This window comes from Lissotriton vulgaris, chromosome 8 (genome assembly GCF_964263255.1).
Source record: "Lissotriton vulgaris chromosome 8, aLisVul1.2, whole genome shotgun sequence".
In the NCBI taxonomy this organism is placed as follows: domain Eukaryota; kingdom Metazoa; phylum Chordata; class Amphibia; order Caudata; family Salamandridae; genus Lissotriton; species Lissotriton vulgaris.
The window spans coordinates 79,568,932-79,857,289 of NC_141696.1; the positions used below are offsets into that span (position 1 = coordinate 79,568,932).

General features: G+C 46.3%; 1 protein-coding gene across 1 annotated transcript; it reads right to left on the reverse strand.

The window, feature by feature from the left end:
• Positions 1-17,811: 17,811 nt before the first annotated feature.
• On the reverse strand, positions 17,812-174,737 carry CNGA4 (cyclic nucleotide gated channel subunit alpha 4). The gene is made up of 5 exons (XM_086935993.1): positions 174,637-174,737; positions 144,447-144,554; positions 140,002-140,108; positions 49,315-50,310; positions 17,812-18,227 (listed from the first exon to the last, which is right to left on the reverse strand). The coding sequence occupies exons 1-5, from the start codon at positions 174,735-174,737 to the stop codon at positions 17,812-17,814; spliced, it is 1,728 nt and encodes a 575-aa protein (XP_086792119.1).
• Between the last annotated feature and the right edge of the window lie 113,621 nt (positions 174,738-288,358).

A 288,358-nucleotide genomic window follows, 5' to 3' on the forward strand; every position in this document is an offset into this window, starting at 1 on the left:
TCAGAATCTCCTTCAGTTCCCAAAGTGATTCCCACTACCCCCTTGGTTTGTGGACCAGCACTGCTAGCTGTACTAGTGGGTGCAGGTGCCTTAGGGGCAGTAGTGCTGGGGGCTCCACCCTTTTTACACTCACTTGTCCAGTGAGAGGTGTTCTTACAAGTTTTACACCAGGGTTTCTTCTGACCTTCTTTCTTCTTCTTCTTCTTGGAAGTTTGGGACCCACCCTCTGTTTCAGTTTGGGGCCCTGTTGAAGACTTCTGGTCTTTAGATTTCTGCTCCCCACCCTTCTGGTCTGTTTTCTTCTGGTCACCATGGTTCTGGGTTTTCTGCTTAATCCTTGTTCTGACCCATTTGTCTGCCTTCTTTCCCAATTCTTGGGGAGAGGTCAAATCTGAGTCAACCAAATGTTGATGCAACTGCTGGTTCTGACAATTATTTAAAATGTGTTCTCTCATCAGCAAATTATACAATCCTTCATAGTCTGTAACCTTGCTTCCCAGCAACCATCCCTCCAGAGCCTTAGTGGCACACTCAACAAATTCAGACCAGTCCTGAGTCTGTGTCTTCTGGGTATCTCTGAACATTAACCTGTACTGTTCAGTGGTTAAGCCTAACCCATCAATCAGAGCACTCTTCAGGACCAGGTAGTTTCTAGAATCCCCATCACTAACTGTGAGGAGTCTGTCTCGGCCTCTACCTTCAAAGGAGAGACACAAGATTGCTGCCCACTGCTCCTGAGGGATCTGCTGTACTCTGCAGGCTCTCTCCATTGCAGTAATCCACTTATGGATGTCATCCCCAGCTTTGTAGGGGGGCACAATCTTACTCAGGTTTCTGTTATCAAAAGACCTGTCTTTATCCTTTTGGATAATGCTGCCACCAGTGGGTTCTATTACCCCACTCTCTCTAGGCTGTCTTGCTCTAGCAAGTTTCTCCTTGGCCAGGGCAACCTCTAACTCTTGCCTCTGGATCCTAAGCTCAGCCTCTCTCATCTTGGCCTCATGTTCCCTTCTCTGAAGGCTAGTCATCTCCTTTCTGGAGTGGCCATGAGAACCTCTAGAAGCATGGGAGTTGTCAGAGTCACCTGAGTGAGTCCTTCTCCTCCTAGGCTTCTGGTTAAGTCCACCTGGGGGTCTGAATGGGTTGTTACCTGATTCAGTCCCAAATAGGCTTAAGTTAGCCTGGTTCAGTCTACTGACCAGCACCTGACTATTTCTGTCATCATCTGACTCACTGCTTTCCACCTCCTCCTCTTCTTCCTCTTCCTCTTCCTCCTCATCTACCTGAGGAGCTCCAGTGGTGGAGGCTTCCTCATCTACCAGGATGATAGGGGCAGGGGTGTCTACAGTGTCATCCTCTGAAGGATGGCCTCCTTCAGCATTCCCTGTGGGGTCTGCCTTAGAGGACTTTAGAGTCTCAGACTGGTCTAAGATCTCTCTTAGGTGATCTGTAGTAGGGGAAGGTCCTGTCTTCAGACCCCTTAAGACACAAAGTTGTCTTAGTTCCTTAAAGGAAAAAATAGCAAATTTGGATGGTGCCCTTGGAGGGTCACTCTCAACAGGGATGTTCCCAGTGGAACCCTCTGCTCCAGACATTGCTCTAGTGTGGGTGGATGTGTTGCAATCTACCTACACTGGTGTTTACCTACTAAACCTATCTAGTAGTTGTAGCTAGGGTGTGCTACTCCCTTTGCTCTACAACAACTAAGTTCAGTAGAACTTACGTATACTAGTCTTGTTTTATATGTACCTAGCAGGTACCTGTATGATCTTTCAAATGATAATCTCAAAGATTGTAATGGTAAAACAACAGCAAGCTCAGATCCCAATCCGCTGCTCACCAATGTGAGAAGTTGGCCTGGTATATAATGCTCACTAATTCTTAGTGATCACTTTGTACCATGCCAAGCAACCCTTATGATGATGGTTGTAAGTCAACCTTGTAGACCAGTTATCCTAGTGGTAACGTGGACAAAGCAGTCTTAGGCTAAACTCTGAAAGGCATGTGAAGCCAGCTGTTATACCATACACAACCCCCATGAATACCAAACGAAAGGGACACCACACAGATATATATTGAAAATATATATTGATTTATTAACTATAAAATCCCCTGGACTCTTTATGAGCACAGAAGCACAAGCGTTAAATCACAAGACAGTTTAAAATACACAAAAGTTGCACAATATGGATGAGCCCAAGGGGCCACCTAAACCATATACTAAGAAAGTGGTATAAGAGATACCAATAGGAAAGGGAACAGGCCTAGGGCCTTGGGAATCGCTGGAGCTATTCGAGACTAGCAATGCTTAAGTCGGGAAAGGCCCGCGGGACTCGGGTACAGTGTTCAAAGTGCACGCACTTTCCAATGCAAAGTCTATGGTGCGTAAAAAGTACAAAGTTAGAAAGTTAGGAACCTTCCGAGTGACCTATGGAGCTGAAACTTAAAACACAGGCCCTTGAGATGTGTACCAGTGCAGGGGCACCGGCGGAGCTGATTTACCTCACCCACAGGAAGCGGGTGCACAGGGTCGAAGTAGTGTCGGGTTTCGTCACGCAGGTCGATGGTGCTTGGAGCTGAAGATGCTGCAGGCGGCTCGATGTGAAGAGTTCCGGTGGATCCAAGGGTGGATCTGAAGTTGTGAAGACCTGAAAGCAGAGGGGACAATGTTCAAAGTCACTAGCCAGTGACTACCGTGGAACCAGATTGGAACCAGGCGATGTCGGGTGCAAACAGGCGTTGTCGGGTAGCTTCTTTCTGCAGCCACGTGGATACCCGGGGTCGAGGACGTCCAGGAGTCGGTCACAAGCTGTCCCACGCAGGCTTCTCGCTGTTGGCGGTGTCGGCGACCTGATCGGAGCAAACAGGCTTTGGCTAATGCAAGCCACGCAGGAGTTGAAAGATGCTTTTCACTCGGACCAGCAAGGTCAGAGCGGGTGCTCCTTTTCACAGGAGCTTGGGTAGGTCTGGAGCAACCAGACCTGCTGTGTAAATCGTCGGTTTCGTCGCCAAGATGGCCGCTGACCACGTGGCTAGTGGCCGGGATGGTGCGTTGAGTGGCACAATGCAAAAGGGCCCCACGCAGATCGTGGAGATGCTGGAGGGCTGATCTTCGGTGCAAGGGCTGCTCGGTGGTGGGGGTTCTCAGTCCCCAAAGCACAACGTCGAGGATGCCTCAGAAGCTGCGCAGTCAGCTTTTCGAGTGTCTTCCAAGAGGTCCGGTCCCACGTCACTCGGTGCCTCCAATGGTCCCTTCTTTGCAGGGACTGTTGATCGGGCTTTGAGAGGTCTGGGAGTCTGGTTCTTGTCGGGCTCTGGGCTCGGGCTCCGGCGGGAGGCGGCGGCAAAGCAGAAGTCGAGTTGCTGGTTGGTACCTGTGTTCACAGGGTGGCCACTCCTAGGCCACAAGGGAGATTCTCTTCAGTCTTCTGAGCAGCAGAATGTCGAAGTCCAGTCGTCTTCTTAGTTTCAAGTTGATTCAGGATGATCTGCTGTGCAATGGCACTGCTCCCACTCTTATTCCCAATCTGAGGGGTGGATCACCTACTAGGTCCCTCCTCTGGGAGGAACCAGGAAGGGGGGCGGTTACACCCCCTTTCCTTTGTCCAGTTCCGCGCCAAGCCTGGGTCTGGAAAGTCCCAGGACCGGTTTGGACTGGCCTATGCACGGGGACACCTTGTGTGCCCCGGGCATGTCTGATTCTATTCAGCCCTGTCCTACCCAATACACAAAACCCTGTCTGGGGTGGTGCTCGCACCTCCCAAGGCAGGAAACCCTTTGTCCAGGCCACCATCTGCCGAGTTTCGGTCAGCAGCAGGAGGCCAGACTCGTGTCTGTGGTGGCAGCATCCATTTTGTGATGCTGAGGCTCTGTTTAACTTTAACCGGGGTTAAGGCTACACACATGTTGTGTCCCTCTAGAAGGGTGGAATGCTATCCCCGTCGCCAGAACTGGCGAGGGGATAGTATTCCAATTCGTATGACACCTTACTCGACATGTTTTGATAAAGCCAAACCAAAGATAGCAAATAACCGCAAGGATTATAATGCACTTAAGAGTATATGGTATGGCAATATCCCGGAACAGCTTAGGGAGTGGTTCCCGACAGCTGCAGACAGGCTCAGCTCATGCTAGAGCACCATCTCACATATTTCCAAGCACTCTGCCTTCAGGATTGATGAGGCCTTCCATAGGAGTGGCTGACAGGAACATATGTGTCCAGTTTAGGGTTAGGCACCTGCATACTGTACCTAAATAAGAGGTGATTACACCAACTTACCCCAGCTGAGTGATCAGCCAGTTGTGTCAAATATGGAGGCCAGGCCAGGGGTGGCATAATACATGCTGCAGCCCCTGGTAGGCCTTGGATACACCTATGCCCTGGGTACCTATGGTACACTACTACAGGGGCTAATAAGGTGAACCAGTTCCAATTCGTAATGCACCTACAGTGCATTGGCAGTAATTTAGAGAGAGAACAGCAGGCTGTGGGTCTGATTAGCAGGCCCACAGCCACATTAAGTCATAAACCAGTGAAGCAAAAAGCAAAAATGTGGGGTGACCATAGGATAGCAGACCCTACTCTCCTACAGACATCCGCCTAGAGACCTCCGAAGCTCGCAAATGTGGTTGCCCACTTTTCTTGACACTATGGGGTTGGTCGACTGCTGGAGACTCTTACATCCCACCCAGAGCCAATATTCATTTCATTCTGGTGCTCACGGTAGTCTCTCCAGGATCGATTACGTCCTTGCCTTGGCAGCTCATGCTCCGGCGATCTCTTAGGCCCGTTTTTTGGCGAGGGGTATTTCAGACCATTCCCCGCGGTGGGTCTCATTCGACTTTAATATTGTCGTATCGGAGCGACCGGTGGTGGTCAATTGGTGGTACTTCCGAAACCCCAAGACTCGTGGTCTCCAGGCCAAAGCTATCGACCTCTACTTCACCGAGAATGCGGGGTCGGTTACATCGGCTGCCACTTTGTGGGAGGCTTTTAAAACGGTCTTGCGGGGTGAGGCATTTGCTCTCATAGCGGAAACCCGTAAGAACAGAGACACCGATATGGTGCGTATCGAGGCGGAGATCATGGAGTTAGACTCCCGATTGGAGGCGGGCCCTGAGCCAGACCTGTTACATAATCTCTCCCTTAAACAATCGGAGTATCGCGACCTTGCCACCGACGCTGCTCTCGTCCTGGGCAGGGAACAGCAGGGTCGGATTTACGGCGTTGGTGACAAGGCAGGAAAGTTGCTGGCCTGGCTGGATAAGAAAGAGAGGGCCAGCCGTGTCGTCCCGGAGATACTGGGAGAGGATGGAGTGTTAGTCACCGACCCGAGTGCCATTGCTGAGTCCTTTTCGGATTACTTTCAGGGCGTTTATGCCTCCGTCTCGGATCGGTCTGAGGCCGACTCGTGTGCTTTCCTGTCGGATATCGATCTCCCGTGCCTGTCGGACGCAGATCGAGATGACCTAGACAGGGATATATCCGTGGACGAGGTTGCACTTGCAATTCGTTCCTTGAGATCTGGCAAGGCGCCCGGCCCTAATGGTATTCCGGTAGAGCTTTATAAGATCAAACCGGATGTGGTTTCCCCGCATTTGCGGAATATGTTCCTTGAGGCGCGGGAGGCCGGCATACTTCCCCCAGACCAGAGGTTGGCCACCATCGTGGTTATCCATAAGGAAGGGAAGCCAAGAGATTTGTGCCGATCGTATCGCCCCATCTCTCTTTTGAACGCGGAGCCTAAGATTCTCGCCAAAATGCTCGCCAACCGTTTGATTGGTGTCATCGGTGACTTAGTGCACCCGGACCAGTCGGGCTTTATTCCACACCGCAACACTGCTCTTAACTTGCGTTGACTTCACGGTGCCCTGGCCAGTGCCCATACGCTTGAGGAGCCGGCTGTCCTGGCGTCGTTGGATGCCACAATGGCTTTTGACTCCCTCGAGTGGAGTTACCTGTGGGCAGTGTTGGCGAAGCTCGGTTTTGGTCCGAAATTTGTGGGGTGGGTCAAACTTCTATATTCCGGACCGTTGGCTAACGTAGCTGTCAACGGTCGAGTTTCCGCACCCTTTGTTCTTCAGAGGGGCACCAGGCAGGGCTGTCCTTTGTCGCCCCTCCTGCTTGCACTCGCGCTTGAACCGCTGGCGGCCTGGTTGCGCAGCCACCCCGACTTACATGGTATCAGATGGGCCCCTGACTTCGAGGATCGAGTGTCTCTGTACGCAGATGATATTCTTCTGAACCTCACTTCCCCCTGCAAATCCCTTATTTTGGCCTGTGGCGTATTGCGACTTTTCGGTCGATACTCCGGCCTAGTCATTAACTGGTCCAAGTCATACTTGTACGTCTTGAAAGGGGGAACGCCTCGTCTTCCGAGGGGTTGTGGCATTCAGGTGGCGAGCCAGGGCTTCAAGTATTTGGGGATCTACATCTCCACTAACTCCAAAGCGCGCTATGAGCACAACTTGCTTCCCCCTCTTCTCCGCCTTCGGCGTGATGTAGAGGGGTGGCGTAATCTCCCGCTCTCCCTGCTTGGGTGCGCGGCATTGTTTAAAATGATGCCCTTGCCCAGGTTTCTCTACGCCCTACAAAATACCCAAGACCCGGTCCCAGCTCGATACTTCGGTGAGATCGAGAGCCTACAACGCGCCCTACTTTGGGATGAACGCCCTCGCATCGCTATCACGAAGCTCACGCTACCGTGGTACGATGGGGGGATAGCATTGCCTGACGTGCGGAGGTATTACTGGGCCTCCCAGTTAGCGGCTATTAATCATGGTTTATACGGTCCGGCGGACAACCCGGGGTATGCCATGGATCGATGGCTGCTGGGCGGAGGGATGTATCACAGGGCACTCTACTCGAGGTCTCTCGACAGGCGAATGTCTGGTCCAACGAAAACCGCGGTCCATATTTGGAGGGCGATTACTAAGGCGCAGGGATGGAAGGATAGACTAACGAAGGCGACCCCATTGTACGATTCGGACATCCTGGGCAGATTATGGCATACCAAGGGCTTTGATAAATGGGACCTAATTGGCATCTCCAGGGTGGAGGACATGTTGCTGCGTGGCGAGGTTAAAACTTTCGCACAGTTACAAGCAGAGTTTCAGCTGGGTGAAACGGAATTCTTCCGGTGTGCTCAGCTGAGACATGCATTGCTGTCCGCCAGGCCGGAAAGGGAGGCGATTCCCGACAGTTCTCCTTTGGAGGATAGGGTACTGGACGGCCACATGCCGGACAGCGCCATCTCATTGACGTATAAGAAACTCATTAACGTCTGTACAGATCTCCTCCTGGGTGTGAGGGACCAGTGGGTGCGAGATGAGATAGAGATTGATGACGAAGATTGGCAGAGTGTGGTGTCCTCCCCTAGGGAGGTTACTATCTCCTCCCGTCTTCGGCTGGTGCAGCTCAAAATCTTGCACAGAGTTTATGTCACTGGTCCCAGACTTGTGCACATGGGCTACTCTGTCGATGGCCTTTGTAGGCGCGGCTGTGGCGCCCTTGCCACTTTCATGCACATTCTATGGGAATGCCCTGCAATAGCTTCCTACTGGCGGCGTGTGCACTCGATTATGAGCGAGGTGACTGGGGTGGATGTGCATGCGGAAGCCAGGAGATGCCTTCTAAACATTTGGGGTCGGACAGATCATAACGTGGCCCAGACCCAATGGGTGACCCTTGGTAATATGGTAGCTAAACGGGACATAGCACAGAAGTGGGGAGCTACAACGGCTCCGAAGGTCGTACAGTGGAAGGCCAATATGGATTGGTGTATGTTCCGGGAAAAGACTGTGTATGTTGCCAGGGGAAAACCTAAAAAGTGGCAGAAAATGTGGGGGGCTTGGAATGAATACAGAGGGGACATTTGCGTGCCTCCGGAAAACGCCCCACAGGAGAAACACTTATCACCGTAGCCTGTGACTCCAACTGTAGAATTTTTATGTAATTATCCTGTGTTTCCCTCCCTCCCCAATCCTAGTATTATATTCCGCTGGACATATCTGTGTTCGCTGAGCCCTCTTGACCCCCTCAATATGCCTCACTGTACTCTACATTCCATTGCCTCTTTCTTCGCACCAGTTCCGGCGCTTTCTTTCTTTTTCTCCCTTTCCTCTACATTATTTATATAAAACTTGATAATCAACCTTCATTCGTCCTGGTGCACTGATTCTTGCACTTTGGTTCTTTTGTTCCACTCTGCTGCCTCGCCTCCGGGATGTAAGGCTGAATAGCTGTGTGCATTGTTTTTAAAGAAAGGTTTTAAAAAAATTTAAATAAAAGAGAGAAACCTGGCTGATTTTTACCAAACTTGCCATGTAAGGTGGCCAGTGGTTTTGCAAGCTCCTTGCTCATGGTTTCAAGTACAGTCCTTTTGAAGTGATTTGATTGTTTAACCTTGACTATACTTTTCAGAAGCTCTGTTTTAAATATCATGCCAAAATTAGACCAGGTACACTTTGACTTTCAAATTAACTTGTGGTCATCAGGGTTGATAGATTTTGGGTAAGAGGAATCTGAATGGGCTTTACTTTCTAAGCAAAGATCACAAAGTCTTCACATTAGTCTTTCGAAGCATGGACCATTCTGTTGGAAGTAGGGATGGCGTCCTGTTTGATCCTCAAAAAGAGAAGTTTTGGACTGTTCTTGGAGGTGTCCGGAAGCGATTTGATGTGTGAAGACCCAGCTCTAAAGATATAAGATGTGTAGGTTTTTCTGGTGGCCATAAGATGAATTGGATTAGAGTGATTATCTCCAGGTTTTGAATAGTCTCATACCTTTTTTTATCATAAAGAGAGGAGTGAGGGTTTTGGTCTTTTCTTCTTGCTCTTCAGCAGGGTGAATTCCTTCATCAGGTCCTTCATGCAACTGTTGTAATCCTTAGTTGTGGCAATAATGTCTGATTGTATCTGGGGGAGCAGGCTGTTGCAAGTCCCAGTAGCATGGGCGCTGTCTGTGTTCTGTCTCTCATGAAATCACATTATCTCTTTTTCTGCCTTGGTTGAGGTTTTCTGGTGGAAACCTCGAGTTACCTATATTTCTTCTGCTTATTTCGATTTCTTAATGGTGGGTCAAGTATTTGTGGCACTTCTTTACTTCTACAATTGATAAACCCCTACCTCTGACTTTATGGAGTGTGCATTAAAAATGCTATGTGTGCCTTTCCAGAGAATCTTAGGCTCACTCCTTGGTTCCAGTACTAGAGACTCAACATTTTCAGCCATGTTACACTTAAAGAGGCTCAACATTTTTTCCAGAAAACTAGTCTTTCAACATGATTAGAAGGAAAAGTCAACAGCATCCATGGTAGCCTCTTTATTCCTAAATTCAGGACAGCTTAATGCAAATCAGGGATTCCATCCAAGCCCCCTTTGCTCCTTGTATTCACACTCCTTATTCCAAAAGCATTTATATGTGTGTCATCCTCACTGCTCAGTACTATCTCACAGCTTGTTCTACAATATTTCTTTCAGTCTTGCATTCATTGATTATTTCAGCCATGCGTTATTATTTTTTATCCACGCATTGGTTCCTTTTATGTGATCATAAGTTTGGTAATATTTTTCTTGAAGATGTCCCATGTCTCATGCGCCACCCGGTGCAACTCCTTTCAGAAGACAGACCCTGACTTTCAAATATCACCAGAGGTCTTCAATTTAAAGGAAATTCTGGTCCTTCCTCTTAATTACTTCAGACCTATTTTTTTTAGACAACATAACTAGCATCTTCTTGTATTACGTTCTCCGCCATATTTCTTTCCCTTTTATCCTCACCTTCTGCCATATGGTGGCTCCACCTCCAAAGTTTTCACCTCTTAAGAGGTTTTATATACTACCAGTACCACCTCGATTATTTACCAGTAATCTACATTAATCCCAGCTGATCCTTGTTGATTTGGGTATTACTGGTGTTAGGGGGGAGTCTGCCTCCCTCAGAAGCCACTGGTTCCACCTGTAACTTCTCACCACTTGAAATCCTAGAACACTAGAACAAGACCCCAAAATCTATCCCATTGCATCCCCAAGCCATGCTGGGAAGACATGTGCAGTGACATGTGGAGTGGTGGTGGACATGTGGAGGGGTGGAGTGGTGTGGAGTGGAGTGGTGTGGCTCACTGGTTAGAGGCGGCAGACCCGGAAGCAGAGAACGGCCCGGGACCAGGGTTCAATTCCTGACGTGGCAGGGTCGTGGACCAGGGTCAGCGGACTCGATAATTCTCGCCTCGGTGCCTACTCTAACCAGGGATCACACTCGGCAACTCTGGGCATTAGCTTGCCTCATCTCCACAACGGCCCCCCACAGACGCCGGGGATGCCTGGTTTCACCTTGGAGATACCCAGAAGGAACCATCTCACAGGGATAGCCAGGACGGGTTCCCCAGCGGTCTACAGCGCCACGACGCCTCAGGGCAGCAGTGCGCTTTACAAGAACACATACATTACATTACATCAGAGACAGAGGGAACAAAACATGATGACTAGCAGGGAGAGTAGAGTAAGAATAATCAGCCGAAGGTAAAAAAGACATTATTATCTCGTCCCTCTTTTGTTGCTGGTTTACAAATACTCTGTGTACTTACAGCAGCTGAGACAGCTCTTAACCCATCTTCAGTCTTTTACACCAGTAGTGTAGTCAAAATATGAAATAATTTAACAGGAAGGACCACGCTGCCCAGAAATCCATCTTGCCCCAGGTTTAAGGACCCTGTAAACCAGCCAGCATATAACCCCTGAATATGCCACATATCATCTTAACCTAGCATAGCACTCCTGTCATGTGCCGTCACGTTTTTCATTTGAGTGTCACATATTTTCAGGTTCAATGTCTTCCTTACAGTGCAGAGACATGCCTGCTATGCACTTCACACTTCACTTCAGCCAAAATAACGCATACTCCTTTTACTGATAACCTCTTTATTTGAAACATCTTTCCAGCCTTGAAGAAACCCCAGGCCTGACGCCAAGAAGGGGCGAAACACGTTTTGGCTGTCGTTTAAGCAGCACAGGGTTTCGCTGAACACAATAAACAGAGCTGTGGAGTTTATACAGAAGAAGGCAATCATGTGTGAATCAAGAATAAAAACAATCACAATGTATACATTGATACATATATTATGTATTGTTGATTAGAAAAATAAACCTATTAAGACTAAATCAAATTGAACGTTTGTTGGACATAATTACTCTAGGTGAAACCAGTCTCTATTAAGTACACACTTAAATGAGGACTATTAGGTCCCACCCTCTTTTCAACGGACGCATCAGTTCACCACCATCACACCTTGATATAAAGAAAGGGCCATATTTATGACCCGGTTTGCATAGATCTTGCACCTAGCAACGTGATGCAAAAGAGACGCATACCGTAAGTCATATTTTTGAAGCCACACAAAGACACTTTGGGCCTCATTTATGAAAAGTGACGCATCGCTGCGAGAAAACAGCGATGAGCCAGTTTTAATTGCGCCCTCCTTGCGACACCAATGATGCATCATATTTACAGTATGACGCATCATGTCGCAAGGAGTTGCAGATACGTTAGTATTTCTGTCGTATCTGTAGGCGCAAAAATGACGCATTGCTGGATCGTGTCACAAAAGTGACTTAAATCAGCAATGGGTCATTTAACATGGGCAAGTCCCACGTGAAATGTGCCTGCATCAGTCTTACGCCTGCCATGAACCAGGCGTAGGATATTGACGCATTTTCGTCCTAGAAGTGGTTTCTACGGCCCTTTCTTGCGTCAGAACGCCCCCCCTGCATACATTATACCTGGCACAGGTATAATGTGGCGCAGGGGTTTACAAAGTGACGCATCTATCTAGATGCCTCACTTTGTAAATATGGTGCAACAAGGCACATTTTTATGCCGCTGGTGCATCACAAAAAGTGACGCACCGGCGGCGTAAATGTGACGCAAGGCCTCATAAATAAGCCCCTTTGAGTGGCTCCAGAAATATGGAGTAATGCAACGCAATGTGTCTGATAGTGTGGCCTATGCCCACAGTACTTACCTTTCCCTATTACTCCATCCACTTACAGTGCTCTAGTTTATTATCACATCTCCGGCAAGGTTATTCCCTTTCCCATTTGTACCCTCTGTACCCTCACAATATGCCCACCCAGGGGTGTAGCTTCCAGTGTTGCAGCAGGTGCAGTGGTACAAAAGGGGGTGGTGATGGACGGAGCATCTGAATCAATCAAACACTCACACTCAGTCAAAAGATCTGGGTTTAATCCATCACCCTTCTTTAGCCCACTCTGCCACCCCAGTTCAGACATGGCTATATGCAAATCAGTCTGACCCTGTGCCTCACGGGAACAGTCCAGCCCGTGCAGTGGCACTGGGCCATAGAAGGGGCCACGGAACAGGGTTTGGATTGGGATTTAAAATTGGCTTGGGCCCCCCAAAAAAGTTGCTCACATTTCTGGATTGCGCTTTTTTGCAAAAAACTGCTTCAGTGTTTTAAGTAGTATAAAAAGAAGAGGGGCAGGAGGGTTCTCGAAGTGACATGGGCAAAAATGTGACACTGAATTATTTCCAAGAAACATTATCCACGCAAATTACGCTTTGTGTTTTTTAATGTCTCTGTTTCCAAGCCACACGCACCTCCCACTAAGGGGGTCAACACAAATCACCTAACTACAAAGGCTATATCTCATGGTATCTGTGGCGGAAAGACATAACAGAAATAGGAGAAGTAGAAAATAGAGAAAGTGGGTGAGTGAGTGGGTGAGTGAGTGAGTGGGTGGGTGGGTGAGTGAGTGAGTGGGTGGGTGAGTGAGTGAGTGAGTGGGTGGGTGAGTGGGTGGGTGGGTGGGTGGGTGAGTGGGTGAGTGAGTGGGTGGGTGGGTGAGTGAGTGGGTGGGTGAGTGAGTGGGTGAGTGAGTGAGTGGGTGAGTGAGTGGGTGAGTGGGTGGGTGAGTGGGTGATTATCTGAACTGACATCCATGATGGCCTGCTCCAGGGTCTCACACTAAAAAGCTGAGTGGTCCAAATCAGCGGAAAATAAGTGGAAAACTGGAAGAAATATTTCAACATTTTCAGTGGGAAAGGGTAAAATCTGCAGATGAATGTTCAAAAGCATATTAATGTTCTCACCCCAGTGCTAATAATAATAGGAAAAGTATATGAAACTTCACTCAGTGTTTATTTTCACTAGAATGTTCTGAAAGTAATCTAACTGACATATTGAGGGTCTTTGTTCCCCTCATGCACACCGGTCTTCAGCTACATTGTTGGGGTCTCCATGCCAAGATGTCAGTCTCCTTCAGACATCTGGCAGCAGCAGGCTGTCTGCACCCTCACAGTCTCCCCCCACCCACCGCCTTTGGACAATTGTGCACACATACAACTCAGTGGGTGTCACCAGCTGCGGCAATGGATTCTCTACAAATATTCCTTGCTCAACAGCCATTGCCCACCCCTGCTATTAAAACGAGCCAGTGCCCCTGTCAATGACTGCAGTGTGGCTACTGGCTGGCCCACGCTAATAGCCAAGGTTGCGTCTCCTCATAGGCTGCCCCAGTCAGTTGCCTTCATTTCAGATCTCTCTCTATCTCTCTCTCTGTTTCTCTCTCTCTCTATCTCTCTCTCTTGCACCCCCCCTATCTCTCTGTGCTTTCTGGCAGAGTTAGAAAATCTGCTCAAAATTTCTATAACATCTCGGAAATTCGCAGAAAATATCAAAAATCTGCAAAAAGCTAAAACAACATAAAGGAACTATGACATTTGCATTGTATGTGGAAAAACTTATGTGCAGCAGTTTTGGGGGTTACCATATGTGGGGTATCACCGCTGGGTTAACCCTATGACAGCGATCAGCGTGCAGGGGCAGCGGGGCAGCCTGAGCAGAGATAACCAGAGATCACCCACGGCTCTGCTCATTCTACTCCTCCATCAAACCACCTCAGATCTAACCTGCACCACTAACAACCTCACACCTGACCTGCATCACAAACCACCTGATCTGACCTGCATCGCAAACCACCTCTGATCTAACCTGCACCACATACAAACCACCTCGGATCTGACCTGCATCACAAACAAACCACCTCCATTCTGACCAGCATCACAATCCACATCGGGACTGATCTGCAACCCAAACCACATTGAGTGAAACCTGCATCACAAACAAACCAGCTCAGGCCTGACTTGCATCACAAACCACCTCGGGTCTGACCTGCATCACAAACAAACCACCTCAGGTCTGACCTGCATCACAAACCACCTTGGGTCTGACCTGCATCACAAACAAACCACCTCAGGTCTGACCTGCATCGCAAACCACCTCAGTTCTGACCTGAACCATAAACCACCTTGGGTCTGACCTGCATCACAAACAAACCACCTCCATTCTGACCAGCATCACAATCCACGTTGGGACTGATCTGCATCCCAAACCACCTCAGGTCTGACCTGCATTACAAACAAACCACCTCACGTGTGACCTGCATCACAAACCACCTTGGGTCTGACCTGCATCACAAACAAACCACCTCATGTGTGACCTGCATCACAAACCACCTTGGGTCTGACCTCCTCAACAAACAAACTACCTCTGTTCTGATCCGCATCCCAAACCACCTTGGGTCAAACCGCATCGTAAACCACCTCAGGTCTGACCTGAATCATAAACCACCTTGGGTCTGACTTGCTTCACAAACAAACCACCTCAGGTCTGATCTGCATCACAAACAAACCACCTCTGTTCTGACCTGCATCACAAACAAACCACCTCTGTTCTGACCAGCATCACAAACCACCTCTGTTCTGACCTGCATCACAAACCACCTCAGGTCTGACCTGAATCATAAACCACCTTGGGTCTGACTTGCTTCACAAACAAACCACCTCAGGTCTGATCTACATCACAAACAAACCACCTCTGTTCTATTCCCAAACCACCTTGGGTCAAACCTGCATCACAATTATACCACCTCAGGTCTGACCTAAATCGCAAAGCACCTCTGGTCTGACCTGCATCACAAACCACCTCTGCTCTGACCTGCATCACAAACCACCTCTGTTCTGATCCGCATCCCAAACCACCTTGGGTCAAACCGCATCGTAAACCACCTCAGGTCTGACCTGAATCATAAACCACCTTGGGTCTGACTTGCTTCACAAACAAACCACCTCAGGTCTGATCTGCATCACAAACAAACCACCTCTGTTCTGACCTGCATCACAAACAAACCACCTCTGTTCTGACCAGCATCACAAACCACCTCTGTTCTGACCTGCATCACAAACCACCTCAGGTCTGACCTGAATCATAAACCACCTTGGGTCTGACTTGCTTCACAAACAAACCACCTCAGGTCTGATCTACATCACAAACAAACCACCTCTGTTCTATTCCCAAACCACCTTGGGTCAAACCTGCATCACAATTATACCACCTCAGGTCTGACCTAAATCGCAAAGCACCTCTGGTCTGACCTGCATCACAAACCACCTCTGCTCTGACCTGCATCACAAACCACCTCTGTTCTGACCTGCATCACAAACAACCCATCTCAGGTGTGACCTGCATCACAAACCACCTCTGTTCTGACCTGCATCACAAACAATCCACCTCAAGTGTGACCTGCATGCAAACCACCTGTGTTCTGACCTGCATCACAAACAATCCACCTCAAGTGTGACCTGCATGCAAACCACCTCTGTTCTGACCTGCATCACAAACAACCCACCTCAAGTGTGACCTGCTTCGCAAACCACCTCTGTTCTGACCTGCATCACAAACAACCCACCTCAAGTGTGACCTGCTTCGCAAACCACCTCTGTTCTGACCTGCATCACAAACAACCCACCTCAAGAGTGACCTGGTTCTGACCTGCATCACAAACCATCTCTGTTCTGACCTGCATCACAAACCACCTCTGTTCTGACCTGCATCACAAACCACCTCTGCTCTGACCTGCATCACAAACCACCTCTGTTCTGACCTGCATCACAAACCACCTCTGCTCTGACCTGCATCTCAAACCACCTCTGTTCTGACCTGCATCACAAACCACCTCTGCTCTGACCTGCATCACAAACCACCTCTGTTCTGACCTGCATCACAAACCACCTCTGCTCTGACCTGCATCACAAACCACCTCTGTTCTGACCTGCATCACAAACAACCTCTGTTCTGACCTGCATCACATACCACCTCTGTTCTGACCTGCATTACAAACCACCTCTGTTCTGACCTGCATCACAAACTACCTCTGTTCTGACCTGCATCACAAACAACCCACCTCAAGTGTGACCTGCATTACAAACAACCCACCTCAAGTGTGACCTGCATTATAAACAACCCACCTCAAGTGTGACCTGCATCACAAGCTACCTTGGGTCTGACCTCCACCACAAACACTACAGCACACCTCACCTGAGCTGCGTCAGAGCACAGACCGCTCCCCCAGATCACCTCTATCCTGAGACGGGACATGTCCAGACGCTGAGCCCCTCGGAGCTGCACCTCAGCACCCCACCTCTGCTGCGACATCTGTCGCTTTCCGGGTTCTCGGGTCACCGGTCATGTTATGTTATGTTATGTTATGTTATGTTATGTTATGTTATGTTAGGTAATTTTGTAGAGCGCACAGCTGCCCCAGCAAAGGGGCGTCCCGCGCTGGAGGCAGAAAAACAGAGGCAGCAGGTCTATTCTATGGGGAACAGAAGAGTTTTAATGGCCTTGCGGAAGGGAAGTGGGCCATCCAGGCGGCGGATCTGTGCGGGAAGAGAGTGCCATAGCTTGGCGGCCAGATAGCAAAAAGACCTTCCCCGGCTCTAGCACGTTTCACACGGGGGACCACAGCCAACAGCTGCTCCGCAGGGCGTAATAGCCGGTTGGGGACATATGAAAGCACCCCAGTTGTGACGCAATGCTCCTGCTGGGTCAGACCCGAGAGGTGCAGACACCTCTAAAACTGACCTTCAATGAGCACTTTAAACTCTGCCAATGCACCTCCAGCACGACCTGCGGAATGAACTATCCGTCCATGAGTTTGATCCCGCACAGCTCCAGTAATGCCACTCGGCGCTAGCCTGAGACATTCCCTGCATCAGCACCCAACACAGCTCTGCCAATGCACCTCGGTGCCTGCCTGAAACATCCCCTGCCTCAGCACCACACACAGTTCTGGCACTGCAGCTACAGGCCCATTCATGGCACGAGTCTTGTTTCAACACAGTTCTGCCAGTGAGGCTCGAGGTATAACCTACAATCCCAGCACTAAAATCTGGCACAGCGCTGCGAAACCACTTTAAAGCACAGTAAAACGCACTGTTCCTGCATAGGGACCCCCCAGGGCTGTGCCAGTACACCTCAATCCATACATGCAGAGCCCTAATTCTCTACTACCAGCAATCGTACAACCACCACTCTACCCAGGACGCCGAACAGAGCCCGGAGGGGTGCTTTTGGGGCACAGATACTCCAGTTGTAAATAAGAAAGGGACAATTGCACCTCATGTTATGAGCACTGCGTTCTAGCACGTGACTCCCAGTGCAATAGAATCATATATCTGCCACCCCTTTCCTGTGCCTGCTCCAGTCTCGTGGTCCCTGCCTGCGCTCCCTGCCAGGGCACGTCACCTTGGGTGACTGGAGGTCGCCAAGTGTTGCTTCCAAACCGGTGCGCTCTGGGGATAATCTCGTGTTCATTCACAAAGTTGACGATCTGTGCCAGCTGTGGGCGAAGCGATTACTGCATGAACAAGGGCATGAAGCGCGGGGCAGATGGGCGGGGGCGCCTGTTCCAACCACGGGCGCGCCCTTGCGCGGGATTACGCACGGAGGGAGGTCAGTCCAGGGCCGGCGCGCCTCCCTCCCCGGGGTCGTCGGACTCCCAGGGGTCGCCGGGCTCCGGCCACAGGTTGGTCTCCCACTCCAGGTGGTCGATGCGGTAGGCCATCTTGCGGGCGCTGGACTCCAGCTCGGCCAGCAGCCGGGCCAGCTTGGTGCGCAGGCCCTCCAGGGTGGCCTCCAGCCGGGACACCTTGGCCTCCAGCTCCAGCTGCCGGGCCGCCTGCGCCGCCGCCGCGTTCTCGTCCAGCTTCTTCATCTTCAGCAGGATCTCGCGGCCCTTCTCCTCCAGGATGGCCTTGGCGTCGGGGTACTCGATCAGCGCCGCCTTCAGGTCCTCCTTGGATAGGCAGAAGAGGTCCGAGTAACCGATGCTTTTGATGTTGGCCGTGCGCCGGTTGCCGGACATGTTGCCTGCAGAGACAGAAGACGACGCGTGAGACAAGCAGTGATGGCGGCATGAGCTTACAATGTTACACAAACTACAGTCAAACTTTACACAAAAACGCAGGAAAAAAACGCAAAAAACACAGGAAAAAACAAACAGCAAAAAAACAGGAAAAAATAAACTCAGAAAAACATAACAGGAATAAAACAAACAGCAAAAAAAACACAGGAAAAAATAAACTCAGAAAAAAATAACAGGAATAAAACAAACAGAAAAAAACTATTCACTAAAACACAAAAAACTCAGCAAAATAATAAAATCAAAGATACAACATCAATAACCAAATCCGTTAAAAATTTAATAAGCACATACAACATAACATGCCTATTATTATGAGGAGTGGCCATTGACTGTAATGAAGTGTGTATTTACTATTGTAACTCCACACGCGCTTTGATAGCAGGATAGGTTATAAAGCAGACAGAGGCAAATATAACTGCACTTTTAGTTTTTTGATGCACTCACTCAAAAGCACCTAAACACACTACTGAGACCGGTCCTCCTAAAGCACCAGTGCTCACAAAGATAGTGCTTGTCAGTGTTTGTCTGGTTACCCACTTTATGAGGACCGATCGGTCCTCACAGCGTGCGTTTTATATTTATATATGCACACACACACACACACACACACACCCACGCACACACACACACACACACACACTCTAATAATTGAAAATTCAAAAATTTAACAAAAGTTCTGCCAAAACTCAAAGTAAGCTATCATGTAGTCGTCATACTTACAAGACATAGTTCTTACAAGGTGCTGACCTTCCTCCTCAAATTTTCTAAGACTAGAGGTGGCAACTGTAAGCTCCACTTTTGAGATCCATCTCTGTTCCTCATCTACATATTTAGGACAGGTTAATTTACTATCAGTGAGTACTGTCCTAGGACAGTCTTGAATGCGAGGGATCATGTGTACTTTACATGTCCTGTAATGTCCAGGTTGAGTTTGGTTTAGCTGAAAGTGTTAAGATGAGATATCCCAGAACCTATGCAAGTACGCACCAAACACTTCCTGCACGCACAGACTGCGACACTTTTCAATGCCCACTTCCTATAACAATTGCGTCCCTCAGGCTTCCCCGACGAGTAGCTCATGAGCTACTGTTAGCTCTCCAGCTACCTGTGAGTAGCTCTCCTGTCTGCAGCCCAGCCCATTAAATTAGAAATAGTTGCTCAGTTGAATTAATTTATGTATGCCAAAATTGACAAGGCTGTATTTGAGATGGAACTGTGAGTTGTTTTCTTTAAGAATTCATAAGCTAACGATTGGAGAACAATGGTTGAATTTCCAAAATGTGCAATTTATTACTAATAGTTTTACTCTGGTGCCTTGGCATTGCTGCTGTGGTTGTTATGTATTACCCTCGCAAAGGGTTGCACTTGGCACTTTCTGCAGGGTCATCCCCAAACTTTTTGTACACAATGAAAAAACCAGAGTGCGGCTGACCAGGGCTCAGCTCCTCAGTTCCTTAAGTGAAAAACTTGATATATTGTCCGTGCAATCACATCCAGAGTATGCCGCACTTATACTACATTGGAGACCAGATAAGAAGATATACAAGTAGAAGGACGGTGCACCGGAATGAAGTCAAATAGTTCCAAATATATTCCAAAATATATTCTTTATTTAAGTTTTTCAGTTTAAAATTCGGACATCAGCCAACGTGTTTTGTTACGAAAGGAACTTTGTCAGGGCAAGAATGTCTAGGTCTTGTTTCACTCAATCCGTGTCCGACCGTCTGTGGATCCCAAAAGGTTTATTTATACATTTAGGGGCAGATGTATCAAGCCTTTTGCGACTCGCAAAAGGTCTTTTTGCATGTTTTGGCATGCATCAACAATTCGCAAAATAAGAAATAGCAAAAATTTGCGATTCCTTATTTTGCCATAGCATTTAAGGAATCACAATTTTGCGATTCCTTAAATACTATGTATGTAGCATTTTTGAATTGCGATTTTTGTTTAAGAATTTGCAAATTACCACCAAGTTGTAGTTGATGGTAATTTGCGAAATCTTTAAAAAATGCACAATTTAGCATTTTTGATGGTGGTATGTGACGCACACACATGCCCATAGGGCATGTATGTGTGCCATATGCACACACATATACATTTCAGGGGTGCAGCAGGGTGTCTTTGAGACACCCCTGCACCCTTGAAATAATTCTCAAATTGCGATTAGCAAATTGCGAATTCGCAATTTGAGAATTACTTCACAATCATTCCTATGGGCCTCCTGGCCCATAGGAATGCATGCGAAAGTATTCCTTATCTGCGAATTCGCAAAATGCGAATTCGCAAATAAGGAAGATTTTAAGGAATCGCAAAAAAATAGCGTTTTTTTTTAATACATTCCATTTTGCGAATTCTAAATAGCGATTCCTTAAAAATCGCTATTTAGGAATCGCAAAATGGAATCTTGATACATCTGCCCCTTAGTGTATTCTTTGAAGACATGGATTCAAAAATCATGTACCAATTACGAAGCTCTACATACTTCCAAATGGGTAGTTGGAAAAGCAAAAAACAGGTCCTTCACATTCAAATCCACCTTCACTAATCTCTTCAAACTTTAAGAAAATTCAAAGGCCAAAATGGCGACCATGAGTCCTCGTCATTGTTGACGCCTGCACTAATCTTCCCGTATGTGGACTTACAAACTTTTTGTCTTCACCCGCCAGTTTTGCTGAATTTGTTTTTTGTTGACTTCTAGAACTCTGCACACTTTACCACTGATAACCTGCACTAAAGTGCCTATGTTTTCTCTCTTAAACATGGTAAAATTGGCCTACATCCAATTGGGCAATTTAATTTAGTTGTAATTCCCTAGTAAGGTGCTACATGTACCCAGGGCCTGTAAATTAAATGATACTAGTAGTCTGCAAAACTGATTGTGCCACCCACTTAAGTAGCCCTTTAAACATGTCTCAGGCCTGTCATTGCAACCAATGTGTGCAGTTTTAAACTTCAGTTACGGCAATGGGATGCACACCTGTTCTTAAGTTTTTTACTCCAGCTTTATCCAATGCTATTCCAAGAATGTGTGCACACTGGAATAATGCCATGCCCAAATAGCACCTTGAAAGACACAACTTTTTAAGGGGGCCGTCATCTCGCCCCCTCCAATAGCACAGCTGCGTTGCGCCAGATTGGCGATTCATTTAGTTTCTCCTCCATGTTAATCAGTTTGTTCATTATATTCCTTACATATCTTTTCATCCTCTCTAAGACTTGAATTTTATACTTTGCTCCACACGCGGAATATTATGCCATTTTCCAGGTTTCCAATGCTTTAGCTGTGCCCCTCCGGACCTCTTGCAAAAAACACGACTGATGCATGATTTATCCAAGACAGTGTTTTATTAAAAATACTCAATGCATTTCAGGCAACTAGTGCCCTTTGTCAGGGATCACTGTAAATGACAATAAAACAAATGACCATTTCTATATTGACTATTATCAGCTTAAATCATCCATCACCATAAGTACATATACAATCTGCCAAAAAGCCATCTCAGTGTACTTACCCTCTTGTGTTCCCCCATATTGAATTCCTACGTGAACTAGGCAAATGATGGTTCTCCGGTCGCCTTGTCCATTATTCCCACTGTAGCGCCATGTTAATGCCTTAACCCCTTCCTCCCTCTACTCCTCCACAACCATTGTGTAACTTTTCTTTAAAACAGTTTCAGTGCCAGAGAAGGGGTTGCCATTATATATGAATCTTTCCTCATATTGTGCCATGTACATCACTGCCAGCTCCGGCGCATATGGACAGCCCATGGCTGTCCCTTTGATTTGAATGAAAAACTCATTTTCAAACTTGAAATAGTTACTCCGGAGGGTGATTTCGGCCAGTGATACAATGAATGACGTGGGCACCCGGTGGGGCCTGTCTCGTTGTTCCAGGTAAAGCTCAATGACTTCAAGTGCCTCATCTTGCGGTATTTGCGTGTAAAGCGAGGCGACATCTAATGTCACCATCAATTCAGTTTGTTCGTTGAATGTGCGCCCCTCAATTCGGGTGATGAAGTCTGTTGTGTCCCTGAGATATGATTTCACTTGTACGATGAAAGGTTTTAAGAAGAAATCGATATATTTTGATACCGGCTCAAGCGCGGAATCACACCCGGACACTATTGGTCTCCCTGGTGGTGCCTTTTCATTTTTGTGTATCTTTGGTAAGAAGTAGAGAACTGGCGTTCTCGGTGATTTCTTGTTTAGAAATTCAAACTCTTTGGGCCCTAAGAAGCCTTCATCCAGTCCTGTCTTTGTGATTTTTGCGATTTTGTCCTGAATCGCGTGGACAGGATCTTCTTTTGATGGTCTGTACCACTCTCGATTATTGACGTGTGATTGGCCTTCAGCAAGGTACATTGTGCGGGGCCATAGAACTACAGCCCCGCCTTTGTCCGCCTGTTTTATGACAATCGATGTGTCTGATTTGAGATCACAAATTGCTTTACTCAGTCCCTTGCTGATGTTATTTTTTACAAAACTTTTTTTCTTCTCTAGTTTCGTGAGAGAGGACAGTACCGCTTGCTCGAAAGCAATGATCTGTTTCGGAATGTTTGTTGTGGGAGTGAACCTAGATTTGACTCTAAGTCCAGTAGTTTCCTGCGTTGACGTCATTTCGGAACCAGCAAAGTAAGTTTTCAACCTGATCTTGCGGCAAAAATCAAGTGCCTCCAATTTCAGTTTCGTGAAATCAGTTCTTTTGGTAGGGACAAATTTGAGGCCCAGGTTCAAAAGCATTTCTTCATCTCTCGATAATTGTTTATCGGAAAGATTCACTATGGTAGACATTTCTAATTGTTGTAGTATTTGTTGCGAGTTCGCATCTGCCATGGCTTTTTGAAGCGAGCTCGTGTTTGGCCGCCCCTGGATAAAAAAGGAGTGGATCCTCCTGCTGCACCTCGTTTTTTTTGAATTTGTCTGCCTGGATTCGGGGGAAGAGTCGGATGAAGTGGTGTCAGAGAATGTTATGAATCTATTTCTGGATCTGCCCTGGAATGTATTTAGAGCACCTCTTGACTCCCCCGAAGTATAGAAGTCTTCTTTGAGAAAAGGATATACCTGTTCTAGTCTGAATGTTTTGGAGTCTCTATCGAATTGAGCTGATTTAATATTCAAAGTGTGGTCTTTGAATAGTGAAATTTCTTTTTCAATTTTATCTAGGAGCACCTTTGCTTCAGTGGTAGTCTGATTGTCATTGATGGTTTTGATCAGATCTTCAATTTCCTTCTCTTCCTGGCTACAAATACGTTGTGCTGTTTCTATGGTATGCACCATTAAATCTCTACTACATTTAGTGTTAATTTGACTGAAACCTTTCTTATAGTCTGTATCCTCTGTAAAGATGACAGGAATGTTTTTGACCTGGAGGCCCCAAGGAATAGTCCCTGCTTTAAGGTGTTTGAGTAGAAAGTGGCCGTGGAGTTCGGTTCTTATGTGCTTTTTTTGGAGCCGGATTAGTTTGTCTGCCTCATTTTGCTGCTTGGCTGAGGTACTAAGAGTAATGGAAGAGAATGGCGAGGACTCAATAAGATTTTGGATATGGCTTTCCGTGAAGGACAGCGTGTCTTTGTCTGCCATGCTCGGCAGGAGAAAAAACTCCTGCAAGAGAATTGATGCTCAATGGGACAATAAGGAAGACACTTTTTGCGTCAATCCCAGTCCACTCGGGCAGATGCCCGCTCGAAAATTCAAAAAATAGGGGTGGCTGGGCCCAATGGGAAGGAGGGTAGGCAGGGCCACAAAATTGTATAAACCAAGGGATTTTTGCCTATGCCTCCAAATTTCGAATTAAACACTGAATGGTTAAGGATAAACAAAACTTTATTAGTTTACCCTGACATTGATTTTTGTCTTTTGATTATAACTCGGTTATCAAAATGTTTTTTCTTACACAAACAAACAAAAGATCGCCTTCAACTTCATGTCTGGCCATATGCAGTTTGGAAAACAGTTTGTACATATATACAGTGCAAAAAATCAACAGTAAACATGCGAAAACATACATCAACAATGGATGCGTGGATGTGACATGGACAAATTAGTCATTGACATTGTGAACAAAATAAATTATGAACAATGAAAAAATCACAATCAACAATACACAACTTGGGAGAAAGAGAAGAATATTTCAAAATCAAATCCCAAGACCTGAGATAGAATGAATCATTACAGTACACCCCTATTTTTTGAATTTTCGAGCGGGCATCTGCCCGAGTGGACTGGGATTGACTTAAAAAGTGTCTTCCTTATTGTCCCATTGAGCATCAATTCTCTTGCAGGAGTTTTTTCTCCTGCCGAGCATGGCGGACAAAGACACGCTGTCCTTCACGGAAAGCCATATCCAAAATCTTATTGAGTCCTCGCCATTCTCTTCCATTACTCTTAGTACCTCAGCCAAGCAGTAAAATGAGGCAGACAAACTAATCCGGCTCCAAAAAAAGCACATAAGAACCGAACTCCACGGCCACTTTCTACTCAAACACCTTAAAGCAGGGACTATTCCTTGGGGCCTCCAGGTCAAAAACATTCCTGTCATCTTTACAGAGGATACAGACTATAAGAAAGGTTTCAGTCAAATTAACACTAAATGTAGTAGAGATTTAATGGTGCATACCATAGAAACAGCACAACGTATTTGTAGCCAGGAAGAGAAGGAAATTGAAGATCTGATCAAAACCATCAATGACAATCAGACTACCACTGAAGCAAAGGTGCTCCTAGATAAAATTGAAAAAGAAATTGCACTATTCAAAGACCACACTTTGAATATTAAATCAGCTCAATTCGATAGAGACTCCAAAACATTCAGACTAGAACAGGTATATCCTTTTCTCAAAGAAGACTTCTATACTTCGGGGGAGTCAAGAGGTGCTCTAAATACATTCCAGGGCAGATCCAGAAATAGATTCATAACATTCTCTGACACCACTTCATCCGACTCTTCCCCCGAATCCAGGCAGACAAATTCAAAAAAACGAGGTGCAGCAGGAGGATCCACTCCTTTTTTATCCAGGGGCGGCCAAACACGAGCTCGCTTCAAAAAGCCATGGCAGATGCGAACTCGCAACAAATACTACAACAATTAGAAATGTCTACCATAGTGAATCTTTCCGATAAACAATTATCGAGAGATGAAGAAATGCTTTTGAACCTGGGCCTCAAATTTGTCCCTACCAAAAGAACTGATTTCACGAAACTGAAATTGGAGGCACTTGATTTTTGCCGCAAGATCAGGTTGAAAACTTACTTTGCTGGTTCCGAAATGACGTCAACGCAGGAAACTACTGGACTTAGAGTCAAATCTAGGTTCACTCCCACAACAAACATTCCGAAACAGATCATTGCTTTCGAGCAAGCGGTACTGTCCTCTCTCACGAAACTAGAGAAGAAAAAAAGTTTTGTAAAAAATAACATCAGCAAGGGACTGAGTAAAGCAATTTGTGATCTCAAATCAGACACATCGATTGTCATAAAACAGGCGGACAAAGGCTGGGCTGTAGTTCTATGGCCCCGCACAATGTACCTTGCTGAAGGCCAATCACACGTCAATAATCGAGAGTGGTACAGACCATCAAAAGAAGATCCTGTCCACGCGATTCAGGACAAAATCGCAAAAATCACAAAGACAGGACTGGATGAAGGCTTCTTAGGGCCCAAAGAGTTTGAATTTCTAAACAAGAAATCACCGAGAACGCCAGTTCTCTACTTCTTACCAAAGATACACAAAAATGAAAAGGCACCACCAGGGAGACCAATAGTGTCCGGGTGTGATTCCGCGCTTGAGCCGGTATCAAAATATATCGATTTCTTCTTAAAACCTTTCATCGTACAAGTGAAATCATATCTCAGGGACACAACAGACTTCATCACCCGAATTGAGGGGCGCACATTCCACGAACAAACTGAATTGATGGTGACATTAGATGTCGCCTCGCTTTACACGCAAATACCGCAAGATGAGGCACTTGAAGTCATTGAGCTTTACCTGGAACAACGAGACAGGCCCCACCGGGTGCCCACGTCATTTATTGTATCACTGGCCGAAATCACCCTCCGGAGTAACTATTTCAAGTTTGAAAATGAGTTTTTCATTCAAATCAAAGGGACAGCCATGGGCTGTCCATATGCACCGGAGCTGGCAGTGATGTACATGGCACAATATGAGGAAAGATTCATATATAATGGCAACCCCTTCTCATGTCACATTAACCAATGGCTGAGATACATCGACGACGTCTGGCTCCTGTGGCAGGGGAGCCAGACGGAACTCAAACAATTCCATGTATGGCTAAACTCACGACACCCTGACATCAAATTCACGCTGAACTCCAGTCCACAAAAAATGACCTTCCTTGACGTCACTGTAGGTACCAGCGAATCTAAGTTGACAACCATTTTACACAAAAAGGAAACTGACAGAAATACAATTCTCCATTACACAAGCTCACATCCACAATGCTTAAAAGAAAACTTACCTTATGGTCAACTATTAAGGATAAGACGCAATTGCACGAACTTGTCTGACTCTGAGTCACATGCAACAACATTTTGTAGCGAAATGGCCAAACGGGGGTACCCCAAAAAACTATTAAAACATTCAAGGAACAGGGGCAGATTCACTCCAAGGGAGATGTTACTCCAGACAAAAGAAAAGAGTGAATTAGACAAATTGGTGTGTGTCACCACTTTTGGTCAACACACAAACCAATTTAAAAACATCATTCGAAAGAATTGGCACTTACTGGAAACGCTTGAGTACCCTCTATCAAAACCCATCTTCGCCATGCGCAAAAACACAAGTATAGGGCAACAACTCATAAAAGCGGACAGTCATATTCGGCCACCAAAAAGCGACCTCATAGCACAGTGGAATCTGGAAACCTATATGTGGGCACCACAAATGTGGCAATTGCGTGTCGTGTTCTACAACATTGGAAGGTGACATTTTCACCAATAATGGCATCAAATGGAAACACGAAGCATTCACAAACTGTAAGACCAGAAATGTCGTCTATGCGGTGGTTTGTCTGTGCAACAGAGTGTACATTGGCAAGACAAGCCAACCCATCAATGCCAGAATAACCCAACATCGCTCACGCATAAAGAAAAAAGTCATGTCCGCACCAATGGTTGAACACTTTGTAAACAACAACCATAGCGAAAATGACTTCAAATGGACAACATTGGTTTGGATAGATTCCAAACATCATTCTGATGTTGATACCATGTTATTGCGCAAGGAGGCATACCTGAATCTTAAATTTGACAGTGTCAATAAGGGCTTAAACAGTCTCAGTGAAATCAATAGGGCTTAAGACCGATCAACCCCCGTATAAACACCATATCCCAGAAGACATCAGAAGTCTCCACAGGCTCCGATTGGTCAAGAGCAAATCCCATGGGATATGTATGTCAGAACCGGCACTGCTGCGGACACCTACAACCAGTGTGTGCCGTGCTGGAGTGAGACTGACGAGTGGTGCTAACTGCACAGTTCTACAGTAAGCCCGAAACCCTCGACACTGTGACTCCTGTCTGCGCCAAAAGTAAACAACTAGCTGAGTGATCCTTCTTCTCCCCCTTGCCCCCCCAGAACCCAAAACAGAAATCAATCAAATACCGGAGAAAATTTCCCGCCCCGGCAGAGCCGTTCACAAGTAAGTCTCCACACCCCGTGTTCACATTGATTTCACGGGTCAGCGGACTGAGACCAATCCCCATGTTTTGTAAATTTTCTTACAGAGATGTAACCAGGTCAACATACAGATATATTCCCGGGCAACGGCACACTGGCCGCTGGACCAAGAAAAGCAAAGGTTATATCCATTTTATCCCCCGCACACCGACTTTGGTGAGCAATTTCCGCCTAACCGGTATATTTACCCAAATCTCACTCTGTTGCAGTTCAAATTCCACGGCATAGAGGAACCCAATAAACAAGAGCAACCTTGGGCAAGAACTACACAAGGTATGTCGCATCCTGAGATGCGCACAATCCCAGTAATATAATTGGCTAGAGGACCCCGTTTTCTAAAACAATCCTTTTCCTTTTCACAAATAGTTCCCATGGACCCGAATCACACCGCCCTGATGAGAATCCTGTAAACCATGTAACGGGATTCGAAACGCGTCTGCATTTTTCCTTCTCAGACATTTATGCTAACGTTACCGGTGCAAAAATGGGCAATTTTTCATGAACTGTAATGATTCATTCTATCTCAGGTCTTGGGATTTGATTTTGAAATATTCTTCTCTTTCTCCCAAGTTGTGTATTGTTGATTGTGATTTTTTCATTGTTCATAATTTATTTTGTTCACAATGTCAATGACTAATTTGTCCATGTCACATCCACGCATCCATTGTTGATGTATGTTTTCGCATGTTTACTGTTGATTTTTTGCACTGTATATATGTACAAACTGTTTTCCAAACTGCATATGGCCAGACATGAAGTTGAAGGCGATCTTTTGTTTGTTTGTGTAAGAAAAAACATTTTGATAATCGAGTTATAATCAAAAGACATAAATCAATGTCAGGGTAAACTAATAAAGTTTTGTTTATCCTTAACCATTCAGTGTTTAATTCGAAATTTGGAGGCATAGGCAAAAATCCCTTGGTTTATACAATTTTGTGGCCCTGCCTACCCTCCTTCCCATTGGGCCCAGCCACCCCTATTTTTGACTTTTATAAAGTTGGCATTTTATTGTCTTAACTACTTGGTGGCTACAATCTGAATCATGGGTCACATGAATAAGTGTAGCTGGCAGTTGGTATTTTTGTATTGCTCCTAGACAGTGAGACAAAGGGGGAACAGATGTTGGAGGAATAAGGCGTCTCTGAGTTCATGAGGGGGAGGAGCTGTCACCGACCATACTTGCACATCACAAAAGGCTCTGCTTCAGCACACTCTCAAAGGGTTTGACACTAGTCTTTTGTGACACCAGACAATCTGGGGCCAGGGCAGAAAGGCAGGAAATGTAAAGCACCTCTGGTGTTAGAAGCCTCTAGAACCTTCTCCTACTTCAAAGTGGCCACCAGGAATTAGAAATGGACCCTAAGATCTAACACTTCAGTACACCTCTGGACGTGTGGAAGACTCAGAAGGACTGCTGTGCAGCTCTGCAAGAAAATCTGCTACTCTGTTTCCCTGCTGCGTTAGAGAAAAGTACTGAACATCCATCTTGAAACTGGGACCACCAGGGTGACTCTAATGGCTAGTTGGCTGGCCTCCTCAGGGACCCAGAAATGTAAATTGATACTTGTATAGTGCACTACTCCCCAATGGTCTCAAGGCGCTTGTACGAATACCGCTGTGGAACCCATCCTGGCTTTCCCTGTGAGGCGTCCACTCCTGGGCACCCCCAAGGTGGAGGCCAGGCATCCTTAGCGTTGTGGGGGCCGTTGTGGAGATTGAGCAAGCTATTGGCCAGAGTTGCAGAGTGGGGCTCCATGATTGGAATAGGCACGAGGCGAGACTTATCAGGTCCGTGGAATTCTTGAGCCTAAGACCCGCCGAGGTGGGGAATTGAACCCTGGTCCCGGGCTAGACCTCTGCATCAGGGTCTGCCGCTCTAATCCTTGAGCCACACTTCTCCAGAAGGCTCCAAAAGCCTTGAACCTAGCACCTGGAATCTGTCTATATGAGACTTGCCCCCCATGTTGTGTCACCCAAGGCTGGCCCTTTCAAGTGGGCCAAAAGGTGCCCTGCTAGCCCAGCTGTGATCCTGTGAGCAAACCAGACTCAGCGTGATGCATCTCCTCATAGCTGCCTCGGAACTGCCACTGAGCAATGCACCCCAGACAAAGGACCCTATAGCTCTTTGGAACCTTCTGCATGATGCATCCTCAATGAAGGACCTCGCATCACAACCCCGCTGCTCCCCAGAATCACGGCTGTGCAACGCATCATCGATGCAGGACCTTGCATCGCAACCCGCAGCCCATCGGAACCGCCACTGCTTGATGTAGCCTCCATGCGGGATCTCAACATGTTCAGCAACCTATGACCTCTCTATCTCTCCCACACTCAATAGTGGTCAGCTTGAACTTGGGACTTTGTCCTCATACGGCGTGACCAGATAACTACAGTTGTCGCTTTGGGCTTCTAGGCACTATTTTCTCTTAAATATTTTAAATTGCATATCTCTGGTTTTTACTGGTTGGATTTTTGTTGTTTTGGTTTCCAACAATTTATAACATTTTACTCTAGTATTCTAAATTGGTGTAAACATGTTCTTGTGTTTTGTTTTCACTTTATTACTGTTTAAAGTGCTGCATAAATACTTTACACATTGCCTCTATGTCAAGCCTGACTGCTTTCGTGCCAAGCTACCAGATGGTTAAGTACATGTTAATTTGGGGTTTGCTTATGACTTCACCCGGACAGGAATTGTGGTTGCTGTTGAGTAAGGTTCCACTCCCCTCAACCAGTAATCCAATTTCCTACACAAATTAACAAATCCTTTTAATTATTACTACTGGTGGCGCTGCCTGTTCCACAGAAGTGATCACAGCTGCTAATCTTGCATACAGTGGCCACAAATGTAAACTTAACATAACTTAACATAACACACAAGGGCCCTCTGGTCTAAGAGATGAAATTAGACTGAACGAAAAAACGCCAGATCGAAAATGCTTCCCTCTAAAGGACAGTTTCCCTGACCCACCAAAGGTGGCATGCTTCATCATTGGGGAACCTCCTCGCACGATGATGCCTAGTCAGGGTGCGGGCTACGAATCCCAATGATGATGCATGCCACCTTTAAAGGGACGCCTTTTCGATCTGGTGTTTTTTCGTTCAGCCAGCTTATTCTCTTAGACCCGAGGGCCGTTGTGTGCTATGTTGCACTAATCAGGGGACTTTGTCCTCGCTGGTCTCTAAACCTCCCCTAGCACTTTTTGTGTATTTCCTTCACAAATTTCTATTACAACACTAATATCAGTAGCTCAGGATGACTTTCATTCAAAATACAACATACATTTGTTTTATTTGTCCTGATTCTACAACATCTCTACTGCTCACAGCTTCCAGTCTCTATGTAATGAGACATTTAGCAAACATTATTGCAATATTTTAATGCAGCACTGAAAATTAAGTGATGGCTTTTAAGCCATTAATGTAACCGTTACTTACATACCAGAGTCACAAAGAGGATTAAATACTTAGCTATTTACATTTCCGTAGATCAACAATGGGTGTGTGGGAGAAGCATAATTCTACAGATGGAAAAGATTAAAAAAATGATCCACCATTGGATGCCACTGGCCATATCATTAATGGGAAGAGTGCACTAATTATTAGGTGGATAGCCCTGCAGAGAATGCTTTATGTAGTTTAAAATATCTCATTTAAGGTCCCCAGGCAGTTCTTCACACCACTTACAGTCAGATTTAGATATATCCAAGCATAAACATGGCAAAAAGCTGTAAGTCCCCTTGTGATGGTGGACTACGCATGGCAGATTTTGTGGCATACTACCGGGCAACACATTTGGTGGTGGTCGACGCATGGTCGTTCAGTACAATACTTGGGCCCACCTACACTAGCGAACGATGGGTACATGGCGGTGAGGATCCACGTTACTTTCCATAAGGGGGTCACTATCTTCCTCCTCCCAACCACTTGGACAGTTTTCACAAGTTGGAGAGATGCCTGTTGTGAAAGTGGATGGTGCAAAAACACTAATAGAATAGCTTCCTGTGTGGGTGGGCACCTTGCCCACCTGAGGTAACACAGGATGGGATACACTTGGTGTGTCGATACTAGGGAATGTGAATACTAACTCGGTTATAAAACCATTTGCTACATTGCAGGAGCAATTTGGCCTACCAAAATCTCAATTCTACTGCTCCTCCAGCTCAGGCATGGCCTTAATTCATGACCAAGGCTGGGACGACCTTCCAGAATTCAGACCACTCAAGGCAAACACCACCACAGCCCCCCCCCCCCCGTTCCCAGCAAGAAAATAGCCCAGCATACAATACACTTGCAATTCATATTCTTAACACATTTTTGCTACTCAGGCTTGACTGGGAGAAGGACTTGAGGGCCTGGACACAAAGGAAAACAAAGGATGGCAGGAGGCCTTTAGAAAATAGCAATAGATGCAAAGCTTGGAATATTATAATTTAAACTCCTGCACCGTGTATACTACACCAGGGAACAAAGATGGCGAATGTGCAAGGACTCGACACTCACATGTCTGCTGTGTACAGAAGCATCATATCACACAGAGGCATCAGCTCAAATGGTGTGTGCATTAAATGGGACACAGTCTGGAAAATTGGCTTGTTCAAGTCCTGCTCAACAGGAGAAGGCAGAGCCTGGCTCAGTCTGCCCACTCTTTGTTTCAAATCTCTCACATGGGAGACCAGGAGAAACTTGTCCTGAGAGTGGCCCACTCCCACAAGTCTTCTGCAAGCCAGAGGAGTGGCGAGGAGTGTGTTGATGTAGATGAGGGCCTGTGGACGTGGGTGAAGGGACGACCGTGACACCAACCGTAGGGTTTAGGGAAGGTTTTATTTTAATAGTTCTGACAGGCTTATTAACCAACGTCTTTCGAGTCCTGAAAGTAAGTCTCTCCCGGGCAAAGGTACTGGAGTCCGTGGCGCTGTTCGTCTACAGGCGTTTCCCCAGGAAGTGGCGTTCTTTCTTCGGGCGTCGGGAATCTCTCCACATGTAAGAAAGAAGTCCAACAGGACGGAAAGCCGTTAGGTCACAGTCCTCTACAGAGTTTGCACCAAGGGGGGCCCAGGGAGTGTGTGGTTTACACCCGGTGTGACTATTGGTATCTATAGTGCTCAGTGCAAGAGGGGTACGGTAAGAAAAGGTAGGGTGAGGGTAGGGGGGAATGGAGTGGAGGTCGTGGAGGGAAGATTTATATACAGCTGCGCACTACACGCTATCGTTACGCTTTCCTAGCCAAGCCGCCAAACGCCGCCGTACCTGTGTCAGCCACACTCCTCCCTCGGGAGTGTGGCACGGCGGTCCGCAGGGTCGTTGGCCTCCTGGCTCGCCTTGTGGTTCAGCTTTTCCTCCAGCTCCTCTGGAGGCTCCTTCTTCGGTCCTTCCGGTCTCTGCTTCTAGCGTGCTCCGCTTCTCCGTCTCCTCGGGTTCCGCCTTCCTCCTCGCGGTGTCTCCACACCCGGTGTACAGGACTTCCCCTGTTTTAACCAATCCAGAGCCAGGGACGTCACGGAGGGTCGGGGCTTCACCCTCGTATGCCAACGCCCACTTAAAGGGCCCGTTGTCTTCGTACTCGCTAGCAGTCTCGTTTCCGTGTACCCACTCGCGATCCTGTGGAGAAGCCGGAAATGACAGATCAGAAGAGGTCGGACTCCACCATTCCCGACGGGTAAGGTCGCCAGCTTTACATTCCTCCCCCCCTGGATTCTCCCGATCGGGGAGAATGGGCATTCTGGAGAGAAAGTCAGCGTTCCCATTGTCAACCCCCTTTCGATGCACAACCTTGAAGGCAAACGGTTGCAGGAAGAGAAACCAGCGAAGTATTCTAGCGTTCTGGGACCTGTTTCGGTGCATCCACTGGAGGGGAGCGTGATCTGAATACAAGGTGAAAGATTTACCCTCCAGGTAATACCTCAGTTTGTCAATGGCCCACCTGATGGCGAGGCACTCCTTTTCCACCGTGGGGTACTTCTGTTCCCTTGGATGGAGCTTTCTGCTGACATAGAGCACAGGATGTTCGACACCGTCATCCCCTTCCTGTGATAGCACAGCTCCTATGCCGGTGTCAGAGGCATCAGTCGCTAGTGAAAAGGGCTTCTCAAAGTTAGGTGGGATGAGAACTGGACTGGTGGTAAGGGCATTTTTAAGTGTTTGGAACGCTCTGATGGCATCGTCAGATGGCGGGCTTGGCAGCACGTTTTTGACGTGTTTCTGCAAAAGGTCTGTTAGGGGACTAGAAAGATCTGCGAAGTTCTTTATAAACCGTCTATAGTACCCTATAAGACCTAGAAAGGCTCGTAACTGTTTCTTTGTGGTTGGGAAAGGAGTTCCTGTTATGGCTTTGATCTTTTCCTCCTGGGGTGCTATGACTCCCTCCCCTAACATGAACCCCAGGTACTTCACCTTTGGGAATGCCGCCCTTGATTTTTTTGCATTCACATGGAGACCGGTTGCCTGTAGTGCGGTTAATATATTGGTCACATGTATCAGATGTTCCTTCCAGGATGAACTAAAGATGACTATATCATCCAGATACACCGAACTGTATGAGGTGTGTTTTGCCAGTACCCTGTTCATTAACCGCTGAAAGGTAGCAGGGGCCCCATGGAGTCCAAATGGTAAGACAGTAAACTCAAAGAGCCCATCTTCCGTTGCAAATGCCGTTTTGTGGCAATCCTCCTCCCTGAGTGGCACCTGCCAATAGCCCTTGGTCAGGTCAAGAGTGGTAATGTAACGGGCATCCCCTATCCTCTCTATTAGTTCGTCCACACGGGGTATTGGAAACGCATCAAAAGAGGACACGGCATTTAGGGCTCTGAAGTCCATGCAAAACCGGGTAGACCCGTCAGGTTTAGGGACCATAACTATAGGTGAGGACCAATTACTTTTAGATGGTCTGATTACCCCTAGGCGAAGCATGTCCTGTACCTCTTTTCTTACATCAGCTCTTTTTGCAGCTGGGATGCGATAAGGCCTTTGCTTGACTATTTGACCCTCTTTTGTTCGTATCTGATGCTCTGCCAAATGGGTGCACCCAGGGGTGTCTGAGAAAATAGGGGAGAAGGGCAGGAGAGTCGACCGTAGCTCTTCTTTCTCTACTTCCGTTAATTCTGAATTCACTGGTAATTGATTCAGGGTGGACCCACTCTTGTCTTCCGGTAGAGTTAAGTTGGCCTGACGTGGACATGGTCCAATCCATTTTTTTAGAAGGTTGATATGGAAAGTTTGTCTCCTGTTCTGGGACATTTGTAAACTGTATGTTGTACGTCCATACGTTTCCATAACTCTATAGGGACCTTTCCACTCACTTCGGAATTTTTGGGTTGAGGAAGGAAGTAGTACCAGAGCCCAGTCCCCTTTTTCTAGGGTCCTCCACTTCTTTCCTTTGTCATAGCATTGTTTTTGAGCAACTTGAGCTTTCTCTAGGTTTGAATAAGCCAGGTCTCTCAATTTACCTAACCGAGATCTCAATTGCTGGGTGTAGTCTAACAAACTTCTCTGCTCTGCAGCCCCTTCTGTTTCCCAGGCTTCCCTTGTGATTTCCAACAAAGATCGGGGTTGGCGGCCATAGAGCAATTCGAAGGGTGAAAATCCCAAACTACTCTGTACCTGAGCTCTTATTACATACAACGCTAGGGGTAAGACTCTATCCCAATCCTTATTTTCGGAAGTCAGTAGTTTTTTCAAGGTGGTTTTTAGGGTTCTATTGTACCTTTCCACGAGGCCGTCCGTTTGCGGATGATATGCGGACGTTCGGATGTGATGGAGATCAAGCGTTTTACACACCTCTTTCATCATCCGGGAAACAAAGGGTGTTCCCTGGTCCGTTAGAATTTCACGTGGGAACCCTACTCTTGAAAACAGCTCTACCAACTTGTCCGCTACGTTCTTAGTAGTCGGGGTACTGAGCGCAAAGGCTTCTGGGAACCTAGTGTTGTAATCTACCACAACAAGAGCGTATGTGTGGCCACGGGATGTACGTGGTAGTGGACCAATCAGGTCCATCCCTACTCTATCCCAGGGATTGCCTATAATGGGCATAGGCTGTAAAGGTACTGCTGGTGGACGTGTTAGATTCTTTTTTTGGCACACCTCGCACTGTTTGCAATATGCGTCAGTTTCCTTGTATATTCCTGGCCAATAAAAGAGTCTTAGAATATTCTGTGTAGTTTTTTCACTACCGCTATGCCCAGCAGTAAGGTGGGTGTGAGCATAAAAGAGTATCTGGTCCCTGAACTCCTGGGGTACTACCAGTTGGGTTGGTTCTCCCTCTTTGCTTTCTCTGTAAAGCAGATCATTTTCTATTCTGAACCTAGGGTAGTTCTTGGTGGTGTTGGTCTGTGCTACGTGTGCTGCTTCCCAGGCGTTTAACAGAGAGGGATCATTTACTTGTGCGAATTTAAACCCTTTGTCTAGCACCCATGGGTCTGCTGACAGGTAGGCTTCTACAGAGTTTTCTTTCAACTCTCTTTTAAACAAGGATAGGAAGTCTGGGTTATCTACTCCAAGTATTAACTCTTCGGGCAAAGACCTCACGACCCCCACCTTTACTGAACAGGGATCTCTACCTATAGGGTGTAGTGTAATTCTGGCCATGGGGTAGGGTTTGACATCCCCATGGACGCACCGTATCAGTACAGTCCCTTCCTGGCCTATCTGATCGGGATGTAAGAGTCGCTCCTGAATTACTGATTGTCGACAACCCGAGTCTAGTAAGGCTTTCACTAGTTTCTGATTGACTCGTACCCTTACGTAAAAGGAGGGGCCCATTTCTGAAGAGTACATGACCGCCCTTGGGATGTATCCGACCTCCATGGGTTCTTCTGAGGGTTTCCTTTGGGGGCACATCCGGGCTATGTGACCCCACTCCCCACATTCAAAACACTGCGGTCCTCTCGTAGGGGGGCCGTCATACTTGAACTGCCGTGTTTTAACAGGTTCTGGCATAGTCTTTTTTTTCTCTGGTTTGGTTGACGATGTTATAGCTTTGGTACTTTTCTCATTCTCCCAGGGAAAAGACCGGGGTGCTGCTCGATTATAGTTGGCTGCCATTTCTATGGCCTGGGCTGCCGTTAGTCCGGGGTGTTGTCTTAGCCATCTCTGTGTCCCATATGGTAAGACCTCCATGAACTGCTCCAGTATAATACTGGTCATGACCTCTTCCTTACTCCGGATGTCTGGCCGGAGCCATTTCTCAGCCGCCATTTTTACTCGTAGATACATGGTCTTTGGGTTCTCACCCGGTATTCCCTTCTCTTTTCTAAACCGCAACCGGTATGCTTCCGCATCCATGCCGAGGTGATCTAAAATCACCGCTTTTATCTCGGCATACGATGATGTTCCTGATTGATTTGCCACTTGATAGGCAGTTTGTGCCTCTCCCGAGAGTAAAGGCGCCAAAAAGAAAGGCCATTTTTCTTCCGGCCACCCACATGCCCTGGCGGCCCGTTCAAAGTTTAACAGAAACGCATCCGGGTCTTCCCCATTCACATATTTTTGTAAGGCTACCCCTGACGGGTGTGGCCCTATTGGTCGCCGGTCTGTGGCGGTTGTCGAGAGGGGAGTTTGTACAACTTTTTGGATGGCGTCCAACTGTTGGGTCATAGACATTTTAAATAAGTCCCGATCAGCGTCAGCTGTATTTATCTGTTGGCCTATCGCCCATTCTAATTTTTGTTGTCCATCAATAAGCGTTTGGATCACTTGTTCCATTGCCATGGTCGTTTGGGAAGGAGAAGATCCCACTTCTGACACCAGTGTGGACGTGGGTGAAGGGACGACCGTGACACCAACCGTAGGGTTTAGGGAAGGTTTTATTTTAATAGTTCTGACAGGCTTATTAACCAACGTCTTTCGAGTCCTGAAAGTAAGTCTCTCCCGGGCAAAGGTACTGGAGTCCGTGGCGCTGTTCGTCTACAGGCGTTTCCCCAGGAAGTGGCGTTCTTTCTTCGGGCGTCGGGAATCTCTCCACATGTAAGAAAGAAGTCCAACAGGACGGAAAGCCATTAGGTCACAGTCCTCTACAGAGTTTGCACCAAGGGGGGCCCAGGGAGTGTGTGGTTTACACCCGGTGTGACTATTGGTATCTATAGTGCTCAGTGCAAGAGGGGTACGGTAAGAAAAGGTAGGGTGAGGGTAGGGGGGAATGGAGTGGAGGTCGTGGAGGGAAGATTTATATACAGCTGCGCACTACACGCTATCGTTGCGCTTTCCTAGCCAAGCCGCCAAACGCCGCCGTACCTGTGTCAGCCACACTCCTCCCTCGGGAGTGTGGCACGGCGGTCCGCAGGGTCGTTGGCCTCCTGGCTCGCCTTGTGGTTCAGCTTTTCCTCCAGCTCCTCTGGAGGCTCCTTCTTCGGTCCTTCCGGTCTCTGCTTCTAGCGTGCTCCGCTTCTCCGTCTCCTCGGGTTCCGCCTTCCTCCTCGCGGTGTCTCCACACCCGGTGTACAGGACTTCCCCTGTTTTAACCAATCCAGAGCCAGGGACGTCACGGAGGGTCGGGGCTTCACCCTCGTATGCCAACGCCCACTTAAAGGGCCCGTTGTCTTCGTACTCGCTAGCAGTCTCGTTTCCGTGTACCCACTCGCGATCCTGTGGAGAAGCCGGAAATGACAGATCAGAAGAGGTCGGACTCCACCATTCCCGACGGGTAAGGTCGCCAGCTTTACAGGGCCATAGTATTGTCAGTGTTCATCATGAGTACAATGGTCTTTACATTATGTCCAAGAAGACCATCTCCAAAGTTTACGAGGAGGAATGTGAGTAAATTAGTGATTATCAACAGCATGTATATAGTGTTGCTGCTCAAAAAGTGTCGCTTGGCACTGAAAATGTGTCCCACCTTGCCATAAAGATCTGAAGTGGTTTGAAAATAAGAGGGCGTTGTTTTCCCAGGGGTCACAAAGACTTCAGTATTGGGTAACATAATGCTCTCGATTGGCCTCAATAAGTAGGAGAGACCCCTTTCCCACTAAGGTACTTCACCAACCAGAATTGCATTGGATTTGTAACTTACCGTAACCGCACTGCATACTTCAGGGACGACATAAAAACATTGACCAGAGAGAACCTATGTAAAACATTAGTGAGACTACTGATCTATTTTGCTGCCTTGAGGAAGCCCCAGGCCTGTGCGCCGGGAAAGGGCAAAACACGTGTTGGCTCTTGGTTTTTTCAAGTGGCTTGGTTATTTGCTAGAACCAACAACCTCGTTTTTATTAATAAAGCAGCATATCACAAATAATATCTGGATTTGGCTTACCCTTGGGACCGCGTCTGAAGCAGAGCAGTGCACCGGATGACAGTGTGTGGCATTCCCCGCCGCCGCAGGCTAACGCGGCCGCCGAGTGGGAAACTACACTTCCCAGGATCCCCTGGGACGCCGACTTCCTGGTTCCCCGGTCTTCCGCGCCAGGAGGCGCTTAAATAACAGCTGCCCCTCCGGTGGAGCGGGGCTTACCCCTTGGGACCGCGTCTGAAGCAGAGCAGTGCACCGGGTGACAGTGTGTGGCATTCCCCGCCGCCGCAGGCTAACGCGGCCGCCGAGTGGGAAACTACACTTCCCAAGATCCCCTGGGACGCCGACTTCCTGGTTCCCCGGTCTTCCGCGCCAGGAGGCGCTTAAATAACAGCTGCCCCTCCGGTGGAGCGGGGCTTACCCTTGGGACCGCGTCTGAAGCAGAGCAGTGCACCGGGTGACAGTGTGTGACATTCCCCGCCGCCGCAGGCTAACGCGGCCGCCGAGTGGGAAACTACACTTCCCAGGATCCCCTGGGACACCGACTTCCTGGTTCCCCGGTCTTCCGCGCCAGGAGGCGCTTAAATAACAGCTGCCCCTTCCGCGTCACGGGAGCGCGCGGGCCGCGCCGGGCTAAGCCTGGGCAAAGGGCGGGCCCTCTGTGGCCCTCAGAGGCCGGAGGAGGCCGGGACGGGGCCACTTCCCTAACGTTTCCCCCATAAGGTACTTTTCAATCTCTGGCTTATTGTACTGTATTGTCATCCTCAACTTAGGGACTGCAGATACTTCCAACTCTGTTGCTTACTGTGGTCGGGGTTATCTGCTCACTGACTTTAACCATCCTGCCCCGTTATTGTGTGGTTATACACTCTTCATTCTACCTGATTGTTGTGTTTATCTGCCCTGTCTACACTATTTTGTGGAAATAGACTGCAGCCTACATTGTGTCTGTATAAGTGTATGTTACTTTCATCATGTCTCCAAGGGGCAGCCGCAGTAAAACTGCCGCTGCAGGGGGCGGACCAGTAACTGGCCCTATTGACCATTTTATTGCTAAGGCCAACAACGCCATAAACCAGGGCATTTCCCTCCTAGAACGCAGGGTATCACAAGACCTGGCCCACTCTAAACGTTCTTCCCTTGGCCTTATTGCCGCGGCTACCACACCTGCCCAGGCTATGCCTAACAATATCAGACCCTTATTAAATGTATGTGCTGACATCCACACCATTCCAAGTGAGGTTAACCTCTCAGCCTCTATTCCCCTGATAGATTCAGACACAGATATCAGTATGGATGTAGAGAAAACCCCAGATTTGCTTATCAATCCTACTCCTGAAGCAATATCTCTTGACAACACAAGGCAATTGAGAGGCAGACGAGAGGGTGCTGTCCAAAAACAAAAATTACATGCACCAAAGCCCCAACTTACAAAGGTTAGGAAACATCACCAGTCAAAAAGAAAGACTGGGAAAAGTACCAATTCTGGCCCTAACCAAAATGTTAGCAGGGCTACAGAAACCACTCAGGGGGATGAAAGAGAAATGGTTCAGCAGGACGGAACAACAGATACCAATAATACAACTAATGGAAATACTGATAATGCACATGACCACATGCTGGAGAGGTTGGGGGAATTATTAAGTATTTACCTATCTCCCATTGAAAGTAGGCTTACTCGGATAGAAAAACAAATAGCTGAACTGAGTATCCCTATTAAGAATTTATTGAAAGAAGGTGCCGTAAAGAGTGCAAATAATCATAGTACCATCAAAACAGTAGGCACCAAATCTAATACCCCCCAAGCACCTCCCATAAACACAAATAACGCACATAAAGCCCCATCTGTTACATTGGTCAATTCAAATGGTCCAACCATTAGTCAACAACCAACTACACTGCATACCAATAATGCAGCCTTAGACAAAAGGAAGGACCTCAGTATTAATACTAACATAAACACTAAACCATTAAATGGGACTACCACAGGTCAACCTGCAAATTCCATAAGCAGCTCTACCACGGCCCAAACCAAAGAAAAAACAGTTAGGCAAGTACCCGCCCGCATTAATCTTCCACCGGAATGTGGCGCATATGTACTGGTGTTAGTAAATGTTACCAAACTAAGGAAGGATCAGGACGAAACTCCCACATCTCTCAAAAATAAAACTTTACACTGGTTAATTGCTAACTGCAATTACCCTATAGATGGTGCAAGGGAGATTATCAACACCCAGCGAGTGGGCTGGATAGGCCCACTTAGGAAAAAGTTTGAGGGTGACTGCTTTACTATAAGCTTTAGAAGACCTCAATGGGCAGAGAAAACACTTGCCAGCGCTCCGTCACCCTCGCCCTGGGAATTCAACACCACACTCCTTCCACTAGGATACTTTTACAGACACCTGATACCTCCCGAACAAGCCACGGTGAATAACCCCACAATTCCTTTCCAAGATTTGAACTTCGGAGCAAGGATCAAATCACCACTTTTTATTCAGAATCAGAACCCCAATGCCATTCACAGTAACAGCCATAACTGGCACCATCAACCTTCACTGTCATTTCCAACTCACAACATCCCGCACTATTTTCAAGCGCCAATCATGCATCCGTACAATTACAGAGATAGGTCCTACCCAGTCCCTGATACTTATCAGTTCACACCAATAACTGAAGCAAGATCAATGTACAACATTCCTACCCACAATCGGTTTGAGTATTTATCCAATCTAGATGAACAAGACTGACTGGGTATATCGGACAATAATGAAATGTGTAGTCATGTTAAAGCTTGTAGGGTCTTACAACTCCAGCCGTAGTGCACCAGGACCAGAATGGTTCTACAGTAATTACATCGTCTGATAGCATTCTGCCCATTTCCAATGAACTAGTCCATCATGACAACGGGAATACTGGGAGCAGACTTGATAAACACGGATCTACATATGGTTTATCAATATTAAGCTGGAACGTTGCTGGTCTAGAATCTAAGTTGTCGGACCCTGCATGGATTGAGTTAATAAATGATGTGGACATACTCATGTTTCAAGAAACCTGGGCTGTTGGAAATTTGTACATTGAAGGCTACCACTGCTTTAGCCTGACGTCAGCAAAACCTAGTTTTGGTCGAGCAGTGGGTGGCCTTTTTATGGGGATTCGAATTCTGGCAGGTGGTACAATTAGAGATTTGCAGCTAGACAACCATGCCAATCCTAATATTCAAATTCTTGAATATAAATTAAAGTCAAAGACCTTGATTTATTTAATTAATTTTTATAACAATGACTTTTACGGTGTACCGAACAAAAATTTTGTGGCATTATCCAAGGTTTTAAATATGATTGAATGTTTTTCATCAGCAGATACTAAGGCTGGCATTCTAATAGGGGGTGATTTCAATGTGAAACTTATAGAGAACTATGGATTAATTAAATCTGTTTACCCTGATGATCGCAGGGGATTGGAACTGACCAGAATATTATCCGACTTTGATCTTGCGGATGCCATGTGAGTAGGGTATGACATGAATTCTCCATATGCCCCTACGTTCAATGGCAGGGATAGCAGTTCCACTATTGATTATGTATTTACATCACTACTGCTAACAGACTGTGTAGTTAAAACTTCTGTTGTGCAAACGTCCTTCAGCGATCACAATCCATTGTTGGTTATTTTTAATTTTGTACCCAGTCCAATTTTTACGAATCTTAATGGGGCAAGGGATATTACACCCTCTATTGATGGCCTTCGTTTAAAATGGAGGGGAATTGATTGTGGGGCTATTATAGATACTGTTCAGGAGAAATACCCACATTTGCTGAATTCTTGCCTGTCCCCCAGCAGAAATAATGATAAATTGATCGCAGATTTTGAAGCTCTGTGCTCAAACATTAAAACCCTCCTGTCAGTCCCACTGCCCAATGATCGCAAAGAGCCACGGTGGTTTGACTCATCTTGCTCCCTGGCCAACAGAGAATTAAGAAAGGTACTCTCTGCCAAACCAAGGTGCAAAGTTGCAGTTAGAGCTGCCAGGAAAAATTATAAAGACAAAATATCAGAAAGGAAGGCTAACCTGCTCTCCGACCACTGGGAAAAGTTGGTAATTAGTGCCAACCTGGGTGGCAGCGGCCCATTCTGGTCGGCTGTCAGGAGAACGAGGGAAATGGGCAAAGAGCTTACACAAATCAGCTGCAATATTACAAGTGCAGCATGGGAGAGCCATTTCTCCAAAATCTATGCAGCCCCCTCCGATGAGCATTCTCTCCCTAACTCAGGACAATTGGAGGGTCTACAGATTCTGGACCATGAAGTCAGGAAAGCCATAAAAGAGAGTTTAGGTAACAAGGCACCCGGACCAGATGGTCTTCTGATCGATATTATTAAATATAATGTCGAGTTATGGTCACCAATACTCCTTAATATTTTTAATAGTCTCCCAAAAGTAGCCATGCCTGCTACCTGGGCTACCAGCATCATTGTCCCTATTTATAAAAAGGGAGACAGATCAGATCCAGCAAATTATCGTCCTATTTCCCTTCTGGATAACACCTTAAAAGTATTGGGACGTATAATTTATAATAGGGTATTGGAATGGGCGGCTGATACTGACTTTTTAGATCCTTGTCAGATGGGGTTTAGGAGTGGGGTAGGAACAGTGGAGCAATGTTTAAATTTGAAATTGATAATAGATAAATATTGCATTGCTCGCTCATCCCCTGCCTACCTAGCTTTTATGGATCTCTCATCCGCATTCGATCTCGTGAACAGATCCAAGCTCTGGTTAATTGTACTATCCAATGGCCTTGACGAGACCCTCGTTAGATTTTTAGCCTATCTCCATACTGACCTAAAAGCACGGGTACGTATCGGGATGGGTGGAGAGGTCTCAGGAGCTATAGAGATAGGGAGGGGGGTGAGACAGGGGTGCGTTTTAGTACCCCTGTTGTTCATCATATATATCAACGGCTTGTCCAATTGTTTGAAAAAAGCCACCCCTGATGTCCCAACAATTTTAGGTAAACCCTTGCCTACACTGCTATATGCAGACGATGCAGTGCTTATGGCACGCACACCTAATGCTTTACGTCTGCTTATACATAGTTTTGTAATTTTTATGGAGGGACTGGACCTGAAAGTAAATTTTAAAAAGTCTTTTATTATGTCTTGTGGGCCGGGTAAAAGGAAACTTAGTACAATTCGAATTGGTACAGATAAACTAGAATCTGTCCATAAATTTCCTTATTTGGGGTTGGTTTTCGCTGCGAACAGCTCGTGGAGTGGGCATTTGGCCCACGCCACGAGTAAGTTCTCGAAAGCCAACAATTCTGTTCTGAGTCTCCCTCGCCCAAAGAAAATTGGTGCCACAAAGGCTATTTTAAAGATTTTTAAATTACAGTGTTCACCTGTCGCTACGTATGGAGCAGAAGTATGGGGGTCGGATAGCAGCATCTGCATTCAAAGAGAGGAAAATCGTTTTTGTAGAAAAGTGCTGGGCGCACCGATTTCTTCATCTGATTTTATTTGTCACAATGAACTTAACCTTCCCTACATAAATGATTTTATCAGAGCAAGACCAGCTGTCTTCTGGATTAGAATCTGGTGGAATGATGCCGCTGTCCTCACACAAAACATCATTAAGGACTGTCTAAATTGTGAATATGGTATGCAGATTCCTTGGTTTACAGAAGTTTTTAAATCGCTTAATGAAATTGGTAGAGCTATTTTGTTCACTGACCCAATGACAATTGAATTAAAGGACAAAGCGGAGGTACAAAAAGCATTTTATGCACTTTATAGAAACGGACGTATAGGAAGAGAATCCCAGAAATCAAGGGTTATGAAATATATAGGAAATGGTCTTTGTATGCAACTTCTGCCGCCTTACCTTTCCCTCCCTATGTCAAACTGGGAGCGATCCCTACTGTTCCGTTTAAGGGCTGGAACTGTGAAATTTCTGTTGTCTTTTCCTATGGGGTACCGACACAGTGCAGACCTTACTCCATGTCCTTGTGATGGTGTGAGCACACAAGATGACCTGCACTTTTTATTTTTCTGTAAATTTTACATGAAATTTATTAAATGGCTTTTAACTCCGTATTTCAGAAAACACAGACCTCTCACACTTAAAGAATCTTATATGTTGTTGCTTACCTTGGACACTGATGAACTGACCTTTCGCACTAGCACTTTCTTAAGATTAGCCATACGTATGCGTAAGACAATGGAAAACCCCTGAAATCAGAAACTAGTCATAGTGATGCTACTGTGTAAAATTTTTTTAAGGAAATGACATTTATTGTACAATTATTATATGAATTATGATGATACCATGGAATGTTATTTATATGTATTATATGTAAATGTGTGTTTTTGCTGTATTCGGTACTTTTATGAATTTTATGAAATTCGAATAAAGGTCTTTTGAACTTGAACTTGATCTGGATTTGTGGTTCTTTACACAGAACAAGATTACGGATATAAATTCATTCAATCTGACCTCTTATTCTTAAGTGATTTATAAAGTTCTTAGGAACAACATCTCTGACAATGTCTCTAAGACAACCTCTGTTAGGATAGAAGGTGCAAGGGCTACTCCAGGAACAAGGCTGGGAAATTGCCCCCTGTCCAGCAGCTGATTGCAGTCCTATGGCATAAGGAGCAAGAGGGGGCACATTCACAGATTTGGCAAGACAACACTCTTATGCAAGACGTCTCAAGTCCTAGAAGCCCCTCAAAACATCAAGAACCTGCTCTCCAAGAAGGCATAGCCAGGCATTGGGGCTATTCTCTCACAGCTGAACAATGAGGGCTAGGACAAACATACACCCTTCATCAGTAGAAGGCGACGTCCCAGGGAACAGAGGTGTAGTGCAAGGTGGTCCACCTCCCTACAGAGAATGGACTTCACAGTGGAATGATGCCCTTGGACTGGCCACAACAATGCTGATTGTCTTTCCAGGTCTTAGCAATGAGAACTCCTGTGAGGGTGGGTAGTTCTCTCTGCTTTCTGCTGGGGAGACACTTGTTAGACCTGGTATCCTTGGTGTGGTATTCCCCCAGAAATTTTACCTTGACTCGCCCACTTTTGGTGACCTTCCTTGGTCTGTAGGTGGACCACGATTGGAAGTGGTAAAATCTTAAGTCTTCCTCGGAAAAACTATTGTTGGTAATCTAAGTGAAAAGGCTCACATAGCAAAGAACACCCGGAAAGCATTTGCCCAAGGTAAAAGTTCATTCTCCCTTTATAATTCTACAGGTAGAAGACACTCCGCTATTCTGCTAGAGGTTTATCGTGCTAAAATCCCAGCATCGTTACTCTATGGTATTGAATTACTTGATATAAGAAACTGGGGTTTCTTAAATACTAGGGAAGGCAAAATTTTGCGGTATTTAACCACAGTTAACACAGCGTGCTCTATAGCCGCTTTTAGGTTGGAATTTGGCCTGCGTAGTAGTTGGGTTCACGACCTAGCTGGGATAGTGCGCTGGGTCTTTAGCCTTGCAAGGGGAGACCCTGGTACTCTAAGACACCTCATTCAAAAAGAATTGCTAGGAACTTTCAAAGAGCATTCTTTAATTGTAAAACATTTTTGAACGCAGTTGATCTTTTACAACTTGATGAATCAGCTCTTTTTACTTCATCTGCATATCAGCTGAAGTCCATTCTGAAGCTGGCTTCTTGGAAATTAAGCTTTAAGATGGATAGGGAAGCCCGTATCTTGAAGAAAGGTGTGTCTCTGGCCATCGATGCCTGCCTAATAAGAAAAGCGCAATCATATGTTACCTAGAATCTTCCACATGGTGTACGCCGGTTTTTGTTTTTATTAAGACAGGACCTACTTCCTTTGAATAATCTATTGTCCAGATGGTATGGCTCCTCAGCTATGTGTAATTTTTGTAATAATTCAACTCAGGATATCACCCATGTGCTCTTTGTGTGTCCGGCTCTACTTTTGCATAGACGTAAGTGGCTGAGACCAATTTGTCTTCAATTAAGTATTCTCTCCGCCACTGCATTTTTAGACGCTATTTATAATCCCCCAATGAAATGTTTTGTCATAACAATTTTAACTTTTTAAAAAGTTTTCTATATATATATATTAGAGGGTTTTAAATGTTTATTCTCCTCTGTATTTTCATTTGTGATTGTATGAAAATGTATTTGTCTTTGTCAATCTTTTATGTGGATCTCATTTGAGTTCCAAAATCATAAATAAATAAACTTGAAACTTGACTTACCCACACATTGCCGGGTAAGTCTTTTTCATTGTTTGCAATTTTGTCTTCAGAAATTTCTGTGGTTTATTCTAAGTGCAACCTGTAATTAATTAAGTGGCCGTTCTAATCAGGACTGGCCTTGCTAAGTCTTGTTTTGGTCCTCATGTTATGATAGTATAACACTCTCTGGTGTTAACTGCTCCTAAGAGTCTGTTATGTCTAGAGAACATAAAATAGTATTTTTTCCTCTGTATTTACAGGACTGCATCCTCTATCATCAAACGGTTCAAGAGGATACGGTAGGATGGTCCTAGTGACCACACTATTAGTTTGACAGTCTTAAACTTTTGGTCTGTCATCTTCACTTTCTCTGCACAACTATTAGAGTGTATCTTTGCAGTAGCAACATTTTACACAAGTGGCCCTGAAGAATGCCGGTGTAGTTTCACCTATTGGCAGAAACATGTTGGCCTATTTAACCTCACAGCAAAGTAGACAGTGATTTTGTCACACTGTCTTGCATCTCTTTTTAATCTGACGTCCAGGTGAATAATAATAAAAAGTTTTTCTTTTGCCTCGACCGTCATTTTAACATCACTCACTCACTTTTTTTCTTTGCACTGCACTGTACCAGCACCGCCCAGTGGCGTGGACACTTCTATCGTATGAACCATAATTGCGTGATGTCTAGCTAATTCATCTAGGCTTGGATACACCAACTTGGTTCTAGACGTCCTACATGACGAGGCTCCGCCAAGTGGGTGGGCTGATAGGATATCTACTGTACACCTAGTGTCTAGTGACCACTTGGGTCTGGTTCAGTGCAATCCAAATGTGTAGCTTTCAGTGAGGACCTTGTAGACTTAGCATTTTGCTTCACAGACCCTCCTGCTCTTCTTGAGGTTCTGACGGTGCCATGCTCTTTGTGTCAAACAGCTACTGCCTGTCTCTCCAACCAACGTGAAGCTCCAGCGATGACCGCTCCGCTCACTGACATCAACTTCCTTGTGGCCCACCCAACACAAAGCTCCAGCTGAGGCTCGCCCTTCAGACTCGGATATTGAAGAGGTAAACTCTTCACTGGGGCAGACCTGGTTCCTTTATCCAACCCGCGTTCCACTGCAGTCAGCCTGCACTGGTGACTTTGTCCCAGTCTAGCAAGGCCAGGTGGCTCTTTGTGCTTTTTGGTGCTATTTTTTACTGAAACTTAAAATAATTTATAACTTGGGTTCTGCTTATTGGACGTTTGTCATCTGGGTGACATTTTATTTATTTGATTTAACTCTATTGTTCTAAAAAGGTTTGGGGTTTTTATTGTGCCCTGGTTTTACCTTAATACTGTTTGTGTGCTGCATAAACAGTTTGCACATTGCCTCTAAGTTATGCCTGACTGGTTTTGTGCCGAGCTATTAGAGGGTTACCCACAGGTTAATTTAGTGACTTTTGTGGTTCACCCTGATAAGGTCTGTGGTTGTTATTTTAGTTTAGTTCTCACCCCCCTTAAATAGTAACCCAATTTCTTACAATTGACTTTTGTTTAGATCTATTTTATGATTACTGTTTAATCTGTAATATATTTCATATATTATAAAATATTGTTAAAATTGCTGTTTCATCACTATTTTGACATATTTTATTGCAACTGTGATAATCGTGTTATATTGTCTTTGGACTCATCCTACATCATCTCACTTGGTATAGGCCTAGACAGGTCATCCAAGTCTACTCGGTAAACCAAGAAGGCTTAGCCTTGCTGGCTATCTGCTGAACATTAGATAGTGGATTTAGCACTTTGTTCACATAAATGGTGAGTAAAAGCCCAAAGTTGATAAACAAATAAACAATACAATGTTCTTCTAAACAATGGCATGCATTTATGAAACATACACACCTTTGATGTTCAAGATGCTGATCTCCCCAAAGTAGAGGCCTTCTCCGAGGACAGCATATTCAGTCACGCCATCGTCGGCCACGACAGCCAACTTGCCGTCCTTGATAATGTACATCTCTTTGCCGATATCTCCCTTCTTGCAGACATACTCGCCCGGACTGTAGACCTGTGGCTTGAGCTTGAGCACCAGCTCCTCCAGCAGGCTCTTCTCACAGTTCTGGAAGATCTGCACCTTGCTGAGGATGGGCAGGTGCACGCTGACCGCCACCTCGGCGCGTAGCTTCTCGGGTAGGTTCTGCAGGATCTCGTTCTCGTTGGTCATCTTCTTGTTGATCTGCAGGTGCTGGTACCAGGAGATGACCCGGTGCTTCATGCTCTTGTTGACTTTGTGCATCTGGAGGTAGAGTTTCACCAGGTCATGGTTGGGGTAGAAAGCAGCGTCAGCAGTGTTCATGTTTGAGATGACAGAGCTCATGCTGCCCATGATGGTAGCAAAGCCCAGCACTGCAATAAGAAAGTCAGCCACCATGAAGAGATACTCTTCCTCCTGGTGGGGCTTTGGTGTATCCCCAACTGTGGTGAGAATAAGAGTGGAGAAGTAGAAGCTGTAGATGTACTGACGAGCCAGGCGGCCAAAATCTGGGTCTGTGATGTTGGGGTAAACCCACTCATCCTTCCCAAATCCAATATAATTGGACAATGCAAAGTAGAGGCAGCTGTTCCAGTGAATAACCACAAATATGTAGACCATGAGCTTGCAGATGCGGAAGGCATTGGGGTACGCTATTCTGGTCTCCGTACGGTCAAATGCTTCGAACAACCTGGGTGTTCGCAAGAAGCGATTGATCCTGACAGCAGGGGTGTGGATACCCACTTTCAGATAAAGCAAATCGGTGGGCAGCAAGGACAGGATATCCCATCGGAAGGTGGAAGTCTTCATGTAGCGCTTGGCAATCTTTTTTCGATCCATCACCAGAATGCCCTGCTCCAAAAACCCTAAGTAGAATCAGCAACATAGTATTAGTTAATGATGTGCAGATGCAAAAATGTAAACATGCAGAACACAGGCTGGCCAAGAAGGGCAGGCATAGGTAACACCAGGCAAGGGAAACAAGCTCACTCCTCTATCAACATGAACGTCATCAGGCATATCCTTGGTCAGCCAAATGCATCAAAGCCTCTAGGGATGCTCGCCTGCTGATTTGGGGTTGTATCACTGCATGTGGCAACCACTCCTTCCTTCTGACTTCTATGCCAGGGCTTCCCCCACTTACACAATACAGTACACTACTGAGTAATTAGTATGGCAAACATTGAAGGGCTTGCTAATGCAGAGTTGTGCATGACACCCACTGGCTGCACTCCTTCTCCTCTACAATAATTCCTGTAAACAGTGCAGCAAAGATGTTTTCTATGTGCCATGCCATGCACAGTGGTGTTCACTGTGGCCAAGAGGTGGGAAATGTGGAATGAATTTAGAATGCGGTCAGCAGCTGTATTCTAAATGAGCTTTAGGAGGCATCACAGTCTGTCCTAGACCCTCTACGGGAGATATAAGGATCACAATTCTGATATCTCCTGTTGATCGACGCAGACTATTGGCCAGTAAATGGTGGTGTGGGGATAACCCTTAGTTCACAGTTTAATATTGACTCATGTGCCCCTTCAACGGCTCTTTGAAACCAGAGAACAAAACAATATGGTGCTCTACAGTAGAGAATATGGCAGGGGAATACAAGAGAGAAAGAAGGAGTACTGTGATCAAAGAATGGTGGTCCGATGGATACTCATTTTCCTAGCCCTAGATCCAGTATCTAACATAGGAAGCTTATCCATTGTAATCATTCACTTTGTTGTTCTGCACCCAACCATTCAGCGCCTTGCTGGAGTAATCCATACAATCTCCCCAGGACAGGTTGGGGAGCTTCTGGCTGTCCCTGAACCTTTGGTGGAACTTTTCAGGGATCAGTCCAAACTTTACAATTAAAATGACTTTCCTGGGCGCTTATCTGGTTTGAAGTGTGTCCTGCCCCACAGTAGGCCCACAGTAGGCATGTGTTTCCGCAGACCACTCTCCAATGCTCTTCTGGGACCTTTTGGACCCTGAGAGCTACCTCATAGGCAGAAAACCATTTGTATATGTCGTCTCCCACCACATAAGTGGGCGCCAAATCCTTGACTCCTCCAGACACTGTGGGTATGCTGGCACCCTCACTGCTGGAATCTACCTGCTGGCTTTGATGTCCAGCTCCTTTAGACTCCGTTCATGAGCCAACAAGACTTAATTTTTACTAGGGCTCTTTAAACCTTCTTCTTCTCTGCCTCCATCTTTATCTTGGCCATTTGCAGCTTGAACCCCATCTCCTCCCTCCTTTCTGTCAGTTCCTCTGAGCATAGGCCATGGTAGGGAGACACTGCTCTATGTTCTGGCAGGGAGCTCCCTTCCAGGGGTGAAGTCATCCCTTTCCAACGCAGGTGGCTCCTCTATCTCCTCATCCTCTCTGGTGGCTCACCCGGTATGGAATGAGCTTCTGCCCAGGCCCTCAGCTCCTTTCCAAATCCCCCTACCTGGCAGGAAGTCCAAACTCTCTGCAGAAGTCCTTGAGCTGGGCTACAGTGTAGAGCTCCATGTTAGCCAGCTCAAATCCCAAGCTTGCTTTGGAAAATAAAAAATGCCAATCAAAGAGAATTAACTTGAATTGGTCTCAGATATGGGATCACTGCACGGCAATGCAAAAACACCAGTCCTTATCCTCACCACTGATCACCAACGTTAGAAATTGGCTTACTGGTTGACTGGGGAATGGTCCCTGGTCAAGCAGCAACTACAAACCCTAAATTAACCTGTGCTTGCCCTCTGGTAGTTTGGCACAGAGCAGTCAGGATTAACTTATAGGCAGTGTGTAAAGTATTTGTGCAACACTTCAAACTGCAACACAGTGAATACACCATACACAAATATCCCACAGCAAGTTAGAAAACTAGATTTGACTTTAATTAAAAAAACAAGACCAACATGACAAAAATTCAATTAGTACAACCAGAGATATTGATTTTTGGACTGTATAGTGAAAAATAGCACCATAAAGCATGAAGCGCTATTGGGGATATCAGATCATGCCAGACCGGGATGAGTTCACAAGTTCAGACCAACTGTGATGGAGCATGGGCCAGCTACAAGGACCCAGTTAGACCCGCTGAACAGAGTACCTTAAATCCTGGTTGCAGAGTGTTGCGTGGATCCACATAGAAAATGTGTTGCACAGCCAAAGCGATGCGTCGTTTCCGAGATGCCGCAAGGCAGGGATGCGGGGTCCTAATGCACCAAAGTTGAGGATCCTATCGACTTGACTTGCAATGCAAAGTCCGGTGTCGAGAATGCGAGGCACAGCTGAGGCAATGCGTAGGTTCAGATGAGCAGTGAATCTGCTATTGGGAGTTTGAAAGTCAACGTTGATGCTGCCATCAACAAGGAATGTAAGGAGCTTGCCCTGGGAAAAGTGTTACGCAGCAGCAGTTCCGAAAGTGATTCATCGTTCTCAAAATGCGGGAGGCAGCGGCGATGCAAGTCTTTTGCGACGGATCCGCTCAATGCAGCAGCGGTGATGCATTGGTTCTCCCTTAGGATGCGTCATTCAGCAGAGAAGATGTATCAGTTCTGGTGGCAAGCACCTTAGGCCCAACTCGAAATGTGCAGCACTGGGGTGGCACCACTTGACAGGGAAGACTCACAAATGGCAGAGACTAGGTGCAAGGATTGGAGGTCTTTCCTGTCCCTGAGGCTTCAGATCAGGAGGCCAGTCAACTAGCCCTTGGAGTTACTCTGAGTTCTGGGGTCAAGATATGCAGGTCTAGTGCTTCTCACCCAGGCAAGAGGGCAGCAGGCAGAAGTTCAGCACAGCAAAGCAGGAGTTCAGCAGAGTGGCATTCCAGCAGAGTGGAAGTCCTGCAGCACCACAGCACTCCTTCTTCCTGGCAGAGTATCTACAAGTCCAGAAGTGTTCAGCAGACTTGGTGTCTGAGGTCCAGTCTTTATAGCCAGTGGTGCCTTTGAAGTGGGGGAGACTTCAAAAGACATGCATTTGAAGTGTACAGATACCCTGCTTCCCCTGCCCTGGTTCCATGTTAACTACAGGGGGTATGCAGCCCTTTGTGTGGATCAGGACAAGGCTATTCAGGTGTAAGTGAGGCTGTGCCCTGCTCCTCCGTCCCATCCTGCCAGAGATGGCCAATTGAAATACACCTAAGCTACCATTGTGTGTGGCTCTCGAAATACACAAAGCCCAACTGCCAACTACACACAGTCAGGTGAACAGAGACAGGCTGCTGGCACCAAATGGCTAAGTCAAAAAAATGCCAACTTTCTAAAAGTGGCATTTTCAGAATTGTAATTTAAAATCCTACTTCACGATAAATTAGGATTTTATATTAGGATTCCAGAGAAACCAAACTGCAACCAATTGTAACTTCCCATTTGGAAATTACACTTACAATTTGAATTTGAATTTACAGGAATTTGTATAGTGCTCGTATACCAGGCAGTTTCATGGCGCTGAAGGATGCTTAACCCAGGGCTAGGGCGACGGAGTTACTGAGGTGGGAAGGTGTGAGAAAATAAAAAAGTCTTCAGGGCCCTGCGAAATTCAAGATAAGAGTAAATAGATATAATGTGAAGGGGGAGGGAATTCCAAAAAGTGGGGGCAAGGACAGTGAATTTCAAACCCCCAGATTTCCTTTTTTTGAACCAGGGGACAGAAAGAAAAAATTTAGTAGAAGAGCGAAGTTCTGTGTTGGGGCAGTAAGCACTGATGGCGGAAGAAATAAAATCTGGGGCAGTCCCCGCCAAGGCCTGAAAGGTGGTACAGCCCAATTTAAAGAGAGCCCGTTCTTTAATGGGCAGCCAATGTAGGGATTTGAGTAGGGGAGTGATGTGATGGAATCTGGGCAGGCCATAAATCAGGCGGACAGCCTGATTTTGGACTAACTGAAGACGGCGAAAGGCATATGCTGGAGCGCCATTATACACAATATTCCCGTAGTCCAACCGGGACAGGACCATTGCCATCAAAATCAGTTTACGGGCGGGAAAGGAGAAAAACCGGGAAATTTTCCGTATAGTACGGAGGGCAAAAAAACAGGAAGACACAACAGAACTGATCTGGGAGTGAGGAGTGAGGTGCTTGTTAAGTGAGATCCCTAGAGTTTTTACTGAGGAGAAGGGTGTGGGGGGGATGCCCAAGGAGGGAGGCCAAAAGTTGGGGGACCAGGGACTGGGGGTGTTACCAGTGACGACAAGTTCAGTCTTGTCCGGATTTAATTTCAGATGGTTGCAGTTCATCCAATCACTGATGAACAGCATGACAGACTGGAAATTAAATATGCTGGTAGGGGAGTGTGACAGATGGAAAATGAGTTGGAGGTCATCGGCATAATTATACACGGTGACTTCCATTTGCTGAAGTGCAAAAATTAGTGGAAAGATATACAGATTAAATAATAAAGGAGAGAGAGGGGAACCCTGGGGGACACCACTCTAAACCAAGTGAGGGGGGCAGTGAATTCAGCAAGCTGAACGGCCTGGGAGCGATCTCTTAGAAAGGAGCTAATCCAGGCCAGAGCTGGGCCCTCGATGCCTGCCACCTTGACATGGGTGAGAAGGATGGAATGGTCAACCGTGTCGAAGGCGGCGGAAAGATCTAAGAGAACGAGGGCCTGGGGAGTGTTGGTATCTAGCCCCTCTCTAAGCTCGTCCATCACAGAGATGACCACCTTCTTAGTGGAGTGCCGGGGTCGAAAGCCGGCCTGATGGGAAGCAAATCCCCCACTCTCTTCCACAAAGGCGCCAAGGACCTGTGTGACGTGAGCCTCCAAGGCTTTGGCCAGAAAGGGGAGGAGGGAGATGGGACGATAGTTGGAGTGAGAAGCGGGGTCAGCCCCAGGTTTTTTTAGAATGGGGATAACAATAGCGGCTTTATGAAGGGCTGGTACAATCCCCTGTTCAAGAGAATCATTGAGGAAAGTGAGGGGGGGAAGGTAGCAGTTAGTAAAAATCTTACGAAGGATATGCGCCGGGGCAGTGTCCACAGGGGATCCAGATTTAACACGGGTCACTAGGGGGAGGAAGGTTTCTCTGGTCAGGAGGGGTAGATGAGTCAAGCTGGAAGAAGGGGGAGGAGGCTGGGGGTCACAGAAGGTAGGGGAAGGAAGCGGAATCTTAGCCGTAATGAGTGCAACTTTCTCAACGAAGAAATCGTTGAGGGAGTTGCACAACAGCTGGGATGGGGGAATTTTGGAAGAGGCTCTATCAGAAGAAGCCAGTTCACGGACTATGGCAAATATTTCTTTGGACTGGTTCTCTGCAACAAGAATCCTCCCTGAAAAATAGGCTGTCTTAGCGAGAAGGATATCCTTTTTATATTCATTGAGGATGGAGGTGTAGTGGAGTTTCAAAAGAGAGCAGTAGGCATGCCTCCAAGCTCTCTCTGCTTGACGCACTGCCAGTTTTTTTGCCTTAAGAGCGGGGGAGAACCATTTGTTAGCGTCATGGGTGCGTTTGACCGTGACACACTTCAGAGGGGCAGCTTGATCGCAGGCCCTCAGGAGCCAGCTGTTCAAGGCATCCAGTTGCCTAGATGGCGCGAGGCCAGCCAGGTCTGGGTCAGAAGCTGATAGAGAGGAGCAGAGGGCAGGGATGTCCACTCTGCTCCAATTTCTCGCCCAGGTGTGTTTAGAAAATGGAAAATTGGGGGTGACGCTAAGATCCAGAGAAAAAGAAATCAAAAAGTGATCCGACCAAGGGCAGGGCTGGACGGAGGGAGCTGAAACAAAGGTGTTAAGGGTCCAGATTTGGTCTAAAGTGTGGCCGTGAATGTGGGTGGGGGAAAGGACACGGGAAAAAAAGTTCAGGCTAAGGAGGAGTTCAGTAAAATTGCGGGATGCAAGATGTAATAAGGTAATTCCAGTATTATCTTATGGGAGATATAAGCCTTGCTGTAATGAAAAACAAACATAAGAGTTTTTCACTACCAGGGCATGTACAACTTAAAGGTTCATGTCCTGCTTTTTAAATACATTGCACACTGCCCTCTGGGCTGTCTAGGGCCTACACCAATCACCCTGGGGACATGTAATGCACTTTACTTGGGAATTATAAGTACAATTAATATGCCAATTAGGAATACTCCAATATTCCCATATTTGGAGGAGAGTGCACATGCACTTTAGCACTGGTTAACCGTAGTAAAGTGCTCAGAGTCCTAATACCAGTATAATCAAGGTCAGAAAAAGAGAAGGAGGAAGGCTAAAGGACGGGAGACCACCCTATGGCTTGACAGGGCTAACCATCACCCATCTCTCTTCCCTTTATCTAAGACCAAGAGGGAGGTGGAGGTGGCGAGATTAAGAAATATTGCAACACTGAAGAAAAAGCATAACAAGTACTAACCAGGAGGGTGTAATGAATGCTGGAAATGATTCAAGCTAAGGGTCACAGAGCTCTGAAGAAGAACTGTTACCTGAGGAACAAAAAGGCAATTATGTGGGTAAAGACTTTTTGCAAAGTATGTTAAAATATGGGGTTCCAGTGAAGGAGCTCACAGAACATCCAAGAAGACAATGGGCTCATTAGGATTGCGGTTAATCCGCATCCTCTGGGCGGGCGGAAGCCACCGCCGGCCCGGAGGATGCGGATTTACCGCTGCGGACTGAAAAAAGACCCCCCGCCAGATTAGGATGGCTGGGGGATCTTTTTTCCGTCCGCCGCTTTTCCGCCGCGGTCGCCTTCCGACCGCGGCGGAAAAGCTCTAACATGGCTGGCGGTGTCTATCAGACATTGCCAGCCATATTAGGATGTCAGCGGTCCTATGCCTTTACACGGCGGCATTTCCGCTGTGGAAAGGCACACAGACTTTTCTTTGGGGGCCCGTTGCGGGCCCCCAGGGATGAAGGGGGAGTGGGGGGTGCACATGGGGGGAACCTATGGTACCCCCCTGCCTTTGCGTGCACGAAGCGGCAGACACCACGGGGTGCCTGCAGCTTCGTGCACGCAAAGGAAAACATGGTGTTTTTTAACATTGCGGCGTGTGCTGCTTCAAGCAGCACCCGCCGCAATGTTAAAAATACAGGATGTGACCGCCAGGGTGGCGGTCACATCCTAAGTAACAAGGAGGGACCGCCGCTGCCCCTGCGGACGGTCCCTCCTCCTCTGGGGTGGCGGACGGACGCAGGTCCGTTCGCCATCCTAATGAGCCCCTATATTAGGTCAGTTCCAGATGAATCCTCCTCAACTTGTAATAGGTGTGATTCAAAGACAATGAAAGGATCCAGACAAAAGTCCCATGGCCAGGTTTATCACAAAGCTGTAGCTACTGGAATAAAGGCAAAGGAGGCTACTGGACCGTGTGGCTACAGATTGTGGTAAGTCTTGTAGGAAGAACAATGCCTATAGATGATGACATTTTTAAGTATTCAATAGGGCTCTTCTTGCCTTAGGAGATCGAGTATATATTGCTATATGTCACAGTCACTGATGACCAATTTCAAATCTTAGTTGGAAGCTATACAAAAGAGAGCAGGTCTTCAACGATCCGGCAAGGGATGGAGAAGCAGATCGAATCCTTATCAGATACTTTGCTTGATGTCGTCAGGTCTGTGGAATTGACGGAAGTAGTCCTGATTTACAAGCAAAGAAACTTAATGCTCAAGAACTGGCATAGAGAGACATCACAAAAGTGCTTCATTTGCCATTCAATGTAATTAAATTGTTTTGTTCTGAAATGGAAGACAAACTCCATCATCTTTTTAAGGAGAAAAACACGCTTCTTCTTTCAGACAAAAGCAACAATAGTCTTCCTAAATGAGAACAATATTTGGGTAAATTTCCATAAGACATCAGCAATCAAATCAGACACAAAAGGGACACAAAAACTTTGGAAAGACACAACAAAGCAAAAGACAATCCCATTGAAACAATCTAATTTCATCAATCCTACCAGTGGGAGGACAAATTAAGTGTTTTCTGTAAAACTGGAAGCACCCTACCCCAGATTCATGGGTGATTAGGACCTTCTTCCTCCTTGATATCTCAAGCAAAGCCTCAGAAGCTGCAAATTCTACCATTTTGCAAAAATCTCTAGGAATGGTGTCCCGTATCTCCTACGTACCATTGGACCATTTCAGGGGACAAGAGCATCTCTTGAGTTTGCCGAATAAACCTGCTGAGCTGATCCGCTTCCTTGTAGTCTAGTCGTCTGATATATATATAGCCCTTAGGGATTCAGGATGCCTTTTATACCCATGTAATCGTCTCCATGGAAACCAAATCCAGAGCTCCTGTATGGTTCCTCCCTGCTGTCTGACCTCAATACTGAGTCCTTCCCCTGAATGGAGATACTAAACTTATTCGATGCTCTGAAGGTTGCCATTGAATCCCTCCAATTGGAGGAATGGAAGTTTTCTTGTGGACACATTCTCGCTTGAGTATACAGATCTGCTAATGTAGCCCCCATTTCAATGAACTTGCATCTGTTGTTCCTATGCTAGCATTCCCCTGATGAAGAGTTAGACCATTCTCTAGATCAGGGGTCTCCAACCTTTTCTGTATTGAAAGCTACTTATGTTCAATAAAACACAATAACAGCTACTAATAATATTAGTGCAGTAGAATTTCAATTTCATTTTATTTATATTAATTCAACCAAGCAAAATCTTTCTAATTTAATAACCTGGGCTGCACACAGGTGAGCTACTCAGAGTTAGCTCAAGAGCTACAGTAGCTCACGAGCTACTGGTGGAAGACGAGCTCTAGAATGTACCCCTCAAACACCATTAAAGGGTCTGCCTTTCCTGGCCCTTGAGGAGAATTGTTGTGGAAAATCTGGGGCAACAATCACGAGATGACTGCAATAATGCCATTTTGGGCAAGGAACTTCTGTTTCCCACTCCTTCATACTCCAACACTGCAGAGCAATCTAATGCCATCTTGTCTCCAACATCACTTGCAGCTTTCTGTTTGGAGGTTGAAAGGGGAGAGTTGCAAAGGAGATTTCTATCTCCCCTAGCGAATGCAGTCCAAAATTCAAGGGGGCCCTCTATTTTAAAATCCTATTCGAAGCAGTGGGCCAGTTTACTGAATTACTGTGATACTGAATCTGCTTTGCCCTTAACATTGTGATCCAGCCAAGATTCTTGAGTTCCTTTGGGAGGGTTTGGAAAATAATCTTGCTGTTACTTCCCTCAAAGCTCAATGGTCAACAGTAAGAGCATTTTGGGAGAACCCTGTAGAATTTTTGCAGCAGTAGAGATTTCAGCATCTCCCCTATTGAAACATTTTTTTTGTAGCCAGGCCTCCGATGAGAGCATTAACCTCTTCCATGGGCTTCCTTTTGTTCTTACAGCTTTGAAGGACATCCTTTTGTGTCAAAAGAGCAAGTAGATATCAAAGTCCTCACTGTGAAATTAAATTTTTTATGTACTATCACATCAGCCAGGATAGGGAACTGAGGGGCATATTATCAACAACTAGCAATATTTATCGCTAAATAAGCTTAGTGACTTTTTTTATCGCTGCGCATTGCCAGATTTTATCGCACAGATAATGTGCTATTAGCAATGTTTATCTCTAAAGCGATAAAATATCCTGCGATAGTTGGGAATTGCGTGAATATCGCTCGAAATCCAGCGATATTCAGGCATTATCGCTAATAGGGACTTAGCCTGAATATCCACCTCCCATTGGATATACAGGCTTAGAACTGGTCTGAGCAGGCGTAAGTTTTCAGCGATATTCACGCTTAGCGTGTATTTTTTTGTCGCTACGCCTGCGTTGATAATAGGCGATAGTGATGTTAGCGACTGCTTTCAGTCGCTAACAGGTTTGCTACGCCCACTTTGCATGTCATTAGTGATAAAAATCGCTGACATCCAAAGCGGGCCCCAAACCGCTCGCTATCACCTAAAAGCTGTCGCTAACTGATGTTAGTGACAGCTTGCTAATAGGGGGATGAAATTATCGCCGCTTTGCGGCCAAAAACAGCTGCAAAAGTGGCGATAATTTCATTTCGCCTGCCTTGGTAATATGCCCCTGAGTGCTCTGATGTGCAGAGAAGAATTTGTAACAATTCTGCAGGTCCTGCCGATCTACTTTTCTTGTCAAGAGGCAACCTTACTTTTTTATTCCCCTTTCGTTTTTCCCCAGAGGAGATTTATTTTCATTTGCTGTATGTAAAAAAAGAGTTATTTTGATTTAACTTCAAAGGAATTCAGAACATTTGCTAGTGAAAATTGTCTCTGAGAAAGAAGGCTTCACCAATGACTATTCACCAGACGAATAGTCACCCAGGCTCTTATCTCACGTAGACTTGATTATCGAAACGCCCTCTACATAGGAATCCCAGCTCTTATCCTACGCCGACTCCAAATCACCCAGAACTCTGCCACAGACTCATCCTGAACATCCCGTGAAATGACTACATCTCCCCACGCCTCAGCAGTCTCCACTGGCTCCCAGCCCAGGAAAGATGTAAGTTCAAGCTACTCACCCAGACCTACAAAGCTCTCCACAACACAGGTCCAGCTTACCTGAACCACCGTCTCAACTTCTACCAACCCACCGGACACCTTTGATCTGCATCCCAGGCTAGAGCACACCTCCCTGACATCAAGAAGACCATAAACGAAGGATGCCCCTTCGCATACCCCGCAGCTAGGGCCTGGAACGACCTCCTGAAACACCTTGGAACTTCCCCTCCCTCATGGACTTCGAAAGAAACCTCAAGGCATGGCTCTCTCAGCTGAAGCAGGCATGATCTCCTCCTCTCACCTCAGGTCTGCCCTACTCAATGCCTGAATAGCATCAGGGGCGATTACCCACGCTCTACAAATTCAAGTCCTATACCTAGAACAGATGGATTCGATCGATGATTGTTTTAGCCCATTCAGTGGGTGATCACTCATGGAAGCTCTACTAGAGGAATGGATGGCTACTGGGCAGAAGTCAAAGGGGTTTCCTTGGCTGAAATATGTAGAGCAGCTACAAGGTCCTCGTCGGACACTTTTGTTCAGCATTACAGGTAACAGTACATTGAAGATTAGAACAAAGGTGGGGTGCTTGAGCCCAACCTGGTCTTGAATTGTTCCTTTCATTATTTGTTAACGCCTCTATTGAATCACTGGGTGTTGTGGTGTCCTAGTGGTGGAGTATGTATCGTCAAAGAAGACCAGGTTTTGTACTAGGATCATGGTTGGAATACGGTCACAGGATGTAGAGGTAATGTCCAAGATTACGTACCTGTAATCTTCATTACTCTTAGTCCTTGAGTTATTACAACCCATCCACTACCCCTGTTCCTTCGGTCTTCGTTAAACTTATTGTGGGTGGGAGAGGAGGGTGCTTAGTAGCCCGCGGCCTTTATTGTGCCGGGAGGGGATTGGGAGGGACTTGGTTTCAGCATTTCCCGTTTTCTTCTTCCAGTCATGAAGGTATTTCCCCATAAGCAATGACTGGTACGAGGATTTAAGGACGGAGAGTAGTGAAAACGAGTGGTAAGTAATCTGGGATGTTAATCAATGGCCAATGGCTCTGAGTGTATAACTCTAACTCTGATCTTATCCCAAGCAACGTAGGCAAGGGAGATCTTGTTCCCTCATACTACTCATGGAGGCATCTATTTTGCATCACATCCCAATACAGGCATCTGGGACAAGGAATTATCAGAAGTCATGATATTCCTTGATGCCACATTCACACTGTCATGGCGCTCTTTCTCCTTTTGAAGTCATGGGGACCCTCGAGTGGTCGAATGGGCAGGGGTGTGAATGCCACCGCCGTGCCACCTGTCAGAAGACCACAGGTAGAAGCGTAAAATACACTCTGTGCGTGCAGTCAGGTGGACTCCCACCTACCCTCATAGCTTAGCATGGCCAGGCTCACCTCATGTTTCTCATAGCTACGCGAGGGCACGTGTGGACGTTGCTGCCAGTGTGGACAGCGCAGTGAGTGTGTGACATTGGATGATAAATGCAAAGCTGTTCCAAACAGGTGCCCCAAACTACGTTTGTCCCTGGGTCTTAAAACCCCTTAAAATGTCCTGCTTACAAATAAACAACCCCAGTGATTTTTGAGGCTTGAATTGGCAAAACCTCCAGCTGTCTCCCCGAAATGCTCAGGGTTGTCTCCAGCTGCCTGTCGGTGCCGGAGGGGGCTTGTGGTAATTGTTCAGCGTCACCAGAGAAGTGATGAAACATAATTCCCCGATGGCATGAGCAAAGTGAATTAATGTCTTTAATGAAATGAAATTATTCCCGAATAATGTTGGAAAATGCAACAAGGGCTCCCAAGAGAATCTAAACTGCTTTCTAATAAATGCAAGAAGCTCTGGCACGTTAATTGAGAACAGGAGAAAGGAAAGGGTGTATTATATTTGTGATTAAAGGAAAAAAATAAAAATGTGTTTGAATTCTGTCTTGCAAGGGTGGGAGCGCCGTGTGGGGACTGAGGCAGGAGGCTGAGGGGCTCCGAAGGTATCTGATGTGGGACGATCAAGGGGGTAGTGTCAAAGCAGCAGGTGCAGTGGCACCGGGGCCCAGGAGAGTGTGGGTAGAGGCACTTTGAACCCTCATTTTAGGGTCGCTCACGTTTTTCCAGGTGTTCATTATGATTGTGAGGTCTCCTGCAAACATAAGGCATAACTGCAATGTTGTTGTTGCTGTTCAACGTACCAAAAGATATACCATACGCTAAATAAGTGTTCTTGTTTTTTAAGTCGAAAGGAGAAATCACAAGTTGCCTCCAACAAAAGCATTTCATAGATTTTAAAGCTAAGTTTCGCAGAACTCTCACATTCTCTAGTGGTTAATGCAGTACAGGATCATTTTTTGCATTCTGGGACTTGTAGTACAGATTTTATAATGACACCGCAGGACTGCAAGTCTCAGAATGCAATGTAAAATCCTGGACTAAATGCGTTACAACTAGCTCTAGGAAAGTGCGGTTACCACGTTTCAGTTTAAGTGCTGTTTCTTGTGTTTGGTGCAACTTCAAATGACTCACCTGTAATGCACGAGACTTCTATTGCTATTTATATAGTGCCTTGCTGCCACAAGTCTGGCCTCGAAGCGCTGTCAATAAACCCTGAGGCACGCAGTTGGATCATGTTTGAATGGGAAGGGTGTTGGTTGTAGTAGAATAAAATATGTTGCTTCAGTGAGAGCGGATGACGTGCCCCTGTCATATTATACGAAGTGTATGGTGCACGTGAAGGAAACAGGGGTGAAAGGTGCGAGGTAAGGACCGTGGGACCGGCTGTGGAAGCTGTGCAGGAGGTGCTTGTGAATGGCCGGTTACTAACCGGTAATCTTCAATACATCAAGTCCTGGTCTTCCTCGCCACAGTAATAACAGAATGAGCAGATGTACGACTATTTTTTGCGGTCGCAAACGGGAATTCAGCCCTTTTGCAACCACAAAATTGGTCTGCCCCAGGCACAAACCCTATTTTGAGTCGGTAACCTATTAACGACTCACAACATATGGTTTGCAACTCGCTATTAGGAAGGGGCGTGCCAAAGGCGTCCCTTCCTAATAATGAGTCTAACCGCAATGTATGATTGTTTTGCAACAGCATTTGCAGTCGCACAACACTCGCAGTTTACCACCTATTTCAGGTAGGTGGTAAGCCACTTGCAAATGGGAAGGGGTCCCCAGGGACCACTGCCTACTCTTAAAAAATGAACCAGAAACATTTCATTTTCCTTTTGCAAATGAATCCAGTTTTCCTTTATGGAAAACGGACTGCCTTTAAAAAAACTGCTTTATTTAAAAAGCAGTAACAGACATGGTGGTCTGCTGACCCCAGTAGGCCACCATCCCTGGGAGTGCTAGCCATTCCCAATGGGATCACAAATAGCACCTGTCTCATGAATATATATAATGAGGCAGGCAATTTGCGGCTCCATTAGGAATCGCTAACAGTGTCTTTGACACTGCTGTAAATTGCATTTTAGGGCGTACATCTGGCCCTAGGTCCCCCTACAGAAACTTTTCCATAAGTAATGGCTTATAACTTTGGCGCAGTTTGTTGAACCTTCTCATCACTTTTAGAAAAAGGTCATATCCGCCTCCGTTTTTGGCCCCAGGGTGGATCTCTCTAGGCCTCCCCCCACCTGTTCTTAGGGGGTCAGTGTTTTCTTACACTGCCCCTCTTATGCTTTTTTACTTTTTCAAGACAGGGGACTGAGTAACAGAGTCTTAAAATGGCTGCTGCCACATCTTTGTTGATGTGGTGGGAGCAAGACAGATCTTATCTCAAGATCTCTCGGCTCAGCGGATCCTCTGCAGCATTAAATATCTATACATTTTAATCCTTCATTTCTCAAAAACTACTGAACGGATTTACACCAAAATCACAAAAAGCAAGCTTCTGGACAAAGAGCTAGCTTTCTGCCAAATGTGGTGTAATTCCATAGTGCCGTTTTGTCTGTATCTGCCTCTACTTTTCCTATGGAAAATTGAATGGGGAAAGCACCCCCCCCCACTCACTCCCCCATTTTCCCCTTTTTCTAGGACCCTGCTTGATGGGTCACGCAACGTTTTCCAGGAAGGAGCTGAGGTAGATGGGACCTTTTTTGGGAAAGTGATGTGAAGACTCATCAAACGACACCAAAGCTATAATCCATTTCCAATGGAAACATGGTTTTTACTATAACTACCCGATTTTAGTAAAATCACAAGGTCTTGGCTAAAGGCGAAGGTCTTCCCTCGGGCTGCTCTCCACTCTTAGGAAGGAATTGAGGACTCTTTTCTACGGGATTTACACAACCGAGCTCCTAGTTCACCAATCCTCCTAGCTGACGAATGGCAACTAAGAACCCCACTTTGAAAGTCAGGAATTTCAATTCAATAGTTTTTGAAGGTTCAAATGGAAAACTTTGGAAACTAAAGGTAAGCTCCAGGGAGTAAAAAAAGCATGATTGGAAGAACTAGATAAATAAAAACTCTTTATTTAGAAGCTTGAATCGCAGATTCTTATCGTGAAGAAAACTATCCCAGGGTTCTTTTAAGGTCCTAACCGCTGCCCGCTGAGCTCTAAAAGTGGTAACAGCTCTCCCTTTCTGAAATCAATCAAATAGAAATTGTAGAACCAGTTTAATGTTAGATTCTACAAGGATGAAAGATTTTGAAGAACACCAAATGTCAAAGTTCTTCCAATGCCTGGAACAAGCCTTGACAGTGGAGGGACATCTGGACTGTGGCAATGGGAGCTGCTACATGATCAGAAATACCCTTGTTTATCAGTCTGAACCTTACAACCTCCGTATCAAGAGAGATGGGGTTTGAAGAGGACGAGACCCCGGGGAGAGAAGCAGGGGTGGAACAAGAGGAAATCCTCAATGTGGAACCTGGATAGCAGTGGAGTGAACCGTGATCTTTTAGCCAGCATGGAACCCCCACAATCACTTCTGCTGCTTCCCTTTCATGTTTTTAGAGTCTGGCAAGTGATAAAAGGAATCGTAGGAATGTCAAACAGAAGAAGACGAGGCCAAGGAATACCTAGTGCATCTCTTCCCCAAGCACCCCATGCTGGAATTTGAGAGCAAATTTTCTTGAGAAGAGAGTTATTATGGGAGGCAAATATGTCTATCTCTGGATTCCCAAATCTGTGACGTATTTCCTGAAAGACAGTTGTGGTGATGCACGGATCCTGGGAGCCGAGAACTTCCGGTTCAGAGAGGGTGCTAGTGCATTCTCCTTCCCTCCTTCAGGGACAGCAGATTTTGTTCTGCCCAACTTGTTCTTCTCTGAGCCACTGCATTCGAGGATGTCGATCCTCCTTGTTTGTTGACATATGACAAGTCGAACGAATAGTCGGTCCTGAACAGAGCATGCTGATCAAGTATCTGTGTTCTGGAATAAATCAGACTCTTGCAGATGGCCATTAGTTCTCTCCCATATGATGATTGATGTTGATCCGCCATAGACCACTTCCCTGTGCTGATAGTCCTCAGAGAGTTGCTCCCCAACTTATCACGATTACATCCGTAGTCACTTCACATGGTCTCAAAGGTGATAAGGGGATCTTTTCTCTAGCACAGGGGCGGCCTTAGGCACGTGCAAGCTGTGCACCTGCACAGGGCCACCAAACCCCAGGGGACACCATGCCAATATATATCCTTAATATAATAATCCTCTGAGGATGGATACATATTTGTGTGACGGGCACTGGCAGGGATTTGGCGGGCCCGGCTCTGTTCCACTTCCAAACACCCTGACCCCCCACTCTTCACTGGCCTCCGCGCTCCGCCCTGCCCGGACCGCCTCTTCCGGGGCCCCCTACCTACTCTTCCTGCCCAGGGCCGCCATGAGCCTAGAGCCGCACCTGTCTAGCAATTCCTTCTTCAGCCACCAAAGAAAATGCTGAGAGATTTGCTTTGTTTGTTACTGGAATAGTCCTCTCTCACTGCATTGATAATGGTTTCCAGTACTTGGGCGCATGCATCGTAGGGGTCTTAGATGTAGCCTGGCCTAAGGTACCAGAAACATGCAGGAAGCCATGTTTCTTTGAACTTTTGTCCAATTTCTTGCTTTAGTCTGAGTTTGAGCCATAAATTTGAAAAGGACCTTCCTTAGTCTTTTTGCTCTTTCTAGAGGAAGGAACACCGTGGCTAAATCTGATCTGAATTGAGCTCCTGCTTCTTGTGCAGGTGTGAGATGACACTTTGAGAAACACATCAGCAGCCCGTGCTTGGATAGGCAGCCCTGCATTGTTCATAACCCCTGAAGGACTAAATCCCTGGGAAAGGTGCCAGGAGCCACTATGGAAATACATGGAGCCCCAGGAGATATCATTGTTTTTGTGAACACGCTCTGATCATAGTGAGGTTGTCTCCTCGAGGGTTGTCTGAAAGAAGATTTGCATCAAATATCACAAACCTAAGGAGAAAGAAGCGATGGGGTTACAGCCACTTCGCCTCCAAAAGTGAAACCTAGACAATCAAACGAAAAGTGGGACCCAATATGGACCTCTTCAAAAACCTCAAAAGAAATGTAAAATAAAGGTTTATTAAAAAAATTGAGGGACCCTCACTCACCACTATCAACCAGTGGCATGCTTCATTGTCGGTGGGCCCGTCCTCCACTAGGAGGAAACATTACTATATTTTAATGCTTACTGAGTGGGATCTGGGGGGGTGCAAACAATAAAAGTTCTTACAATGCCTAGTGTGATGTGAAGGGGGACGTGTCAAGGATCCCTTACACCTCTTATACCAGGCGGTCTACATGTTTTCGCTATCCATGGCCCATCAAGTCTTGTGGCTTCCTTCAGGACCGGAAAAGAAAATCCCTAAAAAAGGATTCTAGGACAGTTTCCTCCTATATGTAGCATCAAAATGTTACTATTATATAAGCACAGTCACTTACTGTTCTTCAGGAATAATTAATTGCCCAATACGTTTTCAAGGGGCTTACATTGGCCCCATGAGGTTCTGAGGAGGTGAGTGGGCCCAGTAGTCACACATTCATCAAGGGAAACCGTCTGTCATCTGCACCTAAACGGATCCTCCATGCCCTGTATGTGTAAGAAGATTTGAACAGATTATGTCCTGACGACTAGGGCAATGCTCTCTAGGCTGGCATCTCCACCTAGCCTCCTGGAAGACTCCAGACCATAAAGACTGCAGCAGCCAGACTCATCCTGGACCTCCCCAAGCGAACCCGCATAGCCCCCCAACTTAGAGACCTCCACTGGCTCCCCATCCAGAAGAGATGCCAGTTCAAGGTCCTCATTCAGGCCTACAAAGCCCTCCATGACCTAGGACCTGCCTACATCAACCATCGACTGAACTTCCATCAACCCCCCAGACACCCACACCCCTCTTCCCTTACCCTTGTATAAACACCCCCACATCCGTCGCAGCTGGGCCTCTCCTTCTCCTACATCGCTGCCAAGACCTGGAACAGCCTTACCTTCAAGCTTTGTAAATCCTGCTTGCTGCCAGCCTTCAGAAAGAGACTCAAGACCTGGCTCTTCTAAGGAGACACAGCGCCCAGATACCCCTAGGGGTGACAGTGTTGAACTTTACAAATGCTGTTTGATGGATTCATTGATGAAACAGAAGTCTGAGATCGATTGAAGGATGAAGAGTGTTTCTTTTCCTTGAAAATGTTAATGTCTTTCTTCTGGTTTGAGTCCAAACAACTTCTTTCCTCCAAATGATAGATATTGTGCTGTATTTTTCTGAGCTGAATCAGTATGCCAATCCCTCGGAAACATGCTTCTCATTGCCAATATGAAAGCTCCCTCTGATAGAGTGAATGCTCGAACCACATCGACGGATATATCTGAGAGAAATTCAGACTGACTTTCCAAGTTTTCCAGCAGAGCTGTGCATTAAGTTCCTTCTTCAATAGCTTCAAACAAATCCATAAAGTCTGACATTATACTTTGACTTGTGCAGGCTGCATAGATTCCTGCTCTCCTGGCAAGGTTTGATCCTGCATTGACTTTCTTTAGAGCAGAGTTGACCCTCTTGTCCGTGAAGTTCTGTGGCATATTCTCCTCTGCAGTTGATGACCTCTCCAGTAGACTCGCCGCCAAAGAATCCACCGGGACAGTCTCTGGTAGTTTCTTCTCCACCGGGACAGTCTCTGGTATCTTCTTCTCCACCAGGACAGTCTCTGGTATTTTTGTCCCCACCGGGACAGTCTCTGGTAGTTTCTTCTCCACTGGGACAGTCTCGGTATCTTCTACACTGAGACAGTCTCTGGTATTTTTGTCTCCACCGGGACAGTCTCTGGTATCTTCTTCTCCACTGGGACAGTCTCTGGTATTTTTGTCTCCACCGGGACAGTCTCTGGTATCTTCTTCTCCACTGGGACAGTCTCTGGTATTTTTGTCTCCACCGGGACAGTCTCTGGTATCTTCTTCTCCACTGCGACAGTCTCAGGTATTTTCTTCTCCACTGGGACAGTCTCGGTATCTGCTTCTCCACTGGGACAGTCATTAGTATCTTCTTCTCCACTGCGACAGTCTCAGGTATTTTCTTCTCCACTGGGACAGTCTCAGGTATTTTCTTCTCCACTGGGACAGTCTCCGGTATCTTCTTCTCCACTGGGACAGTCTCAGGTATTTTCTTCTCCACTGGGACAGTCTCCGGTATCTTCTTCTCCACTGGGACAGTCTCAAGTATTTTCTTCTCCACCGGGACAGTCTCTGGTATCTTCTTCTCCACTGCGACAGTCTCCGGTATTTTCTTCTCCACTGGGACAGTCTCTGGTATCTTCTTCTCCACTGCGACAGTCTCCGGTATCTTCTTCTCCACTGGGACAGTCTCAAGTATTTTCTTCTCCACCGGGACAGTCTCTGGTATCTTCTTCTCCACTGGGACAGTCTCTGGTATCTTCTTCTCCACTGGGACAGTCTCAAGTATTTTCTTCTCCACCGGGACAGTCTCTGGTATCTTCTTCTCCACTGCGACAGTCTCCGGTATCTTCTTCTCCACTGGGACAGTCTCAAGTATTTTCTTCTCCACCGGGACAGTCTCTGGTATCTTCTTCTCCACTGGGACAGTCTCAAGTATTTTCTTCTCCACCGGGACAGTCTCCGGTATCTTCTTCTCCACTGGGACAGTCTCAAGTATTTTCTTCTCCACCGGGACAGTCTCCGGTATCTTCTTCTCCACTGGGACAGTCTCAGGTATTTTCTTCTCCCTTGCTTCTAATGGGCATAGTTTAGACATGAAACGTCTGATCCAGGCGTGGCCGGTCCATTTGGGTGGAGGGGCCACGCCCCCCCACCTTTTGCCCCAAAGGAACAGTGTCTGTCAGGCTGCACAAAGTCCAGCCTGACAGACACTGTTCGTTTTCAGGGCAGTTAGCCAGGAGCTGCACACGAGCATTTATCGCTGGCGCCTGGCTGCCTGAGCTGAACTTCACTGGCTGAGGAAGTCACAGCTCCTGTGGGCTTGACGTTCTCAGCTCAGCAAAGGTCTCTGAGTCTTTCCATTCACAGAGAATTACGTCCAAGACATGTTGGCATAAGGATAAATATGCTGCATTCACTTTGAGAAACTGACGCAAGGCAGGCTGAGTAGAAGCGGTTTCTTCATTAGGGAACTCCATATTCAGGTGTTTTCTAGAAAGAATGTCAGAAAAGAGCTCCTTGTCAACATACTTGCCTTTCTGCCTTCCTGCTCATTGGATGGTATGACATTATCTTCATCAGATGCAGAAATACTTCAAGAAAATTCTAGTTTTTGTTTCGCCAAGCCTCTAGTTTTATTTGAGGCTGTCTACCATAACTTCCTCCTCAAAGTCTTTTTCATTTACATACCTCCTGGGAGGAGATGATCGATCTAGAGATGGAATCATGCCTGCCAAATTGAAGAACAATCTCTCCTTGTGAGAAAGGGCCGACCTTGAAGTGGGTGGGGCCTTCTGAGGAGAAGTGCCTACCAGACACTTTTAAATCCATTCAGCCCCAAGCCAAGGCCGTCTTAAGAAAATTTATAGCCCCCCCCCTCCCCCCCGGGAAAAGCAGTGCACTTGGCCCTGCCTGCACAACACTAACAGGAATAGAGTTCCTAAGGAATAGAGTTCCTAAGTTCCGCGAGGGGCTTATCTCAGTGGCCCGTTGGATGACTGATAATTACCTTCAATTGAACGCCAAGAAAACCGAGGTGCTCATTGTTGGAAAACAGCGTCATCTATGGGGCGACAATTGGTGGCCTTCAGGGCTCGGTCCAACTCCCATCCCTGCTACTGAGGTTAAAAATCTAGGGGTTTGGTTCGATTCTAAATTCAGCTTTACCCCCCACACTAAAAAAGTTGCTGCTATGTGTTTCGGGACCTTGCGTAAGCTCAGATCCATTTTTTAATTCTTTGATGCTCCTACTAGACAGCTTATTGTACAAGCTATGATTCTGTCTAAGTTGGACTACGCCAGTTCTCTTTTGCTTGGAGCTAATCAGGCTGAACGCTCCAGACTTCAACGCGTTCAGAGCGCTGCCGCCAGGGCTCTGGTAGGCTTACCAAGATTCTGCTAAGCCAAAAAAATTATTCACAAGCTCCACTGGCTTCCTGTTGCTCAGAGAATTATGTTTAAGTCTCTCTGCCTTTCGTTCAAAATCCTGAAACACTCTTCCCCTCAGATTCTGGAGCATCTCATTTCTTCATATGTTCCATCACGGTCTTTGAGGTCATCTGGACTCCACCTGGCTTTAGTACCGCGTTTCAAGAGGTCTAGGATCGGCGGCCGCTCCTTCAGAGTGCTTGCTGCCAAGCTATGGAATCCCTTCCTGTTCATATCTGTGCGATTGACGGACTCTTGGCGTTCAGGAAGGCTGTTAAAACTTTCCTTTTTCCTTTAGATCCTTAGTGTTGTTGTGTTCTGGTTCCCTATTACTTTTGTCCGGTTTTCTGTTCTGTCAGGCATCTGGGGCATCTGTGCGCTCTACAAATCCGGCTAACATAACATAACATAACAAATGTTTAATGGATAAATGAATGTTAAATTATTTTCTGCGTGGGGCCCCTTGGCTCGTGGGGCCCCGGGCAAATGCCCAGCATGCCCATGCGTTAAGACAGCACTGGCAAAAGCCCCCTCCTCCCTCCAAAAAAAGTTTGTTGAGGCTGGTGCTGATGTCCATGGGTGGTTTTAACCCCTTAATGGACTTCGGCTCTTAGCAGCCTCAGGAAATGAGCTGGAAAACCTCTTTTTACAGAGGATTACAGCTCGCTTTCCCTGTCACCATGTGATGCCAGCTCCTCACCAGGAGACCGTGTGATGGGAGCAGATATCGTGTGTCACACAGTGGCACCGTGTGAGTTGGCATGTATGGGTAGAGGGCTCAAGATGTCCTGCCTTCTTCGGGTTGTTCTCCACATTGTCAGGTTTTAGAAAGCCAGAATCGCTGGCAGGACAGAAAACGCCACGTACCTGCGCTCACGCTCTGTAAATACTGAAAAGAGCGCGATGACCCGGGCATAGAGTAGTGCGCACGCGCGGAAAATCCTTAACGCGCATGCGTTAGTAATTAGTAAAGATTCGGGCCTTCCCACCGCGTGCGCGGCTTCTATTAACAGGAAACAAGAGGAGAAACTAAGGTGAGAAACCCCAGCCCTCCGCTGCTCACTCACGGCTGAGTCCCTGAGCAGCGCCATGAGGGAAGAGGCCCCGGGACCCAGAGTTCCCCCTCCCCGGACGCCCACTCCCGCGTCGTAGAGCGCCTCCCACTCCTGACTGGGGCGAGCACGAAGGGACAGGGGGGCCATAACAGGCCAGGGGCGACAAAAAAAATGAAACAGCGAGAAGAGCATGTGAGAGAGATGAAAAGAGAGCGAGAAAGAGGGTGTGAAATAAAGCAGGCGAGAGGGAACGAGAAATGGAAGGGCAGAGAGAAGCAGCAGCAGCGAAAGAACTGGGAATAGAGATAAAATAGAAGATTGTAGATAGAGACAAAAAGAGCAAGAGAGAAAAAGAAAGAGTGGGAGCGCGCGCGTGAGAGAAAGAGGGAGACGTGAGAGTGACTGAGGGAAGGAGAGGTGCCGGGGGCAGGGAGCAGGCTGTTCTTGTGCTGATGCGCAGAGTTTAGTTTATCACTGAGCAACAGTTAAGTCGTCATTAATTTCGCCCTACAGAGAGGAGCGAAAGGTCAGAGGTCACCTGACAGGGCGGGTGGTTTGAGGGGAAATTGCTATCTCGCAGCTCGGAAACACGACAGTTAATCTGACTGACCATGGAGAGAGAGACCCTGAGATAGCGAGTGCCTGGTACCCAAGATCACACATGCTGTACTCCCGGCGGCATCTGTTGGTACATCGTAAACGTATCTCTACAGGGCCGCCGGAGGACACCCTGGAAAGGGGGAAACATTGTGAAGAGTGTGTGCAAGGATTGCCCAAGCCAGCTCCTAGATTCGACACTTCCGGTTAGCAGACACTGCACGCTAAGTTCAAGTGCTGCATGTTTGTTGCAAGGCTGCGAAATGTAATGAAACTAGAATTTGAAGAGATGCAAACATGAACCAAAACAGGTGTTTCTTCGCAGACTGAAAGACTACAACTGTCAGGATAGAGCCAAGAGCAGGTAAATAGAGCGATTCACTCGCTCAATGAGCCCCTGGACAGCTCCTGACACAACCTGCGCAGCACCACGGACAGCTCCCGGCACTGACGGCACACAGAACCCTGGACAGCTCCCGACACAGAGCATACCCGAGACCACGGACAGCTCCCGATACAGAGCACCACGGACAGCTCCCAGCACTGACGCCTCACAGCACCCTGGACAGCTCCTGGCACAGACCCTGAGCAGCACCTTGGAGAGCTCCCAGTGCTAAGCTTTACGGACAGCTCCTGGTACAGCACCCTGGAGAGCTCCCGACACAGACCCCGGGCAGCACCTTGGACAGCGCCCGACACTGACGAAACACAGAACCATGGGCAGTTCCCAGCATTAACACTACACATAACACTAAACAGTTCCCTGTACTGACAGCCCTTCACAGCCCCTGGACAGCTCCTGGCACAGACCGTGCACAGCACCTTGGAGAGCTCCCGATAAGGACCCTGCCCAGCACCATGAACAGCTCACGGCACTGACGCCACACAAAACCCTGGACAGCTCCCAGTACTGACTCTACACACCACCCTGGATAGCTCCCGGCACTGACTCTACACACCACCCTGGATAGCTCCCGGCACGGACTCTACACACCACCCTGGACAGCTCCCAGCACTGACTCTACACACCACCCTAGACAGCTCCCAGCACTGACTCTACACACCACCCTAGACAGCTCCCGGCACTGACTCTACACACCACCCTAGACAGCTCCCGGCACTGACTCTACACACCACCCTGGACAGCTCCCGGCACTGACTCTACACACCACCCTGGACAGCTCCCAGCACTGACTCTACACACCACCCTAGACAGCTCCCGGCACTGACTCTACACACCACCCTAGACAGCTCCTGGCTTAGAACTCCACACAGCGCCCCTGACATCTCCAGGCCTTTACACACCTCCTCGGACAGCTCCCATCACAGACCCGTACACAGCACTCTGTGCAGCTCCCATCACAGTCCCCTGCTCAGCTCGCTGGACAGCTCCCGTCATTCGACCCCTCTGCAGCACCCTGAAAGTGCCAGGTCGTTACTCGACACCCTCGAATGCTCCAGGGTCAAACCCCCGGCCTACACAACACCCGAGGCAGCTCCTTCGACAGCCGCTCTGCGCAGCTCCCCGCTCAGCACCCGGGAAAGCAACCTCCAGACCTCGCAGCAAAGTCACCTGCACACCACAGTGCACGGCTGTCTGCACAGCACTCCAGACAGTCCCAGCAGAGGCCCTTACACGCATGTCCTGGGGAGACCGTACACAACAGACGGGCAGCTCCCAGCACAGACTCCTGCATAACACCGCAGGGCTGTCTGCACAGCACTCTAGACAGCTCCCAGCAGAGGCCCTGCCTTATACACACTCCGAACAAGTCCGGGGCAGATCCATACACAGACCGGACAGCCCCCGGCCCGGCAGTGACCGTACACAGACCGGACAGCACCCGGCAGTGACGGGACGAAAGGGGCCTGCAAACAGCACACCCCTCTCCCTTGGTCCAGTGATTACAGTTAAAGCGCTTCTAATCGTGAATAACGTGCGATAGCTGCTGTTTAGCGTCCTATTAGCCCCGTATCTTGCCCCCATCTGTTTCTAAGCCCGAGCCCCCCACCCGGGCATCTTGGAATCAGGTTTAGGTGAGTTAGGGGGAGGTGCGAAGATGTGTGTTCTGAGGCAAGTCGCTGCTTCGTGTAGCCAGCGAGGGGACCCCGTGCACGAGCTCACCCTGCAGGGTTTAGCGCCCCCTCCGCCACCTCTCTGCACTCGGCCTGTCCTCCCGGAGCTCACCCTGGCTATTCTGCACCCCACCATAGACATACAGCATAGCCAAGACGTCGCCCCCCGGCTTGATTCAGAGACGAAGCCCCCTTCCATACAAAGGGTGGAGGTTCGTTACTTCGTTCCCAAAAACATGAATCCATAGACACCGCCCCTTCGCTAGCTCTAGTTGTTGCAAAGGAACAGTGTTTCCCAAGGAAGACTTCTGTGTCCCAAGAGTAGAGGAACAGCGCCACCTGGCGGAAAGACACTATTTTCACACTGTGCAAAACCCGCTTCCTATTCGGCGTCCTTCCTCTCTGTGGCCACAGCGGTCTCCTGCCCACTCTGTACTCTGGCCGCCCTCGGCTTGTGCAACAGGTGCAGCACCGAGGTGCCTGGAGCGCCCTCAAACTACAAGAGTTGAGCACAGCTGCTCCCGGTAACAGTCACCTACCGAGTAACTGCTCCTTCTCCATACATGGAAAACAAAAAACAAAAAACAAAAAAAAATACAACCCAACTTTTTCCTTTTTTTTTTAAATGTTCCCGTACGTGAATTTTTCTCCCACTTCTCAACTAAATATCCACGTTTCAGCTAGAAACCATCACTGCCTTGATTTAAGTCTCCAATCCTCTGTAGGATTTTCTTTTCATACCTCGTGGGCAGGGCCTTTAAGCTGCTGTTGCCAAATTGTGGAACACAGCTTTGCTTGCCCCAGCGGAATTTAAAAACAAAACGACCATTCAATATTCAAACTGGGCGTGGGAAGCATAAACAACACAGCCACCCGCGAATGTCTGCATCTGTGTGAGAGAGAGAAAACGTGAACGGGCTCTTGAGAAACAGGAGCTGAGAAAAATTGATACTTGTATAGCGCACTACTCACCCGCAAGGGTCTCAAGGCGCTTGTACGAATACCGCTGTGGACCCCATCCTGGCTTTCCCTGTGAGGCGTCCACTCCTGGGCACCCCCAAGGTGGAGGCCAGGCATCCGTAGCGTTGTGGGGGCCGTTGTGGAGATTAAGCAAGCTATTGCCCAGAGTTGCAGAGTGGGACTCCATGATTGGAGTCCGTGGAATTTTGAGGCCAAGACCCGCGAGGCGGGGAATTGAACCCTGGTCCCGCGCTAGACCTCTGCATCAGGGTCTCCCGCTCTAATCATTGAGCCACAGTGGGAGCCAGAGAAGGAAGGGTAAGGGAGGTGGTGTGGGTGGGAAGGGCAGGTACGTGGGGTTTGTGATCGAAAGTAGGATCTGAAACAGGAAATGTCCTTCTGAGAGGAGCATTTAATTGAGAGGTAAAGGGAGCATGTGTGAGTGAAAATAGGATGGTGGTGAAATGAGTGGGAAATTTAAAAGGGTCTATGAGAGAAGGGTGTGAGAAAAAGGTTAGACTAGAAGATAGGTGAAAGGAAGGCAGGTGAAGGGGGTTTTGAGATAAAACAGTGAGGTGACTGTTGGGAAGAGTAACGTGTCTGTGTGCGAGATTGAGGGAAGTGAGAATGATAAAGCAGGGTATCAGAGGATGGAGATAAATACGTTTGCAAATGAAAAGTGTGAAGTCTGAGAGGATGGTATGGGAGGTAGAGAAAAAGAGGTGGAGGGTTCGAAAGAGAAAGTACTGGTCTCATGAATGTAAGAAAATATGGGGAAATTATTGAAAAATGTTCAAGTGAGTAACTGTGAGAAGAGAGGATACTGTGAGATATATGAGAGCAGGCAATGTTAGGAGTAGAGGATTTATAGGCGCTACCGTGGGACAACCAATGAACTGCCTGCCAGTGAGTGTAAAAGTCGTAATCTGGTCGGTGATGTGCACACAGCTTTGGCAGTGTGGGAGCAGGACGACGGCATGACGATCCCACTCTCACAATGCCAAACTCATATCCAGGCACTAACTCTATGCCCAGGCTGCCAAGAGTAGGAAGTGACATATTTCCAGTACAAGCCGCCACTGTGGCACCATCGTTGGGATTGGTGGTACAGAAAACTGTGCCTTCAACTGGGGATGGCAACAATCCTAGTGCTGGCTCTAAGTGTTCTGTGAGGAAGTGAAGCTTGCACTGCTACATTCTGATCTGTACATTGTTCTGGACGAGGGCAGCTTGCACTGCTCCTATCTGCTTTGCATGTGTCCTGTGATGGCAAATGTTTTCCCTGCTCTTGTTCGAGCTGCTCCTGTACTCTGAAGGACAGAAGCTTACACGGTTTCTGCCCCAGATCTGCCTGTTTTATGAAAAAGGTTTGTTTCCATTCCTGTTGCCCCGTCTCCTGCATGAACTCATATAACATGCCCAGGGACTGTTCAACAATATTTGATATGAAATGCCAAGATCTGTAGTCTTGAGGTAAGCCCCTGGCCCCATAGGGGTAATAATCAAGAGCTGAAACGTGGTTTGGAATAGAGAAGCAGTGTGCTTTTCTCGACCCTCATGTTTTTAATCTTACACTAGGGAGACACCAGTAAAAACAATTTTTTTCACTAACACAATTTCTGGTCTGATTATAACAAAGAAAAGTCATAAATGTCAACTTGAGGGACATAATCTTACCAAACCTGATTAACCCCTTCGCCACGGGGGTAATTCCCGCACGGCGTGGGGGGAAGTAGGGGGGGGCGGCGCCGCGGTGCTCATCATGAGTCACAGAGAAGCTGTGCTCATGACGAGCTGGGCTCGTCACGACCCTGCCTACTGATTCATTCTCCCGCACAGGTGGGGAATCAATTGCGCGTGGGCGGGCCGCGGCCGTTATGACGAGCCCTGCTCGTCATGAGCAGAGCTTCACTGTGACTCATGATGAGCTGGACTCGTCATAAGCATGGAAGGGGTTAACCCATAACTAGGAAACAGCCCAAGCAGTGACCCGGCGTTGTAGTCAAGCCTTGACTACAACGCCGGTTCACTTGGGCGAGGACTACTCTCTGCCTCTTTGGTAACAGACCACTGACTCTGTTAATTTCTTATCCTAATTGGAGGATTGCTTGAAAACAAACGTCGTTAATGATTTATTATGCTGAGAAATCTTCTTCCTGAGATACAAAGTATATGGTAGATTACTATGTGGTCGGATATCTAAATAGCCCTGAAGAAGTCAGAGATGGGCAGGCATCGCAACTCACGAAACACGTGTTGGCTCTAGATGATGTGAAGAGAGTCACTTGTGATTGACAGAAGATTTTATCAAACTTCAAGAATAAAATTGCCGTGAGAAAAGAAGATTGACTGGACTTCTTTATATTATATGTGGAGTTGTGCTCAGGACAATTTACATTTTTCTGCATAGGACTGGGTTTCTGGTCCATATCTGGGGATACCAGGGGCTGCCCTGTCCTTGGAAGCTCACTGTGATTGGTATCTGTATCTAAATTTGGGGAATACAAGAGTCATCCTGTGCGCAGGAAAAGCCTTGCCATTTTTTTCCATTTTTTTTCTTGTTTATGTCGTCATGTTTTTGGGTTGTGAAGCTCGGTATTAGACTTTTCACTACAAAAAAGACGAAACAATTTGCATTGCCTATGTTTGTTTCAATGCATCACGTGAATAAAATTGAAACCTTTCCAAATATGGATCTTTTGCCCTGTCCTCCCTTTGTGTGTTGACCCTTTCCAAATATGTAGGCAGAATTTAGTTTTGGTTTTTAGTGTGAAACAAGAGGTATTGAAATGGGGTAGATGACGACGTAAACATGTAAAACAAAGGTGACAGTGGCCTAATGTCACACATAACACCTTAGGCCAGTCCTAGGATTCTAACATCACTTTTGACGCTGGCATTTTGAACCCATAACGGTGGCATTAAAAGCAAAACCTATAAACACACAATAGAACATGGTGTTGGATGAAAAGACAGACAATAAAGATGGTATTATATGCAGGGCCACTAGGATTATGGACCTAAGAAAGGGAAATCATGCAGCCTAACACAGCACAATCTGTAGCAGTATTAGTTCTTTATTTTGTAATTTTAACAACTATTAAAAGTGAAAAAGTGACTGGGCAAAGTTGTGGCACATTAGTACCAGTCTAACACCTGAACACAGCAGTCAGCTTCTGAAAGGTGACTGGTTAGTTAAACTTTACAAAGGACCCACTCCTTAGAATCACATGTAACAATTTTTGTTTAGTAGGTGGGAATAAACAATTGCTGGTGAAGTATTTAAATTATACAGCAGATGGCGCTTTTTGTGGCAAATGAGGAATATTTATGATTATGCATACAAAGCTGCGGCCACAGAAATGCATAATTCCAGCGGGTCTGAATTTATGTCACAGAACCAATTGGCAGACATGTGAAATGCTAATTAAAACTTAGCTCCTGACTTTCTTTTTTAGGTCGAGCCTAGAGTCAGCGTAAAACCGCTGCTCTGGTGAAGAGTTGGTAGTTCAGCATGTGATGGAAGCCCCACCCACTTCACCGCCCATATTTTTCATTTGCTTGTGTTTTTGTCCTTCGAAAATGCTGCCTTCGTATTCGTTTATAGGCTTATTAGTCCCACCTTATTACACCTGTGTCGTCATTTGTATCCTCCCATGGCTACCGGCCCCTTTACTTCGAGTGTTACATGGTACATGTTCTTTAGACTGTGAGCACTATTTTCTTTAATGAGGTTCTCCTACTGCCTTCCCTACTCCCCCTCCCTCCCGTTGTCCGTGCCTTCTGTGAGTGACATTGGAGGTTTTGGCTCCAGTAGCGTTGTGTGGCTAGAGCTTAGGTATGTGAAAAACACAGAGAGGTGACCAGGTCAAAGGTGGTGTCCTGTCTTGAATAGTGTGTGACAATCATGCGAACACCAGTGTGAAAAAAAGCACTGAGTCTCACTGGGCTGGACAAATCCCATCAGACCACCCTTATGGCGGCATATCATCATGTGGGGATAAGGAGTCGCTCCAAAACATCGCCTGAACCATCACATGGCGATGCAAAAAATGGAGGGCGGTCAATATAGCCACAGTAGTGCTCAAAGAAAAATATAGAGAAAAGTGCAGTGCTATTGAAATAGTGATGACTAAGATTGGCTACCTAGAAGAGATTAATCTAGGTGTCAAGATTAAAAATACGCCTGGTAGTGAGTGAGTAAGACTACATTATGGCGCGGTGAGAAGTGGTCAACTAGTTTCAGCTAGAAGGAGTGTTTACTCCAGCTTTCATCAGGACCTTAATAAGCTACTGCAACTCACTTTAGGGGGTGTATCCGCATGTAAAAGAAAATTGTAACAGTACCATGTGATATACTCAAGAGAGTCATGTCTCCCCTTCACAACATGGAACCCCAGTATCCAATGATCACAGGAAAAGATCTTCTTCCTGTCAAAAGACAAAGAATAACAAAATACACTGTATTCATTTCCACACATGAGTCTACACGACACCACACCCACCACCAAGACTGGGAACACCTGCAAGAACAGTTCTGCGTTCCGCCTTCCGCCCGTGGCGCCTACTATTTGAACAATTGGTCTGCCTGTCCTCAGTCGGGATTTGTATACATTTTTATCTGATTCAGAGTATCTTCCACTTTACCTAATACTGTACCAGTTTGAACACTTTGCCCACATTAGATATACCCTCATTGCACCAAGAGGTATACCATACTCTATATAGTACTGCTTTATGAAACGCATTGACCCCACACCATCTATCCAAATATTGGTGATCCATCTCAAATTTACATACATTGACAATTCAATGTTGCTTGATCACACATTATTGATAAAACAAACAAGGGGTTCTATCCAGCTCCCACTTATGATATTATATCTGGGGCACTGATGAATAACTTCAACTCGAGAGGTTCTTCGTTTTCAACTCTCCATATTCCAATGTTTGCCTTCATCATGTGTAGCGCATGCGCAGGGGAATAGTGCTCGCTTTGGACACTATCGCGCATGCGCGTGTAGAGCAGTGCTAACATTACAACTGGTTCAACCGGTCCCTTAATCAACTCGCCTTTTTTTAAGAGAAATGAGTATCCTTCTCTCTCGTAGGCGGCTCAGGACACACTCGTTTTGCGACCACATAGCCACATTTCACGTCCCCATTGGCTGACGAGAGTTTCTTCTCCGATTCAAAAATGAATCGTTTGGATGCATCTGTGCCTCCCCTTCCGCTCGGATCCATACACGGGGCACCGACGGACAGGTAAGCTTGAAGAGCGCACATAAATCTTTTGGAAACACTCTCGCTTTCGCTCGTTCCTTGGCTTAAGCAATACCGGCAGTGAGTGGTATTTATATTACCTATGGCTTAGTTTCATACAGGGTCCCACTGTAGCCATCCATTTTGGCGCTTGCAGGACCTTTTAGTTAAAGTCCCATGACTTTGTTCTGTTGTCAACATACAACTTTGTGTCATACACATCATTGGTCATTGGTGAACATACATCTGTTATAGCTATCATTACTTCAGTGTTCCTTTGTAGGACAACTATTTCACCACAGATATTAAATTTTTGCACTATATTAGATACTTGGCATACAATTTTGTCATCTAAAGTTCCCTCATCAGGATATTATTCTAACACTAACTGGTGGCGGTAGAGTGCTGGCGGGCTATGGTGGTTTGGATAGGAGACGGTCACACTTGTATTGGGTTAGTGTGTGTTTAGCAAATTGGCTTGACACAGGATGAACGTGCGCTAACTGTGTCTTTTTCCTTTACACACCAGAGCGGGGCCTCTATCACCCGAGCGGTTGCCGGGCGAGGTGAGGTCTTCACCCACACAAAGCTGGGTGAGTATCACAAAGGGGAAATGCCTCTTAGTGACTAAGCTAATATGCTTTAATATTGTGCAGAACGCAAACTGTTCTTGCAGGTGTTCCCAGTCTTGGTGGTGGGTGTGGTGTCGTGTAGACTCATGTGTGGAAATGAATACAGTGTATTTTGTTATTCTTTGTCTTTTGACAGGAAGAAGATCTTTTCCTGTGATCATTGGATACTGGGGTTCCATGTTGTGAAGGGGAGACATGACTCCCTTGAGTATATCACATGGTACTGTTACAATTTTCTTTTACATGCGGATACACCCCCTAAAGTGAGTTGCAGTAGCTTATTAAGGTCCTGATGAAAGCTGGAGTAAACACTCCTTCTAGCTGAAACTAGTTGACCACTTCTCACCGCGCCATAATGTAGTCTTACTCACTCACTACCAGGCGTATTTTTAATCTTGACACCTAGATTAATCTCTTCTAGGTAGCCAATCTTAGTCATCACTATTTCAATAGCACTGCACTTTTCTCTATATTTTTCTTTGAGCACTACTGTGGCTATATTGACCGCCCTCCATTTTTTGCATCGCCATGTGATGGTTCAGGCGATGTTTTGGAGCGACTCCTTATCCCCACATGATGATATGCCGCCATAAGGGTGGTCTGATGGGATTTGTCCAGCCCAGTGAGACTCTGTGCTTTTTTTCACACTGGTGTTCGCATGATTGTCACACACTATTCAAGACAGGACACCACCTTTGACCTGGTCACCTCTCTTTGTTTTTCACGTTGTTATTAGGGGCATGAGCTGACAGGTCATTAAATTATTTCCCCTCTTGACCCTCCGTACATGTGTTTTTTGAGTAGAGCTTAGGTATGACAGTTGGAACATGGTCATGTCTGCGTGTTTGACAGTGGAAGCAGGGCTAGGAATGGGAATTTTGGTTTGAGAGGGAGGGACTGTGCAGGCTTATCAATTTAGCTCTGGGGTTTTGCCACGTCTGTCTGACAATGGTGGTAGAGCCATGTTTGTGGTCTGATAGATGTTGCAGGACATTATGTGGCTGAGAGCTATATTGTGTATCTAGCAAATGGGACATGATTAGGTCTGTAGGTATACATTAATTCAACATCACCACCAATACCACCACCACCAATACACACAACTACCATCACCACCATTACCAATACCAATACCACCACCAATACCACCACCTCCACCATCACCAATACCACCAATGCCACCACCACCAATACCAATCCCACCACCACCCTTACCAATACCAATACCACCAACAATACAAATGCAACCACCACCAATACCAATACTGCCACCACCAATACCACCACCTCCACCAATACCAACACCTCCACCACAACCAATACCACCACCTCCACCATAACCAATACCACCACCACCACCACCACCGATACTAGCACCACCAATACCACCACTTCAGCACCTCTCACTCACTAGTAATAGCAGGTGCACTGTACAAGGCTGGAGCTGCAGCCGAGACCATCCCTCCGTCTCTCCATACCTGCCATAAAGCACAGCCCGCCCTGCACCAGGAGGTGAAGCCAGTTCCCTACTACAGCTGGTGTGTTTTTTATTAGGCCAAAGATAGCAATGACAGTAAGCAATGCCACACTGCACACTCAAATCACAGAGAGGGTAGGAAATAGCCCCCCCGCCCGCTCTTCCTCCTGAGCCACGACAGTGTAATCACAGAGCAAAAGGTGTTGGAGCGCTTTGTTAGTTCAGATCATATGGAACTCTCACTTCACATTTTGTGTCTGTGTAATTTACAACACTTGCACATCTTCTTCACTACACTGTTTATCACTACTTTGAAGACGTCGCAGGCCGGTCTCTTCCTCTGATAATTACAATCTAACAAGTGGTCGAGAAGGCACTTTATTGCAGTGCAAGAGGTCTCGCATTTGCAAGAGTTTAAGCTATTAGTATGGTAAATAACAATGCCTTTTATTTATGTTTTAAAACCCAAAACATAAATGAAAGGCATTGTCATTTACAATGCCAATAGCTCAAACTCGCGTGGATGCGAGACCTATTGAATTGCAAATCCTTGTTTTACTCATAGGCAATCAAGGGTTAAACAGCCCAGTGAGTCATGCCATTGGATTTTGTAGAGCGCAACATATCAAAGAGGGCCTCAAAGCGCTTGCCTAAATCCTGAGAAACGTGAAGGGAAAGAAGGACAAAAGAGTGCCAGAGAAGGAAGAACGGATTAGAACAGCCAGGTTTTTAGAGCTTTACGAAATAGTCTGTGATTAGTTTACATGTGTAACTGTAGTGGTAGAGAGTTCCACAGAGAGGGGGCAAGACAAGAAAAAGATCTGCCCCCGGTCCTAACGGTTCGAATCTTAAGAGGGGCAAGAAGATAATTGCTGGAGGACCTTAGAGTTCTGATAGGTTGGTACCAGATGAGTTTTTTAGCAATGTAGGATGGTCCGGTCACATGCTTAGTCTTGTGGACCAGGCAAACGATCTTGAAATGGATGCGTTTCCTGATGGGCAACCAATGGAGAGCTCTCAAGCTTGGTGCCGACAGGGTCTGAGAAGGTAGGTTTAGTAGAAGCCTAGTTTAGTCCACGATATTCAAATTCTTCTACTTGCCGATTTTTTATTCATGTTCTTATTACATCCAGCATGAAAATCTGCCAATAAGCCAACACGTGTTTTGTCTCCCCTTTGACTTTTTCAAGGCGGTTAGCGAAAAACTTGTTATCGAACGTGTTCATGAATGAATCAAAGTTGCGTGTCACTCGTAGTTACACAAGCATCCAAAGCTATTATCATTAGGTGTCACAGCCCACTTGTGAAACTGGTGGCACACCCGTCATATAATAAAATTGGGTGTTAATGACCAAGGAGAGAGATGATCCAAGTCCTTCTCCTTCATGTTAAAATAGGACCACTAAAATGCCGGTGGGAACCCTGATAAGTTCCACTCCGCAATCAGGTGGGAGTGCGTCCTCCACATTGTTCCCGTTCTCCTCGCTGTGGCGTGTCCTAATGGTACAAATCTTAAAAGGGACAAGAATATACTTTCTGGAGGACCTTCGAGTTCTGACAGCCAGGTTTTTAGAGCTTTACGAAACAGTCTGTGATTAGTTTACATGTGTAACTGTAGTGGAAGAGAGTTCCACAGAGAGGGGGCAAGATAAGAAAAAGATCTGCCCCCAGTCCTAATGGTTTGAATCTTAAGAGGGGCAAGAAGATACTTGAATGAATGAATGAATGAAAAATAACTTATATTGCGCAACTAAAACCCGAAGGCATCAAGGCGCCTATCAAAAAAGTTCAAAAGAGGGCAAAACAAAACTACAGGTAGGCTTTGGCAAATAGACAAGTCTTCAGGGCCTTTCTGAAGGACTGCATAGTAGGAAGGGACTTAATTTCCACAGGTAAAGCGTTCCACATTTTCGGTGCTAAGCTAGAGAAAGCTCTGCCACCCCATTTAGCTCTGCGGACGCGGGGTACTGATAGCAGAGACTTATTAGTGGAACTCAGATTTCTGGAGGGGATATAAGGAACCAAAAGGTCTCTTATCCCACCTGACCTATTTCTTGCTAAGGCCCCATAGGTCAGACACATTATTTTAACGGAAATCCTGTCCTCAATCGGGAGCCAGTGTAGAGATTTCCTTGCAGAAGTGGCTGACGCACGTTTGGGTAGGTCTAACACAAACTTGTCCGCCGCATTCTGGACCATTTGTAGTCGCTGAAGCAACCCCTTGTTGAGTCCTGCATACAGCGCATTACAGTAATCAAGTCAGGAGCCTATAAGTGCAACCACGACTTGCGTTCTCGCCTGCTGAGATAGATAGTGCTTAATCTTCCTCAAGATGTAAATTAAGCCCCATCAGGTGGAGACTGTTCTATTCACCTGCTGACGCATACTGAGGGTAGGGTCGATCAGGACTCCCAGATTTTTAGCTAAGGCAGCAGGTACCAGGCATGCTCTAAATGATGCGGGCCACCAATTCGCCGACCAGATGTCCTCCTTTCCTCCAAACACCAGGATCTCCGTCTTCTCACCATTTAATTTCAATGAATTGCAGATCATCCATTGAGCGACTGCCTCCATACAGAGTCTAAAATTGGAGGCAACCAAGCTGACAGGCTGGGAGAGGGAGACCAAGATCTGGGTGTCGTCGGCGTAGGAGACTACCTCCATCCCGAAAGATCTAATAAGTCTGGCAAGTGGGGTCACATAGATGTTGAAAAGGGTCGGACTTAGTGCCGACCCCTGAGGGACCCCACAATGCACAGGCAGGGATGGAGATAGAAACTCCCCCAGCTTCACTCTCTGTTCCCTCTGGTCAAGAAAGGAGGTCAGCAAGCTAAGTGCGGACCCCTCCACCCTTAGAGTTCTGATAGGTTGGTACCAGATGATTTTTTTTAGCAATGTAGGATGGTCCGGCCACATGAATAGTCTTGTAGACCAGGCAAACTATCTTGAAATGGATGCATTTCCTGATGGGCAACCAATGGAGAGCTCCCAAGCTTGGTGCCGACTGGGTCCGAGAAGGTAGGTTTAGTACAAGCCTGGCGGCTGTATTTCGTAACACCTGGAGTTTGGTGAGCAGCTCTGCATAGATGGAGGCCATTAGGGCGTTTCTATAATCAAGCTGGCTGATGATGAGTCCCTGGACCAGCGGCATCCTAGTTTCAACTGGGATCTACTGGCAGACCTTACGAAGGCTACGCATCAGTCCATAGCAGACTCCCGACACATGATTAACATGGTCTGCCATTGAAAGGTTGTTATCAATCAGCACCTCTAGGTTACGGACTACTGATTTGGGAAATGGGCAAGGGCCAAGATTGGGGGCCACCAGTCATTGGACCACAAAGTTTGTGCTTTCCCAAAAAGAATAATCTCCGTTTTCTTGGCATTAAGCTGCAGGTGATTACTCTGCATCCAGATGTTGATGTCGGTCATGCAGTTCATAAAGCGGAGTTTGGCATCCGTAATGTCAGGGCCAAGGGTGATCAGTAATTGCGTGTCATCGGCATACAACAAGGTATCAAAACCATGCAATCTAATCACTCTGGCTAGAGGTGCCACATATAGATTAAACAGAATGAGGCTCAAGATGGTAATTTGGGGAACTCCCTTGTCTATCACATGACTGCGAGAGACAAAGGGACCCATGTGTATCCTAGAAGACCGGTCAGCCAAATAACTGCTAAGCCAATTCAAGGACATGTCCCTGACTCCCATCTCCCACAGATGATTCACAAGCGTTTGGTGGGAGATGGTGTCAAAAGCAGCCAATAGGTCGAGTAGGACCAACATGGCTGATTGGCCCAACTCCAGAGCAAGTTTGATGTTGTCAACTACCTCTATCAATGATGTTTCCGTACTATGGGGCGCTCGGAATCCATATTGGGAAAAGTCCAGCAGCTTATTACTCTCTAGGAAGTCTGAGAGTTGTCTGTTGATTAGTACCTCCAGGACTTTCCCGAAAAACGGGAGAAGGGAAATGGGCCTGTAGCTGTTTGGTTCATTGGTGTCTAGAGTGGGATTTTTTAAGATAGGTTTGACCATGGCCGTTTTCCATTTTGTGGGAACAGTTAAATGACGTAAAGATGAATTGTAAAGATCAGTGAGACCTGTAAAGGGGGTGTGGCTTGGATGCCGAGGCGGATGGCAGCATGAGCGCTGAGCTCCGCTCGCGAACCCCGCAATTATCCTGTTAATCGACCCCATGGACCCCCCTGAGTAGCCACAGGGGACATGAATGTGAAGGGTAGTTGCCCTGGAGGGAATCAGTGACTTTGGACGACAAAATCCAGAGATACAGAGTGATTTTCGACTCCGTGCCGATCGAGGATAGAAGATCTAAGATGGCAGCTTTGCCCTCGTAGGCGCCCACTGAACTGGCGGAGTGGTGAGCGAAGGTGCTGGCCTAGAGTGTAAGGCGGATCTCTTCAAGGACCGACTAGGGGCATGCGATAACTGGAGAGAGTGCTCGTAAGGTCACTATGCCGGCGACATCCAGAATCCTGAGGTGCCGGAACGGTGGGGCCTACGATCGACGGACCGGGCGGCCATTTTGAGTGCCAGCTACGCACTAACTTGTCCTGCGCCCCGAACGGCTGTAGAGGGCCCTAGAGGCCTCTGATATGGGCAAGCCCACAGGGAAGAAAGATGGGGATGCACCACCCTCCGATGCAGAGGGCCCAGCCCGAGACTAACAAGACGCATCCGGGCCACCGCAAGACCAGGGTCTGCAACTACAGCTTGATAAAATCCTGACCGCCATTTCGGAATCTCGCACTGCTTTACAACAGGACATTGCACAGGTGGCGACTGGACTGGGCCTACTATAGGCAGATCACTCGAAGTTGGCAGACAGGGTGAAACAGGCGGAGATCAAGATTCAGGAGATCGAACCTGCTCAAGCCGCACTAACCAAAGGCATGGCAAGTGTTTTGGAACGGATCGCTGTGCTGGAAAAGTGGGCGGAGGATGCGGAAGGGAGGAATAGACGGAACAACATCCGAGTGGTGGGCTTGCCGGAAAAGATTGAGGGATCAGACATGGTGAATTACTTGGAAACCTGGCTGCGAACAGTGGTGGCCCCGGAGGGCTTATCTTCCTTCTACACCCTGGAGCGTACGCATCGAGTCCCCGCTAGACCACCTCAGCAAGGGTGCCCACCTCGGCTTGTGGTGGCGTGCCTGTTGCACTTTAGGGACAGGGATTTGCTGCTACGGAAGGCCCGGGCGGATGGCCCATTCCAGGTGGACAACAGCAGAGTTACTCTGTTCCCAGATTACTTGATTGAAACGCAGCGGCGCCGTATGTCCTTCCAACCCATCAAGAAGGAACTCCGCGCGGAGGGGATTCAGTACTCCTTGCTATTCCCGGCCAAACTGCGCATTGCTTTGGAGGGGAAAACTCATTTCTATGAAACTCCGGAGGAAGCATGGACATGGCTGGAATCTTATAAGGCAGGTCCAGATGGACAGATAGCCGAAGCACGAGAACTGGCTAGAGATTCTTAGCCCCGTCGATCTGCCAGCGCGGCAGCAGAGGAAGGAGGAGTGTTGGGGGGATTTCACACCTATACCATGGGACCATTGCCTGACGTGAAATGTGTGACTTGGAATGTGCGGGGATTACACTCAAGGTAGCGTAGGTATAAAGTCCACTCCTATTTAGTTAGAAGGGGCGCGCAGATAGCGTTCCTGCAAGAGACACATTTGACCAAGGCGGAGGGGGCAGCACTACAGCAAAGATGGCGAGGGCAACTTTACTACACTACCTATTCTGCTTTTGCGTGAGGGGGTCTTGATTTGGGTTAGAGCAGGGGTCCCGTTTCAGATGACCACGCAGTTAGTTGACCCGGAAGGATGATATGTGGCGGTTGAAGGCCGCCTGAACGGACGGAAGGTAATCCTTTGTAGTGTCTATGCCCCCAATGTGGAGCAAATACCGTTCTTTGAGCGCTTGTCTGACGCTCTGGCGGGCTATTTTACGAAGCCGGTGTTGCTATGGGGAGACTTCAACTCCATTACGGATGTGGACATGGATAGATCGCACCCGCCATTGCTTGGTGCTCCAATCCACAGATTAGCTAAATTTAGAGCCCAATGGCAAGATCATTGGGGGTTTGTGGACATTTGGAGAGCACAGCACTTGGCTGAACGTGATTATTTCTTCTTCTCGGCGCTCCATGATCTGCACGTATGACTCAATGCAATCTTGTGTAGTCCTGGTCTGGCTACTATGGCAGCTAGCAGCGAATATTTGTCCTGCACGATCTCGGACCACAACCCCCTGTTGGTGGGGTTTTGCTGGACTGAGCCGCGCCCGGCCATCCCGACCTGGAGACTGCGTCCAGAAGTATTGGAGGATTCCACCTTCCGTGCGGAGCTGGGCACGGGTATTACACAATACTTTATGGAGAACGAGGGCACAGCTGGGACGACTGCTTTGGAGTGGGATGCCTTTAAGGTGGGGACCCGGGGGTTCTGCATCTGAAAATGGGTCGGGGTGCGGAAGCAGATATTGCAGGATGTTGAGGCTGCGGAGAGAGCCCTCAGGGAGGCTGAACGTGCCTTTTCAGTTAATTCAGATGAAAGTGATGTGGTCCACATTAGGAAGGAAGCAGTGGCGGTTGTAGTGGAGCGCCTCGGGTCTTTTGACGATAGAGCATATCTGACCCGTGCGCATGCTGAGAGAGATAAGGTTGGCACGTTATTGTAGTGGCTGGCTAATCCTATACCTAGATGCATCCCGGTCTTGGCGTTGGCGTCCTCATTAGGGGACCTAGTTTATACGCAACATCAAACTAATGATCGGTTCCGTTCTTTCTATGCGGACCTATACACGAGTCGTCTGCACGCTGCGGAGACTGACATTCAGGCGTTTCTGACGGATCTGGAACTGCCTATGATAGAGGAGGAGCAGGCGGACTCCTTGGGAGGGGATATCTCGCTCGCCGAAATACGCTGTGCGATTAAACAGCTGGCGCGGAATAAGACCCCAGGAGGTCCTGTGAGGCAGGGTGTTCGAGCCTGCAAGATATGGGACTGGTGAATTCCTTTACTATTATATAGAGTTCTATGTGGGAGATAGAGGCCCTATTTATTCTCTCCCCTAGGTAGGTTTTATTTTTGCTCTTACAATATATTCAAGATAACGCCTGTGAAAATGCTTATAAGATTGCCTGTTCTCTTTGTAACTTCTCCATTTGCGCTCAGCTTTCCTGCTAGCTAGTTTATCAGTTTTTAAGGCAGCTGTAAACCAAGGTGACGGTTTATGATCGCGTTTGCCTATAGTCAAAGGAGCAGTGATGTCTCAGGCGTGAACAATAGCCTTTCGAAGGTGTCCACAGCAAGATTTAAGTTGTGTCTGTCAGCCAGAAGTGGTGTACTAAAATTATGAGAGAACGTGCTTAAACTGATTTGCTTCCAGGGCCTAATCCAAATCTGTTCTTTACAAACACTGCTGCGCACAGGAGCACACTGTAAAGTGAATTTTAACAGATAATGGTCTGACCAAAGGACTGGAATTGGGGGCTTCACTTCAATGTAAGGGGATTTGGTAAAAAAGAAGGTCAAGGGTATGACCAGCTAAATGAGTGGGTCCAGCTACCAACTGCTGAAGTCCCAAAGTACTCAGACCAGAGATCGATACGCTGGTATTGGTGTCAGATGAGAGTTTGGCATGGAAGTTGAAATCCCAATTAAAATGGAAATGGTCAGCTGCAAGTACATGAGGCGCAATAGTCTCAATCAAGTGATTGGTAAAGTTAGTTTTGATGCCCGGGGGCCGGTAGACTAAGGCACCTCTCCAAGTTCCCTTGGTAGGGTTCTCCATTCTAAAGATACAAAGTTCTCCCCATTCTAGAAGAAAGGTTTCCCAGATACTAATCTTGGTATGGGCCCTAAAAGTGATTGCTAGGCCACCACCACTCTTATTGTTCCTATCAAGTCTGATCAGCTAATAATCCAAGGGGAAAGCGATTGCAATGTCACGGAGAGCAGACTGGTGGAGCCAGGTTTCAGTAACAAAAAAGAGGTCGGATTTTTCGGAGTCTAGTAGGCTCCATATTTCCTGAGCAGGCTTGGGGATTGAGTGGGCATTGCAATATAACCTGATAGGTTGCTTAGATGAGTCATTCTGATTTTCAGCGGAAATGATTGAGCTAGTTGTGTAATGAGGAGGAGGTGCAATAAAAACGTTTCCAACCTTTTCATTGGAGGGATATACAGACGGGATGATGAGGTCAAGCTCTCACAAAAACTAGCCCTGTTTAATGCTCTGAGTTCTTTACTGGAATATTGCAAAAAAGACATGAGTGCAGTGAGCAAGTAGGTAGAGATTTCAGAGTATAAGAGAAGCCGCAGGGATAAGGGATTTAGCGCCATGAAACCGCTTGGTGTAAGTGCGCTCTACAAATGATTTTAACATAACATAACATAACAAAATTAGCAGAGTGTCCGCCGTCTGGCGACGGCCCGGCACAGACGGGCTTGCCTTTGGCCCGCCTTCGGCACACCACCGCATGTCCGCGCTGAGGCCTGTCTTATATGGAGGAGAAGGGATGGGGAGCGACTCAGCAGCGACTAGAGCACTGACGGGATAGTGAGCATCAGATCTGGTGGGTGTGGAAAAGGAAATAGCTATCATGTGCAGTGTGCCTCCGCTCAAACGGCACAAGCCATGGCGGAACGGGGACAGCACAACAAAGAAGAAAAGAAGAGGCGGGCAGAGCTGAGGACAGCCCGTGAGTAACAAAGGCTTACAGTACTAAAAACAATAATTAAAACAGAGCTGCAAAGTACTGAGGGCGGCTCATGGATAACAACAGTTTTACTAAAATAAAGCAATGATAAGACACAGCAGATCTGCCAAGTTAAAAAAGATTATTAGGGCGCGCTGAGTGGAAGGAAGCGTGGTGTCTAACCTTCCGTAACCAGGTTTAACCAGCGAGTGAGAGGACAGAGAAAGCCTTTCAATTGCGGCTGCAGTGCCTTACTGCTACTGGGCTCATATTAAAATGCCAGCATTTGTAAAGCGCACTGCTACCTCCAATGGAAGTGTCCCGGCGCTGTCCGTATACCGCTTAGGAACCCTTCCTGGCTTTTTCCCTGTGAAATGTCCACTCCTAGGCACCCCAAGGTGAAGCCAAGCATCCAAGCGCTGCTGGGGCCGTTGTGGAGATTAAGCAAGCTATAACATTAACACTCCTTGGATAAACAAATGGCATGCATGAAATAGATTTACTAGAACAAAGCAAGAAGCAGCAGGTAAAGTGTCTGAGAAAAGAAAAGCAATGTGCTGGCATCCCTCTTCCTGAGCACATCTCTGGCCTACAGCTTGGTGCAACCGGGGCGAAGCGCCTGCCTGCCTTGAACAAGTGCAGCACGTGCTGCTGGTGCTGCCCTGTGAGGGCCACCACTGACTCTAAGAATGTGTCTTTCTCCCTTTTTACTTTACTGTTGTCTTTACAGTCTCCTCCCTTTCTCTGCTTTCTGTTTCCCACCTGTTAAAACATGCTTATCCTAATACAACAAACTAGACTTTGTCTGCCAGTATAGTCAGGGATTGGGAAACATTTACTCCAGGAACTCACACTTTGGGTGGTGGGTTATGGCAGGTAGGAGTGGAGGAATGAGGAGAGGAATTATGTTGATGCCCCAAAGTCGGTCTCTAAAGGAGCAGACAAGTAAAGCTGTTCGGCCTTACTTAATTCATCGTAGACTGCCTTTTATGTGTTCTGCTTTCCAAAAGCAACTCCTAAGTGTGACAGGTATGCCCAGACATTTGTCTCCTGCTTACTGTGCCACAGGAACTAAGCTATAGCTCACTGAAGAGGCCACGTGTGCAAAAACCGTCCTGGGTTCTTTGTGTTTCGCTCACATGGGGCCTGGCCTGCCAGTTCAGTCAAGACTGGCTAAAATTCTTGCGACACTGGGGTTAGTGGTGTTAGGAGAGATGAAGCACATGCGGTTAAAAATAGAGGTCTGGCTACAGACTGCTTTAATGGTGACAGAGAGGGTTATCTATGAGAATTGTGCTGCACATAAAACTGAATCAACTCCTTTGGACTTTTTTGTGTCCCCTCCTATTCAACAACTGTAGTGAACCTATATATATATATATATATATATATATATATATATATATATATATATATATATATATATATATATATATATATATATATATATATATATATATATATATATATATATATATATATATATATATATATATATATATATGTTACAAATCTCTTAAGACAAGAGAAGATATGGGCACTCCAGGCGAGGTAAAGATTTACTCATTTTATTCAAGCGTATCCATTCTCTGACCATTCTCTGATGTGTTTCGGCTGATGCCAGCCTTTTTCAGAGTTACACTGGACTCTAGCCCACACCTGGTACAACACATAATAGATATAGAAGACATACCTCCTTTTGCCTTTTTTCTTATTTCATCTATTCACTATGATTCATTTTGCAGAGCAAATTGATGGTATTACAATATGTGTTTTTTTTATTTAAATTTTTTTTGCTATTTTTATTTTTCCCCCTCTGCTCCTCAAGCTCATTTGCAAAATAACAATCTTAACACTCATTAATACATAATTCAATGTGTGCAGAACTTTGACATGGGAACTCAGAGGTCTAAATAGGCAAGATATATATATATATGACGGATGGCTGGTGTAATTGAACAATAAATCACTGAAGAACTAGCACGAAAAATTGGGCTCCCTCTCGTTATTCCTTTCGGTAAAGAACTGGTGGTGAATGGCGTTTTCGTTATATATATATATATATATATATATATATATATATATATATATATATATATATATATATATATATATATATATATATATAGTTCCAATGCAGTTTCTTCAATTTGCAGGCGGTGGGTAAATAAACCATAATATTCCTAAACAAACTTTTCTAAGAAAGGAACAGACACTTGTGCAAGTCAGTAAACTTCCCTCAAGATAATTTTATCAAAAAGGGGAATTCCTTCTGCCATTAGTTCCTATGCAGTTTAGGCCAAAAGTTACATTTTTTTGCTCCTATGATAGCCTTTTTTCATAGTCTATTTGGACAATAATGGATATCATACCAGCCAAAGATTATATCAAGGTGTAAGCATGAAATATAAATTAAATATAATGCATATTAAATAGTTGATGCAAGAAAGATACTTCAAGAGCCAGAATACATTAGGATTACTACTAAAAAGAAAACATTGAACTCGTATATATGAAAGTATAAAACAAGGGACTAAAATTAACCATAAAAAGAGCAAGGCTTGCTGAAATGTGCTGAAACTGATATTGGAATTTCCTTTCTTTAATAAGAAAACATTTGTAGAATGTTTGCTCACTTCAAGGTCTATTTATATAACTATCACTGATGTATTTCAGTGGTTTTGTTAGTTGAAAACATTTTTTAACTGGCATTTTTACCTAACTATAACGTCCCTTCAATAATTCTTTTACAATGAATTTCTTTTTTCTAATGGAATATGTAAAGTAATATAATATTACAATTTCTAACTATAATATCACTTTACCCTTTGTTTTTTTTGTCAGTGAATTTCCATTTTTTGTAACATAAATTAAGATGTCCATCACCATAGGGCACCCAACCCCCTGCCATGAACAGTCCAGCCCCTACCGGGCACCCACCCACCACACATGGAAAGGCCCTGTGCCCATTCCCAGCAGGCACCCAATACCCTGCACGCTGTTGCACTTTGCTTTGTCATGTAACAATATAAATGGTGTAATTTTAAGTATGGCAGACTGAGACCTCTTGGCTTTGTCAAAGGGTCAGAATACCAAAATATTAAACAAGGCAGGAATTGGCTGTATCAAGGGGTCAGCACGTCACCTTATATGTCACCTTATATAAGGCAGACTTATTAGCTTTATCGAAAAGTCACTAATAACTGTAATTAAATGTATGTTTTATGAATTCCCACATTGCAATGTTTAACATCAGTGCTTGTCACAAAATATTTTCAATAACGCATTTTTCTATAAAAAATATTTAAACATGTATTTGACTCGTTTGTAAACATTTTTCAGACCATAAAGTGCAGCCATAGAACCAACCATCACAAGAGGTCCCTGCATTCCAGCTGAACAGCATGCAGCTCCAGGAGGGAGTGTTTTAAAAAATATAGTAGGCTCTCATGGGGTCATGGATTCAATAAACAAGGAGACTAATACTGTGCTTTTTTTTAATTGCTTGTTGGTGACCCTGCCCCTTCTAAGGGCATTACCAGGATCCAAATATACAACAAAAAAGCTATTGCAGGGCATTATGGGGCGCTGCTTGCTTGGAGCAGTGAATCTCAAATGCGCGGCTCATGCCACAGCACGAGTTTTAGTTACTTGAGGGCATGAGTTATAGTTACTTGAGATAACTATAACTAGTCAATTTCAGTAGTTTTGTTTGTTTAAAATAGTATATTTTAACTGACATTTTTACCTATCTATAACTTCCCTTTAAACCTTGTATTTGAGTGAATATAAATATATAAATACATACAAGCCCTCTGATAAAGGGGGAAATATTGTTGTTATGGATCAAACCACATATGTGAGAGAAGCACAAAGACATCTGAATATTCCACAGCATAAACCCTGTTTGAAAACAAATCCCACAATAAAATTGGAAATGGAATACCATCGGAAACTAAATGTTTGGTCAGAGAGAAGTCTATTGGACTGGGAGCAATTGAAATATCTACGCAGAGAAAATGCAAGGATGGCAACTTTTGATCTATTGCCCAAAATTCATAAGAGTACAGTGAATCCACCTGGGAGACCAATAGTAAGCTCCATAGGATCCTTACTAGAGAACAGCTCCAGATTTCTTGACTTATTCTTACAGGAATATGTGATCAAGCTCCCCTCTTACATAAAAGATAGCACTGATTTTTAGAAAAAATTAGACGACATCATGGTAACAATGGATGTCGTCTTGTTGTATACCTCAATCAGACACAAAACGGGGATACATGCCTGCAAGAACGTATTGTTTTTTATTTATTCATTTAAATTTATATATCAGCGCACCAGCTACCCAAAAAGGGTTTCCCAGCGCTATCAAGAAACAGCAGAGCAGAGAGAGAGACCAACTGGTTAAAAAGCAAGGTTTTCATGAAAGATCGGCCAATGGAATGGTTAGAACACACACAAATGCTAGTGGACATGTTGGAATACTGTCTCACACATAATGTGTTCATATTTGATGGGAAATTCTACCTGCAAGAACAAGGAACAACAATGGGCACCTCCTTGCCCCCACCTACGCGAATCTCTTCATGGTGGTGGGAGAAGGAGGTGGCCTGGAACACAGAGAAGAACATGTTTATGGAACAGGTGGTTACATTGACAAGGTTTATTGATGACCTATTTATTCTTTGGGAGGGCAGTGAGGAGGATCTGGGGCTATTCATGAAACAATTGAACATCAACCAGTATAACCTACAATTTACCTGTATGTGGAGCAAACAACACTGTACCTTCCTAGATATTCATTTGGAGGTCCAAGAAGAAATCTTAACCACTAGGATCCATAGAAAACCCACTGCAACCAATTCGATCTTATATTCCACCGCAGCTATTCATGCTGTTTGCTGTGGAGGGAGGAAAAGGGTCTTCACTTCCTGATTAGCCCACGCAGGGCGGCCATCTTTAGGAGGGTGACGCTCTAGTTTTCAACGTCCCTTAATCTACATAAACTTCGATCTTGCCGCGCAGCGGTGACGCGCAGCGGGAGCGCCTCAGCGGCACCGAAGAGGCGCCAAAGAGAAGCCAGTCTGCGCCAGTTCGCGTCCAGACGCGCCTGGCGCTCTGCTACCACCAAGTATTATGGTAGGCCCTCGCATTACATATAGCGCTTCCTCTCTGCTGAATTTAAGATCTAGCATTAGCCCTTTATGTCTACATTCCGTCTTTCCGACCAATCCGAAGGCTCACTGTAAAAGCTGCAACTGGGTTCCATCCACCTCGAGTACTTCAATACACCCTCTTAGACATGATCGGAAAATGTTTCTTCTTAACTGCAGATCATTACCTAGACACTGTACCGAATTAGCAATGTTGATTGAGGAACTCAACCCTGATGCCCTTTTTTTAACAGAGACATGGCTCCAGCTGGAAATGGATCCGCCATCTTCCCTGAGAGCTGGAAACACGCCGAACTCAGCGCCCTACTCAAGAAACCAACAGCAGACCCCACCGACCTCAAGAATTACCGCCCCATCTCGCTTCTCCCGTTTCCAGCCAAAGTCATCGAGAAGACCGTCAACAAGCAGATGGCCGCCTTCCTCGAGACGAACGGATCCCTCGACCCCTCACAGTCCGGCTTCCGAGCCAAACACAGCACCGAGACCGCCCTCATCGCCGCCACCGATGACATCCGAGCCCTGATGGACAATGGAGAAACAGCGGCCCTCATCCTCCTAGACCTCTCCGCGGCATTCGACACGGTCTGCCACCGCACCCTAGTACGGCGCCTCAGCAACATCGGAATCCAGGACAAGGCGCTGGAATGGATCATCTCCTTCCTCGACGGGAGAACACAGAGAGTCCGCCTACCACCGTACAAGTCAGAGGCCTCCGAAGTCATCTGCGGCGTCCCCCAAGGATCATCCCTGAGCCCCACCCTCTTCAACGTCTACATGAGCCCCCTCGCGGCCATCGTACGCAAACACCACCTCAGCATAATCTCCTACGCCGACGACACCCAGCTGATCCTCTCCCTGACCAACGACCCCGCCGCCGCCAGAGCCAACCTGCACGAAGGGATGAAAGAGGTAGCCGAGTGGATGACGACCAGCCGCCTGAAACTGAACTCGGACAAGACGGAGGTCCTCATCCTGGGCTCCTCACCCTCCGCCTGGGACGACTCCTGGTGGCCCCCCGCCCTGGGCACCGCACCCAAACCGACAGACCATGCACGAAACCTGGGCTTCATCCTGGACTCCTCCCTCTCCATGACCAGGCAAGTCAACAACGTCTCCTCGGCGTGCTTCAACATCCTACGCATGCTACGGAAGATCTTCTGGTGGATCCCCACAGAGACCAGGAAGACCGTCACCCAGGCCCTCGTCACCAGCCGACTGGACTACGGCAACGCCCTCTACGCCGGCACCACCGCCAAGCTCCAGAAGAGACTCCAGCGGATCCAAAACGCCTCAGCCAGACTCATCCTCGACATCCCACGATCCAGCCACATCTCCGGACATCTGAGAGACCTTCACTGGCTCCCCGTCAACAAGAGAATCACCTTCCGCCTCCTCACCCACGCACACAAAGCCCTACACGACCAAGGCCCGAGCTACCTCAACAGCCGAGTCAAATTCTACGCTCCCAAACGCCACCTCCGATCAGCCAACCACGCCCTCGCCGCCGTCCCCCGCATCCGAAGAGCGACTACAGGAGGAAGGTCCTTCTCCTACCTGGCCGCCAAGACCTGGAACTCCCTCCCGTCCGACCTGCGCCTGACCCAAGACCACCTCTCCTTCAGGAAGAAGCTGAAGACCTGGCTGTTCGAGCAGTAGCGGGACCCCCCCCCCCCCCCCCCCCCAGCGCCTTGAGACCCTACGGGTATGTAGCGCGCTTTATAAATGTCACTGATTGATCCTACCGTAGTATGGGCTATTCCCCATGGTTACACCCTAAAACGATTAGATCGTAAGATACATAGAGGTGGAGGGTTGGCCATCATATACAGAGATATCTTCCGATGCCGCATCTCCATTCCGGTCATGCGAGCATGTGAAAGTCTGTACTTTACTCTGGAGTTCTCCCCAACATCCACTTTCTCGGGTATTTTAGTTTATCGACCCCCGGGCCCGTTGAACAACTTTATTACTGAGCTGACAGATGCGGCTGCTAACCAGATGCTCCTGGCAGCAAATTTTACGCTGCTGGGTGACCTGAACCTGCATTTGGATGACTCCCAGGATGCTACGGCCTCTGGTCTTCGACTTAATCTTCAAGCCATTAATTTGTCGCAAAAAGGTTTCCATCCAACGCACATTAAAGGCCACCTCCTAGACCATATTTTTAGCAATCTTGATAGTCTAACAGTGGAAATTCCTAGGCCTCTGCCTTGGACTGACCATTACTTAGTACCTTTTACGTGGCCTATTAACATTCCCCCTATGTTACAAAATAAGAACAAGCATCGGGGTAGGAAATGGGCTTCGCTGCCTCTGTCTGAATGGGAATTGGCTCTTAATGAGCACATGCCTCCCAAATCAATGAACCCCAGTATAGCCACCTCTAATTATGAGAACTGGATCACGGATACTCTGGACCAGGTCCTTCCAAAAAAATCTCTACAGTCCATAAAACGATGCAAAGTAGCCCCATGGTACTCCCCCACCCTCAGATCCATGAAACAGTCGTGTCGTAAGCTGGAGAGAGCTTGGAGGCGAGAATACTCACAATCTAAGAAATCCGAGTATAGAGCTGCGATTAAATCATATAAGAGTGAAATGAAAAGCGCACAAATCCAATTCTATGACTCTAAAATCAAGTCAGCTGCTAACTCACCCAAAGAAATATTCAAAATAGCAAAATCATTAATCTCCCCCCCCCTGAGTGCGTTTCCCCTGTTGGGGCGCTTGTTCGATGCAACAATTTGGCAACTTTTTTCTCTCAGAAAATTCTGGCCATCTATTCCTCTTTCCCTACTGATGCAGAGAAGCGGGACATCACTGCTGACCCTAAAGCGGACGCCCCAGCTTACAGCTCGCTCGAGGAGTTCCCTCTTCTTGATTCAATTGCACTGAAGAAAATTTTTTCTAGAGTCACCTCAGGATCTCCCAATGATCCTGCACCTCCTCAGACCCTCCTTAAAGTCAGCGAGACCATATGTCCTGTCATCTTAGATGTCCTAAATTCGTCCATTGTTTCCAGCTTGGTCCCTGCCCAGTGGAAATGCGCTATGGTTAGGGCCCTTCTTAAAAAGCCTACATTAGATCAGAACAACTTGGCCAACTTCCGCCCCATCTCCCTTCTCCCTTGGATGAGTAAGTTGCTGGAGAGACACATCAATAACATCTTGGTAGAGTATTTGGAGTCCAATGATCTGCTTTGTGCCTCCCAGACGGGATTCCGCCCTCAACATGGCACCGAAACAGCTTTACTCGCTGTAACGGAAGAAACGAGATCTGTGCTGGACCAGGGAGGGAAGGCAGCCATTATATTATTAGATCTCAGTGCCGCGTTCGACACGGTTAACCATGCCACACTATTACATCGTCTAAGTGGCATGGGCGTGTCGGGCGCGGCCCTGAAATGGCTGACCTCCTTCCTGGATGAGCGCTTCTTCCAGGTGTTTGAGGGCGAGGTAGTATCCTCAAAACACCCTCTGAGCTGTGGGGTTCCTCAGGGCTCGGCCCTGAGCCCCACGCTCTTTAATGTCTACATGAGTCCTCTGGCAGGGATAGTACAGCCCTTCGGTGTGCGTATTATCACCTACACGGATGATACCCAACTGGTGGTCTCCTTGGATCACACAGAGGGTTCATCCAACACCTTGGGGCCCTGTCTAGAGGCAGTAGCCAAGTGGATGCATTCCTCATGTCTCAGACTCAACGGGGAGAAGACTGAGATTATGCTACTGGGCAATTCCGCACCGACCACTCTGGTTTCCATCTGGCCCGCTTGTCTTGGTGCTCCTCCCTCACCGAAACCCCACATCAAAAGCCTTGGAGTCTGGCTTGATAAAGCATTGGATTTTTCTGTGCAGGCCACTAAAACTGCTTCCACCTGTATTGGACTGTTGAGAATGCTCCGGAAGATTCTCCCATTGCTTCCTTTCAAGGCGAGGAGAATCATGGTTCAGGCCTTGATACTCTCCCGCCTGGATTATGGAAATGCATTATATCTGGGAGCCCCGGCAGCAGTGATCAACAGACTCCAAGTTACACAAAACTGTGCTGCTCGACTTTTGTTTGGCATCCCTCGCGGGCAATCAGCAAGGAAGGCCTTAAAAGAACTCCACTGGCTCCCAATAGCTGCCAGAATGCACTTTAAAGCTATGTGCATTGTGCACAAAGCATTTCACCGAACAGGTCCAGCTATCCTGCGCTCTTTGGTCGTACCTTACATTCCATCGAGAACCCTTCGTTCCAGCGTCCTGCATCTTGCCACAACAACTAAAGTCAATAAGGCTCGCTGGGGAGGCCGGGCGTTTTCACACTTAGCAGCTAAGATGTGGAACTCGCTCCCGCCGAATATGTGGGAAATTAGCAACCGGATGGTCTTTAGGAAGACATTAAAAACTTACCTGTTCGCCAAAATGTGCTAAACCTTGCTATTTGCTCACCACACTATTCAGTTCAAGCGCTGCGAGGCCTTAGGGTATGTACGCGCTATATAAATATAATTTTTCATTTCATTTCATTTTCATTATTCCAAAAGTGGCCACCCAGGTGCATTGAAATGGAGCATTCCGTTCAGCCAGATGCTAAGAGCAAGAAGAATATGCTCTAACAAAGCCTTGAAGGCGCTAAATATAGATGTCAGGCACTGGTGCAGGAGGGAAACCCCTGTGTCCCGGGGTGGGCTCCCTGGAACACCCTTTTTAGAAAGTTAGCGGCCCTGGGGGATGGGGTTGCCAGGGCCTTTTTAAAACTCTGAAGGAAGGCCACATGGCCCCCCTTCTTTTACTGAATGTGGCCCGGGGGTAGGCTCCCTGGGCTATAAGGGCTTGGGGAGTGGGGCTGCGTACCCATCCTCCTCATATTTGATGGTTTGAGCCCTGAGGAATGGGGTCCCTGGGGTCGAATGCGGCTTCGGGAGGGAAACTGCATGCCCCACTCCCCACATTAAAGAATAGGGCCCCCTGGAATGAAGTCCCCAGTGCAAAATGCAGCTCAGGGAAAGGAGCTGCGCACCCCCAACTCCTTAATCACACAATGCTGGTGGTCCAGGATGGCATTTTGGGGATTTTTTTTAATCCTGCAGGTGTCCCGCTGAATTGGGGCAGAAACTGCAGATTTTTTTTATGTGGGTCTCCCCCATGGGGCCAGGGGGGCAGACTATCCCTACACTGTCCCGTTATAAATTAGTTTTTTCAAAAGTTCAGTACAGGGGTCTAAGTCTCCGAGTCGTTTAATGCCAGCAACATTTTTCTTATGTTGCTGGCAGCCAATCGGCATTCTCTCTCCTACTGGAGTGTGACTCTAATTGGCCCAAGGGAAAAAAGTTCCTTGGACCAATCGGAAAGGTCTATGTTTTTTTTTTAATTGGGTTCCAGGGACTCTCACAAGAGTTCCTCAAACCCAACCGTCCAGATGTCTATAGTTTTTTTTACCTTAATTTCTCAAAAACTACTGAATGGATTTACACCAAATTATAAGAACCCCAATCTGCATACCACGATCTAGGTTCCTGCAAAATTTGTTGTAATTCTGTTCTGCATTTTTTGCTGTACCTCGTCTGAAGAAATCTATAAAAAAAAATGCATGGGGATTTTGTGTTTTGGGGACCCCCCTTTTTTCTCTGACCCTGCTTGATGGATCATCCTGAAACTTTCCATGGCAAAGTAGTGAAAAAGTAGTACCTTTTTAGAAATTTTTGGGGGGGATTTGTCAAACAGTGCGAAAGTTATTTGCAAAAAACGCTTTTCCTATGGAACAGCTGACTTAACTATAACTACCCAGTAGCAATCGCCACTGGGTAATAATGTCCATGCTGTGAATGATATACCTATTTGATGCTATTGCCATGTACCACCAACCAAACAGATCCTTTGATGTCCGGTCCAGTCTTGGTTGTGATGTGAGAAGCTTTATTTTCAAAGTCATTTGCCCTGAATGCCCAGGCTGCATTCTGAGCTAGTGTCTGGGGCTCTGATGCTGGTTCGTTTAACTACAACGAATGCCTATACCGTGATTGAAATACCACATTTCTCGAAAGCACTGAATCACCCTATAGTAGCTTCTATTAAGACACTGTTAGATGGTTACAGATTGCTACAAAGAAATCAGCCCTCCCACGTTCGAGTGCACGGTTTGCAGGGTCTGCATATTTCATACATCTTACATCAAAATTAAGAAAACGGTACAGATAGGTCTTGGAGCCATCAAGCACAAAATGTATTTTATCCACTCTAGTGGGACTCCTGGCAATGTTTTACCCCTGCATCACATACTAAAGCTTTAAAGAATAAAATCTCTACATCCCATATGCTAAAGCTTTACAAAATAAACACCTCTGCACCCCACATACTAAAACTTTATAGAATGAAGATGCTGTCCCCTCTCTGGCTCAGCTGACACCTATCACAACCCTGTCCATCCCCTCAACCCAGGCAAAAACACCCTTTCTTTGGCTTTTCCTTGTCATCCCTGACAAGAAGCTTTCAGCCCCTAGCATAGCCCCCATTTCACAGCCTCTGACCTCGAGGGAAATAATTACAGATAAGTAATACACCTAAGTACATTTACATATAAAATCTTCTTCCCAACTATCCATTCAATGAATGTTGCCCACAACTTCAAACATAGCACTAACCCGACCGAGCCCGTTAGCGTAGCTGATGCAGTCTGTTTACTGCCTGTGCTACCCTTCCGAGAAGAAAGTGGTATCATTTCAAGCCTCTGTCATATCTGACTCCTGAGATGAGAAATTATTGATTACTTTGCTCAGACAAAAGAGTTTACATTCTTCTTACAACTAAAGGCCGTCTCTCCTTCTCATATCCTCAGACCCCACTCAGACCCCTGCACCTGTGCACTCTCTGGATCAATGTCATGTGGTCCCCACTGGAAGCCTGCATGTGACACACTGGTTTCTGCCTCGCCTTTGCCAATAGAAGTTGCTCATTTCACGGTTTTCTGGGGGGCTCCAGGTGAACCAATTCTGTAATTTCACACAGGATTACATTTTTTGAGTTAATGAATCTTTGATTGGCGTGTGCGCAGATTTTTTTTGTCAGTCCTGGAGTGTTGGTGCCAGGAAGTGTCTGCCCTTGATTGGATGTGGGGCGCAGAGCTCGGCCGGAGTCCAGACAACACCCGGCATCACAAAGATAAGATCGAGGAACATCCTGGGAGGTTGGGTGGAGGACAGTAAAGGACCCAAGACCTGGGGGCATATGTAGGAAAATCAGTTTTTGCGATTCTCAAATAGCGATTTTTTTGAGAATCGCCATTTGAGAATTGCAAAATGGGATGTATTTAAAAATTCGATTTTTTTTTGCGATTTCTTAGTATTCCTTAATTCTGATTAGCAAATTGCGAAATCACAATTAAGGAATACCTTCCCATTCATTCCTATGGGTCAGGAGGCCCATAGGAATGAATGAGAAGTCATTCTCAATTTGCGATTCGCAATTTGAGAATCGCAAATTGAGAATAATTTCAAGGGTGCAAGGGTGTCATAAGGACACCCTGATGCACCCCTGAAATGAACATGTGTGCGCATATGGCGCACATACATGCCCTGTGGGCATGTATGTGTTCCACATGACACCTTGAAAAATGCCAAAAAGTGCATTTTTGAAAGAAATCGCAAATTACCACCAACTTGAAGTTGGTGGTAATTTGCGATTTCTTAAGGAGAAATCGCACAACTTGGGTGCTTATTACATGCATTTAAGGAATCGCAATTTGCGATTCCTTAAATGCTTATGCAAAATTAAGGAATCGCAAAATTACTGATTCCTTAAAAATGCGATGCGATAAAGGCTCATACATCGCGTTTTGCGATTTATTATTCGCAAATGCTGTTTTTTTGCGAATCGCAGCGTTTGGGAGTAAACAATCGTTTCATACATATGCCCCCTGGTTCTTCGAATGAACGGAGCACCGCGAAGCAGCCAGCAATTCCAGCGCCTTGAAACCCTCCTGGGTGATTTGCTGCACTTGATAACTCCTGAATGATTGATTGCAACAGTGCTTGCGCACATCAAAAAGTATGTAATGGGAAGTATAATTGTGTTCACAATTTAATTTAAATGTAATGTATTGTATAAATATCAACAGGTAGCAATGGAATTAACTAGTTTGGTTATTGGGGCAATCTCAGGAGTTCAAAGAGTGGGATTGTAATCCACGGGATAGAGGAGGAGGGGGCTCCGGGGTGTGTAGAAAAGTGGGGGGGGGTATGCCTGGGACCCTCAGCACAGACCTTTGTGTATGAAAGTGGGTTTGAAAAAGGTACACTGATCTTCTCTCCCCAGAACTTCTGCGAGCGCCAAAGGATGTGAGAGGGGTTCTGCGAATGTAAGGGGATCATTGGCCAGGCCCAAAGGATGTCTCCTACTTCCCTCCATGAGGACAGATGTGAAGCAGCTGTTGGACTTCCCTCACCCTTGTTTCCCACACCCTTCACATGGTGAGCTGCAGCAGAACCATAACGGTGTGCCTCGATGCGACTGCAAGTGCAGCAGGAAAATCAGACTACAGAAGTCACCCCCGCTAAAGGAACTTTCACCCATGTGATGTACCACTGGGATGGAGAAAGCATCACCAGGTATATTGAAGAGTGGGGTTGGTGCATTAGCGGTAAGGACAACATGTATTTTCCAGGAGATACCTTTGACACTGAGCACTTGAATCACTGTAAAAAATGATTGAAGGGTCCTAAATGTGTAACTGAGTTCAGAACAGAAACATAGGCAAGAATATCAGGTGCAGGAATTTTGAGACTGAGTTACCTATTTAGCCACGAAAGTGATAGGTTTACGGCGTGTGCCCCACTGCGTCAGCTTCTCCTTATATGTGGCCCTAATTTACTAGTGAGAACTCAGAAGTGGCAGAAGCCATTTTAAATTTCCCCACAGAGCCAGTTTTTGGGTAGTGCGACTGGTGCGGCCGCACTGGGCGCTGACCTGTGGAGGGGGTGCCGAACTCATGGGAGAGGGGCGCTTGTTTAGCAATAACTTATGATTGGACAGATGAGAGGTGCTTATGCCTGGTGGTAGTGAGAGAGTCGAGGAGGCGTTCATGGGGTGTCGGGCACCAAAAATGATTCTTGCACAGGGCGCCACGAGTGCTAAAGCCGGCCCTGTTTCCCCACAAGTTGCACCACAAGGCGTTTCTAGTCTTGGAGCAGCACTCAAGAGGATGGAAAGAAGAGAACAGACAAAGCTAGTTCACATGTCCAACCGTGGTGACTGCAGCGAGGTGCGGCATGATTGGTGCAAGGTGGACACAAGAGGCTGGCACAACTCCAGTGCTTGATTTGAGCCAGTTGTTTCCAGTACTTGGCACCCGCACTTATGACAGGCTGCCACATGGTGGGGCTATCAGACTAATTTAGAGATGAGCACAACAACAGTTGTTTTTTAATTCAATAAACAATAAAAATGACTAATTATATGACACTCAAGCCATTATTATAGCTTTGGGGCCTGAAATAGTCTGAATTGTCACACTTGGAGTGTGATGGTCAGTAGTTGTGTTGCTATTGTTATTGGCAGCGCTGGCGGGGGCAATGAGTGGTGCGAGCTCCAGTGGTCTGCTGACGAGAGCCTAGCACTTTCATGTATTACAAAGTAAGCACTGGACAACTCACTGCCCTGGATGCATTTTTGCTAAGCGGTCAGCACCCCATCCTTCTGAAGCAATACATCGGAGGACTGAACTTGCAGACCAGCTGTCACTCAGGAGAGCCTGAGAAAAACTAAAGAGCTAAAGAGCAAAGAGCAAGAGAAACCAAACAAACACTCAACTACAGTATGAACCTAAGCTGGACACCACAGCTTTTACATAATATTCCCACTCATGGCCGCACGCCCAGCCGAGCTCATTGCATACACCCGGGCCCTCCGCAGGGACACCATGTTCTCTTTTAAATGCCCACTGTAAGAAAGTGGCTCTACATATACTGGACCAAAGTAAGGTACAGTGTGTATAGAGTCCACAATCCCCAGAGGTATAACAGAGGTTAATGTCAGGTCGGACCTTACTCTCTAAAGTGGTAGCTTGGTCGAGCAGTAAGGCAGTACCAGAGGACAGTGTAAAGCATTTGTTGTACACACTCAAGTCAGCAAAAGGTTTCACCGACTCAAGAACTGAACTCCAGGCCAATTGTTTTTATATCAAAAGATATAGTTGTTTTATTTTTAGTACCAACAGGTATCAAAAAATACTTTTCTCAATATGAGTGACTTTAGGTAGTTACTTTGCAGGAAGGCAATAAACTTTGTAAACACAATAGTTATAGTGGTTGAAATAGGCAACACAATTCTAACCACAATTTAGCATTGAGCTCAATGGGTTTTGCTACATAATTGCAGTTGATTACTTTATAGATTACTTTTGTAACTCCAGGACTGGATCCTAGATTCAGTCCTGGGATCTAAGCTGAAAACAGTTTAGTAAAAACGTTTTGGTTACTGTAGTGATTTTAGAAGAATATAAATGGTATTTTCAAAATTGACACTTCCGGTAAAGTAGGTTCTCGCTACTTTTGTAATCCAGTACTGGACTCCAAGGTTCAGCACTGGGGTCTCTACCTAAGACAGGTAAGTAATTACGTTTTAGTAGTTGGTACAATTTTTAAGGAATATTTGTAGTTTGCAAAAATAGACAGAAGAAATTTCATAGAAAAACAGTCAATGGTTTCCTATGGAAGAAAATTCAGGTTACTAGTAAACAAGGTTAGGATTACTTTTGCGGTTCAGTATTGGGCTAAAAGGTACAGTACTGGCTTCTCTCCTCATCACAGCTGAGTGATTCGGAATTTGTTATTTGGCTGATTTTAGATGAATATTTTAAAAGTTTCAAAGCTTCACACTTAGAAGATTTTAGGAGTCAAACCAGTCAATGTTATCCTATGGAAGGAAAGTGAGTTATCGTTTTTTAGGTGAGTACTCGACTGGTGAAGTTTAGGTCTGGGCATAGACTCAGGGGTCCCCCAGGGTCAGGAAGCTACAATTGGTACACCCTCAGTGGCACAGGGGCAGCCGGGTGCAGAGGTAGTTAGGCCCAATGTTATCCAATGAGAAGCAGGGGGCCTTCGGTTAGTGGCTGCTGGCTAGCAGGCCACGCGACTGTGGTAGCTTGCTCAGGGCAAATGGGGAAGTAGTATAGGACAAAGGTTGCACTGCCAGAGGCACCTGGGCGGCTGGGTCAGGGTGCTTTTGAGCCGTCAGGCGCTCAATGTTATTCAATGGAGATCCTGGAAAGGGAACCAAGGCTGCAGGCTCGGGACGGAGGATCTTCTGGTGCGACCAACACCTTGAGGGGTAAGTTGGGATCTTGGAGGATAAGTAGGCACCCAGGAGTTGGGCACAGGGGGCCGTGGGACGCCGGTGCATGGGTGTCTTTTGAGGGCGGGAAATCTTACCCCCTGCTGGTCGCGGTGGGAGGGGTCCTTTGTCCTGAGGCTGCAGACGTCGTCGGGGTCGTCGGGCAGGGTCCTTGGGCACTGGATTCCAGGTCAGAATCGCCGGGGGGGCGTCCTCAGGGTCTTGATTCACTCCAGCACAGGCCAGGCTTAGCGGGTGCAGAGTGTGCACGGTTTGCGGTTCCGGGCTGATGCCAGGGCTTGTTACTTGCTTTGAGCAGTACCACTGCTCGTGGGAGACCCAGGTAGTCAGAGTCACAAGGCAGTCAGGTCCTCCGGGGTTTTTGAGGTTGCTGAGCACTGGAGACGCCAGGGTTTAGCAGGAGCAGGTTCGAGGGCCGACAGGCCGGTAGGGCTGGGGCCAAATCAGTTGGTGTCTTCCTCTTTTTAGCAGCTGCACAGCAGGTCTTCTTGCTCCTTGTTCTTCATTCGGAATCTGGATCTAAGGAAGGGAGGTTTTGGAAAAGGGGGTGGTGATTGACAGAGTTTCTTGATTGATGCAGAATACTCTCACCCAGTCAAGAGATCAGGGCTTGATCCATCACCGTTTTTTAGCTCACTGCACCACCCCAGCTCAGAACCTGGCTATATGCAAATTAGTCTGTTCCTGTCCCAGTGCATGATGGGAACAGGGCAAACCAAACTACCAAGCCAATTCTTATACTGGGAAGGAAACAAGCCTCCGGGGACCGGTTTCTGGCATTTTAGCCGTCGTCGGCCCGGCGTGCTTGAATCCTGATGGTGCAATGAGCAAGGGACTCACGTCTGAGTATACCCTCCCACACATAGTGTGGTCAAAATCGATTTTGGAAAAGGGGGTGGTGATGGGCAGAGTTTCTGAATGATACAGAATACTCTTACCCAGTCAAGAGATCAGGGCTTGATCCATCACCGTTTTTTAGCTCACTGCACCATCCCAGCTCAGAACCTGGCTATATGCAAATTAGTCTGTTCCTGTCCCAGTGCATGATGGGAACAGGGCAAACCAAACTACCAAGCCAATTCTTTTACTGGGAAGGAAACAAGCCTCCGGGGACCGGTTTCTGGCATTTCAGCCGTCGTCGGCCCGGCTTGCTTGAATCCTGATGGTGCAACGAGCAAGGGACTCACGTCTGAGTATACCCTCCCACACATGGTGTGGTCAAAGGAAGGAAGGTTCAGGGTGCCCCTAAATACTAAATTTAGGGGAATTACAGGTAGGGCAAGGGCAGGGACCAATGGGTCCCTGTCCTGGGGTGGGTACACCCCCTAGCCTGCTACTCTCCTGTGAGATGGGGGCAGGAGCCTAGCTGTGATTAGGCAGGGTTCCCCAATGTCAAGATGGCTGGAGCCCGGGATTGTACTTCATCTCGCCTCTCCCACCTGAGGGGTGGAGTTGGCACAGGCTGGCATACCCCCCTTTCTGATGTAGGGGTTCCCGCCAGTCTTCCTGCCAGTGTGGGGGTCAGAACTGGTGGGGGCCACTTGCTGAGTACAGCAAGTGGTCTGGAGAAGCTCACAAAGGCGGAATGCCTTTGAAGCTTCCCCTGCCCATTCTGGGGGAGGAGGCTTGGCACCTCATCCCAGGATGTGCATTGTTGCAGGCCCAGGAGAGCGGGGCTCTCCACCCAGGGGTCCAGCGACATGTCTGCTGTGTGGCAGCCTAGGCAGCCTCTCAGACAAGACGTGGATTGTAGGTTAGGTTTCAGGGGGCATCTCTAAGATCTCTCTGTAGTGCATTTTATATTAAATCCCACACTGGCATCAGTGGGGGTTTAATGTGCTGAGAAGTTTGATATCAAACTTGTCAGCCTTCAGTGTAGCCATTATGGTGCTGTGGAGTTCGTAATGATAATCTCCCAGCACCATATACACTTAATGGCATCACTGCACTTACAGTGCCCAGGAATGGCCCTGGGTACTGTAGGGACACATGGCTCATGCACATGTGCCCACACCACTGGCATAGGGCACCCAGCTAGAGGGGTGGCTGATGTATGCCAGGGCAGTGGGTTTGTGGGCATGGCACACAGGGATGTGTGCCATGTCGACTCTTTGTTTAGTTCTGCACCAGGACACTCAGCCTGCAAAGGCAGTGTGTGTGTGTCAGGGTACAGGGCCCCTAAGGGTGGCACAATAAGTGCTGCAGCCCTTAGGGGTCTTCTCTGGTCACAATGCCCTGGGTACCTAGGGTACCATTTACTAGGGGCTGACATGTGGCTCGAGATGCCAATTGGGTTTAGGCTTTAGTACAGTTTTTAGGGAAGGAACATAGGCCCTCGGTACCTGATTGGCAGGGACCCAGGGCACACCAAGAAAGAGTGCATCAGGTATCGTGCAAAAAGTGGGGGTACTGCAACAGAAACTCACTTTCTCACACCCACCCACACACACACCTGCCAAAGTGCCAGGATGCCCTCTCTGAGGATTAGTGCGCTATACAAATCAATATAACATAACATAAAACGAGGGCTGCACAGGGAGAGAGACACGGTCATGAGGACAAACACAGCCTCTCGTGTTTTTGTTCCTGGGGCCTCCTTCAAATGATCTCATTTTAGTCCTAAAGTAGTCTTGCATTTTCAGTAATCAATGTTTTTTCCATTACAACTACCACATTCATTTTCGCGCCAACAGCTAAATACACTTGAAGGATTTTACAATTGAGTCTGTAGCTAATTCCGCCCGCCCCCCCCCCCTCCCATTGAGATTCTGTATTTTTGCTGCAGGCGACTCTGGATTGGCTCAGCATTAATAAGTGATGTTGTAAACTCGCACAGATCTTGCCAGGAGAGCAGCCTTGCCTTGGGCTGGAGTCGCCTCCAGACCCTTTTCTGCATAAATAAAGTCTGCACAATTTGAAGCCATCATTACCGTAATGTGCTTGAATAATCGGGAAATGTCAAATGACATGTTTCGGTATCATCCTGCCTTATTCTGCCTTATGATTGGCTGTTTTCCTTCGCAAATAACAACGGAGAAATCGACATTTTAATGGCCTTGCAGTGTGTTAGGAATTATATAGGATGTATGACGGTACAACGCGTACCGTTACAACGCGTACCTTTACGACGCAGGTTTAACGCAAGTCGTTACAACGACTTGCGTTGAGGGGCGCTGGATAGTGAATCGTTTAATTTACTATTCCAACTCCAGTCCCCGTGGATAGTAGGGAAGGTGTTGGATAGTAAATTAAACTATCCACTATCCTAGAGCGCCCTCCAGTGAAAGTCATTGTAACGACTTTCGTTGTAAATCCTGTGTTGTAATGGTAACGCGTTGTAACGGTTCCGTTGTAAAGGATGTTTCCCATTATATAGCATTAACACCTGTTGATAGGTAAAATGTCTGGAGAACGCGCGCGTGATGTATCCAGGAGCCGCATGGAGGCGCCTGAACTGTCATGTGCTGTTGTTTGTCCTCCCACCACGTGGTGGTGCTCTTGCTCCTCTCTGGTGAGCGTGGTAGCAAAGCTGTTAGGGTGACCAATGAGGTGCAAGCACACCAGCTAACAGGCAGATGGAATCAATGCAGGGATTGGTTCCTAACCGAAGTTGATTAGCTAGGTGGCTCATTGTAATTGGTAGAACTTCCTGGAGACATGTAGAGGGAGAGGTTAGTCCTACCTGGCCCGCTGATGTGAACAGGCGGCTGCAACAGTTGGTTAAGTTTCCAGAGCACACCCACCTGAGCATGGGAACTGGCAGCCTCCCTCTCTAGAGATCGCTGGTAGCGCAGTTATCAGAGGACTATGTAAACAAAAATACTATTGTGTAATATAATACCTATTCAAGGTAACCATGACTACAACTCCTGGGATGTTTGAGGAAGCTAAATTAAAGATTAGGACAGGATCGCCATTGTCTGCTAGCTCTAAGCTAGCAGGGGATGTGCCAGGTCAACCTTGTAGGGCAGGGTCTTCAGTGTAAGTCCAGAAGTGCCACGTGTCCAAGATGTATTTATGTATATTCAATCTAAATGGACATTAGGAGTTATTTAAAGACGGACTATGAATAAATCCAGCCCCCCCGCCCTAAAAAGTTCCAAACACACTTTACAGCTTCATTTATTTATTTATTTATTTGAAGGTTTTATATAGCGTGAACAAGACCCTTGCGAGTATCAGATGTCAGATGTAGAAAACAAGAGTAGACATAGCAAATAAAGATAAAAGTGAATCAGATATACAATAAAACTAGCTTTGCTGACCACACTATTTTTTTTCTTGCCCCTGCGTTCTCCTGCATTTTTCCATTTGAGGGCATCAGCGCCGGAAGTGTGAGTACCCGGAGCGCTGCAGTACCCCCCAAAAAACCATGCTGGATTTCCAAAGGTGAATTTTGCTGTGCTTTCAAAGAGAGAGGTCTTTGCATTCTGACAGTCTTCTACTTATATTTTTAACATGGAGGTTGGTGTTCACTTTTTCGTTCTCTGACTGCAAAGTTAGATGGCTTTGTAAAGTGAACTATCTGACAATTTTGCTGGTGCAAAAGGAAAGATTTTAGGATGTCCTTTTTTTCTAACACACAACAACATCTAAACAGCTATAAGTGAACTGTAGAAATATTTTCAAATATATCAGCAGTGAGGAAACCACAAAGGAGGCACTTTTTTTGTAATTCTGAAGGGTGATGGAAACAGAGATTTTAAATAGAATCGAAACAAATCAGCGCACTTTATTTGGTGATGCACAAATGACAAATATGTGCAGAAACTCGATTTCCACTCATAATTGTTTGTGCGCCGCAGGTATATGATTAAAACTGCATGTGTGCAAAATTAGTGCCCATTACAATGTGCCTTCTTTAAATAAAAGAGCGCTACAATACCATCCTTTAGTGATATATTAGTGATACTGTGCTCCAAAATGTCCCACCAGCAGCAGACCACCTGCTACCCGAGCCTCCGCTGAAAGAGTGGGGCTCATTGGTTATACTTCTCTTTCCCCCAGATGCATCAAGCATCCATTTTGCGATTCTTTATTAGCGAAAAATAAGGAATCGCTATTAAGGAATAGCAAAATGCTACGCAAGAAGAAATCACTTTAAAAATAGCTATTTCTTTCTGGGGGCGTGGCCAAGATGGCGTCGGAGTAGGACGCATCTCTGAGCCTCTCCGACGCCGCTTCGAATTAGCCTCTGACAGCGGGGTCCCGGGAGTGCTGCACGGCGCTGCCTTGCAGGCGAAGACTGGCGGAGAGCTCCGGTGCCGACAGCGGGGCGATTTGGTGCCCGCGCATCCCCCCTGGAGCCGAACGGAGCTGCGGCCTGTGGAGCAGCGGCCTCGCGTGCTGGGAGGTCCGGCCCGGCTGGAGCGTCGCCCGGCCCCTCTGGGGCCCATCCTGTGCTGCCGGCCCCGGCGTGGGCCTGGAGGGGGCGGAGTGGGCTCTGTCTGTGGCGGCGCTGATCGCAGTGCGAGGTGGTGGAAGTCTCAGCGGCCACGGCACTGAGAGGCCGAGGACGGACGGACGGACCGAGTTCCGGCAGAGGCAGTCTGGACGGGAGCATGGTTCGCTCCCCCTCCCCCACCGCCACGACGCGCCCGAGGTGAGCCAGCGCGACTGTGGAGTGAGCGGAGCCGGCGGAGGGCGCGAGGAAAGTTGCACCAGCCGTGTCCTGGCCCGGGTGTGGATCTGAGGCGGCGACCTCGACGGGCTGGGCGGTAGCTTGGCGGCGGCGGCCCTATCGGCCCACCGGCACCCTGTACTGCGGAGGACTCACCCTGAACTTAGCTGGGCATTGTGCGAGGAATCCCACTGACTAGTCCGAGTGACCAGGACGCTGTTGCTGGGGCGGGCGGGCCGGCACCGCCATTTTGGATGTTCCAAACCTTTAGTGACTGCCTTCGAGGACGCTCCTCGTCCCAGGGGTGCTGCCGCGTGGGGGATTGAGGGAACAACTCACTAGCTTCGCTAGCTTCCCTGGGAGTCACCCATCACACTTTCTGCGAACAGGGGCGCCCCCCCAACGTTGCCTGGCCTGGCCCGGAGGAGCACTTTGCACGCACCAGCGGTCCGGACGACTGGCCGCCAGAGTTGGGTGTCCCGCCGTGCAGGCTGACGCCGCCATCTTGATGAACCCCTGTTTGGCGCTCGCCCTCGCGGTCTCTCTGGCTTGACCTGCTGGCTGGAGGCGCCCACCGCGTTCTCCCCACACCTGCGACCGACTGACCGCTAACCCTGAGGGCCTGGCCCCTGCACCCTGAAGTAGACGAGGGGAAGCAGCTGGAGGACTCGGGGACAGGATGGTGGCGAACTGCATTCACTGACCACCGGGTGGAGGTCCCTTCCCGCGACGGCCCACGTGGCCCTGTGAACACTGGAGGTGGGTGCCTACCGCCCTGAGAGGAGGAAGCCGCCCTGCCGCCGGGGCATGCCTGCATGAACGCGGGAGGAGGGGAACTACACCGCCGACAGGAGGCCTGACACTGTGAGTCCCTTGTCTGTGACTTGTCCTCCCGGTTGCAGCTGTCTACAGTTTGGTGGAAGGAGTGTGACGAAGTTCACGGCCATGTCCAACTCACAGCGCAGAGGAGGGAATAAGGGGAAGGAGGGGGCCCCCAAAACATCGCAGCAACCTGCATCGCCGGGAGCCAGTGGTTCCTCTAAACAGTCGGATGATGAAGCGCCGGCGACCAAGGCCTTCATGAAGGAACTCTTCGCTACCATCAAGGAGGACATTACCGAACTTCGCACACAGCTGGCCTCGGACCTCAGGGAGGTGCGGAGGGATGTCGATGGGATCGGCGAGAGGGTGGCGACGCTGGAGGACCATGACCTTAGCATGGCGAATGATGTGCACCAGCTCCAGCAGGACATCCTACGTCTCACGGAGCAGAATCTGAGCTTGCAGACCCACACAGAAGACTTGGAAAACCGCTCCAGAAGAAATAACATCCGTATTAAGGCGGTACCGTGGGATGGCGAAGCGGGGGACCTACGTGGGTACGTCCACGCCTTGTTCCTTCAGATCCTGGAAGATGAAGAAGTGCGGAATATCTTGATGGACAGAGTGCACAGAGTGGGGTTACCCAGGAGAGGGGGGGGCCCGCCGCCGGACATCCTCGTCTGCGTGCATGACTTTCAGATGAAAGAGAGGATATTAAGGAAGGCTAGAACCATTTCTTCATTACAATTCAGGGGCCATCACCCCCAGCTTTACCAGGATCTGGCGGCGACGACCCTGCAGAAGCGGAGGGACTTCCGGCCTGTGACCGCCTTCCTCCGGGAGCGCGGGGTGTCCTACTCCTGGGGACACCCTTTCCGGATCGTCTTTCGGTGGGAGAATAGACTGAGACAGATCAACTCCCTGCAGGCAGCGAAGGAGCTGCTGGGCATCGAAGAGACAACACCATCGCAGGAGGCACGGGGCTCGCCATTCCGTGGACGACGGCGCTCTTCCTCGTGGCACAGGGTGGGCCCATCACCGGAGCGGCGGCGTCCAGATTCGGCGGCTAGTGCACAGGAGAGAGACGCAGCGGTGGCCTCGGTGGCCTCCGCCACTGTGGCGGACTCCCAGCTGAGCTCTGGAGCAGCTTGACCCCACTTCAGCGAGGTGGCGTCGGAGAGGGCTCTTGGCCTGAGGTCCTCGGGGTACTAAGGTACTTTTGGAGAAGACACCCCGGATTTCGGACCTGGGGGTCCCGAGGTGGACTCCCTTGCCCCCATCACAGTCCAGTGGGGGACTTTTGAACCACGACCTGCTGGAACTGAAGACTGCGAGGTTCAGGTTCAGTGCCTTGAGAGGCGTTTTGTTGTTCTTTGTTCTTGGAGGGGTGCTGGGGGGGTTTGTTGACGCTCTGATTATGGATGACATAGCGGGGTGTTTTGGGTTGGGGCGGGGAGTTCGAGGGGTGGCGGCGACACTGTGTGGTGAATGTGAAGTGACAGGTTCATTATCGTTATTTTCATTTGTGTTCTACACAGGGATCTGGGAACTGTCCTTGTTGACCCTTGTGTGCCTTGGGGTTGTGGCTGCCTTTTGGGACTCGCGGGGTGGCCGGGAGGGCCTCCTGAGTAGGTTGTGGCTGGGCTTCTTCCCTAGAGGACCCGTGGACGTTCTTTTTCTTTGGGTTTGGCTTATGGGGCTAGTACGAATCTGGTGCGGACCTCGTGGCTGTTTGACGGTGAGCATGGAGTGGTATCTATATGAGCCCATATGTCTGTTAGCGTAGGGACTTGGAATGTCAAGGGCCTTAACTCCCCGCAGAAGAGGCAGAAGCTCTGGAAGTACATCATAGACCACCATCTGGATATAGTGGCCCTCCAGGAAACCCATCTGTCTAGGAAAGATGAACTGAGGCTTCGTCATCGACAGTTCCCCCTTATCTACAGGGCCTCTGCGGCCACGAAGCACAGAGGGGTGGCCCTACTCTTTCGGGCTTCCCTTCATTTTCAGCCCATGGGTGTAAGTGCGGATAGAGACGGCCGTTGGCTTCTGGTGAAAGGCCTGTTGCGGGACCGCCTGTGTACCTTTGCTGTCTTGTATGCCCCTAATGCGGGTCAGAATGGCTTTCTGCAGGATTTGCTGGACAGAATGGGGGACTTTGTGGAGGGCCACTTACTGATGCTAGGCGATTTCAATATGGTGTGGGATAGAGGGCAGGATAGCTCTGGGGGCCGCAGGGCGGACACAGGCGTCTTCTCGGACAAAACTAAGCAACAGTTGAGAGGTCTAGGGCTGTTTGACGGTTGGCGCTTTCTTCACACACAGGCCAGAGACTACACCTTCTTTTCCAACGTACACCACACATACTCCCGTATTGATTATATCTTCCTCAACCAGGCTCTTCGGGGGGATGTACAACTGGCGACTATTTTTCCGCTTTCGCTATCGGATCACAGCCTTGTTGTTCTGGGCCTGCGCTGGGCCGCGGGGGGGGATGGTTGGCGTAAGTGGTACTTTCCAGCGGCTCTGGTCCGGGATGAGACGTCGTGTAAGGCGTTACGTAAGGCAATTGGTGATTTCTTCCTCCTTAACCCACCCTCGGACACGTCGGTATATACCACGTGGGACGCTTGCAAGGCCTCCCTGCGGGGCACGTGCCTCGCTCTCAACGCGAACTTGAATAAACTGCGGCGCGAGGAGAGGGAGGCTTTGGAATTGGAATTGGCTACCTTGGAACAGGCCCACAAGGCGAACCCCTCTAGGGTGACCCTACGCCCCCTGACAGCGGTCCGAGGGAAACTGAGGGCCCATTACAATAACAGGGCGGAATTCACCCTTCTGCGACTCAGGCGTACCTCCTACTCCCAGGGTAACAAGATCGGGCGTCATTTGGCCCGACAACTGCGGGATAAACACGAGAGGGACTATATCGGGGGTATTCGCGACCAGGCGGGCTCCATCCAGCATAGGGACGCGAACAAAGCAGCCATCTTCGGGCGCTTTTACGCGGCACTCTACTCGAGTGACACTCTCGATCCCGACGCACAGTCCAAATTCCTGGAGGGCCTGTCTCTCCCGAAGGTTTCTAAAGAATGGAACGAATCGCTATCCTCCCCCATCACCCGGGAGGAGATCTTGGCGGCCATCACAAACCTGAAGCTGCACAAGGCCCCAGGGCCTGATGGCTATACGGCCCTCTTTTACAAAACATTTGCTTCTGAAATATGCGATTACCTGGTTTCCCTCTTCAACGCCATGGCGATTGATGGTAGAACCACAGACTCTATGGCTGAAGCACTAATCAGCATTATCCCCAAATCGGGGAAGGATCCTACCCTGTGTTCATCCTACCGCCCGATAGCACTTCTCAATATAGACGCCAAACTGTATTCTTCTATCCTGGCGACTAGGTTGCAGGACCTGATGCCGGCCCTGATCCATCCTGATCAATCGGGATTTATCAAGGGCAGACAGACCCATGATAACCTGCGCCGCGTCATACACCTCATCGAGAAGGCGGAGCGCTTCCGCATACCTGCGGTGCTTGTGGGGCTCGACGCAGAGAAGGCTTTCGACCGTGTCGACTGGGGCTTTTTACACCGGACGCTAGCGGCTTTCGGCTTCTCACCTGCGTTCGTGAAGATGGTTGAGGCTAATTACAGTGGTCCCACGTCCCGTGTATTGGTCAATGGCCATAGATCCACGCCTCTTCGCCATTCCCGAGGGACGCGCCAGGGTTGTCCCCTCTCACCCCTTCTCTTTGCCCTGAGTATTGAGCCGTTAGCGTTAGCAATCCGGGATAATGAAGGGATTTTGGGTCTTCCCTTTACGGGCGAACAGCACAAGATCTCGCTCTTTGCGGACGATGTTCTGTTGTCCATCAGAGATCCGGCGCGGTCACTACCACATGTCCACTCCGTACTCTCGGCCTACGAGGAAGTAGCGGGCTTTAAGGTAAACTTCGATAAATCCTACATCCTCAACCTGACTCTCTCGGCGGGGGAGGTGCAAGCGGCCAGACTGCTCACTCCGCTTGCCTGGGCTTCGGAGTCCTTACTCTACTTGGGCGTGCGCCTGACTTCTACCGTGAATGCCCTGTTCCGCGCTAATTTCCCCCCGATGCTATCCTCCGTGAGGGCTGAGCTGGAACGCTGGAAGCCTAAATACATCTCGTGGTTAGGCAGGGTGCACGCCCTTAAAATGGTGCTCCTTCCCAAACTGTTGTATCTATTTCAGGCGTTACCTATTCCGGTAGGGCTGGACTACTTCCGCCAATTGAAGACCATGATGCTCCGGTATGTCTGGCAGGGCGGCCGAGCAAGGCTCCCATTCCACGTCCTGAGGCGCCCGTGCTCAGAGGGGGGGGTGGGCTTTCCGGACATGCACTTATATTACAAAGCTGCCCAACTGAGGGTCATGGTAGAGTGGTCCCAGCAGCAGTCGGAGAAGCACTGGCTCCACATGGACCGTAGTGTGGCGGGCCGCTCCGTTTGGGATTTAGCCTGGAAACCTAAGGCGGACCGCCCCAGGAACGCCTACATTAGCACCCCCACGAGCACGGTGTTGAAGGTGTGGGACACGGTGAGCGGTGATGACCGCTGGACCACATTCCCGTCCCCTTTCACACCAATTCATTTCAATCCGGCCTTTCCACCGGCTCTGGAAGAGGGACCGTTTGACGGATGGAGGGAGGGTGGCTGTAGAGCGCTCACCCACTTGTTCCATGGCGCCGAGCCCCTCACTTTTCACAACTGTATGAGGGACTATGGGGTCCTCCCGACGGAGCGCTTCAGGCATCTCCAACTCCTGCATTGGGCTACATCGCCTGCAGTGGTGGACGCGGCTACCAGACCTTTGTCAAAATTTGAGTCCTTCCTTCTTCACACTACTAACATGAGAGGTGCGGTCTCTTTCCTGTACAAGCTGTTACTAGACTCTGCCGTGTCACCGCGCCCACGATACCAAGATCATTGGGAATCCACGCTGGGGAGGGATATCTCTGCTTCTGAATGGCGGGCCCTATGGAGAGACGTGACAGCACACAATCACTCTGCTGACCTCAGGGAGGCGCATATGAAAGTCATCTTTGACTGGTACCTATATCCCTCCAAGTTGCACCGCATATTCCCAGCTACTTCAGATAGGTGTTGGCGGGGTTGTGGGTTGCTAGGAGACTTTAAACATATTTGGTGGGACTGCCCTACCATCCAGCCGTACTGGGCTGAGATTCTATCCCACATTAGAGACATCTTGGGCTACCCGATACCGAACTCCATGGACTTTGTCCTACTGGGACTTAGGGACCCGCTGCTTGAACACCAGACCAGGGCGGATAAGCGAATGATGTGGTTGTGTTTGGGGGCGGCCAAAAAGACCCTAGCGGCAGCGTGGAAATCCTCATCTGCCCCGGCTATCTCCCTGTGGCATGCCCGACTGTGGCGTCTGTTAAGCATGGAGCGCCTCTCTGACATCTTCCTGGGGCGCTTTAAGAACTTCATGTATAATTGGGGCCCACTTGTGAGATTCCTATCCCGAGGTCTGCCCTCAGCTGTGTGCCCGCCAACACTGCGATCTCTCCATCTTTTCCAGATTTGATTTCCAGAATGCCTGAGTTGAATGCTATGTATACTGGTCGCCGCCACTGGGGGGAGGGTGATGTTGGGGAGGGTTATGGGTGGGGGATAGTTGGGGTGTTCGTCTTCTGTTCTCTTTTCCCCTTTTTCTCTCGTTGCGACTAACTATGCTTGGGGAGGGCTACAGTGCCACGAGCGGACCTTGAGCGCTGCCTCGCTCTACCACTACCTATGTTGGACTGGAATTCCTATTATGGATGGACTATAGAGCCTTATCGCTCCTCCCCTCCAGATGAGTCCCTCCCCCTTCTTTGCGCCCCCTGTGTGGGGTTTCGTGGCGGTATGTCGCCTGTTTTTTCCTTTTCCTTTTTCACCTTACTGCAAAATAAAGTTTTTAAAAAAAAAAAAAATAGCTATTTCTTAAAATTCCTTAATTGCGACTCGCAATTAAGGAATACCTCCCCATTCATTCCTATGGGCCTAGAGGCCCATAAGAATGAATCGGAAGACATTCTTAATTTGCGAATCGCAATTAGCGAATCGCAAAATGAGAATGCGATTTCAAGGGTGCAGGGGTGTCCAAAGGACACCCTGTTGCACCCCTGGAATTGATCTGTGCACAAATGTTACGCACACACATGCCCGTACAACATGAAACTTTGAAAAATGCACTTTTCAAAGTTTTTGCAAATTACCATGAAGTTGAACTTCATGGCAATTTGCGAGCCCTATTAGCGAAATCGCTATTTTTTCAACTTTAATGTATTGCATTTAAGGAATCTCAATTTGAGATTCCTTAAATGCAAGTAATCGCAATTTAGCGAATTCTTAATTTGCGATTTTTTGCATTTGGGATGATGCATCCCAAATGCAAAAATACAGGTCGCAAAGGGGCAGATTCTGAGAATCTGCCCCTTTGCAAGCGGTTTTTAGCTTCATGCATCTGGGGCTTAGTGCGGCGCTTAGATTTTTCACAATCCTTAGGAGTTCAGTAATGTAGCATTGATGGCTGCCCCACAAACACTGAAAATGGTTCCAGCACCGCTGTTTGTCGGGTGTCTGTGGATCAACAACCACTAGACCGCCCCTTGATACTTCTCAGAGTCAACCTTTGGCCGCCCCCTGCAGTCTCAATGGGGCTCTCCAGTTTGTCCCCAAGTGTAGGAGTCTAGAGGCTTGTGCCCGACCACTACTCCTTTCTGTTTGTTATTTTTAAGTGAACAAACTTTGCAAACAGCACAGGCAGTCATCCCTTCCTTAACCCTTCACATAGCTTAGAATAAAGATATTTGTTGAATGCATTGTGAAGCTTGGTGTTACCTGTAGCCGAGTGAAACCATTTTCTCAGATGGTGTCTGCTTGAGGTTGGAAGAGCGCTACACACAGAGAGCCACCCCTTTATCCACCTCTCCTTCCACAGTTCCCGTTAGTTTATGGACTGTTTGGGTGGGCATTGCAGTGCATGATGGTGACCTTCCCAGACTCCTCTCTGAGAAGAGAAAGACTATCTCAGTCTGATTGGATGCCCCTTTGAATTATAAGATGCACTGCACGCTAATGGGTGGTGGCCAGCTGCCCACTTGCCTGGCTTTTAGATATTAGTCTGGCACTGCCCACTCACAGAACTGGATTTGGTAGCGAGTGGACCCTCGTTCTGTGGAGGTGACCACAGTGTGGAGCCGCATGCCACACCCTTCCTCCTGGATAGCACTGAGCATAAATGCCCTGCTGAAGCTCTGTCCTGCTGCTGACCTTGCCTCAGTGAGGTCCCTCAGCAGCCCAATGAGAACTCAAATCTGTAAAATGTATGTATGTTCAAATGTAATAGTGGTACGTGTCGCCGCTATGTAACATAACATGTGTTTGTAAAGCGCATGTTCACCCAAGGGGAACTTGGGGCTGAATAGCAGATGTTTATTGTTACCACACTGATGCATTGGTCAGAAGCCTTCCTCTTGCAGAGGAGTGAATGAACTTCAATCAATCAATCAGTATTTGCAAAGTGAACTAATCACCACAGGGGTATCCAGGTGCTTCGTGGGGGGGGGGTGGGGGGGAGCTGTTTGAACATCCAGTTCTTGAGGCCGCTCTTGAATTTGCCGAGGGAGGAGGCGGTTCAGAGGTGGATGGAGAGGTCATTCCTGGACTTGGCAGTGAGATGGGAGAAGGCATATCCTCCGGTTCGAGTATGATGACTTTGTGGGATGGTGGCGAGGGTCAAGGAGGCAGACTGGAGGTGTCTGGTAGGATGGCGGAAGGTCAGGTATTCAGGACCCGTGTTGTGGAGTCCTTTGTAGGCTTGCATGACCAGTTTGAAGTGGCATCTCTTCTTGATGTGGAGCCAGTGCAGCTTGTGGAGGTGGGGGGTGATGTGGACTTGCCTTGGCAGCTCAGGGATGAATCTTCCCGCTGTCTTCTGGATGGTTTGGTGGTGCTTGAGGAGGAGGGTGGTGGTTCCGGCGTAGAGGGTAGTCAAGCTGACTGGTGATGAGGTCTTGTGTGACAGTTCTCCTGTTGTCTGTTGGGATCCATCTGAAGATCTTGCTGAGCATTCTGAGGGTGTTGAAGCAGGTGGCGGAAGCCGAATTGGCCTGTTGTTGCTCACTTTCAAGGATGATGCTGAGGTTGCGGGAATGGGTGAGGGGGGATACTGGCCAAGAGTAAAGGGCCACCAGGAGTCATCCCACTGTGAGGGGGTTTTCCAAAGAGGAGAACTTTGGGCTGGTCTGTGTTGAGTTTGAGGCAGCTGGTTCTGATCCTGTCGGCGATGTCAGTCATGGTGTTCTGGAAGTTTGCTCTTGTGATGTCTGTGTCTATGGTGAGGGAGAATATGAGCTGATTGTCATCGGCATATGAGATGATATCGAGAACGTGGCTGGGAACAATGGGTGCTAGTGGCATTATGTAGAGGTTGAACAGTGTGGGGCTGAGAAAGTAGCCCGTGGGTACGCCGGATATGATGATTTTGGGGTCAAAGCTGTACGATGGGAGGCGGACTCTCTAGGTGCAGCAGGTGAGAAAAGAGGATAGTAGCTTGAGGGCGTTGCCGCAGCTGCCAATGTGGTGAAGTCTTTGGATGAGGAGGTGGTGGAAGACTGATTCAAAAGCCACTGAGAGGTCGAGGAGGAACAAGGCTGATGATTCACCATGCGATCAGTAATAGATCTTTTGTCATTCATGGCGGCTATAAGGGTGGTTTCTGTGCTGTGGTTGGAGGGGAATCCGGATTGGGAGGGGTCGAGATGGTGGTTGGATTCTATGCAGACTGTGAGTTGGCAGTTGGCCGCTTTCTCGAGCACCTTGGTCAGGAAGAAGAGGAGCGAGATGGGGCGGTAGTTCTTGAGGTCGGATGGGTCCACTGTGGGTTTTTTCTGAAGTGGTTTTACTTCAGCGTTCTTCCATGATTCCGGGAATGTGGCGGATCTGCGCACTAAGTTGATTATGCTGGTGAGTGGGGGTCTGATTTTTTTGTGTCCAAAGTTGAAGGCATGGTGAGGGCAGGGGTCAGTCAGAGCTCTAGAATGGACGTAGGACATGGACATTGTGTTTTGGGTGTCAAGTGGTGTCCTGTCGGTCAGGAAGTGGAGTGGGAGGATGGTGGGAGGAACCGGAAGGTCCAGTTGTGGTGGTTGGGGTTTGAAGTTCTTGTAGATGTTGCCAATCTTGGTGTGAGTTACCGAGGGACTCAAAGGGGCTGGACAGTGTTTCTAATGGCATCTGGGGAGGAGAATTCTCAGACGATGAGGAATAGCTCTTTGGTGTGGTTGATGGACTGGAGACAGGTGACCATTGCGGCTTTCTTTGCTTCTTTGATGGTGTGATGGTGGGATTTGAGCGATATCTTAAAGGCTGTGCAGTTGCCGGATTCTTTTACTGGTGCACCAGAGTCTCTCTAGTGGTTTGCATTTCTGTTTTTCTGCTTTACGTGCGGGGGTGAACCAGTTGGTGTGTTTGTTGTGTTTGTTGGTTCTTCTGTTGTGGAGGGTTTTGATGGGTGTGATGCAGTTGGAGCTGGTGGTGATCCATTCTTAAAAGTGGATGGCGGCTTCATTGATGTCACCGGACGTGCGGAGGGTGGTGGTGGTGTTGAGGTCGGTTGTCCAATAGGATTCAGTGATGCCTTTTCAGCTGCAGCAGGCAGCGGGAGTGCGGTGGTCTGTTGGTTGGCAGTGATGGTGAAATGGATGATGCTGTGGTCCATCCAGGTGAGTGCAGTTGTGTGGCTGAACTGGATTTTGTTGCTGGATGTGAAGATGGGCTCGAGTGTGTGGCCGGCAGTGTGCGTGGGGTTAGTAAGATCTGTTTGAGACCAATTTCTCCATCCAGTCTAGCAGGGTGGCCAAGTTGGTGTCTGAGGGGTCATCAAGATGGGTGATGAGTTTGGGTATAGAGTTGCAAGAGGGAGTTCAGGGTCCTGGTGGTCTGTAATCGAGCATACCTCTGGTGGTTGAGTGGGTGTTGGCTTGGAGGTGTAAGTTGAGGTACTCCATGTTGGATGAGTGGGGGTTGTCGGATGTGGTGAGACTGATGAATTTCTTGTTGATGATGACAATTCCTCCCCGGGTCTGGTTGGCCGGTCCCTGTGGGTCTTTTTGTAGCCAATTGGAGTGGCGGTGGGACTAGGGGTTCTGGCACTGGGCGTGGTCAGGGCACAGACAGGGGTATATGGGCTTGCCTTTGACACGCCACCAGTTTATGTGCTGCACATGCCCGTCACATACTTTTTAAAAGCTGCTGTGTTTGTAGAGACATTGCTCATGGGTAAATGAAGCTGAAGGCCAAAGGTGTGGCTCCACACCTAGATTTACGGTACACCACCTCCTCTGAGCTGGGACTTGACTGATCGTCCACATCCACTCAAGGTGCTCTAGCTAGGCCAACTCAGTGACCCCTGCAACTGTGGACCACAGAGAGGGACCCTGATTTAGAATCCACCAATGACTCTTTGTCCCCTGAACACCTTGTCCCAGCCCCTTGCATTCAGGATTCCCATTTTATGTATAAGTAGTTCTCGACCATTCAGTTTCTTTGCATGCCACACTACTAGATCTGACTGTCCTATTATAAATCTGTGACTTCAGGTACCAGAATTCAAAGAAAGAGCCTAGGCAGGATGGGCTCTTCACACATGACTTGGCAAACATAGGAGCTCTGTAGCTCCTTTTTAAAAGCACTGTGATGTAGTGCATTTGTCCTGCTGGTTTCAATGAAATCAATTAGACAACAACTCCCAGAATGCATTGAGCTGATAAAAGAATGTCCAGGGCAGAAAAATGGTGTGCCTGGTGCATGGGCGGTTTCTCCATTAGAGCTCAGGAGCTGCGCCCCTCTTAAATTCCTACACATTTACATACAAATATATTAAATAGATCGATTTATTTAGAAATACGATCGTATCTCTAAACAAATTGATACATTTAGGTTTGTGCGGTCTGTTTCAGACTGCCTGCTCCGCCTCCTTCTGAAGCAGGAAACGGAAGCCAGGCAGAGCATCAACTTTCTACAATGTGAAGAAGGACGCAGGGGTTTCTGTTTCAAAGCCCTTCCTTGCCATAGTGGTCTCTGGTGGTATGCACTCTGTAGGCCTGTGACGCGATCAGCGTCACGGTTTTGGGCATTGGAGACTTCATACCTGCATAATTTCAGACATCCATCATTCACATGCAAACGATCCCTCCTTTTCATCATATGTGGGAGTGGATGCAAGCACGTCTGATTTGGTGCCTTGTTCTCGGTAATGGTAAGTGTTTGAATGCTAATCTCTGGTGTTATGTATATTGTGCTTAGACCTCTCACCACGCTAACGTCCCCCAATGGGACTTCCCAGGCCCTGGCTGCACGTTGTTGGCTCCATTAGAACTGGAGCTGCAGCATTTGTTCCCCTGCGAATTGGATCCAAAATATCAGGCCAGCCACGGTTCTTGCTCCCTTGTGAAGTTGATACAAATATCAGAGTTAACGGAAAAGTGAAAAACATGTGCTTACAGTGGACAGTTCTCCGATGTATGATGGTTTCCAACAAGTTAGATAAGATGTCATTAATATAAATAAGGCTTTCGTTAATTGTTCATGACCAACATTTTAAATATGTTTGTACTATGTTGGCCCTAATAAGATCCTGTGGGGACGATTTGGCCGTCACAGTCAGGGACCTTCTTGAGTGATCGTAAACCACTAAATCTCAGTCGTGGATGAAGAGGGACATTAAATAAAAGTGAGAATATGGGCCACCATAGAGCAAACATTTTGATGCTTGTGGCTCTCCAACTCTTCACCCACAATTGAAGGGAGGAGACTAGTGTGGTGAAATGGCTTAGTGCAATCTTAACATTACTTTAGTATTGGAGAGCATAATAAATCTAATAAACAATAAGGATGCTTATTACACTGGCTGTGTATTTTGGGACATTTGTTGCCCAGATTTGCTACCAATTCACCAACATTTGTACCTCAAGCTGAAAACTTGCAAGACATAAGGCATGAGCTTCGTGTCATGCCTTTCACCATCAGTGCTGTACTACGCCAGTGGTTGTGCTGGCCTCAACCTCACCCCTACGTTTCAGCACATCTCAGAAATCCAGGCTGAAAGAAACCATAGCCTCTCATTTACAGAGCAGACTCCAGTTTCCCCACGGTTGGGCAGACCAGGGAATCCCTGGCAAGAGCTGACAAACACACCCAACCCCTTCCTTGCAGAAATGGCTGCAAGGCTTGGGAACAAAATGTGGCATAACAGAGCAGAAAGTGCACCCTGCAGAAGGTGTAGATGTATGTGCTCTGAGGTCAAGTATACTTGTGTATTGTGGACGGCTTCCCACATTATTGTGTCCTCCTGCCCAGTGTCCTCGTGTAAGTATCCCATCCCAGTCCCTTTCTCCCTATTGCTCCTGTGCCGCTACTGCCAGTACCCTCAAGACAGTGTGCTCGGATCACAGCCCTGGTCCCATCATCTGTGCCCCTCTATCACTGTAGCTGCGCACTATCCCAATGTCACTGGAAGAACCCCAAATTCTGTGCCAGGGTCCCAATGTGCTTGTGTGTTTGTCAATTAAGCAGTCAGTGTACCAGAGTATGACGATAAAACTCGCCCTGTCTTCATGCCCGAAGTTAAACCTCATGCCAAAAACATGGATCGATGTATGAAATTAATGATAAAAACGTTAAGGCAGTGCATTGAATGATTTAGTTCCTGTCTTATTTTACATGATTTACTTAATCTTGCATTCCCCAAGAGATAGCTATTTTATAATGTTTTTGTTTATCTGTATTTTTTGCCGTGCATACTTTGAGCCCTGCCATGTTTATGAGGGGATTTGATTGAGCCCGCTGGAATTAAGGCTGAAGCCAAACAAAGTGCCTGTCTGTGGGTTGACCTCTCTACAGGGCATAAATAACTATTTTTATGTACTCCTTTAGCAATTGAAATTCTGTGGGAATTATTGTGAAGGGGGTACACAGATATCAAAATATTTGCAAGGTAAGAGAAAATAAAGCGCTTACATTTGAGGGCGTGTAGTGTATGTTTGGGAGAAGTGAAGTGAGGGAGATTGGAGGAAGGGCATTCAATGAAGAGAAAAAAGAGGGTGCTGAAGAAGAAAGAGAGGTGGTTGAAGATGTGCAGATGTACAAGATATTCAGAGAAAAAGAGATACACATGTAACATAAAGCACACATACCTGAAGGCCAAAACTCCTTCCACAGGCCTAAATGCTGACTCACAATTTCAGGATTGAAATATTTCCAATGTTAATTATTTATAACAAATCCTTGTTGTTACTCATTTATCTAAAACCGCTAATAACCATTGACAAAGCCAATCGCACTGACAGTTTTAGGTGTATGTCAGTTGTTGTGTCATTTATCTGGATGCAATTATATCTCACAAAGAAACCAAAATACCACTCAGGTGGCACACTATGGGAATCCCAAAAATGTATTTGACATGTTCCTTTATAGAGAGCCCCCACTTTTTCATCCCACTTAAAGACCTGTCTGCACATATTTCTATATGACTGGTTGCAGCCACCAACTGGGGGTCCTTCCTGAAGCCTGGTTAGAGCAATTTCTTCCAAAGTTAATGCTGCATGCAGTGCAAGACACTGAGCATGCATTCATTTTAAAGGGCTAAAGTTGTGACTCTGTACAATTCACACATTACAGTAACTGTTAAACATATTGATGCAGTAAGACATTGGGCAGTTTTGAATGTTTTTAATATTTCAAGACTATATTTTCCCACTGCTTTATAAGCCTTGCTTTATCACGTACTGCCCTAACTGTCAACCACACCAGGGAACTCTGTACCCAGGGCGTCTCAATGGGGAGGGGGAGGCGGGTGGGGGGGGCACAGAGAGGGTAGGGCACGGGGTGTGAGAAAGGGGGGATTAGCAGGGGTGGGAGGGGGAGGGAGGGGAAATGGCAGAAATGTTGCACAAGGATATGGTGTTTTGTTACTGGCATTACAAGTTTGGGTAGGGAAAGAACACAAGATACACAGCAAAGTAAAGATAAAACAGACAATTATCAGCATAGGGTCGAAAGTACTAAAGCTATATGGCATGTAGAATAGCCTCGATAAATGTGTGTGGGCTCAATGAGCAAAAAAAGAGGTTCAAGGTAGCAGCACTACTCAGAACATTGCACGTTGATCTGGTTTGTCTGCAAGAGACCCACATAGAGGGTACCAACGCATACCTGTTGGGCCAATTAGGGTTCGAAGTTATGGCAAAATCAAATCAAGGGACCAAATCTAGAGGTGTGGCGGTGCTGGGCAGGAGCAGTGACACAATTATAAAGAGGAAAAAAGAAGATCAATGGGGGAGGTGGGTGCTGATCGAGATAGCCTTTAAGGGGGAGACGATCACCTTAGCTACAATATAGGGGTCCACAGAGGATGACCCAGACGTATTTCAGTACCTGGATGTGGAATTGGCACAATGGCCTGAGCCAATTGTATGTTGTGGTGATTTTAATCTACATGAACCAATTAGTTCATTCTTGTAGCCAGGGTCACAATATCTAGGCAGAAAAAGGAAAATGTTTAGGGCACTGTTGGATATGGCGACTCATAATTCGTTGGAAGATCCTTGGGTAAAATGGCATCCGAACTTAGATGGTAGCACTTTCTTCTCCGCTCCTCACCAGGTGCTGGTCAGACTCGATTACTTCCTAATTTCAAATAGTCTAATCGCTGATTCAAAAATTGAAAAACAACCCAGAATTATATCTGATCATAGCCCATTGGTTTTGACGTTAAGACTAGGGCATTCCCATAAAAAAGAGGTGCAATGCACCTTTGAAAGGGCGTTGCTGCAAGATAATGGATATCGGGTATACATGACAAAATGGATCAAGAATTTCTGGGATATAAATAGAGGGACAGCACCCCCAGGGGTAGTGTGGGACGCCTTTAAGGCCGGTGTTAGAGGGGAGACGTTAAGCTTTGTATTGTCTGCACAAAAAAAAGAGAAACGGAAGACAGAAGAAATACGACTAAACCTATTGAGGGCCGAAGAATAATTAGCAGTAGCTATTCAACAAGAGGTCCCGATAGAACAAAACATCCTTAAACTAATATCGCTTAGAGCAGACGCCCTGGAAGGAGTTGCCCAAAAGACGGCCGAGAAATACCTGGCTAACAGGGAGAACGCATATGAGCTCAGTGAAAGGGTGGGACATATTCTAGCTGTGCGGACTAGGCGGAGAGTAGCAGCAGCAGATATTAAAGAAATTGCTGATACTCAAGGAAATATGGTAACAGAGCTAGGACAGGTAAGGGATGTCTTTAAACAGTTCTATACAGATCTCTACTCCTCAGACATAACAGCAAGCACGGAAGAGATAGAAAAATATCTGAGCGAGGCGCCTCCTTCGGTGCTCTCCGTAGCTGAAAAGGAGGAGTTAGATGCTGGATTCCGGTTAGAGAAACTGGTCACTGCTCTCGGCAGTCTTCCCTCGGGGAAAGCAGCAGGGCCGGACCAGATCCCGGTGGAATTTTTTTAAATATTCTAAACAGTGATCATAGGGGACATGTTTAATATCATGGTGATGGCACAAAAGGGTGAATCCGTCCCTGAGTCCTGGGGTGCAGCCAACATCATCGTAATACCAAAGAAGGGTAAACCCATAACCGAACCAGGCTCGTACTGCCCAATTACGTTGATGAACGCTGAGTCAAGGTCTACTCAAAGATACTGGCTAAAAGATTAGCAGGGGTGGTTGAGGGTTTAGTTAGTCCCTCCCAGCATGGGTTTATCCCAGGAAAAGGAACAACACAGCACGTCAGGCAGGTCATTACCATGTTTGATGCAGCAGGTACCCTAGGAGACCCCATGGCAGCGTTTTTCCTAGATGCAGAAAAGGCATTTGATAGGGTCTCCTGAGGATACCTATGTCAGCCATGAGGTGGAGTGGAATTGGGGAGGGCTTCATCAAGGCCATACAGACCCTGTATATCAACCCAATGGCTAATATTAGGGTCAATAGGGGATACTCGGCAGCAGTCAAGATCTGCAGAGGGACTAGGCAGGGCTGCCCGTCATCCCCCCTGCTGTTTGCATTATACTTGGATCCCTATCTGCGTAGGCTGGAACAGAATCCACAGATTCCAGCAATGAATATAAACGGCTGCGCAATAAAAACTCTTGCGTATGCGGATGATGTTGCCATTTTTACACCTAACCCCTCCGCCGCCATTAGGGAGATTGAAGCAGAGGCTCAATGTTCAATCTCTGGATAGAAACTGAACAAATCTAAGACACAGATTGTTGAAAATAGATATTCTTTGTGTAATGACGCTAGGGTAGTTGGTTCAGCCGTGTACTTGGGGGTGGCAATATCAGCAAACCTTGATATGGTGGTAGAGATAAATATGGCTCCACTGATGGCAAGAGTAAAAACGGATCTAATAAGGATGAACAACTTACACCTATCGCTGATGGGCTGCACCAACGTTATTAAGATGCTGATTCTCCCCAAATGTCTTTATTTTTTCAGATTGATCCCTTTATTCTTTGAGAACAGCTGGTTTAATACACTAGAGGCAATATGTAACAGATTCATCTGGGCACATGGGAAGACGCGTAGGGCATATAGATATATCACGCTCCCAAGAGAAAGGGGGGGTGGGGAGCACCGGACTTCAGGTTAAACTACATGGCAGCTGCTCTACAATATATGCAAGGGCTAATAGGAGGAACAGATCTGGATCAAAGAGTTAATAACCTGTCTACGAAAGTATATGCTACTGTGTTATGGACAGAAGCGGGAAACTGCTTTTTAAATTGTATTGATTTTGGCTACTTTAAAAGAACGACATAGATGAATGCAGGCTGAAAACCCTGCTCAAACACACCATTCCTATGTTATCTCCTGACCCCAATACTGCCACTTCCCAATTTCACAACTGGGTTAGTTTAGCAGCCAAAGACTTGGTCCAAGTCAAACAACGGTCACGCAACAGATCTACCCCCTCGGCCCCGTGGTATACGGATGAGTTACGCACACAAAAGCAACAGTGTCGAAACAGAGAGAGACACTGGCGGAAAGATTACACTCAGGAAACCAAATCTCTGTACAAAGAGTCGGTAGCAAAATACAAAACCCTCATCATTGATGCTAAGAGAAAGTATTATTGTAACAAAATAGAAACCGCACAAAATTCAAACAAATGTCTATATGAGACCACCAAACAATTAGCAGGTTCTGCTGTCGATCTCACACCTCCCCCGTCCCAAGCCCTTTGTGATGCTCTGTCCAAGTTTTTCTTCAGTAAAGTTGACGACATCTATCGGGTCTTTGCTAATACCGCAACCCTCTCCCATAGGTCCCCTATCCATCTTGACGGACCTATTTTTCACCAGTTCAGAGAGGTGACCTGTTCTCAGGTACTAAACACTGTATCCTCCATTAAATCGGGGTCGGCCCTGGATCCCTGTCCCCTGAAGGTTCTGCGGCCAATCATGGATGCAGTTCTTCCAGTCATAACTGATATCTGCAATTCCATGTTTTCCACAGGTTCTTACCCGGATACTTTAAAGAAAACACTCATAGAACCGCTCCTCAAAAAACCCTCCCTTGATAAAGAAGAACTTAAAAGTTACAGGCCCATCGCCAGTCTTCCACTACTAGCGAAAATAGTGGAAAAAATTATGAACGCCCAACTTTCTCTCTTTATCGAGGAAAACAAATGTCTGGATGATTCGCAATTCGGCTTTCGCCGATTCCATGGAACTGAAACTGCCTTGGTCAAAGCGGCGGATGACATTAGATCCATTTGGGATGCGGGAGGCACAGCTGTCCTGATCCTACTGGATCTATCGGCGGCCTTCGACACGGTCGACCACACCACCTTGGTCGACCGTGTCGAGAGTATAGGCATCCGAGGTAACGCCAAAAATCTTCTTGCCTCCTTCTTGGCTAATAGGACCCAGGTTGTCACCGTGGGACCTTTTGAATCCTCCCCCCTGTCACTGCCATGTGGAGTTCCCCAAGGCTCATCCCTTAGTCCGACACTTTTTAACATTTATGTGTCGGACCTTGCCAAAGTCATCAGGGCACACGGGATGAGCCTAACGTCCTACGCAGATGACACCCAATTGGTCCTCGCTGTCAAGAATGACGGGCTTCAAAAAGCCAACGCTTTCTATCAGGGCATGCAGGCAATTGGGAGCAGGATGGCCCACAATTGCCTGAAATTAAACTCTGATAAATCAGAAGTCGTAATTTTTGGCAATCTTTCCCCGGAGTGGTCCCCCCAATGGAGGCCTTCATCCATGGGCCAGCCTCCAGACCCGGTTAATAAGGTGAGGAACCTGGGCGTGCTGTTCGACGATCGTCTGAACTTCCTACCTCACGCCAACCAGATCTCCTCCTCAGCCTTTTACAAACTACGGCTTATTAAGAAAATTCTGCCCTTTCTACCCGAAAATGCCGCCAAAACTTTGGTGAGCGCCCTGGTTCTCTCTACCCTAGATTACTGCAATGCTCTGTTTCTAGGTGCCCAGGAGAGAGTGCTATTGAAAATGCAGGCTATTCAGAACGCGGCCGCCAGGCTTCTAGGGCGAATTTCTAAATACCAACCGGTGTCACCCACCATAAGACAACTTCACTGGCTCCCGGTGAAGAAGAGGATTAAGTTCAAGTCATTGTGATATACAAGGCCTTACATAATGCCGGACCAGTGTTCTTCACTCAGAATCTAACCCCCTACTGCCCATCCAGAACACTGCGTTCCTTGAGCTCCTCTGATCTGGTGGTCCCCCGAACGAAAACAGTCAACTGGGGTGACAGAAGATTTTTTGTAGCCGCACCGAAACTGTGGAACACACTTCCTCCCTCAATTAAGACCAGCACCTCCCTCTGGTCTTTCCGCAAAAACCTTAAAACCTGGCTTTTTAACCTATGATCTTTTTAATCTTTGTACTTCAGCACCCTTGTGGGTTAAACATTGCAGGTATTTAGCGCCGAGATGCCCTAGGGCCTTCGTTCGCGCTTTACAAATGTTGTTATAAAATAAATAAATAAATAAACCAGGTTCAAGACAGTTTCCGCTGCTGTTAAGATTTGGATTGCCTTCTTGAAAAGAAGTAAACTGGGGAAATACAACAGATATATTAGACTCTATAAAAACAGGTAATTTCCTCAAACAATCTTCGCAGATGAAGTAATGTCAGAATGGGTAAACAGCGGTATTGTCCAGATTGGGGACTTATTTGATGCAGAGGGTATGGTACAGTTTGCAGATCTAAGAACTAAGCATGGTATCGATAATAGAGGCTTCTTCAAGTACCTCCAAGTCAGGAGTTTTCTGAATAATAAATCAGGGGGTCAGCTGGAGTGAGTAGGAATGAGATACTGGAAAAAATTAGACTTTTGGGGGATCGCAGCATTAGGTCCTTTTATGCCTGTTTGGTTAAAGGGAAAACTGACGACTTAGGAAAAGTGGGTAATAAATGCGCGGAAAAACTTAGCGTGGAAGTAGGGTGGTTTAAGGAATCACTGGACCTAGGCCGTACTATATTGTGTTCATCCTCCATGCAGTCACAACAATATAAAACTCTGCATTCACTCTATCATACCCCCGCCAAGATAGCTAGATGGGGCGGGACCATGGGTACCAACTGTCCCCGATGCAACGCTAGTGAAGCTGATAGTATTCACATATTTGCTACCTGTCCTCAACTACATACGCTAGTCAGGGACATCGAGGGTTTTCTGGACAGATCACTGGGGATCCAAATTAAACTTAGCCCAGCTCGGATAATTTTAGGTCTGGGTATGGAAGGAGCTGACACACAGCAGGAATTTCTGTTTGTGGCAATGTCAGTATACAGATTGACCTTAGCAAGGGCATGGCTTGATAAAAATCCGCCGGCACTACAAACCTTGCTGGCTAATCTGTTGAATGCATATAATATGGAGAAGAATATTTATGCACGAAAAGGGAAAAGGGAAAGGACATTAGGCTTAAGAATATGGCAACCCATTAGTAGGTGGAAGGAAGGACTCGGGCCGCAGGTAGACCCAAGAAGGGCTTAATGTTTAATGGTGGTAAAGTAAGAAAAATAATGATGGTGGAAATACGTAATGAAATGTTTGTATATCTTGTAATAGAGCTCATTTAGCTATGAAGCATGAAGTAATAATGCTGAACAATGTATAATGTATAAAGTGTGTGCAACATGGAAAATAATCAATATAATTAGAAAAAAATAAGCCTTGCTTTATCACTACATTCATTTGCTTTAAAATACACCATTTGCCATTCTTTTTTTCATTTTTTTCTCGGGAGAAGGACCCACCCTGGACCCAAGGTTTGTCCATTAGCTTTGTTTGTGTCGCTCGCTATATAAAAGTCATGCCCAAAGTTTATACCCACCACTTTTAAATATCACCAGCCGGCACTGTCCTGGTGCTGTGGAGTTAACGGGCACCACAGCATCCGATAATGAGTCCCACACAGACATGGTGAGTGTACTCTGATACAATCACGTCATGTCACCCTCTGGGGTGTGGGGGCACCAGTAACACTATATCCACGAAAAGGCAGGTAGGACCATCCTCGTATTCTGTAACTATTTCAGAGAGCCCCGAGGCTTATAGCGCCATGCAGCATTTTACAAGCACTAAACCCGATTTGATAATAAAGAAAAGTTCAGCAGCTGAGGCGCTACCGGGTGTTCCCCTCGAGTAGACGCTACAAACACCCTCCCATCAATGAATGTATCTACTGAAGTCTATAACCAAAATTCCCCTGGCGTGACTTTACCCTCTCAGCGAAAGAATTCTTAGCAGCTGCGGGGGCAGGGAGCGATTCTCACCCATACTGAAAGTGTACAAAACACCCCGGCCTAATGTGGTAACACTGTGAGTGATGCGGGGTTTTCAGCATGTGCTGGAATGTGAGCCTTAATGACCTGCTAAGTGCTGCGCTTCTAATTACAGTCACACCTCGTGGTGCTAATGAAGCCGGCAGTGAGGCGCTTCGGGAGGCAGACGGGGCCTTTCTAAAGCCTTGCAACACTTTGTTGTTCATTCCCATGCTACTGGAGCTCTGTGTATGCAGGAAATGTCTGCAGCTGCTGTTAAAAATGTGACCCAGACCCAGCATGCTTTGCAGCTCCTCCTGTGCCCTGAATGTACCAGTACCCAGGGCGCCTGGCACACGGTTATGGGTGCTCCCTCATTTTTTAGGGCAGGGGCGGCCTTAGGCATGTGCAAGCTGGGCACCTGCACAGGGCCACCAAACCAGAGGGGCCACCATGCCAATATATATCTTTAATATAATAATCCTCTGAGGATGGATACATATTTGCGTGGCGACCCCTGGCAGGGATTTGGAAACCTCTGGCTCGGTTCCACTTCCAAACACCCTGACCCCCCCTCTTCACTAGCCTCCGTGCTCTGCTCCGCCCCATCCGGACCCCCTCTTCCGGGGCCCCCTACCTATGCTCCCTGCCTAGGGCCGCCATGAGCCTAGAGCCGCCCCTGTTGAGGGGCAGAGCCTCAAACAGATAAAATAATCATGCCATTTTATCAGTGCATCCAGGAGGACGAACCCAGCACCAGAAGAGAGACCTCTGAGGCTTCCAACATCTGCTTTATCCCATTATAAATTCAGGACTACAAGTTCCAGAATTCAAAGTACTCTCAGAACTGGATGAGCTACGTCTGCGAACATGAGAGCTATGGCATACACTTACATACGTGCCACATGTTTATATGTCCTACTGGTGTCTGGAGTCCTATGAAGGGGTCTGCACCCTTCAGCAGGCTCCAATATATAGGGGCACTCCTCGAGAGTAACCAGAACACTTCACTGCATCAAAAACAAGCAGATAGCCCCCAACCCACATATTCAATTCTGTGTTTCTCATCTTCCCTGCTCGATGCATGAGTGATTGTAATTGTATTTATATAGCGCTTACTACCCCTAACGAGCAGGCCCGGTTCTAGCGGGTGGGCCGGGTGGGCCAGGCCCACCCAAACAGGAGCCTTGGCCCTCACAGTGAGGGCTTGAAGGCAGGCGCGCAGCGGCATTGGGCTCAAAGGGCTGCCTGTGTGTGTGTGCGCGCGCCCGGGCTGAGACAGCTTCCCGGGCACACACAGACAGACAGTTTTAGAGATTATCGCACCAGAGTACTGCACAGGTCTTTAAAAGACCATTAACATGTTAACGAGGCTTTATTTTTTTACCCATTCATCTCCACATGGCAAAGGCGACAAATCCTTTATATGTTAATGGTAACCTTTGCCTCCTGTTTTGCTGCGTGGATATTTCTTTTTCAATGCAGCACAAGAGAAAATAAGTTTGCTTATTCCTATTCACCTTTCCTGACCCCTGCAGCTGCTTATCACATCAGGCTGTGACACAAAGTTTGACTAATGGAGTAGTAGGTAAGAGAATGCGTTACTATTTTTTTCTTTTTAAATCTGCACAGGCCCAGCAGGACACATATTTCGTGCCTTCATTTAATCATTATCATGGCTGATGCAGGGCCACAAGACAATACAAAATGCCCAGATAACCCTGGTGATTAATGATCCTGCTGGAGAGCAATCATTCGTCTGTTAGTAGTTTTTAAATGCAGATGAACTGTATTTTATGTGGATAGCTCAGTGGGTTACTGCCTTTGTCACAGAGATCCTTGTGTTACTTGCAGTTCAGAAGTTACAATCCTAACTTAAGACAGCGACCAATGAACTGTCATCAAAGAGCTGCATACAAACCTGAATGATATAGTTCAAACTTTTTTTGTTTTGCAATATAGGTAGAACTTCCCCAGTCTTTCATTATTCTAATATTGGTGAAATTAGTATGTTTGGGCAGATAATCATTTTTATCAGTAAAGCTGACCCCCATGGAATACTCTTTAAATCCTAAGGTTGTGTTTCCCCAGACCAAACCCTCTTAAAATATACAGCCCACCAGTATGGATGACACTTGATTCCTACACCTTGTAATCCTCATTGGCTTATGTGACATTCCCTGTAGACTGATTTACATACTCGTATGATTCATTGTCTCTGTATAATGTGTGCGTGGTGTAAAGTACTGACACACACTACACTGATATGAGTAGCGCTATACAACAAATGAAATGCATATGAGAGAGGGGCTACGTAAAGATGAGGGGCGCTGGTGGAGGGTGGCAGTGAGGGAATCCGAGGAGGTGGTAGTGGGAGGGGCTACGGAGCGATGAGGGGCACTGGTGGAGGGTGGCAGAGAGGGCATCCGAGAAAGAGGTCATGGGGTGGAGGGGGACCTAGAGAGAGATGAGGGGCACTGGTGGAGGGTGGTAGTAAGGGAGTCTGAGGAGGAGGTCATGAGGGAGAGGGGCTACAGAGAGATGAGCACTGGTGGAGGGTGGCAGTGAGGGAATCCAAAGAGGAGGTCAAGACATGAGGGGCACTGGTGGAGGGTGGTAGTGAGGGAGTCTGAGGAGGAGGTAATGAGGGGGAGGGGCTACAGAGAGATGAGGGGGGCACTGGTGGAGGGTGGCAGTGAGGGAATCCAAGGAGGAGGTCAATAGGGGGGGGCATGGAGGAATGAGGGGCACTGTTGGAAGGTGGTAGTAAAGGTATTTAAGGAGAAAGGGGTCAGTGGTGGGGCGCCAAAAGGACTTTCGCCCCAGCGCTAAAACCGGCCTTGTCATGGCTTTCCTGTTTTTGTTTATTTAATTAGCAGTCGGGTCATAAGGGCTTCTGTGGAACATACTTTAAAGTGCGTGCTAATTATATTTACTGCTATATTCAATGTTTTAAGTTTGAAGGTGATTTTACTAACAATTTTACTGGGAAAAAAGAAAGTGGAGCCCGATGGTGCCTGATATGGGGCTGGGGCCCAAGGTCAGCTGTGAGATAAGGTGCACTGGAGAGGGGTGGTAGAAAAGTGGATAATCAAGCCTGTAAGGGAGAGCCTTGCAGAGTCCGGGGTCAGGTGGAGGTAGTAATGAAGAGGGATTCTCCCTTAAGACTCGCACAGAGGGAGCCCGAGAAGTGTCACTTGCCTGATTCTCCCATCTCAGAAACCTCCTCTTCCCATCAAAGGAACATTACATGGATAAAACACTTTTTGAGAGTGATAATATTTAGAAAGAGATTTGGAAAAGAGTGTGTTTTACTGGGCCTTGTAAGACTTACAAGAGATAAAGGAGGGCCCTGAAGCAGGCCTGCCCATACATATATGCGACAAATCAAGCCCACAGTGGCCCACCGAAATGCACCCTTGGCCCACCCAAATGAAAATTCCTGGAGCCGGGCCTGCTAATGAGGCATTGAAGAGCTTTTCAGCGAGTAGCATGCTACCCCAATCTAGGAGTTTGCTTTGCATTCTGAGCGCATTTTACTTCTGCTTGTCGACTTATCTAATGATGACTACAAGTTCCAGAATGCAAAGGAAACAATCTGGACTGGTTGAGCCACTTATGCATTGACCTGAGAAACATGAGGCTTTTTCTGATACAAATTACACAACCCCAGAACACCCTGACTCAAGTGAGATGAGTTGACCAACCTGCTTCTGGCGAGAACCTATGGAAGCTGAATAAATCGCAAGACAGTTGTCTCAGGAAGACGTATGTTTATTCCAAAATGCAGACTCTATCCACAGCTCTGGCTGCAACTCCATCATTGTCACAGCGCCAACGGGCCATCCAACATTCCACAGTCCATCCATAAACACTAATGGAACCTCCTTCACCACCCATCCCACCACTCAATCCAGGATACCACACAACCCTCCAGATACGGCGCTGGCCCTGTAAGCACTAGTGTTACATCCCTGAGCTTCTGACTGGTGGAGCCTACCCACCTGTGTGAAACCAGGCCACGGTGTCCAGCAGGTAGAGGAAGTCACACAGGTAGTCCAGGGTGAGCCAGATGGGCAGGTACCTGTACTGCATCTCCGGGAAACAGGACCTGGGGACACAAGAGAGGTCAGTGCCAACAGCAGCTTGTAAAGGCCAAACAAGTCAGGTCTCCAAATCAGCTCACAGCATGTATACTGAAACTCAAAACAGTCATGTATTTTTTGGGGGGAAGCACCAGTCACGATTACCCAGAGAGGAAACACAGAAAGACATTCTAGGTCACACTGAAGAGAAATGTTAGGCAATCTTATACCAAAATCATACATACAGTGACTATAATGGTTTGGCACTTAAATTGTTTTCCTTTCGTAATCCAGCACTTGAGCCATAACAATTCAATTGTGGATAGTTCTGGGAACCAGGCAGATTTCTGGTCCAATAGCAATCCTTGAGGATGAGCTGGTCTCCTGCCTAGGTCCAACGAACCGTCCCTCTTGGTTCCTGCGCACTGAGTCAACCTCCTGGCACAGGGATACCTGCACGTTTAGTGACTTAAATGCAAGGAGCAGAGGGTTATATTCCAGCACATAATGACTAAGGCTTCCAGTTTTCTGTTTTTACTTATTTCTACATGTAAATACAGGTAGAAAACAATCTATTTCTGGTCTGTATTTATTTTTAAGTGCAGAAAAATACAGAAAATTGGGCTTCTTGTAAGTGACTCTCCTTGTTGTCTTTCATGAATTCTAGACCAGCTGCTAAGCAGATAGACACCATGGTGAATTAAAAATAGGGTGAGAATTTCCTTAAATACAGGCATTTGTTAACATATATTTGTAAAAAATGCTAATATGTACCTCTGGGTGTAGAGTCTTGTTATATTTGGCTGCTTAATGTGCTAAAACATGACAGGTTCCAAGTATGAGTGCATGTTTATCAGTTAAATAAATGTAAAAATGTACCACCTAAGTATTAGTAGTGCACTTACTCGTATTGGGTCACAAATCGGCCTACCTCATGAATAATAATAAGGTAGGCCAGAAATTGCGACTCACTACTGTTTGCTGCTATCACAGGGATCATGGCCAGCTGGGGTCAGCAGACTACGGGCTAGATGTAGGTAATTTTATTTTACCACTTCTTAAATACAGAATTTTACCGATTCGGTATTCAAGAAGTGGTAAAATAGAGGGGAGGGGGGGATGTAGGTATTACAGAATCTGTAAATACTGAACCGTTAAGATTCGGTATTTACCGATTCTGTAAATACCGATTCGGTAATGTCCATTGATTCCTATGGGCATTGAAGCCCATATGAATCAATGGGCATTACCGAATCGGTATTTTCCGATTCGGTAAATACCGATTCCAGCAAGGGTGCAGGGGGTGTCACTTTGACACCCTCTAGCACCCCAAATGCAGGCATGTGTGCCATGTGGCACACAGACATGCCCTAAGGGCATGTCTGTCAGTCACATGGCACAGGTGTGCATGCACACATGTGCATGCACACCTGGATTCGGTATTTTACCACCCAATTGGATTGGGTGGTAAAATACCGAATCTGAAAGGCCTTTGGGACTCAGAAGAGTCCCACCTACATCTAGAAGTTACCGAATCAGTAAAAATACCGATTCGGTAAATTTACCGAATCGGTAAAATTGGCCCCCTAAATCCCAAAAACCCATTTACCGGTCGGTAACGGCTGAAATCGTCCGTTACCGGCCGGTAAATGGCCACCTACATCGGGCCCTACATCTGTAATTGTTTTTCAATAAAGCATAATAAAAAAAAAATGCATCCAATTTTCCTAAAAGGAAAACAGTGTGCATTGTTTTTTTAATGAACATTATACAAACTTTTTTTAAGACTTGGCTGTTGTTCATGAGACCATAACCGACTCTTATAATGTTTTTGCCAACATTCACAAAAGGACCCTTTCCTGGTTGCGAATGTGTTGCCACCACCTTTGAGGTGTCGAAAAATAACAACGTTTTGTGACAGGATTTTGTTCACAAAACATTAATACATACCATGAAGAATCAGTATTTGGAAGGGATTCCCAAAAAACGCCCCTTCCAAATATCGATTTGCTATGGTTTCCTGAGCTTATTTATCAATTCTGTAACCGGTTACCGAATCGCTAAGTGAGTTTAGTATATTTGAAAAAACATGTACTGTTCATGAATCTTAGATTTATGAATCGGAGGGTTTGCGAACACTAATTGCATTTGTGCACTGACCCGTAGCTCTGACTGGAATGAGGTCGCCGGTGCAGTCACTTGTGTCGTACACTATGTCAGCTCCAAACCATGTGCATCTGTGAGAAGGATGTGGTTTGGTTTCCCACCTAGAATACAATAGCCCTTGAGGTTCTTGGGCAACAGTGATGCATGTCCCAAATCCATCACGTAGAACGCACAGGAACCAATGACTGCCTTAGAAAAAAAAGTCCTCACATGAGAGTGATACTAAAGCTTGTAACCAGGGGCGTAACACAGGCCCCTGCAGCCCCCGCGGTGCGGGGGGGGGCCCTAAGCTCCAGGGGGCCCCCTCGACACTAAACTCTGGACAAAGAGCTCCTGATAGAGCCCGGAGGGGGGCCCTCTTCACACAGTGCAGGGAGGCACCCTCAAACTTCGTTACGCCAGTGCTTGTAACCACAGTAACTCTGGGTTGTAGTAGACTGGTTGAAGCGTTGCTGAGTTCCGCGTGACCATGCCCACATGGTGGGATGCACCCCAATGGTTCTAGGTAAGAGAAGCAAAACTCCCAAGTTCTTCTCTGTTTCCAAACAAGAGCTACAAGCAGCCCAGGAAGATCAATAGTGTTTTAGTGACCTCTCAGGGACACGCTTGCTTGCAATGCTCACTTTGCCCTCCTACACCAACCTCTCCCAACACCCAACACATTTACATCATACACATCCCCTCCTCGGCTATGACAAAACATTCCCTTCACCACCACTCTGTGTGTGGTTAGATTCTGCAGCTCCCTTCACATTCCATGCTCTCCCATCACTCACCACACAATCCTTCACCCACCATGCCATCCCATCCATCACACCACCTTCCCCTCATTCTGCTGCCTCGTTGTCCCACCAGCTCTCCTTTTTGAAATGATCTCCTGTCAGTTGTTCCACCCCTCCCCCCTCTGCACACTGCCCTCCTTTCACTTGGCACACTGCCCACCTTGCTTCCAATTTGCCACCAGTCTCCACCTGCCACTGCATGTTTTGCCTTACCTTTCCTCCTAGAATGAAGTCCTGCAACCCGCTGCTGTGCCCTTCCACTGCACTGGGATACCTCTGGTGCCACCATGCCTGTTCACCATCTGTTGTGCCATCTTCTCACAAACTGTTCTCTCCCAACACCTCACAACGCACCCGTCGCTCACTGCTAGCTCACACACTCACCCCATGCACTTCTGACACCCATCACAATCCCTGCCGCCATATTATGCCACCTTCACCCACAGCTTCTCGCCTGTTCCATGCCCTCCAAGCTGTTGCTGGTCAATAGCGCCTGCTTCAGCACGCTGCATCCTCCACTGCACCATGCAGTTGTTACCACATTTATGCTATCCAACGCAATGCCCTCCAAACACCTAGCTGCACCAAAGTCAGGTGCTGGGCACCCTTCACCTGCCACACATCCAGGCTCTCACCCCACCTCCTTCAGTCCCCACCTCACCCTCCTTCTGTGCACCCACACCTGTCATATCCATGCTGCTTATATCACGTTTGTTGCACTATCACCCAGTGTGCCCTGGTCATCTATCTATCCCTCACCTTCCATGGCCTCCTGCTTCCTGCCGCACCCTACCTACACCAGGGTTTGCAACATTCACACCCTTTGGCTACTGTCAACCCTGTGCCGCGTCACACATAATGCTCAAGTTACTCATCTCCCCGCCTGTCCATAATCCCACTGTCTCCCTGCAACATCACCTACTCACCGCCCTTCTCAGGTACCCCACTGTCCTCGCCGGGTACCCAAAAGGCTCACTGCACCTTCTTTCCCTAGGAAAGCTCTCCCACTGTTCCAATCTCATGCAAAGTTGAAGACCTGGCACCAACATGGGGGTTTTCCCAGGAAAGATCCCATGAGCCTAGAGTCCTAAGGACAAGGCAGACTCCATGTCAGTATTCAGGATGCAGAAAGGAAAGGCAGCAATCTATGTATTCATGTCAACCATGACTGGAGTATAAATAAGAAACTGAACAGCATTGTTGCTGCCTCCCTGCACCACCTTCTGTCGGCCTCTGCGTCCATGGATGGAGGCCTCGGGAGGCAGCCACCCTTCCTCCTAGACTCTGAGGCAAACAATCCCTGTTCCTTCCAGTGTAGCAGTCACAGGTGGTCCATCCAAGTCACACATGCATAGAGGCGAGGTGTCTATAAAATATCTTTCATGTCAGTGCCCCTCCCTCCAATCCTGCCCTTACCTGCATATTATGATGATCCAGTTGTACATGACCGGAACCACCATCACATTCAGCCACCAGTAATACTGGTCTCCGGAGGGGTCCAAAATGCGGGACTTTTTGGGATTGCTGTAGAAGAAAAAGGAAGATGTGATAAGAGTCACATAAGAAGAAGAATTTGAGGCAAGAGAATACAGAAGAGAATTTAATGGAGCCTTGAGGGATTGAGTAATATAAGAAAAAATAAAAGTCTATATGGTAGTATAGTGTGAGCCAAAGAGACAACTATAACGGAGTCGGGAGCAGAAGGCAGGCGATGTTGTATAGGAAGGAGCATCAAAGGTAAGATGGGCTAGAGCCTGCTTTTTATTTCTTAATCTAACATAAAGGATCTTTTCATGCTCATAAGTACTGGGAGAAAGACATCTGGAAGCAGATGGTGACATGAAATGGTTGGCTGGGATGGGATGGGGTATCAGGATGTGAAGGTGTGAGGATGTTCTGGAGGAATGATATGGCTGTTTAGTCCCAAAGTATAGACTCTATAGCATGAGTGCTGTCAACTGTAGGGCACTGGTTCAGCCACCAAAAGCCATATGTGAGCCCCATAGGGTGTTGATGGAGCGAGTTTCAGAAATGATTTTATTCTGGCTCGTGAAGTTAATCTCCCATAACATGATTAATTATATTAATAGGTTTTTGCATGTTTTGAGTAATTAAATCAATCTAGAGTAAAATTTCACACACCATTAAACGGGACTAACGTTATGTGCTTTCTGTTGCATTTGCAATTATGTATTATAATACATAACTAACTTTGTTTTGTTTGTCTTATTGTCTTTGTCAACATTATTGCAGCTGATTAATTAATGGCATGTGCTTATTTTATACGTGCTTTCGTCTATGTTGTGTCTGTTTATATTTTTCAGATATATGAAGAATCCTGCTGGACGTTATGAAGAATGGTAGATATTTTATTAAATGTTGCTTTTATATGTGCTTTTGCTAGGTGACATATACTAATGGGTTAACATTAGCAATGGAGGGTGGGTAACAGAATGACTTTCATAACCTGAAATTAATTATTCTTTTGTGTTTGTTTGAATACTAGCCCGAGTGAAAGGCTTGATGCCTGTGGTTTTTGGAGAATGTTGGTTAGCCTGACTGAGATGAGCCAAGCACAGCTATGATGGAAAGTTCTTCCATAAAGACATTTCTTTGAATATACTGAAGTCTAAACAAAAACTATTGTGCGGAATGTGCTCTGAGAAGTTATTTTTCCAAGGATAAGGAAGTGACAAGTGACGGATCGGCCGAGCTATGGAGGAAACTGTGAACTGTTTTAAATAAAATGTTTCAAACTTCGGAAGCCGGTGTCGCTTCACGTGAAAGGACAATGGCAATGACGTTCTCGTGTGTTGAAAAAGTGGCCTCAAGATGGTCTGACGACTAGCAACCAATCAGGTTGCTGAAAAACATTAAATAATAACATTTTAGTTAGATTAGTGAGTTAGAAAGGTATAAAGACTAAGGGCCCGACGTAGGTAAATCCCATTTACCTATTTTGAAATACCGAATTCTACCGATTCGGTATTTCAAAATCGGTAAATGGGATGTTGGTCCCAACATCTGGAGTCGTTACCGATTCCTTACAAATTCGGAACTTACCGATTCGGTAAATAACGAATCGGTATCTGCTATTGAATCCTATGGGCCTTGAAGCCCATAGGATTCAATTCAAATACCGATTCGGTAATTACCGAATAGGTAAATACCGAATTTGTCAAGGGTGCAGGGGGTGTCACTTTGACACTCTCTAGCACCCCCAAAACGGGCATGTGTGCAATGTGGCACACAGACATGCCCTAAGGGCACGTCTGTCTGTCACATGGCACATGTGTACATGCACAGATGTGCATGTACACAGGAATCGGTATTTTACCATGGATTTGTATTCCATGGTAAAATACCGTAAGCCATGTGCCAAAGGAAAATTGGCTTCCCACATTGCATATTCGGTAATTTTACCGAATCGGTAAATATTACCGAATCGGTAATAATTTTACCGATTCTGTAACTATTACCGAATTGGTAAATTTACCGATTCGGTAATAATAACGATTCGGTAAAATTACCGAATATGTGCACCTACATCTCCCTAGCCCTTTACCGATCGGAAACGGCCGAAAATCTGTATTTTCGGCCGATTCCGATCGGTAAAGGGCTACCTACATCTGGCCCTAAGCCCTTTGAGAGGAGCGGGGCTGACTGTTCCTGAGGGCGAAGTGCTGTCCGATTTCTTGGGACACGTAAGATTGATTAATACATTTAAATGTCAGAAAGCTTAATTTAGGGTACTAGGGTTTGTTTGCTTTAATTCATGATATTGAACAATTTTGAAATGCCAGACTTTTGTGCCATTAAAAGATACTGATTAAATAAAAATGTTTGCAAATATTAAAAGAGCTAATAAAGTGTTTGGAAATAAAAAGCTTTAACTTTTAAAAATAAAAGACTTAAAACGTCGAGCTGGTCTTGATTAATTTAGTCGTTACCATCAGTAGATTCATTGGCCAAAAAGTGGCTTAATTAATTGTTTTCATTATTTACTAATGGTCAGAATGCTATACTGCAGTTGTATATAATGTACATATAAAAATTAGATAGCTAAATAATTAGGCCACATGATTCAGTTGCTCAATTTCTCTGTCTCAGTCACATGGGCCTTTGGTGATGTTATAGAATGGTGAGTATAAGGTAATGAATAGTGTAGTTGAGACAGAATTTTTATAGGGGCGCTGGATCAATTCTTCTCGTAGCAGATTTCGGTTGCTATGGTAACTGACATGTTACATGTTAATTACATAGGATACATGTCTAAAACATGTTGTTAAGTTTGTTCACTTGTTGTATGTAGTCGAAGGGATTTTTTCCTGCAGTGTGAAAAATTCCTGGTTATTGCCGGCAAAAGAGTAGTGTAACAGGTGAAGTTACACAGTGCATTTGATCGGTTTCAAAATTGTGGAATAGAATATATCACAGGTGTTGCGGACGTACAACACAAGTTTAGGGACCTTAGATGTGATTGGTTAAATGTATAGTGAGGATGGTCTATGAAATTGTAGCATTAAGTATAGGGACCTGGTGAGCCCGTTTTAAAACTAACTGTGAAAAGAGTAATAGAACTATTCGAGCTTGAGTGAAGGGTAAGGAGGCGGCGTCTATTCTTACTAGCATCTGTGGATTTCAATGGTTGGTTAAAGTCCTGCCAAGATTTCGTGTGTGCGTGATCAGGGATTTCCATTTTGAATGTGTGAGTTTGTGAAAATAGCGCTGTCTATTTTATGTGAGAGGAATTCTGAATGACTGTTAAAAACTGTCCTTTTAAGAGAAACAGACAAATGGTTTGTTTATTTGTAGTTACTAACTGAAGTTCATTGAAAAGAATTGTTTAAAATGGTGATGTGAAAAGTTTTTGTGAAGGAGGGGTGAGTTTACGGAGTAACACACAGCGAAGCTGCAGAGACAGTGTACGTCATTCGGTTTGCGCTGTGATTGGCTAACATACGTCACAGCAAGCGCACTGATTGGTTCACGTGGCAGTGACGAGCTGATAGCTGATTGGTCTGTTTTGAATACAGAATTTCTATTGGTTGAGCAAGGTGGTGACGTAGCTTAACCTGATTGGCTTGTTGGTGTCTTTCGCACACGGATTGGCTAGAGTAGCGGAACATCAAGAAAATATTACGATCTTTTTAAGAATAAGCACATTTGTTTAAAAACATGAGTTATTGGTACGATAGAGAGAAAACGAAGCCTTGATGGTTTCAGAAAATGAAACATTTATTTACGCCGGACAAGAAAATTGAAACGTGTGGTGGAAAATTACTTCATAAGTATAAAACACCCGCAGCCTATATGGAAGGCGAATATGGTTATCATACTGTAATTTGGTTTGAAAATTGGATGCATTATACAAAAAATGACGGCGTATTAGCCTGGCCGGCAGATGGGTCATTTAATATGAAAATTTTGAAAAACCTGATAGAAAAAATGATGGCTCTTATGCCAAAGCCTAGACCTACACAATTTGAAGCTTTAGTTGAATGGGAAGTTGAGATGATGGAACTTAAACGTGAAAGCAAATGTCCAACACCTAGAAACTCAAAATATATTGTTAATAGAGAAACACATGAGGACAAAGTGAGGCGCTGGAGAAAAGCAGACATGTATGATGGTCTGTACCCAGTGAGAATAATGATAACTCAAGAACCAGGTCAAAAGAAAATACAAAAGAAGAGTAGACTTGATGAGGAATTAGATGATGCAGTATTAGAAGATATTTATTCTAGTAAACGCAAACCGCCACCTTATCAGGCAGATTCACAGTCCATCCCGAGAGGAGTTTCTACAGGAAATTCTCCAAGTGCACCTGCTAGAGAAGTTGATGAAGGTTCACCCAGATTTTTAAAAAACTACCTGAAAGAGTAGGGTCAATAAATAGTTCTAGTACACCCAGAGAAAACAGATTTCCTGAACAGAGAAATTATTTTTTGAGAAACCCAGAAAGACTTGCTGATATGCCAGAAATTTCAAATTATAATAGAGCAAAAGAAGATTTAATTCAGCAATTAACAAAAGGCATGGAAGCAGTAACAGTACCAGTAATGATTGGTCCTGTTGTACCAATTTTTGATCAGGGAGAAAATAGACACTCGGCTTTGACAGTTCCATTGAATGCAGAAATTCAAAAGGTGTCTAAAAAATTGTATTCAGAACTTTCAGAAATTCATAGAGAAAAATCTATGATGCCAAATTTAACTTTTAATCAAAGCTTGACAGGTTGTCAGACACCATCTGTTGCAGAATCTGATTCAGCTTCTTCAGAAAGAAGCCTAGATAAAATAGATTTGACGCAAAGTGCATTATCACCAGAAGCTCATGAATTTAAAAAGCTTGATGTTGCAAAATTAAAAGCTGATTTGGAAGAATTAATTATTGGCACAATTGGTACTGACAATTTGAGATTGTATCAGGATGATGAACTTCTTTTTATTTGCAAAAGCATTCAGTGGAAAACGAAAAACAGGTATGAACAACTGGAAGAAATGGCTGCTGAATTAGAAATTGACTTAAGCAAACAGAAACATTTGCAGAAATATTACAGAGTGGATTTTTCTGAGAAAGATATTGATAATCTCAATACTTCTGGAAGAATAACCCATATTAAAGAATTGATAATTTTCCTCAAAAGATTAGGTGAATTAGGAAAATGGAGAATAAAAAGGTCTAAGAGTAATGAACAGGACAAAAGAATTAGAGGTGAAACAGTTTCTGAATTTTCAATGAGGGAAATAGCAGGTGGAGGATATGTGCATGTCCCTTGGTCAAGACAGGATATTTTGTAATTTACTAATGATTTTCCTCGGCTGAGAGAAAAGCCTGTGGAATGGTATTGTCAGGTAGACAGATTCATTAAAGTGTCAAAAGTTCTGTGGATCGATCTGGATGGATTCTTTGACATTGTTGTCCCATCAGATCTTTGGACAGAATGCAAAATTTCTGTGAGTTGGCCCAAAAGAAGAACCTGCCCGAGACACAATTACAGGTGCCCCATCGAAGGATGTCATGGAAATATACAATAAAGTAATTTATTGGCTGAAGGAAAAGATTCCCCCGAAAGAAGTAGATTGGGTTAAAATTAACAGAACAAATCAAGAGCCAAAAGAGTCAGTACATTCATTTTATGAAAGATTACTGTTAGTCTTTAAACAGTACAGTGGCTATGAAAAATTAAGTGAAAAAGATATGAGCCACTTTATTTACAGATTTGTTTTTGGTCTGAGACCTGAAATAAGTGAAATGATTAAACATGGAATTGTGGGATGGCAATCACTTTCAGTTGATGATATCCTGAGAAAAGCAAAATATTGCAGTGACGAGATTGATGCCAAACAGAAAACCCTTAAGGAAAAGGCTATCTGGGCACAAGTGAAGGTAGCTGAGCAACAGCAGATGGCTTTTGAAAATAAAAATGTGTATCAGAATCAAGGCAAATTTAAAAATAATTTTAATAACAAACCTAAATTTAATGTGAACATTGAAGAGCTAAAACAGAAGCTCTCATGTTTTAATTGCGGCGAAATTGGACACTGGAAGCGCAAGTGTAAAAATCCGCCCAGAAATTTTAAAAATACCTCATTGAATTCACAGATGCAGAGTGAGGTAAATCAGCAGCAACAGCTACAGCAGCAGTTAAACGAGTTAAGTCAGCAGCGACAGCTACAGCGACAGGTAGCGAATCAGCAGAGCCAGATTCCACAAGCACCATTTCCAAACTGTGTAAATGCTCAAAGGTATACACCAGAAACTGGTTTCTGTGGAGGTAATCAGGTAAACTCTTTGTCAAAAACGAATGTGTCAAATGTTTCTCAACAATTCTGGTTGAAAGATAATGAAGTGAGCGATTCATCAGAAGATTACTCATGACGGTGCCTGAGAGAGGAGGAAGAGTGTGTGCTTGGACCCACTCTTGAGGTAGACCAGGCTGGTCCATTTGTTAATGGTAAAGTGAACGATGTTGATGTCACTTTTCTTGTGGACACAGGTGCTACCCATTCTACTGTTAGATCAGCAGAAATTGAAAACCTTCCTCTCTCTGGTGAGTGCATCCAAGTTGTAGGTGTAGCAAATTAGCAGATTAAAACAAGCCTGACTGAGCCTGTAAAAGTTGAGATTGGGAATTACAAAGATAAACACAGGTTTTTAGTTTGTGACAGTAGTCCTGTAAATTTGTTAGGTCGTGATATGCTATGTAAAATTAACTGTAGAATTTATTGTTCACCGGATGGTATTGAGCTACAAACTTCAGAAGTAGATGGTCTTTACAAATTGACAATGTTAATGGTCGAAGAGGAAAGTAAATTATTTCCTGCTTTTGACAAAAACAATTTGCCTGAAGAGCTTAAAAAGCAAGTCAATCCAGAAATTTGGGACTTAACTGGAAATGATATGGGTCTCATGAAACATGTGGATCCAGTAAAAATTACTGTAAAACAAGGAATAGATTTCCCGAATGTCCCTCAGTACAAAATGAAAGCTGAAACAATTGAAGAAGTCATTCCAGTGATTGAGAAATTCTTTAGTCAAGGTGTTCTAATAGAGATTGAGAGCAGCCCATGTAATTCACCGATAATGGGTATCAAAAAGCCAAACAGAACTTACAGAATTGTTCAGGATTTGAGGAAAATTAACCAGATTGTTGTTCCATGTTGCCCAATTGTTCCAAACACTGCGGTAATTCTTTACCAGATTCCGCACGATGCAGAATGGTATACGGTTATAGACCTATGTAATGCCTTCTTTACAGTTCCACTGCATCCAGAAAGCCAACAAATTTTTGCGTTTAGGTTCCAGAACAGCATTTTAGCATGGTGTCGTATCCCACAGGGGTATACTGAAAGTCCATCTATTTTTAATCAGTTATTAAAGAAATCCCTGGAAGATTTGATTTTACCTGGAAATTCAACATTGGTCCAGTATATTGATGACTTACTCGTAGCTGCAAAGACACGGGAAAATTGTGTAACTGACACCATTACCCTTTTAAATCGATTGGCAGATGAAGGACATAAAGTGTCACCTGCAAAATTACAGTTTTGCAAACAAGAGGTAAAATATCTTGGTCACAGAATTGCAAAGGGAACGAGACAAATGACTATAGAAAGAATTAAAATGATTAGAGCAATACAGCCCCCGACAACACAAAGACAGGTCAGAATGTTTCTGGGAATGGTTGGATACTGTCGTCAGTGGATTAGTGGATTTTCGGTGATTGCAAAACCACTGCAAAGATTGACAAAAGCAGACATAAAAGATCCGATTAAATTGACAAAAATTGAATTAGAGGCTTTTGAACAGTTAAAAAGAAGTTTGTGTGAAGCTCCAGCTTTGGGAATGCCAGACTATGAAAAAGAATTTGAATTATACTGCAGTGAAAGGGAAGGTTGTGCACTGTCAGTTTTGATCCAGAGACATGGAAAACTGAGAAAGCCAATTGCTTATTTCTCAGCTGTTTTGGACCCTGTTGCAAAATCTTTGCCAGGTTGCTTAAAAGCAGTGGCTGCAACAAGTGTAAGTCTTGAGCAGAGTGAAGGAATTATTATGGGATTTCCTGTAAAAGTATATGTACCTCATTCGGTTGAAACTCTTCTTACCAGAAGCAAAACTCAGCATTTAACTAGTAACAGGCTGACTAAATATGAGAAAACAATTCTGGGATCAGATAATGTTTCAATTGCAAGATGTGTGAATTTAAATCCTTCCACGTTATTGCCGAATGGTGTTGTTACTGAGGTTATTAATGAAATTGACATTGATCATGAGTGCCTGGATGTTGTAGATTACTGCACCAGACCTCGGCAGGATATAAAAGATGTTCCTTTGCCTGAATCTGATTTGGTTTACTTTGTTGATGGTTCCTGTCTAAGAACAGAAGAGGGCATTCTGAGAGCAGCATACTCAGTATGTACAGTCTCAGATGTTGTAGAGGGTTCACCTCTTGATGGAATTCATTCAGCCCAAATTGCAGAGTTGGTTGGTCTAATTCGAGCATGTGAAAGAGCAGAAGGGAAAAAAGTTACCATAGTGACAAATAGTCAGTATGGGTATGGCGTAGTTCATGACTTTGGTCAGTTCTGGTCTCAAAGGGGTTATTTGACTTCTGCGGGAACGCCAATCAGAAATGCAAAATTGATCAAAAGATTGATCGATTGCATTCAGTTACCAGAACAAATTGCTGTTGTGAAATGTGCAGCTCATAAAAAAGGCGAGGACTATATTCCCAAAGGTAATGCTTGTGCGGATGAAATTGCAAGGTATTGTGCAAAGAATAATTATTCAATCAATCGGGAAAAAGACAAAAGTCACATTTTGAACTCTCTCATGCTAATATCTGTAGTGGAAACATGGCAGGGAGTAAAGGAATTACAAGATGAGGCAGATGAAGAGGAGAAAAACACATGGTTAAAAGCAGAGTGCAGACAGCGAGAGGAAGATGGAGTTTGGGTTTACAAAGATGACAGACCAGTAATGCCAAATTGCATGATTGCTGACATGGCGCGGATGTACCATGGTCCAGGGCATTTAGGAAGAGATTTTATGATCAGATTATTCAGAGAAACATGGTTTAGTCCAAAATTCAGAATTATTGCAGAATCACTTTGCCAAAGATGTTTGACCTGTCAACAAATTAATCCAAATAGGAAAACTGTTGTGAGTTTGGGAACCATAGGACGGGAGGGTGGTCCTTTTACCAGGTTGCAGATGGATTTCATTGACATGCCACAGCACAATAAGCTCAAGTATGTGCTTGTGTTTGTTTGCCTGTTTTCAAGATGGGTGGAAGCTTTCCCACCTCGTCACAATGACTCAGTCACTGTGGCAAAATTACTGTTGAAGGAGATCATACATAGATATGGTTTTCCGGTGACTATTGAAAGTGATCGTGGAACGCATTTTAAAAACAGATTGTTACAATTGATTTGTGAAGCTTTGGGAATTGAGCAGAAGCTACATTGTGCATACAGACCAGAAGCATCAGGTGTTGTAGAGCAGATAAAAGGAACAATCAAAAATAGAATTTCAAAAATGTGTTTAGCTACAGGAGTGAAGTGGACAGACGCTTTGCCACTTGTTTTGATGTCTTTGAGAAGCACTCCTGAGAAAAAAACAGGCCTTAGTCCCCATGATATTTTAATGGGTAGAGTTATGAGGCAAGCATTTGTTCCAGTTGGCAAGCTTTTGAGTATTAATGATAGTGCAATTATTGAGTACTGTCAGAATCTTTCTGATGTAGTTAATTCTGTATTTCACCAGGTGGGAACAGATGTGATTACAAAAGAGAAAGAACATGCTCATGATCTGTTACCTGGAGATTGGGTCAGAACAAAAGTGCATCGAAGGAGAAACTGTTTAGTACCTAGATGGCAGAAGGCAAGACAAGTAATTCTTGTAACAACAAATGCTGTAAAGTGTAGAGGTCTGAAAAGGTGGGTGCATGCAAGTCACACCATTCGTGTACCACCTCCTGACAATTCTGATGAAGAAAGTGATACAACAACTGATTCGGATTCAGAGGGAGATTCTGAAAGTCCAGAATCTGATGATCAGCAAAATAATCAGGCATTGAATGAAAAAGATCTGAAAATCGTGACTCTAGATCAAGAAAATGATGAAAATCTGTTAGAAAAAGAGTCTCAAGAAGAAAAAGAGGATTCAGAAGCAGAAAATTCTGAGCAAGATGATAATCTAGTCCAGGAGAGTATTGAAAAGCAGAAGAGTAGCTCTGAATGTGGGAATAAGAGTTCTGAAACTGGGAAGCTAAAGGTGATCCCTGAAGAAGAGGAAGAATTACCAAGTACCAGCTATAAGGATGATGTTCCTAATGGAGTGAAGCTGCCGAGTAAAGAAGTTCCTAGGTACAGATTTGAAGTCTCAGAAACAGATACAGACGGGAGTGACGAAGAGTCTGAAGTAAGAAAATTCAGAAAAAGAGCTTGGAAAGCTGAATGCAATTAAACTGTGCCAAAGAAAATCTTGAGAAAAGGAGATGTTTGGCCTAAAGAAAATCTGAAATTCAAATTGATAAAAGAAATCAAAAGAACAGGTCAACGAGATCTCGAGTCAGGGAGGTGATTCTGATAAGAAAAACGAGACAGGTAGAAAAATTGAAGTAATTAGTGGTAAGGCAAAAAGAGTGATTAAGCCAAATCAAAAGTATAAGTCCCCAGAGTGGACGTATATTATTATCCCGCCAATTGTTGACGTTGGGAGTAGCAGTCAGGAAGATTTGGAAGAAGCTAGTGACAATGATTGAAGTTGTTTTCTTTTAAATTAGGGTTTTAATTCCTGGCATAAGGCTGAAGAAAATGTGTTAGGTGACACAAGGTCGAAGAAATTGTGTTAGCTGGAGAGACACGTTCATGTGACACAAGATCGAAGAAAAGCTGTTTTAGGGTTACTTTAAAAAGAAAAGAAAAAGACAAATTTAAAGGGGAGATATAGTTACATTACTTACATTATTAATACATTTTTAAAAAATTTAAATTTTGTTTTTGAAAAATGCCTAGTTCAGATACTTCAAGGTGTTCCATTTTGAGATGGTGTTGCAAAATGTCTTCAATTTGTGTGGTTCTTTTAATACTGGTTTGGTTAATTTTAGCTGTTGTTTACCCTTTTGGTATTGATAAGCAGAAATGTAAGGCTAATATGACATGTAAGGCAGAAACTAAACAGGATAAGCATGCTGGCAAGTCTAACAGAGTTATTGAGCATAATCCAGAGATCCATCAAGATAGATCTGTTGGAGATTTTTCTAGCAATTCATTTTTAAGGCTTTTATCTGAATATGTTAAAGTGATGAATGTAAAGGACTGTTATGTCTGTGTGAAGCTTCCTGCTTCTGTCTCAGAGGGGGTTACTTATAACATGTTACCCCTAACATATGGCATCACTTGCAGTGTGATTGCTAGCTTGTTTTATCAAACAGGTCGAATGGAATACTATTACTCAGACTTTGATGAGGTTTTTGCAAACCTCAAAGTTGTAAATAGCTTAAACAAAGTTAAACCTGCGAAGCAGATGAGGGAATTCTTTTTGGTAACTAATGAGCTTAATTATGAATATGCTTATAGAAATAATTTAACATGCAAGATGAGAGCAGAAGAAAAGACTTTCCTGAATATGGTTGAAGAGAGAAGGGCAAATTACAAAAGAAATGAGGTGCTTAAACATGCTAAATCCAAATTCTGGCAAATGGAGGATGCCAAGCTTAATGGTGTTAATACAAATGCAGCAATACATATTGATGAACCAGTTAGTGGTAAATTTTGTATTAGAAGAGATAACACACTTTATGATAACTTTTTTGTTGGTGCTAGTCAATGTGAGGATACTTATCGTATCATAGGGGGTTGGGGATTTAAAGGTGGGAAAGATCCTATTTTTCCTGGAATTTATTTTATCTGTGGTAACAAGGCATATTTTAGTCTCCCTGACCATTAGTATGGGACGTGCTATCTTGGATTAGTTTTTCTAAAGATTTTTCATGTTGACAGAAATGAGAGGGGTACCTTTGAATTTGGTGAACTCTTGAACAGGTTTAAGAGGGAAAGTTTTACAGAAGTCATGGGAGACATTTTTGGCGCAGTCATTCCGATGGTAGGAATAACCATGAATTCAATCAAAATTAGAAAGGTTTCCACGATTGTAGACGGATTGTCAACAGATTCTGCAAGTGGTTTCCAATTAGTCTATACAGAACTTGTTGCTACTAGAAGCATGGTTATGCAGAATCGTCTTGCTTTAGACATTCTGCTTGCAAAGGAGGGAGGAGTCTGTGGGGTCTTGCATGTCCAGCATTGTTGTACATATATTCCTGACAAGAGTCGGAATATTGAGACCCTTATTAAAAATATCACTGAATTTCATGCTGAAATAGAACCCCTGGAAGAGGAAAATTTCACTGAACGATTAGCTAAATGGATTGAGGCAATTAAAGAATGGTTTTCAGAGATTGGTAGTTCAATCATTGGCAAAGTGCTCTGTCCAGTAATTGTCATCATTATGGTGATACTTCTGTTAAAAATTAGTTGCATGATTCACAAGAGAAAGAAGCATCAGAGAGAAAAGAGGAGGATCTATAAACTTAGAAAGGAACAGGAGAAGGAGATAGAATTGGAGGAGATGCGAAGGGTTCAATATGAAAGTATCGAACAAACTGCTGAGACAGGGGTTTAGGGAAACTAATACTGAAAGAAGTCAAAATGTGATGTCTCTAAATTGGGTTCAAAATTTTCAAAATTTTGGGTGTTGTTTGGTGATTTTGAAATCACCAGATGAGGGAGCTGATGGAGCGAGTTTCAGAAATGATTTTATTCTGGCTCGTGAAGTTAATCTCCCATAACATGATTAATTATATTAATAGGTTTTTGCATGTTTTGCGTAATTAAATCAATCTAGAGTAAACTTTCACACACCATTACACGGGACTAACGTTATGTGCTTTTTGTTGCATTTGCAAGTATGTATTATAATACATAACTAACGTTGTTTTGTTTGTCTTATTGTCTTTGTTAACATTAATGCGGCTGATTAATTAATGGCATGTGCTTATTTTATACATGCTTTCGTCTATGTTGTGTCTGTTTATCTTTTTCAGATATATGAAGAATCCTGCTGGACGTTATGAAGAATGGTAGATATTTTATTAAATGTTGCTTTTATATGTGCTTTTGCTAGGTGACATATACTAATGGGTTAACATTAGCAATGGAGGGTGGGTAACAGAATGACTTTCATAACCTGAAATTAATTATTCTTTTGTGTTTGTTTGAATACTAGCCCGAGTGAAAGGCTTGAGGCCTGTGGTTTTTGGAGAATGTTGGTTAGCCTGACTGAGATGAGCCAAGCACAGCTATGATGGAAAGTTCTTCCATAAAGGACATTTCTTTGAATATACTGAAGTCTAAACAAAAACTATTGTGCGGAATGTGCTCTGAGAAGTTATTTTTCCAAGGATAAGGAAGTGACAAGTGACGGATCGGCCGAGCTATGGAGGAAACTGTGAACTGTTTTAAATAAAATGTTTCAAACTTCGGAAGCCGGTGTCGCTTCACGTGAAAGGACAATGGCAATAACGTTCTCGTGTGTTGCAAAAGTGGCCTCAAGATGGTCTGACGACTAGGAACCAATCAGGTTGCTGAAAAACATTAAATAATAACATTTTAGTTAGATTATTGAGTTAGAAAGGTATAAAGACTAAGCCCTTTGAGAGGAGCGGGGCTGACTGTTCCTGAGGGCGAAGTGCTGTCCGATTTCTTGGGACACGTAAGATTGATTAATACATTTAAATGTCAGAAAGCTTAATTTAGGGTATTAGGGTTTGTTTGCTTTAATTCATGATTTCGAACAATTTTGAAATGCCAGACTTTTGTGCCATTAAAAGATACTGATTAAATAAAAATGTTTGCAAATATTAAAAGAGCTAATAAAGTGTTTGGAAATAAAAAGCTTTAACTTTTAAAAATAAAAGACTTAAAACGTCGAGCTGGTCTTGATTAATTTAGTCGTTACCATCAGTAGATTCATTGGCCAAAAAGTGGCTTAATTAATTGTTTTCATTATTTACTAATGGTCAGAATGTTATACTGCAGTTGTATATAATGTACATATAAAAATTAGATAGCTAAATAATTAGGCCACATGATTAAGTTGCTCAATTTCTCTGTCTCAGTCACATGGGCCTTTGGTGATGTTATAGGATGGTGAGTATAAGGTAATGAATAGTGTAGTTGAGACAGAATTTCTATAGGGGCGCTGGATCAGTGTGAATGGAGATGTATGAAAAAAACAGACACCGCCTCAGACCAAGGGGAAAGGGTTTAGACAACCGAACAGCACCACAAATTCCCCTTGATAAATCACCGAAAGATATGTGCATTCACACCCAATCCCAACAATCAGAATAACTTGATGTCAGGGGAATTTTGAAACAAAAACATGTAGGTCATTTAATGATATATCAAAATGGAATGGCAATATCCTGGTTGCAAGGTGGGCAGTGACCTTGATGTGGTTTTGGCAGGTTATTTAGAACAATTGGTCCTTCAAACAATAATATTCAGAAAAAATTAATATAGACCAGAATCAGTACTATATTGATTCACTATGTCCAGCCGGATATTTAGATTTAATAATTTCAAAAAGTGAGTATTTGTGATCAAACAGAGTGTAATTGAGTAGGACACAGTCCTGTATTCTTTAAGAACAAAACATTAAGACATTCACAAATAAACAAAAAAAAATTCTCAGGCAAAACTGAAGAGCTTATCGCCAATAGAAATAGTGAGGGCAAGCTTTTAAGAAGTAGACAGTAATGCACTGGCTTTAACACATGGGTTTAACATGCATACTGTCTAAAGAGTCAACAACGTTTCTATCTATACTGAGATACATAGATCATCATCAGGACGAGAGTTACTAGCAAGCCTGAAATTACACTGCCTGATTGGCGAGTGCAGGGGCGGAGGATCCGAGGGTTATGGGCGTACACAAAATGTGCTAACTGTCTTCAGGAGGGTTGGAACCCATTTTTTATATTAAACCAAGACCAGCCAAGAGTTAGTTTCACATTGCCGTAGTAAATGAGAGATGGCATACGTGGCAGGAACTGGCTGATCAGGAGAACGCGGCTACCTGCCAATCACAAGGGATGCCGTATGTTCTTGCAAGACGTATGGAGCAGAATCACTGGTGGCAGAATTGATGGTTCGGCAAGCATGAATGAGCACTTCCATGCTCCCTCCTTGGCATGAGAGGCCAGAGATCCTCAGACCTCCTATTTCCTTCACCCTGGTGCAGCATTTCTATCCTCTCTCCTTCACTGGGATCAGCTGATGTACTATGCGACATACAATATGAATCCTTTACTGCTGGAAAGAGTGTGGGTAACAGTGGAAAATTGAATTCATTATTTCTAAAACAGCATGTGCAAGTATCTAAAGAACTGGCACGAGTACTCTGCGGAAAAGAGGAATAAACATTTTTCCAAAGGAAAGTTCCTTTGATATTGAATGTACAATCTCAAAATAATGAAAAGGACCTAAAAAATCTGACTTTTCCAGATCAACGGCAGGCTTTCCTGAACTGTCACGAGGAAGCCTTAAAACGCCAGCAGAAATCTCATTAATGGGGTCCTAAAGACAGCCAAGAAAACTGAGAGATCCATACGTGGCATAGAGTTGAGGCTTGTTCCACTTTACTCAAATCACTGACCATGGTAAGGAAGACAAAGAGGAGGATCCCCTAGATATGCTGGATTTCCCCAGCCCACCTAGTGGGTTTGAAGTCTTTGGATGTGCCCCAGCACTGGACGATGCAGTGCCGGCTGCTGGGCAAGCAGACAGGATGCAATCAAGGCTCAGCTGAGACAGACACCTCCGTCGGTCTCCGCTGATCCTTGATTGCAAGCGGGTGCAAGCGGGTGCAGTGAATGACAGCACTGCAAGCTGCAGTGCAACAACTACAAGGACAAGAAAGGCTGACATGGCGACATCCTGTGTGCATCCTCTAGCGAAATCACAATTGATGCATCGCTGCCTGAAGAAAGCTTGGAGTGGACAGGCACATCGTTTGAGTGCTACCTAGACTAGTCTTAACCCAGGAGCAACATGAAGGCCTCGAGAGTCAGAAGAGAGACCCTGACCCAGTAGAACCGCTCCCTCCTTCAGTGACGCGGACAGCGAGGATGCTGATGGCCATTCAGATACACGTGTCCCCGTGAGAGTACCAGGACCGATGGACGAAGGCAAGGTTATCGACCAAGCTGCTTGGGCACCCTCTGATCTTCTTAGTATCACCAGATGACTTCCCAAGGTCTGAGAGAATCCCCAGAAGTTTAGTGAGGAGCTGCAGACAATTTACGAATGTAATAAAGTTGATTGAGCTCATTTCGATCAACGGTTGAGAGTTTATGAACATGGAAGTCATGGACAGTTGGACAACCAAAGCAAACTACCTACTGCAGTAGACAAGACTGAGACAAGGACACCACTGGCGACTGCTACAGACACCCCACAGACACCCCACGTAATGAAATGGTTTGGACGAAAATAAATAAATGTTTGCAAAGTAAGGGAACATTGCCTTCTCAGTATCATTCTGGTTTTGCAAATTTACCAAAACTGCTTCGGGTTCCATGGGGTGGCCTTCATTTAAGCGCTGTAAACCAGTCATAGGAGCAAATGTATACTTTTTGTGTGGACTGGAAAACTAAGAACACACCAGAATTGGTGAGGGCCACGAATCCTTGTGTGGCCAAGCCAGAAAGAAAGAATCCCTAGACACTCTTTTCAGATGCAGTCATTTCAACAAACAGTTAGAGGGAGGATCAGATGCAGATGAGGAGGCGGAAGAGCCAGGTGGTGTCTGAGGAAAGGGAAGGAAGGTGCTTATCCACCTGGAAATAAATAATTAATTCTGGCTAATGGGTAAACAAGACTGCCCAACCAATCTCAAGGAACTCATGATCAGCACGAGCGTCGCAAATTTCCTCCACCCAGTCACAAAACCGTACACTATGTATTGCAATAGCCCGAGAAGAGCAGCACTGCCAAGTGCCACGCATCACTGGTTAGCCTAACGAATTTTAGTCCTGGTGTCAGCATCACTGCACATATTAATTGAATAGTTCAGAGTTCATGATGAGGTACTGCACCAGAGCAGTGTTGATATAGCACGCTTGTTGCTGTGCTACTCCGGGCAGTCAGTTATACGCAAGGTGGGCCAAGGTCGATGATAGGTGACTGGTTGCTAGGCGTACAGCACTCTCAGCCTGCGCCCGACGTATCTGTTGCTCCACACTAACTTAATGTGCTACATAGTAACAAATAAGAGGCGGGCTTGTCTTTTCTTGAGCCGCTTCAAGCCTAGCTAATGCTCTGATTGGCCACAGATGACTTCCTGCCACCCAGAGGACGCTGCTGCACGGCTCCGGGAGCATAATTATAAACATTGCGTCAGTCACTCAACACAGATGGTTGTGTCTCCCTAAAAGAGTGCACTCAGTTATGGAGCCGAGGTGGGCACGGCGCACACGATATTTGTGTTGCAGACTTTCTCCTTGTGACTTGTGAAATGTTAAGCTTTAACTTAGGCATCGATCCTAGCATTCATTGAAACCTAAAAATGACCAGAAAAGAATACAGGCCATTTGCTTAAAATTTTACCATTCCACAAGTTTTAGGTGAAACATTATTTGTCTGAAATTCGCAGTAATCTTTTGCAACCTGGCAATTACCCCTCCTCTTTTTTCGTTAATCATTAAACAATACATTATTTAAACAGCTCTCAAATAACTTCTCTGTGATTTATTCATGTCCTTCTTTTTGGTCCTTTTTTATATATTATTTTACTGCTTTCCCCAGTATGTTTATTGTCAGGGGCATAAAATACAGTCCGGCTGGTAACCCTTGTTGACTCTGTATCATGGTGCCACAATTGTTTCAGTACAATCATAGCAAACCAATCATAGCACCAATCATAGCAAACCTTGCCTATAGCCCTGCAAACTTCACCCTCCTAGGAGATCTTAACACTCACTTTGACGACCCTAATGACCCTAACACCAAAGAAATAACCTCCAGTCTAGACGCCCTCGAACTCCTACAACGGGTCCTCGTGCCCACCCATCAAAAAGGTCACCTCCTGGACCCTATCTTCAGTAACTGCCCTAACGTACAAATTGGAAGCCCTTCTCCCCTCCCCTGGAAAGACCACTTTCTTATCCCTCTCACGTGAACTGCCCCCAACTCCCACCTATCCAAACCCGTAGCAGTCCAAAAATCCCGGAACTAGTCCAAACTTCCCCAGCCAGAATGGCTGGAGAGGCTTGAATCGGCCAAACCGCCCATAACCTGCAATCCCATAGAGGGGAATGAGAACTATAACACCTGGATCACTAAATCCCTCGATCTGGTGATCCCACTCAAAAACATCAACCCCAAACGCGGGAACACAACTGCCCCATGGTATACCACCGACCTACGGGAAGCAAAACGCAATTGTAAAAAAATTGAGAGGAAATGGCGCCTTGACTACTCACCAACTGGAAAAATGACCTACAGAGTGGCAATAAAAACCTACAAAACCAGCATGAAACTATCTCAAGCAACGTACTTTGAGAAAAAATTAATAAAGGCAGCCTCGAAACCTAAGGAAATCTATCGGATAGCGAAATCCCTCCTCCAACTACCAGAGACACCTAAGGAGCATGGCAATGTCCATGCTCACTGCAATGACCTAGCAGAATTCTTCCTCCGTAAAATTGAAACAATTAATTCTTCTTTCACCCACCTCGCCCCTCTGGCCAGTTGCTCTCTAGATCCCTTGCCACCTCCCCCAGTCACACTGGAACACCTCCCTCCTTTGGACCTCAGCAACTTAGAGGGAATCATGCAGCCGGTTAAATCAGGCTCACCAAATGACCCGGCCCCTCCGTGAATTCTCCTCCCGATCACCCATCACATCTAACCCACTATTCTGGACTTGCTCAACACCTCCCTACACACCGGCAACGTCCCACCCCCTTGGAAACAAGCTATGGTTAAGACCCTTCTAAAAAAAAAAACGAGCTTGGATCAGAACAACCCCTCCAACTACAGACCCATTTCCCTACTACCTTGGCTCAGTAAACTCCTAAAAAAGTATGTCAACTCAGTTGTGACAAATTTTCTGGAGTCAAACACTATACTTGACCCATCTCAGACAGGCTTTCGGCCCCTCCATGGGACCGAAACGGCCCTGGTTGCGGTGACGGAGGAGGCAAGAAGGATCTTGGACAACGGTGGTTCGACAGCCATCATTCTCCTTGACCTTAGTGCCGCCTTCGACACTGTAAACCATAACATCTTACTCCACCGTCTCAGCAAGGTGGGCATCTCGGGAATGACAATCACCTGGCTTAAGTCCTTTCTCGCAGATCGCTCCTTCCAGGTATTCGAGAAAGAACATACCTCCCCCAGCAAACCCCTGAAGTGTGGGGTGCCACAGGGCTCCTCCCTAAGCCCCACCCTTTTTAATGTTTATATGAGCCCACTGGCTGAGGTCATCCGCCCCTTTGGAGTAAAAATTGTCACCTATGCGGACGACACACAGCTAGTGGTGGCTCTAGATCCCCCCTTCAACTCACACCATGGCCTATATAAATGCCTGGAAGCAGTCACCTCATGGATGTCATCCTCCTGTTTAAAATTAAATGGGGAAAAAACAGAGCTCATGCACCTTGGAAACACCTTTGACAAGACCATTGATCCTATCTGGCCCCCATACCTGGGCTGTCCCCCTCCACCCAAAGAATTAATCAAAAGCCTCAGCATATGGCTGGACAAGTCACTCAATTTTAATTACCAAGCTGCCAAGCTATCTGCCATCTGTTTTTGGCTCCTGAGACTACTGCGCAAGATCCCTTCTCCCTTTTCACTCAAGACGGATCATGGTGCAAGGCCTTATCTAATCGCGTTTGGACTGTGGGAACGCCCTATACCTTGGGGCTCCGCAGTCCACCCTAAACAAACTCCAAATTATTCAGATCTGCGCAGCCAGGACCCTTCTTCAAATCCCTCGCCGAGCTTCAGTTAAAACCCGACTGAAGGACCTCCATTGGCTCCCAGTAAAAGCAAGGATGGATTTCAAGGCCATGTGCATCGGCCACCAGTCCTACTGGGGAACAGGTCCCACCATCAACCTTCCCCTTGTAAACGCCTACCACCCCAATAGACACCTAAGATCTGGAGCCTCTTACCTCACCACAGTACCCAGAGTTAAAAGTGCTAGGTGCGGGAGCCGCTCACTTTCTTACAACCTTGCCAAGCTCTGGAACACGCTTGCTCTCACAATCAGATCAGAGCCCAAACTACTGACATTCCGAAAGCTCCTGAAAACCTGGCTTTTCAACAAACCTGTGTAACTCCCTGCAGCTCTGCCTTTGCCCCGACCTCCGCAGAGCTGGGACGCCTTAGGGTAGCCATCGCGCTTTACAAATCGTTGTTTCATTTTATTTCATTTCATCATCTTAGAAAGGGAAGGTAGGTTAGTGACCTTCTGTTTCAGGGGTTTTGCTGCAGTTTCAAGGCTCTTTTAGAGATTCAATGCTAAAAATAAGGTACTTTCTGATATTGATCTCTTTACATGGACTTCACTGCTTGGCTTTACTCTTGAGAAAGAGTCACTCGAAGTGTCACACATTTGGCATTAGAATGTCACTCCTTTGAAATCATAAGCAACTGGAGAACGTGGCAGCTATGGAAAAGTCAACTGCTCTCAGGAGAGTATGGAGAGTACAGTTCATCTGCATGGCCTGTTCTAATTTCTTCAGCCTCTGCTCCACATACCTGCAGGCTACTCATGGGATTAAAAGGCGAACTACACGGGGAAAAGCAATTCTCACAAAACTAGCAACAATGGAAGCGGTTGCAGGTTTAAGGCAAAGATCTCCCCCCTGAGGCAACATTGCAGGAGTTGAGGGGCACTGCACCATTTTCCCAAGGCAAGTAAAGCACCTGATAGCACCTACCCAGTATCAGTTGTTGGCTTTTCTACCTCTGGCGGCCGTGCTTCAGGTGTGCTCCGATTCTCCTACCTGCAGGAGTGCTCGGATCATTCTTTCCCCTCGACAGACTGCTGGTGGTTCTGTGGTTCCTCGATAGACCCTAATTGCTGCTAGCTCCTGGGGGCAACTTTTACCCACATCTTATCTTATGCAAATGTATACAGCACATAGCTACCATGAGGCTTTCCAGCACTAAGTGAGTCGAGTGTGCACCATCAACCGTCTAGAGCTGGTGTCTAAGTTAAACGAATGAGGGTACAGCCATGTTTTGATCATCTTCCTTAACATAATCTCATTGGACTCCATTCTTAATTCCCTTGGCAGAGAATGTCAAAGTTTGGGGGACATATAAGAACACTGGGGAAGGATTGAGCCAGATGGTCTGCGGTTGGCCTCTGACCGCCAATCGTTCAAAACGCGTCAGCGAGACTCATATTAGACATCCCGTGCCAAGATCACATCACCGGACACCTAAAAGACCTCCACTGGCTTCCCGTCAACAAAAGAATTACTTTCCGCCTTCTCACCCACGCACACAAGGCCCTTCATAATCTAGGACCCGAATGCCTCAACACTCGACTGTCCTTCTACAAACCCACCCGCCAACTAAGATCATCCAATCAAGCCCTCGCCGCAGTCCCGCGCATCCGAAAATCCACCATGGGTAGCAGATCCTTCTCTTTTCTGGCTGCCAAGACCTGGAACTCACTCCCCACCCACCTCCGCCTTACTCAGAACCACATCTCCTTCAGAAAAGAACTGAAAACCTGGTTATTCGACAAATTATGAACCCCTCCCTCTAGCGCCTTGAGACCCTCCGGGTGAGTAGTGCGCTATATAAATTCCCGAACTTGAACTTGAATTTATTGGCAGGGAGTCCCAGGCTGGCATTCTCCTTGCTTGTTGCCGCACTTTAACACTCTGCTAAGCCATCAATGGTCCCTGTGGTTGTAGATATCTCCCCAATTGGCTCAGGCTTCACCTTGTCTCCTGTGCTCAATGTGTCACAGGAGCTGGTCAGTGACACATTGCTGGTCTGGTGAGAATGAGTCTCTCCCCAAATAGAACAGTGGTCACTGCACAGTTTGAGGGATGGTTTAAATCATGCTGCACTATCTTAACAGTGGTCAAACCTTTGTTCACAAGGACTAGACTGCAGACAGAGATCGCTCTTTTGCACTCAGGCTCACACAACCAGCCATCTTGGGTGAGGAAGGTTGTCCTCATCGACTAACTACAATTTAGCCAAATGCCTGGTGACCCTGTTGTACAGAGAAGTGTGAGGAACGTGTTCCTTGGGTAGTATGCATTTTGCTTCTATGTAATACTGTACCTGTTACGTTGACAGAATTCTTGTTATACTATTCCTATACAATAATAGGTAAAATAAAATACAGGTGTAACTCATCCACCAGCTGTTCCCAACTAACACTCCCAAAAGACGGATGTATGTCGTTCCAACGCATACTTTTACAACACATACCTTTACAACGCATTTTTTACACCGCAACATCCATTAAAACGCATTCCATTACAACGCATGCCATTACAACGAATTCTTTGAAACTACCTTTACAACGCATTTCACTACAACGCATACAACATTTACAACGCATACCATTACAACGCATACCAGTACATTACATGTATGGTAAGTATTGGATAGTGTAGGGGTAAAAATTACTATTCTAACTCCAGGGGGGTGCAACAGTAGGGTAAGTGTCGGGGTAAAAATTACTATTCTAACTCCAGGGGTTGCAACAGTAGGGTAAGTGTTGGATAGTGTTGGGGTAAAATTACTATTCTAACTCCAGGGGGTGCAACAGTAGGGTAAGTATTGGATAGTGTAGGGGTAAAAATGACTATTCTAACTCCAGGGGGTGCAACAGTAGGGTAAGTGTTGGATAGTGTAGGTATGCGTTGTAATGGTATGCATTGTAATGACTGAGTTGTAATGATATGCGTTGTAGTGGTATGCGTTGTAGTGACATGCATTGTAATGGTTGCGTTGTAATGGCATGCGTTGTAATGGATGTTGCGTTGTAAAAGTTTTGTTGTAAAGGTAGTGCGTTGTAAAAGTTGTGTTGTAAGTGTTGTTTCCCCCAAAAGACAAATGGAACAAACACTGGTTTTACATGGTCTCATTCCAGAATGGAACCCCATGGGGAATTCCAAGCACCGGAAATATTAAACTGCAAGGACAAATGCCTCACATCTTCCTTTTAATGGAAATACTGACACCACAGAAACAGAGAAAGAGAAGAAATAGAGAAACAGCAGAAAAAAACAAAAAGGTGAGGAAAGTGGTTATAAATGGATAAAAATCAAAACACTAAACAGAAATAAGCAACAGTATTATTATTAATGAAAACTGTTCAACCAAAATGGCTGTGAAAACCCAGAGCAAATCTAACAAGCCGAATAGAAAGTCTTTAGAAATTTCAGACTTCTATAGGTCTCCCTTAAGGAATTTATCCACCAACAGATTTATAACACTACCTTTTCCTTAGTTCTATGGGTGAAATCAGTACTACAATTTTTTGAGTCATTTCTCCTGTTATTAGTCAGATGATTAAGACTCCAAATGCGACAATCTTTGAATTTACCAGCAGGTTTAAACAATGTTCTTGACAACTACTGCTTAAGTAGGGTCCGTTTCACAAAAGTAATCAGAGACAAAATCCTAACTTTACGACTTTCGGTATTCACGAAAGGCACTTAGGAGTGTAAAGTTAGGATTCCTAACTTTATTACTCCTAAAGGCCTTTAGTGAATACCGAAAGTCATAAAGTTAGGATTTTGTCTCAGTTTAGGAGTAGTAAAGTTAGAATTCTTAACTTCACTACTCCTAAAATGCCTTTTGTGAATACCGCAAGTCGTAAAGTTGGGATTTTGCCTCAGTTTAGGAGTAGTAAAGTTAGGACTCCTACCTTTACTACTCCTAAATGCCTTTTGTGAATACCTAAAATCGTAAAGTTAGGATTTTTTCTCAGATTACTTTTGTGAATCGGGCCCTAAATTTGGAATCCGATCCAGGTACTTTGACCATTACCACATCATTCACATGTACAGTTGTTTTACATATAACTTTACAAGAATTATAGTTTACTTTTCTCCTTGCTTACTCAATTAGTTCCTTCTCCATGCTCTCTGCCCTCGCATCGCTCACATTTTTCTTCCCCGTCCTTCTCTAATAGGCAATGGACTCACTTGAGCACACTCCTTTCTTCTTCTAAACATTTCGAAAGTGATTTTGCCAGTGGTTGCAGGAGGTAAACGCCTGTACCTCTCCCCTCCTTTTTTTTAATTTCTTCTCACCAGCTCCACAGTTCACTCTTGGTAAGCTGCATGCTGTCCTTTAACGTCCGGTTGAACTTCTCAACCTCACCGTCAGTTTGCAGATGATATAATAAAAACTTTTTATGCACAATCCCTTTGCTTCCTAATAAACTCACCATTTCTTTGAAGCTGTTTGAACACAGTTGTCCGTTAATGTATCTCTAGGCTACCTTCCCATTGAAACACTCCTTCCAAGAAGTTTATGGCCTATAGAACTTGTACTAGCTTCATGGCGGTGCCAGTGCTTGCTGATTCACCATTTACATTCTGATCCTTGCTTGCAATTTGAAACATAAGCCTGCTATTTTTAAAAATGTAGTGTATTGATGTAGTAAACATGTGCTTCTCCCAACATGACACTTCTTAGTAGTTGCAAGATAGGTTTATGGAGATACAGCAGAGCAACACACCTCGCCAGATGACCAGACCATCAACTGACAAGTGTGGAACATTCAAGTACAACATAGAATGTACACAGGTATTGTGGGAGGCTTAGTAGGTGGGAACATAGAGGAAGGACTAATGACAGCAGGGGGCCATGTTGGGAGGAGAACAAGTTTACAACAATTGACTTCATGGTTCAAGTCAAGTCAAGAAATACTTTATTCGGTTCAATTTACAAAAACCATAAAAGTACAAGACACATAAAAAGTGGTCCACGAATCACCAGGCAGCATGACAATGAGAAAATACAGCATGGAAAAAGGGGGAGAATACCCATTTAAAACATGCAGCACATGGTTTCAAGGATAAAAAAGCAACAATATATACAACATTCTATGATTAAAAGATGCATCAATAAGAATTTACAAAGTAAAAAACTTTATTCAAGTTACAATGGACAATATTAGTGGTAGATGTTCTAAGACCAATTGATCTTTTTGCCCAATCTCACCGCAATGGTTAGAAACTTAGCCACATTATAAATTTCCCATATTTCTGCTAACAATTGGAGGTACAATAAAGCTGGTTTGACCTGCCTAAACCCTTTCCCCTTTAACAAGGGTATGATGATTTTTTTCCTAATGTCTTTGAAGTGATCACAAAAAAACAAGAAGTGGACAGTATCCATAATTGAACAGCCGTCACAATTACATAGATTCAAATCCAAATCCCTGGTCCAGCCGAACTTCATGGTTCAGTTTCGACACACCCAGGAATGGGTGTTTGCTTTTTCTCCAGTATTTCTATTTTACCTTTTCAAGAATGGCTTTACAAACAACCATTGACAAAATCAATAGCTTACCACACACATTATAAAGGGGAGACCTATTGGCTTTACCCAGGCTTGTTTCCTGCCACAGATTTCAAAAGAGAGGTTACCCCACTGTCGCCAGGGAACAGGGCACAAAGGACAAAAAGTCAAAGGGAAATCCCTGGGGTGTGTCAATACGTTACTGGTGTATATGCTCGCACGGTTGCACTATAGCCCCCAGTTAACAGGTTGCTGTAGATCACCGTCAGAAGAACAGAAGATTTTGTAATGATTCCCACAACGAAAAATATTTGTTAACAATCTAGAATTTTTTATTAAAAATGAAACAAAAATTTACAATGAAAATGTACACATTAAAATTTCAAAGGAACCTTTCCCTGAAAAGTAAAAGTTAATCCACAAGATGTCATTGAATGATAAAAAACTATAAAGCATATAAGTATATTCACATAACATTGCATATCATAAACATAGACATTGGTTATTATAGACGACACGTATAAAGAGAAGAAAAGAAACGAAAAAACGAAACGAAAAAACACCCCTTTAAAACGGTGGCACTTAGATGTTTCTACCACAGTTGATTCCTAGATCCACTAACAGAAAATGGCCTATGAGTTATAACACACATGTGACAATAATATATGTGCATCCAGTGCGTTTGGGCTAAGGGTGGATTCTCTCATCTAGAAATGCGTCGACGCGTTTCGGTGCTTTGCACTTGGTAATGTGGCACCTTCTTCAGGACTTCTTGATAGGGGTTTTCTGTACAAGAAAGACTTCACTTTCCCTAAATGAAGGCGAAAGGATAAAACACCGTTCCTTTTTCGGTGGGTCCTGGGCGCCAATTAGGTCGTTCCAGGACAATCGCTGTGGGATCACAGGCTGTATTTGGCCTCTGTGTGATCTATCACGCTTCTATTGGTGGTATTCCTTTATCCTCAAGTTTGATCTCGTCTTTTTCTTTATTCTTTTTGTTTTAAAACTTGTTTATCTTTAATGAATAAAAACTCGCTTTGAACGGGCATATATAGGGGGCCTCGCTGAGACTGGATATGTTCTTTGTGCGTGTTGCGCCTCGTTTCTGCCTCGTTCAATCTGCAGAGAGTGCAGATTGAACGAGGCAGAAACGAGGCGCAACACGCACAAAGAACATATCCAGTCTCAGCGAGGCCCCCTATATATGCCCGTTCAAAGCGAGTTTTTATTCATTAAAGATAAACAAGTTTTAAAACAAAAAGAATAAAGAAAAAGACGAGATCAAACTTGAGGATAAAGGAATACCACCAATAGAAGCGTGATAGATCACACAGAGGCCAAATACAGCCTGTGATCCCACAGCGATTGTCCTGGAACGACCTAATTGGCGCCCAGGACCCACCGAAAAAGGAACGGTGTTTTATCCTTTCGCCTTCATTTAGGGAAAGTGAAGTCTTTCTTGTACAGAAAACCCCTATCAAGAAGTCCTGAGGAAGGTGCCACATTACCAAGTGCAAAGCACCGAAACGCGTCGACGCATTTCTAGATGAGAGAATCCACCCTTAGCCCAAACGCACTGGATGCACATATATTATTGTCACATGTGTGTTATAACTCATAGGCCATTTTCTGTTAGTGGATCTAGGAATCAACTGTGGTAGAAACATCTAAGTGCCACCGTTTTAAAGGGGTGTTTTTTCGTTTCGTTTTTTCGTTTCTTTTCTTCTCTTTATACGTGTCGTCTATAATAACCAATGTCTATGTTTATGATATGCAATGTTATGTGAATATACTTATATGCTTTATAGTTTTTTATCATTCAATGACATCTTGTGGATTAACTTTTACTTTTCAGGGAAAGGTTCCTTTGAAATTTTAATGTGTACATTTTCATTGTAAATTTTTGTTTCATTTTTAATAAAAAATTCTAGATTGTTAACAAATATTTTTCGTTGTGGGAATCATTACAAAATCTTCTGTTCTTCTGACGGTGATCTACAGCAACCTGTTAACTGGGGGCTATAGTGCAACCGTGCGAGCATATACACCAGTAACGTATTGACACACCCCAGGGATTTCCCTTTGACTTTTTTCTGTACAAGAAAGACTTCACTTTCCCTAAATGAAGGCGAAAGGATAAAACACCGTTCCTTTTTCGGTGGGTCCTGGGCGCCAATTAGGTCGTTCCAGGACAATCGCTGTGGGATCACAGGCTGTATTTGGCCTCTGTGTGATCTATCACGCTTCTATTGGTGGTATTCCTTTATCCTCAAGTTTGATCTCGTCTTTTTCTTTATTCTTTTTGTTTTAAAACTTGTTTATCTTTAATGAATAAAAACTCGCTTTGAACGGGCATATATAGGGGGCCTCGCTGAGACTGGATATGTTCTTTGTGCGTGTTGCGCCTCGTTTCTGCCTCGTTCAATCTGCACTCTCTGCAGATTGAACGAGGCAGAAACGAGGCGCAACACGCACAAAGAACATATCCAGTCTCAGCGAGGCCCCCTATATATGCCCGTTCAAAGCGAGTTTTTATTCATTAAAGATAAACAAGTTTTAAAACAAAAAGAATAAAGAAAAAGACGAGATCAAACTTGAGGATAAAGGAATACCACCAATAGAAGCGTGATAGATCACACAGAGGCCAAATACAGCCTGTGATCCCACAGCGATTGTCCTGGAACGACCTAATTGGCGCCCAGGACCCACCGAAAAAGGAACGGTGTTTTATCCTTTCGCCTTCATTTAGGGAAAGTGAAGTCTTTCTTGTACAGAAAACCCCTATCAAGAAGTCCTGAGGAAGGTGCCACATTACCAAGTGCAAAGCACCGAAACGCGTCGACGCATTTCTAGATGAGAGAATCCACCCTTAGCCCAAACGCACTGGATGCACATATATTATTGTCACATGTGTGTTATAACTCATAGGCCATTTTCTGTTAGTGGATCTAGGAATCAACTGTGGTAGAAACATCTAAGTGCCACCGTTTTAAAGGGGTGTTTTTTCGTTTCGTTTTTTCGTTTCTTTTCTTCTCTTTATACGTGTCGTCTATAATAACCAATGTCTATGTTTATGATATGCAATGTTATGTGAATATACTTATATGCTTTATAGTTTTTTATCATTCAATGACATCTTGTGGATTAACTTTTACTTTTCAGGGAAAGGTTCCTTTGAAATTTTAATGTGTACATTTTTATTGTAAATTTTTGTTTCATTTTTAATAAAAAATTCTAGATTGTTAACAAATATTTTTCGTTGTGGGAATCATTACAAAATCTTCTGTTCTTCTGACGGTGATCTACAGCAACCTGTTAACTGGGGGCTATAGTGCAACCGTGCGAGCATATACACCAGTAACGTATTGACACACCCCAGGGATTTCCCTTTGACTTTTTGTTTCCTGCCACACCAGAGCATTTACCATGACTCTGGATCCCTTGGTACACACCACAGGCACCGGAGTGTCATCTACAGAACTGTGCCCTGACTAGGAGCCCGCCTCAGCGCTCCTCTGGGATTCAGAAGCGTTTTCATCCTTGGACGCCCCTCTGGCTCGTATCCGCTTTATCGTTTTTGGAGATTTTAATCTGTCAGGCTCCCCTCACATGTCACACGTCGAGCACTGTGCCTTGGCGCGCGACTTCCTGCCCCCTTAGCAGCTAGAAGCCTAGCTCATGGCGCACGAGGGGACAAGGGCCCTTGAGGCGCTGCTTGCAACTTCAGCCAGTCTCAGACGGGTATAATGCTGCCTCCATCTAGCAGAGTTTATTCGGAGTGTTAGACCCCACACTGGCTGTCGAGATTTGCACCCACCCCTTTCAACCCCGCTCACCAGCGAAGGAGTCACAATTCTCGATTCGAAAAGGGTTCAACCACAGAATTATTGAAATGTCGACATGCACAGAACTGCCCGACCTGAGGCATCGCGCGTGGGCCCCACAATCAGAGGGGTGTTGGTTTCAGTAATGAACGAGCCAGTGCAAGGAATTGTTTCTGCAGAGCCTGTCAACGCACGCGATGAACACACTGAGACGTCCCCCATGTTAAAAACACGACGGGACTTCTGTAGGGGGCATGGGGCCCTAGCTTTGGACATCAGCGTGCCACCCACATGCCTCGACGCTTGGGGTCACCGGCGCCCCTCCATCCCTCTCTGCACTCACTCCCCACTGCTGACGTGATTCTGGCGGCTCTGACGTCTTCCCTCGTCACCTCTCGTCCCCCCTTCCTTTCACTCTCCCATCCCTCCCACTTTCTCTGTCCATCTGTCACTTCGACCCCTCTCTTTTCCTTCATCCGCCCCTCCATGAACCTCATTCGCTCTCTCTACCTGGTGGCTTTCTCCCTCACCCTGACCCCACCCACATGTCTCTTCTTTTTCTCCCCGTCTCTTCTTTCTTTGCCTTCGTCTCGCCCACCCTGGCCACCTGCCACCCCCTCTCCCACATTCTCTTCTGCTCCCCCGTGCTCTCCTCACCTCGGACGCCCCCCTCCCCCTCATCCTCACCTCTGCGTCACCTGCACCTCCATGGGTTTGCTCCATGATTTGATCTCCTCCTCCGCCAGTCGCCCGCCCCGCTGGGACACGATGTTTGTGAGGGTCTGCATCCCGCGGCCGGCCGGCAGGGCGGCGCCCCTCGCCCTGGTGCAGCACCGACCACCCCGCTCGACCGCTCCCAAGCAGCGCTGCTCAGGCAGGTGAGCCCTAGCAACGCAGGCTGCTGGGCGGCGCCCCCGGGGCCTCCGTGCACCTGAGCGCCGGCTAAGAGCTCCTAACGCGTGGCTAATCAGCGTGGAGGCGCTGCCAGGCCTCATTAACGGGCAGGTGTGGGCGCTCCCGGGGGACGCCCGATGGAGGCCTCCATGAGGAGGGGCTGACGGGTGCAGTGCGAGAGGAGGGCAGCACTGTCTGTGACACACTGCCTGGGGTCAAAGACACACCAGCAAACCGAGACAAGCACTACTACCAGTGCGTCACTGCCGAGGGCCCACCACACACGGTCAGACAGGGACACTCACCGTGCATCACTGCCTGGGGCCTACCACACACGGTCAGACTGGGGCAAACACAGTGCGTCACACTGCCCGGGCCACCACACACGGCCACACTGAGACAAACACAGTACGTCACTGCCCAGGGCCACCACACACGGCCACACTGAGACAAACACAGTGCGTCTCTGCCAGGGGCCCACCACACACGGTCACACTGGGACACTCACCGTGCATCACTGCCCGGGGCCACCACACACGGCCACACTGAGACAAACACAGTACGTCACTGCCCAGGGCCACCACACACGGCCACACTGAGACAAGCACAGTGCGTCACTGCCCGGGGCCACCACACACGGCCACACTGAGACAAACACAGTGCGTCTCTGCCGGGGGCCCACCACACAAGGTCACACTGGGACACTCACCGTGCATCACTGCCCGGGGCCACCGCACACGGCCACACTGAGACAAACACAGTACGTCACTGCCCAGGGCCACCACACACGGCCACACTGAGACAAACACAGTGCGTCACTGCCCGGGGCCACCACACACGGCCACACTGAGACAAACACAGTACGTCACTGCCCGTGGCCACCACACACGGCCAGACTGGGACAAACACAGTACGTCACTGCCCAGGGCCACCACACACGGCCACACTGAGACAAACACAGTGCGTCACTGCCGGGGGCCCACCACACACGGTCACACTGGGACACTCACCGTGCATCACTGCCCGGGGCCACAACACACGGCCACACTGAGACAAACACAGTACGTCACACTGCCCGGGCCACCACACACGGCCACACTGAGACAAACACAGTACGTCACTGCCCAGGGCCACCACACACGGCCACACTGAGACAAACACAGTGCGTCTCTGCCAGGGGCCCACCACACACGGTCACACTGGGACACTCACCGTGCATCACTGCCCGGGGCCACCACACACGGCCACACTGAGACAAACACAGTACGTCACTGCCCAGGGCCACCACACACGGCCACACTGAGACAAGCACAGTGCGTCACTGCCCGGGGCCACCACACACGGCCACACTGAGACAAACACAGTGCGTCTCTGCCGGGGGCCCACCACACAAGGTCACACTGGGACACTCACCGTGCATCACTGCCCGGGGCCACCACACACGGCCACACTGAGACAAACACAGTACGTCACTGCCCAGGGCCACCACACACGGCCACACTGAGACAAACACAGTGCGTCACTGCCCGGGGCCACCACACACGGCCACACTGAGACAAACACAGTACGTCACTGCCCGTGGCCACCACACACGGCCAGACTGGGACAAACACAGTACGTCACTGCCCAGGGCCACCACACACGGCCACACTGAGACAAACACAGTGCGTCACTGCCGGGGGCCCACCACACACGGTCACACTGGGACACTCACCGTGCATCACTGCCCGGGGCCACAACACACGGCCACACTGAGACAAACACAGTACGTCACTGCCCGGGGCCACCACACACGGCCAGACTGGGACAAACACAGTACGTCACTGCCCAGGGCCACCACACACGGCCACACTGAGACAAACACAGTGCGTCACTGCCGAGGGCCCACCACACACGGTCACACTGGGACACTCACCGTGCATCACTGCCCGGGGCCACCACACACGGCCACACTGAGACAAACACAGTACGTCACTGCCCGGGGCCACCACACACGGCCACACTGAGACAAACACAGTGCGTCAATGCCCGGGGCCACCACACACGGCCACACTGAGACAAACACAGTGCGTCTCTGCCGGGGGCCCACCACACACGGTCACACTGGGACACTCACCGTGCATCACTGCCCGGGGCCACAACACACAGCCACACTGAGACAAACACAGTACGTCACTGCCCGGGGCCACCACACACGGCCAGACTGGGACAAACACAGTACGTCACTGCCCAGGGCCACCACACACGGCCACACTGAGACAAACACAGTGCGTCACTGCCGGGGGCCCACCACACACGGTCAGACTGGGACACACACCGTGCATCACTGCCCGGGGCCACAACACACGGCCACACTGAGACAAACACAGTGCGTCACTGCCTGGGGCCACCACACTCGGTCAGACACAGACCTGCGTGTGCTGAAAAACATTTGTTTTGCTTTGTTTATTTCGATGCACACGCAGGTCCCCATCAATGAAATCAGCCCCCACCGCAGTGAAATCAGCCCCCAAGTCGGCAGCACACCAAAACGCCCGGTAGCCAGTCCAACTCCAATATCTGGACCCCAGAGTGGTGGCCAGACGAGTTGGGCACTCGCCCATCGCCCACCAGGAAAGCAAAAAACCTGGGGGTGATTATGGACAATAAACTCTTGTATGGAAACCACGTAAGCATGGTGGTCTCGGCCTGTTTCCTAATCCTCAGGAAAATAAGGAAAATAAAGATCTTTCTCCCCGAGAGCAGTGTCATGACCTGACAGACAGACGACGGACAAGGCGACAGGACAGTAGGGACAGCAGACACTAGGACCCTGTGGGTCGTGAGGGAGGTGACCAGGTCACCGGACACCACATCCGGTCAGGGGACAGGAAGAGGACAGATTCGACCAGGGCGACCAAGAAGAAGGACGTGCATGTGACTAGCTGTATGCAATATAGAAATAAAGAATCGTGAGCACACCTACCTGTGTCCGTGAGTGATTGCGCTGCGTAGTGCCAACCTCGTAGACACGACAACTGGCGACGAAGGGTGTGAAGGGAACCGACGTGCATCTTGACGCCAGCGACATCAGAAGAACCAGGTGCCCACCCTGGATGTGCCCAAAAGAAGAAGAGTGAAGAAGAGGAGTGAAAAGAAGCGACATCGGAGCCCACCCGACCGCCTCTGACGAACAATCCGGCAAAACTGGGGTAAGCGCGAAGGAACGCGCGAAATCTCAAAATAGGCGCGAGCTCTCGCGAGAGTCTCGGCGGCCAATTTGGGATCAGGCGGCTAAGCCAATCAGAGGCGAGAACGGGGATGCGGCCATTTTGGGGCCAGGCAAGCGAGATTTCGAACGCGAAATCTCGCGAGAAGAGCGGCGGCCATTTTAGGAAAAAGGACAAAAGCAGAAAAGGCATAGAAATAAGGAGAGTGGCCATCAAGGAGTCAGGCAAAAAGGAAAAAGGAGCAGAAAACAATAAAGGAAAGACAAGAAAAGCAGAGAAAAGCTAAAAACGAAAAGAAAAGAACAGAAATAGAAGACAAAGAAGAAATAAACAAAGAAAGAGAAAAGAAAATAATAAAGAGACACATAAGAAAAAGGAAAGTAGAGAGAGCAGAAACAGAAGACAAAGAAGAAATAAACAAAGAAAGAGAAAAGAAAATAATAAAAGAGACACATAAGAAAAAGGAAAGTAGAAAGATTACAATAAAACAAAGCAGAAGGAGAAGAAAATAAGTGGAAGAAAAGAGACAAAAGAGAAAGGAAGATAAAGCAAGAGAACAAAAGAAGAAGAAGAAAAAGAGGAAATAAAAGAGGAACGAACAGATAAAGAAAGAAGGAAAAAATGGCAGATCCAAAGCCTAACGCACAATACAGGAGACCACTACCGTTTAACCTATCGGAGCCACAAATAGGAATAAGGTGGGAAAAGTGGATCAGACGGTTTGAAAGATATGTAGACGACACAGATGTAGCAGCTGGAAAGAAACTGGGACTACTATTGAACTTGGCAGGGGACGACGTAGAAGAACTTCTGGTGACACTGCCGACTGATGAAACAAAAACATATGACCAACTAAAGAAGTGTCTAACAGCCAAATTCGACCCGCAACGAAACATTGATTTCGAACGATATACTTTTACCATCGCATGTCAACAAGTCGGCGAAACATTAGACGACTTCGCGACACGGCTGAGGAAATTGGTGACACATTGTGAATTTGATAAATTTGATAACGAGCAAGCAATCAGGCTACGGATCATAGAAGGCTGTCGTGACACAGAATTCAGAGCAAGAATACTTAAGGAACCAACTTCATTGGAGAACATCCTGTCACTAGCGAGAGCAGAGGCGAGAGCAGCGGAACATGCCAAGGAAATGGAAAGAGGGAAGAGCGGTGAAACAGAAAACGCACATTTTACGACAAGCAGATATCGCACAGACCAACGAAGAAATGACTGGAGGGAACAAAAAGAGAGGAGACGACCTGAAAGAACATGCTACAAGTGAGGAATGGAATTTCCACACAGAGGTCAATGCCCCACCTTTGGCCAGACGTGCAGAAGATGTGGTGGAAGAAATCACTACGCCAGTATGTGCCAAGGTGCCCCATTAAGAGACGACAATGTGAGAACAGGAAGACCACAGGAATCGACGACAAGACATCTCAGGTATGTTGACAACGAAAGGAGTTCATCACGAGGGTCAGGTGAAGAAGAGGAAGTAGAGAAAGTAGAAAGACTATATCACATGTCGGAGGTGCACACCGAGCAGAGCAAGGAAGAAGAAACAGGAGAAACAACACAGCCAGCAGACAGAAGCACCCGAGGAAAGACAGACCATGCAAAGATAAGAGTAGGAGTGCATGAAACAGACTTTGTACTGGACAGTGGTGCAACTTGCAATGTCATGTGTGCATCGGAGTATGAGAAAATGGAAGTCAAGCCGACCCTGAGAGCGTCCAAGGTAAAGATCTTTACTTGGGGGGCAAGGAAAGAAGTAACCAACTTGGGGAAGTTCACAGAGGAACTGAGATACAATGACAAGATAAACACGGAGGACATTCATGTTCTACAAGGTGATGTACCAGGGCCATGCCTGATGAGCAGCAGCACCGCCCAAACGATGGGCCTCATAACAATGACATATAAAAAAGACAACAGCTCTGTTGAGAGCAAGCAAAGAAAAGACTCAGGGAACAAAGAAAGAGGAAGAGAACAAAAAAGAACAATGGAGAGAACAAATACAACAGAAGGCGGCTGTAGAAAGAGAGGAGCAAGAAACAAAACGGAGGTAAAAGAACAACGATCAAAGCGACGAGAGGCCGGCAAAAAGAGAGCAGAAGAAGGACAATGGAAGGACAGAAAGAAGAGCAAGAGGAGAGAACAATGACAAAGAGAAAGAGCGACTGGCAAACTGAGAAAAGACGGAGAACAACTGAAGAGCAGAAAGAAAGATCGCGGCAGAAAACGACGACCAAGAAAGGGATGCAAAGGGACAAAGAGACTACGTAGAAAGAAGTAGGAAACAGAGACTGGGGAGAAGAATCGACGAGACCCACAATCTCTCTCTCTCTCTCTCTCTCTCTCTCTCTCTCACTGCAACGACGAGCGATGATGTAAATGGTGGTGACACGGAGTGATTAGTAGAACTGGGACACGAACTGTTGTTTGCAACAAGGGGGGAGATGTCATGACCTGACAGACAGACGACGGACAAGGCGACAGGACAGTAGGGACAGCAGACACTAGGACCCTGTGGGTCGTGAGGGAGGTGACCAGGTCACCGGACGCCACATCCGGTCAGGGGACAGGAAGAGGACAGATTCGACCAGGGCGACCAAGAAGAAGGACGTGCATGTGACTAGCTGTATGCAATATAGAAATAAAGAATCGTGAGCACACCTACCTGTGTCCGTGAGTGATTGCGCTGCGTAGGGCCAACCTCGTAGACACGACAAGCAGTCTCAGGATAGTGATCACAGCCCTTATTATGGCAAGGATCGACTACTGTAACAGTCTTCTGCTAAAAGCTCAAAAAAGGCACATCAATAGAGTGCAAATCACGCACAATGCTGCAGCAAGATTAGTCACAGGCACTCCCAAATTTGTCTCTGTAAAGAAAGAACTGGCTCAACTTCATTGGCTCCCCGTTAGGCTCAGAGTACGTTTTAAGGCTCTTTGTTTGGTCTTCAAAGCCCTCAATGGAATTGGCCTCTATCATCTGAGGCAGAAATTTAAGTGGCATGTGCCTATTAGAAATCTTCTGTCCACAGGAGCCAAACTAGCTGTAATTCCTCCGATCAAAAAGGCCAGTTGGGGCGGCAGAAGCTTCATCACATGTACCTCCAAAGCTTGGAACAAGCTTCCACTCCACCTGAGGAACTCTTCAGATGTCCTCTCTTGAGAAGGGGGCTGAAAACATGGCTCTTCACTCAGTTATTTTCTCTTTATAGATCTCCAGAAGGCATGCGCAGTGCCAGTACACCCCAGGGTAACCGTGCGCTACGTAAGCTCCATTAACATAACATGACACGGACAGACTGCCGGGGGCCCACCACACACGGTAAGACTGAGACAAACACTCACCGTGCATCACTGCCTCTGGCACACCACACACCGTCAGACTGGGACAAACGCTGCGCATCACTGCCGGGGCCCACCACACACGGTCAGACTGGGACAAACACTCACCGTCCATCACTGCCTCCGGCACACCACACACCGTCAGACTGGGAAAACACTCACCGTGCATCACTGCCGGGGGCCACCACACACCGTCAGACTGGGACAAACACTCACCGAGAATCACTGCCTCCGGCCAGGGGCAACCTTAGGCATGTGCAAGCTGTGCACCTGCACAGGGCCACCAAACCCCAGGGGCCGCAACGCCAATATATATCCTTAATATAATAATCCTCTGAGGATGGATACATATTTGCGTGGCGGCCCCTGGCAGGGATTTGGTGGCCTCCGGTTCTGTTCCACTTCCAAGCACCCTGATCCTCCCTTCTTCACTGGCCTCCGCGCTCCGCCCCGCACGGACCCCCTCTTCCGGGGCCCCCTACCTACGCTCCCTGCCCAGGGCCGCCATGAGCCTAGAGCCGCCCCTGCTCCGGCACACCACACACAGTCAGACTGGGACAAATACTACTCATGCATCACTGCCAGAGGCCCACCACACACGGTCAGACTGGGACAAACACCATGGATAACTGCTGGGGGCCCACCACATACAGTCAGACTGGGACAAACACTGCCTGTGCATCACTGCCGGGGGCCACCACACACCGTCAGACTGGGACAAACGCCATGCATCACTGCTGGGGGCCCACCACATACGGTCAGACTGGGACAAACACTGCCCGTGCATCACTGCTGGGGGCCCACCACATACGGTCAGACTGGGACAAACACTGCCCGTGCATCACTGCTGGGGGCCCACCACACACCGTCAGACTGGCACAAACACTACCTTACTAACTGCCTGGGGCCACATCACACCGTCAGACGGGGGCAAACACACACCTCCCTACTTCAATGCGTGGGGCACACCACATATTGTCAATCTGTGACAAAAACTCACAGTGCATGACTGCCTGGGGCCACCACACATGGTCAGACTGGGGCAAAGACGACCTGTGTGTCACTGCATGGGGCACACTCCACGTGGTCAGACTGGGACAAACACTATCCGTGTCTCACTGTCATGGCCCCACTACACACAGTTAGTCTGTGACAGGCATTGTGCATCACTCCCATGGGCCCACCACCCACCATTGGACTGAGAAAATCAATATTTGTGCCTCATACTGTGTCCCACCGCACATCATCAGTTTGGGAAGGGCATAAACAGACCCAGCCACAAAGAGATGTGGTGAGGGAGCAAATAGTGTCTCACTTAGATATATATCTAGGAACAAAAGTCTAGTGCAATATACTGGATGAGGAAGATTTACCCACATTATGTGACACTCTTCAGCATCGGCTTCCTCACTGCACCCTGGTAAGATAATAATACCAGGGGGGACTCAATTCCTGATGGAGCTCTTAATAAAAACACAACTGGATTAAGGTGGGATCCAGATAAGTATAAAAATACCTTGAGGTAAACCTTAAGGAACTCTCTTTGTTCAAAGGTACCTCAGGTATGGTTAAAAATAAGGTGGCAGATGACCAGGGATACAGTAGTCCATTTATCCTGATGCAACCAAGATGGTCCCGCCCATTCCAGTGCCAAGAAGATCAAGCACATTCATTAGGGTTCAACGGATATATGCTTCTATAATAATTTTCTATAACAGATACGTGGGAATTGAATGTTCTACCTCAATGCTGTGGAAAGAAGTGATCCTGACTGAAATCTGTTATGTCCTCATGATCTGGTTGGAGAGAACACCCTCTGTATTCACACTTTCTTCAAGAAGAGAGCCCTTTGGTATTACCTATCTAACCTCAGAATTTCCAGCCGTAACCAAGGGACCCCGCCATTGCTCTTTATACTTTATCGCATTTAGCTCACCCGTTTCCATGGTTTAGGCAGATTTGCACACTTCTACTCACAAATGACTATATAAAGGAGACCGTCTCCACTGTTCTCTATAAGGGCTTTAAGAAATTAGGGTTTTGATTGAGGTGGGTGATAAGCATTCTCAAGCAACAACCAAAATTCCTGTCAGGGTGAACCACTAGAGTCACAGAAGTAACCTGTGCGTATCCCTGTGGGTTGATTGGCACAAAAGCAGCCAGGCTTAACTTTGAGGCACTGTTTTAAGTATTTGTAGCACACAAACAGTAATAAAGTGAACACACAACACAAGAGATATCCCACACCAATGTATGTGTTCATAAATAAAATGAGACCAAAATAACAAAAATGAGTAAAACCATAGATAATCAATGTTATAGGTTTCAGTGTAAATATACCCAAAGAGCAGAACGCTCTAACTGTTAGTATCTGGTCACACTAGACCAGGGTAAAGTCACAGGTTCAGGCTGGCCACGATGGGATGCAGCCGGGATACAGGTTAGTTGTACTGGAAAAAGGTACCTTTAAAGATCCGGCGCGCAGAGTTCAACCCTCCAGAAATTCACAGGAGGAGCTCAAGTGATGCCAGCCAAGGGTCCAGGACCTGGGGAGGTTCCTCATGTGGATCAGGAACTCACTCCAGCAGAGGCCAGCAAGGCTCAGGCAGGGCCAGTTGCATGTCTAGGTAGGTCCAGCTGCAGGTCCAGGCAGGGTCAGTTGCATCAGGTCAGCTGGGCAGTTGCAGGAGCGCCTCTGGAGCTTGTTGTGCACCTGTAACCTAGAACAGGAGGTCAGCCACTGAACCCTTGAGCCACTCATGTTAGCCTTTGATGAGGGGAACAGCTTCAGTCTTCCTTCTCAGAGGACAGGGCAGGCCTCTAGAAGCGGAGCAGTCCTCTGAAGAACAAGGAAGGCTACACTCAAACAGTAGGGCAGTCCTCTGTGGAACATGGCAGCAGGGCAGTCCTCTTTCTTCTGTAATGTACACAGGTCCAGGAGTGTACTGATGAATGGTTCAGGAAGTCCAATATTTATACTTGGTACCACCCTTTGAAGTGGGGGAAACATCTAGTCCACCCCCACAGCTGTTAAGTTTATTCCTTACCTTGACACAGGCCCCAAGAGGTCTAGAGTGACAAAAGGTGATGTCAAGTTCCTCTGTGAGTGTGCAGGAGGCCGCCCTTTGAAGTGTAAGTGGGACAGGGAACAGCTTTGCCCCTCCAGTCCTGGGAGGACGAGTATCTACCAGCTACACCTAGCTCCTATTGTTCACTGCGTTGGCACAATACAAGGAGGAGCAATCAACAGGCCCGGGCAGCTAGAAACTCCCAGACAGTCTTTGAAACGTTAACGCAGAAAAATGCCCGCTTTCTAAACTTGGCATTTTCAATATTGTAATCTAAAATGTGACTCTACCTTTGAAGAGGACTTTAAATTATAATTAATTTGTGTCGAAACACAACATTTCCACCTGCTCCCAAAATAACACTAATTGAATAAAATGAGGTACCCTTATGTTATCCTATGGGAGAGGTAGACCTTACAGTAGGGAGAACTTTTTTTTGTTTTTCACTACTTGCAAAATATATCCTATTTTTAAATATAATGCACCCTGCACTATGACCTGTTTAGGATCTACTTTAGAGGTGGCTTATATGTATTTAAAATGAAGGGTTAGGCCTGGCAAAAGGTTTATTTTGCTGGGTCAAATTGGCCGTTTAAAACTACACTACAGGCTGCAAAGGCAGGCCTGAGACATGATTTAACTCCTTGTATGCTGATGACAGAACCGCTCCATCATCAGCTGCGGTAGCGCTGTGCTGATGACGGAGCAGTTCAGTCATGGCCCGCCCGCCGCTCATGCGCGGCGCGAATTCCGCGCCTGCGCTGAGCGTTCTATTGAGCGGGCGGGGCCATGACGGAACCGCTCCGTCATAAGCACAGCACAACCGACGCTGGTGACGGAGCGGTTCCGTCACCAGCATGCGCCCACCGCTCTTCCGCCACGCCCCCTTAGCACTGCGGCGGAATAGCCGCCGCAGTGAAGGGGTTAAAAGGCTACTTTTAATGGGAGGAACATCGAGTGCTGCTGCCCACTAGTCGCATTTAATTTACAGACCCTGGGTGCCTTGTACCATTTATGAGAGATTTAGAAGTAAATGTACCAAAAAGGTGTAAGCCAATTGTACCATGTTTTAGGGAAAGAGTACAAGCCCTTTGGCACTGGTTAGCAGTGTCAAAGTGCAGAGTCAAATAAGCCAGCTTGGTTAAGAAACAAGACTTATGAAGACAAAAGGTTTGTGGGTGACCCTGCAGAGAGGGCCAAGTCCAACATGGCCCCACTGACTAGGGAAACGGGTCGTATGAGGAAATGAATAGTAACACTCCATTGTGAAGGTTTTTGAGATGCACTTAAGAGCACCATTATTTGGGCATTTCATACTAAAAGGGTTCAACTACACAATGTCTCTCCATACACATCCCTTTTAGTAGATTACAGCACACATTTGGTCCTGATGAATTGCTGCAAGACTAATTTTGGGCTTCGTAGGCAAGAAACATGTTGTCCACTTTATAGAACTCAGGGCTCACCACTCCCCTAGGTTTCACACTTTTCTTTTAATCCTAGCATAGGCAACCACTAAGAATAAATAGAATATCTGGCCACCCAAATCTTATTTTACCCTAGTCCCTTTCAGAACCTACTTAATTCCTCCCTTTCAAAATTAGAGAAGGGCACTTAGAATTATGGCTAGTGTAATACCAGACATAGAGATTAAAATGTCTCTGGCTAAGAGCTCCTTTACGGGGCCAAGTGGGTATTGCTCTGCCCCCTCTCATTGAGGAGCAAAACACACAAGATGATGGACGGAATGTTGCACAATGGCAAAACATTCACCCCCAGTCACAGATCTGGGTTTAATCCATCGTTATTTTGCTCACCATGCCACCCCAGTTCAGACTTGGCCATATGCAAATCAGTCTTGACCCTGTGCCTCATGGAAACAGTCCAGCCCGAACTGCCAAGCCATGTCTTCCCTGGACCGGAATCAAGCATCCTAGGACCGGTTTCTGGCTATCAGCCGTCATCAGCCTAGATAGCTTGACTCCGGTGGTGTAGTGAGCACTGGACCCACGTCTGGGCATACCCTTCCCACATAGGGTGGACAGCAAAACACACAAGATGATGGACGGAATGTTGCACAATGGCAAAACATTCACCCCCCAGTCACAGATCTAGGTTTAATCCGATGGATTCAACCCAGATCTTTTGATTGGGGAAGAATGTTTGCATTGTCAGCATTCCGTCCATCATTTGTTTGCTGTAACACCCCTCTCAATGAGGAGCACAGCTCGATGATGAAGCATGCCATTTTGGTGGGTAGGCTATGTGCATCCGAAAAGGATGCCTCAAGTGACGTGTATGATCCACTTACTATATTGTAGTCTATTCGGACCAACAGAACTGCCAGTCTCCTATGCCAAGAATTGCCCCCAATAAGCTGCAGCCAACTTGTTACAATGGGTGCACCTGTAAGTCAAGAATTACAGTATGCCTGGGCCAGCAGCAGACTTGCAAGCATAACAAACACTCACATGCTCACACATTATCACTGGCCTGCTCACATGCTCAAATTGTATCACTCACTGTCTCAAACTGGCTCACTCACTCATTCACAGGCTTATGCACATGCTCCAGTGGAGGCGATCTAATCTGCCCAGATTTTTTGCTATGTGATCACCTGATTTTTGATCTTTTTACTGTGGAGAAGCCTCACAACTGGTGATTCACCCACAGTAAATAGACTATGTGTGCTTAACACCAGTGTCCACCTTTTAAGATAAGGCTGCTGCAACACAGCCAGGGGCACTTTGCTAATTCACGTGAACTCATATACACACGTGTACACACGTCAGGGCTGCGTGTGGGAGACTCTTGTCATGCGGAGCCCGGTAACTGCACAAAGGTAACCCAGCGTAGAGGGGACTCAGCAGGATTGGATATTGACCTGGGATAGGCCTCAAAATGTTAGTGTACACTAATAGGGAAAGTCCGTGTGGTTTACTGTCTTGTCTGCAGTAGCCCTCCATTATACACATATGGGGAAGAATGCCTTAGAGTGCATTTTTCCTTTGGCCTAAAGAGACCAGTGACTTATCGAACTGGGGTGGAATCTGTATGCCAAACCCATATATAAGAGTTCCAAAAAGATATCTGTACAGCTTATGGGTCATGCAGGATTGTCATATTTCTCTGGCTCAGCTCAGGATCAGATCCCAGGCCTTTTGTCTGCAGCTGGAGTGATTCATGTCCCCGTGGTGGGCTAGGGCCTGACACCAGAGTTGGCATGGGGACCCCAACCCCAGTCTGGTTTAGGAAATGGGGGCCTGGGACCTCCCACTCCGGGCCCCCAATGACCATGACAACGGAAGAGAAGGAGAAAGGAAAAGAGGCGGGCAGGGATCCCAACTCCAGCTGCTACACTCCCCCATCTGTGGCAGGCCTGTCCTGCTACCTGTGCCCATGTCCGGGTAGGGGGGGGGAGGAGGAGGAGGAGGCTGCCAAAAGAGGCTGCACCCTGCCCACAGGAGCAGGTGGGGAAGGAGAGACCGACAACTCCTGCGGCACACAGAGAAATACAGGACGTGTGGGGAGCCAGGCAGGGGCACCCAGGGGTGGGCTTCCCCCCAACAAAGGAGGCAGGGGTGCATTGCATGGGACAGAGCACCCCCCCCTAAAGAAAGAAAAGGAAAGACAGTGCATGCACCTCAGCGTCAGCAAAGAGAACGGTAGGGGCGCTAATAAAATATTCATGCGCTTCCGTAGGAGTGCTCCATAATGCCCTGTGGGGTCGGGAACTCACAAAGCAATTTCTGCTACTTGTGGCAGATGCAGGGTGGTGGAGTCACCACCAATATGACAAAGAAAGCCCCGGGAAGCTGCAGAAGTTTGGCGGGTCCCCCACTTAGACCCAATGAGAGTTTGCAAAAAGTACTAATCCTAAATTTGTATGGTTTACAAAAGAAAGATCAACACAGGATTTTCCTTAATTTTCAAGTTTCAAGTACTCTCCAGGCTGGAGCATGTTCTCTACAGCTGGAAGCGTAGTGCCCTCTAGAGGCTAAGTCTATGGCTGCAGTTTTTGTGACCTAAAGGTATCTAAAAGAATGTTGTACAATGTCCTCAAGGTTCTAAGTCTATGGTTACATGTTGTGCGTTCAAAATGGGGTGCTCTCTGGCTGTTTTTATGGTTGCATTTTTATGATTTGAGAGTATTTAAAAAGCACACAGACTCTTGTGAAGTTCATTTTTACATGCTTTAATGATTTAGGAATGTTGACAGTGATTGCTGATCAAAGTGCATATTCTTTATTAACATTAATAAGTGCATTTACATATGCTTATTATTGATTATTGCATTTACTCCAAAAATTAAGATTTCTTAACATGTGGTTAGTTAATCTTGAACCTTTGACCAAATCAATAGACTCATCTGGTGTGTTTATACATCCCTTTAGGGTGTCAGAGGTGATTACAAAATGTCATCAAAGGTATTTTTTTTTAACTATTCTCGGTCGCATCAATTTAATTAAATGTCAATCCTTCCTCTTTTTAATTTTTTGTTCGCATCAATTCCAGTCTATTTGCCGGGTACTTTTTTCTCCAAAATAGAATCTATGTTTTCCAAATTTATTTGGGCAAAAAAAACACCCAGATTAGACATACGGACATTAACTGCAGAAACTGATTATGGCGGTCTTTCCTTTCCAAATTTGAAAGATTATTACTATGCTTACTTTGCACAGTATTCAGAGAGATTTCTGCATAAACCTGAATACAACTTCAATAAAAAGAATTAAAAAAAAAAAAGGTATTTTTCACTCGAATGATGTTTTTTTTTAAATTTTATTTTTTTTAAAGATTTTATTGCTTTGAACTCACAAAACACGGGGCCTGTTGCCTACAACCACAGAGTGGCCGGCTCCCGCATGAAGACAGTAAGCAAAACACATTCAAAATTGCAAATCTGTACACAGCAGGACGCCTACAACCTCATCGGGCCGGCCGCATCAAACAGTCATATAAAATTAAAACTGATGTAATATGCAGCATACATGCGAGGATTGAAGGCAAGTTAAAATGTCACCCTTTAGGCACAAGGAAGAAAATATTCAGTTGGTCAATTGATCTGCACAATAGTCATATCTATGCAATGCAACTTATAAAACGGCAAAGGGAGAACTTCTTAGAAGCATCAAGGAGGGCCTAGGAGGAGAGAAGCTAAGAGAAAGCAGACAGGCATATAAAAAACTAGTAGTCCACGCTAAAGCTGAATGGGAGGAGAACCAATGGGAGGAGCTAACTAACTCCCTCGCAATAAGAGACCACCGAATGTTCTGGAGAGTAGTTAATGGGGGTCGGGGAGTCTCCACTCGGCAATAGAGCCTAATATTGCAGCAGGGGTGTGGCAGGCACACTTCCAGTCTCTTTATAGCTCTGAGCTGGGAGAAACCATGAATGACAACGGCATTGGACTGGCCGAGTACGATGGGGATCTAATAACAGTGGGGGAGGTTAAGGCAGCAATAGCAGGACTGACATCGGGAAAGGCGCCAGGATTGGATAGCCTTCCTGGGGACCTGTTCAAGCAGGAGCCCGACGTCTGGGCCCCCTACCTTGCCGTTCTGTTTAATGGAGTCCTGAGCGGCATGGAAATCCCGAGTACTTGGCTGGGGGCAGAGGTGGTTCCCATATTCAAAAAGGGCTCGCCCCTGCTCCCAGCCAATTACAGACCAATCAGTTTAATTGATGTGTCACAGAAGCTGTTTGGTAGGATACTGTTGAATTGGCTCCAGGACTGGGCAGAAGAGACTCGTGCACTTAGTCCGTATCAGGCGGGCTTTAGAAAGGGAGTCTCTACAGTGGACCAGGTTTTTCGCTTAAACATTATTTACTGGAGGGCAGCGATATTCGAAGGTGGCAGCTTATACACAATATTTGTGGATTTGAGGGCCGCCTTCGATCTGGTGCCCAGAGGGAAACTTTGGAGTGTTTTGGCCGAAATGGGCGTCCCCCCGGATATCCTGATAATTTTGCAGAGATTGCACCATAACAACTATGCTCGGGTCAGGTGCGGGAAATTTGGGGAATTGACGGACAGATTCCCCGTTGACAGGGGGGTTAGACAGGGTTGTGTATTGGCACCGACCCTGTTCTGCCTCTTTGTCAACGGGGTAATCGCCCATCTAAATGCTACTGAATACACTGACGCCCGAGGTTGAACGGCAGCAGGGTGCCTGCAATCATGTTTGCAGATGACACCCTGCTGTTGTCCAAAACCCCCATGGGGATACAGAGGATCCTTGATTCATTTGTGGCCTTTTGTACAGATAGGGGCTTAGAAATCAATGCTGCAAAAACTAAGTTCATGGTCCTGAACCCAACTCAAAAATTGCGCCCTAATCCCCTATTGGGATCGTCACGGTTAGAGAGAGTCTCCACCTTTGAATATCTTGGTGTAACCTTGAACGAAACCATGTCCTGGGGACCACATCAGACTAGGGCCAATCTTAAATTAGTACAGACCACTGGGGGCATTGCTCGGATGATGAAAAGCTCCACATACGGCCCATTGGGGCCGCTCATCCAGATCTACAAGGCACAGGCCAGGGGTGCTATTATGTATGGGGCGGAACTGTGGGGCCATACATCTTCCCGCAGTCTGTCTATAACTGAGAACAACTTTATTAGACAAATAGTTGCACTACCACCTAGCACCCCGCTCCTTCCCCTGAGGATGGATCTGGGATTGAGACCAATAGCTGACGAACTAGGTCTCAGACCCATAGTCTTCTGGCGAAGGCTATGGAGTAGCGAAGAACTCTCTACTTACAGGGCGGAACTGAGGGAGTTTCTAACCCATCCCAAAGCTTTACAGATCCCCTGGATAAAATCTATACAAAAATCCTGTGAGAGACTGGGGTTCCCTGACCTTTGGTCCGATCCAGCTAATGCCTCACTAAATATTTCACGGAGAGCTTTGGCCAATGTTTACCATGAGCAGAAACTAGCCAAGGCCTTGGACTGTCAGGGTGAGGGGTCACTAACATCTGTATTTGCGCAAAGCAAGGACTTCTACAGGCTGGAGAGGGTTTTGGACGCTATGTCCCCTGTGTTAGCCAGGAAGCTGTTCCTCCAATGGAGATATGGCATACTGCCTTTGCGATCCTTTACTAGCTCCTGGTCAACACCGCCCTCCACCAAGCAGTGCCCGGCATGCGCTGGTGCTGAGGAAAGCGATTTACATGTGGTCCTGTTTTGCCCAACTTACAAGGCAGCTAGGAAGTACTGGCTCCTCCCACTTATTAGAAACCTCGGTTGCAGGGAGTATCTCCCGATGTATAGAATTTTAAAAACTGATGTTTCGAGTCCAATTGTGTTTGCCCTAGCAACATTTCTTACCAATGTCTGGCACACTCGCACCCGTATTTTAAAGTCGCAGGTTCCCACTTAATTTTAAGTTTAACAAATTTTAAATGCACGGTCTTTTATCTGTGTCAATTTCAGTAGTACTTAACTCCTAGAATGGAACGATTTTATATTGCACAAATGTGTATTTGTTGTTTACTCTTGCTGATTTTATAATGGTTGTAATATGTTCTTATTGTATATCTTTGATGGTCAAATCGGCCGAAATAAAGATTGATAAATAAATAAAACGGAGTTCTCCCAGGAAGGACACATGCAAGCACATTCGTCAGGCGCAAAGCAATAAGTCACACACATGTCTTAACAATGTTCCAAATAAAACCAACAGCCATCTCCTGTATAGCCGTATATCCAAGTGCGTATTAGGGGATGGGGTGCACTGCATGTGTCGCGATTATAAGCGCGCTAATAGTGTTACTTTCCGCACTACGGACATCCCTGAGGTTCCGTGACAATTGTAAGTGGTGCTTTCGACTCGCACGAATATGGTCGAGTCTGGTATCTATGAACCGCAAATAACGAGTTTAGTAAGTGTGCGCAGTTTCGCTGTGCTAACTTAAACCGTTCGTTTGTTACGTGGGTTTTTCATCTGTACCCACGGGTTCCATCTTAGATACGGCATCCATTTTGTCTCTTGCCCTCAAGTAGCCAGCGAACGGACGCTGTCCGCTTCGCGACCCTGGGACTCCCAAGATATTGGCGGAAGACACATGTTCTTTGTAAGTGTCTTTATGACGAGGGGGATGCTACTGTAAGGCAGATGGCGCCGCACGAGGCTCATCTTGCCGCACGAGCTTATTGTCTCAGCCGTGCATCTCATTAGGCACGTCCCTTTTGATGCCTGTGTCTCGTGTTTCCCGTTACCTCCCTTTTTACACCCTTTCCAATCTCCCCACTGTCTCCGTCTTCCTCTGCACCTGTCTTTATTCCTATTTCGATCTACTTTACTGCCGATTGGAATTTGCTAATGGTGGGAAGATGGGTTTTTACAGTTGGGAACCGCCAAATGTTTCCGCACTCATGTTCCGGACCTCATGTGTTTCAAAGTGACCAAAGCGACCCCTCTGGGGGCTAATTGTGGGAACTGGGTTGTAAACTTTTGTGTTCAATGTTACCCTATGGGTAAAAACTGTATAAAAGGAGCGATCCACAGAACCAATTTGAAGCAGTCTCCCCAAGTTGCACGCTGTGTACTTGTCGTGATCTCTGTGTTCCCTGCAGCAAATAAACCTTGAATCTTTGACGTCAGAGGAAGTGTCCCGTGTCTCTGTGACTTGTACGCCGGAGCAGGTTACCCACGAAGGTTTCAGGTGTTGTGCCCTGGCACCGCTGGGTCCAGAAGAACCCAGTCCTTCAGTTGGCGCCCAACGTGGGGCTGCATCAGTGGTACCGGTCCAAGCCCGACGATCGTGAGGAACTTCGTGTGAAATCTCCGAGGGAAGGTGCACTCCGCTTCATCGATCCTGTTGTCGAAATAAGTGGCCCGAAGACTTTTCCCGCGAAGATTCCCGCCTCCGGACGGCTGCGACGGACTGCTGCCCTGACTGTAGACCTGTTTTGGCGCCTGGCGTAGACCTTGGTATAGCGAGACGATAGACGGGCCTTCCTGGTGACGCCATCGATCTTTGAGTTAAGTATTTGTGGGTCGCTCCCATGGTTCTTGGTTGTTGACACTCTAGCGAGTGTTTTTGTTGTACACGCTGTGTGAGTGTTTTTGTCGGTGACACTTTGCTAGCGTACTTTGTTGTTGTATTATTTGACGACTGCAGCCGCCAAAAACCGAGGGTTTTGTTCTTTGCTGGGACTTGGTAAATCCCGTAACCCTTGAAGTTTGTGAAACTCGGCTAGTGTGCAAGATGCCTGGTCGTAGTACTTTGTTCAGTTGTTTCAGACCTTGTGGTGCGGATTCCCTGCTGGAGGACTCGTGTCCGATACCTCCGGTTGGAACTCCTACTTATGATCTATATAGCAAACATGGGCTAGGCCCGATTACCTTTAATGATTATTGGGTTAAATATACAAAGAAAGACGGCGACCTTCGTTGGCCACCTCACGGTAGCTTCGAGGCGTCGATCTTAGATAATCTAGAAATAAAGTTGTTCGAACGTAAATCAAGGCCGGCCATGTTTGATGCCTTTAGGTTGTGGCGTAAAGAAGCCCGACAGAAAGAAATCAGACAGAATAAACGTAGTCAGCGAGATAATGTTGCTACCATAGTGAAGAAAGCAGAGCAGTTCCAGCGTGATAAGGAGGATAAGGATAAGGAAGTGTTTGAGAGATTACAGCGTATGACCATAGATAAATGTTATCCTGCTTTACCTACGGAGTCGGATAAGAAGGAAGAGGCAGTTGAGGATCCTTTAATGTCCTACCTAATGAAGTCGCCACCTCCGTACGTTCAGGGTACCGCAGCTCCTGTGGTCCCTGTCGTACCTGTTCTTCCACCTATTGTTCCTCCACCTGTTCCTCAACCTGCACCCGTTCTTCCGACTGTTCCTGCTCCTTTGTCTGTTTCTATTCCTACTGCTCCTCCGCTTCCACATACTCCTGCTCCCGCTACTGCTCCTGTTTTGTTAACCCCTGTTGCTGCTACTGTTTCTACCCCTTCTCTTGTTAGTCCTGTGTCTTATTCTTCTCCCTCTACTCGTAGTCGTAATTCTCCTCTTGCGGCCAGTTTCTTTCAGTCGCTCGGACCTGTTCATGGGTCTGCTAGCTCTGATGGTCCTCAGAGACGTAGTCAGCTTCCTGGAAATAGAGAACGCGTTGCACTATATAATATGGCGATGGGTTGGATGGTAAACCCCCTTAGAAATCCACCCCGTGTTGTTCTCGAAACGTTTAATCAATTCAACATACCGACCCAAAGGTATGTGTTTGATGAGATGTGCAAGTTCCTACATGATCAGATAGCGGCCGATGCGCCTGACGAGGTGCTGACCGCCCTGTCTGACCTTCGGCTTCAGTTCGCAACTGGGCTGATAGTGGATACTAATGTCCGACGTGCTATTGAGCGGTTGCTATCTCTTCGTCCCGCTCCTATTCCTCATGCACTGTTTGTTGAGGATATTGAAAAACAAGACGAGTCTGGCCAATATCCTATGCGTGAAGTTCCGCCGGTTTGGATACCAGCTGATGCTAATGCTAATCCTCCGGTATTGGCGCACTTTGAGCGAGTGTGGATACACCTCCCATGGAAACGATCGGAAGTGTTACAGGTGAAACAATCTTTGCCCGATCCTCGTAAAAATCCTACAGGGTATTATAAAGAATTATCGCAGCTCGTAGATGCTACAGTGATGAATCTTGCCGATATCGACATGTTGTTTGGCAACGTCGTACCGCAGCCGGTATGGGCTAAGATTCGTCACCAAGATCACGCAAATGAATTAGGTGGTGATTGGGCTGCCATTACAGCGGCAGATGCTGGACAAGTGGCTGCTACTAAACCCGATCAATTGATTACTGCTCTCCCTCAAAGAATAATAACGCTTATGAAAACGCTTATGCCAGCTATGAGAGTAAATTGGGACAAATTGTCCGCTTGCAAACAAAAGAAAGATGAGAGTGTTTCCGACTTCTTTACGAGGTTTGAGGAAGCATTCATTGACCATAGTGGTCAGGATATGGGTACCGAGGGTGGACAGAGGTTGTTTGTGGATAAATTTGTGTCGAATTTGTTGCCCGATTTGAGCAATAAATTGAAGAATTCAGAGAGTGCATGGGCCGTTTCTACCTCGGCTCAGATATTGGCTACGGCACAATATTACGAAAATAGGGAGAAAGAAGAGAATGACCGTGCTGACAAAAAGACAAAAGAGCTGAAAACTAAAGTGTTGCTGCAACAAGCGTATCCGCCGCGTTCCAATCAGAATGCGCCTCAACAGAATAGGTCGCAGTCGCAATCGAATCGATCACAGTCGCGTAATGATTCCTCCTTCCAAAGATCCTCGTTAGGGTACAATCAATGTGCCTATTGTAGACAGGAGGGACACATCAAATTCAATTGTCCTGCTCTAAATGAGCGTAATAGTGGTAATTCGTCTAAAGGAGGCCGTGGTGGTTCACAGCAGGCATCACGTGGTAGAGGTCGTGGTGCTCAAAATGATCGCTCAGACAACTCATCTAATTCTAATAATTGTTTCGACCAACGTGGATCGTCGCAAGGGCGATCGGCGCAGTACAATGTAGACGATTATTACGTCGATCAGGGACCTGACGACGGTAATTACTAGGACGGCCAAAGACAAGGAGAGGGAGTGGTATCAGTTCCGGTTGATCAGAGAGGGCCTTACGTCGCAGTTGCTACATCGGGCGTCGTTGAGCCTTTTCTGTTGGACACTGGTGCAGCGAAAAGTTCTATCATGCATTCGAAACTCCCTGGCGCACCTTTGTCTGGCTTAACAAATGTTTCCGTTGGATTCTCTGGCGCCCCCGTTAGCAATCCAGTTTCTCGCCCTTTGCCCCTTCAAATTGGGCCACGTGAGCTTCAAGCTCCGTTGATTTTAACCACTGGTTGTGGTGAAAATCTATTGGGTCTGGATTTGCTTAAACGTTTGTATGCAACCTTGTATTGTTCTCCTGCGGGTGTAAAGCTTACGTTAGGAGAGAGGGTTGTCTCCCCTATGTATTTGTCTCTCGACAAGCTTCCACCGGAATTGAGTTCTCTTCCTGCGTCTTTGTGGGCGACGGGTCCAAATGATGTGGGCCTACTTGATATCTCTCCCTATGTTGTCCAGTTGAAATCTAATGTGCGATTGCCGCGTATTCCCCAATATCGTATCTCCCTTGATGGTGAACGAGCACTGTTAGCGATCATCTACGATCTCATCGAGAAAGACGTTATTGAAGAGACGCGGGGAAACGTGTGCAATAGCCCGGTACTGCCCATTCTTAAACGTACAGATCCTACCAAACCGCCTGTTTATCGTTTTGTTATCGATTTACGGGAGGTAAATAAAATTGTGGTTCCTCAATTTCCTGTTGTGCCCGACATCACGGCGCTACTGACTCTGATTCCAGCTACTGCATCATGGTTTTCGGTGATTGATTTGAAAAATGCGTTTTTCAGCATCCCGATCGCCGAAGAGAGCAGGGACCTTTTCGGTTTCTCTCTCGGTGGGCGTAGCTTCCGGTTCAAACGCGCTCCTCAGGGCTACTGTGAAAGTCCATCGCTTTACAGTCAAGCCTTGAAGGGTCAACTGGATGCGTTTCGGTTGCCGGTTGGTGCGGCCTTAATCCAATACGTCGATGACTTATTGGTGGCTGCTGATACTCAGGACATTTGCAAAATTGCTACAGTGTCATTGCTGCAACATCTCTGTGAGTTAAATCACAAGGTGTCACCTTCTAAACTCCAATATTGTTGTCAAGAAGTAACCTATCTAGGTCACTTATTGTCAAAGGAGGGAAGGAGATTGACCCCAGAGAGAATTGCAGCGATTGCGCGAATGGCTGTGCCACAAACCCAAAGAGATGTGCGTGCCTTTCTAGGTATCACGTCGTACTGCAGGCAATGGATTCCTAATTTCTCATTGCTAGCGAAACCATTGGTGGCTCTTACGTGCAAGGATGTTCCAACTCCTTTACCATGGACGGAAGAATGTCAGAAAAGTTTTTCTGAATTACGTGATTCATTGTGTTCGGCTCCTGTGCTAGGTACCCCTGACTACAGTAAGCCGTTTACACTATATGTTCACGAGAGGGAAGGTTGTGCTTTGAGTGTCTTAACGCAACCTTTCGGTGGTAAGCAACGTCCATGTGCATATTTTTCCTCGACCTTGGACCCAGTAGCTAGAGCATTGCCGAGTTGTTTGAGAGCAACTGCGGCAGCTGCGGTCTCCATCCGACAATCAGCAGGATTGGTCATGGATAATATGCTTACGGTGATGGTTCCGCATGCAGTCGATACTTTGTTGAATCGTACAAAAACTCAGCACTTGACGAGTGCGAGGTTGTCTGGGTACGAATTGACGCTTTTGGCAAGCCATATTCAGATAAGACGTTGTAATGTCCTAAATCCGGCAACTTTGTTACCAATTAGCTCAGAGTCAGATGAAGTAGCAGAACATGACTGTTACTTGCGGACAGAAGAGGAAACGAAAGGTCGAGTGGACCTTAAAAACACCCCATTGGAAGACCCGGATGGCACTCTGTATGTGGATGGGTCATGTTTTAAGTTGCCGAATGGCGATGTGACTACCGCTTATGCTGTTGTAACACTGAACACTGTTGTTGAAACTGCAAGATTGAATCAGAATTCTGCCCAAGCTGCGGAGCTGATTGCTCTTACTAGAGCATGCGTGTTAGCGAAAGGGAAACGTGTGAATGTGTACACTGATAGTCAATATGCGTTCGGTGTAGCGCATAGCTTTGGACGATTGTGGCGAGAGCGTGGTTTCTTGACGTCGCACGGTACGAAGATACAGCATGGCCAGCTTGTGAACGATCTCTTGGATGCATTGACTTTGCCTACGCAAGTTGCGATTGTTAAATGTAGTGCACATCGTAAAGTGACGGATGATGTTGGTCGTGGTAATGCGTTTGCAGATGAGATTGCTAAGGAGACTGCCCGGAACCTTAGCACTCGAATGTATGTGACGAGTTCGGTCAGGTGGCCTACAGAATCAAGTATGTGTGAAGATACTGTTGAGAGCGTGAAAGCAATTCAGAATGAGGCCACCGACACTGAAAAGATGAAGTGGAAAGAAGGTACGGGAAAGTTGGATGCGAGTGGTTGTTGGATTGATTTGTCGGATCAGAAAAGATGGATGTTGCCTGACGCGTATGTACTGGCCGTTGTGACAATGGCACATGGGTTGGCACATATTAGCGCGAAAGGTATTTGTAAGTTGTTGTCGCCTGTGTGGAAGAATGATGGAATTACGAAATGTGCTGAACGTCTGGTGAAGAATTGTATGGTGTGTATAATGTACAATCCTGGCAAAGGAACCCCAACTCCTCCTGGCAGTTTTGCTCCTCCTTCGCATCCCTTTGAGGTGATTCAATTGGACTTCATCCATATGGAGCGATGCAATAACCTGAAATACGTTTTAGTTGTGGTTTGCGCATTCTCCCGATGGATCGAGGCCTATCCTCTCAGAGACAATACTGCTTTGTCTACTGCGAAAATCCTACTGAAGGAATACTTTCCTCGGTATGGAATGCCTAGAGTCGTGTGGTCAGATAACGGAAGTGAGTTTGTTGGAAGTGTGATGAAGAGTGTGTGTAAGGGCCTTGGAATTAATCAAAAATTCCACAGCGCCAATCATCCCCAGTCAGCTGGATTGGTTGAAGGGTACAACGGCACCCTTAAGCGAAAACTAGCGAAGATTCAGGCTACGACTGGTCTTTCGTGGCCTGACGCTTTGCCCTTAGCATTACTGTCAACTAGGGCGACTGTACACTCCCGAATAGGGCTTAGTCCCTACGAAATAGTGTTCGGCCGTCCTGCGAATGTGTGGGGGGTTCCTAGGCCAGGAATATTTTCTGATCTTGAGTATCCAATGCTGATTGACTATTTACATGACTTGACTGCTAAACTGAGGTTAATTCACCAACAGGTTTACGACGCATTGCCGACGCAGACGGAGGGTCCAGGCCACCAGCTCCAGCCCGGAGACTGGGTGGTTACACGCAACTTTTCACGAAAGAACAATCTGGACCCCCGGTTTACCGGACCTTACCAGGTGCTCCTGGCCACGAGGACTGCCGTTCGTCTTGAGGGGCGGAAAAATTGGGTACATGCTACCCATTGTAAGCGAGTCCCTATTCCTTTGCCGGCAGACCCGTGGGTAAGGAAAGGCATTGCATCAACAGAAACAGAAACATTGCCAGCGTTTGTGCCTTTCAGCGACGCACAGCTTGTTGGAGAATCCTCAGCGCAGCAGACAGCCACTGTTGAACACTTGTCAGCAAAAGACTCGAGACCAGATCAATTAACTGATCAGCAGGACGCTGTCTCTTCAACGGATCCTTTGTTTGACGAGCAGACACGTCCCGGGAAACATCGATATTCTTTGCGATCTCACACTAAGGACAAATAAAATTTTCTTGCTTTGCTGAAATCGAAAACTGCATTATCCCCGTTTCCCGTGATCAGTTTTGAACATTCGTATCACTGTAATTTTTGTACATATATTGAGCTTCCTCCTTGTACCTTTTTCATTTTACAGCAGAGAGACTTTGTGCTTATACATTGTGTATTGAAGGCCGTAGGGCCGCGCGCGTACTTCCTTCTGGACAGTAGGTCTTGACGCTAGGTTAAAGGCCGTCGGTTCCTAGGAACCCCTAGGGATTGACTATTGCTGCACAGAACGGAGTGCGTCAAGAAACGTTGCGGACGGTCGTAGGGAATGGCATTCTCGAAGCTGAATGATTTGGAAGGAGCTCAAGACTACAGACTCAAGCTGCAGCAACTCAGTCGTACTAAATGCTTCATATTTCAATTGTTTATGTTGTTTTTGACTGCTTCTGCATTATTGGCGGGTGGGGTGTATTACACTATGTCCTACTTCTTACCAGCTACACCTACTCCTATTCCTTACCCTAATCTTACCACTACTGCTTCTCCCCATTCTTTTCACATGTTACCAGAACACGAGCAGGCTAGACGTGTAGAATTCCGCAATAATTCCTTTATTCAGCTCCTTCATCAGCATCAGTTAGTGGTTAACACTACTAATTGTTGGGTGTGTGGGTTGATGCCACATACTACAGATAAGGGAATTCCATATCTGGTGTTACCGTATAGTTCCCAAGGGTCAGCTCGAGCATTTCAAACAATGTTTCGAAGCGCACTGGGTTTCCACCCCATTCGAGAACCACATTCCCCCTACTCTGGCCCTACCTCGTATCAGAAGCCTTTATCGATAGCAATAGAGGATATGGAGAGTGAGATCCATGACTATTCGCTTATCCCTGAGGAAGAGGTACGAGCCTATAAGGTCCTAAGTAGAGGTGAATATAGTGTGTTCACTAGTGAAAAGCAGCTTAAAAGCTCGCCTCCAATATGGGTCGTACCCCACACTGGTAATTTTTGTATCATGGGTCGTGGCCGAAGATCGCAAGCCCGACTTGGAGCAAGTGGTTGCATCGAAAATTACATTTTGCCAATGTTCTCATCCCCTGTGTTTCTGGCTGCCAAGGGTACCTACTTTATCTGTTATGATCGTGCATACACATGGTTGCCCGCAGACTTCATGGGCACATGTTTTATTGCAAATCTGTTGCCTCCGACGTTCACTGTAGATGCCGATTATCATAAGACTAGAGTTGTGCGAGGCGTAATTAGCGAAGAGGACACTGCCGGTCAAGAGGCAGGAGACTTTTTCAAGGGTTTCCTCCCGTTTTGGGGACCTATGGTTAACAGTAGGAACCTGAGACAGTTGACTCGAGTGGTAGAATCGACAGCTAATATTACTGCCAGTGCCCTTGGTAATATCACCACAGAACTTCAGGCGGAGAGACTTATGACGTTACAAAACCGTATGGTTTTAGATGTCATCTTAGCAGATCGCGGTGGGGTATGTAAGGTGATCCATTCGAGCTGCTGCATTTTCATCCCAGATAATGCTCCTACTGTCTATCAAGCCATCTCGAGGTTGCATAAGATCTCCGAATCCATACACGTGGATGTAGGGGATTGGACGCTACTTGGATGGTTTTGGGGCCTGATGTCGACTTGGGGTTGGAAAATTCTGATGATCATTGGAGTTGTGGTAGTGTTCCTGTTCACGTGTTGCCTTTGTGTACAGTGTGGTCCTGCCTTATGTGGCCTCTGTGCTACAACGTGTATGAGACAACCATCTGTTACCAAGGGGACTCGATTGGACAGAGCTATGCTACAGCAACATCTCAAGGGTCTGATGAATATCGAATATGATTCCGACTAGTGCTTGCCTACATGAGGGCAAAAGGAGCGTCTGAGGTTCCGTGACAATTGTAAGTGGTGCTTTCGACTCGCACGAATATGGTCGAGTCTGGTATCTATGAACCGCAAATAACGAGTTTAGTAAGTGTGCGCAGTTTCGCTGTGCTAACTTAAACCGTTCGTTTGTTACGTGGGTTTTTCATCTGTACCCACGGGTTCCATCTTAGATACGGCATCCATTTTGTCTCTTGCCCTCAAGTAGCCAGCGAACGGACGCTGTCCGCTTCGCGACCCTGGGACTCCCAAGATATTGGCGGAAGACACATGTTCTTTGTAAGTGTCTTTATGACGAGGGGGATGCTACTGTAAGGCAGATGGCGCCGCACGAGGCTCATCTTGCCGCACGAGCTTATTGTCTCAGCCGTGCATCTCATTAGGCACGTCCCTTTTGATGCCTGTGTCTCGTGTTTCCCGTTACCTCCCTTTTTACACCCTTTCCAATCTCCCCACTGTCTCCGTCTTCCTCTGCACCTGTCTTTATTCCTATTTCGATCTACTTTACTGCCGATTGGAATTTGCTAATGGTGGGAAGATGGGTTTTTACAGTTGGGAACCGCCAAATGTTTCCGCACTCATGTTCCGGACCTCATGTGTTTCAAAGTGACCAAAGCGACCCCTCTGGGGGCTAATTGTGGGAACTGGGTTGTAAACTTTTGTGTTCAATGTTACCCTATGGGTAAAAACTGTATAAAAGGAGCGATCCACAGAACCAATTTGAAGCAGTCTCCCCAAGTTGCACGCTGTGTACTTGTCGTGATCTCTGTGTTCCCTGCAGCAAATAAACCTTGAATCTTTGACGTCAGAGGAAGTGTCCCGTGTCTCTGTGACTTGTACGCCGGAGCAGGTTACCCACGAAGGTTTCAGGTGTTGTGCCCTGGCACCGCTGGGTCCAGAAGAACCCAGTCCTTCATCCCCAGGCAAGTGTTGCGAGGCTTGGTTCATCGGAACCTCCCCATCAGTTTCGTTCAATCTCGCTACAAGGTAAGATGTCAGTGGCGACCCAGCCTAGAAGCGCTGGGTAGCGCTGGGTAGCAGTTCAGCATAGGTAGTAAGCTGCTCCTGACAATAAATCATATGACCAAGCCACTCCTTAAACTTGGCGCCCTCCCTCTACCCCATCGGCAGGCCACCCTTCTCTTCGCCATCAGTAGCGCTAAAGCTATGTACCGACGGTATGTTGGTGGTACAGTTTTAACATAGCCCAACAGGGCCACCAGTGGTGTGGTCTCCAACCGTATCTCCGTCATCTGATGCAGAGCAGTAAAGACCTGTTCCCAGAAGCTCCGGATTGCCGGGCAGTCCCAAGCTAAGTGCAACATGTCCGCCCTTGACACATGGCACCTATCACAGTCATCTGAGTCTCGCAGCTGATTTCGGTGCATTTTAACCGGCGTGTAGTACAGCCTATGAAGGTATTTGTATTGAATTACGTGCAGCCGATTGCTGGCCGATATGCACTCGGTCTGCAGGCATCAAATCCCAGCTCCTCTCCCCACCGTGCTCGGGATTGCGGGGGTGCCATAACACGCTGTGTGTGAGTTGTGCGATACAGCAAAGAGACCAGCCTCTTAGGAGTATATTTTTCACTAGAATTATGTATATTTGTAAATTACTGTGTAGTATTTAGTAGTGTGTAAGTAATACATGTGCTTTTCCTTTTTCTAAAGAAAAAGCAGAGACTGGAAAGTCATTTATTGAGTGTAATTATTGTGTGCCAGCAAACGGTGATTACTAGCCCCCACCACATCCCCTGAGTAGGCTTGGACTGCTCTGCTCCACTACCCTGTAATGGGGTGTTTGGTTCCCAGTGGAGGGCGAATGTGGACCCATTACTTGTGCAGGTCACACAACGTATGGCCTGTTTCCCTACACTCCCACTGTCTGACAATGGCTCATTCACTGTCTCTCTCACTCACTGGCATACACACAATTTCACACCATTTACCACTGTTTTTGAGACAGTCTCTGCAAGAAAATGGGTTATTGGTTCAAGGGGGTGGGAGCCCCACCCAGACAACAACCTCAATCTTTGTTATGGTGAACCATAAAAGTCACAACATTAACCTATGCTTATCCCACTGGTAGCTTGGAACAAAGCAGCCAGGCTTTAAAGGCAACGTGTAAAGCATTTATGTAGCATAGAAGCAGCAATAAAATGAAAACACAACACAAGAAAAATCCCACGTCAATATTGAAAAATAGAGTAAAATGTAATAAATGATTTGACATGAAAACGACAAACATCCAAACAGTAGAACAAGAACTATTCAGTTTTAAGTGAATATAACGCATAAAAGCAGAGTGCGCCATTCATGCTCATCTGGTCATGCTAGACCAGTGGAAAGTCACAAGTTCAGGCTGACCACAATAGAGCTCAGGTCAAACACAGAGACTAGGTTAGTCATGCTGAAAGAGTTACCTTCTCAAGGTCCAGTCAGAAAAGTTCTGTTCGTGATGGAGGAGGCCGCGAAGAGCAGGTAGAGGGTCACAGATGATCATTGCTGTAGCAAGAACAGCAGATCATGAGGCGTTGTCACTTTAGCGCAAGAGCCAATCAGTGTTGGAGACAGCTGTTGCTGGTGCTTTGTGTTTGTGATCCCTGCGGGTTGTTGTTACTGTAGCATGAAGTGCAGATCTATTGATGCCCGTTGTTGCTGGGGGTCGCTACAGTGCAAAGAGCAGGTCTTTACCTGAACTTCGCACTGGTAGTCATTGTGGACGGCAGAGTCTCAGTGCAAAGGGTCAGTTTGTTGTCACGAAGAGCCCACACCTCAGATTTACATCTTTTCTACTTGAGAGGAGCTCAGACTGATGCCAGCCAAAGTCCAGTACCTGGGCAGAGGCCAGCAGAGATCAGGCAGGCCCATTTGCAGCAGGTCAGCTGGGCAGTTGCAGGGAGGCCTGTGGAGCTTGTTCTGTCCCTGTAGCTCATACAGGAGGTCAGCCAACTAACCCTTGGAGTCCCTCAAGTTAGTCTGGGAAGAAGGTAAGCAGGTCCAGTCTTACTTCTCGGACAGCAAGACAGTCCTCAAGCTGAAGACCAGTCCTTCTGTAATGTCAACAAGTCCAGGAGTGTTCTGATGAGTGGTTCTGGTGGTCCAAATGTATTTCTGGTTCCAGACTTGAATGTGGGAGGATTCCCTACACAACCCCCATATCTGGTTCTGGAAAGTTCTCTCCTTCCCCTGTCAAGGTTCCAAGAAGTCTGGGGTGACAAACGACTGGGCAGGCCTGGTGTTACAATCCTTTGTGTGAGCAGGAGGCAAAACTCTTCGAAATGTAAGTGGAGCTGTGTACAACTCTGTCCCAAGATGTTCTGGCAGGATGGCCCATCCTGTCCACACTAAGTCCCCTTTGTGTCACTGTCTTGAAGCAAAGCATAGATCCCAACAGCAGAGTCGTTCACAGTCATGTAACCCATGAACAAATGGTTAGGACAAGAAAATGGCAACTTTTTAAAAGAGATATTTTCAGATTTGTGATTTAAAATCTCACATTAGCATTATTGGGGGGGCGGGGGGGGGAGATTAAATCACAATTCATTTAAGTGTAAACACCATATCTCTATCTGCTTCCAAACCAAAGTTATCACTTGTTAAATGTAATAAGGTACCCCACATGAGCCTTGGGAGCATACCTTACATGTGACTTATATGTAGCAAAAAATGAAGATTTAAGTCAGGCAAAAGCTTTATTTTGCCAGGCCGAAATGACAATTTCAAACTGCACAACAGACTGCAGTGGCAGGCCTGAGACATGTTTTAAAAGGCTACTTTGATGGGTGGCTCAATGAGTGCTGCAGGCCCACTAGTAGCTTTTAATTTTCTGGCCCTGGGTACATATAGTATCATCTACAAGGGGCGTACAAATAAATTAAATGTACCAATTAGGTGTAATCCAATTTTACATTATTTGGAGGAGAGAGCAGATGCACTTTAGCACTTGTTAGCAGTGGTAACGTGCACAGAGATCTACTGCCAACAAAAATGAATTCAGCAAAACAGTGAAGGCAAAAACGTGAGGGCAACACTATACCAACGATGACAGCCCTAACAGTCTCCTGCACTCGGTGTCTCACTCACATTCACTCCCTGTCTCACTTTCATACTTACACTCTCAGTCACTGTCACTCACTCTTGCTGTCTCACAAATATACTCTCACTGGCTCACTGTTTGGCTGTCTCATATTGCCTCACTCACATGTTCATACATTCTCACTTGCATATTCATACACAGTTTTACTCGTGCTCACACACTCAAATGCACCTTTACTCACTGTCTCTCTCTCTCATTCCCTTTTGAACTCACTCTCACACTAATTCACTCACACACATATTTAACTTAGATGCATGTTTTTTCCTACCCTCAGCTGCCTATGCGGGTCCCACTTCAGCCCTTCAGCTGGGAGTGGTTCATTTGGATTCCTGCCTCAAGCACGAAAGTAGGAAGCTCAGAGTGGAACCTGTGCAGTGCTTCAGTCTAAACCTGTTATCACAGGGTCTCTGCAGTTGCACTGCACAGCGTCAGCTTTCAGCCTCTTGCATTCACAGCCCACCTTTTCCTAAGTCGGCGAGGAACCTGATGAGCTGGGAAAGGGTAGGGTGAAATGCTAATTGTGGGAGGGCGGGCCAGATAAACAGATGAGGCGGCTGTATATAGTGGGACAGTCGGCCTGTTTTATTCAAAATGTTGGGGTAAATGCCTTTAGATATTGTCTTTAGGGATCTGTGGCCGGTCTTTCTGGTCTCCTCTTTCTTCGGTGGTTCCTGGTCACCTCTGGACTCTGTGAGGTCTTCTGGGGGCTGGTTGGTCTTCCCAGGGAGGCTCATAAGAGGAAAGAAAAAATAGGGAGCGGTCAGTCTCTTCCCGTTCTTTTAAGCAGTATTGACTCCGTCACCACACCCGTTCGGTGTCTTAAGTTTGTTAAGGGGATCTGGTAAAAGACAGGGCGGGTTGTTCTCGTGAGGGAAGGATGGGGGTGTAGGTATATTTCAGGGTACTATTGTGCACACTGCAACTGTAAAAAAGGGAGTGAAAGGTGTTGACTCTACAGAGACTCCTATGAGGCCTGCTTACTCACTCACTCAGGTTGGATGTGATAGTGAGGATGAAAAACACCCACAAACAAACCCCTCTTGTACTTATCAAACCTCCTGCCACTCCGCTGCACACCCTCAAACCTCCCGCTACCCCGCTCCCTCCTTCCCATGGCTACAGTCACTCACCGGCTCTGCGGCCGCTCTCCAGCCTCCTCCTGTGGGGACCACCAGTCTTCGTACCACATCTCGGCTTCTTCTCTGGACTCGTCTTCCTCGTTCCATTTTCCTATGTCCTCTTCTTCCACGTCTCCGCTCTCCTGCAACTCCTTCTTCTCTCCGGCTTGTTCGCGCCCCTGGTCCATCTCACCGGCCCTTTTCACCTCCTGTGCTAAATCACTTCCGGTGTTAGTCCCTCCTCTTTCAGTCTCAGCTGCGTAGGCGTCGTGACCATGTACGGACAGAGGACGCGAGGAGGAATTACCTTCGGGGAAGCCGCTGTTCCACAACTTTTCTTTTATCGAGGCAACTATCACGGGTAAGCCATTTCTGTGATATGTACGTGTGGCCCCCGATATCAGGCATGTCATGTTCGGCACCCCTCACATCCCCTTTCCCTTGCTGTCTTTCCCGTAGGGGGGGTTCTCAGGGGGATACCGGGAAAGGAAGTCTGCATTCACCTGTTCCGTTCCTTTTCGATGCTTGGTATGGAATCTGTAGGGTTGTAATGACAAGAACCAACATAACACTCTTTCATTGTTCCCTTTGTTGCGGTCTAGCCATTTTAAGGGGGTATGGTCAGTGTAAAGAGTGAATTCCCACCCCTCTAGATAATATTTCAAAGAGTCAGTGGCCCATTTAATGGCTAGGACCTCCTTTTTGATTACTGCATAGTTTCGTTCTCTGGGAAATAGCTTCCTGCTTATATACAATATGGGTTTTTCTTCACCCTGTGGGTTTCCCTGAGATAGTCCCGCCCTAATCCCTGATCCGAGGCATCCATCTGTAGGATAAAGGGAAGGGTGTAATCAGGGCTGGGTAATACAGTGTCAGATGTTAGGGATGCCTTCAGTGTTTCAAATGCCCGGGTGACTTCAGGGCTAGGGCCTCTCAAGCTGGCCTCTGTTTTCACGCTCTTCTGTAAGAGGTCGGTGAGAGGGGTTGCAAGTCGTGAGAATTGGGGTTTGAACCTCCTGTAATATCCGAGCAACCCCAAAAAGGCTTGGAGGGCTTTGGCAGAACGTGGGATGGGTATTTGGGATATAGTGTTCAGTTTGTTATTTTGGGGACGTATAACTCCTTCCGCCAACAGTTAGCCTAGATACTTCACAGTCTGGGCGGCTAAATGGCTTTTGGCCTGGTTGATCTTAAGACCATGAGTACCAAAAGCCTGAATCACTTTATATAGGTGATAAACCATAAACAACAAAAATACACAATACTGTTACTTAAAGATGGTAGATTTAGCTTAGTTCCGTTCAGTTCTTAAGATGCGACATTTTGCGTCTATGTACCTTACGATTCGTTGCGCTTCCACGACAAGCAATGTCGCAGCAAGGTTCCCAGGTCTGACTGTAGATGATAATGTCATCTATGTAAGCTCTGGCGCGTCCCTCATGGGGTCGTAGTACAAGGTTCATGGCCCGTTAAAATGTAGCCGGGGCGCCATGCAACCCGAAGGGCAACATTACAAATTGAAATAGACCGTCAGGAGTAGAAAACACTGTTTTCTCGCGATCCTGTGCTCTCAGGGGAATCTGCCAGTACCCTTTACATAAGTCCAGGGTACTGATATACTTGGCCCTCCCAATCCGCTCTATCATTTCGTCTACCATGGGGAGGGGATATGTATCAAACTCAGACACTTTATTGACCTCCCGGAAGTCAATGCAAAAGCGTAGTGAGCCATACGGCTTTGGTACGAGAACAATCTGTGAATTCCATTCACTCACAGAGGTTTCTATGATCCCCATCTGTAGCATCTGTTGGACCTCATCTCTGATGGTTTTTCGGTGGGCCTCTGGTATACGATATGGTGGAAAAGGTACCCTTTTCCCCGAGGCGGTTTTTATGGAATGCTCTACTAATGTGGTTCTTCCGGGAGTCAGGGAGAACACATCTTGTAAGGGCAACAATGTATCAACAAGATTGTCTCTTAAGAGGGAGGGTAATTTGTTGTTGATGCATTAACAGTATAAGGGGTTGTGGTTTTCTACACTCCCCATCAAGGAAGGAAGTGGCCCCTCCCACTTCTTTAGAAGATTAATGTGATAGTTGTGAGAGGTGCCTCGTTTTTTCTCTGGCTCTGTTCTATAGGTGACAGGTGTCACCTGTTCTAGTACAATGTAAGGGCCCTGCCATTTTCCCAATAGCTTGTGGTCTGAGGAGATCATCATCAGTAACACGGCATCTCCTACCGAAAAGGACCTATCTTTAGCTTTTTTATCGTACTGAACTTTTTGTGCCTCGTGTACTTTTTCCAGGTTGTTCTTAACTATAGTGCGTATCTGTCCCAAATGGTTTTTAATTTAGTGACGTACTCTAGTAATGGGGTGGTATTTTTGGGTTCTGTTTTCCAGCTCCCGCGGAACATGCCCAGCAAGGAACGAGGTTGGTGGCCATAAAGTAGTTCAAATGGGGAATACCCTGTACTCTTCTGGGTTTGACATCTGATTGCGTATAACTCTAGGGGTAGCATGTCCTCTCATTTTTTTGATTCAAGGGCGAGGAGTTTTTTGAAGGTAGTCTTTAATGTAGCGTTGTAGCATTCAACAAGACCGTCAGTTTGGGTTGATATGCCGCCGTTCGTATTTGTTTGATACCCAACTGAGTACACACTTACTTCATCAGTTTTGATACGATTGGGGTCCCCTGATCCGTCAAGATTTCTTTTGGAAATCACACCCGGGAAAATACCGATATCATTGCTTTGGCTATATTAGAAGCGTCAGGGTGTCGTAAAGCAATGGCCTCGGGGAACCGGGTGGCATAATCCATGAGGACCAACACAAAATGGCACCCGCTACGTGAAGGCAATAGGGAACCTACGATATCCATCCCGATCCTACAAAAGGGTTCCTCCATGATGGGAAGTGGATATAAGGGTGCTCTGGGTGGTCTGTACCTGCTTTTTTTTGGCAAATTGAGCGCTCACTACAGTATGTTTTCACTCGCCTATATATACCGGGCCAATAGAACTGCTTTGCTATTAATTGCTCCATCTTTTCCTCCCCAAAATACCCACCCAATAATTGACTATGGGACAAATAGAGTACCTTATCCTGAAAAGGGGCAGGGACCAACAACTGAGGTGCACTAGTGGGCTCTGCTTTCCTGTATAACAGCCTGTTCTTGATAAAGAAATAGGGACATACGTGTAATGGGTCTTCCTGGTTCAGGGCTTGATACCAGGCTTCCTGAAAAACCGGGTCCTCTCTCTGGGCTGTGTGGAAGTGTTGGTCGCTCTCCCATGGGTTCTCCACTGGTATAGTAGGAAAAACACCTGTGGTTTGTCCTTTTTCTTTCCGTCTTTGAATTTTGGTTTTTCTGGTTTTTGAGGGGGGCCAGTCGGGGTTCTCATCTTGAGAAAAGGGAGCACTGCCCCACCATTCCTCCTCCTTCGGTGTTGCTTCCAACAACAATTCCGGTAGATGTGAGTAAACGTTCCCTAGTATGACTTGTTCTGGTAGTCGGGGATAAGACCGACCTTCAAATCAGACCCTGGATCCGTGCTGTGTTGTATGCGAACATGGGTGGTGGGATATGTCTTCGTGTCCCCATGGACGCATTGAATGTTTACCGTACCATCAACTGTGCCCAGCTTGGGTCCCAGATCCTGGGGGCGCATCACACTTTGTCGGCAGCCAGTGTCAGCCAGGGCTGTCATGGGATAACTGTTAGATTTGGGGGTCTCTAGTTGGCACAGGTAGGTACTTATGACAAATAGGGACCCTTGCGTCTAGTCAGGATAAGGGGATTACACTCCTAAAATAACCCCTGCTCACCTCCTTGGTAGCTTGGCACGAGCAGACAGGCTTATCTCAAAGGCAGTGTGTGAAGCATTTGTGACCACATACAGTAACCCAGTGACAACACAGATTTTATATAAAAAATAAGTATACTTTATAAAGATTTACCACAAGACCATAAACAACAAAAATACACAATACTGTTACTTAAAGATGGTAGATTTAGCTTAGTTCCGTTCAGTTCTTAAGATGCGACATTTTGCGTCTATGTACCTTACGATTCGTTGCGCTTCCACGACAAGCAATGTCGCAGCAAGGGAAATGCGACAAAGTTTAGGTGCAAAGAAATAAAGACGTGAAGATCTTCCAGATGCAGTACGCTTCTCCAGGGATGCGAGAAGTTCTTGGTTCGATGCATGGACTGCAGCGGCGACACCCTTGTTCAGAAGTGTGATTGCAACAGCTGCGAAACTCTTCTCCCACTATGCGTGAAGCTTACGTACAATGCGGCAACTACAGCGGCGACATCCTTGTTCAGAAATGCGACGGCAGCAGCTCCGACGGCGGCGCGCTTCTCGGGGATGCGAGCAGCTTTCCTCGATGGGGTGCAATGCAACAGTTCCAGCGGCGACACCCTTGTTCAGAAGTGCGATGGCAGACACAGCGACGGCGACAGGATACAACCTCGTTGCGAGACTCTTCTCACGATGAGGTGCAGTGGGACAACTCCAGCAGCAACACCCTTGTTCAGAAGTGCGACAGCAGGCAGCAGCGATGGCGACACGCTTCTTCTTCGTTGTGCCACGCTTCCCTTGATGCGGTGCAGTGCGACAAATCCAGCGGCGACACCCTTGTTCAGAAGTGCGACGGCAGCAGCGACGGTCACACGCTTCGTTCTTGTTGAGTCGTGCTTCCAGCTCCTTGCAACACGCAGTTCCTCAGAAGGCCCAAAACAGCAGCAGGCACTTCCAAAAGGACTCTGGGGAGCTGGGGTTTGAAGTCTGCTGTCCTTAAGTAAAGGACAGGTGGAAATAGAAGGAAGAAAATCCAGTGATTCACCCACAAGTTGAGAACAGGTGTAACAAAGGTGCCTAACACACAAAATAGGGAGTGAGAAGCACTAAAGCACTGTTTTACGCTTTTCATAAATAGACATAAACATGCAAGAAATACAAAACTCCTGGAAGAAACAGCCAAACATCTTATTGAGCTACCATTTATTCATGTACTCATTTAGGATGATGAACACACACCAACCTCATGTTGTATGATTCATCAGTGGATTACACATCTGCCATTGGGAAGCATCTGAAAGTACTATTCTTCATTGGTTGCACAGTCTCCTAGTTATGGGCAAGTTTGTTTCCCTTATGTCGAATGTCTACCTTTGTTAAAATGTCAGACCTTTATTAAAATTATATGTGGGTGAGGCTTAAAAGGTTTGTCACTGGCATCTCCTTCCACAAGATTAAAAATGGGAAGGTCAAGCAACAGATCATGCTCCTCTTTTCCATCATCACGTTTCGGTGCTTGGATATTTCCCCAGTGGAGTTTGGCATCTTCTTCAGGACCATAGGTATCTCACATCAAATATTGAAAAACAGTCCTTTATTCATAGGGCATTTTTATCTCAGAAGGGGGAACAGGCAGGGCAAATTTCCCCAAGACCTTCTACTTAAAGACTACCCATGAGACACTATTGACAAGGTTGTTGGAACAGGCAGCATGTTTCACGGGGCGGGCAACTGTAGTCATAGGCTGCTCTCTGAAACAGTCCATTTCCATGCTGCCAAGCCATGGTCGCAACTGGGTGTGGGCGGCAAGCATTCATTTATAGCCCTTGAGACCATGAGCCACATGCCCAGCACCATAGAATCTCAATAGGGCACTGGTAGGGAGACGGTAACAACGGGGTTCTGCAATTCTACACATCCCACATGTGTTGCATCCTATCTTGAAAAGCAGCTCTGAGGAGCACGAGGGAAACCGGTTTAAGCTCAGCCTGGACCTCCAGCACTGCTGCCAAGTGTTGCAGACTGTCACTCTATTTAAAGCTGATGTTGCAGGGATTCTGTGTAAACAGAACTATGCCTGGGATCACAGAACGTCAGTATGTGGGGACTGAGTCACCATACCACACCAGTACCTATGAACCCCAATACAAAGTAGCTCATAGTGCTTTATCTGCCCTTCTAACCTTCCCAGAGTGACAGGTAAGTTACACCCACAGAACACAACACTCTAGTCCCCTCAGGGAACCGTGGAAACAGATTGTCACCTTTCCTTTTCTCACTCATGCATGTCCCTAATAAACAAAACAAAGACACAAGAACAGTTTACAATATTTATTGAAACTATTGTGCTACATTATAAAACAACTGCACGGCAACTAGAAAATATATGCATGGAAGCAAAATTAGTAATTAGCAATACAAGTAAACTATATACAATGAGAAGCCCTACCGTGTTGAAAGATATATCTGCCTCAGCCTATCCTCGCTACGGCGGCACAGTGATATATCATAGATCTCTGGGATTAGAGCCGAACACCATACCTGTATTGTTGTTGGGTAACCTGCATCTCAGGTTGCACAAGGCTGACATGTTTGTTTCAGGACCTCTCCTCTGCAAGAATGAACCTCTCTGTTTTCAAATGGCTTGTCTCGGTGTATATGATATGAGGTGTCTTTTTGAAAACAGCAGATGTGAATGTATGTTGTGTCTAAATGCCAAGCTGCGTTGCTGACCGAGGACAGAAGACAGGGCACAGAGTTGTTTGACCTTGTACGAGATGTTCAGACAGAGTACCAGAGAAAAGAACCAATAACAAAAACATGTGCCGTGTTTTGCTCAAATAATATCATGAGACAAAATTGTCTCGTTTCTCTTAAATGAACCTTTATCGTTAAAAATTGAGCAACATTATGGTCTATTAAATTATATACAAGAGAGATGTTTGTAAACTGAATTATTTCAAGGTGCTCATGAAAAAAGAGGCAGAGCCAAGGAAATGAATTGCCTGTGGTTACAGAACTTGGTTTAGCTGGGATTGAAACCAGGTGTCCTGATTAGACGTTTTGCAATTTACAATCAGAATGGAAAATGCATTCTTCCCCTATTCGGCCAAGATGACAATTTTATTAGTGATCAATCAGGAAAGTGTGAAAGAAAACAGACACTCAGCAAGCTCATAAACTTTTAACACATTTTGAGTGCAAAAATATAGAGAGCAGCAACAGTATTCTTAATGCAAATCATAACGCAGCACTTTGTTGGAGCACATAATGCTAAATGGAATACAATGCAGGAAGCAGAGAAAAGAACACATGCTTAAATCAAAATTTGAGAAAGTCACTAACAAGCAGGTGCTCTTCTTGTGGGAGGATTGCAGGAGCGGCTCGTGCAGGTAAGAGCGGTGGGGCTGGGTTGGGAAGGGATTCAACAGACGGCCACGAGGGGAAATTAAATAAATAATTAATTTTCCTTGGTTGTGGTCTGTCGAAATCCCCTCACCCAGCCCCACCTCCCCACTGTGCTTACCTGCACAGGCCGCTGCTGGAAGAATATGAAAAGACCTTGGGAGGATGCAGTGGCGGCTCGCCGAGGGAGTGTGCAGGCGGTGGGTGGAGCGGCGAGGGAAAGGGTGGGGCATAGTAAACTCCGGCAAATGGCGTAATGGAGGTAAGTACATAAATGAATAAAACAATTTACTTTGCGCACGCTTCAACGCTAACTCGGCGAAGCAGCGAGCCCAGTGTAAATTGTTTTATTTATTTACGTAACTCTATTACGCCATATGCTGGCGTTTACTACCCCCGCCCCTCCCCCACCCCGCCCACCACCCCGCAACACTGCTTCGGCGAGCCGCCACTGGGAGGATGATACGGAAGGGTACGACAGAGATCTGACCACTAAATCTGCAGTTCTCGCTTGGCTGTGCCAACTTTAAAAGGAGGCAACACTGACTTGTACCGTCAGGCTAAATGAGTAATATACAACATGGCTGTAAGATTTAATGTGTGTTACTGTGCAATAAATGCAGACAGACACTTTGGTAGTACTTTAAGCAGGTACGAAAACTATTCCACACTTTATTGTTAGCATAAAATTGTGATCTTACAAATTCGTTGTCTTGTTCCTCTATACAAGGGTTTTATTGTAGTTATAGAAAGACAATATTATGGTCTATTAAACTGTACACAAGAGAGGTTTTGTCCAGTGTGCGGACTGGAGTGAATTATTTTAATTTGCTCTCAAATGTGATGATCAAAGAAAAGCATAAAAAAGTAGTTGTCCCGGGTCACACATTTTTAGGTCGAGTTTACTCGAACCTATTGCTGTCCATCCAAAAGCGGACTTTTTACGATGCGGATTTTCAAAAGTTCACGTGAAATCACGTGACCACAAGCTCCTTTGTGCACAAGCTTGCGTTTCCCCACAGGCTTCCCCCTGCCAGCAGCATTTGCCACATCAAAGGCTTCAGCTGCCCCGACCCCTGCCGTCACTTGTTCACGGCCGCAGGCCGTGACTTCAAAGGGTTCCGCTGCCCCGCCCCCTGCTTCACGGCCATCTGTTCCCCAGCACCTCCCCGCTCTCTCCCCAAATTATTCACTGCTGGCCGACCGCAACATCTAGTTTTCCACAGCTTTCTTTTTCCGCTTGTTTTACTTTGGGGCATGCCGCGTTTGAGCTTGTTTTGTGGAAGGGGGCTCCAACCAACGGAGACACATCTCACGTAGTCCTGTGTCTCCGTCAGTCACTAACAATAAATATTTCCTTTTTTGATGACCTCTTTTTGCTTTTGAAACCCCTTGTGACGTCGCCTTGATAAAAACAGATTACGAGGTTCCTGGATTAGACCTACTGTGACTTAATTCGCTGAACGTGACAGCCTATGACATATTTCGGTTGGTGAGACCGATGTGTCCCAATGTACTGTGACAGCTCCTGGACGACACATATGAGTATATCATGCGCTAGATAAAACGGGCTGCGAAGAGATCTGTTTGGAGGTCTAATGAGACACCCGCAGTTTAATGCACATTTTGAATTAGATGTACGGACATCTTTCACTGGATGAGACCCATATCTGCTGTGACAACCGCTGTCCAGTGCAGATTGTGACATCATTCGGTGATGAGACACACTGTGACGTCTTTCACCGAGGGAGCGACACCGACACCTGCTGGGTGAGACCGATGTCCATTGTGACAACCGATAATGCCGATTGTGACATCATTCGGTGGAATAGGCGCATTGTGACGTCATTCGATGAAGGAGATACACTGAAAACGTCCTGGACGGGACCGAGTTCAACATCACCCGCCGGAGGAAATGTATTGTGACATCACTCTCAGGATGAGACACTTTGTGACATCATCTTCGAAATGTGGCAGGTCGTTGCATCATTGGCTGGATGTCCCATCACGTGGTATTTATCTGGCCGCCCATTCAGAAGCGCAAGAACACACATGCAGGACTCCAGGTTGCCCAATCCGCCTCGGCCACATTTCTTTGTCACCGGAGACGTGTGGGGATCGGTGTACGTAGGGCCGATCACCTGTCCGGACTTCTCACTAACATGTCGGATGCTTCATACAAATTCTGTCGAGGAGAGGGGTCAGCCCAGAAGCCTCCCTTCTGCACTCGGGGGGAATAAAGACCTGCTAGGTACAGAACACCCCACCAATATTTTCGGGGTGTGCAAGGAAATCGACTTTCACGCGCAATATAGCAGCCACCATGTGCTGCTGTTGGCACTCTCCCTACAAGCACTCGTTAGTGTGTATCCCCGTGTCTGTTTAAAGCGCCACATGCAGCTAAAAGCGCTTCTAGGCACTCGCGCGTGTCACCAACCACCACAAAATCGTCACATGCCCGTTGTGCGCGCGCGTTCTTCTCTTCCAATCAGCAAACACGAATAAAACACACATTCCCAATGCCCTAGCAAGGACTGAAGACAGACCTTGGCGTGCCCTCTACTAACGTGGGATCAGTGGGCTGTCATATAAAGGCACGGGAGATGCCCCTCGGCAAACTCTCAATCAGTGCAAAATAATCTGGCACAGCCACTCCCATGTAGAGTTTAATGTGCTTGTCAAGCGCCTACACCAAACGGCATTGAGGCGCTCTGCTGTACCAAACACTGCCAGACAGGATCTGGGAGCTACGTGTCTAGCCCGGGGATTTTCCACTAAAGAGCATTGCCTTCTGCGGAATCGGTCTAATGGAAGTGCGACTAGACTACAGCTCCCACAATGCAATTCTCCAGACTTAAAGTCAACGATCGAGGACCGGTTCTAAGGCGGACGCCTGGATAATAGCAAGTTGGCAGCAATTGCGACTCCCGCGCGGACATGGTCGAAAGAAAAGGAACTGGGGGCCACGATAGTAACTACTATGGGGTTAACTTAATTAGCTCAATGTAAGTGCGGATCTGGTAGCGCGGGAGCTCCCCCTTGCATTGGTACGGCCCATGTTATATGGTACATTCCTCTTTGATGGGACGCAGCGTGCAGATGGCCGCCCTCCCCAGCCCTTCATGCATATTTATAGTAGGAGGCTTTAATTCCTGCCAGTTGGCCTTTGCCAGTAAACATGCGGGCAAGGCTGATAACATTCCCACAATCCCCTGCGGTGGATCACGTGATTCTTTTTCAAGTCAACCTCCACTTCTCGTATTGTGGTTGAAAGAGTGGAAGAGAGTTAGTCTGTCTCTTGAAGGTCTGGAAGAGACCCCTTCCTGCTTAGAGTGACCAGGTGGCCTCACGTCACTCGGACAGACATCTTTTTTCCATTACTTCTCTTCTTGGATTTTCGTAACAATAAAATACACTGAATGTAATCTTCACAAAAGTTATTTACAAAAGTTGAAGCTATTGACATTATAAATTACAAGAACTTTTATTTAAGTATTACTTATTTAACAAACATAAAAGCCATTGTTATTTGTAATATCAATACATCTAAGTCACATAAATACAACACATATTGCATTACAAATGCTATAGGTGTCACATTTGCGAAAACTATTGGCATTATAAATGACAAAGCTATTAATTTAGCTATTTTTTAAAACCAACACATAAATAAAAAATTTGTCATTTACAATACCAATAGCTCAAACTTTCCTAATGCGAGACCTATTGCATTGCAAATGCTTGTTTTGTCATGCCAGGAAACCCAGACTCAAAACGTGTATCTGGGGCAGAGCCCCACAACTACCTTTTACCCCAGGTCTTACAAAAACCTCCTACTAGCCTGACCATGTTATGAAAGTGCATTCAATGTATCCTGTTTTTACATACGATACTGCGACAGCAGTGGAAACACTCCTTCCTCATAGAACAGGTAGAACTTGGGCAGAAACAGTGCATATTTCACTCCTTCAGAGGACAGGTACAAAGCAGTCATCAACAGAGTAAGCTTTACTTCCTTACACTATGGGTGCAGGATGGCCATAGCAAAGCAAGCTTCCCTCTCTCACAGACAGCAGCCGGTGTGGTCTTCCATTCCCTGCAGAAGAGATCCAGCAGGGGAGGCTGCTCCAAGCTTATATCGCTCACAGAACATGCGCAGTTAAGGCATGAGTGACATGAAGGTTACAGACAGATGTTGTGAATAGGTGACTCACTCACAGAGGCATGTGCAGGTGGATGAGTGAGTGAATGAGCAGGTTCTGACACCATTCACAATTAGAGGATATTCCACATCAGCATCTTGAAAGCCCTTCTGCCGTCGGTGGAGAAGTGTAGCTCAAATGGTTAGAGCGGCAGACCCTGATGCAGAGGTCTAGCCCGGGACCAGGGTTCAATACCCGCCTTGGCGGGTGTTGGGCTCAATGTCCTCGGACCTGATAATTCTTGCCTCGGTGCCCATTGAAATCATGGGCAATAGCTCTGGGCAATAGCTTGCTTAATCTCTACAACGGCCGCATCAACGCTGAGGATGCCTGGCTTCACCTTGGGGGTGCCCAGGAGTGGACATTCCACAGGGAAAAACCAGGAAGGGTTCCTAAGCGGTATACGGACAGCGCCGGGACACCTCCATTGGAGGTAGCTGTGCGCTTTACAAATGGCATTTACATGTGGAGATTTACTGTTTGTGTTGATTGTTCAACAAATTGAGAAGTATCCCTCACCTCAGCCCAAGTAACTGTACTGGTAGGTGCTAATCTCTTGAAAAGGTTTTGAACGTACTGGCAGTATTTGTACGCCTTAGTGCGTTGTAGCAGGCATCAATAATTATTTTCACTTTGTGTTTGGAATGGAAGCAAGCCTTGCCTTGCCTTTGGGTTATGAGGCTATGGCTGCCGTTGTCTTCTCATCAATACTGAAGATGCGACTGCGAACATCATATCGAATGAGACAGCGCTGCACAACCAGACAGCTTAATGTACAAAAAGCCACTTTAATAGAAGATATGTACACAGAATATCAAAATCCTAGACATAAGCCTTACAGAGTAATCAAAGTTCTCAGTAATACAAAACCATGCCTAAAAATTCTCCTGCCCTTAAAAACCCCTGAAAAGATCCTCCCCTTCAAACATTCAAACCAACACATCCTTACTTCCACACTGTCTGCTCATTGTAGTTGACACCACGTCCACTCTGCCACCCTCACCATAGTGGCCGCATAGCTGACCTTAAACAGAATCCCAGCGGGCTTGACTCATGTGCCCCCTGCAACAAGTGCACCTGCTATTCATCCTCCCACCCCCTGCAACTCAAAAAAGCCCAGACAAGAAGTTTTCCTGACTCAACCCCCCCACTCCAATCCAAAAGAGAAGCAAAAAGCATGAACCACATAACCTCTAAAATAATTCTCACACTATGGCCAACCTCAACTCCATTAAATAACATTCGTTTCCTAGAAATGATGGTTGCACTCCATTCCAGCGATAAATAGTGTGATCCTCCTGGACAAGCTCTGCATTTCTCTGTGCAGCACAAAAGACCCTCCTCCCTCTATGCTACTTTTGCCTTTGTTTTTCTACAGCACTAGGTTTTTTCGCTCCTCTACACATGCGCCTCTGAACCTGGTCCATCCAGGTAACATGTGTACTGGACCACAATGCCTCAATGTTTCCCAAATACCTCTTCATGTGCATCAACATATCTATTCCTAGGCAACTAGAAACCTGGCAAAAATCAGGTCTTACACATAAAAAATGGTGAACAGAGGCTCTATTGGGCTTTTCTTCTTCATCCTTTTTATTCACATTGAATAGAACTTTCTTCACTTACCTGGTGCCAGATCTTGATTTTCTGTCGGCTTCTGCCACCTTGTTTCTTCCTTCTCTTTTGAACCAGAAATAAATATTTTCATGGGTGTTTTTTAGGTTTTGGTATATTTATTCATGTGGAACATTTTAGTATGTATGTACGATGCACAATGTTTTATATGTTACAGACTCAGTGTCTTATCTGTATTGATATGATATATGAATTTTTGTCTTTTGTCCAGAAATTCAAGTGGCTTCTCCTGAAGAAGACGTATGTCACGCCGAAACGCGCGTAGAGACAAACATCTTTATCTACTTAGATCTAGCCACCTGTGATCTATTTTGCATATTATGCATATCTATGTGTTTGGTATGTATTTTGGTGTTATAATGCATTTGAATTGATTTGGAATATATGTATGATCACGTTGATTGTTATGTTATTGTTATGTTATTGTGACTGATACTGCTGTACCTGTTTTAAATAAATTAATATGTATGAATAAAATGACTTGTTCTTAACTGTCTTTTGGTAGTACACTGAGCCTCTGTTCACCATTTTGTATGTGTAAGACCTGATTTTCGCCAGGTTTCTAGTTGCCTAGGAATTGTTAACATTATAAGAATTGTTTCCCTTTCCTAGGAACCTCTAGCAGACTCAGGGGGTCCTTTTTGATACAGTTCATCAACATATCTATGCCATACAAGATCTCAGTAGATCGCTCCCGCTGAGGTGAATTACCAAAAGGACTGCGCAACCTCTATGTTTAAAATAATTCCTAAACCTGGCAACAAATGGCCTCAGAAAATTACAAGTCCTTGCCCACCACAGCATCAACTCTTTGTCTCCATTCAGGTCTAGCTGTTTGCCAAATGGTTTTGTTCAGCTTGCTGGCAGAAAGGTCCTTGGGAAATGGTTACATTATGAGCCCATCCGAGAGAGCCTTCTTCAAAAACAGTGTAATTCGGAAATAAACAAACATGACTTGCTTGACTATGTGCGGTAGAAATAATAACAGTAAATGTGACATCCATTTTAGTAAGGATGGCGTTGAGGCCTAGCCGAGGCCTAGTTAGCAAAAGGCAGGAAAAAGCATTGGTTCAAAGGCAACAGCATCATATAAGTGTACACATGTGAATTTGAGTGTGAAGTACAGGTGAGTGAGTGTTTGAAAAGTTTCAGCACTCCGCCCGTCCTTTTGTGTTTGCTGTGTTCGCTCTAAGTGGCCAAAGTTTCAAAGGACCAAACAAGAGGTGCCCAAGGGACCAGCTAGAGCTCCTCTTACATTTTCTAGGTCCTGAGGAGTGAGCCTGGACAGTCACTGGAAAAAAACACAACATAAGCAATTAGGTGTGATGTTTTCAAGAAGGGTCTCCATGACCTTGATACTCATTCGTATATGTTCATCAAGGAATGGAGGAATGAGGAAAAATAGTGTCCGTTTCTTTCCCCTAGGTATGAGACAGATTTAATCAAAACTGCCATAACTACAATGCGGGGCGGATGAACCATATATACCGCACCTCCGTATGCATTGAGTTTTTTGAGGGTACTCTTCACCTTTTAAACCGAAGGTTAGAAGGTGTAACTAGTGTCCATTTTTCACTTTTGATTAAATCTGTCTTGATACTCATTCCTCACGCACTGTGTGAGCTGCTGCAGATGGGTTCAATCTCTTCCAGAGGAAACACGGTTTTACTGAAACAATTGAGGATTACGTATTTGCCTCGAAAAAAAGTCAGTGCAACTTGTAGGTTTGGTGTATTACAAGACAAATATATTTGTGTTTACACTTTTCTTCACACTAACAGTTCCAATTCGCAAGACACTCTCTTGAAAGAGGTCATTGCTAAAGTAACAAAAAAAGAGAATTACAAGGAAACTATGAAAAGCGTCATTAAAGAACATAAAGTAAAAGGAACAGTTAGTAAAGTCCACCCTACGAAGAGTCAGTTCAAAGAGTTTAAAGCAAGATCTGATGACAATGTGCACAGGAATCAAGAACAGATGTTGAGGGGGATCAGGGATTCCTTGGTATGTTGTTACAGATGTGGAAATGGGGGACATTTAGCCTCCAGCTCCACCCGCTGTCACCGATGGTGCTTCAGCTGTGGCACTGTGGGACATTGTGCAAGTGTTTGCAGGAACAGGCAGAGAGGCTCAAAAGGGAAATGTGTGGCTGCTGGTTCTGTGTAAACGCTGTCTGAAAGTGATGATTCAGCGGGGGTTAGTTGTGTGATGAATGTTGAGAGACGTGTGTTTGATTTAAGGAACAAACCACTCGGTGAATTAAAACTGGGTGGGATAACTTATTCATTGTTGCAGATTTGGGGTCCTCTTACACAATTGTCGATAAAACAGAATGGTAAAATCCTTTCAAGTCATAGTTTTGGGATATTTGTAAGGGGTTGAAACCATGGGACATAATTCTGGAATGTTTTAAAGGGGGGGCTATACTGATGGTGGGGGTACATAACTTGGTATAGGAAACAACACAAACCTTGATGGCTTGGAACCCCCATTGGATTCACCCTGGAATAGGAGGCAGCTTTTTGACTATTTCAACCCCTGTATGTAAGAGATATATGCCTGCAAGGTAAGAATGGCGTATGTATTTGTTCATATGAGTAATTACACTAACAACCATTTGTATAGCACCTACTAATTTAGGTTTCTTGGTTTCATTTCTTTAATAGTGCTATTCATCTGGAAGTGGGGTGTGATAGCGCTTTACACTGCACAGGCATGATACACAGGCAATGAATTATACAAGTGTGTAATTCAATATACAGGAAATAAGAGAGCAGACAATGAAGGTTAGAACATTTAGAAGTCACGTAACATCCATAACAGTGGGCAGTACATGTCCAGAGAGGGTCTCTGGAGAAATAAAAAGACAGAATTTAAAATGTGTGGGGGGTCTTCAGAAGGCAGTGGTTGGGGTTGTCTGTACTAAAGTCTTTCTTACTACCCAAATGCACCCTTTTTAGCAACCTTGGAGTAACAAAAGCTTGATGGACAAACAATGTGTGTCTAAACGCGTCTTACAGTTTGCATGTAGCTGCTTGATGCCAGGTCATATCTCACTGCGCCCTAGTACAGAGATTGTAACTTATGCCCTGCAGGTGACCGAAGGATGTCTCCGACAAAGCTGTCACCCACTGAGGTATTTAAACAGAATACAAGTCAGTGACTTACATGTTACATGTGGGCCTTTGCAGCACGTGCATTTACCCTCTATGCTATTTTGTAATGAGTTAAACCTTTGAGTACACTGCACACAGTTCTCTCCAGCAAGTACATTAACCACCACCAGTTACCTTAATGTTATAATATCCTGGAAACTGCACGGTACACAAGGATCTCATTAGCACATGTCTTAATCCAGGAACATATTTTTAAAGTGCCTGTCTGTGACCAATTAATTAAGAAAGAACACATTTACTGTCACATTTGCCACTGTTTCTAATTTTTTTATGGCAGAGTTAAGATACAAAAGTGTTTGTTGACTATCAGAATCCCCCCTTATGCCTCCTCCCCTTGAGCCTCCACTTATTATGGCTACCCCCAATTTCGGGGATCCTGCAATACATAGATTCAATTTCACCACTGACCTTAAGATTATTATAAATGAACGTAGAATTCATAATTACTTTGATTTTATTTTCAAGGTCTTCCTTTTGCAGTTTTCCAAATGTTGCAGTTTTCCAAATGTTGCAGTTTTCCAAATGTTGCCGTGTGCCCATGCACAACATCTGTCAATGAACAGAGATCATGAGTCACACATGATGAGGTTATTTTTTCATATTAAATGTTTTCGCATTTTATTGACATTAACATGTAAGAACGCAAATCTTATTAACTGTGTAATATTCCTGTGTAGCTTGCCTATGACCAATGCAGACCTGTGTTTAGTATGGCAAATGTTGGAAGACATCTTGTTTCATCATCCTGATAGCTTTATTTCGATCAAAACAGATCATAAAAGCACAAATACAAATGTCCTTAAGAACAGTTAATACACGTTTTAATCCTATAGATCCGTATATATTACAAAACCCACCCAACTCCACTACAGACATTTTGTGTGTGAGGGGAAAAAGCAACACATGATTCATGTAAAGTGTCAGAGCACCTACATTTAAGTCAGCCAATATAAGTTCATAAGAGATTCATAAAATTATCGACTAAAAACAATACATTAAATACAGCTTAAATGAAAGTTTAATAATTAGATATAAATATAAAACCCAGGTAAATAAGGAAAAGTTCAAGTATACATCAGTTATGATCTTGATTTTTCACACTGCGCCAAATTGACTCTGTATAAAAGCTTCGCGGAAACAATTGCACCTAAGCAAGTGCAACAATACATAGACTTTAATCTTTCGCACAGTGCTAGGAGAACAATCATCCTGTTACGGCTTGGCATCTTACCAGTGCTAACCATAACATCAAGATAGCACCCAAATGGATCTTCTTTATGTAACCTCTGCCACGGAGGGGAGCAGGATGTAGAACATCTTTTTTTCACATGCCCTAACCCAAAAGTAGTGGCAGCTAGACAAAACATCTGTATCCTATATACATTAACTGCCGTATCACCACCGTAAAGGACTTGATCACAGTATGTAAATTTCCCCCTAATGAATTAGTTTGTTATAATTTTTATAAATTTTTAAAACCTTTTTTAGCTTTGTATTAATATGAAATTCTAAAAGTACTTGTAACTGAATTTTACCGTACAAAATTTGTGGTCCTCAGTAGAGTACCAAAACAAATAAAATAAAACTTGAAGTATACATTTATTGCCAATCCAATCCAACAAACTTTATTTCGGTCAATTTAGACAATAAAAAGTACATACTAAAAACCGTTAAGATAAAATCACATAACATAAACCAATGAATTACAAATAAATAAAAATACAAAATGCAATTTAGCAGCATTAGAATACATCGCAGTGATCACAGGGTGGGAGGTTCCGGGGGTTAAAACCTTCATCTCTTCCTCAACCAACTATCATGTCAGATACCCTCTGTAAAGCCACTACAGCCATAAAAGAAAACACATACAGTTTGACCACAATGAGATTTCAATTCATCACTAATCGTGATTGTTTAAATATGGGATAGGTTAAAAGTAAGTTAAAAGATTAACAATGCCAGTACCTGCACTATGGCAATTTTGTGAGTGCGGTGGCGAGTTTACCAACACCCTACGTCTATGCCACATTGAGTTTACAAAAATTGGGATGCAGCGAAAAAAATGGGTGGGTGGGTATCATACTTCAAAACTCTAAATGCCTCCACACAGTGCATAAACCCCAAATTCCTGCAAAGTGGGACGAGCCAGAGCTGTCTAGCTATTTTATAGCTAGGACGGAAGAACAAAACATGAGGCTCTGACTCATCGACACAAATGCAAGCGGGGCACCCAAGGGGAGTGGATTTAAGCCATTTGTTGGTGAAAGCACAGAGCGGCAAGGTCCCTATTCTGAATTGGATATATAATTTCTTTGCCAAAGTGGGTTGGATATCATCCAGGAAGGACTCAATCATATACTCAGCTTTATACTTAGATAATCAACTTTCAGGTGTCCAAGAGCCGACTCCCCCTGGAAATCTGCTAATTTTAGCGACCTTTAGGCTCTTGCTAGTTCTGGGCGTGAGATTACATTTATTGCATTGGTAGATAAGGCAGGTAACCGTGTCTCTCTTTCATGCTCATCCTAACAATCCATGTCAACGGAAGCAGCCACGTCTGTGCAGGTAACAGCGGTGGGGCCGTGTAAGAGGGGATTAGAGGGACGATGAAGAGGGAAAATTAATTATTTATTTAATTTGCCCTCTGCATCGTTCCTCGGATTCCCCCCCCCCTTACCCGGCTCCACCACCCCACCATTGTTACCTGCATGGACCGCGGCTGAACTGAAGCAGGAGTACACTCTGTCCGCTAGAACCATACTGCCTGGAGGTATCTTGCAATATGCAAAAGGTGGTTCTGTTGGATTGTACTCAATTTCTTTGATTTAAACAATTACTTGGCTCACAATTTTCTCATATGTACTTTTTTCATGAAAAACATAGAGATACTTTAAAGAAAATGCACACACCAAACATTATTTTTCTTGTCCGCAAAGTTGTAATTATTCAATCACTTTGCAAAACATTTGTACTTTTTTTGGATATTTAAAAATCGGTTGTCCATCACCGTCCGGTGATGAATTCGGGTTTGAAGTGCCGCAGCCGCGATCACTTGAGGAGCATCACAGCAGACGTCTATATCTCTCTCCCGTTCTCGAGTCAATGGGTCAATGATAAATTCTTTTACGAAGATACCACGCTTCGATAAAAGAGAGAACAATCATCCCACAGAGGTTATGAATAAGACACCTCAGTCTCCTTTTTTAAGGTTGTCCCCCTCTTTGTCCTGATGAAGACCCGAAACGGTTGCTAATAAACAGGCACCATACCGCTGGGTCGAAACGTCAACGCTAATCCACCAATTGGTCCTCACTACATCTCAACAGAAAAATATGATTTACAATACTGTTTGAGTAAATTGAAGTTATTGCTGGACCAGTGTATCTAATTGCATTTTTCACGAAACTGTATCACTATAACAGTCACCATTAGTCACAGATCACGTTTATTCACTGCAGCACTTATGTATTGTCATTATATTTTCAATGTATATGGACAAACGATTTTTAAATATCCAAAAAAAGTACAAATGTTTTGCAAAGTGATTGAATAATTACAACTTTGCGGACAAGAAAAATAACGTTTGGTGTGTGCATTTTCTTTAAAGTATCTCTATGTTTTTCATGAACAAAGTACATATGAGAAAATTGTGAGCCAAGTAATTGTTTAAATCAAAGAAATTGAGTACAATCCGATAGAACCACCTTTTGCATATCACGAAATACCCAGGTTCTGAGGGTCACTGGGTTACCCCATTATAATTAATGGAGGTATCTTGCAACATCGAAGACCACCAACTTTGTGGAGTCAGTCCCTAGGATCCAAAGGGCTTCCAAGTTCTTCCTTGTACCCAATTTCCCGCATAAAGCCGATAGCGGACCTTACGCAGGACAAAAAAAAGAACAAATATATATGTAGTTTCGGATGAACCCCAACACACCGGGCTCTCCGTGTTTTTAAATTTTTCGTTATCCCATTTTGCACAGAACACCCTTGCAAGGAGAGTCTGGTACCTAAATTGCAAAAGCAACTTTCGGGCCAAGGGTGGTGTAATCTTGTCAATTGTTCCCTCATAACTGGGAAGCATTTTAAAATTCATAAAATCAAGAGTTAAAGTACCTACCGGATCAGCCCCAAATTCTTCCATCCCCAGCTTACGGAGCATCGTTTTACATTCACGAACCACTGTACGTTTTGAGCACTGGACAAAGCCAATAGGTCTTTAAGGGGTTCTCTACACACTTCTAGGTCAGGGGATGACCATATCTTATACCAGTAAAGCAGAGGCTTGAGAGCAACTTTCCAAGATATTTTCTTGAGAACCAAATCAAAAAATGGTGGGGTCAGAGGCATGCATTTTGGGAGGGAAAACAAAAGCCTGATGAATCTATTTTCTGTAGATGATCAAATATTGCAAAAGCATGGCCCCACATCTTTACATTGTAAATTTCTATCACTGGAGTAGCTTTCTTGGAGTGTGTTGTCTTAAAAGTCGTCAACAATCCTGACGTATAAGTCAATGAACAATCTGATTTGTGAATCTGCATGGACCAGTCCACAGTGGATGTTAATCGTATTCCTAAGTAGTCGAAATTAGGAACCTGTTCTATTGGGGCTGAATCAACATACAGATTACAACTATACTTCTTGCTTCTTTTCCGGTGGAAAACCATACATTTAGTTTTGGAACTATTCAGTTCTAGCCCCCTTCATTACAAAAGGAATTGAAATCAACCAATAGCTGTGGAAGACCCTTGAGTGATTTGGACTGTTGTCTGCAAAAAGCAGAGCAGGCACTCTCCTGACCCTCACCCAGTGGTGTGGAGCTAGAGCTTTTGCCAGCCGGGGCAGTCACCGAGTTTGCTGCATAGTGATGGCCAGTGCTTGTAAGAGCGGGGAGGGGGGAAGCCGACAGACGACAAGGGAAAATAGCATTTAAAAAAAAAGAAAACTTGCGTTGTGGTCACAGCCAACCCCAAAAACATGCTGCCCGGGGCAGACCGCCCTCCTCCTAGCTATGCCACTACCCCCACCCGGGGTGCGTCACAGCCATCGCTGTCCAGGCGTTTCACCACATTATTGATATAAAGTGAAAACAATTTAGTGAAAACAATGTGGGGACCAGGACACGGCTCTGCCTGACTCAATCTCGAATTCTAATTGGGGGTGTGAGCGGCCCCTGTTTCCCCCACCGAACCCTGGCCTGATTCCATTTGTACAGCTGTACTAAGATAGCCAATAGATGGGGGAGGAATACCCATCCTGTCCAATGTTGAACACACCATAGCCGTGGGGACAAGATCAAAGGCTGCATGCAAGGCAACAAAGGCAAAAAAAAGTCAACCCTTGTCGATTGCTACAGTCTTCCAGTAAAGGCAATTAAAACAGAAGACCTAGTCAACCGTGCCTATTCTACTTTTAAATCCTGCCTGGAATTCAGATCGAATACTAGTCCAATCAGTCCAATCTTGGAAGTGCTTTGGAACTAGGTTGCAAAAGATCTTCTCTGAGGCATCAATTAAGCTAATTGCTCGATTGGGATGCTGTGCACTCAGGCCCTTCCTATAGAGTGGAATGATTTCAGCAGAATGTCAGGATATGGGGATCTGCATTTCCTTCAAAATAGAATTTTCAGACATGATTAATGTAAGGTCCCCAGACATATAGATTTGTAGATCTCATTTGAAATCTGGTCATCTTGCTTTATATCACGTGTATTTTTATTTCTAGGACAAACTGAACTCACAAGGTGCTGGATCGTGAGGCACCATTCGCCAGACCAAGATAGGCACTTATTGAACTTCTATTGGGAGATTGTACTAACAGAGATTGTTTTTTGGTTGATTCTTTGTGCACAGGTGTAGACTACACTAGTCAGACTGGTCAAAAAGTTCCTGTATGTGTTTGATAGTGCCATGAGGTTGCTATTCCCTATTTTCCTAGAGCAATTGTTGGTTATATATTTCTGATCAGAGTGAAGCGAGAGCCGCTTTGGGGTGCGGCACGTTATGTCATTAGGTGTCGCACTGAGATTGATTGTGCAGCTAGTGTGACACACTGGGTTTGGTTGTTGTTTCATGGGGTGCCACGCTGCAAGTGGGTAGATAGGTGGCGTCACGCTAGGATTCGATGTTTGCATTGCAGAAAAAAATGATTGTGATATCTTTGAAACTGCCAGTTATTTCAATTTAGAATTTACAGAATCTGTGTTTCTTGTGTAAAGAGCAAAAATAAAATTCTTTAAGAAAATAAGAGCTATGTTGAAAATGATGTGAGAATACCCGTTAGCGACTTTGAAGATGCTCCTGCAGAGGGCACACACTACATCACCATTAGGGTCAGTTTACACACTGGTATTTGGATCAAACAATGGAATAAGATCACAGCAAATCAATCAATCAGGTGTTTGTTAAGCGCAACTACTCACCCGTAAGGGTACCAAGGCGCTGGGGCACGGAGGGGGTTTGGAGTCTCCAGTCCATCAAGGAGAGCCAGGTTTTGAGGTTTCTTGCGAATATGGGGAGCGATGTCTGTCTGAGGTGGAGCGGAAGGGCGTTCCAGGCTCGGGCCACGAGGAAGGAGAAGGAGCGGCCTCCCGATCTGGTCTTTCTGGTGCGGGGGACCACAGCGTAGGAAAGCTGGGCTGATCGTAGGGTCCTTTGGGGTGCGTGGAATTTGAGCCGGCTGTTCAGGTATGCTGGTCCGGTGTTGTGGAGGGCTTTGTAGGCGTGGGTGAGCATCTTGAAGGTGACTCTAGCTTCGATGGGGAGCAAGTGGAGTGTGCGCAGGTGCTGGGAGATGTGGCAGTGTCTTGGCAGGTAGAGGACCAGTCTTGCGGCGCTGTTCTGGATGTTCTGTACCTTGCGGTGAGGTTTTTGTTCATTCCGGCGTAGAGTGTGTTTCCGTAGTCGAGTCTGCTGGTGACCAGGGCGTGAGTGACGGTCTTTCTGTGTTCGAGAGGGATCCATTTGAAGGTTTTACATAGAAGGCGGAGGGTGTGGAAGCAGGAGGACGAGATGGATGAAGGGTGCCTGAAATTTCCCTCACATGCCACATTCAATGTGAGAATATATGAGGACCTAAGTGTGCCCCTCCAAGACCTGCTCAATATGAAGCTTTGAATGCATGAGAACGTGCTGTGCACGCGAAGGTAAAATATAAAAACCAAGCGTGAAATAGGATCTGTAGTTGGATGGAGGCAAGGCAGTGTGTGGTGCAGCATGAGCACAGACAGAATGTGATTGAGGCCTTTCGGATGTATCCTATGATAGTGATAGAGGGGTCAGAAGGAAAGAAATCACAATAAGAAGGTGGGGATGAAAAGAGAGGGGATGGAAGCAACAGTGATACAGGTGATGAATGTTTGGATCATTTGCTACATTCCTGACCAGCTGCATACAGTGTTGTTCATCAGCCTGGGGGAAATCAACAGCCCCTAATGTCAGCTGTAAGAGAAGGAACAAACATGGGTGCAGGTGCAAGTACGCTTGTTGACCATAGTCCCACAGAATCCACCATTGAGAGCTACTATTAATACTGTTATCATTACACACCCAGGTGCATCTGTTCTCACCACAACTCCTAGTACATCTGATACTGGAACTACACTAGATTTGGGAGCATAATCTCATATAAAAGAAGTACCTCCTTTAATTGCCTTTTGTTGGTGCTGACGCAGATACAGAGTCACCAATTCAAGAAAAAGAGCCATCTGATAGAGACTTTTAAGATTAAAGGCAGAACTTGGTATGCTTGCAAAGGGAAATCTTGAGCTAGATTTCATACTGGTGTTGGGACTGAGAAGTCCTCTCATTGGCAATGGGCATACTCCGCCTGCCCTGAGTGTCCAACTTTACTGATGTCTGGATCCCTAATGCTGATTTTTGTTGTTATAGGCAAACACGGATAGTGTGTGTGTGCACCTTGAAATGACCAAAATTGTTTAAGTTTCCGATGCTGTATGCTTAACATCGGTTGCTGCTCAGTGCAGAAGTGGTGTATGTGCACTGAGTATATCTGTACCTAAGAAGGGTACAAATCAGGGACAATGCAGTACTGAGCAGTGTGTGTGGTGAGTGCATGTGCTGGGCGTATGTGTGCCCATGAGTGGTACAATACCTGGAGGTTGTAGTGCTGTGCAGTACGTGCAAGGTAAATGTATCTGCTCCCTCGGACTTGGGGAACTGGGTTCGAGTCTCGGAAATGTCGCTGAACATCCTGTGATTCTGGGCAAATCACTTAATCTCCTCGTGCCCAACAAAAATGAATGTGTGTCCTCATGTAACGTAACTGGTGCTATGTAAAGAGCTCTGATACCCTATTCAGGTCAAGTTTGCGCTATATAAAACTCTGGAAAAAAAATGTATATGTGCCCTTGAGTGGTACAGTATATAAAGGATGCAGTTCTCAGCAGTGCGTGCATGATGTATGCATGTGCTGGACGCATTTGTGCCTGTCAGTGGTACAATACATGGAGGATACAGTACTGTGTTGTGTATGTAGGTTTTACACATGGGCTGGGAATATGTGTGTCTGTGGATGATACATGGAGGGTCCTGGGTTCCATTTTGAGAGGCCCGTGCCTGCATGGGGAAACATGGAGAGGAGGTAGAGAGATTCCCTCAGACAGATTTGTGTATCACTGTATTCCTGTGAGCTGGTTGGGACACACACTGTACAGGTGAGAGCCAGACTTCCCCAGTACACTTCAAAGAGCACTCTTTGATTTAGTGAGAGGTCACGAAGAAGGAGCCTGGGCTCATCTTAAGAATAAGATGGGGCTGATAAGAAAATCATACATAAAGATTGGGGCTGGGTGCCCTGGGCTAACGCTTTGATGTACATTTCACTGGTGTTGACATCCAGGAGGGAAGTCTGGTCACATCCATGGCCTGCATTTGGAGCCGCAGAGAACCTCCGGTCGCTTCAGGAGCACGACCGCGAAGAAGGGACTTTGCACCCACTGAGTGCAACCACTTGCACCGCATGCGGCAGACTCAACTGAACTCATCTGCAACTGCTTCAAGCACCAGAGGAAGGGGCGCACTCAGGAACTCCAGATGGTTCTGTGGCCGGAAGTGGGGTTAGGCCTGATTTCAGGCAGGCCGGGCCCAAGGAAACTTGCTGCTAGTTAGCACTGAAGTTCTGGAATACTATTGACTTTACCTTAGAGTCAAAGCGTCCCTCTGAAAGGGGTTCTGTCACATGGGTATAATAAAGACGAGCCTAAGTGCTTGAGTAGGGAAGCTACAAGATACCCAAACTATACAAATGAACACACAACGGGCCCTAGCCACAGTTTCAGTTCTTTATTTAATCCAAAATCATTGTTTGAACAGCCCAACACGTCTTTCGCGGAATGAATCGCTTCATCAAGGCCATAGGAAACACATGATCATTGTAAACATAGGGAGATGATGGACGGAGCACTGAAACTTTTCAGACACTCACCCCCAGTCACAGATTTGGGTTTAATAGATCATCATTCTTTAGCTAACTTTGCCACCTCGGTTCAGACCCAGCTATATGAAAATCATTCTTGACCCTGTGCCTCATCGGAACAGTCCAGGCTGAACTGCCATACCAGGTCATCCATGAACCAGAAACAAGCATCCTGGGAACAGTTTCGTGGAAACACCCCTCATCAGCCAGGCTATCTTGAATCCAGTGGCAAAGTGAGCAATGGACCCATGTCTGGGCATACCCTACCAACTTAGGGTGAACAAAGTAAACACAAGGAGATGATGGACGGAGTGGTGAAACTTTTCAGACACTCACCCCCAGTCACAGATCTGGGTTGAATCCATCATCAATCTTTAGCTCACTTCGCCACCTCAGTTCAGACCTAGCTTTATACAAATCAGTCTTGACCCTGTGCCTCATGGGAACAGTCGAACCCAAACTGCCAAGCCAGGTCATCCATGAACTGGAACCAAGCATCCTGGGACTGGTTTTGGGGTATCACCCCTCAGCAGCCAGGCTTGCTTTGAAGGACTGGGTTCTGTAAGACCCAGCGGTGCCAGGGCACAACACCTGAAACCTTCGTGGGTAACCTGCTCCGGCGTACAAGTCACAGAGACACGGGACACTTCCTTCGGCGTCAAAGATTCAAGGTTTATTTGCTGCAGGGAACACAGAGATCACGACAAGTACACAGCGTGCAACTTGGGGAGACTGCTTCAAATTGGTTCTGTGAATTGCTCCTTTTATACAGTTTTTACCCATAGGATAACATTGTACACAAAAGTTTACAACCCGGTTCTCACAGTTATCCCCCAGAGGGGTCGCTTTGGTCACTTTGAAACACATAAGGTCCGGAACATAAGTGCGGAAACATTTGGCGGTTCCCAACTGTAAAAACCCATCTTCCCACCATTAGCAAATTCCAATCAGCAATAAAACAGATCGAATTAGGAACAAGGACAGGTGTAGAGGAAGACGGAGACAGTGGGGAGATCGGAAAGGGTGTAAAAGGGGAGGTAACGGGAAACACGAGATGCAGGCATCAAAGGGACGTGCCTAATGGGATGCACGGCTGAGACAATAAGCCCATGCGGCAAGATGAGCCTTGTGCGGCGCCATCCGCCTTACAGTAGCATCCCCCTCGTAACATGTGTCTTCCGCAAATATCTTGGGAGTCCCAGGGTCGCGAAGCGGACAACGTCCGTTCGCTGGCTACTTGAGGGCAAGAGACAAAATGGGTGCCGTATCTAAGATGGAACCCGTGGGTACAGATGAAAAACCCACATAACAAATGAACGGTTTAAGCTAGCACAGCGAAACTGCGCACACTTACTAAACTCGTCATTTGCGGTTCATAGATACCAGACTCGACTATATTCGTGCGAGTCGAAAGCACCACTTACAATTGTCACGGAACCTCAGACGCTCCTTTTGCCCTCATGTAGGCAAGCACTAGTCGGAATCATATTCGATATTCATCAGACCATCGAGATGTTGCTGTAGCATAGCTTTGTCCAACTGAGTCCCCTTGGTAACAGATGGTTGTCTCATACACGTTGTAGCACAGAGGCCACATAAGGCAGGACCACACTGCACACAAAGGCAACACGTGAACAGGAACACTACCACAACTCCGATGATCATCAGAATCTTCCAACCCCAAGTCGACATCAGGCCCCAAAACCATCCTAGCAACGTCCAATCCCCTACATCCACGTGTATGGATTCGGAGATCTTATGCAACCTCGAGATGGCTTGATAGACAGTTGGAGCATTATCTGGAATGAAAATGCAGCAGCTCGAATGGATCACCTTACATACCCCACCGCGATCTGCTAAAATGACATCTAAAACCATTCGGTTTTGCAACGTCATAAGTCTCTCCGCCTGAAGTTCAGTGGTGATATTACCAAGGGCACTGGCAGTAATATTAGCTGTTGATTCTACCACTCGAGTCAACTGCCTCAGGTTCCTACTGTTAACCATAGGTCCCCAAAACGGGAGGAAACCCTTGAAAAAGTCTCCTGCCTCTTGACCGGCGGTATCCTCTTCGCTAATTACGCCTCTCACAACTCTAGTCTTGTGATAATCGGCATCTACAGTGAACGTCGGAGGCAACAGATTTGCAATGAAGCATGAGCCCATGAAGTCAGCGGGCAACCATGCATATGCACGATCATAACAGATAAAGTATGTACCCTTGGCAGCCAGAAACACAGGGGACGAGGACATCGGCAAAATGTAATTTTCAGTGCAAGCACTTGCTCCAAGTCGGGCTTGCGATCTTCGGCCACGACCCATAAGACAAAAATTACCAGTGTGGGGTACGACCCATATTGGAGGCGAGCTTTTAAGCTGCTTTTCGCTAGTGAACACACTATATTCGCCTCTACTTAGGACCCTATAGGCTCGTACCTCTTCTTCAGGGATAAGCGAAGGATCATAGATATCGCTATCTAAATCCTCTATGGCTATCGACAAAGGCTTCTGATACGAGGTAGGACCAGAGTAGGGGGAACGTGGTTCTCGAATGGGGTGGAAACCCAGTGCGCTTCGAAACATTGTTTGGAATGCTCGAGCTGACCCTTGGGAACTATACGGTAACACCAGATATGGAATTCCCTTATCCGTAGTATGTGGCATCAACCCACACACCCAACAATTAGTAGTGTTAACCACTAACTGATGCTGGTGAAGGAGCTGAATAAAGGAATTGTTGCGGAATTCTACACGTCTAGCCTGTTCGTGTTCCGGTAACATGTGAAAGGAATGTGGAGAAGCAGTAGAAGTAAGATTAGGGTAGGGAGTAGGAGTAGGTGTAGCAGGTAAGAAGTAAGACATCGTATAGTACACCCCACCCGCCAATAATGCAGAAGCAGTCAAAAACAATACAAACAATTGAAATATAAAACATTTGGTACGACTGAGTTGCTGCAGCTTGAATCGATGAACCTGAGCTCCTTCCAAATCATTCAGCTTCGAGAATGCCATTCCCTATGACCGTCCGCAACGTTTCTTGACGCACTTCGTTCTGTATAGCAATAGTCAATCCCTAGGAGTTCCCAGGAACCGACGGCCTTTAACCTAGCGTCAAGACCTACTATCCAGAAGGAAGTACGCGCGCGGCCCTACGGCCTTCAATACACAATATGTATGTACAAGCACAATGTCTCTCAGCTGTGGAAGTAAAAAGATACAAGGAGGAAGCTCAATATGTACAAAAATTTCAATGATACGAATATTCAAACTGATCACGGGAAATCGGGGATAATGCAGTTTTCAATTTCAACAAAGCAAAAAAAAATATTTTATTTGTCCTTAACGCGAGACCGCAAAGAATATCGATGTTTCCCAGGACGTGTCTGCTCGTCGAACAAAGGATCCGTTGAAGAGACAGCGTCCTGCTGATCAGTCGATTGTTCTGGGCTTGAGTTTTTCTCTGACAATTGTTCAACAGTGTCTTTCTGCTGCGCTGAGGATTCTCCAACAAGCTGTGCGTCGCTAAAAGGCACAAACGCCGGCAATGTTTCTGTTTCTGTTGACGCAATGCCTTTCCTTACCCACGGGTCTGCCGGCAAAGGGATAGGGACTCGCTTGGTGTGCGTAGCGTGCACCCAATTCTTGCGCCCCTCAAGACGAACGGCAGTCCTCGTGGCCAGGAGCACCTGGTAAGGTCCGGTAAACCTGGGGTCCAGATTGTTCTTTCGTGAAAAATTGCGTGTTACCACCCAGTCTCCGGGCTGGAGCTGGTGGCCTGGACCCTCTGTCTCCGTCGGCAATGCGTCGTAAACCTGTTGGTGAATTAACCTCAGTTTAGCAGTCAAGTCATGTAAATAGTCAATCAGCATTGGATACTCAAGATCAGAGAATATTCCTGGCCTAGGAACCCCCCACACATTCGCAGGACGGCCGAACACTATTTCGTAGGGGCTAAGCCCTATTCGGGAGTGTACAGTCGCCCTAGTTGACAGTAATGCTAAGGGCAAAGCGTCAGGCCACGAAAGACCAGTCGTAGCCTGAATCTTCGCTAGCTTTAGTTTAAGGGTGCCGTTGTACCCTTCAACCAATCCAGCTGACTGGGGATGATTGGCGCTGTGGAATTTTTGATTTATTCCAAGGCCCTTACACACACTCTTCATCACACTCCCAACAAACTCACTTCCGTTATCTGACCACACGACTCTAGGCATTCCATACCGAGGAAAATATTCCTTCAGTAGGATTTTCGCAGTAGACAAAGCAGTATTGTCTTTGAGGGGATAGGCCTCGATCCATCGAGAGAATGCGCAAACCACAACTAAAACGTATTTCAGGTTATTGCATCGCTCCATATGGATGAAGTCCAATTGAACCACCTCAAAGGGATACGAAGGGGGAGCAAAACTGCCAGGAGGAGTTGGGGTTCCTTTGCCAGGATTGTACATCATACACACCATACAATTCTTCACCAATCGTTCAGCACATTTCGTAATGCCATCATTCTTCCACACAGGCGACAACAATTTACAAATACCTTTCGCACTAATATGTGCTAACCCATGTGCCATTGTCACAACGGCCAGTACATACGCGTCAGGCAACAACCATCTTTTCTGATCTGACAAATCAATCCAACAACCACTCGCATCCAACTTTCCCGTACTTTCTTTCCACGTCGCCTTTTCAGTCTCGGTGGCCTCATTCTGAATATTTTTCACGCTGTCAATGGTGTCTTCACACATACTCGATTCCGTAGGCCACCTAACCGAACTCGTCACATACATTCGAGTGCTAAGGTTCCGGGCAGTCTCCTTAGCACTCTCATCTGCAAACGCATTACCACGACCAACATCATCCGTGACTTTACGATGTGCACTACACTTAACAATCGCAACTTGCGTAGGCAAAGTCAATGCATCCAAAAGATCATTCACCAACTGGCCATGCTGAATCTTCGTACCGTGCGACGTCAGGAAACCTCTCTCTCGCCACAATCGTCCAAAACTATGCGCTACACCAAAAGCGTACTGGCTATCGGTGTACACATTCACACGTTTACCTTTTGCTAACACACATGCTCTAGTGAGAGCAATCAATTCCGCAGCTTGGGCAGAATTCTGATTCAATCTTGCAGTTTCAACAACAGTATTCAACGTTACAACAGCATAAGCGGTAGTCACATCACCATTCGGCAACTTAAAACATGACCCATCCACATACAGAGTGCCATCCGGATCTTCCAACGGGGTGTTTTTAAGGTCCACTTGACCTTTCGTTTCTTCTTCAGTCCTCAAGTAGCAGTCATGTTCTGCTACTTCATCTGACTCTGCGCTAATTGGTAACAAAGTTGCCGGATTTAGGACATTACAACGTTTTATCTGAATATGGCTTGCCAAGAGCGTTAATTCATACCCAGACAACCTCGCACTCGTCAAGTGCTGAGTCTTCGTACGATTCAACAGAGTATCGACTGCATGCGGGACCATCACCGTAAGCATATTATCCATGACCAATCCTGCTGATTGTCGGATGGAGACCGCAGCTGCCGCAGTTGCTCTCAAACAACTCGGCAATGCTCTAGCTACTGGGTCCAAGGTCGAGGAAAAATATGCACATGGACGTTGCTTACCACCAAAAGGTTGCGTTAAAACACTCAAAGCACAACCTTCCCTCTCGTGAACATATAGCGTAAACGGCTTGCTGTAGTCAGGGGTACCCAACACAGGAGCCGAACACAATGAATCACGTAATTCAGAAAAACTTTTCTGACATTCTTCCGTCCATGGTAAAGGGGTTGAAACATCCTTGCACGTAAGAGCCACCAATGGTTTCGCTAGCAATGAAAAATTAGGAATCCATTGCCTGCAGTACGACGTGATACCTAGAAAGGCACGCACATCTCTTTGGGTTTTTGGCACCGCCATTCGCGCAATCGCTGCAATTCTTTCTGGGGTCAACCTCCTTCCCTCCTTTGACAATAAGTGACCTAGATAGGTTACTTCTTGACAACAATATTGGAGTTTAGAAGGTGACACCTTATGATTTAGCTCACAGAGATGTTGCAGCAATGACACCGTAGCAATTTTGCAAATGTCCTGAGTATCGGCAGCCACCAATAAGTCATCGACATATTGGATTAAGGCCGCACCAACCGGCAACCGAAACACATCCAGTTGACCCTTCAAGGCTTGACTGTAAATCGATGGACTTTCACAGTAGCCCTGAGGAGCGCGTTTGAACCGGAAGCTACGTCCACCGAGAGAGAAACCGAAAAGGTCCCTGCTCTCTTCGGCAATCGGGATGCTGAAAAACGCATTTTTCAAATCAATCACCGAAAACCATGATGCAGTGGCTGGAATCAGAGTCAGTAGCGCCGTAATGTCAGGCACAACAGGGAATTGAGGAACCACAATTTTATTCACCTCCCGTAAATCGATAACAAAACGATAAACAGGCGGTTTCGTAGGATCTGTGCGTTTAAGAATGGGCAACACAGGACTATTGCACACGTTTCCCCGAGTCTCCTCAATAACATCTTTCCCGATCAAATCATAAATGATCGCTAACAAAGCTCGTTCACCATCAAGGGAGATACGATACTGGGGAATACGTGGCAATCGCACATTAGATTTCAACTGAACAACATAAGGGGAGATATCAAGTAGGCCCACGTCATTTGGACCCGTCGCCCACAAAGACGCAGGAAGAGAACTCAATTCCGGTGGGAGCTTGTCGAGAGACAAGTACATGGGAGAGACAACCCTCTCTCCTAACGTAAGCTTTACACCCGCAGGAGAACAGTACAAAGTTGCATACAGACGTTTAAGCAAATCCAGGCCCAATAGATTTTCACCACAACCCGTGGTTAAAATCAGCGGAGCTTCTAGCTCACGAGGCCCAATTTGAAGGGGCAAAGGGCGTGAAACTGGATTGCTAACGGGGGCGCCAGAAAATCCAACGGAAACATTTGTTAAGCCAGACAAAGGTGCGCCAGGGAGTTTCGAATGCATGATAGAACTTTTCGCTGCACCAGTGTCCAACAGAAAAGGCTCAACGACGCCCGATGTAGCAACTGCGACGTAAGGCCCTCTCTGATCAACCGGAACTGATACCACTCCCTCTCCTCGTCTTTGGCTGTCCTAGTAATTACTGTCGTCAGTTCCCTGATCGACGTAATAATCGTCCACATTGTACTGCGCAGATCGTCCTTGCGATGATCCACGTTGATCGAAACAGTTATTAGAATTAGATGAGTTATCTGAGCGATCATTCTGAGCACCACGACCTCTACCACGTGACGCCTGCTGTGAACCACCACGGCCTCCTTTAGACGAATTACCACTAGTACGTTCATTTAGAACAGGGCAGTTAAATTTAATGTGTCCTTCCTGTCTACAATAAGCACATTGATTGTACCCTAACGATGATCTTTGGGAGGAGGAATCATTACGTGGCTGTGACCGATTCGATTGCGACTGCGATCTATTTTGCTGTGGGTTATTCTGATTGGACCGAGGAGGATACGCTTGTTGCAGCAACACTTTAGTTTTAAGCTCTTTCGTCTTTTTGTCAGCACGGTCATTTTCTTCTTTCTCTCTATTCTCATAATATTGTGCCGTAGCCAATATCTGAGCTGAGGTAGAAACGGCCCATGCACTTTCCGAATTCTTCAATTTATTGCTCAAATCGGGCAATAAGTTCGATACAAATGTATCCACAAACAACCTCTGTCCACCCTCAGTACCCATATCCTGTCCGCTGTGGTCAATGAATGCTTCTTCAAACCTTGTAAAGAAATCCGAAACACTCTCATCTTTCTTTTGTTTGCAGGCTGACAATTTGTCCCAATTTACCCTCATAGCTGGCATAAGAGTCTTCATCAATGTTATTATACGCTGGGGAAGAGCAGTAATCAATTGGTCGGGTTTAGTAGCAGCCACTTGTCCAGCATCTGCCGCTGTGATGGCGGCCCAATCACCGCCTAATTCATTTGCGTGATCTTGGTGACGAATTTTAGCCCATACCGGTTGCGGTACGACGTTGCCAAACAACATATCGATATCGGCAAGATTCATTACCGTAGCATCTACTAGCTGCGATAATTCCTTATAATACCCAGTAGGATTTTTACGAGGATCGGGCAAATATTGCTTCACCTGAAGCACTTCCGATCGTTTCCATGGGAGGTGTATCCACACTCTCTCAAAGTGCGCCAGTACCGGAGGATTAGCATTAGCATCAGCTGGTATCCAAACCGGTGGAACTTCACGCATAGGATATTGGCCAGATTCATCTGGTTGATTTTCAATATCAATATATACCAAAGGTCCCAGAGGGTCTAAGTTAAGTGTGCCCATGTACAAGAAACCAAACCAGACTCACCCCTACAGCCAAGTAGTGACATAGAGAGCTCCCCGTGGGTGAGGACAAGTACCCATCAGTCACCATTCGGATCCGCCCTTCATCATTTGGGAATTTTATCCGTACCACCCGTCGGAAATTTATCGGTACTCTCTTGGGAGGTCAACCCGGTGGTAGGGGGTAGCCTCGGTACAGTGAGAGAACGACAGTGTGGAGTTACCACTTGATGTTAGTAAGTGGTAAACAAGATGGGACTGGGGTGTGTAGTGCAAAAGAGAATGTGAAGGAACAAAAAAACCAAAGGAGTGAATTTAAAATTGGTTAGGGCTAAGCATCCAGCAGAGAATTTATTCCAATTGTGCTTACCGTACCAATGTTAAAAGCAATACGCCTGCTCACTGACCATTAATGTGGACAGCCTCAGGACAGTGTGGTCGACTAGTTTCAGCAATTTTAGCGACTCATTTAGTCAATTGCTTTCTTCAGGACCGAAAAAAATCAAAAAGCTACTACACCAAGTGAAGGGAAGTAAGTAAATAAAGGAAAGTAACACCCAGACGAACACACAGCAAGTGCAATCAGTCACCTGGATGTTCTGGGTGTCCTTACAGTCTGTATATACTATAGGAAGTGAATAAGAGAAAAGGTTTACAAGTAGTGAAGGGACACAAAGTCTAACCATACATATATGCTTTAGACCAAAACATAACAGCATTGTTAACAAGCACTACCTTAGCGCAAATTTAGTACAAAAACACTTGGAAAGAAGTTTTAAATGCCAAAGGTTGATAAACTCTTACCTAGACATGTAAGGTAAGATGGCCTCACCCCACCTGGCTGTGGCTCAGGGAAAGAATGAAGCACCGCTCTAGGAAACACGTGGAACACACATTAATACATCACTTTGCACGAAGTAAAAGACGCCCCTCTGTTTTAAAAGGGCAAAAAGTAACTGGTCAACTAGACCAGTTACAGTGATTAGATGGTAAAAGAGCACTGCAGGGCACTGTTAATCACCCACTAGCAATCACGCAGACATCCTCCTTACCTCACCGTCGGTACTCCTGGCCGGCGTCCTGGCCATCTGGGGAGGTACCGACCATATGCGAGGAGATGTAATTATACTCGATCGTGATTGTGAGAAATGGTCACGTGGGGTAGTGCACTGGCAAATGAATAACAGCGTTGTAGCGGCGCCAACCGGCATATACATCGCCGATTAGACTATGTAAACACCGGCGCCAAGGAGAGCTTACTCGTCATCGCGCTGCCAATGGATGCGCGGAAATGTCAAGCGTAAGCCTCGCGTTTCTATCGCGTATATGGATTGGGCAACAGAACGGCACGTCACGTGGGACACGGGCCTATCAGGGCGCTCGCGCCTATCAGAAAACAAGTCAGATGCTTGTTACGGGCCTGCAAGCTGTTGCCACGGAAACGGGGAGAGAGGGGCAAACAACCCAATGTTAAGGGACAAGGAAACAGCGCGTGTAAAGCATGCATGCGATGGATTAATGTTACACATTTGCAATGCTGAAGTGTGCTATGATTACATCAGCGCCTATAGTTTAATATATTCCTTTCATTTGCCCTTGGTTTGCTGCAGCGAGTTTTCCCTTCGGTCTTTTTCAGCATTGCAAATGTGTAACATTAATCCATCGCATGCATGCTTTACACGCGCTGTTTCCTTGTCCCTTAACATTGGGTTGTTTGCCCCTCTCTCCCCGTTTCCGTGGCAACAGCTTGCAGGCCCGTAACAAGCATCTGACTTGTTTTCTGATAGGCGCGAGCGCCCTGATAGGCCCGTGTCCCACGTGACGTGCCGTTCTGTTGCCCAATCCATATACGCGATAGAAACGCGAGGCTTACGCTTGACATTTCCGCGCATCCATAGGCAGCGCGATGACGAGTAAGCTCTCCTTGGCGCCGGTGTTTACATAGTCTAATCGGCGATGTATATGCCGGTTGGCGCCGCTACAACGCTGTTATTCATTTGCCAGTGCACTACCCCACGTGACCATTTCTCACAATCACGATCGAGTATAATTACATCTCCTCGCATATGGTCGGTACCTCCCCAGATGGCCAGGACGCCGGCCAGGAGTACCGACGGTGAGGTAAGGAGGATGTCTGCGTGATTGCTAGTGGGTGATTAACAGTGCCCTGCAGTGCTCTTTTACCATCTAATCACTGTAACTGGTCTAGTTGACCAGTTACTTTTTGCCCTTTTAAAACAGAGGGGCGTCTTTTACTTCGTGCAAAGTGATGTATTAATGTGTGTTCCACGTGTTTCCTAGAGCGGTGCTTCATTCTTTCCCTGAGCCACAGCCAGGTGGGGTGAGGCCATCTTACCTTACATGTCTAGGTAAGAGTTTATCAACCTTTGGCATTTAAAACTTCTTTCCAAGTGTTTTTGTACTAAATTTGCGCTAAGGTAGTGCTTGTTAACAATGCTGTTATGTTTTGGTCTAAAGCATATATGTATGGTTAGACTTTGTGTCCCTTCACTACTTGTAAACCTTTTCTCTTATTCACTTCCTATAGTATATACAGACTGTAAGGACACCCAGAACATCCAGGTGACTGATTGCACTTGCTGTGTGTTCGTCTGGGTGTTACTTTCCTTTATTTACTTACTTCCCTTCACTTGGTGTAGTAGCTTTTTGATTTTTTTCGGTCCTGAAGAAAGCAATTGACTAAATGAGTCGCTAAAATTGCTGAAACTAGTCGACCACACTGTCCTGAGGCTGTCCACATTAATGGTCAGTGAGCAGGCGTATTGCTTTTAACATTGGTACGGTAAGCACAATTGGAATAAATTCTCTGCTGGATGCTTAGCCCTAACCAATTTTAAATTCACTCCTTTGGTTTTTTTGTTCCTTCACATTCTCTTTTGCACTACACACCCCAGTCCCATCTTGTTTACCACTTACTAACATCAAGTGGTAACTCCACACTGTCGTTCTCTCACTGTACCGAGGCTACCCCCTACCACCGGGTTGACCTCCCAAGAGAGTACCGATAAATTTCCGACGGGTGGTACGGATAAAATTCCCAAATGATGAAGGGCGGATCCGAATGGTGACTGATGGGTACTTGTCCTCACCCACGGGGAGCTCTCTATGTCACTACTTGGCTGTAGGGGTGAGTCTGGTTTGGTTTCTTGTACATGGGCACACTTAACTTAGACCCTCTGGGACCTTTGGTATATATTGGTTCTGTTGGGGATTGTACCCAGAGCTAGGTCTGTAAACTTCCCCTAGGTCCTCCTCTACCGTTTTGTGTTTGATTTTCAATATCCTCAACAAACAACGCATGAGGTATGGGAGCAGGACGAAGAGACAATAACCGCTCAATAGCACGTCGAACATTGGTATCTACTATCAGTCCAGTTGCGAACTGAAGCCGAAGCTCAGACAGGGCGGTCAGCACCTCGTCAGGTGCATTGGCCGCTATCTGATCATGTAGGAACTTGCACATTTCATCAAACACATACCTTTGGGTTGGTATGTTGAATTGATTAAACGTTTCGAGGACAACACGGGGCGGATTTCTAAGGGGGTTTACCATCCAACCCATCGCCATATTATATAGCGCAACGCGTTCTCTGTTTCCAGGAAGCTGACTACGTCTCTGAGGACCATCGGAGCTGGCAGACCCATGAACAGGCCCAAGCGACTGAAAGAAACTGGCTGCAAGAGGAGAATTACGACTACGAGTAGAGGGAGAAAGATACGACACAGGGCTAACAAGAGAAGGAGTAGAAACAGTAGCAGCAACAGGGGTTAACAAAACAGGAGCAGTAGCGGGAGCAGGAGTATGTGGAAGCGGAGGAGCAGTAGGGATAGAAGCAGGCAAAGGAGCAGGAACAGTCGGAAGAATGGGTGCAGGTTGAGGAACAGGTGGAGGAGGAATAGGTGGAAGGACAGGTACGGCAGGGACCACAGGAGCTGCGGTACCCTGTACGTACGGAGGTGGCGACTTCATAAGATAGGACATTAAAGGATCCTCAACTGCCTCTTCCTTCTTATCCGACTCCGTAGGTAAAGCAGGATAACATTTATCTATGGTCATACGCTGTAGTCTCTCAAACACTTCCTTATCCTTAACCTCCTTATCACGCTGAAACTGCTCAGCTTTCTTCACTATGGTAGCAACATTATCTCGCTGACTACGTTTATTTTGTCTGATTTCTTTCTGTCGGGCTTCTTTGCGCCACAACCGAAAGGCATCAAACATGGCCGGCCTTGATTTTCGTTCGAACAACTTCATTTCTAGATTATCTAAGATCGACGCCTCGAAGCTACCGTGAGGTGGCCAACGAAGGTCGCCGTCTTTCTTCGTATATTTAATCCAATAATCGTTAAAAGTAATCGGGCCTAGCCCATGTTTGCTATATAGATCATAAGTAGGAGTTCCAACCGGAGGTATCGGACACGAGTCCTCCAGCAGGGAATCCGCACCACAAGGTCTGAAACAACTAAACAAAGTACTGCGACCAGGCATCTTGCACACTAGCCGAGTTTCACAAACTTCAAGGGTTACAGGATTTACCAAGTCCCAGCAAAGAACAAAACCCTCGGTCTTTGGCGGCTGCAGTCGTCAAACAACACAACAAAGTACGCCAGCAAAGTGTCACCGACAAAAACACTTACACAGCGTGTACAACAAAAACACTCGCTAAAGTGTCAACAACCAAGAGCTATGGGAGCGACCCACAAATACTTAACTCAAAAATCGATGGCGTCACCAGGAAGGCCCGTCAATCGTCTCGCTATACCAAGGTCTACGCCAGGCGCCAAAACAGGTCTACAGTCAGGGCAGCAGTCCGTCGCAGCCGTCCGGAGGCGGGAATCTTCGCGGGAAAAGTCTTCGGGCCACTTATTTCGACAACAGGATCGATGAAGCGGAGTGCACCTTCCCTCGGAGATTTCACACGAAGTTCCTCACGATCGTCGGGCTTGGACCGGTACCACTGATGCAGCCCCACGTTGGGCGCCAACTGAAGGACTGGGTTCTGTAAGACCCAGCGGTGCCAGGGCACAACACCTGAAACCTTCGTGGGTAACCTGCTCCGGCGTACAAGTCACAGAGACACGGGACACTTCCTTCGGCGTCAAAGATTCAAGGTTTATTTGCTGCAGGGAACACAGAGATCACGACAAGTACACAGCGTGCAACTTGGGGAGACTGCTTCAAATTGGTTCTGTGAATCGCTCCTTTTATACAGTTTTTACCCATAGGATAACATTGTACACAAAAGTTTACAACCCGGTTCTCACAGTTATCCCCCAGAGGGGTCGCTTTGGTCACTTTGAAACACATAAGGTCCGGAACATAAGTGCGGAAACATTTGGCGGTTCCCAACTGTAAAAACCCATCTTCCCACCATTAGCAAATTCCAATCAGCAATAAAACAGATCGAATTAGGAACAAGGACAGGTGTAGAGGAAGACGGAGACAGTGGGGAGATCGGAAAGGGTGTAAAAGGGGAGGTAACGGGAAACACGAGATGCAGGCATCAAAGGGACGTGCCTAATGGGATGCACGGCTGAGACAATAAGCCCATGCGGCAAGATGAGCCTTGTGCGGCGCCATCCGCCTTACAGTAGCATCCCCCTCGTAACATGTGTCTTCCGCAAATATCTTGGGAGTCCCAGGGTCGCGAAGCGGACAACGTCCGTTCGCTGGCTACTTGAGGGCAAGAGACAAAATGGGTGCCGTATCTAAGATGGAACCCGTAGGTACAGATGAAAAACCCACATAACAAATGAACGGTTTAAGCTAGCACAGCGAAACTGCGCACACTTACTAAACTCGTCATTTGCGGTTCATAGATACCAGACTCGACTATATTCGTGCGAGTCGAAAGCACCACTTACAATTGTCACGGAACCTCAGCTTGAATCCGGTGGCAAAGTGAGCAAGGGACCCACATCTGGTCATACCCTGCTAACTTAGGTCGAAAAAAGTCAACACAAGGATATGATGGACGGAGCGTTGAAACTTTTCAGACACTCACACCCAGTCACATGATCATTGACAACAAAATAAGCAAAACATATAATTAGACATTACATCTAAGCAATTCGATTCAAATTACATGTACCTCAATTCATTCTTAGGTTTACCTACTTAAACTCAGATAGAAACCCTCAATCAACTTTATCCTGAATGTCCATAAATCAAGAGCAATACTGTCTTGTTGATAATGACCCATGACACTACCCGAAGGTGCAAGTAGTCACGACAGAAAAATGCTAACGTTCTAAAAGTGGATTTTTCTGAATTGTGGCTTAAAATCCCACTTTACCATTAAAGATGATTTTAAATTACAATTTGTTTGAGTGAAGAATACATGGTCATCCTTTTTCCATAGTGCAGAATACATAGCAGTAAGTTGTTACAGTAACATCAAAGTCAAGCACACCACAGCAGCACACGGTGTAATAGTATAACATACATCAATTTCAGTAGTCTCACAATAGTTACTATTCATTAGTTGAATGCGCTAATATGTAAGGTGTGAAAGGCCCCTAAATGTCTCGAGGCCGTGAAGATTGTGGCAGTTCCTCCCCATAACATATAAGTTGATCCCGACAGTCCAATATCACTGAGCCAATGTGTTATCTGTGGTGCCGGTCTGCCGTCCCAATGGATGGAGACCCTGCGTTTAGCCAACAAGAGCGCTAATGCAGCTAATTTACGATTACTAGTTTTAAGCTTTAGCACATTCCCCAGGAGGCAGAGGGTCATAGTATATGCTACAGGTTCACCTATCATTTCTGCCATGGCCCAGAAGTCAGACACCTTCGGACAGCTCTGTGACAGGTGGCAAAAATCAGCATTATCTGCGCCATTGCCTACACAATGCGAGTCCCTGAATCTATATTTGTGGAGTTGGGCTGGTGTATAATGCATTTGATTCATATATTTATAGTGGATTAGTCGCATGTTCCCATTGGACGCAAACTGACCTGTTAGCCTCCAACATGTTTCCCATTCATCTTCTGTAAGCGGCTGTGGCAAAGTATCATTCCACCTTCCCCTAGGGCCCAGAGTAACTTCATCAGTCTGTGAGGCGTTATATAGTCTAGTCATTAATTTAGTTCTAAGTTGCGAGGTATATAGTATTTGTAAAGCTGCTAGAGTAGGAGGCTCATCGAGGAAGCAGGGGTACAATGCCCTAATCGCAGCTCTCAGTCTACTGTATGCAAACGTCGCCATAACAGACCAGTCCTCTTCCCCCACAAGGGCCTGAAGCTCAATGAATTTGCCATTAGGGTATATATCACCCATAGTGAACACTCCCACACTTTGCAAAACTTTTAGTGAGCCTGTTTCACCTGTCACAGAAATTCCCCCATGATGCAGAAGTGGCATTGACGGAGCATACAGCGGTAATCTCCTGGCAAGCTTCCCAAGTTCTCTCCAAGCATGACCTGTACATTGTACTGTATCAATTTCATCTTTTTCAAACACCGTAGTTTCATTCACAATCATTGCTTTCAGTGGTATTGGTCGTACCGCCCCTGCCTCATCGTATACATGTGGTGTGTATGGTGGTGGGTTCTGCCACTAAAAAGCATACTGCGCTTGTGCACACAATTAGTATAATTTCATATCAGGCACTCTAAATCCTCCTAACTCATAGGGCAGCGTAAATACCTCCCACTTAACACACAGCTGTTTCCCTCCCCAAACCAATGTAATCAGTAACCAGCGGAGTGTGTTAAAAAATGCGGTTTCAATATGATGGGTATGTTGACAAATAAATACAAAAATTTCGGTAACACTACCATTTTAAGCAGAGCCACTCTGTCAGCAAATGTTCATAGTAGGCGTATCCATCTAGTGACCTGTTCCTCAAGTCGGGTGATCTCAGTGCTATAGTTTGTGCTGATAACACATTGTGGGTCCCTGTGAATCCACACACCTAGATATTTAACCGGTTCCTCACTCCATACCAACAGGAATCCTAGTTCAAACTGCTCTGCGCACGCTGTCAGAGAGACCACTACCGATTTATTCCAGTTTATTCCCAAACCAGAGTGCCACTCAAACCTTATATACTCTCTAATGAGTTGTTCCAAATACAATGCTGGCTCCCGCACATACAAAACGATGTCAAAAAGCCCCCTGGTTCAACGATGACCTTAAGAAATCCAAGAAGTTCTGTCGCACCCTCGAGAAAGCCTGGCGAAAAAACCCAACCACTGACAACCTGACCACCTTCAAGAACGCCACCCGCAAACACCACCAACTGATCCGATCCACCAAGAAAACAGCATTCAAGGATCGACTTGACAACAACGTCCACAACAGCAAGGAACTATTCAACATCTTCAAAGAATTTACCAATCCCACCGCCGGCACCAACGATATCACTCCCTCCCAAGACCTCTGCAACTCCCTAGCCTCATTCTTCCACAACAAAATCGCCGACATACATAACAGCTTTGAAAACCAGTCCGAAGACCAGTCCACTCCACCCACCTGCTAACCAAAACCCCCCTCTAACAACCTTTGCGCCTGGAACCCAATCACCACTGAAGACACCATCCGCCTGATGAACTCCATCCACTCAGGATCGCCAACCGACCCATGCCCGCACCACATTTTCAACAAAGCAGAATCCATCATCGCTCCCCATCTCCGAGACGTCATCAACTGCTCCCTCAACTCTGCCACCTTCCCGGAAAGCTGGAAACATGCCGAACTCAGCGCCCTCCTGAAGAAACCCACAGCAGACCCCACTGAACTTAAGAACTACCGCCCCATCTCGCTCCTCCCATTCCCTGCCAAAGTCATTGAGAAAGCCGTTAACAGTCAGCTCGCCGCCTTCCTCGAATCTAACGGCTCCCTCGACCCATCTCAGTCCGGCTTCCGAGCCAAACACAGCACCGAGACCGCCCTCATCGCAGCAACAGACGACATTCGAACACTACTGGACAACGTAGAAACAGTTGCCCTCATCCTACTTGACCTCTCCGCAGCCTTCGACACAGTCTGCTATAACACCCTCATACAACGCCTCAGCAACGTCGGAATACAAGGAAAAGCATTGGACTGGATCATCTCGTTCCTCGCCGGAAGAACCCAGAGAGTGCGCCTCCCACCTTTTAGATCAGAGGCCACCGAAGTCATCTGCGGCGTACCACAAGGATCATCTCTCAGTCCCACCCTCTTGAACGTATACATGAGTCCCCTCGCATCCATTGCACGCCAGCACAACCTCAACATCATCTGCTACGCAGACGACACCCAGCTGATCCTCTCCTTCACCAAAGACCCAAACACCGCCAAAACCAACTTACATGAAGGAATGAAAGATGTAGCCGAGTGGATGAAGAACAGCCGTTTAAAACTGAACTCGGACAAAACGGAAGTCCTCATCTTAGGATCATCCCCCTCTGCTTGGGACGACTCATGGTGGCCACCGGCCCTGGGAACTGCACCCATACCTACGGACCACGCGCGCAACCTAGGCTTCATCCTAGACTCCTCCCTCTCGATGACCAGACAAGTCAACGCCGTCTCTTCATCATGCTTCAACATCCTACGCATGCTCAAAAAAATCTTCTGTTGGATCCCCGCCGAAACAAGAAAAACGGTCACCCACGCACTGGTCACAAGCCGACTGGATTACGGAAACACCCTCTACGCCGGAACCACAGCCAAACTACAGAAAAAACTCCAACGCATCCAAAACGCCTCAGCTAGACTCATACTAGACCTCCCCCGCCAAGCTCACATTTCCGGTCACCTGAAAGACCTCCACTGGCTCCCCGTCAACAAGAGAATAACGTTCCGTATCCTCACCAACGCACACAAAGCCCTCTACGACCTAGGACCCGAATGCCTCAACACGCGCCTGTCCTTTTACACCCCCACCCGCCAACTACGATCGTCCAATCAAGCCCTCGCCGCAATTCCGCACATCCATAGATCCACCATGGGTGGAAGATCCTTCTCCTACTTAGAGACCAAAACCTGGAACTCTCTCCCCACCCATCTCCGCCTTACACAGAACCACATCTCCTTTATAAAGCAACTAAAAACTTGGATTTTCGATAAGTAAACTACCCCCCCCGCCCCCCTCAAGTGCCTTGAGACCCCCTGGGTGAGTAGTGCGCTATACAAATGTTAAACTTGAACTTGAACTTGAGCCACTGGATCTGTGTACAATAACTTGATCCAGTTGGTGAAAATAAAGGGCACCCCCATATGATGTAACATTGCCAGCATGTATCGCCAGGATATGGAATCAAATGCCTTCGCGGCATCCAGCAGGACCCCCGCAGCAGGCAAAGTGGGTTCCAAAAGGTGTAGGACTGGGAAGATTGTTCTTAGGTTGTGAGCAGTGGATCGGGCAGGAACAAAACCTGATTGATTCGGCAGCACCATGACAGGCAACAGTAATTCCAACCTTCGCTAGTATTTTAACGTCCGTATTCATTAAAGACAATGGTCAAAATGATTTGCATTTATCAGCTACCTTCCCTGGCTTCAGTAAGGTTATAATGAATGCCTCTCTGAGTGAGTCCGGCAGCTTCTGCTGTTCATAGGCATCTTCAAACATAGCATGAAGTTGTGGCGATTTAAAAAACTCTTGCTGCCCTTTTGACTACCAAACCAAGGCAATGTCCTCCAGATATTGTGCTGTTTCATCTTCGTCCGCTGTCTGCCTATACTTATACATATCCATATAGTAATGCACAAAGGCGTTAAGTTTACCTGTACTGTCACAATGTCTAGTATCTCCCTCCACAATAGGTTGCACCATATTGTTTTTTGCCCAAGGTGCTTTGATTTTGGTTGCCAGAGCCCTACCTGGTCTCCCACCCTCCCGATAGTATCTGGATGTCCAGCACTGGGACATGTGTTTTACTTCTGAGTCCGCCAAATCATTATATTCGGTTACTTTAGTTCTAATCAACGCTAGTGTATTGATGTCTGATCTAGTTTCATATTGACTTTCAAGATCTATCAGTTCTTGCTCCAGACGTTTCATAGAACCCCAAAGCGATTTAAGCACACCCGCTTGTAATCCTATGCATGCACCTAGTATCGTTACTTTGAACGCTTCCCACAACGTACTCAAACTTTCTACTGACCCAGCGTTTTCATCGAAGTAATTCACAATGGCATCCCTAACCCCCTCCCGAAACACCTGGTCTTGCAGTCTCCACTGGAATTGTGGTGGTGTGTACGTGGGTACGATCATTTGGAACAGCGTTGGGGAGTGGTCAGAGAGTGCTCTGGGTAAGTGTAGAACCTTAGTGATCAGCGAGTTTACCTCATCAGTAGTCAACCAATAGTCTAGTTGGAACCAGGAGTGATGTGCGTAAGAGTGACATGTACCCTCCTGTTCCCCCGGGTGTCTCAACCTCCAGATGTCTATGAGCGAAAGTTCTTGCATACCATTTTTAACAGCTTGCACATCCTTTTTGACTGTGGGGTCCACCCTGGAGCTGCGCTCCATGACTGAGTCCAAAACCACTTTCAAATCCGCCCCACAAATTATAGGAGTCGGTTGCAGCCTAAAGACTATGTTCCACACTTCTTCATAAAAACCAGGGTCATCAACGTTAGGACCATATATATTAAGAAGAGTCACCATCATACCACATAGTTTCGCTTGCACAATAATATATCTAATATTATCATCAGTATCCACATGTGCTGTCGTGAACGGGATTTTTTTTAAGTAAAATAATGACACCCCGCGTAGGAGGAGTAGGACGATGCCCATTTGATGGCCACTTTATCAGCTGCCTGCTTGGTCAAATGCGTTTCCTGTAGGAACGCCACTTGCAAATTATGCCTATCCAGGTAGGCCAACACCTGCCTCGTTTTCTTCGAATTGTTAAGGCCTCTGACATTCCACGTTATCCATGTGAGTTTGCCAACCTCAGCTGCCATCTACTCCGTGCACCATCTGTGCAGTGCACCTGTTTACTGTTTTGATGCTGCTTGTCACACTCTGTCTGCTAGCATGTATTCTGACTTGCATAATACTGCATTTGAACAAATCCCCCAACTAACCCCCCACCCACTTAAACATCCCAATTATGCTAAGAATCCCCATTGTAAGAAACACGATAAACAAAACACCCCCCCAACCCACCGTAAGCAGCTATTCTGCTCACGCCCAGTAGACATACCCTTAACTGCGTGGGGCGTACCCTTTTGGAGGTCACCAGCCGCCCAACTACCCCCTCGTTGGTATGAGGGAGTGTCAGTGCCACATCTATTTTCCCCTCATCACATCAAATTGCAGCATGTCAAATATAACAATTATACAAAGAGTTTCTTATTACTAAAAATACAACATCGAAAAGATTCAGCTCGCAGTCTCGTCATCCATCGCCTCACTAAAGGTGCGTGACGGCAAAACATCCCAGATGCAAATTCAGCCCATAACATGAATAGTGCGTCCATGACAAAAATTAAAATTAATACTACAACACTACCATAAACATTGGAGTCAGACGTCTATCCCTGCATTCTATATCGCAACACACTGCCAATGTCCCCTCCAAGCCTGAGACACATCGTCATGCATACATACTCTTTACCTTGGAATTAAACCACATATATTCAATAGTGTTCACTCAAAGGTGCTCCCAAAGGCATGACATTTCGCCCTCAATAATGGCAGTTATTGCATGGTATAGTCCCAAACCGTTGTCACATACCAAATCCTTAGTGCATCAGCCAGTTTGAGTGTACAGTATTTGTGAGCCAATCACCAAGGAGACTTTAAACATCATGACCAGATACAGCCAGTGTACAACCTGCAGGTCCCTTAGTCCTCATTGTCCACTTCATCTCCATCCGCACCAGATGTTTCACGCCGTTCAAGCTGCTTGATGTATTGCATAGTGTCCTTTGGAGTCGTGAAGAGTAGAGGTTTGCTGTCATGCATTATTTTAAGATGCGCTGGGTAGAGAATGGCGTATTAGCCTCATGATCTGTAGTTTCTTCTTGACCTGTTGGAATTCCCGCCGGGACTTCTGCACCGCCGCCGTGAAGTCTGGGAACAACGCCACTTCCATTCCATGGTATCTGGTGGTGCCCATTTCTCTGGCCAGGCGTAGGGCCACATCCCTGTCCCGATAATTAAGGAGTTTTGCTATTATCGGGCGTGGCGCAAGGGATCGATGGGCTCTTTCCACCATCAGCATACTTGAAAAGTGTTCTGCACCCAGCATAGTTTTGAGCATTTCCTCAACATAGAGTTCCAGTTTGCCCGTGTTGGTAGATTCGGGCACCCCCATGATTCGTAGGTTATTGTGGCGCGATCTCGCCTCCAAATTTTCACTTTTGGCTCTGATTACCTCCAAGAGCCTCTCCATCTGGGTGCAGGACAATGGGCCCAATTCACAGAACTAACTTAAGACAAAATCCTAAGCTTACTACCATTTTGGTATTCACAGAAGGCACTTACTCATTTCGGTATTAACAGAAGGCACTTACTCATTTCGGTATTCACAGAAGTTAGGAGTCCTAACTTTAGGACTCCTAAATGCCTTCTGTGAATACCGAAATTCTTAAAGTTAGGATTTTTCTCAGTTTAGAAGTAGTAAAATTAGGATTCCAAACTTTAGGACTCTTACCAAAATATTCACAGAAGGCATTTAGGAGTCCTAAAGTTAGGACTCCTAACTTCTGTGAATATCGAAAGGAGTAAGTGCCTTCTGTGAATACCAAAATGGTCGTAAGTTTAGGATTTTGTCTCAAGTTAGTTCTGTGAATCGGGCCCTCAGTAAGGTTCTCCACTTTGTCTTCCGCATTTGAAATGCTTTGCTCCGCTTCCGTTATGCGCACTCCATGTTTGTCCAGCTTCGCCGTCATGGTGTCCATACGTAAATTCAAATTATCTATTTGACTATCAATGGTATGTAAGCTTTGCTGAATGGCCATCATAATGTCTTCCAACTTGCTACTGCTGCCTGCTTCTGGATCCGTCTCAGTGTCCGAGGCAGCCTGCATCTGTGTTTTTTTGAGGCATTTAGATTCAAATGAAAGTTTAGGCTGTAGTTGTCTGTCCTGCTTACCCATCTTGCCTCCAGCCGTTGGGCACTACTACGCGCTCCTTCCACTAGGCCTCTGTCCAGTTGCCTCTGTCGCAATTCCCGCACAGTTAAGGCCAGCAGTCCTAAATCAGAATCGTACCGTTCATAGGGAAGCTGACCACACTGCTCTAGCAGGCCTGCTTGCAAGTATACAGTGCCACGAGGTTCAAGAACCTTATCCTACCAACATTGCACTCCGAGAAAGAGTCAACTTAACTTGTGCCAGGAATCGCGTCGTCAGGATGCCCCACTGATCAGCCTGACACAAGGTTCTTTTTCCTGTTTCCTTAGGGTGTTCCACACTGTTCAGTGTGCTCGTTGTTAACACAACGGGGCAGAGCTGCTGCAGAGCACTGTGCAGCACATGGGACAGCAGGATATTGGCCATGTGTGTAATGGCGAGCGGGACAGTCACTTAAATGGTAGACGCTGCCGCCTCTGCGCGCCCAGACCCTACCTCGTCTGCTTATGGCCAGATCCGGACAAACCACGCTGCTTCTATTCCTGTGCAGAGAGCCATTCCAAACGTTGCAGCCTAGCGGGACAGATTACACCCCCGCCGCCAACCAGCCCACACTCGTCAAAGCGGGAATCCTGCACCTCCAGCGCCCTCTATTTACTGCCTCTGCACCGCCTGCTGAAGCCGAAGCCGGATCAATCACCCAAGCGGGGCCAGCGCCACACTACCCCCGTGGTCAGCTCACTCACCACCGGGCAGCAGTACCTTCACGCAACTGGGATCTCCAACGGCTCCGACCAGCCCCGCAGCGTCCGCCGGCCCTCTCACCTCCAGTCAGCCGTCTCCTTAGTCCGGGCTCACCGGTCCTGCTCTTACTGCGCTACACAGCAATGGGATCCGCCACTCATCCAGTCGAGCCCAGGATCGGATCGGCAGCTTACCCGCTATCTTTTGTTGGCGCAGCACTCCGGTAGGCACAGCTCCCTCACCGCAGTTCCGATTACCAAGCAGCAGCTAGTCCGACTTGGCGCCTGCCATTTTGTCACTCGGCCTGCAACGTCATTGTCATGGCATCAAAATCCCCTTCTTCTGACGATCATGAAATACCACAATCCATACAGCAAGCGCAGCTGACATCAGTTATCTGTCTTTCAGGTATAGATGTGGAGAAGAAATGCAGGATTATTGTCGGATTGTCACCCTGACCAACAGAGCTGCACTAATGTGCAGCCATCGTGCTTCTGGTTCTCTAGCCCCCCCCCCGAGACTAAACATTACATCTACACCTGCTCCCAAACCAAAGTTAGCTCTTCTTAAATGTAATAAGGTAACCCAGTGTTAGTCAATGGTAGAGATAGGCCTTTCAAAACTGAAAAAATATTTTAGGAGTTTTTCAACAAAGGACAAGTAACACTTAAATCTATATATGTCCTACTTTTTAAATACCATGCGCCATGCCCTAGGAACCTTTTAGGCCTGCCTTAGGGGTGATTTGTAGGTATTCAAAATGAAGGTTTAGGTCTGGCAAAAGGTTTGTTTTGCCAGGTTGAATTGGCAGTTCAAGAATGCACTACAGGCTGCAATGGCAGGCAGAGACATTTTATTTATTTTATTTTTAGAGTTTTCTATAGCGCAAACAAGAACCCGGGTGGGGTATCAGAGCGCTTTACAAGGAAAGCAGCGTAAGTATAGAACATTTTGCACACAACAGAGCAGACAGATTATCAAAAATATTTAACAAGGTTCGGCATGTTCTACCTTGTCTCTGCGCCGGGATGCCCCTTGGCTGGGGTATCTGTGCGCATAATAAATCAATATAACATAACATAACATAACATAACATGTATCAGCAACGAAAATGGAGCAGTAGGAACAAGTTTGAGTATACTTAAGTCATAGAGGCGAATGAGTCATTAAGGGGAGTGAGGAAACAAGTTTGAAGTTGTGGATTGATTCAGTGCCTTGCGGAATAGAAATTTGCCTAGCCTACGAGAAGGTAAGTTTCAATTCTATTAAGGACGCGGAGGCGAGGATTATGCTCAATATTCTCTCTTCGCTTTATTTAATTTTCGCACAGCAGCTCTTATATAACCAGTAACAAATTTAATTTCCCACAACACTAGGGAAAAGAAAAAACACAGTCTTTCTTAAGTCCTTTCACAGTTTCCATGAAAGTCTCCCATAAATCATCCTGAAACTTCCTCCACTTACTCTTTCTTCGCTGTAGGAGTTCTCCCATGGTTAGGCACTTTGCTTCGTATGATCATTCCCTGAAAGAAACCACACCAAATTACCTATGGTGTCAATAACTGTTTGAACATTGAAGCACATCAATCCAATCAACAGTATGCATACACAACAGTGATCATAAATAGAGAACATTTTAAGCATTACGCAATAACGAAACAGAGTTACTTACACCTATTACGGCGAGGGATAGCAACCAACGTGCTTGCTGGGTGGGATAATCCTCGCCTCCGTGTCCTTAATAGAATTGAAACTTACCTTCTCGTAGGCTAGGTAAATTTCTATTTGCATCCCGTTCCGCTGAACCCTTTTGGAGCCAGCACTATCGACTCTGAACGTCACGCACATCACCGCTTACTATATCGAAGGAAAACAGAATCGACAACATATTAAAGATGGTCCATCCGAATTCCAGCATGTAGGACTTGACGGCAAGCACCAAGCCACTCAAATATATCTAGGATTCAGATTACTACCATTCATCGCCTGAACTTTACTCGTTACAACATCCCTTTTTCTGCTGGCTTTACGAACTATCTGGAACTGCCTTACGAGGAGTATCCGTTTTTATTGTTTAAACAGAAACGCATGATACGGGTGTTTGACCCTACCTGGAATCCGAGGATAATACTAGTGAAACCGAACCTCCCAAATAAGACTTTCAAAATTGATTATGGCATACATATTGTAACACCGTGACAGAGCAGAAACCACAGTGTATCTTCAATCCTCATTCTGTTCTTGATTAGTGGACGGCTACCTGATGAAGGTATGTTTGCCGAAACGCGCGTTGTAGACATCTGCCGCACTGCCTGAGTCAACGTTTCTCGTCTATAACAGAGAATTTGTATAGGTTTATGTTTGTTATTGAATTCACTCATATGCAATAATTATTTTGAATTTCAATACACAATACAATCAATGTTTGAATTACCTTAATATCAAATTTATAAAATTGTGAAAAAAAGCAAAAAGAAACTTTAAAAAAAAAAATACATATATATTTGGATCAATAATAGCATTTTTTGTTTATCATGTTAGGTTAGAGTGTCTGTTCAATATATGTCTATATCTAAGACATTCAAGGGTCGTTAGTTAATAACAAAGTCTTTAAGAAAACATATTCTAGCTATAACTTTCTCTCACAAATTTCTATTCTATGCCAGGAACGGAGGCGAGGATTATGCTCCTTCAAAGCTTACTCACCACCACTTGTGCTACACTCAGCAGCGGTTTAAAGTAGAACCTTTTAAAGGTGGAATCCGATGACCAGTCCGCTGCTCTCATAAGGTCTTCCAAACTCACACCAAGGTTAAACGCCTTGTAAGCCATCGCACCCAGAGCGGAATGCGCACCAAAAGCTTGTGTATTAATACCTGCTTCTTGCATCACCCACCGTACCCAGCGGGCGATAGTGGGGGAGGAAACGCCCTAAAGGGCTTCTTGAGGGCTATAAGGAGTTGTCATTCGCCTGGTGGCCGAACTTCATCCGTAGCTTCCTCATAAGCTTTTAAGCATTGCACCACACAAAGCTTAGGAGATTCTGCAAAAGCAGGGTAGGAAATTGTGCGTTTGTTCGATTTGGTACGCCGACTTAACGTAAAAGTAACCCCATCCGGGGAAAAGACTCTGGCAGTGATGTCCAGAGCACGAACATTAGACACTCTTCTACAGGACACCAAACATAGTAACATGGCCAGTTTAGCCGATAACTCCTTGCATGAAAGAAAACGGTTAGGCTGCCATGACAACAATAAATTCAGAACCAGGTTTACGTCCCAGAGAACCGAATAACAGGTGTAGGAACTGGGTTCGCGTGGTCCCCGGGGGGGGGTAGCTTGGACCGAGCCGGCAGGCACCCGAAGCTTAGGTGTAAAGTGAATACACAACACACTCATCCACTGAGACAATAAGTGCACGCAAGGACTGAGTCCACACCAGAATGCTTGATTCAAATAAATACGTTTTATCTTGAATTATCTTGAATTAGAATCAGAGCAGTCAAAAATCACAGCGGTATTAACTCATTGCGGTTCCTTTAAAACACCGGTTTTGCATTTCTCAGCAATAAATATGTAAACAATAAATATTAAATATTAAATAACGGTAGGCCTGGTAACAGATTTACTCCTAGTTAGCACCTGCAAAGAATTTCCTTCTCAGACTTTTAAATAACATCTCATTTCTCAGCAACAGTCACTAATGGAGGGTAAACATTTCCTAGCTGCGAAAATAAGCCATTTATCAGCAAATACAGTGCATTTCATCAGGCTGGAATAAAGCAATTCAACACTTAGATATGAGCATTTCTTTTGGTCATAATAGGCAGGACATGACTCTCAGGAGCTAAGAATGACAATTCCCTTAACGATCAGGCCACCACAGTAGAACAACCTTTCCCCTGCTAAGGGGTTAACTTTTCTTAGGGCTCCTACCCAGTCCTCAGTATCTCTTGGGGCAAACGGGTCCCAACTATAGTCTCCCGTGTGGAGGGCGGACTTGGAGCCTCCCCAGGGATTTACCTCACTTCTTCGGCCCGTGTTCGGGCCCTTGCGAAGGGTCAGCACAAGGTAAGATGACTCCCGGAGGCGCGCTCTTCCTACCGCGCCCTCCGGTGGTGTTGTAGGCTCCCGGGCTCCTTTTAAGCCCTCCGGTGAAGTCGGGGGAGCCCCCCGCGCAGGTGTCAGCTCCGGCCCCGGTCCTCCCTCTGAGCCTGCAGGGACGGGGGACCTACAGGAGGCCAGGGTGCGCAGCGACCGCCAATTGCAGAGCGGCTCGCGGAGCACAATTTCAGGGACCCAATCAGGGCACGGCGGGGGCGGAATTACACCGGCGCCCCTGTCACGTGATGCTAGATCCCGGCTTCAGGCCTAACAAGGCCTACTGCTGCCTGACCAGATTTTACGGCGGCCTTCTCTTGGCTCTGGGGGCCGCCGAGGGGGAGCAGAAGGCAGCACCGGCGTCGCGGAGAAGGCGCCAGGCTGCAATGATGACAGTAAGGCTCAAAGGCTAAAGCAGAAGTGCAAGAGCGCTCGACAGAAGTGCGATCGGGGGCGGGGGCAAGCTGAGAAGCATTAAGTGGTCAAAGCGCTCGGTCCTCGTGGCGTTTTAGGGCAATTTACCATCACGCCTCAGGCAGCACTCTCAGGGCCCACACAGGGTCTCCACGCAGTAGCGCTTCTCAAAAAAAGGGGCACAGCGGGTTGCCAGTAAGCAGTTCACAGCGCCTCTCAAGGGGAATGCAACGCTTGCCAGTCAGCATTTCACAGCGCTTCTCAATGGGAATACAGCGCTTGCCAGTCAGCAGTTCACAGCGCCTCTCAAGGGGAATGCAGCGCTTGCCAGTCAGCAGTTCACAGCGCTTCTCAAGGGGAATACAGCACTTGGCAGTTAGCAGTTCACAGCGCTTCTCAAGGGGAATACAGCGCTTGGCAGTTAGCAGTTCGCAGCGCTTCTCAAGGGGAATACAGCGCTTGGCAGTTAGCAGTTCACAGCGCTTCTAGTTCAGTGTTCCTCGCACAGCTTGGTGGGCAGCGCCTAAACCCTGTCACCCCCAGTGGCATAGGTTCAGACTAGGCCCTACCGCCTAAGTCTCCTGCGTAGGTTCCTCCAGGTCAGTGATGCCCCAACTACTCTCTCAGGAAAGTTTCCCTCCCTTTCCTTATACAGCGACAGTTGGCAGTTGGTAGTGGCAGTTGGTGTCACCTCACCTGTTCTGGAAGGTTCCAGGAGCTTCCCTCATTCTAGCTATGGGCAGGCTGGCAGGCTGGCATTGCAACATTGTTTACGGGTTTCAGCCAGCTCCTGGCTACTAGAGTGCGTCTAAAAAGACCACGCTGCAGTAGCAGGGGTCAGTGGCAGCCATCTTAAGGGAAGAAAGCACCTGCACCTTAGCACTGGTAAGCAATGGCAAGGTGCCCAGAGATCTAAGACCACGAAAAGTAGGTGAAAAAAAGGAGGCAAAAGCGGAAAAAAAATAGGGAAGACCACCCTAAGGCATGTTCCCCCAAAGGTGCTCCATCCACCAGCATACCCATCGCGTCCAAGCTGATTTATATCGTTTTGATGTGCTGTCTGCCCAAGCTTTGGACAACAAGAGCTCAGCATGGCCCGAAAGGCCTGGCAGTCGCCAATGTTGCCTGTAATCCGCCATGCTATGACCTGCAGGGAACCTTCCACTACCAGACGATGGGGACTCCCCCCTGGATTCAACAGAAGATGGGGAGTCAGGGGGAGTCGGATTGGAGAATCCCAAGAAAGTCCCAGAAGACCTGGAAACCAAACTTGTGACCTCCAACACAGAGGGATCAGGACCACAGCGGCCCTCTGTCTGAGAATTTGGGCTGTTACCCTGGTGATCATGGAAAATGGAGGGAAGGCATCTCCCCTCTCCTGCGTCCAATCCTGACTGAACGCATCGTAACCCACCGCCAGGGGATCCGGTCTCCAGCTGAAGAACCAGGGAAGCTGCCGATCCAGGTGGCACGCAAAGAGGTCTACGGAGAACGGACCCCACCTCTTCTGAAGGTAACGGAAAATCACTGGGTCCAGTTTCCAAACACTGGAGTCCCGGAGGTAGCGGGAGTGCCAATCCGCTACGAGATTCTCTTTCCCCGAAGGTACTCCGCTGTTACCGATATTTGATGGGCTAGACAAAACTCCCAGAACTGCTTCGCCATATTCGCTAATGCTTTGGAACGAGTACCTCCCAGATGGTTTATGTATCGGACCGCCGACACGTTGTCCATCTTCAAGAGAACCGAAGCTTGGACCCGGTCTTTGGTCCAACACAGGACGGCAAAGGATCCCGCCAGGAGCTCCAGACAATTGATGTGAAGTAGCTGTTCTTGCGGAGACCAACTGCTGCCGGTGGAAAAACTCTCCACATCGCGCGCCCCAGCCTGCCCGGCTGGCATCCGACTCTATCACCAAGTCCGGAGCTGAGCCAAAAATGGCTCTCCCGTTCCATGTCTCCATGTGTAACAGCAACCACTCTAGCTCTTCGCGTACCTCTACCGTCAGGGGAACCACCTGAGAATAAGTGAGACCTTTCCGCAGGTGATAAGCTTTCAGCCTTTGCAGGGTACTGTAGTGCAACGGCCCCAGGAAGATCGCTTGAATCGATGCCGAAAAAAGGCCTACCAGCCGAGTGATCTGCCGCAGAGACGTCCTCTGCTTGGCCAATGTCAGACGGATCTCGTGTCGAATCTTCGCTACATTCCAGGAGGGTAAACTGAGTGTGGCTGAGTTGGAATCTATCACAAACCCCATAAAGGTGGCCTTCTGAGTTGGATCCAGGAGGGATTTCTGACCACAAACCCTACTGACTGGAGGAGCATCACTGCCCTCTGCAGATGGTCCTGCAGCCGCGAAGGACACTGACTTAGGAGAAGCAAGTTGTCCAAGAAGATGATCAAGCGGACCCCGTGAGTCCTCAGGTACTCCACCACTGGCTTGAGGACCTTGGTGAAACACCACAGGGCCGAGGAGAGACCGAAAAGGAGGCAACAGAACTCGAAAGCCTGCCCCTTCCAGAGAAACTGGAGGAACCGCCTGTGTAGGAAAAATAGGCACCACCAAGTACGCGTCCTTCAGGTCCAAACGTACCATCCAATCGAGTGGTTGGAGAACATCCCTGAGCAAATGAATGCCCTCCATTTTGAAGTGTCTGTACACCAACCACTCGTTGAACTCCCGAAGGTTGATCACAGGCCTCCGACCTCAGTCGGTCTTGTCCACCAGAAAAATATTGCTGAGGAAGCCTGCCGGATGAACCTCTGTGTGACACACCGCTCCTTTGCGGAGCACCTCTTGCACCTCCTTGTCTATTAAAGCTGCGTCGGATGTGCAGAACACAATTAGTCAGGGGGCGCGCGCCTTGCAAGGGGACCCATAAAACTCTATTTGAAATACTCTGACTGTTTGGAGTACCCAAGCATTCCCTGTCAGAGCTTCCCAAGCGGGGAAGAACCGCACTAGCCTGCCCCAACTCGCAGCAGCGCTGCCGGCAAGCTCTCATCGTTGTTATTGCCGTAGTTTCCTTTGTATCCACGTCCTCGGAACCGTTGACCCCTGGTTGAGTAAAAGTTGGTGAAACGCTGGTCGGATTGATATTGTCCGCACCCGGAGCCTTGTCCCCTACCTTGGGGCTGCTGGTTTTGGCCACCGCCGGGCAGGCGGCTCCTCTTTTTATGTTCGCTTGGGCCTTGTCGAGGGACGTGAACGTAGCCACAAACTTCCCAAGCTCCTTTATAAACGGGTCGCCGAACAGAACTCCGTGTGCCGAGGCACCCGCTTAGGAACCTGCCAAATCCCCAAGTTTGGGGTCCACCTTAATCAGCAGAGACCTGCGCATCTCTGAAGAGAGAGAGCAGTTGGCATTGCCTACAAAACAGATAGCTCACTGCGCCCAGGCTGATAGGACTTCAGGATCAATCAAGGAACCCGACACCCGAGATTCTTCCACCATGTCTAGGATCTTGGCAAGAGGGCTGACGGTATCTAGGAGCTTGTCCTGACATGAGCCCCACGAACGATATATTCCCTTCTTGGGATCCTTAATAAACTTGGCCAAGAACGTCACCATTTTGCTTTCAATCTCTGGGGTAGTAGATACTTTACCCTCCAAAGTGGGCCGTGGGCACTCAGCACGTAGCTTGCTTCGCGCCTCGTTCTCCAAAGGTTTTCCGAGGCGGGAAGCTAGGTATAAAGCCGCATTGTCAGCAGGCACCCATTCCGCAGAACGGGGATGAACAATGTCATCTGGGTCCAGCATATCCGAAATAGTCGCCTTGGGAGGGTCCGAGGGACCCGCCGGCCTCCATGACCTTAACGATCCCGCCTCGTCGTCGGATGCATCCGGGGAATCCCCTTGTGTGTCCTGGGAGATGCCGGCGGGAGTTCGTCGTTCCAAGGAGAGGGATCTTGAGAGGGTAAAATGGGGGCTGTATGCTCCAAAAACGCCGGTTTAAGGCATTCAAAGGCGATGTATCCAACTCCCTGTCGCACTTCTTCTTAGGCGGGGGGGGGAGACCCTGACCGTCTGAGGCCTGGCCTGAACCACCAGAAGTCCCCGGGACTGCAGGGGGGGGGGCTGCCCCATCTTAGCACAGAGACTCTCTATCTTCTCACCCAGACGCTGCTCCATCGGCGTCATTAGGTCTGACACTGCCTTGTTAATGGAATCGTCTACTTTGGCGTAAAAATCATCATCCCATTGTAGGTATGGCAAGGAGTCCTCCTCCTCATAGTAATCTTGCTCCATGGCAAGTATGGCGTAACACCACAGCACGTGCACTGTGTAACTGCCTAAAACACCAGTGCCAAGCACCAAGGAGCACTCTCCGCTAATGCGGTAAACTTTTGGGGCTGAGGGTCTCTCAGGAATGAAAAACGGCCTACGGCACAATTGACTGGCTTCCCAGCCTAAGGACACCACTCTCCCAACAATTCAACTGGAAAACCGCCGCCTGATCTGGTGTCCGTGGGGAACCTGCTGCCAAGGTCCCCACCACACTACTTACCCGACGGAATCGGGCGTAAATGGGATCGAATCCCTCGGTGCACCGCACCGCTACCTACCCGCAGAGCGGGCATCAGCCAGAAGAGGGGAATTCTTTATTACAGACCCAGAATCTCTGGACGATTTCAGGTGGGCCGGGCGTGGACATGCAATGGGGACCGGAGTGCGCCTAACGTCCTTCCAGTCAGAACGCGCTCCGGGACCCAAGTCGTGACGCCCCCACAGCGGCCTCTAGCGGCCGGAGGACCGCACCGCTGTCCACATAGCTGAAAACACGGGATAATGCGTAAGGATCGGACGGGCATTCCCGCAGTACGGGGAATCTGAAACGGAAAACAATGCCCAGCCAAGACGATCCACCAAGAACAAATACATAAAAAATACGGTGATACGGTGAGAAAAGAAATGCACTTATCTCGAGCTGCCGAGCAGTGAAGAAAGAGGAAGTGCAGGAAGTTGCAGGATGATTTATGGGAGACCTTCATGGAAACTGTGAAGGACTTAAGAAAGACTGTGTTTTTTCTTTTCCCTAGTGTTGTGGGAAATGAAGTTTGTTACTGGTTATATAAGAGCTGCTGTGCGAAAATTAAATAAAGCGAAGAGAGAATATTGAGCATAATCCTCGCCTTCGGTCCTGACATAGAACTAAGGGAGGAATTTGCCAATCAGGAATGATTTTGCTTGTTTTAAAGGGTTACATTAGTGGATGGCACAATGAGTGCTACAGGCCCTGAGTACATGTAATACTTTATATTAGGGAACTGCAAATAAATTAAATGTGACAATCAGGTGTAGGCCACTTTTACCATGCTTTAGAACACAAGCACTTTAGCACTGGTTAGCAGTGATAAAGTGCACAGAGTCCTGAAACCAACAAAAACAACTTCAGCAAAGCAGGAGTCGTGAAGGCAAAATGTTTGAGGATGACCTTACAGATAGATACAGGTCCAATCCCATGCAACTTGGTTCTGGTCCAGTACATTGACTACCACTTGTCTGAGAACGGAAACAAGGTGTTACCTAAAACGTTACAGTACGAATCAAGTCAAATATCTTTATTCGGTTTCATATGATAAAACCATAAAAGCACATGGTAAAACGCAGGATAAAATATGATACAATACGTGCAATCTAAAAGGGAACATATCCAGCAAAAAACATCTCATAGACAATTTATTTTGTGTACAGTTAAATGTATCTAGTTACCAGGTCACCTGAGCCAAATTGAAATACCTGCTAAAAAACAATATAAGTGATACCATAAAACCTTATTCATTCATTGAACTTTATTTCGGCTGTTGCAGCCATAAAAGTACATAAAACAAGAAAAATACAATTTTATCAACATCTTAAAAGTCAGGGAAAGAGTCCATTTACATATACAGAAATACATATTATCAAAGGAAAGTGTTCATACATCTAGGGGGTTGGGCCGATAAATATTCAACACTACGGGAAATGCATCAATATCTTAAAAATATAATTTAACATTTGTATATTAAAACCAATTAAAAAATTTCATATAAAAAACTGGCTAAAGCCCATCATCAACTAACAGCCATTTGATATATAATAATCCTTGAGATCAACAGGTGCCTACCAAGTGGCCCTTCTATCTTATATAGTCCTAAAACAAGGGTAGATAGACTACATATGTTATGAGTTCACATTGCAACTATCAAGGATGTACCTTCTCTTAGTCCACATTGCAAATAAACATTTTGAGATCACAACAGCAAAAACCGGGTCAGTATCTGTTTTTAAAATCCTAAAGATTTCTGTGTAATTTGAAATACCCAGGTTTCTGCAAAGTTGGATCACCCACTTGGATCTGGGACTCTTACGTGCCGGACAGAAGAAAACCACATGAATCACGGTTTCTTCCTCCATTTAACACCCAGGACAAGGGCGGCCTATGCTGCCTACCCATCTGTTAGTACGAGCGTTAAGTGGAAGGGTCCCATATCTAAATTGAAGGTACAGTTTTTTAACTAATACAGGTTTCATAGTGTCTATCACTTGTTCAAACTTATATTGGGACTTGAAATAAAGAAATCGATAAATTAGGCTAGAGGTGTTAGCCATCTGTATAATGCGTGACAAATTATAATCCTTCAAAGCGCATGCTAGGGATTTTTTTTAAATTACTGCACATGAAACTTCCGGTGCAGTCCATAAATCTTCCATGCCCATTGTTCTAAATGTATCCCTAATAAAAACCAGCCAAGGAATTCTGCCCGCCCCCAATGTGGACAGTACCACTTTTAGTTTGTCCCTATAATGGACCAATTCTGGGGTGCTCCACAGACGTCGCAAATACATCAATGGGCGCGACGATATTACATCCGCTATGGCGCAAATGCCCAGGTCCAGTCTAAGTGGGACTAGGGGTGTGTTTTTGGGCAGGCTTAAAATCTGTCTCATGAAGCTATTTTCAGTTACGGTAAGTACAGTCACTGAACAGTGCCCCCACAGTTTGACCAGGGTGGTGGCAGCACCTTGTGATCGAGCTTGGGATTGGCGAAGAAGACTGCGAGTGATCTCTTCTGCTACTCGCCTCACGCTGCAACTTTCAGTCAACCCATTTTTAAAAATTCTATTTTTAACCTCCAATTGATTTAATAATTGTGTAGTGTGTATTTTTAAAATCCACCTTTGTGTACCGCTGTGTGCGCTGCTTACCGGTCCCCCTGGGCCCCGTTCCACCGCGGCTTGCCTGTGCCGATTGACGTGGAGGGCTAGGTCGGTCCCCATCTTGGGCGGTCCCGGACCCCGGCTGGACTCGAGTTAGCGGTCCAGCTCGGGGAGGGGCCTGGGCTTCAAATAGAATTGAGTTTGGCGTGTCTGTGCGTTTGACCAGGGTGGTGGCAGCACCTTGTGATCGCGCTTGGGATTGGCGAAGCAGACTGCGAGTGATCTCTTCTGCTACTCGCCTCACGCTGCAACTTTCAGTCAACCCATTTTTAAAAATTCTATTTTTAACCTCCAATTGATTTAATAATTGTGTAGTGTGTATTCTTAAAATCCACCTTTGTGTACCGCTGTGTGCGCTGCTTACCGGTCCCCCTGGGCCCCGTTCCACCGCGGCTTGCCTGTGCCGATTGACGTGGAGGGCTAGGTCGGGCGCCATCTTGGGCGGTCAAGGACCCCAGCTGGACTCGAGTTAGCGGTCCAGCTCGGGAAGGGGCCTTGGCTTCAAATAGAAATGAGTTTGGCGTGTCTGTGCGTTTGACCAGGGTGGTAGCAGCACCTTGTGATCGTGCTTGGGATTGGCGAAGCAGACTGCGAGTGATCTCTTCTGCTACTCGCCTCACGCTGCAACTTTCAGTCAACCCATTTATAAAAATTCTATTTTTAGCCTCCAATTGATTTAATAATTGTGTAGTGTGTATTTTTAAATCCACCTTTGTGTACCGCTGTGTGAGCTGCTTACCGGTCGCCGCCGAAGGAGCGCCAAAGGAGGGCCCGTCTGAGCCCGTCCGTGCCTCGGACGGGCCCAGGGCCAGCCATACTGCCTCCCCTACATATGACCGAGCTGGGCTACATAGAATCGCCTACTCCCGCACCGATCTCCTGAAACTAGCTCCTCCCGCGGAACAAAGCTGCTGTCAAAGGAGAGAACCTGAGCATGTCGGGACGGTCTGTCCGAGCTGTGGCTTTTCTTCCCAGCTCGTACTTCCCTCGCGCTTAGGCGCCGATGCGGATCACACTAAAACTGTCAGAGCTGGCCTAATTAACGCTAGATCTGTGGTGAAACACGCAGCTGACATCTTCGAGGTTTTGACGGAGGGTCAGCTCGATCTATTATTCATCAAAGAGACATGGCTTAATGATTCTTGTGCTCCGACCATTGAACTGGCAGTTCCTAGAGGCTTTAAGATTGCTAGAGTGGATAGACCTCTGGGCAAGGGAGGGGGTTTAGCAGTAATATTTAAAGAAGTGTGGCACTTTACCTCCGAGCAATTAGTGGTAGGGGTGGAGGGTGAAGTTCTTCATTTTTCCCTTATTATTAACCCACACTTCACGCTGGGGGGGTCCCTGGTTTACAGGCCCTGCCATTCATTTCATTGAGACGTTGGAGGACTGTATTGTGCCCCGGGCCTTGAAATTTCCCAGATTTCTTCTGGTCGGCGACTTCAATATTCACGTTGACAACATTGATGCTCTGGAATCGCGCAGACTTGAAGAGGTCTTGGATTTGTCACAGCTCAAGCAATAGGTGTCGTCTCCAACTCATACCGGTGGTCATCTTTTAGACCTGGTGTGCTCGAACTTTCCCGTTAAAATGTTAGGCCCGGAAAAGGTCACCTGGTCTGATCACGACCTGGTCAGGTTTTCATGGGATGTGGATAACGTGGGTAGATCAGCTTTGACACCCCACGTCAGTCACCCTCAGAAAATTAACCTGGCTGTGTTTGGCCAGGAACTGTTAAAAACTCACCAGTCACTCTCACCGAGTTGGACAAGGCGGTTGATGATTTCAATGGGTGGGTGCGACAGGCGACGAATGCGTCCACAAAACATGCTACCGCACCCAGATTTCGACACAGCCCCTCTCAACCCTGGTTTTCCCCTGAGTTGAGGGAGCAAAAACTGGGTTGCAAAAAATTGGAGCGAGTCTGGAGGCGTGACTATAGATCTGACGCAAAGGCCGCCCTGCGCACTGCCCAAAAGAAATATTATGCCGCTATTAAAACTGCTAAAGGACTATATTACGCAGGAAGAATAGCTAAAGCGGAAAACAACAGTAGAGAAATTTTCTCTATTGTTAAAAGTTTTGTGTCCCCTGTTGCAGAAACCACCACTCTTAAATCCTCTGGGGAATGGTGTGAAGTTCTGTCTAATTTATTTACAGACAAGATAGCCAAAATTCAGCAGGTCCTTACTTCTACATCATCGACTGGGAATCCAGGGTTTAACACCTCCTGTAGGTCTGATCCCTCTGATACCCAACAGCTCACTAACTTTGCGTTGGTGGCAGAGTGTGATGTTTTGCCTCTTCTCGAATGCCTTAAATCAGGCTCTCCCGCCGATCCGTGTCCGGCTCGAGTTCTGTCAGAAGTGGCCAGCACTGTCTGTGGGGATGTTCCCCAGATCGTACACCTTTCTCTTTCTTCGGCAGTGGTCCCTGCTGAGTGGAAACAGGCTAAGCTTCTGCCGCTTCTGAAGAAACCAGGCTTGATGCCACGGTTCCCGGTAATTACCGGCCTATTTCTCTTCTCCCTGCCTTAACTAAAATCTGTGAGAAAATAGTCTTCCGACAACTAGAAAATTTTGTAGAGTCATCCAACGCCCTGCACCCAGCCCGGCTTCAGGGCTGCTTACAGCACTGAAACGGCCCTGTTGGAGATGACGGAGTCGATTCGGGAGTGTCTGGACGGGGGCGGCAGAGCAGTCCTGATCCTATTGGATCTCTCTGCCGCCTTCGATACCGTCCCCCATGCACTCCTCACCGCCAGGTTATCGACCATCGGCATTGGCGGCAATGCCCTGGCCTGGGTGTCTTCATTTCTTTCGGGTAGGACTCAACAGGTCTGGATGCCACCTCATGCCTCGGAACCAAAACCACTCCTTACGGGGGTCCCACAGGGTTCCACTCTTAGCCCCCTACTGTTCAACATTTATATTACCCCCTTGGTGTATCTTGCGGAACAGTACGGGGCTAAGATTATAGGATATGCGGATGATACGCAGCTTCTTTTCACCTGGCCTGACGATCATCTGGACACAGCAAAGGTCCATCTCTGCCTATCCTCAGTTTTCCGCTGGTTAACGCTGGCCCAATTAAAATGTAATGAGGACAAATCAGAGGTCCTCTTTTACGGATCTTTCCCCCCAGGTTTCAAAAATTCGCTGTGGCCCCCGAATATTCAATGTCCTAAGGAAATGGGTGGCCCTGCGAAAAATCTTGGGATTTGGTTCGGAGAGGATCTAAAATTTGAGGACCATATAAAAAAATTGACCGGAACGTGTTTTGCCACCTTGAGAATGCTCAGGAAATTCTTTCCACTACTCCCTAGAGAGGCGAGGGAGACTGTCGCCCGAGCACTAATTCTAGCAAGGTTGGACTACGCGAACTCCCTGTTCAGCGGCATTCCAGCTTATCTGCCCAAACGTCTGTTGGTCATTCAGAATGCCGCTGTTCGTCTCCTTTGTAACGTTCCCAGATGGAAGAGTGTCCGGTCACATATGTCCGGCCTCCACTGGCTCCCAGTACCTCAACGTATCCTCTTTAAAACCTTGGTACTTGCGTTCAGAGCGACTCATGACCAAGGTCCAGTCTATTTAAAGAAAAGATTTACACTGTATGCCCCTACAAGAGTTCTCCGATCATCTTCTCTATTTAAAATGACCCTTCCCCGATTCAAGCGAACCAGATTAGGGGACAGTCCATCGCTGTGGTCGCTGCCCGCACCTGGAATGCTCTCCCCTTTCATCTGTGCTCCAGTCAATCTGTCTCCCAATTTAAAAAGAATTTAAAAACCTACCTATTCAGTAGCAGTTCTTAAGCTGATCCTTGCTCATCCTTCTTTGCTTTTCCCACTGCGCCAGGATACTCCCCAGTAACAGTGCGCGTTACAAAATCATTTATACATACATACATACTTACAGTTCTGCCCCATATAGGGAAGAACCCCTGGCTTGTATTTTAAAATGTTCTACTGGAGGACTTATGGCCTTTAAAGCCGAGGTTTTATGGAGTTTTAAGATCCCTCCAATGGCATGGGTCAATTTTAGGTTAGCCTTATTAGTTTGTGGGCCCCACCCTAGTTTATCATTTAAAGTAAGTCCTAAATAGTCAAAGATAGAAACCCTATCTAAAGGTCTACCATCCATTGTAGGGTGTGGGCAATTGGTGGGATTCGCGTTAAAAACCATATATTTTGTCTTTGTGACATTAACCACCAAATTCCTCCTTTTTTACAAAACTGGCTAAATTCCTCTAGGACACGCTGCATCCCCATAGGTGATTTCGAGAGGAGCAGGGTGTCATCCGCAAACATTATTGCTGGAAATTTGCGGTTCGCCAGTTTTGGGGGGTCAATATCTTTAACAGCAAGAAGGTCTTCAATTAACCCATTGAGAAAGAGCGTGAAAAGAGCCGGTGCAAGCACACCGCCCTGTCTCACCCCCTTTTCAACGGGTAAAGGAGAGGTCAATTTACCATTCTTTCCAAACCTCACCCTCGCAAAAGTTCCCTTGTGGAGGCGCCTAAACTGATGGCATAAATACGGTGGGGCTCCCATATCTAACAAAATGCCTCACAGCTGTTCGCCGTCCACCATATCAAAGGCGGATTTTAAATCCACGAACGTGAGATACAGACTTCCGCATTCCAAGACTATCTGCTTCCAGTATATCAGTTGTAACCAGAACAACTGGTCTATAGTCGATGTCTTACTTCTAAAGCCAGCTTGGAGGGGAGTTAAAATATCGTGGTCCTCCATCCATTCATGTAATCTAACTAGTAGCACTCTAGCATATATTTTTTGGGACACATCTATGAGGCTTATTGGCCTGTAGTTTACAGGGTCAATTGGAGACCCCTTTTTAGGTCGAGCTGGTGTAAGCAGTGCGAAGCACTGCGTCCAGCAAAGCATCTTTGGTTACTCACTTCCTGGGAATGTGCAACAGGGGATGGGCACACGCAAGCCCTCAGCGTTTTCACCTCGTGGGCGCACACGCCATGCCCGGCGCCGTGCACATCTCCTGTCCCACTTTCACAGCAAGTCAGCCTCTCGCCTCTCTCAATCGCGCGCGCACACACAGCCACACTCACGCATGCACACACACACACACGGATGCACACACACGCAGGCACACACACGCACGCACACACACACTGCATACACACACGCGCGCTCACACACGAGCACACCCCCCCTACAACTAAGCCCCACCCGACCCACTCACCGGGCTACAGGCTCCATCACGCGGGGCTTCCCTCACTTGCATCGGCGGCCTATGCTCCTCCTACATGCCTACAGCATTTCACAGACTTCCGCCTTCTGCCCTTCTCGTCAAGTCACTTTGTGGGCGCGGGCTTCCCGCAGAAGGCGGATGTCCCGCCCCAGGGGAGGCTGTGAAACGCTGTAGGAGGCACACGAGTGCTGGAGTCTCTGGTATAACAAATCGGGCGCTAAAAACACTTTACTAATTAAGAAGAATATTAAAATTTACGATTTCAACAAGACCACACCTTACTCCTGGAACTTTCTAAAACACCACATTATACGAGCACAGTGTGAATGTCTAACTGTGCCAATAATCCCTGTTAATGCCTCACAGGGGCATTTTCAGATCTAGAGTAGATTCGAAGCACTAGCCCCTCTCGTGCGGACTAAGCAGAGTACACTGACTCTCTCTCTCCTTTTCCTGCCCCTTCCTCTTGTGGCGCCTCTCTCTTCCAGACTGTTTTCCTGCTTCCTTTCCCCTTGGCTCCAAACCTGCTGAACCAGAGCACGTGTGGTAAGCCTTAAAGGCGCAGGCGAAACTGCATCTCTCTCCACTTCCCGTCTTCAGACCCAAACCAAACACATACCAGAGCGCTCGCAGCGCTGCTGCCTCTTAAAGGGGAGGCCTGGCCGTGACCTCACCCTGCTATCAGCAGGGAGCTTCAAGCGTGTCAGCGGCAGGCCTCAGCTGCTTAACATTTAATGGCCAAGCATCGCCAGAGTGGGGTTTTCATTAGCACAGAAAGTCTTTCTGTTGATTTCTTTCAAATAATTAACTTTTTCAAACTTGCATATCTTTTGTAACTTCGGCGTATCCTGTAGTGTCTACTCTACAGGCACTCTATCTGCGCAAATAAAATTAGATGTTTATCTCTTCATGCTCTTTGTATAGTCCTGCTGGGTGGAATAAATAAATAAATAAATCCTAATCTAGTGGCTGAATTGTGTATTATACCAGTGTGTTCGAATCCTGCTGTGATCACCTGGCTAAATTGTGTGATCCTCAGCATATCACTTTATCTCTGTGTCACAAATCTCTTTGCGCAAATGAGATCACTTTGAATGACGGAGACAACAAGTACTAATTAGGTTGTGCTTTTATAAGGAGAGTGCCACGTTATCAACTTTGCCAATGCTTGTTTAGAAACATGCTGCAAGCAGACAGCAGCCGCATGACGGGCGAGAGATGCTCTCCCGATCTGAAATGCTTTTTTTTAACACTGCACATCTAAACGACTCTTTCCAAAGACTCTCTTCAGGCTGTATTTAAAATTAAAAATTAAACAGCATGTAACGCCACAGCAGCACTCAGCGCCACAGAATCACTCAGCACCACTGAATGCCACAGCACCCCTCAACACCAGAGTACCACTCAATGCCACAGCACCACTCAACGCCACAGCACCACTCAGCGCACAGCATCCCTCAACCCCACAGCATCCCTCAACGCCACAGCATCACTCAACGTCACAGCATTACTCAACGCCACAGCATCATTCAATGCCACAGCATCACTCAACGCCACAGCATCACTCAGCACCACTGAACGTCACAGCATCACTCAGCACCACTGAAGGCCACAGTATCACTCAGCACCAATGAACGCTACAGCATCACTCAGCACCACTGAACGCCACAACATCACTCTGTGCGACCATTCAACAACAACTGGTTCTAATATGTTCGCTCAATGTTTCAAGCTTTATTACAAATGTCACAAAAAGATGTTAATATTTCACTTCTGTTCTTGGATTTTCATCACAATAAAATACACTGAACATAATCTTCCCAAAAGGTTTTTACAAAACTTTAAGGTATTGCCATTATAAATTACAATAACTTTTATTTAAGTATTAATTATTTAAAAAAATAAAAGCCATTGTTATATGTAATATTAATACATCTAAGTCATGTATATACAACGCATATTGCATTACAAATGCTATAGGTGTCACGTTTGCGAAAGCTTAAACTATTGGCATTGTAAATGACAAAGCTATTAATTTCGTTATTTTCAAAACCAACACATAAATAAAAAATGTGTCATTTATAATACCAATAGCTCAAACTTTCCTAATGCGAAACCTATTGCATTGCAAATGCTTGTTATCAATTGGGATGATCTCTGCCCCAGCCCACGTAGGTGGGGGCGACATCCCATTGAGAATCGCATTGAAGAGCAATTGAAGGTATGGTGCCCACACTGCCTGTTCCCTTCTATACAAGTCCCAGGGGATTCTATCTAACCCGGGGGCCTTGTTTGGTAATACCTTCGTAATTTCAGCGGACACCTCGCCCAAAGTACAGATAGGCGAATCCCTAAAAATGGCTAGGGTTTGGGTATTACATATCATCCCGTTCATACATTGCTCTACTTTGGGGCTCGAATATAAATCCTTAAAATGAAGACGCCAGACTTCCTCACTGATGTTGTGCTCAATGGTAGTCTTGCACTCAACTCGTTCAGTATGGACTAAGTTCCAAAAGCCCCTAGTATCTTTGTGATCTATAACATTTTTTATTGCCGGCCATCTTTCCATTTCCCATTCTGATTTCGCACATAAACTTTTTAAAAATAGACCTTCTTTCCCTAATAGTTACGCTATCACCCTTTTTAAGCGATGTCAGAAGCCCACTTTTCGCATCCCTCCATGCTGTATTAAACCAAAGACTTTTTCCCCTCGGTCGACTACTCACAGTTGATTTATTACTGTGAAAAAAAGGTGCCAGGGTTGCAACCAGATCCTGATGGACTATTCCTAACGCTGCATTGTCGGGCTCACAGGCTCCAGTGCCAGTAAGGTGGTTTGCCTTTTCCAATGTAGTATAGTTCCTATTTTCCCAATAGGCTTTGCACATTGGAATAACATAAACAGCAGTATAGATGTAGGACTGAGGTCATCTAGGTCTCTACTGACTATGTTAAACTTAATTTAGGTTTGCGCCAGCTAGCTCAGAGGTCACTGGAAACTTTCTTGAATGAATAGGGAGGACAACCTTTCCTGGCTTAGACAAGAAGGGATTCAGTTTCCTACAACCGCATAAACATGACAACTTTGCTCCCTCAGAATAAGAGTGTACCTCTAGAGTCGTGTGAAAACAATAGACAGCTATTTCACTCAGTCAGCAGTGCATACTTAGTTTCACCAGAGTGCAGAGAAATAGAGAGACAGGCGTTTTCAATAAAAAGGTGTTATTTATTGAGCAGTCTTCTTTCTCATGCAAGAGAAGTAAATTGCCACAATTGCAACACTTAAAGTAAAGTGCGTACAGTAAAAGTAGTATTATTACATAATACTGTAAAAGCACTGATATGGTTTCTTAGCCATATGATACTTTAAAATGGATAAAATATATACATACATAAATACATTGACTAACATACTCAACTGGTGCTTCTAACTAAGCCTACCCCGGTGTACCTGACCTAAGCCTAATACATGGGAAGGGATGAGTAAGTAGCAGTTTAAGTTAAGGTAGTTAAGATTATTTTGCCAATAATCTGCATCAAGAATTCTCTTAAGGGTTTAGTCAGCTCCGTACCTTGGTAATAGAATGTGGGAGGTCTGGTATCTTTTTCCTCAGGACTCGATAATCCAGCAACCCGCAAGGGTAAGCTGGAAACACCGGAGCTGGATTTTCTCGGCTGGAGAAAAAGACAGCGTCTCTCTCAGTGCGTCAAACAGGGGGGGGAGCTTCCGTGGGTACTCGCATCAGCTGGGCTCTCGGGCAAGTAGATGGCCGCTCTGCTCCAAACCACTGTGTGTTTGCTTAAGGCAACTGTTGGTATTTTATACCTGGAAGGTGCCGGGTTTGACGTAAGGTTGGACATAAGACGTCACTAAGAACTAACAGTTCTTTCTGGACTTCAGGTGTTCTTGTTCAAATCAAAACAAAAGCAGGGGGTTTTCCCGGGCTGCTGGAGGTTTGGTTTGTTTAAAGAACGCGTTGTGCTTTCTAGGAGTCGATGGAAGTAGCCGTGCTGTGCTTTGGATTGCAAGGGCTATTACTGAATATGAATCTGATTCTTATGCCTGTATCAGGATATTATTGATTATAACCTCACAAGGGCATAAATTGGGAATATAGAATTAGGGTCCTAGATATGAACACCACACCCACTCCATCATTACTAAAAAACTAAGCAATAGTAAACATTCAATGATGCATGTGTTTTTTCCGACCCACCCCAAAATACATATTTCGCATTTGAAATTGTATAAGGTAAATACACGAAAAATGAGTGTTTGTACTGTACGCTTTTCAAGCAGTGTCATCATTCAGATAAATGCATATATATATATATATATATATATATATATATATCAGCTGAATGAATTGCGAAAATTACACATGAAATGGCTCGAAATACAGAAAAGAAGGTCGAGACCATTTCATCACATGTTTATACAAAATGCTTTATATGTGCTAGAGGTTGAGGTAAAATATTGTCTCTAGTATCCTAAAATAGAAGCTCTGTTCTCTAAGAATAGTTCTACTTTAAGCAGAGTACCATGTGCCAAAAAGAAAGGTCAATATTTAGAAAAAATGGGCAAAAATAATTTCGCTTTCAGGGGAAAGAGTTCCAAATATTTTCTGTAACTTTGTTTATCAAAAACTGAATGCCGAATTCAGAGTTCAGGGAACTCTGTGTGCTCATTGTTTCTATTAAGAGTTATTCTCGTTGACTGGAGAGAACATTATTTCAGACAGACCTGCAAAAAATTGGTCTACCACATCAGGTGAAAGTTCAGCTAAGTTTGAAAATATTGCTACTGCGCAGTTCTCTGTGTGAGTGCTATCATCGATGGTTGGATCAGCAATGCTCACAGAAGGCTGTACCTGTTCGGTGCTGCTTTCCTCTCGTACCTCACCGCCACCTACTCGTAGTGGTGTAGTCTCAACGAATGCCGTCATCAGAATCGGTAGCCGCTGGGGACAACACGATGCATGAGTCATACCCGGACCTAGCAAAGTATCGATTTCCATTGGTACTGCCGATTGTAGTGTAAGACAGATGTCCAACACGCATTCATCTCCACATAGCAGACATCGAAGCACAGGTATGATGCAATCTTGCCAGATCGGTCTGAATGAAAGAAACCAGGTTGTACTTAGATCTCTTAGCCGGGCCAATCAGAGGACCTTAGTGATACGGTCTCGGTATCGTATTGCTAGGATTGTTTCTTCCATCGTTGATAGAGTCTTGCCTGTGGATTGGCTTGCCATATCGGTGCAGAAGGAGCAAAAATAAGATTCCTGCCACGAGTCCCAAGATTAAGGGTAGGCCGCCAAAGACAGAATGGACAAAATTCGGGAAGATGCCCAGAACTGTTTCAAAGGGTGCTAACAGTCCCGAAAAAATTGTCTTAAATACATGTGCAAAATCACTGGTATCAGACATGTTTAAGATTTGGCTCAACACTTCTACGAAATGTACGGGGCAATTTGTTGATAAAAGGGTATGTATCTCTGCTGCTGTCCTTGCAACTTGCAGATCATATGTCTCTTTTGATGACGTTAAAGGCACAGTTGTTTGTAAAAGAATAGACTTCATTCTGCTTTTAGTATCAATTCGAATAGAAGAGATATTCAACCGAGGCCATATCGCAGCCCCCATATCTGGATTGCTGTGTGGATACAATACTTGCATACAGCAAATGGCCCTGGAAGTTACAGTTGTCAGATAGTGTTTTCCTGGCAGCATGCCACAACAGCTGTGGTCACTTATTAAAATGTAACTACCGTTAGAAACTGGTCTAAAAAATGTCTCTATCTGTTTTGCAGGCGTGCCATGCAGGTGACATGAAAGGTTGTTTGAAGACCCTCCGCAGGCTCCATGCAAATTGATTCCTTGACACAGAAGTGTACCGCTTAGTGATTTTTTACAATTTTTACCACTAAGAAATACCTCCTTGTTTCCTTCACTATAACATCTGTGTGTATAAGGCAAATCCCAGGTTGATTTGATGTATTCTTTAGCCAACCTTTTCATACTGGCCTGCTGGTATATATTCTTGACAGTATTTGAACTGGAAAGATGTTATCGGAATTGTAATCGTTCCATGTATTATCCATTCAATGACAGGTCTCTCTGACATTGTCAATGGTAATCTCTCGAGTTATTCAATGCTCAGAATCGTATAGTCTGCTCCTTTTTGTGCCATACTGATTTGTTTATCAGTAAGGTTAAAGATAGAAAACAATGACGTTGTGTTGATTAAACACCATGGTACGTAGCCTGAACGCAGGTTTTGCAACGTCCAGCCAAGCTGTACAATAGAACGTAATTGAGATTGACCATGTTGTAACATTAGTAAGTCCTGTTCTATTATATCAAAAGCAGATGATACAATGCTGTCCAGTGAATATGTTCTGGAAGACAGAGTCGTTAACCCATTGTCCAGAACAGAAAGTGATTTTTCCAAATTTATACGATCAATTTCTCATATTTTTCTGCTGTTTCAATTTGCATTACTTTCCATGCTTCGTTGTATGCAGCGTATATACCGGCCGTTTTGAAACGTTTTTGACGCTGTTTGCGTGGTCCCATTATGAAATCACGCAAGTCAGCACCGTCTTTAAGTAAAGTCAAGTGTTGCTTAATTTCAGCCAGTGTGGATTTTTGTAGCCACTCTGGGCATAGTTTCCCTACACTGTATGTTGTAACTATCCCTGGATGTTGTCTCTGGGAGTATCTAGGGTCTGGTCTGGTCATTTTGAACCCCTGTGTTTTGTTCAGGAATCTATCTTGACAGTTATTCGTGTCTGTTGGCTAGATTAACCACTTTTTCCAATCAGTATGTGTTCTGTTTTGGGGTAAAATATTAGATACGTCTATTTCCACATCAGTAGTGCTGTCACTATCAGGTATGGGTTTCGGAATAGACAGTGTAATCAAATATTTTATCTTAGCTATGCCAAGACAAGTAGATTGTTGAATTGTGTCATTCAAGAATATCATTTGTTCCGGGATCATGCTGGCTCTAAACAGTGCTTCTAGTCCTTATACTTGCCAATCTTTGGAACCCCAGATTGTTTTTGTTTCAATGGTGTTCTTCCAAAATTCGAAACCTAATGTAGACATTTTGTCATAAAATTTTTCTGAATAAAGCAATTTTGTATTTGTCAACATTGTTTTCATTCCTGTTCTATTTAACATTTTAAAATAAAACGTTCCTGGATCACTGTTATTAAACCCTGAGAAGTATTGGAATTTCTCCAAAAATGTTTTTGAACTGCCTTTTGGTGGAGTTGGACAGTGTTTCCACTGGTTATAAGATAAAACATTTCTAGGCTGAGCAGTTTTATGCACATAGTGATCACCATAATGGTTGTAGCAGTATAGCTCTTCATAATTGGATGAACCCTGTAAGTAATCATGTTCTGTAAATTTGGCTGACATTACTAAATCTGACATCAGAGAAGGTAGTAGGTGTCACAAAATCACTTAATGAAATCTTAAGCTGGTGAGGATACTTTAAGAGCTCGACCGGGCCAAAAATGTCATAATCAGTTCTGCCCCATGCTACCCCACCGGGTATTGGAATGGCTGTGATGTTCACTGATGACAGTTCTCTTTTCTCGATGTTAGAGGATGTGTGTGGTTTTAGGACTAAGTTGATGTTCTGACTTGCTGTGTCCGTTGTACTATATTTCCCCTCAATGAATTTTCCCAAACATAGAACCATGATGAGCCAAAGCAGAAGGAAAAGTACACCTAACACAATCCAAAATTCAATCCATGGTGAAATTAGATATGTTTCTTTTAGTTGTTGAAAAAGTTCAATTACTTTGTTATTAAAACTTTTTGTTGGAGGCGTTTCTTCATGCTCGCTTGGATCTTCAGAGAAATTGTTGAAATTGATGAAGTAGCCTGATGCAGTTCTGTTAATTGTTGGAATTGCTTCCGGATTTTCATTTGCTTTCGCATTTTTATCTGTTTCAATGGCATAGTCCGAGGCTACATCGTTGCAGACAGGTGTTTCTTGACGAACTGTAGTTATTTGGGTTTCAAGAGGCACTAGTTCCATGGCATTATTGCATAGTCCTTTTTTATTCACTGTTGGTTTATTAAATAAAATTTGATACTTGTATAGCGCACTACTCACCCGCAAGGGTCTCAAGGCGCTTGTACGAATAACGCTGTGGAACCCATCCTGGCTTTCCCTGTGAGGCGTCCACTCCTGGGCACCCCCAAGGTGGAGGCCAGGCATCCTTAGCGTTGTGGGGGCCGTTGTGGAGATTAAGCAAGCTATTGCCCAGAGTTGCAGAGTGGGACTCCTTGATTGGAATAGGCACCGAGGCGAGAATTATCAGGTCCGTGGAATTTTGAGCCCAAGACCCGCCGAGGCGGGGAATTGAACCCTGGTCCAGGGCTAGACCTCTGCATCAGGGTCTGCCGCTCTAACCATTGAGCCACACTTCTCAAATGTGATTAGTCTCTCAGTATGAGCCTCTTGGATTGTAGCAAATGTAGGTATTCTGCTATTTCTTGGGAGTCCACTTGGCCTACTACTTATTATCGGCCACATGATTGTGGTTTTACCAGGTCGATGGATACAACTCGGTTCTCCTTTTTACCAGCAAGAGACGGTAGTACAACTGATCTTGTTCCGTTGATAGCTGAGACAGGTACTGCTTTGCTGTAAGAAGGCCCAAATTCCTTCTTTACCGCGATCTTTTCTCTGACCAGATCCCAAATCTTTGGAATCCAGACAGGTCTTGCTGGGACAGGTGGTTTTTCTTCAGTGGCTGTCGACTGTTGCTTCAACTTTATGTTACTCAGGTTTTTTCTTGTTTCATTTAAATCCTGTAAAACAGCCAAACGATCTTTGATATCAAAGGTTTTTTCTTCTACCACTGAAGTGTGACTATCTATGTCCTGAATATGCATTCTAGTTCCGAACAATAGTTCGTATGGAGTGAGACCTTTTAGAGAGTTTCTTGGCAGATTATTAAGACTACATTGGACACTTCTTAAATGTTTGACCCACCCATCACCCGAACCTAATACCCTCGCCGTTATGGATTGCTTTATGTCCCGGTTTTTCCTTTCCACAACCGCATTTCCCTCAGGATGGAAGGGAGAAGAGTACCGCAATGTGATGCCCATACTGTTCATGGCCTCTTTGTAAGCTCGAGAGCTAAACGCAGGACCCTGATCAGAATGTAGCATGCCAATTGCGTATGTGCCGATAAGGACTCTCAAATCTTTTATAACAGTTCTGGCGTCAGCCGAGCGCTGGGGTCTACATTTTTAAGTGAATTCAGTCTTAATTATTATGGGGACGCAATTGTTCGACTGGATTTCTGCGGTATAGATAGCCTGATGCTATGTAATAGTGGTATCTGGGCTACAGGCTGGGCCGGTTCACAACTGCGATCTCTGTTGCAGTCCTTACAATTTTTTGCAAAATAGTAGATATCTACGCTCATTCCCGGCCACCAGTACTCCGCTTATAGTTCCATCAGAGATTTCAGAATCTCTTGGTGCCTCAGACCCAACCCCATATGTGCTTCTTGTAGTAAGAAGATTCTCCGGTTCGTGTTTGGAATTACCCTATCCCCCACTCCAGGGATTCGAGCAAACGGAATGGAGTTTGCATCAATTATGTATGTATTATTGAGTGGATAGTTCAGAGGTAATGCTGCATAATCGCCTTTTAGTGAGGCTTTTACTGCCAGCATGGTTTCCCCATCTAAGTGTTTTTCTGAACGCTTTTCAGTGGCTACGGAAGCCGGTTGAACCGCTTCCGCTGTGGCTGTGTTAGCCAATGAATTCCCTGCAACGTGAACGCCATCAGGTCGATGACTCAATGCGTGTATCACATGAGTCTTTCGTAGTTCTTTCTGTAAAAGAACTACCTGTTCCCAAAGCCTTTTATGCTTTATTGTAGCACCTGTGTCATCTTTGTAACCGTTTTTGATCCATGTCTGCATGTCATTGTAATAAGATTTGACGCAGAAATACGAATCGCACACTATTAGTGTGGGGAATTCGCGATCAGCATTTTCAAGCGCCATCTTTAAAGTTCTTATTTCAGCTCGCTGAGCTGAACATTTCCTGAGTGATTCAGTTTTGGTAATCATTGGTTCGAATTTACCAGAGCGCCAGCGACCTTTAACAATCGCGCACGCTGCATCATAGGATTTATTTTCTACATCATAGTGTTGTGCGAATCTGTCCATATAGATTACGCAGGTATATTTTTCTAGCAGTAGAATTTCAGCTGGCAGAGGATATTCGCGTTCATATACTAGATCATCTAGTTTTTTCAGTTTTGGGTCAAAATAGTATTTCACGTCTTCTGTAGCAAAAGAATTTTCCCATTCTATCCATTTTGGATCTAAGGCCACTTTAATCAGATTACGTGGACTTGTTAATGCCTCAAGGGCTGATTCTGCTGAAAGAACAGATTTTCTCCTGCCTTGGGCTAGGGCTCTTTCTTTAGCTACAGAAGTTCTAACTGCTGTTAGAATTTTTTCTGTGGAGCTGAATTTCATTTCAGCTTCAGTATACAAATGTGATTTGTAAGCTATAGGTACCGTTTCTCCCTCATTAGAGGTCAGGTATGTGAATCCGCATCTTCCTGGGATGACTCGGATTACAAGATTGCGTGTATTTTCGCGAGTTTGTAATTTTGTTTTAGTTAACATGTCTGTTTGCAATGATCTCAAAATTTCTGTGTGTTTTTGAGTCCAATTGGTTTGTTTGAAATCTGGTTTTAACCACTTGGCTGCTAAGGCATTATTTGAAGGCTGGTTTGTTTTCCATTGAAATCAATGGAAAGTCCATGACGAGTTACCCTTGTCATTAGCGGCGAAGAGGTTAATAATTCATAGAGAGGTTTAACCCTCTCTGCATAATTTAGAATGTATGTTCTTCCGAAATTCAGGAAACCTAGTAGTGATTGTAAATTCTTCAGTGTTTTTGGTGCTTGGAGTACAGCACATTTCTCTAAGAAATTGTCTGCCAGGCTTTTGCCTTCACTTGATAATTCATATCCTAAAAATAAGACAGTTAAATGGGCAATTCGTGACTTTTTAAAGTTGAATTTGTAACCCTCTGAAGTGAGTCCAAGTATTATGGTATTCACCCTTTTGAAGTGAGTCTCCAGGTCATCATCTGTTAGATAGATGTCATCGACATATGATAATGCTTCATCATCATATATTTGTAGTAACTCTGTTACCCTTGCTGAGAATAATCCTGGGCTATTCTTGAATCCCTGTGGGAGTCGGCAAAATAGTTTTTGCGATCCAAATATTGAGAAAGCGGTCAATTACCTGCTTTCAGGTGCAATTTTTCGACAGAAGAATCCATTAGAGATATCTAATGTCGTTTTATATTTTTTGCGCACAATGTTATTCATTAGTGCTGCACTATGTGAGTTTTGTACTGCAAATGTTTTACAACAGGAGTTAGGGTGTCTGTAGTCCAAAACTAGACGATATGAATCGTCTGGCTTGGAGACAGGAAACAAAGGATTGTTCATTTGAGAGGTGCATGTTTCGATCACCCCTTGGTATTCAAGTTGATCTAAGATCTCCCTGACTTGTTTTTTAGCTTCTTGCTTAACTGGATACTGTCTTGTGCAGTGGCCTGATTTTTTAACTGGATCTTGTGGTAAGGTGAGTCCTCATCCCATCCTACATGATTGTTGTATAAAGCAGGAGCTTGGGCAACTACCCATTTCCTTGCCAATGTGTATTTTTTATGAAACGGAATGTGATTCGAGAAGTCAGGCATAATCATTTCTTCGCCATGAGGGCACTCCTGACACACTCTGGTGGCCAGTCTTTCTTAGCTAACAGAATGTTATAGCCTTTTGAGAGTTTTTCCCAAAAGAGACCTTTTATTTTTCTAGTTTTATCTCCCTCTATACGTAATGTTATTTCATATAGTTTATGGGGCACACTAACTCGTGTGTCTGCAGTTTCCACCTGAATGTACTCATTCGTGCCCACTGTCTCCAGAAGATTCATCAGGATCTTGCGAGCTATGCTCACTTCGGCTGCGCTGTCTAGCATTGTCTGTGCCCACTCTCCGTTTTTCAGCTGCGTCCTCAGAATTCTCGGCATGTTTAATTTTAATACTTGCTACCTTCTTTCTGGGAAATTGTAATTTTTTACTTTGATGAGCAGGTTCCTTGTCTTTGGACTTGACGTGCTCTTCTCTGTGTTCTGACCGTCCTCTTCTTTCCGATTTCTGTGAGGAAGTCTAAAAAGATTGAGAGGGACGTGTATCAATATCTTGATATCTATCAAGTTTTTTTTATTTTTTCCCTATCTCTAAGATTCTATCTTTTTTCAGAGGGTTTCCTTTGGGGAGACTTGTCTTCTCGGCCTGGAGATCTCTCTCTACGCTGAGGAGACCTTCCTCTGGACTGGAAACGTTTTTCCCTGGGAATGGTTTGAATATTACCTTCCCAACTCTTTTTTGGAGTTTTTAAATTATTTTTAATAAATGTTTTTTCAGGACTTTCAGTTAGTTGGGGTTTTACTGGTTTCCCACCCAAATTATCTCTTCCTAGCTCTTCATAGGATTTTTCTATGATTCTGGCGAGTTCAAATGGTTGTTCTGCTATATCTGTTTCCTTCAATTTGTGGCGGATCTTTATATCATCTCTTGCCACTTGAACTAATTCTCTATATGCCTTTGTTAATTCTTTTAGTTTAACTAGGAGTTGTTCGCTTGACATTATTTCATAGTCTGGGTGTGTTGCATAATTGCACAGGACCGGCCCCGTTTCTTCTGGTCTTTCTAGTGGACCGAGCCTGGTAATGTGATCTTTATGTTTTAGGGCGCCTTTAAACCAGAGCAGGTGCTCTTGGTATTTTAGTGGGATTTCAATCTCCTCGAAAGGAGTGTATTCATCCGGAGGTTCCTCTATTTTGTAATAGTGGAAGTCTTTCGTCGTAGCGTGTGCTGCTGGAAAATGTATCCATGAATAGAATACCTCTGTCTGCTGATATTCATGTGCCTCTATCACGAATATGACTGTATCACCTCTTGGTGTCAGTCCATTTTCTATAAGTTTTAGAGTTATAGTTCTTCTTACATTGACCGGAATATGTATTGCATCCGGGTCAGTTTCATGGAGACTTACGTCTTCTTCTAAGAGCCGAGCTGCTATTCTTGCTCGCTCCCTTTCTTCATCACTTTCTGCCATTTAACTGACTGAAAGTTTTCTGTCGCAGATCGAGTTTCAAGGAAACAAAGATTAGGTGCACAATATTTTGGAACACTGTATCCTTCAACGTTGATCAAACCAAAAACTAATACATAGGATTCTCATCCTACTAAGTTCCGGCGGATATTAACCTTTCACCCACTCCAGACGTCTATCGGAGTTTTTACGGGGAAAGGGTTCTGTGTGAAAAAACACGACTGAGTTACTCTAGTGTCTTGCGTTAGATTATCGCCTAACCAAACGTTGGGTGCCATGTAGTGTAGTTCCTATTTTCCCAATAGGCTCTGCGCATTGGAATAACATAAACAGCAGTATAGATGTAGGACTGAGGTCATCTAGGTCTCTACTGACTATGTTAAACTTAATTTAGGTTTGTGCCAGCTAGCTCAGAGGTCACTGGAAACTTTCTTGAATGAATAGGGAGGGACAACCTCTCCTGGCTCAGACAAGAAGGGATTCAGTTTCCGACAACCGCATAAAGATGACAACTTTGCTCCCTCAGAATAATAGTGTATCTCTAGAGTTGTGTGAAAACAATAGACAGCTATTTCACTCAGTCAGCAGTGCATACTTAGTTTCACCAGAGTGCAGAGAAATAGAGAGATGGGCGTTTTCAATAAAAAGGTGTTATTTATTGAGCAGTCTTCTTTCTCATGCAAGAGAAGTGAATTGCCACAATTGCAATACTTAAAGTAAAGTGCGTACAGTAAAAGTAGTATTATGAAATAATACTGTAAAAGCATTGATATGGTTTCTTAGCCATATGATACTTTAAAATGGATAAAATATATACATACATAAATACATTGACTAACGTACTCAACTGGTGCTTCTAACTAAGCCTCCCCCGGTGTACCTGACCTAAGCCTAATACATGGGAAGGGATGAGTAAGTAACAGTTTAAGTTAAGGTAGTAAAGATTATTTTGCCAAGAATCTGCATCAAGAATTCTCTTAAGGGTTTAGTCAGCCTTGGTGGGCCTTGGCCTTGGTAATAGAATGTGGGAGGTGTGGGCCTTGGCCTTGGTAATACAATGTGGGAGGTCTGGTATCTTTTTCCTCAGGACTCGATATTCCAGCAACCCGCAAGGGTAGGTTGGAAACACCGAAGCTGGATTTTCTCGTCTGGAGAAAAAGACAACGTCTCTCTCAGTGCGTCAAACAGGAGGGACGGCTTCCGTGGGCACTCGCATCAGCTGGGCACTCGGGCAAGTAGATGGCCGCTCTGCTCCAAACCACCTTGTGTTGCTTAAGGCAACTGTTGGTATTTTATACCTGGAAGGTGCCGAGTTTGACGTAAGGTTGGACATAAGACGTCACTAAGAACTAACAGTTCTTTCTGGACTTCAGGAGTTCTTGTTCAAATCAAAACAAAAGCAGGGGGGTTTTCCCGGGCTGCTGGAGGCTTGGTTTGTTTAAAGAACGCGTTGTGCTTTCTAGGAGTCGATGGAAGAAGCTGTGCTTTAGATTGCATGGGCTATTACTGAATATGAATCTGATTCTTATGCCTGTATCAGGATATTATTGATTATAATCTCACAAGGGCATAAATCGGGACTATAGAATTAGGGTCCTATATATGAACACAACACCAACATTGGAATAACACATGAATACATTTCCATTATTGTATCCTGGGACTGGGATTTTAAGCCCCAATGAATACGCTGACCACCATCAACCACTGTTATGTTATCTTGTTGATTGTGATCCAAAGCTTGCCCAGGTTCTAGTACTTGTACTTCCAGTGTCAGTACCAGAGGATTATGGTCGCTTTCTGGCCGGGAAAAGAAACAAAACTTTATTGCCTTTTGCCAAATTTCGGTATTTATTAGAATATAATCTATTGTAGATTCCTGTGCAAGTTTATTGTAAGTAAATGGCCTGGATCATTATCAGCAACCAGCCGTTGCAAGCCCTCAAAGAATATGTAAGGGTTAAGGAGGTCAATTGAAGGACCAAAGGGGTCCATCCCCTTATTGGGTAAGCATTAGCCACAGGGATTGATAGTATTGCATCCTCCTCAGACATGATCGATGATGACAATCCATTAAGGAGCTCAAAGAGGCAGTTGAAATCACCACCTATAATAAGAGATGCTTTCCCCGAAAGTGAATCTAATAGGGCTGCCAAGTAATCCAGAGTAGGTGATGTATACCCATATTTTACTGGCCTAGAATAAACATTGATAACAGCCAGGTCGGGTGTATCAGCATTAGAGAGAAAAATGCATAAAATGTCCAGGGTGTGGGCATCTAAACGCTTTATAGTGTACCCTAAATGTGTGCCCACCCATATACATAGACCCCCTGATGGTCTACCTCTTGAGCCTTTCACTGCTGGCTCACTGTAAGATACAAAATCTACTCTGTGTAAGGTTTTTAGA

Coding starts and splice junctions, on each gene's coding strand:
- CNGA4 (XM_086935993.1), bottom strand. CDS start 174,737: ATGCAGACCCTCACAAACATCGTGTCCCAGCGGGGCGGGCGACTGGCG. Junction 144,555..174,636: donor GAGGTGCAGGTGACGCAGAG/GTGAGGATGAGG, acceptor TTTCTTCTACAG/CAATCCCAAAAAGTCCCGCA. Junction 50,311..140,001: donor CGTGGCCTGGTTTCACACAG/GTGGGTAGGCTC, acceptor GATTCTACTTAG/GGTTTTTGGAGCAGGGCATT.